The 244,586-nt window shown below is 36.9% G+C and overlaps 9 protein-coding genes, 2 long non-coding RNA genes and 1 pseudogene across 31 annotated transcripts; 5 read left to right on the forward strand and 7 right to left on the reverse strand.

The window, feature by feature from the left end:
- Positions 1–1,461: 1,461 nt before the first annotated feature.
- Positions 1,462–40,171, reverse strand: acsl6 (acyl-CoA synthetase long chain family member 6). Its single transcript, XM_042432140.1, has 21 exons — positions 39,785–40,171; positions 23,729–23,949; positions 22,536–22,650; positions 20,272–20,336; positions 18,441–18,542; positions 17,932–18,031; positions 16,550–16,728; positions 15,249–15,281; positions 14,694–14,745; positions 13,145–13,218; positions 12,869–12,946; positions 9,403–9,537; positions 8,779–8,913; positions 8,159–8,254; positions 7,736–7,808; positions 4,916–5,004; positions 4,336–4,452; positions 4,046–4,189; positions 3,676–3,777; positions 3,494–3,565; positions 1,462–2,947 (listed from the first exon to the last, which is right to left on the reverse strand). The coding sequence occupies exons 1-21, from the start codon at positions 39,828–39,830 to the stop codon at positions 2,807–2,809; spliced, it is 2,169 nt and encodes a 722-aa protein (XP_042288074.1). The 5' UTR covers positions 39,831–40,171; the 3' UTR covers positions 1,462–2,806.
- An 8,618-nt stretch (positions 40,172–48,789) lies between these two features.
- Positions 48,790–53,504, forward strand: irf1b (interferon regulatory factor 1b). 2 transcript variants are annotated; one of them, XM_042432230.1, is made up of 10 exons: positions 48,790–48,942; positions 49,626–49,718; positions 50,463–50,562; positions 50,660–50,827; positions 51,013–51,053; positions 51,284–51,410; positions 51,531–51,650; positions 51,851–51,879; positions 52,066–52,183; positions 52,674–53,504. In XM_042432230.1, exons 2-10 carry the CDS (start codon positions 49,632–49,634, stop codon positions 52,781–52,783), a joined length of 900 nt encoding a protein of 299 aa, XP_042288164.1. In that variant the 5' UTR covers positions 48,790–48,942; positions 49,626–49,631; the 3' UTR covers positions 52,784–53,504. The 2 variants fall into 2 exon arrangements, with proteins under 2 accessions (XP_042288164.1, XP_042288166.1); XM_042432232.1 differs by lacking the exon at positions 52,066–52,183 and having other exon boundaries at positions 52,674–52,773.
- A 3,447-nt stretch (positions 53,505–56,951) lies between these two features.
- LOC121910347 lies at positions 56,952–84,244 on the reverse strand. The gene is made up of 2 exons (XR_006099663.1): positions 83,851–84,244; positions 56,952–57,743 (listed from the first exon to the last, which is right to left on the reverse strand). It is a non-coding gene; the product is annotated as an uncharacterized LOC121910347 (long non-coding RNA).
- Positions 84,245–85,692: 1,448 nt separating this feature from the next.
- On the reverse strand, positions 85,693–94,274 carry LOC121910269 (solute carrier family 22 member 4-like). 2 transcript variants are annotated; one of them, XM_042431405.1, is made up of 11 exons: positions 93,911–94,274; positions 93,002–93,431; positions 91,504–91,607; positions 91,251–91,405; positions 90,576–90,747; positions 89,977–90,103; positions 88,215–88,315; positions 87,761–87,975; positions 87,071–87,253; positions 86,634–86,769; positions 85,693–86,037 (listed from the first exon to the last, which is right to left on the reverse strand). In XM_042431405.1, exons 2-11 carry the CDS (start codon positions 93,407–93,409, stop codon positions 85,959–85,961), a joined length of 1,680 nt encoding a protein of 559 aa, XP_042287339.1. In that variant the 5' UTR covers positions 93,410–93,431; positions 93,911–94,274; the 3' UTR covers positions 85,693–85,958. The 2 variants fall into 2 exon arrangements, with proteins under 2 accessions (XP_042287339.1, XP_042287340.1); XM_042431406.1 differs by lacking the exon at positions 93,911–94,274 and having other exon boundaries at positions 93,002–93,463.
- Positions 94,275–94,445: 171 nt separating this feature from the next.
- Positions 94,446–103,523, reverse strand: slc22a5 (solute carrier family 22 member 5). Its single transcript, XM_042430183.1, has 10 exons — positions 102,674–103,523; positions 102,445–102,548; positions 99,995–100,149; positions 99,661–99,832; positions 99,333–99,459; positions 98,802–98,896; positions 98,404–98,618; positions 96,590–96,772; positions 96,291–96,426; positions 94,446–95,473 (listed from the first exon to the last, which is right to left on the reverse strand). The coding sequence occupies exons 1-10, from the start codon at positions 103,061–103,063 to the stop codon at positions 95,383–95,385; spliced, it is 1,668 nt and encodes a 555-aa protein (XP_042286117.1). The 5' UTR covers positions 103,064–103,523; the 3' UTR covers positions 94,446–95,382.
- Positions 103,524–107,574: 4,051 nt separating this feature from the next.
- Positions 107,575–120,335, forward strand: LOC121910069 (solute carrier family 22 member 5-like). Of its 2 annotated transcripts, none has more exons than XM_042431045.1 (10): positions 107,575–108,276; positions 109,521–109,624; positions 110,753–110,907; positions 111,030–111,201; positions 111,707–111,833; positions 114,754–114,851; positions 116,167–116,237; positions 116,419–116,601; positions 117,548–117,683; positions 118,679–120,335. In XM_042431045.1, the coding sequence occupies exons 1-10, from the start codon at positions 107,878–107,880 to the stop codon at positions 118,761–118,763; spliced, it is 1,530 nt and encodes a 509-aa protein (XP_042286979.1). In that variant the 5' UTR covers positions 107,575–107,877; the 3' UTR covers positions 118,764–120,335. The 2 variants fall into 2 exon arrangements, with proteins under 2 accessions (XP_042286979.1, XP_042286978.1); XM_042431044.1 differs by having other exon boundaries at positions 107,576–108,276; positions 116,023–116,237.
- Positions 116,710–125,742, reverse strand: LOC121910071 (annotated as a pseudogene).
- A 2,627-nt stretch (positions 125,743–128,369) lies between these two features.
- LOC121910070 (solute carrier family 22 member 5-like) lies at positions 128,370–137,365 on the reverse strand. 3 transcript variants are annotated; one of them, XM_042431047.1, is made up of 11 exons: positions 136,609–137,365; positions 135,647–135,829; positions 133,318–133,421; positions 132,590–132,744; positions 132,244–132,415; positions 131,640–131,766; positions 131,029–131,123; positions 130,335–130,549; positions 129,513–129,695; positions 129,264–129,399; positions 128,370–128,632 (listed from the first exon to the last, which is right to left on the reverse strand). In XM_042431047.1, exons 1-11 carry the CDS (start codon positions 136,813–136,815, stop codon positions 128,563–128,565), a joined length of 1,647 nt encoding a protein of 548 aa, XP_042286981.1. In that variant the 5' UTR covers positions 136,816–137,365; the 3' UTR covers positions 128,370–128,562. The 3 variants fall into 3 exon arrangements, with proteins under 3 accessions (XP_042286981.1, XP_042286982.1, XP_042286980.1); XM_042431048.1 differs by having other exon boundaries at positions 129,264–129,318; positions 133,318–133,445; XM_042431046.1 differs by having other exon boundaries at positions 133,318–133,445.
- Positions 137,366–139,059: 1,694 nt separating this feature from the next.
- LOC121910067 (solute carrier family 22 member 5-like) lies at positions 139,060–238,795 on the reverse strand. 12 transcript variants are annotated; one of them, XM_042431033.1, is made up of 18 exons: positions 238,632–238,795; positions 236,189–236,338; positions 233,138–233,218; positions 230,049–230,129; positions 218,258–218,338; positions 186,757–186,795; positions 153,093–153,325; positions 145,244–145,367; positions 144,409–144,591; positions 144,149–144,252; positions 143,720–143,874; positions 143,405–143,576; positions 142,591–142,717; positions 141,980–142,086; positions 141,158–141,372; positions 140,481–140,663; positions 140,170–140,305; positions 139,060–139,762 (listed from the first exon to the last, which is right to left on the reverse strand). In XM_042431033.1, the coding sequence occupies exons 4-18, from the start codon at positions 230,127–230,129 to the stop codon at positions 139,693–139,695; spliced, it is 2,010 nt and encodes a 669-aa protein (XP_042286967.1). In that variant the 5' UTR covers positions 233,138–233,218; positions 236,189–236,338; positions 238,632–238,795; the 3' UTR covers positions 139,060–139,692. The 12 variants fall into 12 exon arrangements, with proteins under 12 accessions (XP_042286967.1, XP_042286966.1, XP_042286965.1 ...); XM_042431032.1 differs by having other exon boundaries at positions 236,189–236,341; XM_042431031.1 differs by lacking the exon at positions 236,189–236,338.
- On the forward strand, positions 146,353–149,514 carry LOC121910073 (sodium-dependent phosphate transport protein 2A-like). Of its 2 annotated transcripts, XM_042431053.1 has the most exons (4): positions 146,353–148,173; positions 148,318–148,429; positions 148,521–148,716; positions 149,403–149,514. In XM_042431053.1, exons 1-4 carry the CDS (start codon positions 147,960–147,962, stop codon positions 149,508–149,510), a joined length of 630 nt encoding a protein of 209 aa, XP_042286987.1. In that variant the 5' UTR covers positions 146,353–147,959; the 3' UTR covers positions 149,511–149,514. The 2 variants fall into 2 exon arrangements, with proteins under 2 accessions (XP_042286987.1, XP_042286988.1); XM_042431054.1 differs by lacking the exon at positions 149,403–149,514 and having other exon boundaries at positions 146,353–147,817; positions 148,030–148,173; positions 148,318–148,610.
- Positions 165,577–210,831, forward strand: LOC121910072. Of its 3 annotated transcripts, none has more exons than XM_042431050.1 (5): positions 165,577–168,186; positions 168,463–168,528; positions 168,818–169,126; positions 169,971–170,309; positions 209,884–210,831. In XM_042431050.1, the coding sequence occupies exons 1-5, from the start codon at positions 168,156–168,158 to the stop codon at positions 210,021–210,023; spliced, it is 885 nt and encodes a 294-aa protein (XP_042286984.1). In that variant the 5' UTR covers positions 165,577–168,155; the 3' UTR covers positions 210,024–210,831. The 3 variants fall into 3 exon arrangements, with proteins under 3 accessions (XP_042286984.1, XP_042286983.1, XP_042286986.1); XM_042431049.1 differs by lacking the exon at positions 209,884–210,831 and adding an exon at positions 200,309–202,958; XM_042431052.1 differs by lacking the exon at positions 209,884–210,831 and adding an exon at positions 200,309–202,958 and having other exon boundaries at positions 168,517–168,528.
- LOC121910074 lies at positions 216,051–219,369 on the forward strand. Of its 2 annotated transcripts, none has more exons than XR_006099583.1 (3): positions 216,051–217,171; positions 218,244–218,375; positions 218,824–219,369. It is a non-coding gene; the product is annotated as an uncharacterized LOC121910074 (long non-coding RNA). The 2 variants fall into 2 exon arrangements; XR_006099584.1 differs by lacking the exon at positions 216,051–217,171 and adding an exon at positions 217,255–217,434.
- Positions 238,796–244,586: the final 5,791 nt, after the last annotated feature.

The following is a 244,586-nucleotide window of genomic DNA, read 5'->3' on the forward strand; positions in this document are numbered from 1 at the left end:
TTGTTAAAATCCTTAAAATTACATCTACTCTTTCTCCCTCATTAAAAATTCAATAATCTATAAATATGCATTGCAAATATATTTCATTTCAGTAATTTGCCAGCTGGACACAAGATGTCTCCTACTTCACTGTAAAGTTCATTCTCAGTGTTTGTGCACTGTAGGGTTCAAGTCTATGTCACACGTGTAAGTTAAATATCGGATCAAAATTGGTTTCCAAACTATTTGTTATGTCACAAATCATGCATAGGCCCACCCCTTAAAATTGAATTTTCATTGACTGCATAGAAACTTTCCACTTTCTGCAGATAAATGTGAAAACAGCCTTCTTGTGTCAAACTCATCATTCTGCACAGTGAAGCTCAAACATCCAACTGCAGGAACAAGAAGAAAAACATTTTTTGAGTGGAGGGGAAACTTAAATACAAATCAAAATTAGCGTCATTATTACAGATGACAGCAGTGATATCGTAATTGGAAATAGTTGTAGGTTATTCATATCGATATAGATTAGTTAATGCATTTTGGTCTGCAGTGGTGGAAAGTAACCAAGTACATTTCCTACAATTTTGGTACTTTACTTGAGTATTTCGATTTTATGCAACTTTATACTTCTGCTGCACCACATTTCAGAGGCAAATATTGTCATTCTTACTCCACTAAATTTGAATTTTATTTTATTTTCAGATTAAGATTGTACATACAAACATATAAGATTATATAATGCAATGCTAAAGAATAGACCAGTGGTTCTTAACCTTTTTGGCTTGCGACCCTTTACAAAGCCTCTGGTTAGGACTCCTTGTCGTATTTCAGATGTCTATGAGCTGCCAGCAGGTTCCTCCAAAGATGCATTTCCCTTCTAAACTTCTCACATGGTTTCATTTAAATAATAGTTTGAAGTCTTAAGAGTAGTATCTAATGTTTCACAAGAGGGCACGGATTAAAGAATAGTTAAAAATATGAATACAAAATGTGTGCTAAAGAACTTTATTTTTGTTCTTTCCTGCCACATTAATCCTCTCATGATCAGATTTATCTTTGACCCTTTGACCCCCAGGTTGGAAACCACTGGGCCAAACTACTATGTTATAAAAAACTGAATATAAAGTAGTTAAAAGTAGCTCCACCTTCACCAGCTACAACAGTAACATGCTGCTTATGTATTCATACAACAGTACTAACAATCTAATATTATTTTTCAAAAAAGAGTACTTTTACTTTTGATGCTTTAAATACATTTAGCTTATACTATTTCTGTATTTTTACTTAGTTAGAATATTTAATGCAGGACATTTACATGTAATGCAGTATTTTTATTTTATATTATTGGTACTTTTACCTAAGTAAAGAATCTGAGTACTTCAGTACTTCCATTTTCAAACACTGAATACATCATGAAAAGAAAACATGACACTAGTTTAAAATCATTCCAGATTATCTTTTATTTCATTGCCCTTGTCCAATTCCCTGCCCTCCCTTGTTCTTATTGCTGCACTCAATCATTACAAGGATATGGTGCTGATTCCATTTTACAGCAGAATAGATAAATAAATAAGTACAATTCATCTCACTACACGCAAAAAGAGAGAAAAAAAAATCCATTCAAACCATTGATTTAATAAATATGCTTACATCTAGCTGTCCTCATTTATGTACATCCACATTGTTTATGCTTTGGGACGGTAATCAACTTAGAAAGCCTATACATTACTTCTATATGTAAACCCTCCAGAAAAAACAAAACAAAACATTTCTTTTGTTTAAAAGTCGACGGTTGTTCTATTTTCCTTCAGTGAGTGGAATTCATCAGCTTTGCCTACGTTACAAAGCCTTGCACTAGCAGCAGTGGCTGTGGGCAGCCGCATACAACCTGCTTTAATGGCCACAAAGACATCTTTTTCAAGTCAAATGCTAACGGTCCCAGCATTGCAGGGCAAACTGCATGCATTGCCCTGAGCCCTGGTTTTGCATTATTTCTTTTTTCCCCCGTTTACCTGACATAATCTTTGTGCAAAGATGGATGAGAAAGAAAGTTGTACTGGGAGTGTGAATCTTGATGATTGTTACAGTATGCCAGTCTTTCATATAAACAAGGAGCACGCATGCTAAACTGATGATCGCAGCCATGTAGAGATGAATGAATGAATGAATTAATTAATGAGAGAATATGTGAACTGTAATTTGGAAGTGGTGCTAACATCAAGATGCTCTACAGAGAACAGTGTGGACTGCAATGATTTGAAAGGCAGGAGCTGCTACTTTTCTGAACTTTATCTTAACTTTGACCTCAAACAGGAGGATGTGGTTTTGGACTAATTGCACAACATCTGGGTTGAAGTTTAATCCCTTAATGGCACTGCTGTCCATAGTTTGTTCAATCAAATGAAAATCTACTGTTGTCCACTGGGGATGAAGTCCATTACTGCCCCACAGGGTTTCAGCATTATCACACATCTAGAAATCTCCTTGAGCTACACTATAGACAAAGACATCACGCTTGCTGTCGTACAACTGTGGATTTAACTCGTTTTAGGCTGGAAGGTTTGGAGTGATGGAGGAGAGAAGAGAGGCAGAGTGATAGTAAGAAGGAATGGACTGCTCAGTGTAAAAAGTGCTGATGAGTTTTTGCTGCTGGGGACAGAGCTTTTGATGGTTTGTTTGGGTGGATAGCAGAGAGCAAGTTTGGCTTGTTTTCCCCAAGCATGTTAAGCCTAAGGTGTCACATATCTGTCCCGATGCAGGTCAGTGGTCATAGAAGATCTTAGACTTAAGATGCTTGAAGGGAAATGAGGTCCGCCGGCCTTCACATGGAGATGCTGCTGTAGAGCTGGTCGATCTTATCCTTGAAGAACTCCTTCAGCTCCGGTCTCTTAGCCTTTAATGTTGGAGTCAGGAGGCCGTTTTCAATGGAGAACATCTCGTTATGGATGTAGATGTTCTTCACCTTTAATAGGAAAAATCATTAGAAATCATCAGAAAAGATGTCAAAGTTAAGGTTGTTGACATTATTACTTTCATCAAGAACAATTTTAGTCAGCTTATATAAAGTTAAAAAGTGTATATAACATGTCATATATGCAACAAGCCATATTCAAAACAAGTATCTCTGTTTACAACTCTTAACAAAAGATGATGCAACATAGTTATTTATGTAACACGCTTTCAGAGACACTCTGTTTCACATTCATAAACGTGATGATGTTTATGTTTTGCTGTGTACAGTAACTACAGTATATCTATAACCTGCTTCAGTGAAAATATTTGTTTGTTCGCTTATCCTGAGTGATTTGTGAACAACTGCCTTGCTCAAGGACTGTATAAAGATATACAATACATGGTCATATTATAGCCTCAAGACCAAGGTTTTTGTATATATTTCCCAAGGAAAATACAGCCACAACAAAAGGCAGACCAAATATCCATACTGTATATTTTTGCCTAAAACCCAAACATATAACATACAGTTACAGTACAACAACCGCATGCTTACCTGCTCAAAAGAGTGCAGGCAACTGGCTTTGCCGAGACGCACCAAATCTTCAAGGATTGCCTTCTTCAGAACCTGTTAACAAAAGAAGTACTCTTCCTTAGAGCATTCTCAACATCTATTATTAACAGCGTTATTTGGGGGTTAATTGTATTGAACAAGTGTTTGAGCCACGTGCCACCTACCGTGTTTTTACAGAGGTCTTTATAGGTGCCTAGTATGCCTTTCTTCTTGGCCCATTCAGGCATCACTTCTGGGTCAGGAACCACAATTCCCACCAAACAGGACTGTGTGGATCAAACACAAACATAAGATAAAAATGTCAAAAGATTGTGTGCTAATCCAGTGTCAAAATCAGCACCAGATAAGTGAGCACGTACTTTATTTGTCATGGTTTCATATGGAGTAAGAACTTAAGAACTCTCAGGCTCTCAGGAGCCACTAATATTTTCACGCCTTGGAAAAGCTAAGAATCTGAGCTGGAAACCTGCGCTTATCAAGGTCTATGAGACATCAAGATACTGTGTTTGTGTGTGAGTGTATCAGTTCTCTTACCTGCAGGCTGTCTCCATGAACATAGAGCTGTGCCACAGGTTCACTCCTAATGTAGATGTTCTCGATCTTCTCAGGGGAGATGTACTCGCCCTGCGCCAGCTTGAAGATGTGCTTCTTCCTGTCAATAATCTTCAGCGTGCCATTCTAGAGAGAAGAGGAGTGGTTAAACAAAAAGATGACGAGAGGAGGACACAGGATAAAAAGTCCTCCTGTCAACACATTAAAACTTAAAATACATCACTATTATTATGCCTAAATAATGGAGTCTGATGTGATCTGTATGTACGTACAGGTAACCATTTGCCGATGTCTCCAGTGTGGAGCCAGCCATCTGCATCCAGCGTCTCGGCAGTCCTCTCCGGATCTTTGAGGTAGCCCTTAAACACATTTGGTCCTTTCACACAAACCTGGATGGGAGATTAGAAAAGTGGACAAAGTTAAAGGAAGTGGAGGTGAAATATATGCACTGTATCTCCTGTACAAACACTAACACATGTTTGTAAAAGTAGGAAAAAGTAATGCCTTTTTTATTCTTATAATAATGTATATATGTATATTAAACTTTTTTCCATTATAAAATGCATTGAAAAAGCTTAGAGGAATTATTTTTCTCAATAGTGTTAAGGTTTCTTTTTGTGTGTTTGCATATAAACAAACCTTTCTGCTTTAGTAACAAATTTACAGTGTTGTTGCTGTTTTACACATCTCATATCTGACCTTGTTTCTTTATCTTGGCATTTTAAGATATTCAAAGCCAGGTGGCATTGTAAAACTTGTAATGAGCTCAGAGTTACCTTTCTAAACATGCGCATGCATAGTCAGACTATGCATGTATATACAGCATGTTTCTTTCACATTCATGTTGCTTACCTCTCCCTCCCCCTTAGAGGCAAAGTAGTTCTTCTCAGGAACATCCACCAGTCTGATGAGGTTACATGGCAGCGGGGCCCCGACATGACCTGTGAGTCAAAACAAGAAAAATCATTAGAAACTCATCAAAATAACTTCTTCAAACCTCATATTTTTCATAGGACAGATAAATAAATAAAATATCAGAACTGAGCAGCAGGGGGTGATGTGAGACTACATTTTGATATCAGATAACACTGATGAGTGTTATCTAACAGTCTTTTAATTACTGCCTCTGCGGAAAGTAGCACAACAGGCTGAGGCACTATTTACTGCCTGATATGCAAATATACAATATGTAATGTGCCATTTCACTCCCAGTGTTTGTTTCACCTCAAACATATGAATTCAAAGGCCAAGGAAACTAATTTCATTTACATGAGGAGCTTTTTACATTTACTTAAGCAGACTTTTACTACATTATGTTTTCTTCTTCTTCAGTCAAACATGAGCAAATGAAAAGTACTTGTACTTGACTACTCTTTTCATGTTTAATGGATGCTTCCAGCTGCATTTACAGTAAATACTGTACATTTGTTTATTCGATTACTGATTCAGACAGAAATTCAGACCTGTGTAAAAGAAGAAAATAAATTTGGCTGATAAAGACTTAACTGTCTTACAAGCCAAAGTAGCTGCTTAATACTAGATAAAAGGTCAAAGGTTATGATTGAGAACTACTGTATATTCCAGATCAACAATTACATTAGTGTTATTTTACAATAAGAATAATCTAATTCTGCATTGTTAGTTTTTCTCAGGGATTTTTACTAAAGCAGATTTTACTGCAAACTAAAGTAATCAGGCTTGTAAAAGACAGGTCAATGAGTTGACCTTATATGCTCGCATGACCTTATATGGGACTAATAACACAGTAATTACACTATGCTAACACTAAAAGAGCTCTTACACACATTACGAAACCCTTATCACTGAAACCGTCCGGCTGTGCAAAAGTGACCTATATATGCGTTGTATCTCAGTATGTCTGATCAATATCTTGAGTTTCAAGATAACAATCATGACTCATCATCTCCACCTCCACCTGTGCTCCAGGAACTAAGTAGATTTATTTACTGAATTTAAAAATAGATCAAAGTGCTCATTGTAGTTCACCCATTGACCATTGACCTTATTTAATACAAAAACACATGTTGTTGAAACTCTGTCTTCACAGTGTAAACAAATGTATCTGGTTCACCAGCCTCCCTGGAGCAGCACTGAGCTGTGTGGTGATTTTGGTGTAGTGTTATTTCGTATTATGTGTTCAGTGATATTCATGCATGACCAGACTCAGTCACAGTGAGCTTATTATAAGCTGGACTGCAACTACGTAGATGCACATGGACAAAAAATGTGAAAAATCTTCTCTTCTGTATGTGTTGGTTGATTAGCTTTCTCTGGAATAAACAGGGCACCATGTTGGAATACATCTTCCCAGCATCTGGTTGCCATGATACCAGCCTGCCACAACATTTCCCTCACCCTCTTACCCCCATTATAAAATGACCTTTTACTACGAAAAAGGTCATTTTACAATGTAATATTGACCTCTCCGTCACAATGATGAATTGGGCTCCCAAACTACTTAACGCTTGACAAGGTTTCTGATTGTATCAAATAGAAACCACAAGAATTATAAAAATGTGGAATTTCTGTATGAACTTAAATTTTTTAAAACACTTTTTGGAACTTTTTGAAGAAACATTTCAAAACTTATTATGTAGACCTTTAAATAATCACCATTTTTTTGTGTGTGTCAGGTCCTGTGCATTGCAGTTCACATTATGTATACTTTATTTAGATTGTTTAAAGTAGATGTTACTCCCTAATAGGTCAATGAGGGGTAGTTTATGTGTTACAAGGTATCTTTAATAATAATTATAATTAACATTTCTAAAAGTTATACTGACCTTCAAAAAAACAACACATTATCTTCAGAATATACAACTGAAATAAGAAACAGCTGTAAGGTATTCAAATGCAACAGTTTATTTTAGTTTAACTGTGGCCATAAATCTATACTTTTATGACTGTCTTCAGAGGAAGACATACTAAATCAGACAACACAGCCTGATTCATTGACAGCAATAAGTCTACATAATTATATATAGCTTACATGGAAAATTACCATCAAAGCCAAGAGGTTTAACACAACAGTGCGGTTCACTAGAGGGAAAATATAGACAGGGAGCTACTTGTTTTTGTACACGCATGCTCACCTTGGCATTCACCTACAAAATAATTTTAACTGTTAATAATGTTGCCTAACAGCTCTTTCTTCTCTGCCTGTCTCATCTTTTCAAGCCTCTCCCTTTTTTCCCCTTCTCGATATACTGTATATATGACAGCATCAGCCTCACTCTCTCTGCTGAGTTTTTCCGATCTGTAAAACATTTACTTGGAGCAGAGCTGATAAGGCCTGAGAGACTGCCTGAGCAGACACATCATCATCCTAACAGCTGTGACCCTCATGATGCAGTGCACAGTCACAATTTTGAACTGATCATACGCAAGTTTATGAGGTAAAAAGAAGCATGGCTAACCTGATTCTGCATCTTGATAACTGTCGTGAGAACAATTATCAAGGTTACAAACCCAGTGACCTCAATTAGAATATTCCAACGTAGGAGTTGTTTATTCCTTAAAATATGACTCAACCTCATCATCTCTAGACCTTTGAACTGAGCTTACAGTCAAGTAAACATGTTCAGTAAGTCTGACAGAGATAAGAAAGAGCTGACTTTCTTTTCTAGGCTTGTTGCATTAAAACTTTCTCACCTGGGGTCCAGTCTCCAGGTGTGGTGAAGGTGCAGCCAGCTGTGCATTCTGTCTGGCCGTACGCCTCGTAAACCTACGCAGACACAGACAATGAGGAGAGAGAGAGTAGAGCATTAAGTGCAACTACTTAATGTATTTGTGGGTGTATATGTGTATCTGTGCATGTTCTGACTGATATGTACCTATCTTTGTGAGGACTCATTTGAGTTTTAGATTTTTAGGTGAATTCGTCTCGTTATTATTTCTTCAAAGGGCTATTTGATAGTTCAGACATTTAGGGCAAAAGTTAGAACTAAGGTTAGAGTAAGGGTTTGGGTAGTTGTGAGGTTAGTGTTAGTGCTTAGAGAGTCTCCACAAATATAGAATTATAAACATGCAGTGTGTGTGTGTGTGTGTGTGTGCGTGCGTGTGTGTGTTTGTGACCTGGCATCCCAGAGCTGCTCTGAGGAATCCCAGGACATTGGGCGAGGTAGGAGCCGCTCCTGTTATAATCATCCTCAGTCTTCCTCCAAGGCTGGCCTGTACAAACACATCATTAATACAAGGGGGGCGCAGTTATTTTCTGTTTTTCTCAAAAAGCAAAAAATGCTCCAGGAATTTCTTAGTGTTCTAGGAATTTCTTTATTTGGCAATATGATGAAGATCTGATAATAATAATAAAAAAAGCTTGAAAATTCTATGAGCTGTTCTCATCACAACTGACACCTTTTACTGTAAATGACATTAAACAAGGTTGTCTTGCAGGTTGTGTGGAAATACAAAGTCCAGGTGAAAATCTGTTTAAAACATTCGGCTCCTTTAAAAAAAAGTTATTTTTAAATGCAAACAAAATCAGAGAGTCCTTTCAAACAGGTGTTGTGACATAAAATCACGCTTGGAGTGCAAGGGTGGAATTCATCATTTACCTTAAATTTGTCTCTGAAATATTTCAAGTGAAACTCTAACAAATACACAGAACCTGATGAAATTAGCAGTGGAGGTGTATCAGCATACAGGAGGTTCTGCTGTGGTGATGCTGTTGCAGGATGTCAAACGCTATTTACCTGAATCTTACTGAAGAAGATTTTGTCCCAGATACTGTCACTGCGAATGATCCCGCTGCTGACCTCAGCACCTTTTCTCTTGGCGGCAAAGTTGAGCAGCCAACGCTTCAATGGGCTGTTAGCCTGGCTGAAGATCTGCAGAGGAGACAAAGACAAAACACACATTATTTCGTTGGGGACAGTCCCCTCTCTTTCCACCTGCTGAAAACACTGAAATCTATTTCACTTCATTGCCAGTACATTAAGAAGTAGGCAACACTACTCTCATTTCAAGAACACAACTTTAATGTCTCCTTTTACATTATTCTTCATTACAACTCTCTCATGCACTACTGAAATGCATACCGCAACTTCACTCTATCCTTAAAACCACAACTACAGTATTGAAAAAGACTTCACATGACTCATAAAGTAGTAGCAGTAGTAAACAATTTCATTTGATTATCAAACCACAAATGCCTGTCAAAGTGGGTGAGTTTCACAAACAGTGCCAGTTTTTAAAGCTGGCATTTTGTTTCTGAAATACATGAGCTGAACCAAACAAACTGAAATGCGCCATCATCTGCAGAGCAAGCAAACAGCAGTTTCTTTGAAAGCCTTTCCTGTGCTATCTGTTCATCTCACCTTGTCATACATGCGGTTGAGCAGTCGAGGCACCACAGGGAAAATGGTCGGCCGCAGGGCCTTCATGTCATCGGGGAGGAGACGGATATCGCCCTGATAAAACCCGATCCGTCCGCCATGGCAGTACACCACAGACTGCAAAAACAGACAAATAGTGAACTTACAGCTATTATCTATCTGCTTTATTTTACAGACAAAATTCTAACACTGACAGGGTGAAATTTTTCGAGTTTTTAGGTATTTAGTAATACAAATCAAGTGACATTATTACTAAAAATGATGGAAATTGATGGAAATAACCTTTATTCATATTGCGCTTTTCAAAACAATAGTTCAAACTCCATTAGAGAGAAAAAAACCCTTTATATTTATGAAATACTGGTGGATACTTTGTGCTGAGTGGACATATTAGTATTATGATAAGTAATACTACTAATACTAGTAATAAGAGATACATGTACATCGCAAATGGGTTAATTACTTATAAATTTACAAGCACTTTTTGGGCATTCATGTAAAATCACCACTTGTAATGAAGGGTTCTCATTCCCACACTCTACTGTCAAGTCTCATGTCACTGAACAAAATGAGGAACTTCACTGTTTGCATGTGAAGTTTCAGTATCACTGTTTTACATTGTGATGTATTAGAAAATGCTGTCTTTGTCAATTATGTCAATGATTGTTAGAAACAGAGGAGAGCCTCTGCACACAAGGATCTACACACTTTATGATAAATAAACTAAAATAAAGATTTGTGGAAGCTGTTCTTTGTGTCTTCTCTGCAACTAGAATAATGTTTGAGCCTAAAATGAACTGAGTTGAACTTACAGTAACTGAATTGTTTTGCAACAAAGCATGCTACTGTACAGTATCTGCTGAGACACAGCAGTCTCACAGTATCTGTGAGGAATAAATACCAGTGCTCGTAGAGTATTAACTCAAGTAAGCAGCAGCAGACGTGGCTCAATAGTCAGTAATGATTGACTAATGAGTAGTTAAACTTCTGACTGCTGCTACTCTCACCACCTCAGGAACTTGCACCTGGGGGTGTAAGATAAGAGTGGTGTTGATGACTACATTTTAGCAATGTTGACTCAAATCAACAACCAACAAATCAGACATTTTTAAAAAATGAATGTGCAATATGCAAATTTTGCTGCAACTTGGAGACCGACTGTCAGGGACATTAATACAAACTGATGGGAACTTGTGAGGGATATACATGCATTTGAATGAGAATTTGCTCAGTTGACCTGACTTTCAAAGTGATTTTTCCCACACACACAAATCACCAGACATCCGATTTGAAGATTGTGACACTTCCACAGACTGAATGTGGACTGAAGGTTAACACAGCACACACCCTTGTGTTGTCATGCGACTGTGACAAAAATGCCGCATATGTGGACCTCTTCCTGTTTCTGAAGTCGGCTGAGGACACAATGAAGCAGAGGATCTGCCCTCTTTTTCCCCTTTGACGGAGACATCACCGGAATCAGATATGCAATGTTATGTTGGTGTGTGAAACTCTTGAACTTGCTTCTATTATGTGATCTGATGTGCTGCCTTCTGGTTGAGTTAGGTGGTTTCCTGTGTCTGACTCTCACGCCACTTATGGCGTTGTCTGTTGCAGGCAAACAAACCCGGCTGGTTCAACCTGATGCAACCCGATTGGCTGCGTGATATGCAGGCTCTTGATATGCACAAACATTCATACACATCTACACACTAAATAATTCACTTAATGAAACAATCATACCCGAGATTTCTGCAGTATTTAAAACATTAAGCGGGGCTTAAGCTCATTTAAGGAAACAAAAAATGCAGCCTTAGCACATCCTCTTTCAGCTGTTTAATGTTTGATGTGAGGTTTTATAATAGATCTTGAATGCATGCTGAAAAGCAGTCCGGCAAGATCCACAACCCCTTGATTGACAAAGTTTGATTCCATAGATTTTCCATTCTCCATTTTCAGTGAGAGCAACTTCTGCTTTGTGCCAATTTGTCTCTCTCTGAGGTCTTCAGGATAACTGTTGTATTTGCTGTCAACATCTAGTCAAAACTTGGCATGAAACTAAAACCCCACTGTGAAAAACTGAAGCTAAAGAGTTACCACTGTGAGAGAATTTGTGTCAGAGGAAAACATTTTAGTTTTTATATTTGGTTCTGTTTTTGAAACATCAAATCCCAAACATAAATGAAACCTTTCTCTCCAAAATGGAAAAAAAGGACTCATGCATTCATTTGTTCTCAGCAAGAGGGAGAAACAGCCAATGTGTCTGGGTGTGATGATAGAGAGCAAACACAAAACAGGAAACATGAGTGGGTGCACTGTAGGGTCGTTAACAGCAGTGGTTAAATCAGCAGGTTTATGAGATTGAGTTTTGCTGTGGATGTGCTATTGTACAGTAAGCTGCAGTTTTGACAGGTGACAGAGAAGACATGAACACCAAGGGTCCCTAAAATAAAATGATGCAACTGTTACTGTTTCTTTGTGAATATCACTGCGTATGTTTATATGCAACCAAATTGCTGTGGGTAATGTATCCTGATATCTTACACATCACATAAAAGGTAACCCCGCTTTCTGTAATCGTGGAGAGTGATCAAGAGAGACCCGGTTAACACAGCTCCATTTCTGGTAAGGAAACCTGATTTCTTCAGTATGTTAAGACTTAATCTGATTGTATTTTTACAGGGGAGCATGTGCATGAAAAAGGGAAAGTATCCCTGCCCTGTTGCAGCAGTACTATTGGATAAATTGAATTACTCATAACTTTGCCTCATTGTAACCACAAAGTTCAATCCCAATTCTGACTAAGACTGAAACTGAAGCTATTTTCCACAGTTGAACAGTAGACGCTTTGTAAAATCCAGATGCTATAAAGACAAATGGCTCTCATGCTGTGTCTGTCAGTCATATGTTCGAGCAAAAACAGAGCTCTTTGGGTTGACGTGTCAGCACGAATACACATAAATATGCCAGATTTGGCTCAAAAATATGATCGGAGGTATGGTAGAGGAGAAGCTTGATTAGTGACCGGCTTCAGGTAAACACTGGTTTTACAGTAAATGGCTTCTTGCAGTGCATGTAGGTGTGTTCTCAGATTTCCTGTCCTGATCTGCTTTCTCTCAATAGCCTGGTTTCTTGCGCACGCAGATTAAGAGTTCTCAGACATGTGCATGTGTGTGCTTCAGTTGATTAGGAAATGATGCAACATGCTGACACAGTTGGACAGTAAAACTAAAGAGAGAGGAAAAGCAAGAGCAAAGAGTCTCTCACTCTCTTCCTCTCTTTCTTGTACCCACACACTAAACAATCCCAAATTAACGCCCACAATCACAATCATAGCCTCTTTCACAAATCCTTCCTCCACCCCCTTCATCCTCCGCACATTTCAACAATCTCATAAACACATTACATCTCATTCCTGTGGTCATAGATCTGATTTCATCCCATTTACCTCGATGAGTCTCTCAAACATGTGAGCCAGTGGCAGGAAGGAGATGAGGCAGTCATCTTGGTTGGGGAAAATGACTTTCTGCAGGAGACAGAGGGAAGGAAACAATCAGATGACCTTAAAAATTATCCTGCAACACGGAGAGATAAGGGTTAAAAGGAAGAGCATCTGGGTGGTGGGTGGGGAGCTGGGGGGGTGGGGAGGTGGGGAGGTGGGGTGGGGTGGGGCGGTTATGAAAAGCTTCCAGAGTGTAGGACAAAGGAGGAAAGGGTCACTCACGTCTGTGACTTTGAGGAAGCCTGAGAAATCTGCCACCACGTTCCCATGGGTGAGCATGACTCCCTTAGGGTTTCCTGTGTAAGCAGACAGAAAAAAACACACCAACATCACAGAGGTGAAATACTCCTCTCTTACCCACAGATCAGTCATCCAAAAGGGGAGAGAAAGGGAATCTGACATGGAAAGACACATCTGGCTCAGCAGAACTTCCTTTTCACATTTTTCACATTTCATATCTTGAGTGTTAACTCTTTTTTTATTGTGCTTCTGTGTTCAGGAGTGACATTTAAGACATAACCAACATAGCATAAGCCACATAAGCCACTGACCGACAAATTACTAAAATGAGTTTGTCAAAGAAAGACTTTGATCTCTTCACATTGGTTCACCTTATTTAGAATGTTTCACACTTGCACACTTTAACACCTGCATTGATGGACCACAGTGTTCACAGCCTGTACAAACACATACATGACAGACTATATATGTGCTGTATAGCTGTTGAAAAGTCTACAAAACATAAAACATGACACACTTAATATTATAATTTCCTATGTTCACCTGCAATCACTAATTTAATCCTGTGAGATATTAAAATTTGAGGATGCTGTTTGTCCACTTCCAGTTATTTTCAGGTTACTTTGCCTCTAAAATCTATAAATACATCAATTACTATATAAACGCGTAACTTACTTATGGCTGATTACCAGACTTTGTTTTGAAGTCATGTACCACCATTATTTCAAATGGAATATTATTGAATCATAGAACTTCTTGTGTGATTACGATGTATTTGGTCATTCCTATAACAATTTGGTTTTTAGTTTCTGTAATGTCATTATGCACAGTCCTTTTTTTTTTATAAATACACAGTGGTTAATATGAAGCAATAACACTTAATTGTACTGTTCCTCTTTCCAGATGTGTCATCCACACACTGTTCACTGTCCAACAACTGTGAACAATGCTGTTTTAGATTCAGAGCAGAATGATGTCGCAATAAAGTCAGAGGGAGTTCTCGAGAAATGCAAACCGATTTGAGGAAACTGAACCTCATGTTGGAGTGACTGCATGTCTCTCTCACAGCCAGCAGGTGGCAGCGTTTTCAGCACATCAGTGGACTGTGAGCAAGGGGAGTTGCAGCTGGTGCCACTTGTAAACTGACACCAGTGTCCTAAGATGACCTCACTTCTGCTCACTATTGTGTTGGTTTTTCAGTATTGTTGTTGCTGTGGGTTAAGAACTCCTGTAAAAGCAGCAATGCCTCTTTGTGCACATGAAAGTGCCGATCTTTGGTGTGTCAGGACATGCTGGGGAATCCAGAGTGAATATTTACATAATGTGAAGAAGGAGGGGGTAAATTATTCTCCTGCGATTAGATCAGTCTGCTGCTGTGAAGAAACTGTATCCATTTACTGTAAATGCCTTGTCTTCCTGTCTTCCTGAACCATTTCACGCCCCCGTGGATACATTTTTAGGCCCCAAAAGGAGTGCTTTCATTCTCAAACAAAATTAATGCTGCATGTTATTGACATTACACAGTTCTTACCTGTGGTTCCACTGGTGAAACACACAATGGACAGGTCCTCAGGTGCTGGTGGCTGTGGAGAAAAAAATGGTTTCAGTCAGAGTGAAATTGACATGCAACTTAACATGACATGAACTTCTTCTTCTTGCAGCTTCATCAACAACAAGGTGCACCAACACATCGGCAGCTATAGGATAAAGCATGTTGTATATCTATATACTGTATGTAGAGTTATATTCATAGTTATTGGCTCTGCCCCCTTGTCTCATTGTACCAGTAGTATTGCTTTAGGGCTCCCTATGTAAACTGCCAATAAATAATTCCTCAAAGTCCGTTCAGTGCACTTACGATTTAAAGCCACTCTGTATTTGATTTTCAAAAAAGAGTAAACACAAGCTTGCTGGAGGGTTTAGACTGAATTGTCAACATTCAGTGTTTACTGTTACATGTGCTGTTAAACAGATCAAGTCCATATTTGCACAAAAAAAGAAGTGGATCATTTTCAGTTATTGTAAAAAAACATTACAGAGTACATCCTTCCCCATGTGGAGTGTGATTTTGTTGTACAGTACTTACTATAGGTTTTCTGTAGTGCTCTCTGCCCAGAGCCTGTAAGAAGTAATAAATCATTATTAGAGGACCCTTTACATGCATGCAAGACAAAACTATTAGACATAGCTTAAGTGTTAGTCTTTCAGTTCTGTTTATGAATTTTCCAAACCAAGGACAACACAGGTCATCTCTGACCAGAGCATGCGTGATTCATTATTATCTGGGAACCAAAGAACAAACATTTGTGGTTTTATGTTGATGGGAAGTGAACATGCTCAGAAAACCATTGCTAAAAGTGTACAGTTGTCAAGGCCCCCTGCGTTTGTGTACAACTTGTTGTTGCAGATGTGATTGTGGGTCAAAGGTTCAACAGCAGTTACAATAACACCTCTCACTTCTTTTAAACTGCCTGGAGGACCTGATAAGCTTTTAGACCATGAGGGTTGCTTGTCATAGAAAAATGACAGTGATGTACACTTGTGATATCAGCTATATTTTTCTGTGTTTGTCTTCGCTTTTTACAACTCTGGAATGATGTCATTTTGCTATAAAATCCTTGTTTACTTCATGTAGGCATGCAAAATGTTTTCCCATTCTCTCTCTCTCTCTCTCTATGTGTTCATGATATGTTCAGAACTTATCTTTAATGTCATTCCAGAAAAAGAGAAATAGAGCAAGGAAAGAAATCTGCATTTATCTTAAATTGTCCTTCGAGATAGACACGGCTGTGACCTGCTGTTCCAGTTTCTTATGTCTGTTTGTTGTGACTGAGCTAATGAAGCATTAACAGTTACAGGAAACAGTGCAATGACTGTAAATGCCCACTTGAGACATAGAGGCATAACAACACATGACAGTCTAATTTCATGCAAGTTGTGTTGTCTATGTGTAATTTTGTGGTTGTCACATGTCACATGCGTCAGATACATAGACGAGTAGATAAAGATCTAAACCAACAAAGACGTGACCTGTTTGAGGATGCTCAACAAGTGACTTATTCTTTTGATCGTTTGTGAACCAAATCTAAACATCAGTTTGTTTTGACTGGCTGTTCATGGCATTTCTGTGATGACACAGTTGAATATTTGGATTATTTTTAAAAAAAAAATTAATATATTATTCTCTTTTATATTCTTTTAAAGACTAATTTGAACCACTCTGAGTATTTTCTAGCCTCTCTGAAGGGACCATCTGAACATAACTATTTCATATATGTGTATATTTCTTAAAATACTGTATATTTTACATCACTTGCACTGAGCTAATTCCCCCACTAGACCCTTTATAGCTTTGCAGTGATTTCATTTTTCCCCTTCATGTCATACCTCGACCTCCTGCATGGCCTGTATGTGGACGCCGCAGCCTTTGCCCTGCTCCATGAGGGCAGAGTCAAAGGCATCCATTAGGATGATTCTCCGCAGGCCCAAAGTCTCTTTCTGTTCCACATTACCCAGAAGCACCTGAGCTTTCTCTACTTTGTCGCAGATGACTGTGGAGATGTCAGCTGAAATGAAACAAGCACACAAGAGCACCCGCACCCTTGTGTGAATACCAGTAGAATAAGAAACAAAAAGGAACAAAATAAATCAAAAAGACCCAGATGTAGATTGAGTGAATTTTAGATCTCCAAAGCAACAAATCTTGGGATGACATCAATCAAACTAATCAGTTCTTGTGTTTTTACATTGGGGCAACATTCAAATTATCTAATGACTTACTAGATCTTCAGTTCAGTAGTAAGTTTGGTCCATTGCTGCTTCAAACAGTCACGTTCAGTTCAGTACAAAAAAAGCCCTGTAAAAGCACTGTTTTTAAGTTTAATAGCTCAGTAGCTACCTATTTGTAGCAGAGTTATCACATCATGATTGTTTCTGTGGCCTGTGGCCAGTCGTTAAATAAGCTTTACCAAGGTAGTAACATAGTGTGAATCAAGGCTGAGCTCACAATGTTGCTCTGAAGTCACCAGTAAGAGGAGGTACACTGCTAAAAGCTACTGTTTGGTTCATCGTAGTCACCCAGAAAGCAAAATTGCTGTGGCCCAGCTCCGGCCCAAACCCAACACTTTCGGCATTTTCATCCGCCCACATAATGCAGTCTGCTTATGTTTCCCAGATCTGGGTCACAAGCAAGCTGTATGTCAACCAAGAACAAACCAGATAAACCCGAACTGGCCCACATCCAGAATACACATACTTGAGAGCACCGCGTCCATATCTGCTATTTTACATGTGGGCCTTTTAAGGCTCACATCCATTTTGTCCGGGCCAGACGAAGGCAAGCTGTGCCACATCACTGCCTGAAGTGGCCCACTTCCGTATACTGTCTGGGCAGTTTAGTACTTAAGATTCTGTGCCAAAGAATGTTTTGTATATGTACTTAACATCTCTACATCTCTCGTCTCTGGTCAAGACCAGATTTAATAATCTGATTTAAAACTCTAAAAATGTCTCAGGACTTCATGATTTCACTCTGTAATACTACTATACTTGTAAAGTTATAGTAGAACTATGAAGTTATTATAAAAAATGTAGTTATTTAGCTGCTGCCCTTTAATGAGGAGAGGCTTGTTTGTTGTATTTACGTTTCAAACTCAAAATTTTGCAGGGTTAGAGAAGATTATCACTTCTGGATACTGTTGTGTGTGTTAGTGTGGCAGCAAGTAAGCATTTAAAGGAGCAGTTTGTGTGTGTGACATTTGTGTTCTTACCAGTGTTAATGATGAACCGTATGGCGTCTGGGCCCAGTGTGTCATAAAGGGGAACCACCACCATGGAGTAGGTATAGCAAGCTAGCTCTGAGATGATCCACTACAATCACACACAAGTCAGGGGTTAAAGATCAGGAGAAAAAGTTCATTCATCTATTGAAAATTTTTACTTTTACTTATTTGCTTAACTTACATTTTAGACTGTGCTTGTATATACTGATACAGTTTTAAGCCAATGTATTTTTGGTTTTCACATGTTCAAGAGAGAAAAATCTCCTCTTGTTTTAATCAAGATGCTAACATAATGTGTTCTGTTTGTGACTGTGAGTGTGTGTTTACACCAGTGGTCTGTATGAATGAAGCCATCTGTACAATAGTTTACCTTGTCTGAGCCAATGGGTATGAAACAGTGAGCAGAGAAACCGTGAGAAATGGAGTCGAGGAGACAGAATGAGAGAGACAGCATGAAATGTTAAGAGACAGAGATTGAGACAAAGAGTGGGAGTCACCTCTGGTCTGTTCTGGGCGAACACTCCTATGAACTGGTTGGGATTGGGCTGGCAGCCCTGGTGCAGCAGGCCTGAACCCAGGTACTCAGCTCGGGATGTCACCTATGGAGTGGGAAGATGGGACAGCAGCTGATCGAACCAGTTGAAACAAAACCAAATAAGAATATGTCATGTTACTGTTTCTTGGGAAACAGGATTTTTTTCTTAGTTTTCACTTTTTAGTAACTATTTAGGGAGGTGAAGGGACTTGTGGGAATTTAGAAAGAAAGGAAATCCATGTTTGTGTTGATTTTAGTATTAAGATTTTCTATCATGCTTCAGCTATTAAACACAATATGAATCAAACGTCATCTGCTTAAATGTACACCAACTATGGAAACATGTACGATTTTCATCCCTGGTGAAATGCATGACCGTTTATTCTGTAAACTGTTGAACTGCCAAAACCTCATTTCTCAAGTTACCTTGATTGTGAAAGACATCAGAGAAAATAGGATTTATGTTGCTGTGCCCAGACAGTTGCATAACAACTTACACATGTTCTGTGTTTCAGTGGAAGTCTTTTCATTATTTCCTGACGTGAACTGAGGATAAACTGTGAATTGTTTAAATGACAGAAAGAGACAGCCTCTCTCTGAATCAGATTATAAACAGGTCTAGACTTATCTGTCTTTCCTGGGAAGTTGTACAGTGTACCCAATGAACTTCCCCCGTTCTTGTGTAAAATAGCACGATGTCATTAAAAGTTCTTGAATGTTGTGTAATTCACTTTTCATATGGCCTCATAATTCTACATCATCACTTTATTAAATGAAATTCCCCTACAACCACTGCCACCACTACCATGACTTTCCAGAACATGTCAGGTATTTGCCTATATTCACAGATTTTTTGGAACTTGAAACTGCTTCAAGGGACGTTGGAAGTTTTCCGGATGAGTCAGCACTGACCAGCACAGCATTCAGAACAGACCAGGCCCTCAATCCGTAAACAGCACCAGATATTAAAAAAATATCAAAGAACTCTTTTTTTCTTTTTCTTTTTTTTAATATTTGAATAAATGTCAGCTGACAACCACAGTTGAATCACCTCTGGTGTAACAACTGAAATCAACCAGAGGCCTATATTGCACATCAACAAGGTTACGTAGTTAACATGTGACATTAAAGTAAAGACAACATTTCAAACTATACAAAACTGACCATCGAAACTGAACCTGAGGTTGATAAGGGACTGCTCATTTCTGAAATCCAGATCACATTTCTGACCACAACCATCGCTGTTCCGTCTTGTTCTAAGCATCCTATAATATACTGTACACTAACTATAGCATTCAGGAGAAGCTAGCATTAGCTGTGACAGCTCTGCAAAGTAGCCAGCAGCTTTTAAGCTGCCACACAGAAAGACAATGATTCATGACTGTAGCTTTATTATAAAGCTGGTGTTGCAGGATAGTGATCTAACAACCCAACATGTCATGCTTGACTTGGTTGCCAGGTAGATTTGATACCACATAACTTTTGTAGTGCAAAGGTTGCCAACTACACTTGAGTGTTGACTTACAAAGTTACCTAAATGGACTGGATGAGCAAATTATGACTCATCAAATATTATTAGATAATGATGAGTGATAATAACTTTTTACATTTGTCATCATGTAGAGAAAATGCTATGTATGCACATTTAGACACTTTTAACCATATGTCTACTAAAATATGAGATTAGGCTTTGAACAAATATCTTTAAATGATTCACAACTAGCTCTCAGCTACTGTAGGATTGCGCCTGCTGTTGTTACAAAGAGATAAGATGTCCCCTGAACGGCACTCACCTCTTTGTAAGACATCCATTTGTAAGGCTGGTTGGGGAGTCGCGAGCCTAAGCAAGGTCCATCACCTATTGAACACACAGTCAGACATCGAGTTTTAGCAATCATGGAAGATGTATTCACATTATTTACTTGACTAAAAGTAGCAATACCACATCATAAAAATAATCGATTACAAGTAAAAGTCCTGCTTTCAAAAATGTACTAAAAGCTAAGGAGTAAGTATTAAAAGTAAAAGTACTCATTATGCAGAATGCCACCTGTCAGCGTTATATTATTGGATCATATTATAATATGTGAGTGGTACCTTAATGTTGTGTTGGAGCTAATTTTAATAGCTTCTTATGTTGGGTAGTTTAATCTAAAACAACACATCATATTTTATATACTGATGATATGTCTTGTATGCCACATCTGAAAAGTAACTAGCCGTGAAATAAATGTAGTGGAGTAAAAAGTATAAAGTTACATCAAATAGAAATACTCAAGTTAAGTAGTAAAGTACCTCAAAACTGTACTTAAATGCAATACTTGCATAAATGTACTTAGTTACTTCCCACCACAGAGTGTTACTGTCTGAAAAAAACATTATAAAACCTTTATTATACTTTAAAATGTGTGACCAAGACACTGTTAGCCCACAATCTTAGACATGATGGTGATTGTAAACAGATTAGGGTCACACTATGTAACCTTAGAACCGTGGTGTACTAGACAGCTGGGAGTAACATTTCAACACATCATCATTTTGACCAAAATACAACAGTAATTATTTGGCTAGCACTCAACCTTTCCCCAAGGTGAAATTTGTAAAATGCAGAACACAGATTTGAACATAAAGCATAATAAATACATTAAACATATTAAAAAACATGTAAATACATACTAAAAATCCTGAACAAGCTCACATTATAAATATATCAGTGAACATAAAACTTCCAGCCATCATCCTCTAACCACCATTAACAATATTACATGGAAAACTGATCATCCACTGACTCATCTTGAGCACATGTAGATACTGTGAGAGAGAAAATAATTTCTCATGAAAAAAGACCCAGCCTTTAGTGGAACCAGACTTTCAACAGCTACAACTTTTGAAAGTGGCTATGGCTAAGACTCATGTGAGTTGTAGATGTTATTTTATTTTTTTTTAATTCAACAACCACAACTCCAAAATCTTATCCTCTCAAGACATGTTTTAAAATACACACACATATATATATGTATATATATATATATATATATGTATATATATATATACATATATATATATATATATATATATACACACATATATGTGTGTGTGTGTGTGTGTGTGTGTGCATATATATATATATATATATATATATGTATGTATATATATATATATATATATATATATATATACTAATTCTCCTTCATTGAAAAACCTGAATCTATGAATTAGCCATTGCTGTATATTTCAAAAGTTTAACACAAGATGTCTCTTACTTTTTGGTAAAGTCCATTTTCAGAGTATATGTGCTGAAAGCCTCGAGTTTACACACCACACTTGTATAAGTTATACGTAAAAATTCTGTAAGCAGGTTGGACCAGGACTGGCTTCCAAACTAGCTGAGATGTCACAAGTCATGCTCATATACATGCACGCAACTTAAACTCAGATTTAAAGAGAGCACAGAGGAACTTCCTTCCTTCAGTAGATGAATGTGAAAACAGCCTTCTAGTGTCTAACAACAGTGGAATAACAACAAGCAAAAGACATTTTTGAGCGGAGGGGGACTTGATGATGAGGTTTTCACATTTCACTACAATATAGTATACTATAACATATTTATCGCACATCTGTATTCATAGTCCTTGTAATGGTATATTAACTGTTGTTATTTTATCAATTTTACATTAACCTTTTGATCACATCACCTTTCTTGATCCTTGATTATACTTTAGATGTATCTATTTTATTATAAATCTATGTATATTGTACATTGTAACTCTATGTACTGATGCTGTCTTGGCCAGGATACTCCTGTTAAAAAAAATAAATCTCAGCTAGGAACTTTAGTGGTTAAATAAAATAATATGCAGTTCAGTATAATAATACATAAAATAAATTTATAATATGGTCATATATCAGAAAGACCAATGTCAAAAACATCTATATATTTTGAAAGACAGTTGGGATTCAGCTATCCAAATGCATGAGTCAGATTGTCTGTATGTACTGTATATTTGTGAGTAAACATTAAATAGTGTTTATTTTTCACACCACACATCCTACCCACCAGATATGTGGAGGCCTCTCTGGAAGACCTCATACATGGTCTTGGCGTCGTCATGGTAATGAGTCAGCAGTTTGGAACTGTCGCCCATCATGGACCTGCGACCTCCATCTTCATGCTGACACAAAGAGATAGAGATAGAGAGAGAGAGAGAGTGTGAGAACACTTTTTCTCTTAATACTCTGGGGGCGTTACTATCAAACTGAAGTAGAAAGTATGCAAACTAACTAAATATATAAATAAAAACAAGATCACAAGATGTACTGTAGTTTGTGTCTACACTCGTCAGACACACAGTTGTCTCAATCTATTAGACTGTAGTGTCACTACGTCAGAGACCTCAGTTTACCAAAGAAAAACCTCATAGCCACAAAAAGCCCTTCAGAGGAGTTTCACATTTACTACAAACACAGCCAGCCTCTCGTGCCAGTGAGTGGGCACAGCGTTGTGGTGTGTGTATATGAAAAACAATTTATGTTTGGTTTGGTTTGATTGGTATGGTGGTTAAGATAAACCAGGACTGGGGTGGAATCAAAGGCAGGTTGCTCCCACAGCTTGTGAGCATTAAATGAAGTCAAAACACTTTTGGATGCACAGGGAGAGGTTTAATAGTGGCTAACAGTCCTTTGTATTTTTATTAATTATGTAACTTTGATTTAAGCATAATGCAACCCAACAATGTATTATTATTATTATTAACAATGAAAGATTTCTGAATAAATTGTAAGTACACAAAACAGCATTGCTCTGACAGTTCTTTTAATACAACTGCTTCAATCACTTTCTTATACACATACACAGTCTGTGTAGCGTGTATTACCGTGAATTGTCCAAGAATGTGCTTCTGTGTGTTTTATAAAGTCAGAAATTCTTCTACTCTTGATTTTATTGAATAAATCAAATTGAAACTAAAAAATGTTTGTGTCCATGTTTCTGAGAATAACCATGAATATTCATATGCATAAGTGTGCTTCCAATAACGAGGCTACACACCTGCAGTTGTGTATGTGTTTAAGGTATGTATCTACAAAAGTGAGATTGTCCATTAGTTTATGGTGAGTAAATCAGTGTCAGACGATGAGAGTGTATTTGTAAATCATCATGTATGTGGGTTTGAGTGAATCTAAATGTCAGCATATGTGAATGAGACTGCATCTATGAAGTTTTTTCTGCATTGGAGTGTCTGCCCGTCTTACCGGCACTTCCTCAGATTGGTGGAGCAGGCTGCAGGGTGGTTTGACTGGGCGGGGTCTGGTGGCCAGCCAGTACGCCAGCACGGCGGTCAGAGCGCCGATGCCCACCAGCGTGGAGGTCGGCAAGGAGCGGAAGAACTGGCCGAGCTCGTCCATCTCCGGTATCCTCAGGCCGCTCATCATCTCCTGGGCCTGCATCTTCTCCATCAGGGTGGAACTCAACTCTGCAGGAAGGAGGACGCTCATTGATTTATGATTTCTAACAAAGATTTGGCACTTTTTTGTGTGTCATGAGATCCTAAAATGTGAATATTGTTTTGACACTGTGGAAAAAATATTTAATGTATTTCTGAAACACAAAAAGTAGAAATTCTTTACAAATTATAGCCACGTTTTATTTTCATTATTAAACAAAACCCCATTTTGAACATTTATTTGCTTCGGGAAGAGTTTCAAAATCAATATCTGGTGCAATAATTGTGATTTTATGTTTTTTGATGGATCCTTTCTTAGCATGATCAATCAACACCAAATCAATACCTTATTCAACTGAATTGGGTGTGTTGGGGGGAATGGCTTATTGGTTTGTTTACCGCTGCCACCAAAAAATAGAAATAATCTGAAAAACATGTTGATTATTGAATTCTAAATACATTAAATTCTGGTCATTTTACAGTGTCCAATTTTTCTGATTTTTGCAGTGCAGGAGGAAACCCGCACATGTAATCTCCACACAGTGTATTCAAAGAAAGAAAGTGGCATTTTGGAGCTTCAAAGACAAAAAGAAGAAGAGGGATTGAAACAGACAAAACCACTGTCTGGCACATAAACAGCGGACTGCCACAGTAAGCATAAAATTCACCAAAGTCGAAACACCAACAGTCCACATAATTACTAGTTGAAAGAACAGGATGTTTCACTTCCATAGCCAATAAGCTCTGAATCCAAACCAAAACATCAAAGACCTGCAGAATATTTGCCATGAAACTCTCCTCTTCCTCTATTCAGTGTAATGTTTTGATGTGTTAGCAATTTATAGATGTTAAATAATAAAATTAAAGAACTAAAATGCAAGATTTCTGTGTTTAGTACACATTCTTGAACTGTATGTCAGATCATATTATCCCTCTATTATTATGTCACTGTGAGCTATCAACATGTTTCTCCACTCACGCTGAATTCATGTTTACATACAGCAGTTTGGCAATTTATCAATTCAAAAAAATGAGACTGATTAAAGATAGCATAGGGAAAAGCATGTGGGACTTTCTAAAAACAGGCAACTCAAAATAATATATAAATAAATGAATGAGTCAGACATCACAAAAACATTTCACATGACATGCACCTGACTGTTGAGAACTAAAGCTGTTGCTCAGGATGGAAGTGGTAAGATAAGTTCGTTACCACTTCCACATATGTGAGCGGGCTTGCCCAGATACACACAAACACGTTTACCACTACCTAAATCTGTCAATTTATTTTCTCAGCGTTGGGTTGTAACAAGTGTTTTATTAAAACATTTGACCTCACATCTCCTCCACCCAGATCCTGTGAGCTGAAACACGTCTTTTATGTTTCATTAAAAGCAGTGTGATGAATGAGGGGGTCTTCCCCCGCATTCTTACTCTTACTGTAAAAGCAGCTCAGAATAAATAATCTACACTAAAACACTGAGAGGTGGTGGGACTGGAAAGTAGATAAAACACACACACACAACCACACACGACAAGCGTAAGGCTCATTACGGCTCAGCCCCCGTCACACACACACACACACAAATCGTGAGATACATAATTTATCTGAAGGGGAGGCTGGCTGCAGCGCTGACTGGAGGGTTTCCTTCCCTCCCCTGGGGAATGAGTCAGAGACAGCACCACCTGACTGAACGAATAGCGTCGGGGCACTGCTGCAGCCCACGGCCAATCAGAATCACTTCCTGTGTGTTCGTTCACTGTCTATCTCTCTCCCCCACGCATGTATATGTACAGAGCTGCAACGGACAGTGAAAATGATCAGTATAAATATCTGAGGCTGTGGGAACATTGACTTCCTCATTCACTTGTTCTGTTTTTAGTAGAACCACTATTTTTTTCTCAGTTTACTAAAGGGAAGCTGAATCTTTGTGTCATACATGTCTGTGAAGATTCTCAGCCATCCAGATCAACCAAGTCCAGCTGCCCTCATTGATTCAACCCACCTTTGACTTATGTCATACATGAACCCACACTGTGGTGTGACCACGCCTCAGGCAGGAAGCCAGATGCATGACTTTCTTACACCTTTAAAATGGAACAAAATGAATAAAGTCACACACCTAGTGTCTTGTTGACTGACTAAATCTAATGTAGATGATTTATAAGTGAGTTGTATAAAGGTCTATAAGCAGGATCATAGCCTGGATTTTAGAAATATTGAAATCATGAATCCTGCCCCCATTTCTCCCAGAAAATTTAGACCAGTAAAGTCTACAAATGTTTCAATTATATGAAAATCTTAACATTTTATTCATTCAGTTAACCGTTCAACCATACTGTCTGTACTTTGTATAATTAACCAACATGAATGTATGCTGCAAATGCTGTAAATGATGTTTCAAATCCTTTTCCACGCTGCCAGGTTCTAGTTAAGGAATTGTGAACATTTTATCTACTTCCTTATTGGCCTAAAGTGGTCAAATTTGAATATGTTGAGTTTGAAACAAGACTAGGTCAAAACCTGATATATGGCTGGGCTGTGTATGAAATGCTAAAGGGTTTTTAATTTGAAACGGCTTTGGCTGAAGCCAATTTCGCATCGGGCCTTTCTCAATACCAAGTATACCAAGTTCAGACTTGCATACTTGCTAGTTGCTCAGGAGTACAAACGTCTGAGGACGGGAGGAGGCAGTACAATCATTCTGCAATTACAACAGCAGTGTACTTGTTGACAGCAGCGGCTCAGCTTCAACACAACTACCTGACTGTAATGTGACAAAACAATCTCAATCCAAAGCTCCACTAACACTATTTTTCTCACAAAAAAATAACCTTATTAACACAGAGATGCAGTAAATCATGTTATTCAGTCTGTAACATAGCTATAATATAAACCCAAACTGTTATGTAGCTTAATAAAATAAAACAAAATTTAATATAGAATGATCTGTTCATTTTAATACATTTATATTTATTGAAATGTGGTGATATCTTTACATATAGAGCCGCAGAGGCAAAGCTGTTCTGTCCAGTAAAAACATGAAACTTCACTTTACATTCAGACAAACTAATGTGGCAGCTACAATTGTTAGATTTCATCTGTGAGGCCAACATTTATCTTCCAAAAAGAATTATATCATATATCAAAATGCTATGGAGACATTAGAGCCACTGGTAAATCACCAGGAGTCAGTCTGTCAGTGGCTGGGATGACTGGCTGGTCTCAACCAGCCAGCTGCTCCTCACATCTCCAAAAATGTCAGAGCAAATTTCCAAATAGGCGTTATTTGGATAAACTGACCACATATTGGGAACCTAAATGGTTATTTTCTTACCTGAAAAAATATTAAAACTTAATAAAGTGACATTTTAACAGTCGTACAGTGAAAATTACAACAGCTTAATCTCTGCCATCACTGCCGGTTGGTGTGAAACACATTCTGGGATACTTAGCTTCATCACTCAATCACTCAGTCATTTATAAGGCAGGCCCCACTGTTGCGTCCAGCCAAAAATAATGTAATCAGCCCATAAAATATGATTTATTTTAAAAAAGTGTTAGTTTTTGATAATATTAGTCTCTAATATCTATTTTTAAGGTATTTTAATATGACTTTAATGTGATAATCCACTTGGTGCTACAGCTTTGCACAATATTTAGGATATTAAACAAATGCTGCCAGTGCTTGCAGATCATAGTTGAGAAACACAAGCTGGGTGGTCACAACACATTTTTATGATTACTGTTCATCATAAACAAGAATTATTCCTGTTGACAGCTACAGTTGGGTGCCAATGCACTTTGGAGTATTTCATAGATCAGAATAGGAACTTCTGAAACTAAATATTTTGTTACAACTTGAAGGAGTCAACTACAACACTGGCAAAAATAAAACATAAAAATATTTTTACAAAGAGCTTTATAGTTTTAAACCTAGATATTTTACTTTTTGACATTCATTAATACCAGCTCACACATCTCATCTCATCTCCCCCAATGCTCACATGTTTTAGTTTCCACATGACAAACACAGGAAAACACACACATGTGGTCAGCAGTCATCATTTACAGTCATTTGTAAAGCAGCACTGACATATGACATCACATCTGCATAGTGTACTACAGCTATCCGTCATCGCCCCTGTTGCTTTGATTCAAGTCAAAAGCACAATACCTTAAACTGCTCTACAGTGAATTTCCTGATGCTGCTTTCCCAAACTCTACTTTAGCTTGAATCCTCTACCACAGCATGATAGATCCCTCTGAAAACAGTACAGCACCTCTGACACCACATGACTGTACTTCTCTCTTTTTTTTTTTTTTTAACTGTATGAATCAAATATTTCCTCTTTTTCTGTTGTCCCTTTTTTTCTCTGCAGTTCCAGTAATCTTGACGGGGAATTTGAACTGCGCAAGTGCTGGGAAATGTTGAGTGTGGTGATTGGTAAGATAGATCATAAATGGTAGACAAAAAAACTCAGTGATGGTTCTGAACTAAATAACATTGCTCACTGGAATCCATATGGATGTTGAAGCAATTACAATGTCAAAGTTAATTCTGGGATAAAATGTCCTGCCCTGGTAAGGACATGGAGTGGCCCACTGTGCACTGCTGGAGTCTGTCCGACAGTTAGACTTAATTACTGTAAAGACCTGACAAAATGAAAAACATAATCTGGCACACATTCAGGTGTTCGGGAATGGACTGGTAACTCTGAGAAAGTGCAGACATCTTATTGACCTCAACATATAAAAAGTGAAGTTTAAAATTAAAAATATAGAAAGAAATTGGGAATGGAAAATAGAACGCTCTTAGATTTAACTCAAGTCAGTATCCTGTGAATCCCATAATTTAATTGAGATGTGTTTAGTAAAAACTACAGCTAAAGTTTAAATTTGTCTTAGCTGAAAACCAGCTCTCCTGAACAGAACAAGTTTGTTTTCCCATCACACACACTTTATTTTCCACACTCAATACAGTATTCCCTACATCTAGTTTTGTATTCTTCCATCTGCAGTACAGCTGATGTGTCTGAACAGTTCTGACGGGAAGATCAATGAAAAAGCACCAGCCAGGCAGGGAGCACAACACACACATAGACACACACATACTGTAGCTTCCACTGATGGAGAAGCTCCTTTCCATGTAGCCGTGCCAACAGGACATGAACAACTGAACTGTTTCATAAAACAAACAAAAATGCTGCTATCAAACACAACAACAAACAGCAGCAACAACAACAAAATTAGCATGTTTACCACCTCTCGTGCAGAAACAGCCTGACCTGTTCTACAACTGTGGGGCAATAGATTTCATTTCACAAGTGATCTGATTATATTGATATCTTATCTGATTGCATTGATATTGGACATAATCAGTACTGTAAGTGATTTGTTCATTTTTAACTGGGGGGGATGGCCCAATGGGAGATTTAGGGTTAGGATTATCATATAGGCCCAGCTCAATTCTTGACATTATAATTGCGATCATAATCTCGATTTAATACAACTGCTGTTAGGCTAAATACATATTTTGTGTAGACCTATTGTTTTACTGGATGTGGACATTAAGCATTTTAATTATCTTTTTTAAAATTTTTTAAAACACACTAAAGTTTTGGCGGTATAAACTTTGCCTTGAATTATACAACTGAAGCAGCTGAGCACAGTGCGGTAAGTGCAGGTTCATTTCCTCCATTACATTACCTTCTCCACTCCCAGGTTACACCAAACATCTATAGTAAAAACTATATCTGTAGTCATGTCTCCTCTAAAATATTTTGTTACACAGGTGGCTTGGTCTGGGGGTGTATTTTCAGCAGCACAGATACTGTTGAATGATCATAGAAATATTATTGGAATACTAAAGGCAGCAGTGTGTCTCTATGATCCTTTTGCTCTTCTGCAACTTCTAGTTGCTACTTATCACTTTGATCATGAAGGTGTGAAAGTGACACTACTCTATGGAGTGTATAGGCTACAATATATTATAGAATTGAGTATTTACAGCAAATAGTTTAGAGAATATTATAGATCCAAGATGAAACTGACAGAAGGGTGGGACTGAGAGAAAAAGGCGGAATTACAAATCCGTCTGCTATTTCAGCACCACGGACAGTGCCATGGATTTATCAATACACAGCACAGTTAGGCTACTGATATTTCAGAGCCGTGGTCGGGCCCTAGATTCTATCTTGCACAAACCTCAGTCAGATAATGGATCAATGAGTCAACCCCTCTGCTCCTGCACTTTCTCCGCTACTGGGGGATGGCAAGTTAACAAGGGAGATGCATTTTGGTCATTTTGCTAACAGGGGGGAAAGTACCCCCATACTTTGCTTCATCACTTCATGATTGCTTTTCAGATTATTTTGAGGGTTTTATGTTTAAAAGAAATATTCTGAGACTATAGACCAAAAGCTAATTATGAAAATCATTAACCCAGTGGACGGTCTTTGATTAGAGGTCAGGGCCTGCATACTTGATTGATGTTATAAACCCTTATGCATCACTGTAGGAATATGCAGATCAGTCGGCTGCTTGGATGACATAAATGTAGCGTATCTCGCTGCATGTGCTTTGTGTCATGTTCAGTGGATAACGTGGCTTGGCTGCAATGATGACAGAGCCGCAGTAGATTAGTCAGTGTTTGAAAAGAGGGGCAGAGAAGGGGAAACAGCCCTCGACCAGCTCTAAATATAGACAGACTCCATAACCTACTGACACAACTGTGCCAAACGCTGGAATAGAGGAGACTGGAGAGAGAGTGCAGCTGGTTATGAAAGCATTACTGTACACTGGGGGTGTAATGATTCTTCAAATCCACAGTTCTGTTCAGACCACGATTTTTGAGCAATGGTTCGGTTCATACCTCAAAATTTTTGGGTTATATTAAATCGACTACAATGTGGAATATCAAGAACATTGAAGTACACTATGAAGGTAGATTAACTTTATAAATTAACTTCACATAAATTAATTAAGTGAACAAAAATAGGTAAAAAAATAATTTTGCTAAGGACCAGTCTACATATTAACTAAGTAAACATAATTACCGTATGTCCCCTAATAGTGGCTGGTGCCTACATCGATAGCAGCAGGTTGGGGGGGAGATTGGAGATGAAACTGCATCCTGAGACCGTGGACGTTTGTGTTGCAGTTTCAGTCTAGGTTTCAGAAATGTTACACCCCTACTGCGCGCGCACGCACACACACACACACACACACACACACACACACACACACACACACACACACACACACACACACACATGCGCACATACACACACACACACATGCACACATACACACCAATATATATCAATAATAATAATAATACCATAAATACTAATAATAAAGCTAATAAGGGCAATAACTAAATATACAAAATTTTGTTGTACAAATGAATAACTCCAAGCAGATTGTAAAAACAACAAAAATTACTTACAAAAACTGTTGTATTCATATTGTGATACTGTTTTCTCAGAAGTCGCCCAGCCCTTATACTAATAATACAACTATTACCAATACAATAAGGTAAAATAAAGTTCAAACAAAAATGTGTCAAATATGTCATCAGTCTGAACGTAGGACTAGAAACATTTATTTTAGCTAACGGTGGATGCTCTGACTGAAAGTGGCTTCTTAAAACAGAAGCTTTTCTCTGCTTAAGGGCAAAATATTGAGATATAGTTGGAGAAATTTAGCTTAACTTAACCTTGCTGGAGAAAAAAAAAGTTCATTTTTGACATTTCAATGTTTCAAATCTGGTTCTTTGAGTCTGTAACACCCTTATTTTTTATTGAATATTACTGATATGATCTGTTCAAGTGTCTTCTGTGTGTAAGGCCTGAGAGAATACAGTATATAACATGTAAAATGAGATGTCATCTTACTTGGATTAGATGTAATTTTGTAACAAAATCTATTTATATTGCTTGTCTCTGCATAGTGATGTTAAATGCTGCGAGACATTCAAATTTGATAGGCTGAGGTGGACTTATCTGGAAATATTCCTCATCTTCTGATTGATAAATGGAGACTCACTCCTGGCACCTGTCTGTGGAGCCTGCAGGGTTAAATGAACCATTGAATGCCACAGCACAGACATGCTTGCCCGCCACATTTTCCTGCCCTGTAATAGCCCTACAGCAGCAAGAGACCCACAGTCTGCCAGACACTTAATTGGCCTCCAGGAGAGATCCAAACATATAACTGCCCGTCATTGTTTTTTCACTCTCTTTGTTCTGCCCTCGTCTGCATTTTTCCTGCTCGACACTTGTTTGACTGCCAATAAAGATAAAGGAAAAATGTTATATAAAAGATAACACAAGAGGACAAGACAGAGCAGGAAATCTTCACAGCAGAATCTGACCTATGCAGACTTTAACATGCACAACGTCCCCTGATTACTCACTTAAACCTCAACTGTACTGTTACTGAAAATGTTCCCTCTTAAAAGGTGATGTCAGACTGTAGCGAGACAGTGCAGTGTTGAGTGCTGGGTGGGAGGCAGTGAAAGGTCTTAAGAATCAATTACTCCTCCACTATACACAATGGCTGTGTCCCATTCAGGGGCTGATTCCTTCAAAGTATGTATTAACAGACTGAAAATGCCATAATGAGACGAAAAGCCTGTCAGATGCGAGTGGCTCCTTCAAGAAATGCCGTCTTCTCTTTCTATAATAAGAATGACAGCCAGTGTATCCTTCACTCAAGGTGACTCTGAGGTGAATTCTCTGTACTCATTGGGGGGGGGGGGGGGGGGGGGGACATGTACAGTATGCACACAACCCCTACAATTGGACACAGATTAAATGTCTCTAGGCCTGTCCCAGTCAAGCGGCAACAACCACAGCTTGAGGCTGAAGCCAATGCGGAAGCACCTTAAAGTGCAATGCCAATAACGGCCCCCTAGATGCTGGCACCTAAAAATCCCTGGCTCCCACCGACTCACATTCAAACAGTGTAAACTTCTCTTTAAATCAATCATTTATTTCACAGTCATTATGGTCTCAACTGCTAAATGGTCATTTTGGAAATTATTGCTTTGTTAATAATATTTGAAGACTTATAGTAAGCTTTGATGTCTGCCGTGTGGGCATTGATTGATAGTTGTGATTGACAGTTTGCTTGCCTGCTGCTCTCCCCAGCTCCAGGACTGGCACTGAATTGGACTGTCGGCTCCAATGCAAACCAATGGGTGACATCACAGCTCGCTACATCCATCTTTATATACAGTCTATGGTTACATCATTCTTAGAATTAATATCCACAAAAAACAAATTTCATCATGTGTTTTCTGTTACAGACAAGTTTTGTTTTTGATAGAACAAAGTTCATACAAATGTGAGAATAGAAAACTGATCTATATCATAGTTGAGATGAGGCCACATGCTTAAATTTGTATGATAATTTGCATGATTACTATGGGTGAACAGGGTAATTTGCCCAGCTGTTTCAACCTTCTCCCCCACTACAACCTATGGCACTGTTTGGTGTCCAACTGTCTGTCCTGTAGTAACCTAAATAACGCGCTCCAGGGACACAAATACACAAAGTTCATTCCTGTTGCCCTCCACAAAGATTGTTGCTACAGCTGGTGGGACAGAAGAACAGCAGGACAGCTGCATCCCCATCAGCAACAACAATGACCTTGATCAGCTTGTGCACTCAAAGACCTCTCTGTTTAATTCGTGAGATGAAGAGTACATCACACCATGAATATCGAGTTATCTTCATCATCCCTGCAGGGCGAATTGTGTTGCATACAGTGCGGGCATTTAGCTGATGTAAACGTATGCAGAGAGAAAGAATGCGCAGGTTGCTCATTCAAGGATGAAGGACTGTTGATGTGTACACAAGCACCAGTCTCACTGTTTATTGGACACTGTTTATTGTACTATTCCAATAAACAATCCAATAAGATAAAAAAAGCATAAATTTGCCTGAGGGAAGTTTGGAACAGGAACAGGAAGTGGATCCGAGTGCTTCAGTGTAATCTTGATCGCAATTAGAGCTGCAGCGATTAGTCGATTAATTGATTAGTCAATTTAGGAAATGAATCGGCAACTAGTTTGATAATCATTTTAGTCATTTTTAAGCAGAAATTCCAAATATTCAGTTATTGCAGCTTCTCTGATGTGAGAATTTGAAGCTTTTCTGTGTCAACTGAGGAAAGTCCAGCCATCGATGAAGACCAAGAGTGCATTTGAAAGCTAGTGGATAACACTAGTGGACCTTGAGCTAAGTTTGTTTGGTCAAACTGTAATAGAAAAGCCAACTTTGTTCAAATTCTTCAACAGAGCGATACATTTTACTGCTACAAACATTGACATCTAATTTTGTTCTACAAAGTTTTGATAACTGCAGTCGTCTCTTCACATTTATCATGTTTCTAACTTCCTCATCACTGCTGTATTGACTGTTTGAGCCTGTGACATACATCAGTCAACTTCTCTTTTGACTGACGGTTTAGTTTAAAACATGCTTTTTATTGATGATTTCCTGGGATTTCACTGAAAGATAATCAATCAGATTACAGTCATCTGCCTGTAAAGTTCTGAAACATAACAGGGAAAGGGGATTGGTATCAGCTAACATGAGTTATGTCATGACAGCAACAGGCCTATTTCATCTGACAATGTAGAATCAAGACTTGGTGAAAAATGTTGACTGATGACTGAGTATTATGTTTTACAAAATTCAAAATCAAGCTTAGAGGGGACATTAATACATACACACTTGTCCGGAAATCCTGACAGATGTGCACAGTCAAACACTGTACAGACGGAACTTAATACCAACTATATCATATCAAAACAGAGCACATACTGTGCATGAACAGCTGGATTAAAAAATAAATAAACATATGGACTTTTTGTACATGCAAGAGGATGTCTGATGTGCTTCAACAGTCAACTGACCTTCACTTGATGCCTGAATGCATGAAGCATGTCTTAAATATTAAATGTTAAATATTTTAGGTATAAAATGAATCAGAACAAAGAAGTGAAATCTTTACAGCTGTAAATATCTACTCAAAAGCCTGCATTTGCTTGAATTAGTGCAAGATGGATTATGCAGTATGTATGAGTTGAACTACACTATATGAATTTGAGGATCAGCTCACACAAAAGGCTAAAAATGCATTTGGATATATTGAGGTGTAAAATTTCTACCAAAGCATTTGATTTAACCATGACGCTTGACTTAAAGATGAATTACAAGGAGCAAAATTTTCATTCATTTCCAGCTGTATCCACTCACATGAAAAGCTCCTGAAAAGACAACATTTTGGGAAGGAAAAGAAATTCAACTAACTTCATACATGCTACATTAACATTCCCAAAAACACTTTAGATAAGTGCCTCTGAATAGTCACTTCCCATAACACTTGTGAAAGGTTGGACAAACACACCACCATAAATACTACAGAGTCCCCATGCACTTATTCAGTCAGTATCAATAAAAGATAACAAGAGGACAACTTAACAGAATACAGATTTTAGCTACAGGGACGTGTTTAATGCTGCATCTCCTAATCTGTCATTGGTGTAAGAGGAAAATCTTTCTCTTCCTTTCTCAGGAAGTTTCCACTTAGCAAAGTACTGCAAGCTATGCAGCGCTGAGGGCTTGTGAATGGGCCAGCTAGACTTCCTTTGACCCTAGAGGCTTAAAGCAGAGGAAACGCAAACCCTACATCCTTAAGTCCCGCCCCATCGGCCCATATGAGGGCCGTCACCAATAATTAGAGTCCAGCGTGGGGAGATTACAGCCTATTAACACAGAGACAGATGACCAGTAGTAACCTCACTACTGCACTCTATTTAAAGATGTCCTGCTCGGCTTTCTCTTATTCTTTAAATGCTTTTTTTCAAAATATTGCAACATCACTCACCTCAATGCATTGCATCTTTCTTTTTGTTCTTGCTTTTCTTTTTTTTTAACCATCAATGCTTAATCATCCTTTGACAATGCCTACTCTTTCACTCACTCACTGTCTTTAACCACACATTCTTATCTCCTTCTTCCAGTTTTCTAACTGAGTTCACCCCCCTCCAGGAGTCAAAACCACCACTTCTTCTTGTCACTGTCACTCAGGGCACCATATAAAGACATCCTGTGCACATGAAACAGCCATTGACCCTCTGAACTGAGATGCAGCCCAACAGATGACTGCAACCATCATTCACACAATAGATAATGATACAAGCAACAGAAGAAAGATGTACTACATATACATATATGTGCAGTCTATAGCAAAAGTAAAGATATACATACAGAGCAAGAAGAAAGTATAAAAATGGAAAAACACAAAGATGCAAATCAGACAAAAAAATTGAGATCTAAAGTGTAATTGCATTGCAGAAGGGCTAAAGCAGCTGTGGTCTAGGCAGTGGCACTTACAAAGGCGTCGGAGGCAGCCAGGCAGCCGGTGTGGTGTGATGTGTGTGAGTGTATGTGTGTGTGTGTATGTGTGTGTGGTGTGTTAAGGGGCCTCAGGCGGATATCACATCACCCTGTGCAAACTAGTGATTACCTTCCCATTGCCACCGGCGAGATTAAGCTGAGGTAAGCAAGAGGAGGGCAGCGAGATGCGTTTTGGCCTAGTTTGAGCCTGGCTGGCCTCCGTATCACACCACCCTCAGCTCAACAGACGCTGCACTCTCTCACCACACCCACCCACCCACCCCTCCCTCCGCCACTCTCTCTCTCTAGCTCTCTTTCTCTCTGACACCCTCCCCTACTTACACAGAGTGCTCGTCTTCACCTTCACTAAATGAGACACAGGCTGACATAGTAACACACAATATACACGCAAATGCAGACAAGCAAATGCAAATAAATATGTCTGATAACATAGTTGATATTTGCACATTTAAACAAATTACACACATCATCACTGAATGAGGCTCATCTCTGTTTAATTTGACTATCAAAGTGAAAGGGCAGGCCAGCCTATGTCTAGTAATCTAGGAGGTTAGGAGCCCAAATGGGCTGTAAGACATTTTTTCAGGATAATGAGATTATTTAATGGTAGAAAAGGAAATAAAAACACCTTTTTACTATGTAAATTCAATTTCAAGTATGTTTATTCTATGTTTATGTGAATGTGAAATACTGAAAATGTTGAGCCTTTGACTAACAGTTCAACCTCAAAGTGAAAACCACTTTTGTTAAACTGTACACTTGTTAAACTGTAAACTGCACACTGGGCATGTGCATCCTGTTATGGGGTTTTTGTGGGTTAGGAGGTTCATTTTAGAGTTTTTGAGCCAAAAAGGTGGCCAATCATTGAGCTAAAGTCTACATAGTGAAAGTCTTCCTCCTTTACATGCTCAGTTTTTGAGGAATTAAGAGAAATAGCCAAGTTCTTACTTTGACGATGACTCATTTTTGAAATCCTCACACACTGAGGTTTTATGCTTAAACAAGGCTTCTTGAAGGGTGCCTTATTTCCATATAGGTTTATTGTATCGATGGGTTCATGTAACACAATTATAAATGCACAGCAAACAAATACAACATTGAATACTTGCTTGGAAGAAGAGAACTAGTTGCGCACGTGACAGGCAGAAAGACCTGGTTCAGCACTTTAGGCTGAGCCATTACTGCCAAGTTTCCCACAATATGAAGAAGAGTATGCAATGAATGCTGAAACAGCAATGAGCCACTCAGAAGGAAGGCTGTGCACCTCAGACTGACTGATATTATTGATTACATTGGGACTGAGGCTTTAGAGAAGTGTTTATGTAAAATCAAAACCACCACCACCACCATTAGCACAAGTCAGCACCCTGATATATTGACTGCCAAATCTGACTAAAAAGGAATCAGACATGTGACTGCAGGAATTTGTCTTGGTACAATACATACAACTTGCCTCATAAAGCCTAACATTCGTGCACAGTAGAAGATATTTATTAGGTAAGACTCAACACTCAACATTAATTCAATCACATTGTGCAGTCATGCAGTGTGCCTTTAATTTGCAGGTTTTCAACATCTCATAATCCCTCTGACTCCCACCTTCTGTTTTATTACAGTTTATATTTGGTTAAGATAGAAAAGAATGATAAAAGGGCAACAAGTCATACTTAAGAGACACACAGGTACATGCCATTACTGCTTTGTTAGGAATGGATCTTGTGTTATGTTAAACAGATAAGCTAACATCCGTAAATATTAAAACATCTCTGGTTTACAAACTATTTTCTGCAAAAGAGCGGGGCAAAGCCAGTACCATCCTTTTAATTAAATATTGAGGAGGGAAAAAGAATAGGTTTACACACTGTGTAGGGCTGCACTATTTGGTGATTAAAATGAATTATTTATATTGTGGAGCAGCAGGGTGTTGGGATTTGATGACAGGTTAAAGGTGTCATGAGTGTCCCCTGGGGGCGGTCCTTTTTGGCTTCACTGTAGCATATATTTTTCATCCAAACAATTCAGTTTGTTTTAAACCATTTTGTCCCTCAGTTCGGATTGGCTGCCTTGGTAATTAAATATGCAACCCTGTAACAGCAAAATTTAATGTTACTGCTTATTGTTCACTTAGCAACCATGTTGTGCAGCCGGTTTTGAAGACCTGCACTCTTTGGCGGAGGAATAAACAATTACATGTGGGCCTTTAATGCATATAATCTGATCCATTTAAAATCCCTCACTACACTGTATTTTCTATGACACATTGCATAAAAACAATAGCCCCGCTGTTGCGTCGTACAACGTCTCTCATCCGGTCCTCAACGCTGTAAAACACAGCTTGTAATGGATTATATCTTTAAAAAATATATCCTCGTGCGTTTTAAAGACGACTAGAGGTCAACGAGCGTGTCTCTGGACAGTTTTGATGCCCCGTAAACCGCTCAGTAACCCGGGGTGGGGTTGTTTCAGTCAGAGCAGAGCATGCTGTGCTCTCAGGTTTGCAGGATTTCAGCACCCCTCTCTCGTGGACAGCTCCGCCCAATCAGCTGCGGCCATTCCAAGCGCGTCATCGTTCCTCATCCTCCTCATCCTCCCTCCCTCCATCACTGAGGCATGGTGGAGGACATCAACGACACAGACATAATGCTTGAGACTCACAACCGGCTTTCGAGTAAACTCATATGTGTTACTTCGCATAAAAGTGTATGAGATGGATGATTGTACAGCCAAATTTAGGTAGAAACACACACCTGAAGGTACTGAAAGAGGGATGTTATGAGATATCCGCTAATGACGTGTGTCCGGTTATAAGCACAATGTCATACGACCTTAGCAGCTGGCTGGCCTCAAATGCACACGTTTTATCCTGTTTGGCTTATAGTGAGTGCAGCCCTTTCTTTCTTGGATATTCAATACACATTTCCATAAAATTCAAATCACTGATCTGCAGAATGAGCCGCATATAGCAACACACTTGCATTCAGCCGCATGGCAGCCTGTCCACACCTCTGTACCTGATTGAAGGTAATGCAAACCTGAAAGCATCCTCGATGTTGGCCTAATAATCCAGGAGTGACATTTTTAAGCACTGTGGCTGAATCATTTTACTGCCTGCTTACACTGAGATGTTAGGCGTTTGTATCGAAGCTGGTTCATACACGTGTAAGTCTGAGAAAATGTTAAAATGTTACCGGCGACATTATCGTGCAGGCAAAGCGCCAGCTGCAGCAATAAACTACAGATTAAAAACTCGACGATGGAGGTTCTGTAATAAAATAGAAACAGCACAACCTTTGGTAAATAAAAAAGCCGGTAATGAATGACACAATGCACCTCGGCCCCTACCAGACAGGTGCATCCGCCTATAGCCCGGGCCCGGTGCTAAATCAAAAAAAAATAAATGTAAAACACTGACGCATTTTCAAAACTCACCTAATATAATCCAGAGCGACCCAGACACCAAAACGAATGCGAGCATGTCTTTCTCATTGAGTCAGCTGTCCCGGTGCAGGAGCGGCTCAAAACTGCAGCATCGACTGCAGCAAGTCGCCCACAATCTGGGAGATTAAGAAGGGGAGGGGAGGGGGGACGACAATATATCTGAGGCACACCACAGTGGGAGAGCTGGGCAGGGGGCTGCGATGTCAAACCGGTTTACTGTGAAGCTTTCACCCGAAAAAAGAAAAAAAAAGGAATGTGTTGACTGAAGAAACAGACCCCGGTGGCCTATTGAAGCATCCTCCTCCTGCTGGATTTTCCACCTTCACCTAGTTGGCTGCTGCGCAATGGCAGACACCCCTGCTGAAATTAAAGGGCTACAGGTCGGACGGAAGATACGATTGACACTAAGGTTCCTAGGGATGAAATGTTTATTATGGATGCAAATCATCAGATTTTCATGTCTGTTGAAAAATAATCATGAAAGTCTCTCAGCTTGTACCTAAAATCTATGCTAGATTTTTGGCGTTTAAAGGCATTATTTTTGATATAAAATTAGTAAATATGCAGACACATTAAATTAGAAAATTAATATCTATATCTTATTGATATTGTTTTCTTTTAATAGAAGTTATTTTGGTACTTGCTACATCATACCATGTCCCTGCAGCTGAGCACAGCTTTGACACGGAGTAACTTTGCATCATGGTCACATGGTACAATAAGACACTCCCAATGAACTGAAGTAACCTTGAGAAAGGCTGACAAAGTGAGAGAGTGAGTGAGTGACAACATGAACCAGACACACGAAGGTTAAAAAAAAATCTAAATTACGTGCGATTTATTATTTTGGTTTTTTGATTTAAAATAGGAGCAGGACAATCACTTTTTGGCTCAGTGGCACTTCAGTGTTTACATATGAAGGGATTGCATTTCCTATACTCCTTCAGACTGACATGTGAATGCATCACAGCTGTTTTTGGTCTTGACTGGCTCTTCTCACTGACTTGTATTTGGCCACTCTGTCTGTAACGAGCTAATATTGGTTAATCCTTACATCCTGTTCAGGTCAACTTTGACCCATTTTTACATTCGACAGCAAAAACACCTGAAACACAGTTTTAGCGTGAAATTTTATGACTTTTCCTAAAGTGACCCTGAATACACAAACATTGAAATATTTTAATTTTAAAAAAAGATGGTTGTGCAGCTGATACACATTTTTGTACACAGAGGATGTTCCTGGTTAAATTTGACTCGTATTTATTGAGATATTCAAAAATCACCATTCAAAAATGTTGTTGCATTCTGCACATTCAATCACATTCATTCATTGAAATCATAATGGCCGTTATATTCTCCTGTTTTAGGTAACTGTCGTGGAAAATCTTCAGTTGGGCCAATAACTCTTCAGATTACTCACGAGTCAACACAAAACTCAAAAAAAAGAAAGAGAGAGACTCAAAAATACACTTGAAGCTGGTAGACTTCAATGTGAATAGGTTTACTGTGCATATAAAAAGATACAGAGCAAACCGTGGCCTTTTGTCCCGAGACAAAGAAAAACCTAATATAAAATCATAAACCCTCATATTATATACTTTTCATAATCCTTCCTATTGTGGAGCATACTTTCTAGTCTCCACCTCATTTTTGATTATATCCAACCATCTGGTCATTATTTCTGAGTTCATAAGTGACCTTGACGCTTTGGTGATAATACAAGTGTAACTTATCTTAGAAATTACTGCCTCAGCTTCTTCCGCCTTTTTCTCACACTAAAAACAGACCAGGCGGCCATTAATCATTTTACACAGGAAACCAAATTGGTATACCACAGATTAGCCTTCCTGCTAACTCCCTGGGAACTGTATCTTATTGGCATAATGTTATCTTTGCACTCTCACTGGCACATTCGTTTGATCATGGAAAGGCAGTTTTCCACCGCATAACAACTACAGGATTGCAAATGTTTTTTTCTCCATAAACAAATAGAGTAAAACCTAAAGAATACTTTCTCTGCTCTCTGAAAGCTTCATTAAGGATTAATCACCCATTTATTAATAACTGATGAGATATTTATGACTGGAAAACAGACTTGTGGTTCAGAATCTTGGCATAGAGACTAATTGTGAGGGGATACTGTGAAGGGTCACAATATGAAGTATGTAATGGTTAAACAAATCTTCATGTAGTTATTTGTAAAATCATCACATAAAGTTTTATTGTGATCTGAATTCTGTATCTTCCTGAATGCCCTATATTGTAAATTTTAGTAACAGGAAGATTTGAATGAATACTTAACATTAAAAAGCATCCTAGAAAGTTTATTATTATGTTTATTACATCTATAGTAATATTTGTCCTCACTATTAATTCACCCGATCTCGTTTAGTGGCGTACAAACACACAATTCCTGAAAGGTTCCTGCGGCTGACAAGCTTACCGTCTTATTGTGTTGCCATCACGTGACTGACCCTCTTAAATGGGTCATCGGTCAGGACCTCCCATCTGTCACTTGCAGCAGTGCCACCGGCCACACCTTCTTGCTCGTCTTCTGATCCCACTGCAGACGTGACAAAGAGTGATCCAGTGAGACTGAGACAAACTGTTCAGACAAGCTGTGCAGTGATGAAAGATGAGGGCAAAATGTTGAAACAGATGTATAACAAGGGGTAATCATTGGTAGCAATAAAGTAATTACATAACAAACAAGGAACATCGCATTCCTCTTAATTTAGTTTTCAAATCTGAGCCAAATTACATGATCTGCCAGCAGGAGACCAGGAGGGTAAATTATGCTTTGGTGAGGGCATTAGATTGATGATTACTTATTTATTTATAAGTTTGGTATCAGAAGTGAGGAGGGACATAATAAAGTCTGGGGTTCTTCAACCAAACAAAAGGCTATGAAGTTATGTTTACATACATTTGTATTAACCTATAAAATAACACATTATAATGAAATTGGTTAAGGCCTTGCGTACATTACATTAACCCTGCAACTGTGATTTAATTTGAATTCTTGTTTGTTTTTATGTCGTTGTTTTAATGGGTCTTTTAACAGTTTCTATTTAGTTTTATCATGGATCGCAGTTGCGAGTTGTTGTTTTCATTTTTGGTTTTATTTTATCTGTATTTATTTCCTGTGGCTTGGTAATCAGCGATGCAATCACTGTAATTTGCATATTTTTTATGGATGAATAAATTTAACTTTTAACCTTGAAATTATATTTAGTTTCACAGAAATCACACAATAAAAAAAAATATAATGAATAACGCATGCAAGATTGAAATAACAGTCATTTCTAGTCACCAAAAATCAGTTCTTGTTCTCTTCTTAGGACACAGTTTAGAGAAGTTTTTGTTACTAAATCAGACTGAAACTGTAGGATATTGAAAAGTGAGGGGTAAGTATAACCCTCTATCCCCAGTGGAAATGATACTCTTGATCCAAGAAGTACACAAAGTACTTAAACATAAAAAGGGAAATGATAAAAGAGACAAAAAAGAGAAAAAAATATAACAGTAACTGCCACAGTAAGTCACTTGCACTAAAACACATATTTTTCAACACTGTAAACTTCATCACCAAGCGATATACATCAGCGTATTACCACAGGTGAAGGTCAAGGTCAGGGGTCAAAAAGAATAAATACCATGGATGAAGTTTCCATATGTCTTCTCAGACAAGAAGGTTATAAACTGGGGGTTCCTTAAAAAGAGTGTTTCAAGGTCAAAATATCATACTGATAGTGTTACATAAAACACGACTGCAGATATTCATTGTCCAGTGAAAAAACCCCCCAAGACATATCTCTGAAAATAGTCCTTTTTGAAAAGATTTGATTACGTGAAGGTTTTGCATCAGTAAACTGAGGTCAGACATTTTACGGTTCTAAAGATAAGATGCCTCCATCAGAGGCGTCATGACATCACTCTGACCCTCATACCCTTTCCAAGGAAGAATAAGACCATTCACTGCTTGTTTCTGCTTGAACATCAGGGTTTAATCAATAACCATTTGATTTAGAGGGCTTTGAAGATTGTTTATCAATTAAAGATAATTTCAACATTAATCCTTCTATATCTTTCAAAATGGATCAATATCAACTGTATTTTATCATATTTTATTAGTATATATTTTTATATTTTATTAGAGGCGATAACAGAGGTTACAGTGAGTTAAAGAGTGACAGGGATGAGGAAAAAGTGGCAGGTCGAGACAGAAGTAAATCAGGAGAGCAATAAATCAAACAGTGAAGGTCGGGAGATCAAAAGGGTTGCTTCAAGAGAAAGGTTGAAGTTGAGAGACCAACAATTTAAAATCTTTCTCCAAACCTTAAGTCTTTCTTTAATCATTGTTTAACCTGCCCTCGATTTTAGTTTCCCACAGCATCTATGATTTCACTCATTTAAGGCATTACACATTGCTACCTTTGGAAATGAGTCACAATTCTGAAAATCTGTTTTAGTATGTGCATGGTGAAGAAATGACAGCTGCCTGAGGAACAGTGATGTCTGTATGTTATGCTCTAAACACTCTGCTTGATGTGTGCATTAGATAATATTTAATATTTTAACTTTTTGCAAGCAAGGAGCATCCAGTTGTCTTTATGCTCTGATGAAAAGGGGGTAAATCTGTACAGAATCCATAAGCACATCTACTAAGTGTTGTTAATATTTCATCTTTATGCACATTTTAAAACTGTGCTTTTTAAAAAAAACAAACAAACAAACAAAACATTGAAATCTCTGGGCTTTCTTGTCATTTTCCCTGCTATTAGTCACTTTTATAAGTCAAAAAATGTCAACTCACATGTAACAGACAGCACTATTCTGCAGTAGATGGATGAACTATCAGACACTCACAAACAGTACTTGGATTGGGCTGATGGGGGTGCTAAACTTTGAAAGCACTTTAACTGCAGGCAGGTTTGTGTGAAACTTGAGTGGGCGATGCAGCTTGTGCCCAAGGGATTTGTGTGTGTGTGTGTCATTCATGAGAAAGTGACAAGTTTACTCATGTCTGTAAAATGTAAGCGTAAGTTGTATGACTTGTTGCAGTGATATATTTTTAGCAATCTGTCACCTGCTTTGTTTTGTCTCTCCTTTGCCTTATCCTCCTCCTTCATCTAACGTCATCCAAATCCTGCTTTTTCCCACCTTTCCTTCAGCTCCCTCCTACCTGCTCCTGCTGTTCCATGTAAAATCATAAACTAACATGAACTCGGGGCAAAAGGTCAAAGTTAAGGAAATTCATATAGTTTATAGATGTTTGACATGATATTTGTTTTATCTTATCGTATTTTATGTCTTTTATCTTACGGGTTTGTAATTTTCAAATAGTTTCCTGACAATTTCCAAAAGATTTCCTGGGTTTTGAAGTACGCATTTGGCACTAGAGAAAATCGATACTAATTACAAAGAAATAGACACAGTGTTCAATTTGTACACTTCCAATCAATTAATTCCAGTTAATTTCTGGCATAATTAAACATATGAGAGCCTGTTAATCAGTGCAGGGCAGGAGCACTGTACATGCAGAAATGTAAAATTTGTCTGCAGGTAAACAATTCAACATATATAGAGAATTAATAAATAATGATTCTGATAATAAAATAAAACAAAAAATACTAAAAGAAAAAGGCTTTTCTTTCAAGGACAGTTCTGTTTCCCCCATATTAAGAACAAGATTGCAATATAAGAGTCTTAAGAGTGTTAGATGTGGTAAATGTTTCTTGTGTGTTCTGTTTGAGAAAAAAGATAATTTTTATCTGAAAAGAAACATGTATACAAGGCTGTTGCAGGAGAGATTGTTGACACCTCACGGTCAGCAGTGTAAGGAAAATAACCAGCGGTAGTTTGAATTAAAAACATAAAACAACCTCAACAGTTGATGTTAAGGCCTCTTAGTCAGAATCCAGATATGGGAGAGAAAAAAAGTACCTTGTGTGTTTTAAACTGGGCACTAAATTGCCAGTTTGTCTACATGTGTCATGAATGTCCCCAGAGAAGGACTTGACTCAGATCAGATCAAAATGTTATCTTAAAAAAAGAAAGCTTCGAATGCTGCTGCTCCCACTCACTCACCCCATGCTCCCAAACTGTATGAGGTAATTGCAGGCTAACTAACCAGGGCTTTGACTTGATCCAGTGTCAGTGAGCTGTCAAAGCAGATGGTCCCAGGGGAGATTGGTTGCTCAAGCTGCTTGCCCTCGTCCCAAAGCTTCAAATTACATGTCTTATCCTTGCAGGTGGCCTAAATAATCAGAATCACCATCACTGGATTGATAGGGTGCAACATGAATTTGTCACTTTGGGTGTAAAAACACCTTTGGTACAGTTTTGTAAGGACAGTGCAAGGTAAAAGATCACTGGTCTTAGGCTAAAGTATATCCCAGGATTAGAGAGAGGTGGTAAATAAAGTAGATTTAGGTTAATATGGTGAGAGGGTTGGTCTTTCAGGATACTGTTATAGATCTAAATGTTTTACTGATGATAGAGATAAGAATGTGAAAAATGACACTATAGAATATAAAATATGATATTCAGGTTGCTCAATATTATTGAGAACAAACATCTAAAATAAATTAATAAAAATCACATGCTAAAACTGCTGTTGACTCCAAACATCTGTCTTGTAATGGTTCATAAACTTTCTGGCATGTTTTCCCTTCAAGCAAAACAGCACATGTGACCCCACGTTATGAATTCATATTAATACATCTGAGTCTTAAGCAGCAAGGAGTGATTTTATCTTCTGAAATGTATTTGTTTAACTTTTTTTTTTTAGGAACCTAAAAGGCTAAAACTTACTTTGGAAGACAAAAAAGTCAGAAAACACAATGACATGTAGAAGAAATATGTTTTCTCTATTCAGTGAATCGTCTTGTGACTCCTTAATATTATCCTATGAACTATTTGAGGGGGCACAACCCCCAGGTTGGGTACACCACTGCAAAGACACAACGAAGTTTGTGCATTTTAAAAATAAATATTATAATTTTGTAATAATCCCCATCTGAAACCACGACAAAACTGTCCAATCTGAGAATAAACTCTACACTGTTAACAATCTGTGTTGCCTCAGCCAAGGGAGTGAATTCTTGGAAATCACATTTTTCTGTCTACACTACTATCATTCATCAGCAGGGAGGTTGTTTGACAGCTTCACGTGTTCAAACAAAGCAATAATAGGTCGGAAAATCGGGATGATTTTCCCCTTTGAATCCAGTTTTCTGTTTTCACGGGAAATCCCACAGCACAGGCTGGTTCTCAGTGTGAAACTCCGCAGGAAAACTCCCTGCCATTCCCTCCTAGAGGCGCGCGCACGACACACCGGCTCCAGTCTCATGTCATCATAAGCACGCAACCGGCTGGAGCGCGCCAACAACACGCGGGGAAGCCCCCCACACTCCACACCTCCCCCCTCCCCCCCTTTGGACAGCACCGGTGGCTGGTGCAACACTGGTGTGGAGTTTCCCAAATTCCCACGGAGGAAAAAAGCGACACATACGGGCGACCGTTTGGTTATATAACATGGCCTTCAGCATTTATTAGGTGTCATACCACCAGAAATCAAAATGTATCATAAGATATAATGAAATATTCAACTATTGATCATGTCCTGTATATTTCTATTCATTCTCTTTGCTGTTTGCGCACACATCGCTTTATTTTCTGCGCGTTTGCTGTCACATATGAATGGTAATGTGTGTAAAAGCTCTGCAGCCTGTTGAATCCACAGCTGTTGCTTCCGTGTAGTAGCCTATTACCCCCCATGTCATCACTCCACAGTCTCGTACTGTACGGCCCACATTCAGGCAGGCAGTCGCCGATACAGCTTGTGCTACACCGCCTCTATCGGCGACTTGAAATTACTACATCATTTCTTGTAAATGCTTGACTTCTCAGCTGGGTTGCTGTTTATTCTAAAGGGCTGGTCCCATGCACATGTTTATCACGCTAGACGGTAGAATGAACTTTGGTATCTGGCAGAAGATGAATGCGCGCCGGTGTGTGTGCATGTGTGTGTGTGTGTGTGTGTGTGTGTGGTGTGCAAGTCATTTAAAATATAAATGATGCTTTTGATGTGTATTCTGACAGTTTATGCATGTGCTTATTTTAAGGAGTGATACTTTGCACAATCTCCAAACTACACACTGATACTACAGGTTAACAAATAAAAAACAAAAAACAAACAAGGAAAAAACAAACAAACAAAAAAACCTCCACCAATAGTTATAATTGCTAATATTAATATTACAAGGCTATACACTGCATGACATCATAATATCTCATGACTACACTGTAGTATGTCACTCTGCAGATAGTTATACGTTTGCAATAAGCAGGCCAACAGCAAAATATGCAGAAATATCCCACACTGACTATATAGCAAAAATAAAAAAGAACATGAGAGTTGCAAATCAGGTCATTCAAGTCTACGTGCTCCAAGCCCCCGTACTCTGCCCGTGCTGTTATTAACTTCCTCCTTGCTTTCAACAGCGTGACTTCTCGGAAACAGCCAGGTCTGCTATTCAAGGGGAGGGCTTCAGCGCATGCGCAGCACACTGTAAAACATAACCAACTGATTTTAACGTTTATTTATTAGGAATTAAGTTTTGTTATGAGTATTCAAGTCACATTTTGTTTTGTTAGAACAGGTGAACATATTGGGAGGTTTGCAGAGATGAGATCAGTTGTTTACAGTGTAAGCCAGCTTGTTTTAAGGATTTGTATTTTCCTGAATCAGGAGTTATTATTTTGTTGTTAACTGCAGTGATCTGCCTCTTTTCACAAAATGCACACTAAATTTGAATGAACTTACTATGGAAAAAACCTGAAGCATGATCATTATAGATGATTTTTTTTTCAATTTCTCTGTAAAAACGGAGTTCTTAGACGTATAAGATTTACATTTTTTAATGGGTGGACATTTTTTGCAGTGTTCCCTGACGGGGAATACCCGCTCGACAGACTATAAAAAGACCCGTCACATCTTCGATGAGCAGTCAGTGCTGACTTCTGTTCAAGAAGAGTCTCCAAGTGGATAACACAAAGACGAGGAGAAGCTTCTGTGGAACTTAAACCAATCGGACTATACTTGTGCACTTTCCTCTTACGGATCATAGAACAAGAAAAAGTCTGTAAGTAATCTGATATTAATTTATCACTTCTACTTAAATGATATAAATGATATTACTTGCATATAATCGTTTATATTTATATGTTGGTTCCGGGAGCTGCTTTTTGAGAATGAATGTTGAATATTTTAAATAAATGCGCAGGACATACTTAAAGAAATTTTTGATGTTTTGATGTAATTTTTCGGATGGTAGTGTTTGTGTAGTCTATTCTTGCACACCTTGCGTTCAGACTCTTATTTAGTGACCGGAGTTGATGAAACTTTTTTGAACCCATGTGCACAGTTTGCATGTCTCAGTGCAGGAAAAGGTGTTTGCTGTAGCAGTGAATCTTTTTGGTACACCTCCCCAAGTGCCTCATACCTGCATAAATTCAAGCTATTTCAAAACTTTTAGATTGCAAAATGAATCTATGTGCATCTGGACCCTTTTTTGAATCAAAAAGGCATAAAACTCAATTTGAGAAGTGATTTTTTTGGGTCCTTTATGACCTTCTTAGGTAAAGCTGACTCCTACGCGTAAGCGCCCCCTCCTCATCCGCATGCCCTGACCGTGAACTTCCCCTCACCCTCCTGCGCGCGACCAACAGGCAGCAGTAAATCTAAAGTGAGGCAGATCACTCTCACCTCTGCATTCCTCGTGTATCTAAAGAATCTGTCCTCCTTTCCTCTGTTGCTCCATTTTAGACAAACATGCCTGTGTCAAGGATGAGGATGCGCCCATGGTTGGAGAAGATGATCGAGTCCAACACCATCTCGGGTCTGACTTGGGTGGACAAGGTGAGAGGCTTATTTACTCCCGCCAAATTGGACTTGTTCAAATGAATGTCATTTACGGAAATGGTGTAGGCAGTATATTAAAATATTAAAATTAGTACAGAAAAAGACCTTTTGAATGTATATATTGTAAGGATGGAACACCTCATCACCAGATAGCAAAAAAAGTATTTTTTGATGTTTAGTTGCTCCTTAGCTGACCTGACTGGCACAATATTTGCATGTTACTCTTAGAGTAGCTTGTTTTTAAGCACCTGTTGGGATGGATTTTGGTTTTGTACATAAAAGTGCTGGGTCTGGAAAACATTTGGCAACTATTGCAGCCCTTTAACCAAACATTTTCTGGCACTGTAAACAGGTGAAAAATAGACACAAAGAGTTAGTTGTAACCTGCGTTTGGTCTCTATGTCACAGATATATTTTAATATATCTTGATTTATAATTGGAAGAACAGAGCAGTAGCAGCTTATTTTTGTCATACTTTATCTGCTGGTGGGAAATGGGCAAAAACATACATACTGTGCTTCAAATGCAGTGTGCGTGTTCTTTACCACAGTGTCTACTGTGACTGTACAATGCAAATCATATTTTTGCAGGACGTTACTGTTAACAGTAGCCTACGAGTTAGATACTCAGTTTGAATGGCAACCCCCTCTTGCAATATTTGACAACTTTTGCTCATTTTATTCTATGATAAATGTGCAGCCAACCTCGTTCCAACTCAGTATTTCTTTTTTTATTTTCCAGGACAAGAAAACGTTCTCCATTCCCTGGAAGCATGCAGCTCGTCATGGCTGGGAGATGGACAAGGATGCTTGTCTGTTCAAACAATGGGCCATCCACACAGGTGAGCAAGTGTGAATACACACCTGAGCTCTGCACATGAAGCAGAAAATTCTTGTTGGGTAAAAACTGTATGAAACTAAACATAATGCATTCTGCAGGGAAATACATTGAGGGCCAGGCCTGTGACCCAAAGACGTGGAAGGCCAACTTCCGTTGTGCGATGAACTCACTGCCAGATATTGAGGAGATGAAAGACAAGAGCATCAACAAAGGCCACCAAGCTGTGCGCGTCTTCAGGATGTTGCCTGCCACCCCAAAATCAAGAGGTGAGACTACTGACAGGAAGTGAACAAGTGTTTTATCTAACATGAGTTAACATTGGTGTGCAACAACTGCAGGCTGCTGGATCTCCTTTCTTTTTCAGTTTTACTCATTAATCAGTTTGTACTACAAATACACTGCTGGCTGTTTAATATGTTAAGTGACTCATTTTTTTTCTCCATCTGCACAGATAAACGAAGCAAAGCAAAGGAAACAAAGCAAAGGAAGAAGGTAAATATTGTATATATTTTATGATCATGTTACTTGTGGACTTTAGTGATATTTGCATTTGTTATCTATGTTGCAACATTTGTTACGTATTCAGAGGCCTATTCAAATTATGTTATTTTTATGGCACCAGTGCACTAGCTAGACGTACAACTGCTGATTTCTGTATTTCTTTTTTTTCTCGTGGAAATCTCACAAATCTCACCTAATGTGCTTATTATCTGCCTCTGCAGGTCAAGATGGAGGAAGACATGGATTACAGCGATACTCAGTCTCCCATAGATCAGTCACAGATGCATGATGACACCTCATCTACTCAGGAAAACACAGTCGACAGCACAGTAGACACAGAGCAGAAAGGTGAGCAAGGCAATATGTATAATTGGAGAATAAGCTTAAAAAGCAAATTCTTCAGAATATACTGTACAAAACATTTTAATTTCCAATAGCATTTAATTCTGTTGTTTGTCACCCTTGCAGATTTCACATTTATCGCTTCAACTGAGGTTCCTGACTGGTCTTCGTCAGTGGAGATTGGGCCTGATAGTTTTCCAAGCGCCTTTTCCCACAAATTTGAAGTTTCACCTGATCACAGCCCCGGTAAGACAACAGCACAGCCACAGTACAGCACACTGGCACTGCAGTGTGTTTAGATAACAGGAAATGCTAAATACTTGCTAGTAAATCCTTGAATGCAAACTGTGATACTATGTAGCATCATTTGTTGCCACTGAAGTAAATTCAAACAAATACTCATGTCACCTTCTCTTTCTCTCCCCTCCTTTTCTGTGATCTTCCAGACTACGACTATACCAACGACATTATCAAGGTAAGCATGGCCTCTGGCTCCTGTTCTTCCCAGCATGTATTTTTCATTGACAGGAATACCCATGTTTGTCTTATTCTGCCTCTTTGGCTTGTATAATTTTACCCAAAACAATAAGATTGTTTGGCATGGGGTAAACACTAGTTGTGCAAAATATAGCCATACTAAGTCCAGTTGTTACTCTTTCAGATTTGCCAGCAACTGGAGAAAGAATCAGACTGGTTTCCGAACAGTTTAGAAGGCAAGGGGTTCCTGAGCAATGAAGCATGCACCAGTCCAGGGAGCCAGTGGAGTGAATCTTCCTCAGGTAAATGTTGCTAGTTGATGGCTCAGATGGATAACTGTCTCTTAGACATTTAATCACGTGAAAAGATGAATAAATCCATCTGCAAAATAATGCCTTAAAATGGCAACATCGAGTTCATTTGGCATCTAAATGATGGCTGCCCACCTTACTCAGCTTATAAAAAGAAGTACACATGGTCAGGTATTGGAAAGGGATTTGGTGAGGACATGTACAGTAGCTATGGCTGACATTAGCATGCAAATCAGTATGAATATATTTCTTTAAACATTTGCATCTATGCATGAGTTAGAAGGATGTTAAGTCTGCCTTGAGATACACTTAGCTTGCATTTCTAGCAATATTTATTCCAAAATGTTATAACTTAAATCTAATAGCAATAGTAGTAGCATTTAATGTTTAGTATCTCAGGTTATAACACATCTAATATACATGCAAGAGGTTTGCGTTCTCCTTAAACATGCTGACCGTGGATTCTCTGCTTGCTTTACAGTCGATGACCTAGACGACATACCACAGTACACAACTTTGGGCTCAGACTTCACAAATCCCACAGACGACCTCTGGAACAACTTTTACCAACAGATCACCCACAGGCTTTGAGCAGTCCAGGACAGGATGGGACAGTGCTCACTTTGGACTTTTAAGAGCTCTTCCTGCCCATAATCTGAGCCCCCTTGTCAATTAATCACCCACTATCATACCTACAGTCTGTGATTTGTGGAGTCCACACTTAAAGCTGCAGCACCGCACCTGTCTGTGTGTTTGATGCTCGGTAGCAGTCTGAGGAGCTTTACTCAACTCCTTCAACCTTTGTGTGAACCTATGAAGAGAACTATGAAGCGCACTGCTGTGTTAAAGGAATTCATGTGCTGTTCATTATCTATGTTTTTGGCTGGTTCAAGGCATTCTGGTGTTCAGTGTTTTTTATCAGGATGAGTTGTGACAGTACATAAATCTGTTTTTTTTTCATTCAGGGCATTTACATTACCACATGCAGATTTATCTATGAATACAGACAGAAGTATCCGATACTTAACCCTTGAAATGCATATAGACTCACATTCTGCACGCTCAAGATCTGTTAGTTATTGTACAGTTAAGAGTAATTATCACATAGAATCAATCTTTCCGTTAAGTGAATTCAGTTAAAGGGATAAATATGCATTTTTACAACCTATCTTGATAAACCTCTAAACTTTGGTGAAAGCTCTACTTCAAATCTTACAGTTTTTACTGGTAATTGTTATGCTATTCTGTAAATATTTGGTTTTTTGTGTGTGTTTTTATAAAATAAAATAAAAAATAATTCTAAAAATGTGAATGAATTTGATTCTTTATTATTAACACAGAGGGCTTTGAGCTTATGTGTGGAGAGATGGATGACCCTAAGTGCTGTATTGTAATGAAATCTAAAGCTTAAAGCCACATATTGGCAAAAATAACCCCTACAGTGTCCTTGAGCAAGGCACTAAACCCAAAACAGCTGACCCATGCTGTCACCCAAAAATAGAAAGAGGATTTCCCACCAGTTGCAAAATAAGTGGCTCATTGGAAAAAGTCCAGTTATCTTGGTCAGATCATCATAACATACTCTATCTACATGGTTATTTTAATACTAAGAAATAAAATATCTTTTCAAAAGCAAACGTACCTACATTTAGACTCATTAGGGACTGTTTGCCATTTTATGCCACAAATTGTTTTATGCATTCAATGATCTTTTCACATTTAAGTTATTGTGTAACTTCTTGTAATCAAGCCTCTTATGATAATATTTAATCAAGCGATGAAAATTCTGGACAAGAAGCTGATGAGATCACAACACTGCCATTATCATAAGAAATTAAATATGTTAGGTTTTGATAATTTTTATTAAATTTCCTCATCAAATGTCTAAATAACCAGGCTCCAGCAGGTGCTCATTGACCTGTTAGTACCTCTCAGGGTTTCACTTTGGACAGACGCCATTTTCTCTTCAGTGGACCAACGAGTGGAACTTCTCGCCCACAGAACACAAAATGGAACATCACTGAGAGCATTTTCAAGTCAAAATGAAGCAGAGATAAGTCATGCAGTCCTGAGTGATCTGGTGCTTGTCGGTTTATGATACCTTTGTATCATTATTTGTAAATTGTTTGTGTCTTGTACTGTTTTGTATGTATTTTATTTATGTATTTTAAAGGCCCATCTAGGTACGGACATTGAAAACTAGCATAGGCTATAAATGCTAGGGTGTGTGGCATTAGTTCATGCTGTATACACTCACCGAGCACTTTATTAGGAACACCTGCGCAATCTAGTGCAATCCCATACAACAGCTCTGCCATAAATTCTACTTTTATGAAGCTTATACATTTTCAGTTTTTGTTGTCGGAAAGGTGATGATTCTACTTTATGTTTATTATTGAGGTTGTAGTGGGTGGTGGTGCTGTACTGGAGTGCATTATATTGAAAAGTGTTCCTAGTATTTTGTCTTCATGTCAGGAACACATTTTCAATATACTCCAGTACACCGCCACCCACCACGACCTCCACAGGTATAGGATCGCATTAGATTGCACTAGTGTTACTAATAAAGTGTACTTGTCCCTAAACATAAAACATTACCACATTAAAAGAATTCAATATTATCAAACTGAGTCTTAAAAAGCTTAACAAACTCAAGAAATGACACAACATCTCTTTCTAAATTTTTATTTGTAACAATGTAGCATACAGATTTAACTGGATTAAAAATTTTGGCCAATTTAAAACAAACTGATGGCCTCTTAGTTCAATAAATACTCCAAATGATTAATCTGTGGTGTTTTTTGTAGGTGTTTTTTAAAATTTAAGATAGCAGTCATATCAATTATTTTCCTTCCCTCTCTGAGGTTGCCCTATAATCCCCACAGATTTTGAGGAAATAACATGCATTAGTCATTATCAGCACCGATAACAATAAATAGTTGAAGGGTGTGTCCACAATAAACTGCACACTGAATAGCGATGAGATTCTTTCCATTCAACACATGAATCTTTTCAGGTTTGTCTAGGTGTTTGTCTTTTACCGTAGATCACACTTGTTAATCTTCTTCACAGACATGCCCTCGGTTATGAGGTTTCTCAAAAATGTGACGATAATCAGATGATGATAGCTGATAATACTGTCCAAAAAACAGAAATAGTTCAAAAGCCAGATGTAGTCAGCATGTCATGTGATTTCATATGGGCCGGTTGAATCTTTTTGACGGAAAACCACACATTTGCTGTTAAATAAAATGTTCAGATTAAAAGGTAGAAACTTTGGTTTAATTTGTAAAACATTCTGCACTTCATGCTGTTAAAAACTCACTCTCAAAACTCTGAGTAAATTTCCAACAATGTTTTATATTCAGTGTGTTCCACAATTTGTGTGTAATAAAGTTTTAGGGTGTATTCACTTCTCCTTAATCTGCTTTCTTTGTTTCTGTCTGAAAAAGAAATTCTCTACAGTTCCAAGAGTCCCTTTCAACAACATTCAGAAAAAAAAGGCAAGGCAATAACTGGGTCTCATATCTTGATGCTTTCAACAAAGACTTGATTATGGGGATTTAACACTGCAGCTTGTTAGTTGTATAGTTTGTGAACACCAGTGTGTCTGTAATTGAAATGACAGCCCTTTATTCAAAGGACAAGCTGCTGTTTTGCAACAGCATTGCATTCTGGTCAATTGAGGTCACTGCCGGTAGAGAAATAGCTTTTCTAATTCATATACAACCCCCCACCAAGCGTGATCATTGAATATTGGTGCAAAATGGTGAGTTTGTAAAGAAGCCTTTTCTTTTTGATTTTGACTGCAGTGTTGCAGTTTGCAGCTCAGAAAAATGCACACAACATTGTTAAAGCATTATACTTTGGTGGGTTGTTGCTTTAAAGGGGAACTCCACCGATTTTGCACATCAGGGGGAACTGCAAAGTCTGCAAGTCTGATGAAATGCCTTGGTTGGGACCTGAGGACTACACATTTGAAATAATGTTCTAATGTCTGCTTATGCTAGCAGCTTGAGGTTACATTAGTCGTCACTATTATAACACAGACTTATCTCTACTTGAACTGTCAGCGGCTGAGCTGCATTGTGGATAATGTCGGTGCCATATTTTGACACGGCAGAAGAATGTATGCAATTAAAAAGATGATATCCCTGGTTCTTCTGCATCAATTTAGGATACTTGAAAAAAACTCCAATTATCCATCATGTGTCTGGCAATGTTAAAGGAGTGCAATGATAAATCAGTGAAGTAAATCTGCATTGAATGCCAAACAAAAAGGGACTGACTTGAGTGAATTTAAAGCATCTGTTACCTTGACTTTTTAAAATGGTGGATTTAGAAATCTCTAAACCCCTTGTTGATGTTCATTAGAGGATTTGAAATGTGCCTTCATCATTCAACAACCAGTGAATGTAGTAGCCTGATTAGTTTTTCCTCAGTCTTTTCTGGCTAAACACCTGAATAAACTACCTGAAACTGTTGCTGCCGTTAACAACCTGCCATAAAGTATAACAAACTGTCCAACCAGTTTGACAGACCAACATGCGTGTTGTCACAGGTGCACAGACACACGGTAAATTGTGTTTGTTTTTTAATTATTTGATGAGGGTGACATTGCATCTCATTCACGCACTCACTACATTAGTTAAAAAGGATTGTCTAACTGGTAAATTACTAGTAAATTTCATTCTTAATCACTCACAAACACAGATTTCCAATAATAAAACATGAACAAAAACATGACAAACACACAAAGTAACTTTAGTACAGAATTGTATTGTTTTATTATAACATACAGATGATTTTCACTTTATTGAAATGATAAATTGTGACCTTTGTGATCTAGTGTGTCTGTATTAACATAAAACAGCATTTCATTCTGTACACGGTACGTAGTTAGACTCTATGCTTTGACATTTGTTCTTGACAGGACATATAGTAAAAAAACTTTAAAATGCATCTGCTGAGCAGCTAACTAACTGACTAAATAATAAATTAATCATTAATTGTGGTCAGGGTAATGCCGTGCTACTGTACGTTAAACTCTTGACCTGACAACTGCACATGAATAACCCCTTTTGTTCAGTTTATGATGTCTTACACTATTTCCTGTTTTTCCTGTCATCAACCCTATTAAAAAAGTCAACAATGACTACGTGAACATGTATTAAAGTGAAAAAAGATTGCAATAATTTTATATTAAGTCCTCTTGTAAATATTAAGAAGATAAATCACACAGATACACGTTTATTATGGTTTATGGTTTATAAGCTCATGTCCTGAAGTTGGTAAAGTCTAGACTAGACAAACTAGAAAAACCATTAAAAAACGGATGTGAAACACTTTATAGAAGACCTCTTTTTACTTTATGTCCATATTTTATTGCTGAATGTATATTTGTTCAATTCCCACAGTCTGTCTCCTTCTTAGTTTCAGATATAGTTCCTTTACAGACAGGCTGCCTTCACGTTTTCTTCTTCCTTCTTCTGCCGCAGACGGAGGGGTGGAGGATGCCAGGATTACTTTTGATGCTTTGCAGATTGTTACCCTATCAGAAAAGAGGACAAATAGTTTACACATTTCTGCCTTACATAGCGAATACTAAAATTTGAGGTATACATCTCAATCACATACATACTTGAGATATGTTGGCTTTATTCGGTTTTTATTATGAACGTCAATATGATCACAAGCCGTGAAAGGCAACTAAACAAACAAACAAAGCACCATCCATGAATCTTGAAAAAAAAGAAAGAAAAAAACTTTGAGGAAAGCTGATTGGAAGAAACAAGTTTGGACCTGTGTTGATCCAAAATAATCTGAACAAGGAGTTAGAAAATGGAAGTCCCACAACTGTGAGAGGACATTTCATATTCTGTTGTTGGATAGAACAAAATTACAGTCAGCAGTAATCACAAAAAGGAAATGATGGCACCAAATTACATCGGGTAGATAAATACCAATATAAACTCAAAAGAAGCAGTTGGATGTCAAAGACAGAGAAACAGCGATATAAAGAAAAGAATAGACACCAGTGTGACACGAAAATTTTGTGAGGTTTATATGTGAAATACAACCTTTAAATTAATTTACAATTCAGACAAAAAAGTCCAGCTTTTGTTTTAAATATCATGTTGTAACTTATTTTCCTTTACCATCTGGAAACGAGGTGAAAAGTTTCCTAACTGGATTCTACAGTTAGGATTTCTTTGACTACGTGATTAGTATGTTTGAGTAGCTGACTTTGCTCATGGTTCAATGTATGTGTTATCAGTGGTTCTGAAACTCCAAAGGGTCACTATAATCGCCTGCGTGCAGATGATATCTCACAATTTGATCCAAGTGCAGTGTGCAGTGGTGATGCAACAGTACCATAGGAATTAGTACAATGGTGTACCAGAGTTCAATAGCGAAATGAGAAAAACATCATCCAGTGCATCTTGTGTAATGATGCAGAATGTTTGAAATGTATAGAAGTATCCAAAATTAAGCTATGAGAATGCAATGTATGCATGTAACATTTTGCAGGTCTCCACTGGAAAAAAGGACAAAAAAATTTCTTGCTTGCTATAAAAATCAAAAGAGACAGGAAAATAAAGGTAGATATTAAAACATCTACCATATTATAGTTGCATTTTATTACATTATAGAAACTGGACACTGTTCCCTTTAAATGTGCAGAATTATTTTTTACAAAAGTTCAAAAAATATTTTGGATTTATTGTTGATCTCTTTTTTGGATTAATAATACTTATATAATAGTACTTTATTATTTATAAAACATGTTCTGTTTTTAATGAATAATTCAAACCATTTTTAACCATTTCTTTCATAAAATAGTTTCTATAAATGATATGATATTTTCATGAGACACAATCACCCTGTAAAATATATATTTTTGGCCACATCAGGTATACAATAAAACCCATTATGTTCATAGTTACTGTTTATTATCATACTCATCAATTTCTCAAACTATTTAGAAGCAAAACGCATCTCAAAACTGACCAGTTAAAAAAGTAATACCTCTTATTTGATGTAGTATTAGTATTTGATGTAAATAAATAGCATGTGAAGCTTCTGTATAGTAAACTCAGAGCAGTGAAGTGAACACAAACTCAAACAAGGAAAAAAAAACTTAATTTCTCCTGCTGCTTTGACCAACAACAGCCCATGTTAAAGATGCTGCTTAATGCCTTCAGAAATCTTAAAACTTGTTTGTACAGTTCAATTTGACCATTCCTTGAAACTCCAGGATTAGAAAAATTATAACATTATAACATTAATATTTACAAGTATATATATATATGAGAATGTGTGCATAAATCTATGTTTTTGTATAGAATGGATCAATGTGTTTCTATGATGACTGAAAATAATTATTTTCTAATTATTCTAATATAATTATTCTCCCACTTTACATGCTCACGAGGCACACCCACACACTAAAGCGACTGAATCAGGATTACAAAGTCTGAAATTCAAGTTCCTCTTCAAGTTGATTTAATAATCCTCTCAACCTTAAACATAGCTTAGATTAAACGTAACTCTTTGGGATCAGGGCACAAAAAAATCCAACAAAACATAAAATCATCAAGATGAAAAACAACAACAACAAAAAAACAAACCTAATTGCTAACAGCTAAAGTCACTAAATAATGTAACTGACATATGTGAGTCATATGAACATTGTTATGCCTATGTGTCATTAGTCATAAGTGCTACGTGGTGCAGTTTCTTTTAAAATGTGCAAATTGATTAAAGCTGTAATTGAAGAGCTTGCCTAGAACCGAAACCCCTGTTAATGACTCATAAGGTGGGAACGTTCAGTTGCAGGTTTGTTCAAGTTTTGCTATTCCGATTTAGTCAACTGTGTTAACAGATTTCTTAGACTGAATATGCAGTTTGTGGTTCTTTTAATTCGTGCCTTTTAATTCACTTAATTAATTTACTGTAGAGCAAAGGAATAAATTTGCTGCAGCAGCACAACTGGTTACGCAAACAACATGGAAGGAGGAAGTGTGAAATGCATACTAGGATGTATCTCCTAAGTTTTCTTAAATAAATACCGACATTGTTGACATACAGTATATCGCACAACATGATCTAGAGGCAGAAGACAGTGAAGGACAGTGTCTGTCTCTGAACCAGCGTACAGTGGCAGCGCAATGTTTTCATAAACTATATTCCCCCCTAAAGTAGTTTTAAGGTTGGAAAAATCATCTTATTCCTCTCTGTTAGACAGTATCACATACATATTCTAAATCAGCATATTCTAGCTCAATTACGTTTAGTTACCTTATAGTTGGGAAAACGACTTAGTACCATATAACCAGGTTATATATATACAGGGTTGCATTTTATACACATTTCCCAAAAAAAATCAGCCTGATATGTTCAGCATCTTAAGAAATTTGGGGATTTCATTTTGGGTCTGAACAAACTTTGGCTGTGTATATTGTGTCTGTATTTAAGCTATACAGCTTGAATATTATCCAGCTATAATATTGCTGCTATGTGGATGTACTGACTGTTATTTTATATATTATACAAATATTTTTTATTTGAGCATGATGACACATATACACATACATGAGCACACATATCCGTAAAAATATACATGCAATTAGATCACAATATGTTCTTATTCGTTTTCTTTGAACATTTGTATGAAAAATAATGGAGATAGCTGAGGATATTTAAAAAAAAGACAAGAACAAAAGCAAAAAACAACAAATGTATATAATAAAATTACGGAGAACAAAGTACAAGAGAGAAAAAAAATATATTGAAGGCCTCCCCAACCTAATCGCTGAACTGTCACCCCCCCAGCCCTATCCCTCCACCTGTTCACTACTTTGTTGGTGTAAAGGGGAGAATGCCATTTTTAAGTCACGGGTGTAGGATAGTGAGTGAAAGGTGACCAAACGTGGGACCTTATTCTTTCTAAATGGAGTGTGTTTGTCACATTTTTGTACTAGAGACTTCTTTCTTTTTCCAATGCATGAGAAGCAACTTCTTTGCAATGACGAGACTATAGGATAGGAAACATTTCTGGCAGGTGCTTAATTTTAGAGCGTCATCAGAAGTTCCTAGAATTATAGTGAGTGGGTCTGGTTCTAAATGGATTTGAAGTATTTCAGATATTAATTTGAAAATATTGATCCAATAAGTCATAACTCTGGGGCACAAAGCGAAGCTGTGTCATCTGCTGAAAGGCATCTGTCACATACTGGAGAAATCTCAGGGTATGTTCTGTGTAACCTCTCCTTAGAATAATGAAGACGGTGTAGAATTTTAAATTGGATTAAACAGTGCCTTGCATTATTAGAACATGGATGTGGTCCAAGCTTCCTTCCCACAGAGTGTCTGAGATCTCAATGCCCATTTCTTCCTCCCATTTTGTTTTTATTGCAGTAGAATCAACTGGGCTGATAGGATTGTAAGGTGTCGTATATATAAGAAACTGATTTTTCTGAGCATGATAAAGGTCCGAGGCATCTATCTAGACTGGAGCCTCTAAAAGTCTCAAAATTTCATGCGTGTTGTTTTACATAGTCTCTTATTTGCAGATATCTAAAGAAGTTGCTTCCTGGTAATATATATTTACTCTTTATTTATGTAAAGGAGGCAAAGGTGCTTTTGTTGTATAAGTCTCCTATTGTATGGATGCCTGCCGTTATCCAGAGTTGCAAAGTATTATCTAAATTAGATGGTGTAAAAGTAGGGTTTCCCGCAAAATTACTATATTATCAGATTTTATAGTATGGACAATTCAGATCAATGATATCATTCTATTTCCTTATTATTTGATAATGCGATAGTCAAAGTCCAACTTTTCTATCTTGCCTGTGACTCAGCCCTGAGTCTCTTTGTTACTAATGAAGACATAAATCTTCTCAAAAAATGGGTCACAAATATGAATTTTCCCTCTAAAAAAGGCTAAATAATTTCCCAAAACAGCTGGGCACTGTAGTTTTTAGCAAATGTTACTAAAACAGGAGTATACAATGCATTTGTTTGGTACTATTTTCTACTGTGGATTAATACATATTTGGTGTGTTAGTGAGTATTTACAGCAACAGGGAGGTGTCTGTGGGATTGACTCAAAATAAACAACAGAGCCCATGTTATGGAGACACATGTCACGCAGTGCAAAGATTAGCTCATTGATGTGTTTTTAATAGTTTTTGGACATCAATGGAGGAGATTGTCCTTCCAAGAAAAACAACACAATTGGTCATAATATCAGTCGCCCAAAACCAACATATAGTTATGTTTGAGTGACAGATGTTGTCTAGTGGCCGCAGTAATTATGACCTGGAACCAGTGGTGGACTCAGTCTGTCTCAGTTGGCAAAAAAATATAAAGGGCACCTGATACATATAATGGGCCCCCACTTCATAATGTTTTTCTCACTCCATTACAACAGCATCATAGGGCACTGCATTACATCCTCTTCATTTAAAGGGCACATCATTCTCATTTTTTGGATTTCTTTACAGGGCACTATCATATTTTCTTCCACTGAACAGGCATCCATGAGGGCATTACATGTCACATATAGGGGCCTTCTATAGGGCATTTCACCCTGATATACCCATAACTAGACAGTCATTACAGAACTTTGGCATGTTTTCTCCTTTGTGTGGGCACCTTAGAGGGGAATTTTATCATAATGTGTGGGCACCTTAGAGGGCACTTTTGTCCTGGGGGGGGGTTGCCCCTGCCTGAATCCACCAGTGCCTGGAGCAATGACGCAGTCATGATGATGTACAAAAATGTTGACAGTTTTCCTCATTCTGAGGAGGAGGGAGTTGAGCCTGTGTTAGACACGTGTCAAATTGCCTATAAGCATGAGCACAGCACTGAAGACGCCATCTTCAACATTTCCCATTTTATCTCCAAGCACCTTGAGAAGATGAGTGAGGACATGAGTGTTAACACTACACTGATTAGATGGTTTTATTCTTTTTTTAACCAACAGGACACAGTAAGTGAAGGTCAATGGGACCAAACACAGCAATACAGGGGTCCCACAAGGTGTGTGGTATCACCTAAACCCTTTACATTATACACTAATGATTGCAGGAAAGTACATGCCAATAATTATATTATTAAATTTGCTGATGATACTGTGACTTTGAGCCTTCTCCACAAGGACATAGACCCTTCTGTGTACCACAATGAGATAGACACTTTCATCAAGTGGTGGGACACCAACCATCTCATTCTAAATGTCACCACAACACAGGACATGGTCTTTGATCTGAGGCAAATGACTGACCATGTGCCAGTGGTCATCAAAAAACAGACAAATGTTTAGGTGTCCTCGTATAAATACTCAGGTGTCTACATAGACAACATTCTTTGCTGGAAAACACACATCGATAACCTGCGCAATAGACCGCAGCAGAGACTTCACATTCTTAGGTAATTGAGGCTGTATGGAGTGAGCAGCCAGATTATGCTGATGCTCTACCAGGCAACCCTAGAGAGCATCATTAGATATAGAATTACAGCACGGTTTGGCAACCTAATAGTGTAAGTGAAAAGCAGGCTTGCCAGCATGCACAAAACCAGCTATGAAAGTAACAGGGAAGAAAAAATATGAGCTCATACAGAGCCTGTATGAGCAGGCAGTCATGAAACAAGCTGGAAAAATCATTGCGGACCCTCAACATCCAGTTTTCTCTGAATACGAACTTCTGCCATCAGGAAGAAGACTCTGTGTGCCAAAGTGCACATCAAACCGCTTGAAACTGTCGTTTGTTCCAGCCTCCATCAAGCTGCTGAACTCTAATGCTAAATCTTAGTGGAATAGGGCAATGCGCAATAAAGCAGTTTAGCACTTAGCACTTTTACACTTAACTCTTACAGTTTCTTTTTAAGTCGTCATGTTTTCAATGTCAAATGTATAGTCAAATGCCTCTTTTATGTTTTTAAGATCTTTTTATATGAAGCACCTGTCAAGCATTGTGTCAAACGCCTCTTATGTTTTTCTGATGTTTTTTATGTGAAGCAACAGACTGTAACACTGTGGCCCAAGACAAATTTCCCCTCTGGGACAATAAAGTTACTCTACTCTAACAGTTTCCCATTTCCAACCACGAGTGTCACATTTCCAACCACAAGGAACAGTTTTTTAAAAACCATAACTACAATCATCCCCTAACCTTAACCATGTGGTTATTATTGTAGCCATGATGATGGACATTGCCTAACTTAAAGGAAGTAGTAACTATAACCCACACCAAATGTATCTCCAACCTTAACAAAGTGGAAATTTTAGAACAAACCATGATATCCTCCGAAACCAGGAAATCTGATGATTACTGCTGATAGGGGTACCAGATTAGAAAACTCTTGTGGTGTTAGAAATTAGAAAGTGAACATGGTCAAATGACATATTTGGTAGTTTAATTTGGAGGACTTACAATTGAGGTCTATGGCACAGAGGAATAAGCAATATCAGGCTATGACTACACAGCCAATACTTGTGAATAGGATCAATTCATTGTTGGTTTTGGTCTTTTAATAGGATTCGTTGACAATACGAACAAATGTGAAAAATATAGAATAACACCGGCTTCATCTTTAAAATATCTTTCAAAAGTTGAAAAGAATCAAATTGGAAATGATCAGCCCTTCTGAAGCCATCCCTCTGGCTTAAAGACCTGATTATGTTTATGAATCATGAGAGAATGAAGTTTGCACTGAGAGGCTCTGCCCACAACTTTTATTCCACTTAGGGTCCTATGATCCAGTACTTTTATAATAATAAGGGTCTTCCGAACAGTACATGAAGAGACTTATCTATCTATGTATCTATTTATCGCATGATTATTATTATTTTATTATTTTCATTTTCTCTCAATAACTGCATCATTACATTTTGAAAAGGGCTACTGGCTATTATCATTTTTGTACTATGTCAATAGTAAAAGACTGCAGTGTATATTGGGGGTAGGGCTTGAAGAGATGAGATAAAAAGGCCTATTTGTTGAAAAAGAGGAACATATGTTAATGTTCTTGCACTGTGCTAAATGTAACTTTGAGTTTGTTAGATTAATTTTTTTTTATACTGTTTATTTTAGGAGTACCTAAAGTTCCCTGGTCACGTCTCAGGAAAAGTTGTGGTGTGCTGGTTGAGATACCACACCTACAACGCACAACTGCTCCTCTCCACCCAGGGCAGAAATGAATTGGCAGCAAAAACACCTAACATGAACCCGCATTAAGGAAGCACACAGAGATATGTCTGGTGCTTTCCAACTGGCGAGTGTAAACATTTCACTTGCCTTGTGATCATTTTAATGACACTTCACACTGAGTCACTTTAGACTAAAGAATGAGAGCTGTGTTTTTTTAATAGTTGTGAAACAACAGAAATGTGCATGTGAGTTTACTTCCTCCTGAGGATTTCACATACACATACACACCACAGTAACCAGAAGGGTAAAATTCAAGCTTGGTATTTCCCTAGGTTTTTCTCTCTCATGACACTGACTGATATCACTGCTTAATGCTTAAATTGCACAGCACCTGCACTACTGTCAGGAATATTGTGTCAAAATTCCATGTCTTAGTCTCATCCAAAATGAGACTAAGGCAGAGAGATTTGCTATTAGTTTCTCATATTTGCTATTATGGGAAAACTAACATATTTATAATATTGTATATTATATTAATTATTTTCTTATTTTATTGTTGTTGCATGAATTACAGACTCTGAGGTCTTTTATTTAAAGTTACTTACATGTTCATGAGGCACAAGACCAATTTTACATGTCAAAGTCAACTAGTCACAAGCAGTACTACACAACCTGTGAAAACCTGTTGTATGATGTCTTCTGTTCTGGAGGATCTCTATTAAGTCTGGAAAAAAAATACTGAAGTGAGATAATATCAACTGGAGACTACAAATTTGTAACAGAAACCATGTGTTGCAATCTTGGTCTGTGGAGTTTGAAAGATGTGGGACTTTACCAGGCAGGTAGGGACTAAAAAAAGATACCACTGAGTTATGGGAAATGTAGGATCCAATGATTTTGAAGGTGGAACTATTCTAGGGACCAACAGTTAGGATATCAGTCTCTGTTGCATCAAGTTTGGCCATCCCTTATTTTAATTTGTCTCCGGTAAGTCTCTCAACTTTAAAGCTCAGTTTTTACTACTAAATTAAAACATTCACTAGAAACAGATTGATCTCCATTGGATGCACGTGTGTTGGAAAGATGATTCAGCAAACTACTGTATGAGGAACTATGGGGAGTATTCTGATGGGGATGATGTTTTATCAGCTTCAACAAAGCTCCCCCAAACATTGAATGAGGCATGCAATTGCACAGCCTATTTCTCACTTGAAACGTATTAGGAGCCTAAGTTTGGTGGATAGTGATATGACAGCCTTGTATAAAAAATTGCCTCACATTAATGTTTGCAGATGATAAGCTGATTGGACAATGGTCAACAAGATCCCTCCATGTGTTTGTGTGTGTCTACAGATAAAGGGGACCATCCTCTAGCATGGGTGGCCGTTATATAATAAAACTGCACAGAGGTTGGCGTTGTGATGTATGATCTGTAGTTTGAGAGGTGTTAATCAGATATAGAAGGAACGTATGTGGGCTGTCAGATCATTATCTCTGTTTTGAAGTATTGCTTTTCCAGTTTGGGTTTTGGTGTTTGTGTTGGCATAATAACAACACCCACCAGTGCGCTGGAAATTCAACCGATTGCATGACATTCTGGACCAGGACTGATCCACCTGCCCGCTGCCCGATGGACAGTCTCTCCAAGACACTTTAAGCTCACAGTGACGACCTGATCCGGGCTGTGTTACTGCTGAGACCCACAGTGAACTCCTGGCTGTCTGCTAATAGCCAACTGTCGGCCCAACACAACACCCCCAGATCTGCCAAGATGACTAAGAGTAGTCTTCAACAAAACAGTAGGCATACAATGCCTTTGTGATCAGAAGTTGATGCTGAATAACTTAAAATTTAAAGATAACTTCTCCAGAAAGTATCTTAGCTTTCCGGAGAGCTCCTCATTGCTATGCGTTAGCCTCTCTTACCACTTTGAGTCACTATTTCCAAGTATTTTGAGTTCCTAATATCATTTAAAGACCTTATTATTCTTTTGTGTGTTATTCTATGTATGTCATATACTCTTCTGGCATTTAGCTATATAATAAATGTCTGTCTTAATCAAGAAGTTGTCGTTTGCATTCTTCTGAAGAGTAGTAGACAGGTCACTGACTGGAACAAGAACTTACGATTATGAGACTGAGTCATTGATTAAATTAAACAAGAGTTAGCGCTTCATCCTGGCACTAACAAATCCTTACAAATCCTAACAAATCCTAACCAAAAAGGAGGTGGTGCCCACAATAACAAGGTAATTAAATACTAAAGTACTAATACATACTCCTACAGAAGAAAATGGCTTTGACTCCTCTGTAAACCTTGGCAAGTCATGAAAGCTTTGGTGAGTAAAACCAAATACAAGTTTTGTTTGTTTACAAGAAAACTCCAAAGGGCACCTTTAATGAGCCTTCCTGTAGTTTAAATGATAAGGAGACAGAACTGACTACTTGGTGCCATCCATGTTACAGTATGACATCACTCAGACTAAGAAACCAAACCACAGAAAACCGTTTACAGTTTGAATAAACTGCTCCAAACACAATTCAAAAAGAGGACAGTGTCTAACACGTTAATGCACTGCAATTAACTACGGTATGGGCTGTAGATCATGACTATGAGCTGTATCAGTTACCCATTGAAGCTTAAAAATATGCACTATATTCATAATGCAAATAATCTAGTGCATCATTTTTAATAGCCTTATGATATCTTTTGTTTACTCTTTTATTTCCTTGTATCTAATGCAGCATCTATTTATTATGCAATGTCTGAAAAACAAGAACAACGGGAGCACCTCCTGTTATTCTGGCTTGGGAGCTTTTATATTCCAAGATAGTTAACCCCATTGCTGGCCTTGTAGTCACAGCAGCAGCCTAAATGATCTGATTTTGTGTTACATACTGTATTGTAGCAATTTGTTTTTTGTCTAGCTCCTTTTTAAGTTAAGAGATTAAACTGAGATTAAACTGTAACTGCTAGCAATTTCTCCATCAGTTTGTTGACACTTCTGTAGTTCTTTCCTCCAAGTGGGAGATATTGTGGCTATCAGGAATTCACTCCAGCTTGGAGTTACAACTAGGAGGTTTGAACAACCGTTTTTCCTCACCCCACTGCTTGTAATTACAGTCTGAATAATATGAACATAAATTTTATGTTAATATGTTGTCTGGAATTTGGTCTGTGACTCATCTCCTTCATGTCACAGCCACAGACCATCAGTTAAACATTTCTCCTGGGTTTGCTGGCTAGACGTCCAGTGTTCTTTTTTAAAATGCTTGTTTTCATTAAACTGTGGGTCGGGATGTGAATGATACAGTTCCGATTGTTTTGCAAGCAATTTAGATGAATGGGTACTTCAGGAATGTTAGGGCTTACTCAACCAGCTGTCACAATTCTGGACCCTGATTGGCCAAATCGTCTTTGTGATTCAGCTGTGTCAAGTGGGTGGATGTTTACAGTATTTATCCGGTTAAACAGTGCATACTCCAAACTGAGCACAGTGTTTTGCAGTGCACTCATACATATTGGGAGTGAAACCCAATACTCCGCATCCTTGGTTCATGAACAAACTAATGGAGCATAAATGGCTGTATGGTCTAAATAGCCATCAGCTGTAGCACATTTCGCACACATCAAATATACATTTGAAAACTTTGCTTCAGACGGTCTTTGGGGATTACTGCAACAGCAAAACAGTTGACTCTCATGTACATAAAAAATCTGAATTCACATAATCAAACCTGGTTAAAGCTTCTTTTTTGTCTGAGAATTTGTTAGTGTAACCAAAGAGGAAGTAATTAGTGATGTATATTCATATATCAGAAAGCATAAGGATTGGTCTGGCAAGTAGTACTGTAGTAGTACTGTAATTTAAAGTTAGAAGTGTATTTCATATTATGCTTATCCAGGTGTCTGTATGATTTTGGCTACTGCTGCTGTCATTCAATAGCAGGCAACAATACATGAATAACCCTCATTAAAAAACTAAAAATAGAAAGTCGAAACAATCATGGGTGTACTAGTATTTGGTTCATGCCTCAAAGATACTGCACAGTGTTTAATTAATGTTTAATATGACGCTTCAAGATGGAATTCAAGCCAAACTACAAAAGTGAGCTACAGGAATGGTATTTTCAGGTTTGGAGATGTCATCGTGTGTGATTTACAGACAGTGTTAATATCTAATGTGTGCTACGCTGCCAGACACATACAGTACATACCAACACTGTAATACATGCACTGATATTGGCAGAGGGTTGTGTGTACTGTATCGCATCACAGCCTCACAAGAACAGTGATGCTTGACATTTGTATGTGGAGTCATTAAAATGCCAAGGCATACCAATTCTTGCATATAGTGTAATTTTGTGTTAGGTTCTCGTTAATTCTTGCAAGTAGATCTACATCTTTATGAGATTTCTCATTTGTATTAACCATGCAAATAAATAGTTTGTGGGTCTCAGTTGGTGTAAAAATGTAAGGGAAGAATAGAAAGGTCAGATTGGAATCCCAGAACATGCCTGCAGTATATTTTAAAGGAAAAGTTACTCTTGGTTGTGTGTTTGTGCAAATTTGTATTTCTTCTTGCTGCCTTCTGCTGCTTTTCCCCTTAGATAAGACTGCTCTTCCTTAGCTGGCTTAGTTATATAACGAAATAAAGAGCAATCAGTCATGATAATGTTTGTTGCACTCCCATATCATGCTCGTCTTTTCATTCACAGTAACTCTTCATTTGATGTAACACTGGTATGTTGAGACTGCCAGCACACACTGCCAGTTTTCACAGTCTTTAAGATTTAATGACTCAGTGACTCAGTGATCAAGCCTGGCATCAAAGAACAGACACACAACATTTTGCGCAGTCCAGCATTAATGTCATAGTGACTCATACTGAAAGGCAACAATGGCTTGCTCCCAATCTCAAGGATCCTTAAACTATGAACATAGTTGGAGTTGTCCCAAGATGTCGGACTTGCCCTCAAACAGTGATGTCATCTAGAAAACATTTACTCTATGTAATTTTGTGGAAAGCCCAGTGAAAAACAGGATGAACAAAACAGGCTTGGGAATTGAAGAATCTAAAGTGGTTCAAATAACGTGTTAAAACTGGTTTCGTGATTCCTGTATGACTTATGTTACACTGAATTAAAAGTGTTTAGTGCGGCCCAGGTACTTATCCAGAGCAGCTAACAATACATGAGTCTAAAGGTCTCTTAATGACAGTTCTCAGCACTGCGTTCATGCTGGAGGAGTTCGGTTGAAAGGGCTGACAGAAGTTGTCAGCTCCCTGTCAGTTTGAGATATCAGAAAACAATGGCAGGAAGTATTATACAATAGTTGGCCAATTGGAGGTCTTATCTTAACAATCCATGCTATGATTTAGACATCCAGCACTATAAAAGGGAGTGTTATATTCAGGTTTTTATCATTGCACTGATGCATAACAATATGATATAAAAACAACTTTACAGTTTTAGCATTGTTTAGTCCAAATAGCGTGACAACTGATGCTTAATTACAATCAGTTACCAGTAATCAATAAGTTACATATTAGGGTATTAAATCTCTAGGTGGAACTATGATTGTGACTCAGAATACACCGATACCAATTTACTGACGTATAATAATACATTCATCACCTATTCATACATGATTGATTGAGAGTAATGTAAGACAGATCAAACTCTGGTATTTGGTTGTATATGAGGGCTTGGAAGCCAAGCTGAAAAGAAGAAAGAGCACACTGACTGATTAAATTTATGCATGTTTGTGGATATGCTTGTGTTTGTGTGAATGTTTGTGTGTGTGTGTCTGACAGAGATAGGGGTGGAGGGAGGGAGGGAGGGAGGAAGGGAGGAAGGAAGACACAGAGAGTGGGTGTGAGTGAAACAAATGGTTGTAACTGCTGATTTACTGGAAACACCAGAGAAGTCTTTAGTCATTGTAATCAAAAGAAGGATGCTGTAAACTTGTGGAATACCACACTCAGCAGAAATATGATGAGGTGTATAATCTATCCAGGTTTCATGAAAATTGCACAACACTTAAAGATGCCCCTTAATTACAGCACCCTAGTTTGGCCAGTTGGGCTAATTGTGAGGGCAGCAGTATGGAAAAAGCAGGGTTTATGTCATCTAGACTTACAGTGTAGGAGTTATGGCTTTTGACAGTTAGAAGTTATTAAAAAATGTCCTGCACCTCTGATATGGACCCTGTTCCCTGACCACAGCTACTGTGCATCAAAACACTAAACCTGCATTCTAAAACCTGCATTTTCTTTGATTATTTTTATATTCTCTGTTAGGGTCTTTTTTTTTCGATTGAAAGAGGTGGTTCAGAGTTTGTGACAAAAGTACTGTGCAGGAAACAGATTTAGGGAAGGAATATAAAGGAGCCAAACACATATGAACGTTACAACTGTTTTTTCAGCATTGAAACCTTCCTGTGTCTCATTTATACCATCAACATGTACTGCCACTGCCAAAAACAAAAAAACCCCACCAAAACAGACAAGTAACTTTTGGCCATGCGGGTAAACCTGCAGACTGAACCCAGAAGTCGCTCTACAACCTAATGGATTAAGGGGTAATAGCATTTGATATTTATTTTGTTTAGACGTTTATATAACTCCTTTGGGTAGGCTAGTAAAGTTTGGGATTCCTAATGCTCACATATACTTAGAGAATCATGAGGCTTCATGCTTTCAAATAATATAAAAGCTGTAAAGGTTGAGTGAGGATTCAATTGGATGCCATCCCAAATAAGATAACGAACCCCTCTACAGCCCTGTTTTTCATGTTGCTGCTTGTATGTTGGCTACAACTACTAAAATTACGTCCAGGTTGTAAAAAAACAAGGAGAACATTTTAAAATTTCTGTGTTTCAAAAGATTCAGACGAAGAAGTCAGAAAATGTATTTATTCGAGATACTGAATTCTAATACTATGCATAAACCATTTTCATCAAAATTTGTTTTTGAAATTCAAGCACTGTATGTAAGTCTTTCCATGTGCTGAATATATTTTATGGATGGGAAAGCTGGCAATATTCGGCTTGCAGAAGAAGCATAGTGGATGAATAGTGAATCAATTGCACCAAAATCATGCAGACTGGTTCAAATGGGTGTATTCCTTTTGAGTGAAATGTATCGTGCAAAACAGTTGGAAACAGTCCAACAGTTGGACAGAGACCTAATTCATGCCAACTTTAATGTTTAATATTATCAATCTGACTGTGAAACTGTAAATAGGAGTTGCCTTTTTTGGGTGTGAGTATATTGAGAGAGAGAGAGAGTGAGAGAGAGAGAGAGAGAGAGAGAGAGAGAGATAAGGGAACCTTGTAAGTCAGCTGACTTTTTGGAAAGACAAACACCCTGTTTCTGGCTGCTTTGTCGAGTGGCAATGCCATGCGCCGTCTGGATGGCTTTTCTTGGCTCATTTATGTAACTCTGTGTGTGCCTTGGTTTCTGTGGGTAGGTCTGTGGGTAGGAAGATAGAAAAAAGAAAGAAAGAAAGAAGACAGTTTGCAGGAGTCTGCTGATTTACCAGAAAGACCAGAACTCTGTCTGTTGCGTACTCTCTGTCTGTCCTACACAGAGACACAACCCCACACGTACACACACACCCACACTGAGGGGGTGGATGCCTCACACTGGCGGGATGGCATGACGCCCATATTACCACACCAAGCAGCAAAACAAAATCCAGGTCAAACAAGGCTGTAGGTAGGTTTTAGTCAGGCACTAACCACACACACACACACACACACACACACACACACACACACACACACACACACACACACACACACACACACATATTTAAATGGATGACCTTGTAACTGAACCAAAATATCCCAACTTTTATGAATGACTTCGCTCTGCCTTCTACTTTATGTAAATATTTAAGAATACAAACATAGTTATTCCTTCCAACAACATGCACATCTTTGTCTTGTGTAGTCACACTGTTCACATAAACAGTGGAGGTCTGGTGAAATGTTTGCCATAAATCATGAGTTTTGGAGGTCTGTTTTTATTAGTGCATTCAAGGCTACGACTTACATTTGAATCTTCCTTTGCTAATTAACTTATAGACATGATGCTGTGCCAACAACATGGAACATGGAACATGGTGCTTCGTTAGCTTGGTGTGCTACATATCACAACCTTTTGACTTTGTGCTATGTTGTAAATGTCAAAGAACTTCAGTACAAAGTCGAGGTTGTGATTTGTAGCACAACAAGCTAACAAAGCTTTGTAAATGGAACTTAGTTCCTGTACATGTGTGCAAAGAACTTCTCTCCTGAGACTGAAAATGTGATGTTATTAATATTGTTATTAGACTTTGGTGCCGTTTCTAAACAAATTACTGTAACTGTAATCTTTGTGATAAAGGAACATAGCACCCAGTGCAGTGGTGTGACTCACTAATAGGTTTTGGACAACAATAGAGCGCTATGGCACAGAGGAATAAGATATATCAGGCTTTGGATACACACACCATACAAGTGGGATGAGTTCATTGTTGGTTAGACTGCACATGAGATTTGTTGATAATAAAAAAAATATAGGAAATCACTAGCCAAGTCCTTTAAATCCCGATGACAACCTACAGCATCATACAACTGTCGTGGTCACATTTATGTCCACTCTCCTCAGCCAAGGGAGTGTCATTACTGCATTACATCACAAATGAAATCTGAATCTCCCTGAGTTTCGGGAGAAACTCTCTAAATCATCTTGACTCAATTACTACTAAAACAAATTTACATATTAAAATTTCCTGCAGATGCTAGTTGGTTTAATGTTAGTATTCATAGCCCCAATGCCTGTGAGCTTTTTCATAGACCAGGAACTGCTTTGAATACTCAAAGAATATCAAAAACAAACAAGTAAGTGGGGCAACGTAATTAGTACAGGTTCTCCGTGTACTCTGCTTGGATGTGGCAGGGTGTAAACTGTCTTGGCTGTTTAACAGGCATTCCTGAGCTTCTCCAGTGAAGTTTATAAAGCTATTTATCAGCCGAAGGGGTTGAAAATGTTTCTGTTCTTGAGGATCATGTAAACATGGTCTCCCCATAGCAACAACCAATATACATTGTATGTCAGAGAGTATGCAGGTGTATGTGTCACAGTGTATGGAAATGCAAGAGGTTATCTGATTAAGCAGATCCTGCATACAGCCAATGTCAGTATAAACATCACGCAAAGAATGAGCTACAACCATGGCCAAAAATGTGGTGTGTCTGTTAATCTGTAAACACAGTTGACACGCTCTTTGTTTTAGACAGGAAATACCTCCAATCGGGCGTAGGTTTGGTTTTAACTTTGGTAGAGACATTTTTTGTCGGATGGCCAAAATAATTGTGTACGTGTACTTACGCTCTATCACTCTTTCCTTTGTCGTAGGCATATGTGTGCACATACATACACACATTAAGAGCCTGACTGCAAAATGTTTACTTTACTGAATATGCATTTGTTGACTTGCCTGACACCAGACTTGTATCATGATTTTTTTCTCTGATTTTTACATTTTATTTTAGACTACTTAACTATGAATCTGAGACCAAAATTAATATTTGAAAATAACATATCTGTCACAATAAATATTACAATAAAATAAATGTATAGAAACTTGCAGGTAATGTGCTGCTCTGTAACTAGCAAGCAAGCAAGAAAAGATTATTTATAGAGCATCTGCAACAGACACCAATCACAAAGTGCTTTGCAGTCAAAGAAATAAAATCAAATACCATGATCCATGATCCATGATCTCCCTGAGTCTTAAAATGTGTCTGAGGTACACTTTGAAAACCCTGGGTAGAGGACCTAAGAGCTCAGCTTGTGGTGTGGAGATACAGAAGGTCCATTGTGTAATCAATCATTTCATTTCTTGACACAACTGACCTAAGTTTGGCTGTGTTTCTTAGGTGAAAGGAGCATGATTGAGTCAGCGTTTCAATGTGAGCATCAAGAGTCATGAATTGGTCAAAAATCACACCAAGATTATGCAGACTGAGAAGATGCGGATGACTTCAGTTTTATCTGCCTTTACATGCAGAAAATTATTTGCCGTCCAGTTCCTAATTGCATTTAGTTAGTAGTTTATGAAGCTAGATAGATCTAGATAGCTAGATTTCATCAGTGCACAAATGGTAGGAAATGCTGCTAAAACTACTGATAATCTGCCATAGTGGCAGCTTTTATATGGAGAATAAACTCGCTGCTGTAAGATTTTCAAACCTCATCTGTCCTTCTTTCAGTTTGTGGATTTGAGTGACACAACTCAAGAGCTGCATGACAGTGCCACAGTGATGCTCAAACCTAAAACCTAAAATCATCCCAAAAACTTCTATTTGTTTTATTTTTCAGTCAACTCCTGAACCTATGGCTAGATCTTTCACTATGACCTCAGAGCTAACCTGAGCAGCTGCAGCTCACCTGTCTGTTTGTCTCTGTGCTGCTGACAGGATTTTGATAATAAAATGATGCCCGACAGTCATAAACAAATGAGATGGACAAGCTTTGGCTAATTTAGCCTATAAATAATATTTATGTCTTAATGGCACATAATAATGCAATAATAACTCTGTTCTTGATCCACACATGGAAAAAGGGAGCGACAGCATTAAATTAAAAAAATTCTCCCACTAATTTAAAAAATTAATGTTTGAACATATCCAGAACATTCTTATTAAATCAGCTCAGCTGTTACTGACACTTTGGTTCTTCTTTAGGACCAGATGTCTTCATTTGCTTTTGGGAGGAATTTTCACCCACAGTAATTAAATTGTTGTGAGATGTTGTGAAATTAAATATAATATCAAATGATCTTAGTTTTGTACAATGTTGTTTTCAATTCTGTGACCTTTTGTTACGGGCTAGTACACAGAACCCCACGGAGCAGAACACAGAGACAGAGGCCAGGAATTGGAATCAGATTATTGGTTTATTACAACCTGATGTTTGAGGGAAAAAAAGGAGCAGCAGAGTCTTTAGTGGCAAGGGGGGGCAGAGGCTGGCAGCTGAACCTGAGGCTGGGGCAGGTGCAGGGGGCTAAGCAGGGCAGAGCAGAGCAGAGCAGGGGAATGGGCAGGATGAAGCAGGGCAGGAAGAGTCTGCAGGGCTGGAGGGAATGGAGGAGATCCAGAGCAGGTTCCAGGTAAATCAGGAGGGAGTCGGAGGCAGGAGTCAGGAGTCAGGCCAGGAACTGAAAGTAACTTTGTCTATGAACTGGCAGAGTGTGGAGGTTGGGACCAGGTATTGGAAGCTGAGCAGGATGATGATGATGACTGGCAGCTGGTGACCTGACTCCACTCCTGCAATCAAACACACAGAAAGAGGGAAAGGGAGGAGGAGAGAGGCTGCCAGCTAGGCAGAGGTAGAAGGTCTGACACCTTTGGAATGTTTAAACTATAAATGATTACCGCTTCAGATTCTCCACCTCACCGACTCCACTACTACTGCTGCTGCGCGCCAACAATGCATGCAGCTTGAATTTGAGAGTTGCTAGATAATCAGGTTGAATATCCCCTATATCCTGCTCTTTCACTCTTTATCATGATAGTGCACTTTTTTTGCAGAAAACTAACAAACCTGGCAACTCTGCAGAGATCTTACCGTTAACATGATATGGAGTTAAAGTGGCTAGAATGTTTGAGATCTATAAAAATATTGGTCGGGACAATCCAGCAACACCTTGATATTGGTACAGCAATTGGTACATGTCGCTATCATCCATATCCAAATCTACTCACATGAATCCTAATGATAAATATCACCGAATGCCTCAATCTACTGTTGGTGTTTAAAATGTAATGTGTTGAAACCAGTAGGCAATGTCTGTTTCTGAGTTCACAACATTAAATATAATTGTTATCAAGAGTGAGTGAATGAGCCGTGACAGACAAATACAGTTTGAATGTGCAGGATTGCCCTCATTATAAGAGTCTATAAAGAAACTGGATGAGTTTTATAATATAACATGTTTATAACATGTTCAACTCAACAAGATAGATCATATATCAACAATCAGTGTCCGTGTGTGAGCCTCTGTGCAAGATTAAATCCCCCATTTATTTTTCATTAACTTTTCACTGAAAATGTTCTTTGTATTGCCATGCCATCTGCTGTGGGTGTGGCCACAGGTGATTTGGTACTATGAGGTGCAAAGTCATAGCAACAACAACAACAAAAGCAGAAAACAGGAATAATACAAAGAGCAGGGAGGCTAAACATGCAGCCTGCAGGACCTGTTCAAAACCATAACATAGATTTTTGTTTGTTGTACAAAAGCATGTATTCAAATTGCTCTTTGCGTCTGAGGAGTTTTTATGGTGGCTGGTTATCTCAACCTTTGGCAAAAATGCCAGAGCCACAACAGTGAACTTTCCCCTTGAATCATTTCTACTTTATATCCTTATTGACTAGCAAAATCATCAACTTAATTGAGAAATCACTGGTAGTTGGTGATTCAACAGGTTTAGCACTACTCTAACAAGCTGAAAAAGTGTCTCATCATATTTGTCTTGCAACAGCCTACGGTTTTTCTATCTCCAGGTTTTCACCATAAGTTGAAAAAATACCCTCTTTTGGCTTATAGCACCATTTCACACCAAAATGAACTATTTCAAAAATGCATAGGGTTTGAGTAAAAAACTTTCTATGGCTTGCTTTGCTGCAAAACTGTTGGAGCCTGACTTTAAAAAAAAATACCCCCCATCATAATGACACCACTTCCTTGTGTAGAAGCCACAAGAGAAACACCTGTGGATGACACGGGGTCATGCATTTATGATGAAATTTCGAAATCTCATGTATCACACATACTATATATATATTATATATTATAGTCACATCATAACCCAGACAAAATCAGATATGAGAAAGAAAACTGCACAAATACATGATGCAATAAAACAACCACTGCTGAGTCAAGAGCTTTACAGCCTCTGCAAGGCCCTGAGCCACAGAGAGGCTCGATTTCTTATAAATCACGTGACTTGAGAGAATGCACTACTATGCAATTCCGTAAGTGGACCAGGGGGTGGTGCTGCTCACAGAGGACACTGAGGCATTTATAAGAAATCCTTCTACAGATAGGAAATCATAATCCAGGTCTTTGGCCTCCACAACCCTCCTCGTGTAAATCTCATCCACGTTGAGCTGTCTGCACCAGACACACAGACAATGTTCTGGCACTGTCTTTTACAGTAGCAGCTTTGTAAGAAACTACTGTACCCACAGCATTCACAAAATATCACCTGAAAGTCATTGTGTTTTTTATATTGGGGGGTTACTTCTGGCAACTGAATCAACTAGTTTTTACTTGATGAATTTTGTCAATGAAGGCAGTGGAGAGGAGAGGAGCTGGCAGATGATATTTTCCTTCCCTGTCAAATTTGGATCAAATCATACTTGCAAATGATTCTTTGTAGGCCTATTTGTTTTGAACTCCTTAGAGTGCCAGGTGGGTGCATTTACCGCATCACAACAGTTTAGATGGTGTTAGATAAGATGTAAATCACACAAAAATACATTAAATTGAGTCTAACTACCACTTAATAACCCATGTGCAATAAAAGAAGGAAAAGGAAAGAAGGAGGAAGAATTTGAAAGATGATTTGTTTAGTTTCCAAGATGACTTACTAAAACATATATGTGACATTTTACTGGACCATTGGGGTTTTAAACATGTCATGGTGCTTGTCTCAATTAGGACAAAGAGAAATATCACAATGTGCTCAGTGCATAGAGACTGTGCTATGAGGCTAAGAGCATTAACTACCCATAGTAAATATGCCCTTTGTTTATGCACAGGTCTTGGCATTCATCATTTTTCACTCACATAATACCCGGAAATACCAGTAAACCCCATTAAAAATGATCAGATAATACCCTTTTTATTCCTGAGCTCTTGTGCCCTCAGGTTTATGACTTGTATGGTACTGCTCTGGCTTTATTTAACAACTCACTCAAGTTGCTCAAGCTGCAAAGGAAAAAACAAAATCACTCCTAACTTGCTGTTTACAACTTTAAATGACACTGAACAACACTGAACTGTGCTTCACTGCAGTGACTTTCAAAAACATAATAGTTTTTTTTATCTCGCCTGCCTTGCTCCAGCCATCAATATGAATCTCTGGCAGACTTTTTGCCATGCTGTTGTTAGTTATCATCCAGTAACTGATGATAGCTGATAATAGCAGCAAAACAGATTCCATGGAAACAAGACAAAGACATACCTCAAGCTGAAACATTGGTATGTCGTGACACACATACACACACAAACACTATTCAAGTTCAAGTTTTCATGTCACATCAAGTATCTCTCAGACATCTTTGATTGTCTTTTGGTGGCTATCTTATGTAAAAGGTTTCACATGTGATAGTATGGGGAAGTGATTCTAAGGTTGTGATATCTGCCAATGTGATACATGTTTGTGCAGCACAAAGGTTCGTGTAATGCTGTTATGTAAAGGCCCCTCCTGGCTGGTTGGGTTCAAAGTAGATCAAGTGTCACTGCCCCACTTTGGAAGATTCATTTCCTGTTTTGAGACTAGGGCACTTATTTGGCACCTTTACAGGGTGATAGTGATAAACCATTAGGGCTTTGAGATGGCAATATCTATATTCTGATCATCACTGTCATTCATTTCTCTATACACACTCAGACACAGTGTTGGAAGAAATATTCAGATCCTTCAAGTACCAATACAGCAATGTAAAAATACTCCATTACAAGTAAAAGTCCTGGATGAAAAATCCTACTTAAGTAAAAGTACAGAAGTATTAGCAGCGAAATGTAGTTAAAGTATTAAAGTAAAAGTAATGGTTTGGTCCCTCTGACTGATATATTATCATATATGACATCATTGGATTATTAATACTGGTGCATTAGTGTCTAAGCAGCATGCTACTGTTGTAGCTGCTGCAGGTGGTGCTAGTTTGAACTACTTTATTTACAGTTAGCTAGTTTAGTCCTGTGGTTCCCAACCTAGGGGTCAAGCCCCTCCAAAGGCTCACCAGATAAATCTGAGGGGTTGTGAGATGATTAATGGGAGAGGAAAGAAGAACAACAAAGTTCTGAATTTGGTGAAATATTGAATCATTTGAACATTTATTGAAATTAAACTTTGTGAGAAATTTAGAGGGAAGAATACATGCAAATTGCAAAAACATGCCAGCAGGCAAGTATGTTTCAAGTAAGTGAGTAACAAAGAGGGCAAGTTAGCATTCATAAACACTGAAACCATGGTACTTCCTCTTTCACGTGCCACCCATAGAGCACAATCACCAGATAAGGTCGTCGGTCTATCTGGTTTATTCTTAATACTTCAGCACCATCTGGCGGTTATTCATGATACATTATTTATCCAAACCTTTACAAATGGGGACATCTGGTGTTTACTTGAAGATGGGTTTTTGGTATTGACACCAACCTCAACTGATGGAACAAGCAGTACACAAAGTATTTAAAGTCATCCTCCACTCAAAAATCCAACCCAAAACTGTGTTTTGTTTATTGTTCCTTCACTTGGATTTTTGAGCTTCATTGTGCAAAATATGTATGTGCAGAGTTTGAAAACAGCAGACTGTTTTTACATTTATCTGCTAAAGGGGGAAAGTTTCTCTCTCATTGAAAATCTGACTTTAAGGGGTGGGCCTATGAGCATGATTTGTGACATCACAATTAGTTTGAAGGCTAATCATGGTCCAGTATGCAACCTATACAAGTGTGATGTGGAAACATGAAGCCTCCAGTGCACATAGACTGAGAATGAACTTTACGTGAAGGAGGAAACATCTTTTGTCCACAAGTTAAACTGTTGAGGTAATATTTGAGATATTTGATTATTCATAAATTCTGGATTCTTCAATGAGGGAAAAGGAGTGTTTTTAATGAGGTAACTGTACTTTTTTTTGAGATAAAAACATATTAGACACATATTATTACTCGAATCAGAGTATTTTTATATATGTATATATGTATTTATGTATATATATATATATATATATATATATATATATATACACATCTTACAGCATATCTGGAGGGGATCTTTAAATCCTTGAATAAAAGTAGCAATACAACAATCAAATCAACTCTATTAAAAACTAATGTTGGTTAGTGTAAACAAATATCGGTGTACCCATTTTGAAGCTTGGTCTCTGTAAGACTGTTAAAGTATTGAGATGAAAGCAGTATTTCAGTGTTGCAGCTGCTACAAATGGCTCCAAGTGCGACTACTTTATTATTCTATTGGGTAGTTTTAACTATCAAAACACTTAGACTGCATTTATATAAAGCTGCTTTACAATTTGCCTTTCATTCACCCACCAATGGCAGCAAGCTACCATGCAAGACACTGGCCTAACCACTGGATGCACTTGGGGTTCAGTCTCTTGCTCAAGGACACTTCAACATGTGGACAGAAGAAGCCCGATATAAAACCACCAACCCTGTAATTAATGGACACTTCTCTATACCTACTGAGCCACAGAGCCGCCTCCTAAAACCTACACCAAGAAGGAGTTGAACCAGCAACCAGGTGAAACCACTAGGCCATTGCGGATACAGTACTATATTGAGCACTATTGATATTTTATGAGCCCATTTTATGTTTTAAGTAAAATGTTAAGTGTGCAAAGGGAAAATAACAGCAGTAAAATATATATATATATCATAGAGAAAATTACAACATACAGTAAAAAAGAAAAATAACCCCAAATGAAAACTAAAAAAGTAACCAGTTGTGTAGAGCAGGTACAGCACAGTGGGCCTATATCATGAGCACTCATTGACCCATTAAAGATATACAGTAGATCAAAGGTATTTTTTGGAAATAACTGAATAATCACTGAAAAGTAAAGGATATGTTCAAAAATTTTCAAGCCTGTCTTAAAGTCAGATGCCCATAGGAGCAGTGAAAGAGGTTTTCCTCGCTGTAATCATTCCTCCTGAGGGGTTGTGAGATGATTAATGGGAGAGGAAAGAAGAAAAAACAAAGTTCTTAAACATAAATCTGTTTTCAGTTTTTGGACTTTTTCTCTAGTCTTTGATTTTGGGTGAAATATTGGATCATTTGAACATTTCTTGAAATTAAACTTTGTGAGAAGTTTAGAGGGGAAAATACATTCAAATTGCAAAAACATGCCAGCAGGCAAGTATGTTTCAAGTAAGTGAATAACAAAGAGGACAAGTTAGCATTCATAAACACTGAAACCATGGTGCTTCCTCTTTCACATGCCACCAGAGCACAGTCAACAGATAAGGCTGTTGGGTCCATCCGGTTTAATCTTAACACTGTATACTGGCTGTTAAAAGATCCCCTTCAAATGTGTTTAAATGCAAGTGATGGGGACAACACAGTCATTTTGTGCAAAAATGTATTTAAATATTTATGTTAAGCTTAAATGAGGCTTCAGCAGTCTGAGTTAGTCATATCAAGTGGATATCTGACACATTTACAGTCTTTTTAGCATCAAATTCCCTCTTTGTGTTTCCTCAGACAGTGTTTCCCTGTTGAGCTGCGGTGGAAGTATAGTAACAAAAAGAGGGACCCTGGCACTAAAAAGTCGAAATATATCTACTTGATTTGACTTCATATTAACTTCGTATAAACTTTTAAATACATTTTTGAACAGGAGGAGACTTTTTGCCCCATTAAGTTACATTGCAAATGCATTACGAAGGGATCCTCTAATGGCCAGTATGGGAGGAATGATTATGGCAAGAAAAACCTATTTCCGTGTTCATTTGGGCACCTGACTACTGTTTTAACATACACTTGAAAAAAAATGTGAACCCGTCCTTAAAGGAGACGTGTTGCCCAAACTATGGGCGCGTTTGGCGACATCTAGTGGCTATTTTATGATACAGCATTTATCCATATTTTGTCCGCCTATGCAAATGGCCTCAATGAGTGAGGAATGTCCAGGGGAATTTAAAAACATGTAATCGGTTAAATATTGCGTGATCCGCAAGACACTCTCACAGATTAAAATATTAGGCTAAAATAATAATTTGGATTGTTTTATCTGCAAAATTCTCATGATTTTTTTATCGGCAGAGTGTTACAAAATCCGTTTAATACAGGCTACTGTAGCCGAGTAAATATTTTATATAAATCAAATATGGGCTATATGTGATATGTAAACTATCATGTAGCCTATCTATAAAAAAAACAAGCATTAGAGAACAAAACAAGGAGAAATATAGGAGGAAGAAAAGAGGCGAACTGTATATGTTGTAAAGTATTTGTCGTTTCCGCACTTTCACTTTGTCACTTTGCTATGTTCATTTTAAAAACAGGCTCAATAAACAGAAAACCAACCATGAAAACATAATTACAGGCGAATAAGGTGTCGTATTGTCTTTCAAAATCTAATTTCATGAGGCTATTTCTTTATAAAACATTATCACCATCTCTATCAGGGGCTACAGTTATTCTGAATGTATATATATACAATTTACAGGCAACAATGAAGGTAAAACTCACCTTGATTTATGACGCCATCATATTATTCCTTAAGGAGGTAAAAAGAAAAAATCCATCCATGCGGTAAACGTCTGGATAAGTTGAACAAAGAAGCAACATGTTGACTGATATGCCAGTCTGTAGTTTCGCTTTTATTTCTGTCAACGCCTTAGGCTAAATTAGAGAGATTGCAGCAGCAGAAGTTACTGCCTGTCGGTGTGTGCCAGTCAGAGCTGCTGTCAATTTGCCAACTAATCCACTGCACAGTAGAAATAGAAACTGCAATTCACTTTTACATTCACGTGTACACAAAATTCAGTGCTTAAAGCTTACTTTTAAGTAGAACAATAATGCACAAAGGTTCTGTATATTTAAAATGTAAAGCTTCCTGTCAGATCTGAAAGTGAAATGCAGTCTTTCCATGGAAACAGATGATGCGTCATAAAAGTGCTTCCCCTTCGATGTATCATGTAGCTACATTTCAGAGCAATGGGCCACTTAGTTCCTGATACCTTTTTATTTTCATTCAGATATTTTCTAAAACAAATGAAGAATAAAAACTTGCCCTCACATGCCTGCTTGGACGCATCAAAACTGCTGCCAGGCTGCCTGCTGCAGAGACACCTGTGGCTTATTGAGCACTGATGAAAGCATCTTCTATTTTTTTTCTCATTTGGAAAATTTTCTCTCCATACAATATGTGTTTTTTTAATTATTGATCTCAATTTTCCCACTTAAATCTCAATGTTAATTAGATGAGAAATCCACATGGTCACATATGAGGCTCTCCAGCCTTAAAAAGCAAATACCAAGAACAAATATTTGGTTAATTCAGTATATTGTTGACTCAGTGCTGAACAAAATGAAAAGTTAAGTAACTTAAATTAGAAGTTGTGAAGTTGAAAATGCTGTTCAACAAAATAACTGCAGATTTATGAGAGTTTCAACTTCAGCGAAATTTCAGTGCATCGTATCAGATTTGGCATTGAATTACCTGGATGAATGATAATGACTCTACACAGACATTAAAAAACAGAATGTTTTAATAGGAAGCATATTTATAGCAATATAAATGAAATAAATGTAATCAGAGGACTGATCCTGACCCTGGGGAACAATAATAATAAATCAAAAAAGTCTAATTTATGCAGGTTTTGAGTAACAAAAAAGGAAATATTTATTTTTCAAAGGTATTTGACTTCATCAGTCTTCATATGCGCTGAAGAACAACAAATATCAAACTTGGAGCAAATTAGTACTGAATTTAACATATAACTACCATTTGTGGACATTAAAAATGTTTCTTTAGCATTTTCATAAAGCACAAAAAGAGGGTTGACACACCCAAATCAGTTATTTTCTTTTTATCTAGAAGTTGCTTTGGAGAAAAAAAAAGTTATATTTAGCTCACAGGGCAACCAGCATGAATATAAGAGAGGTCACTCATAGACAAGAAAGGCCTCAAACATCCATGATTTCCACATTTTAGGACCCTGCAAATATAATTTCATTGATTTGAATCACCTGTCCTATACACTAAATATGTTATTTAGATGATTTGTTGCTACAGAAGGCAACACGTGCTGAAATGCTGATTCATTGGATGACTAAGTAGATTACATCAGAGGTGCGGTATGAATGTGCAGCCCTCCCCTCTTTCCTCTGTGGGCTAGCGGCTCACCAGAGTCAGTGTGTGTGTTTTCCCTTAGATCTTTACTAATTTGACAAAGTAATTGATTATTATTTCTGAAAAAATACACATGCTTTAACAAACAAGTTAAGTCTCTCAATCTAAAAATATAAAAACATACAGTGTAGAGACATGCCAAAACATATAAATCATATAAAAACATGCCAGTTGCCTTTAAAAGTTGTAAGTGTTTTTATTGATACATTTTTACAAACTGATTGACAACATGCCTCACAATAAGTTAAATTCACAGGATATGTTGTCCAAAAATACATAAAACGAAACTACATAAAAACCAATACATCTGGGGACAAAAGTCTTATAGGACAGTAAATGTGATTTAAAATGTATCACATGCAGTCTAGTTATAGTCTTTGAGCACCACTGTTGTTTCATGACAGAACCTTTGATGCTAAAAAACAACAAAGGACATAATGAACTATAACTTGGATTCTCTACTCTGATAATCAGCTGTGCTCGGTCCATTCTCCTCTTCCTTTTCTTTTTTTCCTCTTCGCCTGTTGGAATATTGAAAAGACATTTAGCAAACAGTGACAACAAAGTCCATAAGTCAGAATATAGCTTCCTTTCTGACAATGCAAACAACTTAGTATGTTGCATATGAAAGTGACAAAATAATAAGTGATTAACCAGTAATCTGAAACTAAATGATGAAAATGCAAAAAACAGTAGGGTAAATAGTAACCAAGTAAGAGCTGTTTGAGTTTTGGCCGAAATTGCTGCCTGTCATCTGTTCATTAAAGTTAAACCAAGCTGTGTAAATCATTAAAACTATCCACACTGAGATATTAATTTATTTATCTGCGTTTTGAATAATTTCTCCCAGAGTCTGAGATATAAAGAGTTTCTCCTGATGTAATAATGATCTGGTACAAAATGTACGACACAAGAAAACTTGAATTATCTTAACCTAGATCATAGAATTGTGGATGAAAAAGTTCATCTCTGAGGCAATGAGTTAATAGACATTTTCTTTTAATTGCCAGTATTAAACAGTGAGCCAAACCTAAAGCAGTGACACCTGCAGTGGCTAAATCTATGCAGATAGTGGAAAACTTTGACCAGTAAACATATGATCAGAATGTACACTTACCCACATATCTGCTGCATTTGTGATATGGTCTCTGGTAAATGCTTCCCATGAGTTTCTGGCAGCAGGAAACACAAGAGGGCACCAGAAATTGCTAAAGCTCCCATCAATATGTAAGGGAGTGTCTTGAAGTATCGTCCTGAAAAAAGAAACACAAAATATTATGAGGTAGGGAGAGAGAACATAAGTGAGAAAAATGGCCTCTGTGTCAATTTTGATAAAAACCTACTTATCTACTATGCAACTGACAATGTATCTTCATTCGCAGAAATAAGTCATATTAACACAGTTAGCAGAAAACTTAACCTTGAGGTCAAGACAATAAATCTTACCCACAAACAAGCCTCTTACTGCAAGAATAATCATAACTATTACAACTGCTACTATTTGAAGCAGAGAAATAGCTCAACTGCTCAAAATAGGAAACTAAATGTACCTACCCAGGTAAATGATAAAGGGGGAGATGATGGTTCCAACACGAGCAGCCATGGAACAATACGCCATGGCTGTATTTCTAATAACAGTGGGGAAGAGCTCTGACGTGACGGCGTACACCACACAAAATGCTGCTGTTATGCCGAATTTCCCCAACATCTCAAGAAATAAAGCCACGCCCGGTAAATCTAGGGAAATAAAAAATAAGAACTTTAACAAAAAAAATCTATTGAGTTGCATGTAAAATATTTAAGGTCCATTAGAGGTATTTTCAACTTGAACTTCAAAGTGACAATGTTCCAGTTTGCCTAATCATATATTTTGAGCTATGCAAGTGGCAAGGCTTTACGGCAATGTTGTTCAGTCCACTACCTTGGTACACACTTATTTATCTAAACAATTTTTGGATGGACTGCTATGGAATTTTGTACAGATCATAGGCTGACCTTTCCTTTAGCACCACCATGAGTTTGGCATTTGTGGTTTTGAGTGAAATATCTTAACCTCCACTGGACAGATTAGCACAAAATTTGGTGCAGGCATTCATGTCCCCCACAGGATTAACTGTATTATACTTTGGTGATCCACTGTCACTTGTTATCTGGCACAATCTTCGGGTGAAAAGTTTGATTTGTCCAACATTTTGGTTTATGACATTCCCATCATCTTTGGTAGCTAAAGCATTTGAGCATTACCCATTGGAATGACGTGAACACAGAGGATCATAACGCCTCCAAGGAAGAGTGTAGAAGACTGGCAGAGGTGCCTGGAGCAGTACTGGAGCAGTAACAAGGCAATTATATAAGCTGGCACCTCTGTTGCAGCAGACAGGAAGCAGTTTAAATAAGGGTCACCATGCAGGTTTGAAGTGTTGAGGATTAAAGCATAGTAACCAATGGTGATGACGAACCTATAGAGAAATTAAGGAAAACATACTGAATATACACATTGAAATACACTGAAAGTGCATAATGAAGGGATCTCTTAATGGCCAGTATGGGAGGCCAGGAGAAATTACAGCAATCAATGTTCATTTGGGAACCTTAATTTTGATTTAAGACAGACTTGACAAATTGTGAACCATACCTGTATCTTGTTTTTAGTGCTAAACTCTTTTAGATAATGAGAAGACTGAAATTATGTACGTACCACAGGAGTGAACACAGTACAGTAAGAGTCAATATATTGCAGCTGCTCCAGATGACAAAAATGTTGTATTTCTTGTCTTTCATAGCCAACGCATCTTCAATCTGGGAAAAATAGAAGATTTGGTTGCAACAACTAAACTTGACAGGTCCAATCCTAAAAGAGCTGTGTCTGAATGAAACACATCACGTTATTATGGATTATTCATGTGACATGTGATTAAAATGTGACAAGGTTTCAGTCTGACTGACTTAATCAATCCATCAATCCACTTTATTTGTATTGCACCTTTTATACAGGTAAGTGCAATTCAAAGTGCTTTACTGATGACTGACAAGCTAATAATGAGACAGTACAAATATTAATAGTAAAATATTTTTTAGACTAATACACAGAAATGATAAAAATTTGATAATCAATAGCTACTAAGGGGACTAACATCATCACACATGAATACAATTGGGGTCATTATATCCATATGAGTCTCAAACCAGTCATACCAAATTTATGCAGTTCCAACTGCATAAATGCCAAAAAATAGCATAGTAAATGCTAAAACTGCATGGTATTAACATTAAGTGGGCATGTCCTCAAAGGGCAGACTCATGGGTACCCATAAAACCCATTTTCATTCAGATATCCTAAGGTGAGAGGTCAAGTGACCCCTTTGAAAATGGCAATGCCAGTTTTTCCCTTGCCAAAATTTAGCTCTGGAGCATTATTTGCACACTTCAAGCTAGCATGACATGGTTGGCACCACTGGATACCTTAGATCATCTAGTTTCAAATGATACCAGTGTATTCAGTGGCAGACTCAGGCAGTCTCAGGGGGAGGGGTGAAAAAAGGGCACCTGATACATTCAATGGGCCTTCACTTCATATGTTTTTCTCATGTTTTTCTCACATACAGTGCACCCAATAGGGCATCTTTTTTCATTGAAAGGGAACCCAATTCTGCACTTCAGCATGTTAGACTTAGGGGAACCCTAAATTGCACTTTTTCCATTTTTTTTCTTCACTAGAAGGGCACCCATACAGGACCTCCAGCTCACCCCATTACAACACCAACATAGGGCACTGCATTACATCCTCTTCATTTAAAAGGCACATCATATTTTCTCATTGCTGGGGGTTCTTTACAGGGCACTATCACATTTCCTTCCACAGAAAGGGCACCATGAGGGCACTTCATTCCAGACTGTCATATATAGAGGCCCTCTGTAGGGAATTTAATCATAACTAGACAGTCATTACAGAACTTTGATATGTTTTCTCCTTTGTGTGGGCACCTTGGAGGCACATTATCAGAATGTGGGGCACCTTAGGGGGCACTTTATCATAATGTGGGGCACCTTAGAGATCATTTTATCATACTGTTGGGGTACCTTAGAGGCATTTTGTCATACTGTGGGGACACCTTAGAGTGCATTTTATTGTAATGTGGGGACACCTTAGAGTGCATTTTATCATAATGTGGGGCACCCTCCCCCGGGCCACCAATGAGTATATTCACTTCTTTCACAGCTTTAACCTGAGCCTGCTACAGCCTCGTATATGGCCGGTCTTAGAGGATTCATAGTTGTTAACATGCAGGTTCTCTACCATCCACCCGGGGGTGCTGCAGTAACCTCCATACCCCTACTTCCCATGGCATTGTCTAGTGTGACCTTTCAGAATTTATAAACATTTTAGGACATTTGAGCTACATGCAGTTTATACTTACCTAGAGTTAAAGATAGAGTCATGAACTTGCTGATAAACTTACCTCAGCTTGTGTAAAAATGGCCTGTGGAGCCTCTACATTATTACTCTTGGCAGCGTCTTTCAGTATGACCTCGGCCTCTTCCACTCTTCCCTGAGAGAGCAGCCAGCGAGGAGACTCTGGGACTAACCTTGAGACACAAACACAAGGTTTCATTACAGTAATTGAAATGAAATGAAATGGTGTGACCTTGACAGTGTTCTTCAAGTGGTAAAAGGGCACTGAATGTGTGCTTTGAAATTGTAATTACTGTCAAAGGTTACTCCCAGATTCTAAGAAAATGTGTACTAAGGTGAGAAATGTGGTTCTCTCTTTTTGCCTGTTCCCTGATAATCATGTCCTTTTTCAACAATTATCCAATCACTGATTTCTGCAATTTACAAGATTGTCTGATCATTAATTTCTAAGAACTACAACCCTACGATCCTCTGCTGTATGTCACTTTTTTAATTGACACACTAGTGGAGGTTGTAATGTGTCCAGCAAAACATTCAAAGCAGGTGAAGAACAGCACCGTAAATCTACATAAACGTTTTAAAATCCTAATAAAAGATGTCATCAAGAAATGGAAAGGTTGCCGTGAAAGAGGGCAAGCTTCTTACCACCACAGAGGTATGTAAATCAGGCCAGATGCAGCCATGGGTATCAGCAGCATCCGCCAGTCACGGAGGAAATATGCAGCTGCTGGCATTGCCATGTATCCCAGAGCTGAGCCCATAAAAACCCCAAGGGAGCAGAAGACAACTCGAGCTTTTGAGCTTAGAATTTCTGAGCCTGTGAGCAAAAAGGACATATAGAATTGAAATAAATACATGTTTCTGGTTGCTTTATTGCTGGTAAGTGCAAGAGCATACAGTATACTGAATGTAAATGTCAGTTTCAGTTTTTATTTATCTACTGAGATATATCAACATCTACTTGATGGATTTCCACAAAATTCTGTGCCAACATTCAAGATTCCCAGATAATGTGTGTTTAATAACTTAAGTGATCCCCTGTCTCTTCCTCTAGTGTCACCATGATGGTAACATTTGTGGTTTTGAGTGAAATGTCTCAACAACTATTGTAGCTCAGCTGTACCTCAGCTGTACTTTAGGTTTACTGCTAATTAGAAAATGTTAGCTTGTTAATATGCTAAACTGAAATGGCAAACTTGGTAAAAATTGCTTACTAAATATTAGCATGTTAGCATACAGTGTCACAGAGCCACTAGCATGGATGTAGACTCTTATGTGTATTTAAACAGACATGTTGGAAATCCTTATTGGAAAACATACCCAGCACAAATGCAATGATATAGTTGGAGAATCCCCCTGCACCCACGAGGAAGAAAATGAAACTGAAGACCTCCCAGCTTGGGGAGAAAATTTGCGCAGTAATTGCCACAGTCTGAAGAACCATCATGCCAAAGAGTGCTGGCCTCCTTCCATACCTGTGTATGGAAATGCATTTAATAGCTGAGTCAGTTACATGATGTTTTTTGTATTCCTAACAACAAAATTGGATTGTTTTTTTGTGTCCAGAACAGACCTGTCAGACATCTGGCCTGATATATATGCTCCCAATAGTACACCAGCGTAATGGATAGAAGTGGTCAGTGGAGTTTTGTATGCATTCTCACATACCAAGTCCCACTGCAAAAGGTATACATTTAGTCAATTCTTACTTATAAATATTGATATTGTAAAAATGTTAGGTACTTTTCAATGCAGATATTGATATTGTAATATTTATCTAACCCTTTATTACATTTAAAGCTGTAAAAGTACTCTGTCAATATCTAACAGGAACACTAGTAGAAGCAGCAGTATTCACACAAGTAGTATTATCAATCTTGTAAACAATAGCAGCAATGGTATTAGTAGCTTAGTGCTAGTAATAGTAGCAACAATAATAGTATTCATGCAAATTATGCTTTAGTGCCAGTATCAGCGGTGTAACTAAGTGCATTTACGCGAGTGCTGTACTTAAATTATACACATTATACAATACACAGTAAAATGTGTCCCAAGTTGGGTGAGCAATACAATTTTGAGGTATTTGTACTTGAGTATTTCTATTCTATTCTACTTTACTACATTTCAGAGGAAAATATTGTACTTTTTTACTCTGCTTCATTTATTTGACATCTATAGTTACTAGTATACATATGTAAAGTAACTTAGCTCCACCTGGACAAACTACATGAGTAAAATACGATTTACACATTGATGCACCAGTAATAATTGTACTAACAGGAACCATTCTACTGCTTGATGAATACTTTTGTTTTTGATACTTTTTTAGCAAACTTTGCTGATACTTGTACTTTTACTCAAGTAAAGTTTCAAATGTAAATTACTTCCCTTTCCTGCAGGTGATTTAGTTGCAGTGACGAATGTGGACTGCAATTGCATACAACTTCACCTGAATTCTTTTCAGTCTCTTCTATTTCATTAGGCTCTTTTGCACAGTGTTACTAGTGACTATTTTTAGTTTTGTTTTACAGCTTTTTTTTCATCTAGTTGACACTTGCTTGTTTTGTTTCTTAATCCTATATTAATTTCATATTTGATTCCATAACCTTGATTAGAAGTAAGTGTGTATAAATAATAAATTACAGTGTAGACTTGGCCTTAGACCCTGCCAAGTAATATTATCACTAACTGGACCTGTGCCATTTTGAAGTCATGTAGTTAGTTTAGTTTAGACTTTGTACATATACTACTGTGAAGTCTGTCTCTTGTTTTTCACTCTCACGTTTCCCTCATTTGGGTTATAGTGTGTTTTTGCAGATTTATAACTTAGCAGTAGATATAGTTGTAATAACATATCATTAGCTTTCTATAAGCCATCAGCTTTGCAAACTGAAAAAGATTGGATTTTGTATGATAACTATTTTATTTTATATGCTAAGCTAAAAAGTACTCTCATTTTACATCTTCCTGAAAATAAACCAATGTTATAAATAGGCTACATAAGTACCATTTCTTTGTGGAAACCTTGAAAACATCTTCAAAAAGAAGCTAACTGATGCCTTATTGCTCACCTCTGTGACAATGGTTGACTGGTAGATTTCTTTGCTGTATGTCCACCCATCAAGACAACCCTCCAAAGGAATTTCACTCACATTCACACCCACATCTGGGATGATGTTATTTGCAGAGTAGTTCCTGACAATTTCCAGGTTAAGCCTCGAGCAAGAGCTACGCTTCGCGGTGCCATCCACTGTTTCCAATGGAATCGTCACATTTCTCCACATCTCACTAAGGCTATAGTTTTCAGGTATGTAGCATTCATGAGGTGGGGTGTCACCTACAAATACTATATAGATGCCAATAAACCCATTCGGGAGAATGCTAATGGCCAGTGCAAAAAAAATCCTCAGTTGGAAGGGTCCCCAAGATCCAAGAAAAGATGTAATGCTGTCATAGTCTCTTATCTTTAAGTTGCCCATTACGTCACCAAAATTCTTGATACTTAAAAAAATAAAATAAAAGGAAAAAGACAATCAGACAGCGCGTCAGTACTAACAGACTCAAGATGGTCTTGCTCTACTGCTCTTTGACAGGCATTTGAGACCATGTGAGCTGTAGAGCTCAAGCTCCTGAGTTTTATATGCCACCTTCATGTGATCTGGGAGGTTACACAGTTACATACACTACTATGAAAAAAAGAGGCTTAATAGCATTTAAGCTTATGTACAACTTTTTGGTGCTACAAAATGCTTTCAAGAATATATTATTCAGATTTAGATGTTTAAAAGCATGTTTAAAACTCAAGTAGTTCATTATATAAAATACAATGGAAAGTCTTTCAAGGAATTCTTGCGACAGGAGTTAATGATTTTCAGGCAGATGTAAAACAGTAATAAAACCTGTCTTTATCATTTCCAGTGATGTAAGTGGTTTATTGGAGATGGATGGTTTAAAAAAATAGTTATGACTGTTATACTTACATGTGCTCAGATGGGGTCCTCAGGGGCAAATGTGTGGCTCATAAGCAATCACAGGAGCACAAAGGGACAATCTGTCCCTCTGAGGAACAAAGTCCTGTGGGATAGCAATCCCACATGTAGTCACTTGATAGATTGTCGTCAGGGTTGCAGGGTATTTCTAAGATTGATACACTGATATTGTTTCATCTAGTGTCAATCAAAAATAATTAGACTTGAATTAAATATATCAGTGTGCTTTAATTTTATAAACAATATCACTGGTGAACTTTCCGAATACTATTAATATCTGGTTTATAGTGTTTGTCACTGGGATATGACATACTATAGGGCACTATTTCAATGGCAAGATTACAAACTAACTCATTTATCACAGATAAATATATTAATGATTTCTTAATTTGAAAACGTTATGGACACGTTTTAAAATTCATAGCACACTTTATGGCTTTACAGGCTATACAAAATATTATTACATGCAACATGCTCCAAAAGTCTGAGTTCACCACCAACAACTCTTGTGTCAACAAATCAAAAGCTACATTTAACCAGTATAAGTAAAATAATAATAATAATAAAAAAATAGTTTAATACAATCACATTGTCCACTCTGTCAGGCACTGATTAAACATTTTTGTTATAGAAATTGAATCTGTAGGAAAATCTTCAGAACCTGTTCAGCAGGGTTGAGGTGACCAAGGAGTCTTTGGACTGATATAACAACATCACATCATTGTTTAAGAAACACAGCTAGGAAATTAGCCCTCTTCTAGCCATTCCTCTGCAGAACAGGGGGATGCTCTTTGTCAATGCGTGGTTGACTCACCATGCTAGGATACCAACTGTAGTTTTATATTTGGATATAGTTTGTATATTTCTCCTGGTTTACATGAGGTAAATTGTTGTAAATGTTTCATCTTGTTTGGTGAAAAAATAGTTTAAACAGTGCTTCTCTGCCATTAGGTGCTATTTCACCCATAGAGACTTTCAGTTAAAACAGCAGTTTGCCCATGAAATGCTTCACTGCAGCAACACTGATAACAAATAGAGAACCACATTAATTAAGGATGTTTTTAGAAGACAAAAACAACTCAGACTGTTTATCAGGAGGGTTTATATGTTCATATTTTAATTGAATGTATGTGTGACAACAATTAGAGACCAATATTTCAATTTCATACAAAAATGTAAGTTCTAAAAAAATGTATTTGCAACATTTCTAGAAAAATTTAATTAGCAGGCATCAACTTAGTAAAAAAAAAAGTTTTTAATAAAGGGTAAAAAACCAAAGGTTCTTGGCAGTGGACTCAGAATTTTGGATCCCACTGTATCCCAATGTATGTTTGGGATTTCATTTTCAGATTTTACTTTCAAAAAAGAGAAAGTTCTCTTCTTCCTTTTTTCCTCTTGCTTTCTGTCTTTCTTTGTTTCTTAAAAGTGAAGCAAGGCTATCAAGGGAACTACAGAGTAAGACTTTACACATCAGATTTGGCCTCACATTGTATAGGTGGATTGACACTTCCTCCATTTTCAACATATTTCTTCTTTTTGGCTCCACTGCACAACCTGAGGAAACATCATGGTGAAAATGGCAAATGAGTAAAACAGATAACAAATTTCTCATTTTCTATCTTATTATTACTGATTACACCATAGAATATGTTTATTTTTCAGTTCTCTGTGTTTGAAGACAGCAGGCATTAAAGTGGACAGTATCATCTCGTAACTACGGTGGCCCTGAGGTGCAAAACACAACAACATTTCACAAAATGTAAAAGGTAGGGACAACAATTCTTGGTTGTGATTGGACAGAACCCAAGTCAGTCCACAGCTCAGTCAAGATTGGTCAGTGATACTATATGGATGTGCTGACTGGTTGCATAGTGGCACACTGGAAAACATCATTTCTAGACAGGAGTCTGTCATAAGTCTATTCACTGATCATGTAAGTTTTGATTCAGGTATGATCTCTCTTTATCCTGCCAGCCCGGGCCAATACACCTTGATACAGAGAGAGCAAGACAGCCTCGTTGTGTTTTGTGAAATGTTGTGTTTTGCTCTTCAAGGCTGCTGTATTTCACTGTTGCGTCAGCAAAATAGAATAAGATCATCATTATCATATCAATAAGTCAGCCAATCTTTACCATTTCACCAAGGAACAGGCAGGTCTGTCTGATGGATAGAAGTCTGAGAAGTTGGTTTTTTTATCCTGTTAATATCTTTCCAGAAAGAGTATTAAAACCACTGTAAGTTCTGGGCCATTTGTCCTTATGTGGCTGAGTTAGTGCCTTTATCACCTCTAATCAAGTGCATTCTAAAATTATGTTGTAATGATGACCTGAAAAATAGGTAAATCACAGTCACCTGAGTGAAATACACCTACCCCTGACATTCTTGCATCTGCTCCACTGTTTCTGGAAGATCTTTATTGAGGGTCTCCGGAAGGAAGAAGTTCACCACAGAGGAAGCAATTGTGAGACTTCCCATGAGAATATAAGGCAGAACCTTATTATAAGTACCTGTGAATAAGAGAAGAAGAACATTTCATTTGAATATAGATAAATTCATATATTTGTACATATCACTGAAATTATCCTATGCAGATTTTTTTTTATATATAGGCACATATAATATATTAATGCAGTGCGTATGCTGTATCTGTGTGAGCTACTATCTACATACCCAAATAGATGACATAAGGAGCTGTGATACTGCCAATGCGTGCAGCAGAGGAGCACATTCCCATGCCGACGTTCCTTAACACAGTGGGGTAGATCTCAGCTGTGTAGATGTAGACGATGCTGAACGCCATGGTGAAGCCAAACTTCCCAGTCATTTCCAGTGCCAGAGCAACATACTGAAGGGCTGAGGAAGAGAGAGAAGATATATAGAATTATTTCTAAAAGAATTCCCCATATTTTGTAAAATACCCAAATTTTTTGTACTTAAAGATATTATTAACAATCTTGAACCCAGGTTCTGCGAATTGACTGATCAGAGGACGCAATCATCAAGGGTATGACTTCCTTATCATCTTGAAACACACTATGGGGTATTATACAACATACAGGAGACTAAATATTACACTGCCTCATTTCAAAAAAAGTGACTTGGAGAAGACAAATGATACAATCACATACTACAGACTCTTTTAAATATTAATCAATAAACACAGTGTGACATAATCATTAAAAAATTGGAGTTGTTTCAAGCCACTAAGCTCACGTGACACTGGGTTTGGGTAATATGTGGCTTCACATACCATCTGATGAAACACTGTAGTTATATATTAGTTCCACACAACACAGTAGCACACCACATGCACATTAAAATATAATTAAAAACTAGTTTAGTGAAGAAAATTCAATCATTGCCAGTGTAGACTGTGAACATGTGATAACAGGAAAAATACACTTCTGAATTTTCTTTGGTTGCCTCGACAGAGAGAGAAAGAGAGACACATTCGTAACATTGTGATCTCTTCACAGATATTGCTGATATCACTGTACTCGGAAAAGGTATGTGACTTCATGTTTCCACTCCTCTGTAAACGTGCTTCGGGTGATATTGTGTCATAACTTCAGTATATCTGAATCAGCAGCATAGACATTCATTCACATATGTAATAAAAGCAACCTGCTTTCTCAGTATTTTGCCTGTCGTAACTATTTAGGTTGCACATTTGCAAAAGCAACACCTTTTATAATGGCTACTTCTTGGAAACAGCCTGTTAAGCTAATGTATAGCCTGACGAGCAATACATTGTGCCCTGAAAAGGACAAGGGTCACAGGGATGTAGAGTGTTTTCTAAGCTTTAGAACAAATAGTGAAATTTTGTTGAGTAGCTTTCAAGAAAACTTGGTTGTTTTGATGACTGAATATTGCAGGCAACATTTTCTCACCTCCCTCTAGTGACAATAATTTCATTTTGGCTTAATTCAATCATATTTTGAGATATATGTCTCTAAGATTTGTGCTTCCATCCCCAGTATAATGGAAGCTTAATTTGTGGTGCTCACAAATTGCAAAAGTAAAAATGCAAAAGGAACATGTCTCTCTAGAAACAGTAACCCACAGACCCCACTGTTCACACTTCATTGGAACAGTTTTTTTCTTTCGGCAGAGAAGAAATAGTCCCTTTAATAGTCCTGTGGGTTATCCAGAGTAACACGGTCACTATTTCTGGAAAGAGATGTTGAATTTGTTCTTCATCTTCATTGTATTGGGGTGGTAGCAGAAATTTCAGAGTATATCTTCAAACCTGGGCAAATTAAACAAAACAAAATCGAATGGCTACACACCACTAGAAGTAAGAAAGAAGTTCTACAATTCTGTAAACTTTATAAATCCTACCACATGAATGAAAAATCATCATGGCTGTGTTGAGCATTCCTGTCTTTTTAGCCGCAGTATATGGTGTTATTATGTAATCACTGTGCATGTTACAGTAGGTAGGTTGTCATACTGTGATTTTGAATACCAAAAGAAAGTCTTACTATCAGGGATGAACTGGATGAGCAGCAGAACTCCTCCCCCAATGACGAGGAACGATGACAGAAGTGCTCTTCTTGGACATTTCTTCAGGAGCCATGTCGACACAACATAGGCAGGAACCTCAGTAGTAGCTGATAAAAAACAGTTCATGAAGGGATTGCCACTAAGGTTGGAGGTGTTCAGGGATAAACCGAAATATCCAATGTTTATTGCCATCCTGAAAAGAAGAAAAAAAGAAAATTAGAATGAATAGCCCTTCCTTCTTCCTTTGATATTTGTATTAACAAGTCTAACACAGTTGGTATTTATAAACATATGAATAGATGGCTGCAGACTCACTGATTAACAAAGGCTTGTGAATTGGTAAATCAAAATTGAGGAAAGAAAAACAATAACTCACCACAAAACAAGACACATTAGTGTGATGCATCTGATGTTCTTAGACCTCAGAATATCAAGCATGGTATATGTCCTGCTTGGAGACATTGTCTGTAGCTAAAACCAATGAAAACAAGAGAATTCATGTGGTTAAGTTTTCCAGACATACAAAAACAACCAACCTACCAAATAAGAAAAGTACCATATATGTATTGTTTGTCAGCATAATAACTTAAATAAGTTATGAAAAGATTAAATTTGATGAAGAGATAGGACTTTGGCTATGAAACTATGAATTCAGACTTCAGTAGTGATCAGGATCTGGAATATATTTCTGTCTTTCTTTTTCCAGGGTCAAGAAATCAATTTCCCTTAAAATTTTGAGAAACAGGAATGATGTCACACAGGAAACAGTACAGGGACTTTGATAATTAGTATATATCAATGAGATTTTCATTTTTCCATGAAACTCATTTTCAACTAAAAGTTTCAAAAGGAATTCAGATGTCCTAAATATACAATGATATGGTTAATAACGATATGTGAACCTCACCTCGGATTCTTTAAAGATTACAGGCGGTGCCTCAACTTTATTTTTCCTCGCAGCCTCTCTCACTATGACCTCGGCCTCTGTCACTCTTCCCTGTGTGATCAGCCACCGAGGAGACTCTGGGATGAACCTGAGCAATCAATTTTTAGTTTAGTTTAGTGCAAATGTCAACACAACAGGTTTTTCATTTTTTTTATTACCACATCTGCTGTTAAAACATGGGTGCTAACTATGAGAACATTACAGTACATGAATTCACAAAATATGAGTTTAAATTTGTATGTATTCTTATTTTTATGTGAGAAATCAGTAAGTGTTATAAGTAGCGTACCACCACAGTGGGATGTAGACCACAGACGTTGCGGACAGAACAGCAAGAAGAGTCCTCCATTCTCTGATGCCATATGCAATCCAAGGTAGTGTCATGTACCCGATGCAGTAGAAAAGGAAGGCCCCAAGAGTTGTGAAGAGCACACGCATGGTTTTACTCAATAACTCTGTTCCTGTTCAAGATAACATCATAAACATTTAGTGATGTACAAGAGATAAAGCAGCAGATAGTGACTACAGATACTAACAGTTGTCAAATTATCTATTCATGCAGGCAACAAGAATTTCTGCCTAAAGGACCATACATATGATGAGGAGTATTTTATTATTCATACCTAGTACAAATGCAGAAATATAGATGGAAATCTGGGAGGCTCCAACGAAGAGGAACATGATACAGAACATCCTCCATGAATGAGAGAAGGACTGAAGCACGACTGAGACACATTGGGCCCCAAGAGAGATGAAAACAACCTTCTTCCTCCCAAACCTGAATGGAAAAAAAAAAATCATCATTGAAAGTAAATCACAAATGCAGCACGTTTAGAAAATACAGTGACAGTGAGATGTTGGCTTTGCTTTGTCCCTTTTTGTACTAAAACAACTAATGTTACAATAATACAGCCGTAGACAATGATCGCAAACATCAGAAACAGAGCTACCAAGAAATTTATTCATAGAGCACATTTAAAAACAACAGGAGTTGATCAAAGAACTTTACAGAGAAATTTAGAAAGATTTACAGTTCCTACACTGTTAAATAGGATATAACACCCTCAAATTCAAGTTGAGAGTCAGAACTTCACCCTCATGTGTATTGTTTCATATCAGGTCCAATGTGCTGGAGTACAGAGTCAAAGTTTCCAAAATTTCAAAAACGTTTTGGTGAAACTTGGCTGTATGTAACTGAACTTAATTTTTTGTTATCCCTCCCTACAATGACCAGAAAGCTGTATTGTTGCATTGAGTTGAAACTGTTTTAACTTTTTGCATCTCGGTTGATGCAACAGCCAAGCAAAATACTGATATCATGTCACATGACTTTTGTTAACTGAAATCCAGTATGTATTTTCAAGGTTTATGAACTAACAGTACATACAATATAAATCTTACTGTCCTCCAGGTTAGTTAAATAATTCCTGATTTGGCACTTGGAGAAGACTTTGTACAATCAGAGGATGACCAATGAATTATGTGATGGCCAGTAAACACAATCCCCCTTTGCTAAAAATAAACTCATTGCATGTCTATAAAAATAACCATCATCATCTAGCATGCAGTCTGTCCTGTGTTGGATTGTTAAAAATAGTTTGTGTGACAGTAAAGTTGATGATGTGTATGCAACTTCCCAACAAAAACAAGTTACATTTATTGTTTCATTGTATAAATGCTGTTACAAGATACCGTGCCCTTGACCTCTCTGTCATTCTCCTTTCTCTCACAATGAAATCATGCAGATGGCCACAATCCAACTCCAGAACCTAAACACTACAGACTTGTTGATTGCTTTAGCCTCAAACATTAGTAAATGTTAAAAAGAAAAATAGTTTAAATGGGCATTTTAACGACCATTAAGCAACATGAGTTGCACATTTGTCAACTGAGGAATGATACGACTGGTAAACCCTGCAGAGATACTCTTCACAAGCTTTGTATAAGTCTTAAGAATCATCCAATGTAACAAAGTAATCAAAAAAACTCTCAAACCTCAACCCCCCCCACTTCTCAACTGTTGGGTGTACAGTTTTCACAGCTGCAAAAGAGCCACATAGTTAAACACACAAGTGCTCCTCGCTGCTTTGTCCTGAGCGCTTTGTTTTTCTACAATCGAAGGTACACCACACTAAAGTCTGTCAGAGCTGAACCATTACCACAACTGACATCAAACACTCAACTCTACAAAACTCTCTATGTCAGAAAAATACAGCACCAACTTGATGTACTGCTTCTGATAGCTGACTGTAAGAGTCATTGTTAGCTCAGCCAGAGACAGTACATTTGATTCAGCATCAAGCTAATTTGCCTCTGGTTTCTATGAGCAGGAAGCCTGACTAGTACATAGATAGACAGTGAAATAAAACACAATGTTATAACTATTATTTAACAAGTAACACGTATTTAGGAGCATTTAAAGTCTAGATAAAAATAAATATTCATAACCAAAGGCAGTACAGACATGATTATTTGGTCTTTATCCATTATTTCCAATATTTTTTCATAAAATATAAGGTTAGCAGACTCCAGCAAGTTCTGTCTTCTGAGTAAACATGATAGCACCATCCACAGACCATCATTGTTACACAAATTTGCCCTGAGGTTGTAGATTAGTACACTACTCCTGGCTGAATGTCTTCCTGTACTCACAGATCATTCCTCAAAGACAAAGGTATTTTGTTATTAGGAAAGTTATCATTATAATATTGGTGATGATTTCTAAAGAGTCTATCTTGGAGAGGGTTAATTTCAACAGTAGATGGGGCTGTTGTCACTATAATGAGGTCTGATCAGGTCCAAGTCTCCAGTAACATTCACTATAGTATGTAATTCTCACTCATTAAATCAGGATTCATTAATCAGTAAGTCATTCATTTTTTATGAGCCTTTTCCAAATACTTCTTCAACTTTCACTAACATTTCATGCATGATAAAAACTCCTAAAATAAGATAACACATCATTGTAGTGAATGGCAGTAAATGTCTTACAATAAAGTACATCCAAGATTCATATTGGACCATGACATGAGTGCATTTAAGAGAATTTAAGTGATGATTAAAGATGAAATACCTGTCAGAAAGCTGGCCTGAGATTAGGGATCCAACAAGGTATCCCACAAAGAGACTCGAGGATGCAAAAGGAACTTTCCACTGGTTGTCACAAACAAGGTCCCACTGTGAAAAGATATGAATTACATACATTTTCATACGAAAAGAAAAACTGAAAACTTTCAGAACTGACATTTTCTCATAACTAACACTTAATACACAAAACACACATGCACATTATTGATACTGACCTCAGTGACTATGTTGGATTGGTAGATTTCTTTACTGTAGTTCCATCCGTCTAAACATCCCTCCCGCTCCAGGTTACTGAGGTTGACATCCCTTCCAGGAATGTACCCCTCAGCAGAAAGATTTCTAACCACATCCAGCTTGTATCTGTTGCACTGGCTCTGCACCGCTTCACCATCCACTATCGTGACGGGAATGATGGCATTTCTCCACTCCTCGGTCAGGTTGACGTCTGGAATGAGACAGTGATGTTTCGGAGCTGCCCCAACAAAGACTATGTAAAGTCCGTTGAATCCAGTTGATACAAAAACTGTGTTCAGAAGGAAGAATGTGGTCCAGAAGTAAGGACCTGTCTGTCCAAGAAATGCAGTGTCTTCATCATAGTCACCCATTCTTTATAAAAATGTCCCTCTGCTCTTGAGGGAGAAAAAATGTCCTCTGAAATTCTTTAGGGTATAAGACGTATCCTTCTTAAAGTCTTCAGCTTGAGATCAGTGGTAATGCTGTGCTCTCTGTGGAGCAGAGTGAGCAGGTCCCTCAGTGGGACAGAGTCACAACTGAAAAACTTCAGTTTCCAGTCCTGAGAGAGTATTAAACCTCCTTTCAAGGCGATAGCTTTTTCATCCCAGAGAGAAAAACTCAGTAAACAAGCAGACAGGGAGACAATTTATCTGAGATTAGTGATTGAGAGACCTCTTACTCACTGATTTAATTTGATTTGATGAAAGTAAAATTATCAAAAGCGTCAAAGTGGCCAATCCATCTGCCCAGCCCCCGCACCGCTGTGGTCAAAGTGGTATTTTCTCTAGACAACATTCCACACTTTTAAATACCCCAAAGAACTGCACGTGCCTGTACTCTAAATGTTGCTAAGTAGCATTAAGACTCCCGTTGGACTATTTTTAAGCCACAGTGTAGAGGCAAGCATGGCTTTTTGTAAAGTTTAGCAGAGCTAAAATTGTAGCAATCATGTGGCTTTGAACTGAAATTTTGCACTTTATTAAAAGTAAACTGTTAAAATGCCCTGTTTATAAAAAAAAAAATACACTTAATTTTATAGTAACACTTGTAGTATGTCATATGTTTACTTGTATACTGATATTTTTATATGTATATTTCTACTGAAAATACATTTTTATTTCCCTTTTATTTATCATAGATTTTGGTCTACTGTGCTCCACAATCTATAAATGCAGGCAGTCCTCATTGGACAGCTTCTGAAGCCACAGAGTGATACTTTTAATTTGTTTAATCAGTACTCACATAAACTTCCTTTAAGGAAGATAATCAGGAGTGTTTAATGTGAGCTTACAAATGCAAATGTTTTTTTCTGCTTCTTTTGCAAGGCTGACATATTTTGTTTCCCACACAATGGTGATTCAGGACATTAATGTGTGATGAGATTAGGTCATTGTCATCTGTGGTCTTTTATCAGTGAACACACCCAACGGCTTTCAGAGACAACTAATCATCAAACCACAGATGGAACAATTACTCTAAAAATAGTATGAGAAGATGTTGCTTCCAGGTAGAGTTTCAGTGTAAACCGAAAGTGAAGATGCTCATATGCTACTGTACTGGAGGTTAAATATCTGAGTAAGTTACAGTATCCCATCGAGGTTTCTTGTAAGTGGATAATGAGCTTAAATGATTTATTCTAACCAAGTTATGATAATCACATGACAATCCAACAGCAGTTTACTTCTAAACCAAGTTAAGAGTGGATTTCCCAGTGCACAAAAAAGCAAGTAGCTTGCTACAGAGGAATGCAGTGAGGAAAATCCTAATTAATATAGGGAATGACCTCAGCTCCTTAGTCGGAGACACATTTATCTATCCTTTATGCTAATTTATTTCAGGAGGGATACTTGTCCAAGAAGATACAGAATGATAGCATTCATTTTAGGATGCAAAAATGTCCCCTTTGTGCCGGTAATATCTGGAGAAACAAGGATAAAACACTTAATCTGAAATTGTTTGTCATTTTCTACACACATATGGTCAAGATTGTGCATATGCTACTATATATTTAGCTACTACTAAAGTTATTCTTTATTATTTAATGTCACTGCAAGTTGATATTAAGTAAAAATCCTGGCTCAAATATCTTGTTTGCTTAGTTTCCTTTGCATGCGATGAGGGAAACAATACATCCTCTCATTTTCACAAGCAGCCTGTACACCAGATTTTGAGACGATGAGAAGGTCATGGTTTACACAGTCATAGGCTTGTGTGTGAAGGAACTTTCCTCTCCTTTCCAGCACAAACAATACTTAAATACGAGGGTTTCTGTCTGGCATTTTGTTGTCTGCTTTGTGAGAGGGATGAAGTATCTAAGACTGGGGTGTTGTTATACTATATGTTTTTTTCTTGTAGTATAAAAAAATATTAAAAACTATTGTTATTTTATATCAGGATATGGAGAAACAAATCTCTGTCATCGTCAATGTCATCCCCTCCCTTACAACTGAAACTGAAACTGACCTGAAGAAATTAACATAACTTTTTATGACTCACTTGCACTCTAAATTTGCTGATTGCCATGAACATAAACAATTTTATAACTAAATCTGTGAATCTAACCTGTGATCTAGTTGTTCCACTTAATTATTCTGATTTGGACGCATCTTAAATAATATAACACCAACTAAGTTGCTCATAACTGATCTGAGTAAAACTACATTTTTTTAAAAATGATTTTCTGTCCTTCAGGTAGTCAACCCAACTTTCAAATATCTCTTATTTTGGCTTCACAGTTTATATCAGGTCATTGCTCTAACAAAGGGATGGCTCTCTTACATGACCCATCACATGTTTTTAATCAAAAATAATAAATTAGTATCTAAAAGTATGTGTGGAATCATTTATTTGAGTCAGGTGGTGTGCAGGTACGGTTTGCATTGTACAAAGTAACATGTGGCTGCTACCATGAAGTTGTGGCAAATACACAGAAACAATATGAAGGTAATTTCCCTGCTGCCTTAGAAAATAATGTTGACTGGATCATGACTGATCAGTCATTTAAAAAGCAAATGAAGGCCTATGTTGGAAGTTTATGGTTTAGAGGTATGCATTTCTTCTTTGATATTTTACTGCTAGTTGTTAAAGGAATAGTTTTGGGAAATACTTTTATTTGCGTTCTGGTGGAGAGTTAGATGAGAAAATTGATACCACTCTTGTAGCTGCCTGTTAAATATATGGCTACAGTCAGTAGCCCGGTTAGCCACTGCTGTTAATATGTTATATCTCGCTTGTTTAATTTGTAAAAAACTAAGGTGTAAAAATGTCAATATGCCTTTTTATGGGGGGTTAAGCACTCTGTTTCTTGGCTAGAAGCAGTAACTTCCTGAAGTCTCCTCTGGTTGCCTGGGAACTGCTTAGAGTCAAGAAATAGTCTCATCAATAAGCCCCATAAAACGACAAATTGTTGTTTCTACCCTTCAGTTTTTGTATGGATTAAACAAATTAAATATAAAGTGTCAAATAGTGAGTTTTATAGTTTTTGGACAGAGTTTTCAGTCTTTGTGCTAAGATAAGCTAACAAGCTGTTGACTTGATATTTACCAGACAGACCTAAGAGTGATATCATGAAGATTAACTCTGCCAAATAACACACATTTCCAAAAACTTATCCTTTAATGTATCATATAATCAGTTGTTGACAAAATGATGACTGTGTTCAAGGTTATAGCTCTTTCCTGTCACATGAGCCGCTGGACAGGCTAGAAAGTGTCTGCTGTTCAGGGAAAAGAGGCGGTAGATCTTAAAGGAGTTGTAACAAGTGAAAGTATATTGCTTTGTATTCTGACCTTGGAGCAAAGATAACTGGTAATAATCAGAGTTGTCATGGCAGAGACAACTGTGTTAAAAGGTTAGAGAGTGCATCTGAGTCTTGTGAGGCAAGTAGTGCAGAGGACAGAGACTGTGCCTGCTCTCTCTTTATAATGATGGACTTTTACATTGTAGTTACAGTAAATTCTGTTTTGACACTTTGATATTGTTTTGATGTCTAGGTGAAAACAAATTCTCTTGCATCTCCAGTAGCCTAAACACAGGCACTCATTGGTTTAATTTTGTATGACTGATGGTAGACAAAAGATCTGAGATATAGGAGGTGATTCAACCAGCTTCAAACTTTTATATATTTTTGGCTGGACCACAACAGCAGGGCCAGCCCAATAAACACAGATGTTCCAGACTGATTCACTGACTGACTGACTGACTAACTGATTGATCAGTGTGTGAGTGATTGGTTGGCTGAATGTCACCACTTCCTGTATCCATTTCCAAAGGAAAAGCCCTCTAGTGTTGCATACAGGGTCCAGCCATGTACCAGGTTTTGACATAGGCTTGTTCTTAATTGGAGTCCTGTGGTGGAGGCGAAAATCTGGGGGACCTCAAATGTTGCTTCTACATTTATATTTGTTGTAAAGAGATAACAAAGCAGATACTGTGATTATGTATTGTGTATGAAGTATATGGGTAATAATGTTGTTTTATTTGTTGTGAAACTGCTGATGAGATGAAGATGGGGCAAATATATTTTAAGAATTAATAATAATAATTATTAAGAATAATTATAGAATTATAGTAAGGGAAGGCTCAATAAATGTCTAATCACACTTATTTAGCCTAATTTGGTTGTTTTTTTAAAAAAAAAAATTAGAATATTGTATATTTATTTACCTCAAGAGTTCCTAATTGCTGAAACTGAGTGAGTCATAAATTTACATGGAGTCAATGTAAATAAGTCCAGTATTTTTGATTGATTAAGTAATTTATTTACACAATCTATATATTATAACATTGTATAATATATATAATAATAATATAATACTTTGATTTACATGGAAATTTAGTATTTTGTTTCTAAAGTGCTCAAAATTGAACATTTAGGCATGACTATGTGCAAACAAATCTTTATGACACATTTTATTACAATGTAAACTGTAATAAAACACCAGTTAATCATTGTGGGACTGATGGGTTTTAATCCTGTGTTTGGGTTTATTTTGACAACGGATTGTGCCTTTAAAGAGTGGTTAATGTAGGAAACCGCAGCCAAACTAATACAGCGGGTGGTGGGTGGGATGGTTAACTGGCTGACACAAAACTGCTGCTTTAGAAATGATTTCTCCAAAGTCCTACATCCGTCCTTCTTGTTAACTCTGCCCTACTGTGAGCCCGGAGCGCAGCAACCACAAACATGACCGATTATGAAGCCGCAACCGCCTTCCTCGGGGAATGGGGAAGTTTCCAGCAGCAGGTGTTTTTCCTCTTGTGTCTGAGCACCGTCCCCAACGGTTTCACCGGCCTGTCCATCGTGTTCCTCGCCGACACGCCGCCCCACTGGTGCGTCGTCCCCGCGCACGTCAACCTCACCGCCGCATGGAGGAACAACAGCATCCCGCTGGAGGAGGACAATCATAGCGGCGCTTTGCTGCCCAGCAAGTGCCACAGATACAAACTTGTTGATATACAGAGTTTCTCGGAGAGAGGCTTGCTGCCAGGTGTTGATGTTAATCTGTCTAATGTGCCAAAAGAAGGCTGCTTGGACGGGTGGGAGTATGATCGAAGCGTCTACATTTCTACTATTGTGTCTGAGGTTTGTGTACCTGAGCTATTCTAAAATTTAGAGGATACTGCAGTTACTTCAGTTGTGAGGGAAGCTTTTGACAGGTGTTACCTGCTACAGGAAGTATGCTTGAACATAAAGTCGCTTCACTTAGGCCTACATAATAAGGGCGTATGGGACAATTTTTGTCAGATGGCCAAAAATAAATGTGCACTTGCTCTCTATCTCTCTTTTCTCTTTCATATGCACACACATAAAGAGCCTGGCTCTGCAAAATGTTTACTTAACTGAATATGTATTTGCTGAGTTATAGCCCCATCATGAATTTCTTTCTGATCTTTACATTTTATTTAATTGATTTAGATGGGACTGAAATTAATATTTAAAATTGACGTATTATAGATTGTCACAATAATTAATACAAGAAAATAAATATAACTTGTAGGTAATGTTCTACTCCTTTTAAACCATATATCTGTTGTAAGGTTTTCAAACCTCACCTGAGATTGATTGATATCTTCAAATAATCTTAAATAAACTTCAACTTGTGTTATTTTTCATTTAACTCATAAACTCATGGATAGATCTTTCACTATGACACCAGAGCTCACCTGAGAGGCTGCAGCTCACCTGTCTGTGTGTCTCTGTGCTGGTCTGTGCCGACAGGATAAAATGATGCCTGACAGTCACAAACAAATCAGTTGGACAAGCTGTGGCTAATTTAGCTTATAAATAATGTTGAGGTCTCATTAATGCAATAATAACTCTGCTCCTGTGTTTAATTATGTTGCCCACTCTCATTAAATACATGATTGAACATAATAATAGAGACAACTTTCAAAATCCAGTGCAACAATGTCAGAAAATTAGTTGCACAGTTTTGTAATAATTATGGTAAAGGTATGATTACTTATTGCACTTCTAGTTTATTGTTATTTTTCACATAACGTTATACTTTTCAATTGATATTTTAACTTTGGTACTGTTTGGAGAGTTTTTCTTGCTAAGAAATTGCAACTTCAGGAAACGGATAAGAGTCTGCACGCACATCCAAACCGAAGCAGGCAGGTGCTGAGCCGAATGTGAGCAACAAGTCAAAAACAAAGAAACAGCTCGGACACTGCAGGGCTCCAATGTCCACTAGAATTTATTGCACCAAGTGGACATTGGAGCCCTGCAGTGTTCGAGCTATTTCTTTGTTTTTCAACTTAAGGAATTGCCACTTTTTGTGTACTTGGCGTTCATTCATACTGCATGTGTGTGTTTTTTTGCAGTGGGACCTTGTGTGTGATGACAGGTGGAAGAACCCGTTGACCTCCTCTCTCTTCTTTTTTGGAGTTCTCACTGGCTCTTTTATCTCGGGACAGCTCTCTGACAGGTTACGGACAAAAGATGAACTTTAGCTGTTTCAAAATAGATGTCACACTTCCCTTTTAGTTTTCTGCTACACACTGTGTTATACGTTTAACCAAATGTTAACAATAATCCAATGAAAAGCCAACAAAGTCCATTCATGTGGTTTGCTAATCTGTACAAGTGCCAAGACAAATTCAGTATGTCCTCTTTAACCCTCTACACCATGTCCTCTTTGAGATCTCAGCAAGTCTTTCACACTGCCGGTCACCAGATCACTAACTAATCACCAGATCTTTCAATTATTTAACCCCTTAATTGATTTGTCTATAGATTTTCATGAAACTCAGGTCAGTGCACGAGAAAGCACTTCAGCCGTACAGCAGGAATGTTGATGGCTGAAAAAGGCTTTGCATCAAGATTTTTTCCTTTGCATGTTTTTAGTAGAAGTCAAAGTAAAGGTGAAAACAGAAGAACATTTTCATACACTTGGTTAGACTGTGAAGGAGAGACGCAATATGTGATGTGTTAGTTAAAATTCAAGCAGCCGTGTAAAATGTTCAAAGATTTCTTGGACTGCACTCATGTTGTGAGGTGTGCTCACGTCTCAAGGCACGCTCAGCTCTGCCCAAAATGTAGCAAAATTGTTTTAAAGTCCGCACTAATTAATACTTTGTGGCAAAAACCTCCAAAATAGGCTGACAGACAAGCATGCTTAACACATTATCATATCATATATAGCTAATGTGCTAGTAATTACCTACTTACACATCAAGCAGACGCAGAGCTACACTGTCATCTGATTGGAGTCAGTTTAGCCTCTCTGTGTGGGACTTTTCCCCCAGCTATTCATCAACTTTGTCTGCCATTTGCTGGTGGACAGAGTAACTGAGAGCGGTGAGAGTGAACCAGACAGTAAATGTGCCCTAAAATCAAAACAACAAGTGAAAAGTGGCTAAAAGTGCAACAGAGCCACAGAAATGAGTGACCATTTTTTTGTGGGTTCATCGGTACAAGCGACCGCTTTCATACAATGCAAAATAATGTATTCTGCTCATGTAGCCACAATTTAACACTCATTTGAATGACATTTCTTTCTACTGTATACAGCAAGTTAACTCAGTCACTTATCTGTGCTTTATATCTTTTTTAGGTATGGGAGGAAAATAGTGTTGTTTGTTACCATGGCAGTCCAAACAGTATCCACATTCATCCAGGTCTTTTCTCCATCCTGGCCTGTGTTCTGCGCTGTGTTCTTTGTCGTCGGGGTGGGACAAATCTCCAACTATGTGGCTGCATTTGTGTTAGGTACTTTTAATCTCCTTTATGTTGTCTAAAATGCATTTAGTGGCTAACTTGTTCATGATGATGCAAATGACTGAGAGCTTACGACTGTGTGTTGTGAAGCACTCTTTATTTCTTCTTCTTAGGAACTGAGATATTAGGCCCACGTGTGCGGATAGTTTACTCCACTGCAGGTGTGAGTCTGTTCTTTGGTATGGGCTACATGCTGCTGCCGCTGTTTGCTTTCTTCATCAGAGACTGGAGGATGCTTCTCCTAGGCCTGACCCTGCCTGGCTTCCTCTATGCGCCTCTCTGGTGGTAGGTAGGTGTGTGTTTCTTTGTGTGTGTGTCTGTGTTTGCATTTATTTTGTTGTCTTTGTTGTCAACTGATTATTATTTTCTGTAATGCTGACAGGGAGGGAACCTGAGTGTTCTAGTGTGTTGAGCATTCCCATCTCTTCTCACATGTCTGTCCCATTTTTGTTTTTTTCTTCCTGTTGATTAATCAGCAGCATTCCTGCAAAAAAACAAAAAACAAAAAACAATCAAGGTATATTGTTTTGCACAAATACAGCAACATATTTCAAATAAATATGTATTTCCAGTTGAATAACCACAACAGTATCACTCTATAAAGACTTAATGAAAGCTTTGCAGCTAATATTGAGTAGGTTTTACCTTTATGGAGCCACTCAATTTAGCAGATAATCAAAATAAAGAAGAAAAGCCTCAATAGTACTTTGCTATGCAGTATGTTTTACTGTTGCAGAGGATTGAACATCTGTCTCTCTCTCTCTGCCCACTCTGACGTGTAATGAGGCAGGTACGTACCAGAGTCCCCTCGGTGGCTGCTCTCTCAGGGAAGAGTAGCAGAGGCTGAGGCCATAGTGAGAAATGCTGCGAAGAGGAACAAAATTGAGCCTCCACAGGTCATCTTTAGTCCTTTGCAGGTGAGCTTCTTCTATATGTCTTTCTCACTGAAATCCTGGCTTATGGACACTTTCCTGACCGCTGTGGTAACCAGATGTAGGTGTACAATATTAATAATATTAATGTAAGATAAAACATAGGATGTCAAACTTGAAGGGGGAGGTAAGGAAGGAGGTTGGAGGTTTCTGTTCAGATAGCTTCCAGTCACGATCTCTCACATGTAGTTCTTTTAACACACTTTTGGGAAGGCAGATGTGCATCTCTTTACCAGTATTTCTTTTAAATTTACATTAGCTTTAAAGTTACTATGCCAACTCTTTAAACTGGGCTCGACAGCATCTGCTTGATGATTTTTGGCTGTCCAGACCTTAAAGCTCTCATGCTCTATGAGAATCATTGTGGGTTTACTGACAAAGCTCAAATGAAAAACACAAAATCAACTCCTGCACACCGTCAGCACTTACAGAATGACAGAATGACAATGTTAAATAGCTACTTTTCGGTCATGCAAACTTCATCGGGCATTTCAAAACAGCTCAAAAGATCCACATCAGTCAAGAGCCCAACAGTCATGAGATTACTGACCCAAATCTATACATGCTGCTATTTGAAATGTGCAAAAAAAGTTTTAATGACAGATTCTGGGTAATGTAGTGTTGCCAGTACAGGCTGAAGAAAGTGAGTTGAGTCCTTTACATTACTTATACTTTTATTACTATACTACAACTACTACTACAAATACTATATTAGAAAATATAGTATTTATTGTTAACTCATTTGCTAGTGGGAATGACTCCTGAATACACAATACCTCTGTTACCCTATAGCCTTATACCCAAGCCGTTAAACAGTACATACCTGTTTCTCTGCTGATGCTGTTTTTTTGTACGGTAGATTAACTTTTTAGGGTTCCTTGCACAGTGTGATGTAATCATTTACAGTCATTTACATGAGTGGACACTAATCTGGGTGGTAGCACAAGAGACTTTGCTAAGATGCATCCTCTGTGATGGAACAACTTGAGTGCCAACACTAAACTCAACTTTATTTATATAGCACCTTTCACACAAACATGCAGCCCAAAGTGCTTCACAGAGCAGGATTAAAACAACATAGAAAAAAGCAAAACAAAAAGCAAAAAAAAGCAAAAGCAAAACAGACAACAATAAATAACATTTATAAACACCAGGGATTAAAAATACATAAAAATCAATGAAAAAAGCCAGATTAACAAATAGCTTGTTAATTTCCTTTTAAAAGTACAGAGAGAGCTTCATGTCATTCTAATATCCAGAAGGCAGCCTCACTGGAAAAGCGGAGGAGGACCTTAATGATCTGGCTGGAAAATAAAATGAAAGAAAATGTCTGATGTAGGGAGGAGAAAGGTTATTTAAAGCTTTATAGAAAAGTAAAAGAACTTTAAATTCAATTCTGAAAGATACAGGTAGCCAGTGTAATGTCTTTAACAGTAGGGAAATGTAATCCATCCTGCAGCATTCTGAACTAGCTGTAGTTTTCTCATAGACTTTTTAGGTAATCCATTAAAAAGGGAATTACAATAGTCTAAATGGCTGGTAATAAAAGGGTGAATGAGCATTTCAGCATCTCTCTGAGTTAAAAAGGGTCTGACTTTGGCAATATTTCTGAGATGAAAAAAGGATGTTCTAATGACCTTGTTAAAATGAGAATTAAAAGTTAAATCTGAGTCTAAAATCACTCGCAAGTTTGTGATTTGTGTTTTAATCTGTTTGCCAAGACCACCAATTGCTGACTGCAGTTTTTCTCTTGCAATCAATAGTTTTCTTCTCTATTTTGGTTTCCTGAAATGATCTTTGAGAAATGGGCTTGTCTCTCTGTATCTAATGATAGGATCAACTGTATTTAACACTAATCTCTTATTTCTTTTAACAGCAGTTGCATTTCTGTATATTATATTTTTATGTTTTTTTAAATGCATCATAGTTAACTTAACATTTTGTGATTATTTGCTTGTATGTTGTGTGTGTAGTTATTGAGAAAGAAAAATCAGGCACTGGACAATCCAAGAAAAAATTGCAAAAATCCACTCATGAGACTTATCAGTCTCCATACTGCTGAAAATCAAGATCTTTTGTTTTTTATAGTGAGTTATCTGTCAAAATGATCAGCTATATATTGAGCAACTAGGCGTTGATCTTCCTTAAAGGGAGCTGAATACATCTATCTTTCTGTACATTCCTTACCTCTATAACCTTTGACCTGTGAATTCTCTTCTGGAAATAAATCTGCCACATTCATTACCTGAACCCTCGACGTTGACACAGATGCACATTGTCCTGCATTCATCTTTCCACCTTGGAAACAGACAAAGGACCCTCTGCATTGGTTAGAAAGAGACTTTGGGTGTTAAGTCAGGATCACTTTGAATGATAGACGCTTTCTGCTTTCATGACTTACTGTGGTATACAATTCATGCTAGTATCACAAGCACCAAATAACCTGTCCATAATGTCATGGTTAATGGTGTGGTTGGTAGTTTTATTCAATTTTTGGCAACATATTATACTGCCATAGGCTGCATTTGTGTTGTTTTTTCTGTATACAACAGTAAATGAATGAAAGAATGAAAGGCTTCTTATAAGTTGTGCAGGGTAACATTCATGCATGAATATCTCACAAATATAATATAGCAGCACTGCTAATAGTGCAGGCCTGATAAATAAATTAATAGTATACAATGTAAACAAAATAATAATAATTGTTACAAGCATGTTAACTTTCACATTGAACTTTTACCTCCATTAATCCTGATCCTTGTGTTCTAGTGTCCTGGTGGGGACCATACCTACATGTGAACACGTGCACATTTGTTCACAAGCTTCTCTCTAATGAAATTAGTTCTAGACTGGTGGCTCTGCCTGTTAAGTGTTTGTTGTTCCACGTGCTCTGCTGCCCCCACAGAAAGAACTTCAATCTGACAGGAAGAAGACTCACAACATCTGTGACCTGCTTCGTTCAAGGAACATTCGTTGGATCTCCATCACGCTGTGGCTGGTCTGGTGAGTTCCTGCTGTCCCATCTGACCTCCACATTCAGTACTGTGACCCCGCACTCACAAATACACACACCTAAGCACACACATGCAGACATACACACGTGTTGTAACACTTTTTACGCACACACACACACACACACATAACATGGACACACAGTTTCAGCCTCTTCATGCATCACCTCGACCACATGTCAGTTCATTTCACTAACAACAAATAATGACCTGTCGGGTGCTGTGAAGCCTGCAACCAAGATCAAAATCAGGTTTTATGTAACTGCACAGTATGCCCGAGTCTGAAAACAGATGCAGCTTGATTTTTGTTTGAATTTCTTCCTAAAAAACATCCATGATTTAGAAACAGTTGCATGTAGTCATATAGACATGGAAGTTGTGAGCTGCAATCATAGCAGGTGGATAAGCTTTAAATTGCATGTTATTTTGCTACAGCTGAAGGACTAATTAACTTTATGCAGTCAAAAAAAATCAAGGACGCCAAAGCCAAATATTTTTCTCCTCCAATGCCTGACACCGCAGCAAAGTTTTGATTCACTTAGTACAATTAAATGCCTTATAAATCCTTCTCATATTGACATTTCTGCTTCTTCTGACAATAACTTTTTCATTATTAATTATACAAGGCTCTTCTTCTGCACCCAGATATCACTTTTTATAGTCTCCTTATATTCTCTGCAACTGTTTTTAAAAAAAGTATCCCCAAGATATTTGTTAATGTCCTAATTGTTTGTGATTGAATATTGATGTATCAGAGACAAAAACTGCTACTGCAGAGAATGGTTTTCCCCACCAAAAACTCTCGAAGCACCAAAGTTCATACTGCACTATTCCCTGTTTTGAACTTGTCATTTTAATTTACTGTGAGTTTTTTTTCTTTTACAAATTTGTTTGTAAAATGTCTCCTTTCTGTCCACATGGTCAGGAAGCATATGCTGATAAATTTCTTAAGAACTGACAAAATCACCAGATTTAGATTTCTATCAGTAAGGTACAACACTTCACACGCTCATATTTTTGAACCTCTGGACAGGAAACACTAATAAAACAACGGGTGTGGTCACAAACACACACTGACAACACTGCAGCGTCATGCCACTGAGCAACACAGGAAAATAAGCACATTGTAGTCTGTTATTTATGCTAAACAATTTTCCCAACAGGAACATCTTGACCATCGCCTACTTTGCTCTTTCGCTGAACACAGCAAACCTTTATGGTAATGCATACTTCAACTGTTTCCTGTCGGCTCTGGTAGAGATGCCAGCCTACACTTTGTCCTGGCTAATGTTTCGCTGGTGTTCCAGGCGACTGACTCTCTTCTCAACTCTCTTCATGGGAGGATTGTTTCTACTCCTAATTCAGCTCATACCAGCAAGTATGAAACTTGAATAAGCAACTTTTTTTTAACCCCGGATTCATGTGGCATTGATTTCTGCCATTTGCTCATTTGAACTTTGATATAAGGGATACAGACACTGAAGCAGTTTGTATATTCATCTTATTTAACCAACTGCTCACATGCAATCTCTAACAATTTAATGCCATGTCCCCTCTAGACCTGATTTCTCTGGCCATAACACTCGAGATGATGGGGAAGTTTGCAGTGACGACGGCCTTTGCCATCGTGTACGCCTACACAGCAGAACTCTACCCAACTGTACTGAGGAATACGGCTGTGGGTGCCTGCTCCATGGCCTCCAGAATAGGCAGCATCATTGCCCCATACTTCATTTACTTAAGTAAGGATGCTCTTATCTTTTGTCTAAAGTTCATGTCAGTGAGTTCATGTCCCAGTTCTGCTGAACTTCATTCACATTACATATACTCAAACTTCTCTATCTTGATTTTCCTGTTTGTACAAGATGAGAGGACTGAAACATTCACCACTTTTCTCTTGGACTTTCTGGACATAAACCTAATTTTCTTGAAGTTATTGCTGCAAAGCATCATGCCACTACCCTTGGCATATTTTGACTTTCTCAACATACTACATGAAATAACTTCAGTTAGGAAAATGTCCTTCCATCTATCATTTAAACCACTTATCCTTTTCAGGGAGAGAGAAGAGAGGAGAGCGGCTAATGCACACTTGGACACACATTCACACTTGCAGTCACACTTATGGGCAGTTTATCCTCTCCAGTTCGCCTAACCTGCTTTGTCTTCGGACTGCACACACAAGGAGAACATAAAATCTCAGAGAAACCCCCACCAGCTGGGTCGGGCTTAAAGCCAGGATGTTTTTTTTCAGGCAGCAGGGATAAACAATAAGCCCATGTGCCACCAAAATGTGCTGTTGAAGGTTTTCTTTTTTTCTGTAAATAATAGTAAAATATCATCAATGCTGCAAAAAAAAATCTAAATTGTTTGTACTTATATAACATACTTCTTTGTACTTGCTTTCCAATTTACTTACCCAAACACCGTTAGAAACAAGAGGCTGGTGTTTCTACAGAAATAAAACAAAAAGTAGATAGAACAGCTCTGAAAATCCCAAATCCTTGTGTTAAAATGTAAAAAGTTAATTTAGATTTAGTGGACTAAATTTAAACTACGGAAGCAGCCACATCAACCAACTTCTTTAAAAGTCTCTCCACCACCTTTTGTCTTGTTTTTAACTGCTATACGGTACCATTCTTGCCAAGGTTGTTTCTCACTGTCTCTTCCTTTGATGTGTTGCCACAGGAAGCTATTCCATTTCACTGCCTTACATCCTCATGGGAAGTCTTACAGTTCTGTCAGGGTTGCTGAGTCTCCTGCTGCCCGAGAGCTATGGAATGCCTCTGCCTGACACCATCACTCACATGCAGCCTTTCCCCGGGTAAGACTACGCTTCCCTGTCATGACATGTCCTAGAAACTTGGGTTATTATAGATTTGGATGGATTTTTCATTAGGCTATTTCTTTCAACAAGTTTCAATTTTTTTGCTGATTTTAACTTAGGTTTGAGTTAGTTCTCAATTATTTTCTACTGGCATTAGTTATTATGATCTTGATTTTTTTTTAGTTAGTTTTTAGTTTGTTTTACATGTAAACAAGACAGTTTTATTATGTTTTATTTATTCAAAGTCTTGGTTTATATTTGATATAGTTCGTGGTAGTTTTTCGCAATTAGTTTTTGCCTTAGCTTTAGTCTTGTGATAAAATCCCACATTATGTTATACACATTGTGCAGGACAAAACAAATGCAAAGACTTAATTAGGACAAAGAAGAAGAAGTGCCAGATTTTAAATTATTAACTTATGTTGCAGAAATACATCTGCCCTTTGACTGTTTTACAGTCTACTTCAATTGACCCTAAAAGGATCAGAGGTTACTTACCTGCTCAATAAGTAACTTCAGACTTCAGAGTCCAAACACTCAGCTCAAGACTCATCTGCCTGCCGCAGATCTGCACTTTGGCTTTCACCCATGCAGCATTTCTGACTGCTTAATGCCCTGTGCAAAGCAGACTGGCACGATAAGAACATGTACAACACACTAAAATAAACCCACATGCAGTAAATGGCTCAAATATAAAGATCTAACTCAACATATAAAGTATATTGCAACACATATACCTGCTGTAACTTCAACACTATTGTATTTACTTAAGGATGCATGTTTGTTAATTCTAATGAGTGTCATGGGCACCACTTAGATACTGTAGATATTTAAAAGATATATATATTTTTAAGATGCCCTCCATCCTATTCTGGTTGCAGTGACGCTCTAGGTGACCACCTAGTTCACGTACAACAAGGTTGAGAACAGGTTTCAATAGCGAACTCCTTGAATCATTTCTGTAATTGTGTCAATGTTTTTCTTTCCTCTAGATGTTGCAGGAAGACACCTTATACACTCACCCAAACCACAGAAGAAGAAAAGGCTGCTGAAAGGAAGTCCCCAGCTGTACTTTGAACAAGGAACAGCACTTTTATCTGTCTGAAGCGAAGAACTGGACAAACATCAAGTCTCTGTGCTCATTTCTGCTAAATTGACATTTGTCAGGACTACAGTAACTAAAATGATGATTATTTTATAAAGGGATTTTGAAATTATGGAATGTGGTTTTTATAGACAACAACAGGACCAAGGGATATGACATTTATTCAACAATATCATGGAGCTTTAAAACATCAATTCAAGTTCGAGTTATGGTTCCTCTGTGTTAGCAACAAAATACCGTAAAATGAAGAGTGTACCAATTGTTAGCATTAATAATGCTGTTCACTGTTTTAAAAGTGTAATTTTTTGAAAAATTAACAGTATATATGTATTCATAAAACTACATTTCTAATATTCTGATACCAGATTAATCAGAACCAGTAGCTACATGTACTGTTACATATGAACAGTTTCTTGTGAATATTTTTATACATCTTTGTGATTCAAGATGCATGGAGTGACCAAAAAAGTAGTCCTCCAATCCTAACAGTCCTTTTGTTAACAATGCCTTTGTGAAACTTGAATAGAATATATAATTTAAAAAAAAATCTACATTTTTAATGGTTATACACCATTTTTCATTGTGTTGTTTTGTTAGCTTACCCTTTATTCTAAGGTATTTCTGGTATTTTTGCTCCTCTGTTAATTTAGATTAGGAGGGCAAAATATTAGAACAACTTTTGAGATAATGCTTTCTAAATATGAACTACAGCCTCACAAAGTACAATCATATTAGGTCAATACATAAATAACTGATTGCGTTATTTGAAATGTTGCAATGAACATTTCAAGAAAGGGAGTGTTTATTATTACAGGCCTGCTGTATTGGTATTGTTTTGTATTAGTCACTACAGGAATGTACTGTATGTCAATCCCTATGACAGAAAAACTATTTTAGAATTTACTCCGAAATGTCCACACGGTGTGTTCAAGTACATAGTGTATGTATTAATCAAGCTTTAATCATTTAATTTCACTTTTTAGATAGAGGTCATAATGTAATAGAATTCACCAGTACTGATTAAAAAAATCTGATACAAATTCTGATATAACAATAGTAATGATACTTAATAACAATATTTATTAATAACTAATTAATGTAAGTAATGTGTCACATAGTCACATAGAGAGTGTTCTCTTCTAGTGATACATGGACACTATACTGCTACTATACTATAAATTACAGTAGTATAAATTCATTTGTGAGTAAAGAAAAGTTAAAACGCCATGATATGCACCAATTCATTAATGTTGGTGAAGGGCAAAGGGGTGGTATCAGGATGCATTTAATACCTGTGTTTTTTGCAACTACCACTAGGAGTTGGAAGTTTTCAAATCAACACATACAGTAGACGCTTTAAACACATTAATCATTTTGATCATTCTAAAGTTAGAATAAGATAAGATAATAAGACCCACCTTTCTCTTTGATGCATCTGTTGAATAGTTTGAGGAAGAGGTCATCCAAAACTCTCTGGTAGGAAGAGAGTGCCAGAGACACAACAGCCAGAGTTCCCAAAGTAATATAAGGCAAATACTGATAGTATAAACCTGTACAATGAGAAGGGAGAAAATTAGTATGGGAGAGAAGACTGGATCCTGCGAACATATGCATTTACAGTAAAGTACATGAATTCAACAGAAAATCCAAACTACATAAAGGTGAAATTAGATGTCAACTTGTGGGTATGCCAGTATATAGTGAAGGTTGTTTATTCACTCAAATTTGCATATCTACCAAAAGAAGTCCAGGTCAAACAAATGGTAATAATTATTATTCAAGACCAGTTTACTCACTCAGCTGTGACAAAAAAGGTGCAATGCAGCTTCCAACTCCGGAAACAGTAGTGCTTGTCCCTGTGTTCCTGAGCACTGCTGGGTAAAGCTTTGCCATATAGGCAAACATCAGGGTTGTACCAGTAGTGATACCAAATTTACCCAGCATTTCCATTGCAGCAGACAGATTTGATAAACCTGAAGGGTAAGAAATGGAAGAAACGGTTTGTCCAAGTGTAGAATAGAAACACAAACTCTGTCCCTGTATGATATACTCTGTAGCACCTAATTAACTCCATGTGAATGAGGGTTTGGAGATTTTTTTATCCTTGCCTTGACTTTGTGCAGCCCGTATACCTTCTTAAGGTCTTCCTCTCTATTCTTTACCTTTCTTCAGCCATTGAAGCTGTCTTGAGGGCCAAAAGTGTTTGCTGGGTGACAGGACAGTATCGCAATGTATCACACCATGACACCACCACTGAGGGCTTACATAAAAAATAATAAGCAGAGGTGTTAGGAGGGGCATAATATGCTGCTGGTGTGCATTTCCCTTAAGAGGAATTCAAAATACAGTCACAGGTGTTCAACAGGGCAGGGATGCACAAACTTTTTGAATGGGCAGAAATGAATTATTGTTTATGATTTGCCTGTGAACTTGCAAGGTCTTGTGAGAAGAAGAAGGGATTGCCGGTGGTTATCACAATTTTCTGCATTGTTATAAGGACTATATTTAGTATGACATTAAGATGCATGTTATTTACAACCAGTCTGGAGGCACAGTTTGCCAACTGAAGCACGTTTAATGCTGATTGGTGCCGTCCATCTGTTGTCTCTTTATAGAGGACATATCAGATAATAAGCTGATACAAACTTTTACTTTACTTGATATCGGAGGACTCAAAAGGCTGAGAAGCTATGTACTGCTGTTTAATTACTCTGGCAGTAAAGCTCCTTATTTCTCAAAACCCTCTTCTAATTTTATGCTTACTTTGAGGCACCAGTGGAATGATGTATAGTGAAAACTCCTGCGAGAAGCAAGATACAGATGACAGACAGATGTCGAGGAAGGTATCGCAGAGCCAGCCAGCTGGAAATGTATGCTGGATTCTCAACAGCTGCTGAGATGAAACAGCTGATATAAGGGTTAGCATGCAGTCTGGATGTGTCCAGGGACAAGCCAAAATAGCCAGTATTAAGAGTGAAACTTGGAAGACACAAATACAGACAGCAGAAGATGTTTGAATGGCCATGGACAGGTCACCAGTCTATTACAGGGCTAACACATACAAACAGACAACCATTCACACTTAAACTAATTTTTGGACTGTTGGGGGAAACCGTTGTACCTAGAACTTTCTCATGAGGTGACAAGGCTAATTGCTGTGACACATTTTATCCAGTCAGCAACTCATAAGTAATCAAATTAGTGTAATGTGTTACACAGTGATGTTACTGAATAATCAGTTAAAGTAATGTCACTGAGTAACACTGTCTGTGACCTTCTGTCCTATTAGCAAGGGGCTTCTCTGGAAGGTTTATGACCAACCAGTGGGAGTTGCAAGCGCAGTGATAAAGACATGAACCCTTAACTGGCCTCTCACCTGTGGACTTTGCCAATTGTGTTCATTGAATGCACAACCAAGCTGGAAGCCCTGCTACCAGGAGGTTCTTTCTCTGCTACCAGGGTTTGTTTTATTTAATTTTACTCATTTTGGCATTTTATGCCTTTATTAGATAGTTGACAGAGAGATGATAGGAAACGCAGAAGAGAGAGATGGGGAGCAATATGCAACACAGGGGATCCAAGTTGAACTGAGGACACTGCAGTTCATGGTCAGCGCCTTAACCCCTTGATCACCAGGGTGGCCTAGAACCCCGGGTTTCTGTAGGAATCTGCCCCTGCACCAAACTGCAGTCAACTCTGGACAGTGTTGAATTGGATTGAATTATAATGTTGTGTTTCTAAACAATATAATATATACAATATAATAATTAATGCAGAACAAGACACTGATCTTCTGCAGCCATCTGACCAGTCTTGTGAAGTTTGTGTATGCTGTATGTGGTGAAATCAGTGCTGTAAGTAACTGTTAATAAGGCCTACAATCTGTTGTGCACACTGATGCTCAGAATGGATACTCAACACACCAGACATAGAAAGAGTGTTGTGTTTCTTTTCCTCAGTAGGTCAAAAACACGGGTGTGCTCTTTAGAGTGTGTCTCTGTCATATCAGCCTACAAGACACAAAATCTCAGTCCCACTTGTTAATTTTGTTTTTAGATGAAAATCAAAATAAATTTTCATGAAATTAAATTTCATGGCAATTTCCATATAATCAAGATAATGAATATGATGATCAATCCTAATGAATTTGTTGATACCCTGACAGCACCACTAGCAGGTTCACATTTTGGTAATAGTGATGTTTTAATATCCACTCAATTGGTTACTATGAAATCTGGTACAGACATTCATGTTCCCCATGCATGAATTGTAATAATGACATGTGTTTAAGCAGGCATGTGTCTGGTCCTACATGGTGTAAGTCAAAGCCAACTTACATGTGTATCACAATCATCAAAGATGACCTGTGGAGCTTCGACTTCTTCTGAGAAGCATCTCTCACTATGGTGTCTGCTTCCTCCACTCTGTCCTGAGGTAACAACCAATGAGGACACCCTGGGATGAGCCTGCCTCAGTTTCCAACAGAGAGACAGCAAAGCCACAAATATAGGATATGGATATGTGTTATACTGCTTATCTTGAGAGACAGCCTAATCATTATTTTTGTCCCCCAATAAGAGCAAAATCATGACATTTATGGTGCAGGGTAAACTGACCATGAATATGTTTTCTTGTAATGAGTGCAACCTACCACCAGAGGAGCAGGTAGACCAGGCCAGGTAGAAAGACAGCCAACGGGAGAGATCTCCAGTCATTTAACTAAGCACAGAGGCAGCATCATGTAGCCGAAGACAAACCCCTACAGATGAGAACAGGATCCTCACATTGCCTTTCAAGATTTCAGAGCCTGCACAGATGGAGAGAAGGAGAGAAATGCAAAGAGTGAAGTGCAGAGGTAATAAATGAGAAGCAATAAGATACAGCAGGCCTATATAATTGTCTTTTTATTTCTTTCATTATTCAAAATCACAGACAATGTATAAAAATAGTTTGTTAAAACTAGAGAATTAAATGTACACATTTACCCAGCACAAAAGCAGATACATAGTTGGAGATCTGTCCCAAACCATTTATGAAGAGGAGGATGAAGAGCACCAAGAAGATGAGAAGACTTCAGTAAAAGTAAAAATTGTCTGAATTGCCATGGTTGCAAAAAAGAAGGCTTCCTTCCAAATTTACTGTAAGAAGTTAAACAAAATAAGAGCAAATAAAAATGAGACAAAAAAGGCAAAAGTACAAAGAACTAATGAACCTAAAGGGTGATGTTTTCAATCTACTGAATAGCAGGTCAGAGATCATGACAATGTGTGAGGTAGCATCACATAACAAAACAGCATGCAATGTAACAAAAAGTAACCTAATACTGAGGAAAAGGCTTGTTACATATTTACAAAAAATATGTATTTAAGCTTTTAGAAAAACGATAATTTACAGTACAGATTACTCAAAATTCTATTAGTATGAACTTATTATTCAAAAAATCTGACATATTTTATGTAAGCAAAAGCAGGGCAAGGACTAAATAAAAAAGATTTTGAAAATATACATTTTAAAAATATTACTTTACGCTGTTCACTTAAAGAACTATATAAAGACTGACAAGTTGATCAAGGTAAAGAAAAGGTAAACAAGTAATTTTTCCAACCACTGCGTAAATCATTTTGAGTTGGTGTTCTCAGTACCTGTCTAACAGCTGTCCTGAAAAAAAGGATCCAAAAAGAACTTCAAGGAAATAAATTGTGGAGGTGAACAGCTGCCTCCATTGCTCACTGCACACCAGGTCAAACTGGAATATCCATGCATGACAAAAATTAAACACTGAAACACATGTACCAGGGAGAATTCACGTCAATGTTATGATTATTTATTATACATCGGTCTGTGATTTCGAATAATGAAAGAAATCATCTGTAGTCATCTGTAGCTGTAGTAATCTGCTGCCCCCTAGTGGCAAAGAATTTTTGCCACTAGGGGGCAGAAAAAACAAGCTTGCAGATGCACTTTCAGTACCACATCACTGCTTAGTAAGTTGGTGGCGGTTGTACACACAAAGCTGGTACAGATAATACCTGCCGGATTCTTCACTGTATTTGGAGGGTAGTCAATGTAGTTAAAGTAACATTTTATACTTGTACAGTACCAGTACAAGATGGTACTTTACTGATACTACCACTACAACTACTACAGTTTAAACTAAACCAACAAACACTCTGGTACATACATACACTCACTTCAGAGACTATGGTGGATTGGTAGATGTCTCTGCTGTAGATCCATCCATCCACACATTTCTCCTGCTGCAGGTCAGCGAGGTTGACGTCAATGCCAGGAATGTATCCCTGAGCAGAGAGATTTCTGACCACATCCAGCCTGTATCTGCTGCATCTGCTCCGCTCCTGTTTCCCATTCACCACCTCACAGTCACAATGACATAAACATTATAATGAACATTTCTGTTTCAGTGAACGTATCCCTGTAACTATGAATATGTCAAAAGTAAGGATTAAGTCATGTTGGACTTTTGCACCTTTTGTGCAAGTCTGTTCAAGATTATTTGCTTTATGAAAAAGTTCTTTATTTTGATTAATTTTAAAATTAAATAGCCTACAAATATCAGAGCTAATACATATACAGTACGTGATAGAGTTCAAAGGTTCCAAAGAAACACATACCGTTGGGAATATTTGAGTAAGATAGGAATTTATTGTTTGGATTGAAAACAAAGTGGCAAAGGTGAAACTCTCTACCTGTTTTTCAGGCAGTTGTGTAAATAAACTTAAATACCTCTATCAGGATGACAGCATTGCACCAATCTTGGGTCATGTTAACCTCAAGACCCAGTCAGTGGTGACTGGGAATGTCAGTCAGGAAGACAAGAAGGAAAACATCGAATCCATTAGGCAAGATGCCGTCACAGAGCACCAAGTAGACAATCTGCTGGAAATGTCCCCACTGTCCCAGGAACGCTTTGATGTCATTATAATCCTTCATACCCCAGAATCCTTTTTTCCCTATTACCACTTGTCTTTTTACTGTCTACTTATAACTGTGTCTTTTGACATCAGGTCCTGTCCTTAGTAAGTTGTACAAAAGCTGGAAGTCAGTAGTCACCCTCATGCTAGTTGTTAGAGATAGGTGTCTGTCCAGACAGAAAAACTTTGCGCAGGGTGAGCTGCATTGCACAGCCCTAGCAGGAATTTTGTGCACAGTTCTCAAAGCCAATTCTGCTTTTTAGAGCTTTTTTGTCAAGTTATAGATTACAAAGGTAATAAAATACTCAATAGATGATGATAACTTTGACCAGTTATTTATGTTAGGCTTCCATTAACAAAGAAATTAACCTGGCCTGCAGCCAAAGTCAGATAAGAACAATCAGTAAAATAATATTATAGTACAACATAGTAAAAATAAAGTATATCCCATGGACAACGTTCATAGAGGCAATAATTCAGTGTAATTAAGAATAATTCTAAAAAAGTCCGTTTTTAAAAAATGCTGGTACTTTTAAAACAGTCACCATATAAGATCACAGATTAGCAACAGGTGTCTTTCTAAATCTATGATGGAGTCGTCATCATACCTGCTCAAAAATGCTTGGGACATGCACTCTCCAGCCTCATGAACAAAGTGAACATGTTTCTCTTCTGCATACAGTCACTCAGTGACTGCTGCTATAAGCGCCTTTTGTTTCCTTGGTTACAGTATATCACCCTGACAAAAGCCATATGTTATAAGTAACTAAATGTATCTCATAGTCAGTCATTTGTTTCCATTTTTTAGGGTTTTCCATGGTACACTTAGAACTTTTGCTTGATCACTGAAATATAACTTTGTCCAGTGATTATTTTGTATGCATTTATTATTGCTCTTTGGGAGGGAGAAGATAGCTAAAAACAACAATTTGGATAAGACAAAAGTCTTTATAATCAAAATTCTAGTTTTCTAACTATTTGATTTATTTTCCCATTTTTGTAATTCCTCTTTTATCTCCCTTTCCTTGCCATCACAGTTTTTTTCAGAGAAATTTTTATTGCTTATTTGTACACCTAAATTCTTCATGTCATTTCTATCATGGACATTAATCACAGGTCATGTGTCTTCCCTTCCAAACCAGACTCCTTCTGTTTCATTACGGTTTAGTTTTGCACCAGATACCTCTTCATATAGCTGAAGGTGTTTATTTGCTCATTGGGTGGCACAGCAATGTCAGTATGTCTGTTGGTTGGTCCACCACTTTGGTCAAGACTGAAATATCTAAACAACCACAAAATGGATTGCACTGAGAGTTTGTGCAGACAGCTGTGTGTCCCAAGAGAATGAATCCTAATGACTTTGGTGGTCCCAAAACTTTTCCTCTAGTGACACCAAGAGGTTGACAATTGTAATTTTGAATGAAACATCTCAGCAGCTATTAGATGGATTACCATGATATTTGTTACAGACATTCATGTCCCCCTCATGAAGAATTCTAACAACTTTGGTGATCCTTTTCATCTTGCAACCATCATCTAGTCATAAATATACTGTAAATAATAAACATTATAGCACTTTGCTAAACAAAGTTACAAAGTGCTTTACAGAAAAAAAAGAAAAAATAACAGCAACAGCAAAATAAAGTTAAATAAAAATATAAAACGGCCAGAGTAGGATGATAAAACCCAGAAACATATTAAATATTCATGAACACTTTCCAATAAAATGTTTTAAGACGAGATTTAAAAAGATGCTAAAGATGTAGCCTGTATGATCACAATAGGCAGAATTCTACAGTTTGGGGGCTTTAACAGCAGCAAAGGCTCGGTCATCGAGACCTAAGAATAACCAGCAAAGCTCCATCCACAGATCTGTGGATGACAACTTATTGACTATGTGCCTGGGAGACTCCCAGACACGTAGGGAGTCAACAAATCATTGATATAATTTGGAAGGCCATTTAATGCTTTAAAAGAGATCAGTAGAATTTTAAAATAAATACAGAAAATATCAGGCAGCCAGTAATGTGTTCATATACCTTAATGAAGGTTAAAATTCAGGTAGCAGCAGTGGAAGGAGCTATGACTGATACCAGCATAAAGTGCAGTTGTCTAAAAAATAAATGAATGTATGACCTTCTGTAAATCAGTAGTAGACAAGAAGGATCTGATTTTGGAGATTATGTTGAGTGAAGCATGACTGGACAACATTCTTCACTTGAACATCAAAACAGTGATCTGAAGATTTCGAGCAGCCAAGCTCACTGTGAAACAGGCAGGTGAGAGTTTGTTGGATGAAAGACTATGACCTCAGATTTAAGACAACATACCTGTAGTGTGTATATGCATGTCTACATGAAACTATAATATATTCATATTTATTTATCTTACCAAAAACATGCTTATTTCAGATGTAATGTGTTTATCTGTTATTCAGTATGTGAGCCAGTACTTATATTTTTTGTTTTTAATAGCACTTCAATCTTTTGTTTGACACTTAAAACCTATTAAGAGCTTCTAATGAATATTCTGTATTAATCTTTGCCATTTAAGATAACTCATACCTGTATACACAGATAAAGAACAACAGACTAAGACAATAAACCTTTATCCTAATAACAAAATATTTATTTCAAAATGGTCACATGTAATATTTCTCAAGTTACACCCCATTGAGAAGAATAAAGTAATGTTATTAAATGTAATAAAAAGAAAACTATAGGTTCACTTTCAGTGAAAAACTTACTAAATTTATAAAAATTGTAATAATGTATGTAAACAATAGTAATGATACTCAATAGCAAGACCAACATCTCAGCTATATGCATACACTAGATAATCATAGAGGATTGTCCAAGAGTACCACAGGCACTGGGGTGTGTTTTCTACTGATGCATGGACACTTCATCCTGTTATGGTGAGAAAAGACAAAAACAAACAAACAAAACATTATTTGTTTTAGTATTTTGCATTGAATGTGGGGCTACTAAGAGGAGGGGGAAAAAAGCATGAATATTTCTTCACTGTCATCAACTTTATTATCATCCTAACAAGCAGCTGCATTTACTACAATGACTGGTGTCATTTTATCACATCCACTTAAAATAAAAATACTCTTTCAGTGGTCAATTAAAACAACTTCATAAATTGTTGAATTGGAAACCTTGAATAAATTAAATTTGCTTGTATGCTATGCAAAAAAAACCCAGAATTATGAGTAAATAACAGTTTTTTGTGAAATTGTAAGATTATTTGTTTATAGAATTTTCTTTTTTTTAAATTCCATTTACTAATATGTCTTCTTATAATATGCTATCTGCAGATTCATTTATCAGCTTCATTCTCCTTAGTTTAAATATATGTAACTAGTGGGACACACTAAATATTAAATAAAATCTGTCCATGAAGGTGGTTTTTTTTTCTTTTTACCATATTCAGATTTTTTTTTCTATAGTGAATGTTGGACTTACACTATATCATCTTTTCATATATAATCATGAGTTTTACCCTGGAGAATCGTGTATATTTTAAGAAACCCACCTTCCTCTCCGAGACATCTGTTGAATAGTTTCAGGTAGAGGTCGTCCAAAACTCTCTGGAAGGAAGAGAGTAGCAAAGGCAGACATAACAGCCAGAGTCCCCATTGTAATATATGGCAGATACTTAAAATATGTACCTGTACAAGGAGAAGAGAAAATTAAGACGAGGAAAGATCTGGGTCTTTTGTAAACGTGTATTTACAGAATGTCTGGATTCAGGGGAATTAATATCTTAACCCATTTTACTCACTCATATCCAACAAAAAAGGTGTAATGCAGCTTCCCAGTCTGGAAACAGTAGTGCAGACTCCTGTCGCTGTGTTCCTGAGCACTGTCGGGTAAAGCTCCGCTGTATAGGTAAACATCATTGAGGCACCAGTGGTAATGGAATATTTACCCAGCATCTCCAGTGCAAGAGACAGATTTGATAAGCCTAATGGAAAAGGAAATTGTTTGTTTTTGAACTGAATAGAACACAATAGAAGTACATAAAAACCCTGATAAAGTTTTGAGCACTTGATTAATTACATGTAATTCAGTGTTTGGAGATCTTTACCCCAACGTCTGCATTACAAAACACACACTTGAGTAACCATAACTAATGGATGACTCATGATGATTCAAGGAACTGATGTAGGATGTAAAAAAGAAAGATGAAGGTCCACACACTGTAGCTCCCTTAGATGCTGTTTATCGAAGTGTCCAAAGAAGAGCATGTAGCTCGAAACGTCACTGGTGGATGTCTCAATAAACTGCATCTAAGGGAACGACAGTGTGTGGACCTTCGTCTTTCTTTGTTACATTGTTTCTTTGGTCCAGCACCTGTTTATGGGATGTACGTGTCTACTCCACTTTTCTGATGCAGGATGTATTATGAATTCCTGTTGCTTGCCATTAAAAAAATGATCAAGTCACTATAAGTTTTTAGTTATGTGACTATTTTACTATACTATTATAAAAAATACTTGTGAATACAGTCCTAGTGTTCCCACTTATGATTTCAGCTTTGCTCCTTATGTCAGAGAACTCTCAGTCAGTCTCTTGTATTTCTAAGCATATTTTTTCTTCTTACCTTGAGGCACTAGCTGAATTAAGAACAATGACACTGCTGCAACGAGCAAGGTACTGATGACAGACAGTCGTCGTGGAAAGTAACGCAGCGCCAGCCAGCTGGAAATGTATGCTGGCACCTCGACAGCCGCTGAGATGAAACAGCTTATATAAGGATCAGCATGGAGTTGGGATGTGTTGAAGGACAGGCAATAGTATCCAGTAATCATTGTGAACCTGGGCAGGACAACGATACAGAGGGCAGACATGTTTGAATAGAAATCTGCATAGAAATACCATTTATTGTCACAAACTGTCTGTAGCTGCAGTGGAAGACCATGACCACTGGACCTTAGCCCACTATCTGTCCTTCACTCCTAGCAAAAAAGAACAATTATAAAATTTTATAAACTAATTACATTGAATCTTCTTGATTCAACTAATGCTGGTATCACTACAAGATCGGCAGTAGAACTGATTTTCAGCATTTATATTTTCTTTTTTCTGTGTTTGCAGTGTGTTTCTGTATGCCATGATGGTTGTTGAAAGTTTTTCTCAATCTGACTTATATTTTGTGTCTTTGCAGTGTTTTTTTTTGTCCATTCACTCATGTTTTTGTAAGGTGCAGTGCAATGTGGTATCCTGGTCATCGTAGTAACTGTTCATAATGCAAAAAGATTTCATTGCGAATTTATGAGGATTGACTGTTTACTCACGACACAAAGCAGAGAATTAGTGTTGTCATTCTGATGCTGCTGTTCCTCAGCAGGTCGAAGATATCATAGTTTTCTTTAGTCTTTGTGTCATTAGCCTGCAAAATAACAAAACCTCATTCTTATTTTGTTTCTTGTGTCATTTAAACCTCAAAAGCCCATCTATGTACTGTAAGATGTTCTAAAAATCCACCTGAGAATATTCTGTACTTACTTTGACATTTAATCAACTGTTTAATCTGAGGTCATACATATCAAAGAGTTAATTTAGATGTGTCAAAATTAACATCCACATTCCTTTTTGTGAATTATTTAGAATAATAAATTATCAAGTCTGAGCTAGGTGTTTTGTTTACACCAAATTCAACATGCCTGGCAGTGATAAGATAATTGCTTTTTAGTGCCAACAACAGGCATCTGTATTAAAAGAATGGGAGCTTCCTGCTCAAACATGAGTGCCACACTTAAAGTTTTACCCAGGAATATGTTGTTTATTATTGTTGTTTGCGTAATTTTTCACTTGTCTCTTGAAAAGGGCAAGAAATGCATTATAAAGACAATGTCCCATGCCATGGCCAAAAGTGTGTCTTTTATATAAGTCAAAGTCAACTTACACTACAATCTTCAAAGACAACCTGTGGAGCCTGAACTTTATTCCACTTAGCAGCCTTTCTCACTATGGCCTCAGCTTCCTCCACTTTTCCCTGAGAGAGAAGCCACCGAGGAGACTCTGGGATGAACCTGCCTCAGTAATCAACAGAGAGAGAGAGAGAGAGAGAGAGAGAAAGAGAGAGAGAGAGAGAGGTTCAGATTTGATGAAACGGACTTAAAAGACAAAACTTAACTTTGACATTTGTATGTCAAAGTATGCACATTTTTTGGGAAATCTTAAGTGAGAATGAAAAGATATAAAACAAGTGCAGCCTTTATTTTGTAATCTTTGTCTTGCTTATCCATACCTTTCAACTATGTCTTGTTTTTGCAGAAACATAGTCATGGATAATTATTTATGAAGTCTGCAAGTCAGTCAAACATTCTTCATACATTCAGGTCTTTACTCTTTGGTTTCAACTTTATGATGATTTTTCATTCTGACAAAACACTAAACTCTCCTAGTAAGAGACAAACAACATGAAATGTATGATAATACGTAGTGAGGTAATTATGAGTAACAACATCAGTAACAATGTGAGTGTTCTTTTAATGAGTGCAACCCACCACCAGAAGGGGAGGTAGGCCAGGGCAGGCACAGACAAAGCCAACAGGAGAGATTTCCAGTTCCTTAAAAAGTAAGCTAAGAGTGGCAGTATCATGTAGCCAGCGGCAAAGCCTAACATCGTCCCCATAGATGAGTACAGAATCCGCACACTGCCAGTCAAGATCTCAGCGCCTGCACAGACAGAGAAAGAAACAAAAATGGAGGGACATGTGAATAAGTGAAAGGCAGGCAGATATGTACAGTATTTTTGACAAACGTAGTTATCTACACTATCTGCATGCATTCAAAAACTGACAAATTTATAAAACTGTTGCATTAATTACAGAATGAGATGTTCATATGTACCCAGCACTAAAGCAGCTACAAAGTTGGACATCTGTCCCAAACCATTGATGAAGAGGAGGATGGTGAACATAAGCCATGAAGAGGAGAAGACTTGAATAAAGGTAAAAACCGTTTGAACTGCAATAGTTGCAAAAAGAACAGGTTTCCTTCCAAATCTGTAGAGAGAAGTCGAATGATTACATGAAGCAAGAAAAATTAGAAGAAAAAAACATTTTTGTGCTACCGAAATACATACAGTATACTGAACATAATACACAGACATGCTCATCACATGAGAACTAAATGCACTTTAAAATTATTTGGATGAAAATAGCCACCAAACATTATGCTTAAATATAGAACAATATTCAACTATGGCCTCATGCATTGTACATGGTATTGTATGTACAGTAAAACACAACAGGTCCAAACAGTTTAATGCAATAACAACATCTCCACAAAAGAAAAGTCATCTTTTGTATTCTGTATAATGATATACACAATGTTTTGTTTTGTTTTTTCAATGTAAAATTATGTTCTAAGTATCAAATGAACCAATTGTTTAAAGTTGGAGGTACAACAAGATCTTAAATGAGTGGTGTAGTGTTCAGTATCAATAGTATGTCAGAAACCAATCAGTAACTATTGTACAGTATATAGGATATACTGTATAAAAAAGTAACCACAGGTTTAAAAGTACTTTTTTCCAAGCACTGCATGCATTGTATATAAACCACATGGAGCTGTACCTGTCAGAGAGCTGTCCTGAGAAGAAGCATCCACAAAGAACTCCCAGGAAGAAAACTGTGGAGGTGAACGGCTGCTTCCACTGCTCACTGCACACCAGGTCAAACTGGAATATATCCATGCAAAACAGCTGAACAATGAAATATGTGGACTTGAAGAAGTCCATGTTGATGTTATTGAGTTAATGCATTTGCTATTTGCTCTGCTGCTGGTTCTAAATGGCACTTATTCTACTGTCCTCTCCCTTAAGGTGAATCTGGTCTGGTCTGATTATGCTTAAAGGATGAATTGGTGTTATTATACATGAATATTTTCTACATATACTAAATATTAAACCAACAATGCGTTACTTCACCTCTCAGTACTTTCTGACTTTCCAACCTCTCCACCCGGTGACATTGTCTTAAGTATAGATATGTGAGCTCCTTGCTTATATATCAAATATGTGTGCATCATCCCAGTCTGAAGTTACAGACAACTAACCTACTGGTGGAAAGCAAAGTCAATGAGATGGTAGTTTAGTTTAGTTTTGTATTTTAATAGGCCTAAAAGAGGAATTGACTGAATTCTCTATCACTGCTAAAGGAGATGTTTAAAAGGAGAATGGTAGGCTACAAGAACAGGTTTTCAGTTGTTCTGTCTGGGTTGTGGGGGGTGGATCAGCTGCTCAGTCAGGGAGTGGAAACAGGTTTGTATCATCAGATCCTCTTAGCAGTGAGGAACTGGGCATTGTTAGGATGTGGGAGGATAGGTAGAACTGTCCTGTAGTAAATAACTTTCTGTAGAATTGGGCACGCTCATAGCTGTGTGTGTGTGTAACCATAGGGAAGTGTGATTGTCAGCAGTGACAGAAATTCTACATTAGTGTTGTTCTTTATGTTTTGAAAGTGTGGTATCAGTCTAGCTCACCCTGTGGTAACCTGAGCAGGTGGTACATTCCAGTCAGGTGAGGCTGAGAAGGTAAAATGCCATTCAGTGGTCAATAGGGAGGATAGTAGGTGTCAGCTTGCTGTGAGGCTGCAGGTTTTATTGTTTGTTGCTATGGCTTAAAAGTTATTTATGTTGAATTTCCCGGGGTTCATTTTTGCCTCTGTTCTGTTAATATTTTTTACTAATAAATATCACTTTTTTGTGCACGAACTCTGGCCTGCTGACCTGTTCTTTTTTTGCATCATCCCTTTAAAGGTCTCTAGTGCTAAATGCCATCTTCTGACCTTTATATGTGGTGGTGACACAACATCTCCATTTGTAATAGCACCTTTAGCAGAATTTTCCATTTAGCGTCCCTACCTGAGCCATGTGATGACCTATCTTGTTACAAGGAAATCTGAGGAACTTCTTTTGTGTGGTTCTGTATTGTCTTACACAGTGCGTGCACCACAGCTGATAGTTAAATAAAACCATGCAAATCATATCACAGAAATGTCAGCAATGGGGAGACAAAAATGACTGGTCAGGCTGAATAACTGAGGCAAACACATTAAACGGCAAAGGGTGTGTCTCTCTCATGTGCAGCTAGTGAACCGCTACACAGCACATCGGATTTTACAGACTGTCAAGTTAATTATAGTTATTGCTGTAGTTAACGTACACTGGAACACTGTGAGTAGCCTCACAATTTGAAGGCAGTGCATCATAATTATATCTCATTAACAACACTCAGTATCTCCCCTGAGATTCGCAGTCTATAGTGTAAACAGTAAACTAAATAAAGTGAACATATAGCTATATCAATACTTACATTTGCTTGTGAAGAGACTCTTTTCAGAGATGTGTCATTTAGGTACAACAATGAGGAAGCATTGTCCGGGTGTGCTGACTGACTGTAATGTGTTTTGTAACGCTAAATGGTTGCATCACTTCCATTCAGTGAGAAAAGATGCTTACTCATTTTTACAGTGCACTGTGTGAATTTAAGAACTATCTGGTGCACTGTAATGATTTTGGCACTGAGGCATCCTTGAAAATGGGTTGCTTCTTTGACTGTTCACTATGTACAGAACAAACAAATGAGCCTAGACGCATTAAAATGCCACAGGGAAAACCCCTGACTCAACAACAACACCCTGCAGAGCAATAAAAAACATGCAACACACACACAGGAAGGCAGGCGCATGCAGAGTCAGTACGCTTAGAAGATCAAGAGGAAACAAAGTCTGCAAGACAGATGCACAAACAGACCAGGGGGGTTACGAATAGGGGCTGCCGCTGTATACAGTGGGATGAGGAGAAAGGCTGCAGCGACAGTAACAGCCGAATACGGCAGGAAGCTCGTTCCAAGTCTTCCACACACACACACACACACACACACACACACACTCAATCACTCACTTCAGAGACTATGGTAGATTCGTAGATGTCAGTGCTGTAGCTCCACCCGTCCACACATCTCTCCTGCTCCAGCTCAGTGAGGTTGACGTCCCTGCCAGGGATGTATCCCTGAGCAGAGAGATTTCTGACCACATCCAGCCTATATCTGCTGCATTTGCTCTGCTCCAGTTTCCCATTCACCACCTCACAGTCACAATGACACAAACATTATTATTATTAATACATTTATTTTGCAGTGAACTTATCCCTGTATTCTGTATGGTGCGATACTGTGCGAGTAGTGTTAAGTATGTTAAAACTTGAATGCAAGGCTAGGCTTTTGACAATACAGTGCTGACAACTGCGTCCTTACTCTACATGTACCTTTCCATGCATACAAAAACAATTATCCTGGAATGTGGTCATTCAGCTTGAAGCCAAACTGTTAAAGTATTGTAAAGACCTAAAAGGAGAGATGTACTTACATGGCTTTAAAATTCCAGCTTATTTTACAAATAGTAAGTTTAAGTATTGAACAGATCATGTTCTGTTTGACTGCATGATGTGTTTGACTTGCAGAAACAGTTTCTTAGTAGTCGAAATACTGTACATGTGAAAATGACAGGCTCCTTTTGTTCTAAACGTTTTGGCCTCCATTTATCGCTATTAACCTGTGTAATATATTGTTTAAACCTTTTATAACAGCAGCATTAGAACTATATGCACATATGGCAAATGAAAAAGTGTTACTTAATTAAAACATTTAGTTATTCCAAGGAAATAATTTCAATATCACAAAGACGCATTTTTATACTTTATTTGAAGTGTTTTCACGCTTATTCTTTCGGTTTTGCAAAAGAAAAGACTCCGAGAGTGAAGACTATGTGGTTAGTTTGACCACATTCACTCCTCGCAGCCGATAAGAAGCGTAGCGCACAGACCGGTTTTGGTCTGAATGCAAACAAGGAACAGCGTGTACTTACCTGTACGGGGATGATAGCACTCTGCCAGTCTTGGGTAAGGTTGACGTCAGGAACCAGGCAGTGGTGCGTTGGTGTGTCATTCACAAAAACAAGGGTAAAAGCACCGAATCCATTGGGCATGATACTGGCACAGAGCAGGAAGAAGACCGTCTGCTGGAAACGTCCCCACTGTCCCAAAAAAGCTATACTGTCAGCATAATCCTTCATCTTCAGTCTTCAAGAATCCTCTTCCTTACCTGTAGGTCTACTGTGTTCTTGCAACTGTGTCCTGTACAGTTACACAAGCAAGCTATACTGAAAGCTCTACCATGTTTTTTTTGTGGTTCTACAGTATACAGGCAGTTAAAAAAAGACAAACTGTAATCATGCAGCGACTTGCCTCCCAGCTCGCCTGTCAACCAGCCACAGCCCTACAGGCATGTCAGCAGTATACTGGCTTTTTTTTCCCTAATCAAAATCAAACAAACCAAAAGGTTGTTTGACCGCACCTTGGGATAGATTGTGCACAGGTAAAAAAAAAAAAAAAAGTCGATTGTCCATGTAGGATTTTGCGTTTCTTTTATGGTTTTATTTATCCACTGGCACGCATCCAAATAGATGACAGACTCATCAGCTCCTGCTGCCTCTCTTACTCTAGTTTGAAAAATCCTCATCACCTGCCTGCGTTAACCGCGGTGAAGTTGGTTTCAAGTTAAATAATCGACAGTCATCATTCCGGACCCAGCGGCTTCCTCAGTTTCACCCAGTGTTGGCGTAAGAGGAGGGTTAACGCTCTGAATGAACCACAAGCGTTTCACTTAGGGACCATCAATAAATTACAATTTGAATCACACGAGGTATTGAAAATAACAATCACACCATTGTTATTTTCAATACCTCTGTGCTGAGTTGCCCATATTAGTGAAAATTATGATTAAATTTTTTTACTAAATTGGTCTCATGTAGCGCACCTATTTTGATTGCTAATGTGTGATTAATTTATTTTACATAAATATTTGAATAGAAAATAATTGCAGTTTTTTTCCATGTGACCCAGTGACTCCAAATCAATACTGAACTGTAGTACTACACTGGACAAATAAGATACACCTATTTTTTTATTGGATTTTAATCTTTCATCTGTTTTCCGATTTTATGGAAATTCATCATTTTTTTCAATAGCTTCCATGTCATGTGACTCAGTCACTCCAAATCAATACTGAACTGTATTACCATTTCTATGCTGATGATACACAGTTATATCTCTACTTTGACACTAATGACACTAATCATTTAAACAACCTCCACGCTCCCACTGCAGATATCAATAACTGGATAGCGTCAAACTTTCTGTAGTTAAGATCAGATAAATCCAAGATTATTATCATAGGTCCAGACTCAGACTCCCAGAAATTCATTTCCTCCCATCTTGGTCCTGTTTCATCAAACATTAGTAACTCTTGTGGAAACCTCGGTGTTATCTTTGAAAACCACCTCAACTTCGACCAGCATATTAATTCTGTTTTCCAATCATGTTTTATCCAACTCAGAAAATTTTCAAAAAACAATTCAAATCAATCAAAATAAATTTTTATCTGCCAGGAACTTAGAAACAGTAATTCATGCATTTATTTCATCCCAGTTAGATTACTGCAATGCACTCTTCTCATGCCTCATCCAACAAAACCTAAATAAACTTCCAGGTCCAACAAGAGGGAACACATCACACAGGTTTTAAAATCACTCCATTGGTTCCCAGTCTGTTTTAGGGTTGATTTTAAAATTTTAATGATCACTTTTAAGGCTTTTAGGGAGTTAGCCCGAGAATATATAGCTGACCTCCTGACCTCCTACAAGCCTGGATGCAAACCGAGATCCTCTGGTAGGTCATTCCTGGCCATTCCTCAGTGAAACCCAAAAACTACAGGTGACAGGGCCTTTTCTGTTCAGGCCCCTCACCTGCTGGAGGAGGTCAGGTAAGCTAAGGGGTGGAGCTGAATCCGAATCCAGTATTCAGAAAAGCGCAAATAGTGGGTTTTTATGGATATTTATTTTGTACAAATATTTTTAAAATTACTTGAAAAAAACATGTCAAATAACAGCGCACAGGTCTAGACTCATAGCATAGCAAGGTTACATTGCTGTCTCCATCTCTCTTCTCTGCTTTGTGTCTCTGTTTCATAAATACTTGCAGGTCTATGTGTCTGGTGGAGCTGAGCCCTTTGGCTGGGTTGTTAGTGTAGTTGTCCGTGGTCTGGGAGATCGGGGTTTCAGACCTGGCATGGGAACCCTCCTTAGCAACAATAGTTAATTGAAGAACACATTTTTAACACTTTAATATCCTAAAATTAGAGGTTTAATAAGAACAAAAACAGGATTATTACGCCTATTTCCACTTTTATTCAACTACAAATACAAATAATTTTGCTGTCTCAACAAATACAGATGCAATACAAATACTGGGCTCTCTGCACATCCCTAGTATTATTATTATTATTATTATTATTATATTATTCTTTATGCATGATATAATACATTTTTTACATCACTGAAAGTCCATCTTTTTTCAAATGCATCCTCCAAATGTCTTCTTTTGTGAGTCAGACTCTCCATAAGTTGTACTTCTTGAATAATACCTTTCCAGCTTCTTATGTCTGATGGTGTGGTCTTTCTTCACCCTCTTGTGATTTGCTTTAATGCTGAGATCTTCAGGAATCTAATTCTCATCTTCACTAAATCCATTTGGCTGGTTTTCCAAGTATAATATCATCTTCTTTTAAATACAAAGGTCTATTGAAAACCTTCTCTATAGACTGAGACAATTCAGACCAAAATTTACTTTAAGATTTACACGAATAAAAAAAAATATATAAACAATTGGCGCACTTTCACAGTTTCACAGTTCTGCCAGCATTGGGAGTTTAATCCTCTTTTACATTTCGGAAATAACTTTACTTTCTCGGTAAATTGTCTTAAATATAAGGAACAGGTATCTTCATCTGTTTTGTTCTTAATTATTCTTCCTATTTTGTCTTAATAGTACACATTTTAATTTAATCTTCCCCCCCAAATTAAGAACTTGTTAATTTAATTAATGTTTTAAAGCTACAGTTGACTTTCCGAAAGCACCACAGGTTCTGGTGTTTCTTTCCCAGTGATGCATGGACACTTCACCCTGGTATAGGGGGAAAAAAGACACACAAAGTAAGATTTGGTTAAGGCAAATTTGCTAAAATTTGGGAATATTTCTTCACAACTATCAACTTCACTATAACAGCATAAGCAGCTGTGTTTAATGTACAGTAATGACTGTTGTCGCCATTATCACATCCACTTGTAGCCTACACAAAAGGATGATGAGGATAATATAATAACTAAATGTATACAGTAAGTAATTACTTCACACCTTAAACAACAGATAGTATATATAGAGAGATATATAACAGGCATATTCTATTGATTAACTAACAGCTGTAATAATAAAAACATCTTAAGTGCATATTTTAATTTTTTCAAAGATTATTAGTCTAGAAGAAGATTGCAGCTTCACAGTAGGAGCTTCATTCCCTATCAGCATCTCACCTCTCTCTCTTATACATCTGGTCAACAGTTTCAGGAAGAGGTCGTCCAAAACTCTCTGGTAGGAAGAGAGTGGCAAAGGCAGACAGAACAGCCAGAGTCCCCAAAATAATATAAGGCAGATACTTAAAGTATGAACCTGTAGGAGGGTGAGAGAAAATAAGGATGGGAGAGAAGCTTGTGTTTTTTCTGACATGTCTGTACTGTATGCATGATACTGTATGACAGTATCTAAACTGTGCATATGTAGGAAGATCGGCATTCCACACAAGTTAAAACAAAAAAATGTTGGGATATAAGAGCAGTTTACTCACTCAGCTGTATCAAAAAAGGTGCAGAGCAGCCACCCACTCTGGAAAACATAGAACATGTCCCTGTTGCAGTGTTCCTAAGTACTGTTGGGTAAAGCTCTGCTGTGTAGGCAAACATCATGGATGTACCGCAGGCAAAGCCACATTTACCCAGCATCTCCAGTGTAATAGACACCTCTGGTAAAGCTGAAGGAGACGGACAATAGTTTATCTTAAAAATAGAATAAGTCACGCATTTGAGTCCTGAAAAGTCAACAAGTTTACAGTAAAGCTACTACACAATTTGTAGAAAGGGACGCCCAAATGACAAGGAGAGGTAAATGTCTAAAAAATAAACCCCCTCACTTGTAGATGTAGTATCAGATTTAATACTGTCCACAGACCATTAAAGTCATACTAAAAATCTATGTCTGACCCCTGTGGGCTTGCAAGGCAGCTCTGAAAACTTTGTAGGTTTCTGGTCAGCTTGGATTCATGAGAGATAAAGTGGCACATTACAGTGGCAGCCCAGTTTTATGGTGAAAAAAGTGTAAGTAGAGACTCAAACCACTACTGCAGTGTAATCCACTTCTCTGCTGTCTTCCCAAACGCTGACATTTATTCCTTATTTATTTTAATTTTATTTATTATATTTATTCTCTGCCTCTTATAACTGTGGATGTCTCATTCTCACTACTTACTTTCAGGCACCAGCTGAATGAAGTACAGGGATACTCCGCCCAGGAGCACTGTACAACAGGAGGAAAGTCGTCGTGGAAAGTATTTCAGTGCCAGCCAGCTGAAAAGGTATGCTGGCACCTCTACAGCCGCTGAGATGAAACAGCTGATATAGGCATCAGCACCTAGTTTTGATGTGTTCAGGGACAGGCCATAATAGCCAGTACTCAGAGTGAACCTTGGAAAGACACAGATACAGATAGCAGAGATGTTGAGGATGGGACATGAGTCAGAAATAGTATATCAGTAGTTGACAATCATATGGTATTGAAAATCATGAGTTTGTAAGTTTATTACATACAAATAGTATGATACATAAATGATAGTTGGAGACCACTACAGTAGAAAGATGGACAAATTGATGGAGGACACATTAATAGATGGGCAATGTGATATATTTAAGGGTTTTAGTTAACTTCATGCTTCTTAGTAAGATACTTGAGAACAGACTGTGTAACTTGGATCAGATCAGAATACCCTTATTAACACCCTGTGTGTAGGGTTGGAAGATTTCTAACTCTGACAAAAAGACACTATGGCAGTCAGCAGTGCTCAAACATGCACTAGATTGCCAAAAATATATAGAAGACACACTTTTGTGTACTTTTGGTACGGGGCTGAATAAGAACAAATCCTGCAGCCTGGTTTGAAAATCTTGTGGAAAGCCTTCTTCAGAAGTGTTCCACATGCTTGGTTTGGATGGCTACATACTTTTGTCCATATAGTATGCTTAATTCTGTATACTATATAATATAGTGTGTGTAAAAAGTGTAATAAGCTCTCACCACACCAGGCAGAGAATCAGTGTTGTGGTTCTGATGTTGCTGGTTCTTAATAGGTCAAAGGCAGTGTGGAGTTTCTCTTTTTTATACAGTGACTTTTTCTCGTCATCCTGCAAGACACAAAACATCAGTCAACTTGTTATGTTTTGTTTAAATGCCCTGACAACTTATTTTCTCAATCAGCGTGTATGGGTGATGGTTACATGAAAACACAATTTTCTGCCAAATTAAAACATTTTTTGGATTATTTTACATGCATTTAAAGTGGGAAGGGCTCAGCTGGAAAAAGATGTCACATTTTTTCCCCACTAGATGAGTTTTTGAGTGTCAGACTCTTAAAAATAATTTAACTTCAGTTGCTGCTTATTTTATGCATAAATATGTAATGTTGTAAAGAAATTCTTCAAATTTGAAGCCAATGTTTCAGGAGCTTCAAGTCATATGCTAAGGCGATTGTTGACTAAAATCAGTCAGTGCAATTAGGCTTAATAAAATCAGTGAAATCTCCTACAGCGACTTTAGATAAAGGAATCTAAAGAAAAGACCCCAACATGTCTTCACTTTTTGTGTTTTTTTTGTTTGGTCCTGAATGCTTTAAATCTAAGTCAACTTACACCACAACATTCAAAGATGACCTTAGGAGCCTCAACTTTGTTCTGCTTAGCAGCGTTTCTCAGTATGGCCTCTGCCTGCTCCACTTTTCCCTGAGAGAGCAGCCACCGAGGAGACTCTGGAATGAACCTGCCTCAGTAATCAACACAGAGACAGACAAGTTAAAGTGAGGCAATATCAGAAGTAGCCTTTAAAATGACAAAACAATAAACAACATGAATGCAAACAGTATAAGTAAAGACAAATAGAGAAAAAAGCTGTTTTGTAAATGATTGAGTATTGAAATGAGCACAAAATATGTGATAATTTTTATAATCATCATTTGATCATTTCCTATGTGAAGCATTTAAAACTGTCTGATTTTGCTATATATAGTGTTATTACTAAAGGAAGACACTTTAGCTTTGAAATTTCTTGTTAAGGAGAGGTTCCATCATGGGTAATCCTTCATTCTGCATAGCACAAAGTCCATATTTATAATAACAATAATTTGTGCAGTCAGTAGGGAAACCTTTGCAGGTCACAAACAGACTTCTTTTTTTCCCAGGAAAAAGCTTCTTGTATGTTAAACCCAGTCAATTATTCATGGGATCTACACATGAGTTTAACATTTGACAGAGCCAGATCCTAAATGTAGGATTATTAATTAATTAACAGAGCATTTTTCATCTTGACAAAAACTATGATATGATAATAGAATCAAATTTCCAACAATAACAAAAACAACAACAAAATGCTACTGTAGCTGAAACTCTACCATGAGTTATGGGAATAATCTTTCTTGTAATTTAATGTAATGTGATGAGTGCAACCCACCACCAGAGAGGGATGTAGAGCAGTCCAGACAGAGCGATAGCCAGCAGGAGAGATTTCCAGTCCCTTAAAAAGTAAGCAAAGAGTGGCAGCATCATGTAGCCAATGGCAAAACACAGACACACACCCAATGATGAGAACAGGACCCGCACATTGCCGGTCAAGATCTCTGTACCTGCAGAAAGAAAGAGAAATACAAAGTGAGGGACGTGAACATATCAACAGTTTATCTGTTGGATAATGTTAATAATTCTTATGCTGTATTATTCAGAGCAGATAAATCAAATGTAAAGGAAAGTAGGAGGTGTTTATATGTACCTAGCACAAAAGCAGCAATGTAGTTGGCGATCTGTCCCAAACCACTGAAGAAGAGGAAGATGGAGAACACCGTCCATGAAGGTGAGAACACTTGAACAAAGGTGAAAATTGTCTGAACTGCCATGGTTGCGAAAAATACAGGCTTCCTTCCAAATCTGTATTGAGAAGACCAACAATAAAATAGGAGCAAGAAAGAAATAACATTTATGATGTGACATGTGACATTTATGAAATGACTATTATTTTTTATTTCTATAGAACATATGTCTATGTTCTTGTGTGTATATCAGATTTAGAATTTAAAACAGAAAAAAGATGGAATATCAAACAACATCTAGCACAAGGGCTCAAAATGCTCCATGAAGAATAGGACAGCACAAAAGTAAAACTAACTAAATAAGTTCAAAAGTCTGTTTGTGTTCTCAGTACCGATCTGAGAGCTGTCCTGAGAAGAAGGATCCAACAAGAACTCCTAGGAAGTAAAGCGTGGCGGTGAAAGGCTGCTTCCACTGCTCACTGCACACCAGGTCATACTGGAATATCCATACATTAAGGAGACATTTAGGAAAAATAAAAGCACAAAACAGTTACAGTTCTCAAAAATATTGCAAAAAAATACGATGACAAGAGGCAATCTGCATTAATGTTATGATTTTAATTTCAACTATTGCAAGCATACACATGCATACCTCAGAGACTATGGTGGATTGGTAGATGTCTTTGCTGTAGGTCCATCCATCCACACATTCCTCCTGCTGCAGGTCAGCGAGGTTGACATCAATGCCAGGAATGAGTCCCTGAGCAGAGAGATTTCTGACCACATCCAGCCTGTATCTGCTGCATCGGCTCCGCTCCTGTTTCCCGTTCACCACCTCACAGTCACAATGACACAAACATTATAATGAACATTTCTGTTTCAGTGAATGTATCCCTTGTATGGTGCCATTCTGTGTATGTGTTAAAATTGTGAAACCTCAGTGGGCTTTGGACTATATGGCGCTGACAGCTATGTCCTTACAGTACCTGTACCTTTCTATTTACCTTCATGTATCATGTATAACCCTGGAACGTGCCATACCACTTTATCAGTCTGTTTATGAGGGCTTGATTTTTACAACAAAGGCAGAAAAATACATAAACTTCATCAGTTGTACTGTTTATGACTGTGCTTTAACATCTTATCAATGTTGTTAAGTTTTGCAGATCTACAGCGGGTACTTAAACTGTTTAAAGTGTCATAGGTCTGTATTTATAGACTATTTGTAGAAGCCTGAAACCACAAAGCTTTAAAGTTCTTAGTGAGCCCATATCATTGTAAAACTGTATCTTAATTAACTATGAACATGCACCTTTTCTGTAAGTCTGTTCAAGATTATTTGCTTTCAGAACAACTATAAACACTTTTGACTGCCGACATGGTTGGACAACCCCATGAGTGTGAACTAGGTCTGAATGAGCATAAACCAAACTTAAGAAAGTTATGTATTTGCACAGTTCCAAATTGTCAGTTGTGCAGTCATTTACCTCTATTGGTATGATAGCATTTTGCCAATCTTCAGTCAGGTCAACTTCAGGAACCATGCAGTGGTGACTGGGAATGTCAGCCACGAAGACGATGGATAAAACTCCAAATCCGTTGGGGACAGTGCTGGCACAGAGCAGAAAGAAGACAATCTGTTGGAAACGTCCCCAATCACCCAGGAAGGCTGTAGTTTCATCATAATCCTTCATAATTTCTGAAATCCACCTGATTACTCTACAAGTGCTGTCTTCGATAATGTCTTTGTGGGAATGTGTCTTATCTACAGCCTGTAAACTCGCAGTCGACTATGCCCTATGCACTGTGCCAGCAAATAATAAATGGTTAATTGGCTGTATTAATATAGTGCTTTTATTGTTTTCCAACCACTCAAAGCGCTTTACACCACATGCCAACATTCACCCATTCACACACACATTCATTAATTGATGGCATGCTGCCATGCAACGTGCCAATCTGCTAATCGGGAGTTCTAATGCTCATTCACACACACACCCACACACCGATGGCACAACAAGTATCTTGCCCAAGGATACTTCCGCTGATCTTCCGATTAGGGCCACTGCTGGCCATTTGAGTGCCATAAGCGTAATTGCTCTGTGGCTGAACTCCAAAAAAAAAACTGAACTCCACCGGTTACATAAAGAAGTCCGACTGTATGGAAGTCTATGAGAAAATGACCCTACTTTTCACTTGATTTATTACCTCAGTAAACAATCCTAATGAGTTTATGGTCTCAATTGCTACTTTAAAGTCTTCTTCAATACAGCATGTTCATTTTGTAAATTATGGCCCCATTTAGAATAAAATAGATGATAAAGCAGCATATGTTTTATGGCATGGCTGCCTTGTGATTGACAAGTTGCTACCACGGCTAAAATGTTGATAACATAATGTAATCATGGCATAATCCCAGATTCACAGAGTATAGGCCTATACTATATATATATATATATATATATATAGCATATACTGGTTTTAATGGTTTTAAATCTGTTTTTCGCTAGCAAAAATTATTATTAGCATGAGCAATATCACAGTTAATCACAGACTGTAAATGCACTGTGCTAACCAAGCTAGCAGCTAGCGCTATGGTCAGCTCCACCCTCTGGTCGAAATATGGTCACTTCTGGCTCCAAATATCCAAGATGGCGACGGTCAAATCCATGATGGCAACAGTCAAATTGCTAAACTTAATGGCAATACACAAACCAATGGGTGACGTCATTGTGACTACGTCCACTTTTTTTTTTTTACAGTCAATGGTCCTGATTGTCAATTCAGCTGTCAAGGTTGCTAGGCTACAGGAGTGGTGCTTCATGATGCAAGGGAAAGGGCGGGAACAGCTGGTGACGCAAATAGGAAATCCTCCGTAGACCAGACCATCCCATTTAACAACGCTCAGTTCGGCCTTTGCGGCCTACAAAGGACATGCCTTTGTAGTCTTTGTAGGACTCACCTGAAAAAAAAATTAATAAAGTGACATATTAACAGTCCTACAGTGAAAATGACAACAGCTTAATCTCCCCCATGCTATAGGTCAGTGCGAAATGCATTCTGGGATAGCTTAGCTGTAGTCGGTTAACCAATGGTGTAACTTCATCACTCATTGACTCACTCAGTCAGTGACAGACATTCATGGTTATATGGTTATACTTTTGGTTTTATTAGTTCCATAGTAGCCTATTTGGTAAATAGTAACGTGAATATTAAACTAAAACCATGGAATCATATCATATACAGTACATAGGTAATGTTTATAGATGCTGCCACAGAGTGATACAAAGAAAGACAGAATGAGCGAGAGAGTCTTGGCTTTACATTATACCACCAGTCAATCCGTGCTCTACAAATAGTTAATCTAATCTACACAGTAGCACCTCCCTTTCTTTGTATGCCTTTCTATTTTCCTCTTTCTCATCTTCCCTTCTCTTATCCTGTCTCTCTTTTCCCTTTTCTTGTAAGTTATACAATTTAGTGCATTAGGTCCTTTGGTTCTTGTCTTTTCACTCAAAGAAATTAAATTAATTATGTTTTACTTATTGCTATCAGCTGCAATCTAAGTCAGCATTCACTTTCTGAAGCAGAGGCACCATTTCTCAAAAACCCAAGGTATGTTGAAATAATAGAATTTGCACAAACTGCATGCTTGAAGCAAGAAAATGTTGTTCTGCAATTCATTTGTGTTTTGGTCACAATTTTGGTTACAGTGAATGTTTTGTAATGTTAAAACAAATCTTTGAGTGTTCTGTAGTGGTAGTATCATTTAATAACATAACACAACAAATATTACTACTATCACAACTTCTGCTGCTTACATAAATAATACGACTACTATCACTACAAGTACCACTACTACAGGCACTAAGCACTATGAATTCTGCTTCAATTACCCATAATCGGTGCCCTACAGGATCAGACTATGGAAACTCAGCTGAGAACACAGCAAGTGAAAACCGTGGTATCTGCTCTCTGCAAAATCCCGCTCCTCGTTCTGCTCCTGTACATCTTTGTGTGTTCCCTTGACATTTTAAGCTCTGCCTTCCAACTAGCTGGGGGTAAGCAGCCATCATTCATCATAATTATCTTCATCAACCTTTCAACTTGACAGTATTCAGTAACTCACATTACCATTTAAATATAGTATAAACTGTAGTAACACACGTAGACACATAATTGTCTATATTAGCTACTCTTTGGATGCCCAACCTGATTTTGATATTAATGCTTTCTGCCTGCCTGTCACTCTTTGTTTGTCTTTCCCTTCCAGGCAGGGTAGCAGGAGATATCTTTCAGGAAAATGCCATCTTGTCTAATCCAGTGGCAGGGCTTGTGGTGGGAATACTAGTGACAGTGTTGGTCCAGAGCTCCTCCACCTCAACTTCCATCATAGTCAGCCTCGTCTCTTCTGGTTGTGAGTCAATGTATTAAAAAATCTGCAACATTTGTCATGGATAATATACTTAAAAGTCTGTTCAACAGAACCCCATTTCTCCTGTTCTATTAATTGATCTATATTTATATATACACATTTTTCTAATGATGTCTTTCGGTACAGTGCTGGATGTTCGGTCAGCTATTCCAATCATCATGGGCTCCAACATTGGAACATCAGTCACTAATACTATTGTTGCTCTGATGCAAGCTGGGGAGAGAGAAGAGTTTGAACGGTAGGGCTGTATGTACTAAATATTTGTATTGTGCATATTTGTGTGTTTTTTGGGGTTTTTTTTAAATCACTGAAATTATGTTTTTTTCCAGGGCATTTGCAGGAGCTACAGTCCATGACTGTTTTAACTGGTTGTCTGTCTTGGTGCTTCTCCCTCTGGAAGCTGTGAGCGGTCTGTTGAGGTATCTGTCACAGGTCGTGGTCAACACGCTACAGTTCAGTACTGGAGAGGAAGCACCTGAACTTCTTAAAGTCCTCACTGAGCCACTCACTAAAAAGATTATCCAGGTACTCTACCTACATACTGTATCTCCATAAGTATGGCAGATATTTTTTTTTAACTCAGACACAAACAAATACTTATACAAAAGTGAATTCAAAAAAGGATAAAGACCTAGAAAGCAGAACAGAACAGATGGGAATAGAACATAAGAAGCAATTGACAGGCTTTCTTTAGAATGAGTACTACAAAAATATGTGCTAAAACCAAATAGTTTTAAAAAGCATAAACTTTATCAAACATTACATCCTCTATTTCACATTGGAAAACTGATGTAAAATGGAATTTGCACTCCCCAACCATGAAGTGAAAATAGAGAGAAAGAGGTCTCCTACTAAAAGCTTACATATTTAACAGATTTTGCATAATTATTCTCTATCAGTTTAATAGCAGACAGCAGCAGTGGAAAATTAAGCAAAGGTTCTTGAGGGCATGAGAAGAAAAATAACCTGTTAGACTGCAGACAGAAGCAGCACTGAAGCAAAAAAATCAAGTTAAAAACTGTCAAAGTGGGCCTTTTGCATAGACAAGGTGTACACCTCATTGGTGTATTATGCTATAGTGAAACAAAAACCATTTTCTACCAAAGAGCTGGCAGGTAAAATGCGTAATCTCTCTGTAGACAATTGATGGCAGCAATTAACTAATTCTAACACCATAATAATCACATAATAAGATAATTCACTCTTTGTAGCTGGATCGGTCAGTTATTGCAGCCATCGCTACAGGAGACCAGAGTGTGAGAAACAAGAGTCTGGTGAAGCACTGGTGTCTAACCACAAACATGATGGTACTGGTATGATATGTCAAGTTACTCCCTTTCTCTTCTTGTGTCCCATTCCCTCAATTAATACATTTGTCTCACATTGAGCACTTTTAACAAAAAAAGAACAAAAAAATGTGACCAGATTGTTTATGTACATCATGCTACCTGTATTCCACTATTTATAAAGTAGAGTTGTTCATGTATTGAATGTGCAAAATTAGATACGTATTAAATATGTGACATTTTGTAAGTGTCCCACCGTCTCTTTGCCTCAGTCTACACTCTACCTGTTTATCATTGCTGACAGGACAATGAAACAACCTGGAGAACACACAACCTTTCCGAACACACACAGAAATGTATGCCAGTTTTCAAGTATTCCAGTGATTTAAAATTTTTAAGTTGTCTGTGACAGAATAACATCTCTCCTCTCCACTCTTACTCATTTTCCTGTCTACTTGAGCGTTTTAACCACTAGATTTCCTTCTGCACCAATCATCAATAATCAAGATGCTCTGCAAATAAAAAACACTGATTACTAAGTTTGTCAGTTGTTCTCAGAGTCGCTGAATTATTTCTTTCCTTTACAACCTGGTAGTTAAATTTTGTTTCCTACTTCAGAAATCTTGTTCTGTATCAAAAACTTATGACGTCATGTCTCTGCCTCTCTGCCCAGGTATGCATCTCTTTGTGGACTGCTCTTTGTCAGACTTGGCGATAGGTCTGATCCTCCTGGCTTGCTCCCTGTTGGTGCTGTGTAGTTGTCTGATATTGCTCGTAAAACTGCTTAACTCCCTGCTGAGGGGTCAGGTGGCCAATGCTATTAATACAGTTGTTAATACAGGTAATACAAGAATATGAAAGCCCTTTTCCTAAATACCTTTCAGCTACACTTCACAAGGGTATAAATGTAATGTAAAAGTAAAAACACATGTGCCACCAAGTATATATACTGTTTATGCTTATGGCTTGTCTTGTCATGTCCTACAGATTTCCCCTTCCCTTTTACCTGGCTGGCAGGTTATCTGGCTCTGGTAGTAGGAGCAGGCATGACCTTTTTGGTTCAGAGTAGTTCTGTCTTCACCTCTGCCATCACACCGCTTATAGGTAATAAACACACTCTCACACACTATTTGTGTCACGACAAATTTGCCATTGAGGGTATAATCAATAAAAGAGATGCACTTTTTTGACATTGAGTTTTGCTGTATTTTTCAATATACCCACTATTTGCCACCTACATGCGACACAGGTGTGAACTTTGCATTGACAGATGATTGTGGTTCCCTAAATGTTTCTGAAATTGCATAATATATTTACTACCTTGGTATTTATTATGCATGAAATAGACTGTTTGTGTTGGATATTGCAGCAACATTCCCTACTCTTTTACTTTCCACCAACTCAGTAAATAAATTACCATCTCAGTGTTTTTACAGTTAGATGCAGGACTCTGCTAGCTTGGTGCAGCATTAACAAGACTGCACTAGATCATGGTTAAACATGTTTGTTATAAATCCTCCATGTGTAGGAGATTAGTACAGTTTTAGACATACTGTACCTCTACAATAGCAAAATCTTATTGCTTTCACTGTCTATGCTAAACCTGAAGGAGGACCTGCTTTTGTTTAAATTGTTTTTGGAGCCAAGGAAGAACGTTTAAAAGTCAGCACTCAGCTTCAATCAATAATGTTAAAAACTGCAAACCAAGCCAGAAATCTTGGTGTAGTCATGGACTCAGACCTGAATTTCAACAGCCACATTAAGACAATTACAAAGTCAGCCTACTATCACCTGAGGCATATATCAAGAATTAAAGGACTTATATCTCAGCAGGATTTGTAAAAACTTGTCCATGCATTTATCTTCAGTAGACTTGACTACTGTAAAAGTGTCTTCACGGGTCTCCCTAAAAAATCAATCAGGCAGCTGCAGCTGATTCAGAATGCTGCTGCTCGAGTCCTCACTAAGACCAAGAAAGTGGATCATATAACTCCAGTTCTCAGATCCTTACACTGGCTTCCTGTCTGTCAAAGAATTGATTTTAAGATACTGCTGTTGGTTTATAAAGCACTGAATGGTTTAGGGACAAAATACATTTCTGATCTGCTGCTACATTATGAGCCATCTAGACCTCTCAGGTCGTCTGGGACAGGTCTGCTTTCTGTCTCCAGAGTAAAAACTAAACATGGAGAAGCAGCGTTCAGTTTTTATGCTCCACATATCTGGAACAAACTCCCAGAAAACTGCAGGTCTGCTGCAACTCTCAGTTCTTTTAAATCACAGCTGCAGACTTTTCTGTTTGCCGCTGCCTTTTATTAAATCAAATTTGAGGGTTAATATTTTACACTACACTGTAACTTTTATTCTCTTGTTTTATCTGTCTTATTCCCTTTTAGCTTCTTTTTATTTCCAAATTTAACACTTTTAATTGCTTTTATACTCTGTTTTGATGCCTTTTATGCTCTATGTAAAGCACTTTGAATTGCCTTGTTGTTGAAATGTGCTATACAAATAAACTTGCCTTGCCTTTTGTCTTTGACCATAAAACTCTAGCAATGTTCTTGAAAGCTAGGTTACCCATTAACATTTTAAAGTCGTACTTTGACCTTTCATTAGTTCTAATGTATTACTGATGTGTTTTACCTGTATTGTATCTGTTGTAACTCATGCTATGAACCCTCAGGGATTGGTGTGATCAGCATTGAAAGAGCCTACCCTTTAACCCTTGGGTCCAACCTCGGAACCACTACAACAGCCACACTGGCAGCGCTGGCTAGTCCAGGGGATAAGCTAGCAGCTGCCACACAGGTATACACACACACACATACACACACACACACACACACACACACACACACAAACACACACACGTATGCACATATACAAAATCATAATACATCCAAGAAAATATGTAATACTCCACAGCAACTTACTAAAGTTACCTTATTGACAGCCTCATTTACCTTGGTAACCACCTAGCAACCACACAGAATGACCATGGCAATAATCACCTATCAAAACCCTAGCATCTACACAGACTCAAAATAGAATACATTAACCCCATTAACCACCTACATTTAGTAAAGCCCAAGCAGTCAGAACATCATAGCAGCCATATAGTATAGACATGCCCTGCAAACCACCCAAAACACCATAACAAAAACATTCTGTGGTTTTCTCTCTGTCTCATTCCTATGCTCGCATCTTTCATCCTCCTCTATCTACTCTTTTCTTTCAGGTTGCTCTATGCCATTTTTTCTTTAACCTCCTTGGTATCCTGCTATGGTATCCAATACCAGCCACCCGCCTACCCATACGTATGGCCTGTGCCCTTGGTAACTGCACTTCCAGGTACGAATAGCAATAGTATTTATTTTTACTCAACCAACAAAATAACTAAAGATGTTAGCTGAACCTACAAGGGAAATCAAAATATTCTACTGATGTAATAAAAGCTGGAAAACCAAGAAGTGTCTGAGCTATTGAGATGAATATAATTAACATCATGTCACAATTCTATTAAAGTTACTGTGTGACCCCAATAAAATACAGAAATGATAAGCTAAAATAACTTACATATACACAGGTACCGCTGGTTTGCTGTGCTCTACCTACTCGTCTGCTTTCTGCTGCTCCCATCCCTGGTGTTTGCCCTCTCCATGGCTGGCTGGAGGGTGATGGCCGGGGTTGGCATACCAGTCATTATGGTGATTATATTTGTTGCAACAGTAAACATTCTCCAGGTGCGCAGACCCAATTGTTTGCCCATCAGACTGCGGGACTGGGACTTCTTGCCTGCTTGGATGACCTCGCTGCAACCCCTGGATAACCTCATCACCAGGGTGACTCTTTGGAGCAGGCAAGGGAGAGGTAAATATAGCACTGTTAGCCCATTATTTTTTTCTTATTATACAGTACAGCAATACAGACTTAACCACCTTACTCCCTGCTGATATTATGATTCTGAATAACCTCCTCCTGGTTTCTGAAAGTCTGAGCTCCTTTGTTTTTGCTTCTAGGTTGGAGTTGTAAGGGAAATGATGGTCCTGTAACAACCCTGGAGGGCATTAATATCAACCCTGAGAGAAAAGTAAGAGAGAGGGAACAAGAGATTGATAAGAACTGGAAGGAACAAAGAGGACCAGACAAACCTGGATGTTGTGATCTACAATATAATGAGGAAAACGACAAAGACAACACAGCAACTAACATGTCTTTAGAGAATAACATGTCGGCAGTATGGTCCATAGACATAAAGGCAAACAATCACAGTACTCAACTGAAGAGCACTCACCTGTAGTGCTATTTCCAAAATTAAAAGAAATATCTAACACTCATTTGCTGAAGAAAAGGAGATGTGTAACTGGTTAATTATAAGCCTGTTGTTATGAAGCAATAAAAAACCCAAAAGCCCACGTACCAAAACAGCATAAGTCTTGTCTAGTATGTCATTCAGGAAGACAGTCAGACGAGTACGGTATGAATAGTTGCAGTAATAAATAGCATGTTGGTTTCTTCCCATCATAGAGTGATAGCTTTTGAGAACTGTAACTGTGATGACATAAAGACGCTCAAACACACTTTAAGATGCGTTTCTTAAAGTGAAGTAGTATGCAAAAACCTTTCCTCCTGGTTCCTGCTGTTGATGGGAGATTCAACCTTGTATCCATCTAACTGCATTTAAAAAGAAAAAAAAGAGGAGCCATAACTGTCCTGTTTCAAAGTGCTTGTCTATTTTGCTTTGGTTTTCTTTGTTTGCTTGTTTTGTGTGAGTGTTTACTGCTGTGAAGACCCCTTATTATGCCATTATGTCCACTCTACTGTACTGCACTTTCATCACTGATTAAAAAAATAATAATGGAAGATAATGGTAGAACACAAGATTATCTGAAAATGTCATTTAAGCAGCATTTAGCACATGTTTTCAGGTGCTGCTTAAAATGAGCAGCAATTTCTGGTGCTTCTCATGCAGCTGCATTTTTTTTTTTTACTGATTTGTATGAGCAAATAAAACTCTAAAATTAAAAATTGAACATTTAACACTCTATGACCACAAATTCTTTGCAGGCTTGCATGCAAATTAATTGGAACCAACCACAACTACCTGTGTTTACAGCAGAAATGAGTTGAGTCTCTTTTGGGGCTGTGAAAGTTTCAAACAAGGCACTGCGGTGGTGGCAGTGACAAAGAAAGAAAAACTTGTGGTTTTTAACTGTTATTCTCATACATTGTTTAATTTCACATTACTCGTGTTGTCTGTGAAAAAGTTTAGTGACGCACCTATTTATGAGTCATAGTTTGCTTTTCTATGCTGTGGCTATACAGTATGTTGCTACAGTGTATCTTTTGCAGGAACATCTCTCATCTTCAGGCAGGTTTAACATGTGTTTACAACATAGTATTTCTAAATGGGTATTAAAGAACTAGCTTGTGACTTTGCGCTCTGTTCCACATAAACTATAACACAGTTTCACCACAACAACAACATGAACCAGCTACAAGGCCAAATTAAAACTTGACATTCAAAGTGCACTATATATTTAATAAAAAATCGTTTACATGATCAACATATTGCAGTGGATCACAGCAAATCATCTAGACAAAACCTTACAGTGGATTTACAGGTATATTGCCCTGGTCAGCACAGCACAACTCACTTATAATCTCAGGAAAAGTCACAGCCACATCACCTAGTTGTTTAAACTCTCCCCCTACAACCACACACTCTCCACACAGTGACAATATACAGAATACCAATTCCTTGACCGTACCAATTAAACTGTTGTAAATGCTATTAGAAAATGACTCAAGTTTTTTTTATAACTGGAACATTTTACACAGCACAAGATGAAAAAGGTAAAACTGAAGACAGCACAAATGAACCACTTTCTGCACCAATAACTTGTATTGACCATTATTTAAAGTTTGAGAAGCCATATTCAAGTTTAGCAGATTTCATCTGAATAATGCAAGACAGTACAGTACATTTAGCTACAATAGCGATGAATTCATTTTGGTCACTAGCAGAATGTGGGTGGCAGCTCAGTAGCTACTTCCTTGATTCTTATCACACAGCAAAAAGATCAGAAATAAACCAACTCGCCGTCAGTGGAAAATTCACAGGTCAGTCTTTAACAGCTACAAAGAAGACGTCATACGATTGCAAATGCTGTGAGTGACAGTTTTAAATTTGAATCAATGTACGCATGCTGATATTAGTTATTCATATTGTCCAGGCTAAATGTTTATTGAGTTGACATTTTAACTTGAAACTAAGAGCTACTTGTATGTAAGTTAGGAAAGGCCACATGCAGTATATGTATGAACCTTCAAGCATGAATATGGTCATTTTTAACATGAAGCATTCTTATGATAATTTGATTTATGTGTTACAGTAGTAAAGACATGACGTCCATCTACATAATCCTCATAGCTCTCGCAACAACAGTGCTGGCAAAAGGTACACTTCAGTCTAACTGTGCCGTTAACAATATGGTGTGGATCAGACATCAGAAAAGAAAAAGATGCAATATTTTAAGAAAGGCAGAAGAGTTTACATTTTTAAAACCCATATTTTATACTCAGCACTTTTTACTACACTTAATGTTAATTTGCAATAAAACTATGACTTTTAATAGTTACTGGAAAGTTGTTGGAGCAAAATACAAGAATACAATAACAATTGTATTACAATTATTTCTATTATTATTTTTAAATCAGTATTTTACATTTTATTGTTTTTGTTTGTTTTTAGGGTCTACTAAATGCAGTTTCTCTGAGCCTGCCGGAGCTCAGCAGTGTCTTGGAGTCCTGGGTCAACCGTTGCTTTTTCATCTGCCAAATACAAAAAATAGAGAGATAAAACTGATAAAAGATAACAAATATATAATATTGAAAATAGCAAAAAATCAGACAGTGACTTCACACATTGAATATGTGAATCAGCCTGAACTCTTCACTAATGGAACATTCAAATTAGGTAATGCAATGAAGAGACACTCTGGGGATTACCAGGTGGAAGAATTTGGACTGAATGGTACTTTACTGAAACAACTCAGTGTACATTTAGAAATAAGAGGTAAGGTTAAAAAATAAGGTTAAATTGTAGAAACAACAATAACATCAATTCCAGTTGTGTATGAAAAGATTTCAGTTTAAACTTGGCTGATATATATGGTGCTATATGACTATATTGCAGCCATGTTTTTGGGTTTGGAGAAATGGAAATTAATTTCTTACGTATGGTTGTGTGTGTATTTCAGTAAGGTGTCTGATGTAAATTAACTATAATTAACTGACTTGATCAAACTTGACAAGAAATATAAGCACACTAGTTTTTACTTTTTGGGCCATTTTGCCTTTATTAGACAGAACAGAAGAAAGAAACTGGAACTGGATTGATAGAATACTGCAGTAAATATAATGACTGGATTTGATTTGCTTAAACGTGCAATAAAAGCAAATTGCTTTATTATATCACTTTGGACCTATATGCACAGGCACAAGTGTAATTATTGATTGTTAGATAATTCATCATTCATTAATTTACCAGAATCTAGCTGTGATCTATGCAGCAGGCTATTATGCTTCAATCCACATTCTCTAATTTTCATTTAATATTTTCAACAATGTAAATCTAATCAGGATTAAAAATTGTGAATTTGTAATTTTTTTTTTCTTTTGTAACTATGATTTCTCATTCTTATATAATTTTAGGGTTTAAAATAAATGCCAATAATGACATGTATATATATATTTACTTTGTATTAGACTTCATAAATAGTATTATGTATGACTATGTTTGTCTTTCAGCTCCTGTGTCAGAGCCAGTTGTGTCTCAGATGTGTTTGTCACCAGAACAAATGAAGGTCAGCTGTTTCTCTGAGGGAGATGAAGTCGAGCTCATTTTGAGTTTGGACGGTTACGTACTGATGCACACTAGAGTCCACAGCCAGTCCCCGAGCTGCATGACAGCAAACATGCACTCACAGGCTGGGAGTGTAACTACACCACAAGACAAAGCCGGTGCTTCAAATGTGAGCATCAGCTTACACGGTCAGCTGATGGGAAACTTGACCTGTCATGTTTGGAACAGTTTCAGCAAACATGAAGCTGTTATTCACCTGACAGGCTGTAAAGGTACACTGTTTTAAAAAAAATTCTAATCATTTGTTTCTTTTACTTGATATTAACTCCCCTTTGCCATTTCACTTATTTCTGTTACAAATAATACAATTCTAAGCACATATCAAATTTCCTTTTTCTACCTTTCCTCGGTCTACTGCAGTGTCCCAGACAGCTGTTTCCACTGTACATCTATTTATATACAGTAGTGTAACATAGTGTTACTGTGTTATTGCAGTAAACATTTAATGTCATGAAATTAGAAGCTGCAAAACCAATTACATCAATGAAGATACAATAAAATCTTCCTATATGATGTTGGCAGTACTATAACCACTAACCTATAGTCAGTCTCCTGAACTTTGGAAACAATGTCTTCAGTTGAGTTGAGGCTCTTTTCAGTGTAGGTAGCTGCTTCCTATTCATTCTCACTAGGGCTATGTCTTCAACTGATGCATCCCTGATGCAAGTAGACAGCTACAGCTAGTAAATATCATGTCAAACACTTAATAGAGGATGCAACAATGGACAAGAAATATCAGAGATAACACTGAGAATCACATGTCTGCATCATCAAAGTCTCTACTGTAATTTTATCATAGTATCTAATATTTGTTTGTGTTTCTAGCTTCCAATTCCGACTTCCTTGTTGGGACTGTAGCTATGATAGCTGGTGCTGTTATTGTCCTTCTTGTCCTTTTGGACCCATGTCTTGGTATTTATCAGTTACATAAGAAAACACAACCCACAGCAATTAAGGAAGGTAAGAGAAAGATGTTCTCCATTGTCTTCATTTCCCCTGAGACCAGGAGGTCTATTTAATTTTCTTGTCAACTTAGAAAAAAACTATTATTCATAGGACGTAGAATAAAGCATGGATAGATATAATCTTATATAAATTGACCAAACTGAGATTGATGCAGAATTGAGCACGTTCAAGATACAAACCACGTACTGTACATATACTTGATTTTGCAGAAAACCCCAAAACTGAAGCTCAAGTTCATCGCTAATTCCCACCATTTGAAACTTTTTGTTGTAAGAAAGTTTTTATAAAACTGATTGGATGCGTTACCACAAAACAATTATGTCCTTTTGTATGTATGTATCAATGTTCACTAATAAATTATCCTTGCAGATTTTTACACTACTCTGAGATGAAAGCAAATGAATGGCTTCTTAGAGGGTAGCAATGTAATATGTATTGCAGGAGGTATTCTTTTTTCTTTTTTTAAAGTTAGGCATGTAAGCTATGTAGTTATATAATGTTATGTAATATAGTAATAAATGGTCTATAACTTGCAGAAACAGAGCTGTTGTTCATAGCATCAATTATTGATTATTGTTAACTAAATTAAATTTTGTTAATGCTTGTTTATGTTACTTTTCCAGGTATTTCCAAAGATGTCATTCTCTACTCAGCTGTTACATACAAAATGCAGCACAATATTCATATAAAATGTTAATCATACAACAGCCTACATTATACAGTCTCTATCTGTAGAATATGTCCATGCCCAGCAGTACTATATTTCACAACAGACTGTTCTCCCAGTAAGTGGAGTACCTTTTTCTTTTGATTTTTCAGATAACATTTTGAATCTGTAGAGTTTGTTTTTTAAGCCTTCATGCATTTGCTTTCCAAATGTGACAGTGCTTTTATTTTCAGTGATTTGCTTTGTAATTGTGTCTGGTATTGGAAAACATATTCTTTAATAAACATGTAGTGACAGATTTACTTGTTGTTCTAATGATCAATACAACCAACACAGTTTCTTTTCATTCTGTTTCCTGTCTGTGTTTCACCATATAAACCAAATCAAGGTCCAGCACAAAGAGAGGAAGATAAAACTGTTTTAAGGTTTCCACACAACTGGTAAAAGACAGTAGACAGTTTTTGCTTTATGACTTTGTTTTTTAATCAGTAATTTGTTAGTACTGTAGCAATAAAAAATGTACCTCATGGGTAACATCTGGATTACATATACTTTAAGGTAAAATGAAATTAGATTTTATTGTAAGGGAGCTATAGCAGTGCTGGTCTACACTTTCTACTTTTAAAGATACGATATAAAAACATTGGCATTAAACAAGCGCTAAGTCTGTGTTAATGATTAGTTTGGATGTGACAACAGTAAATTCCACAGAAAATAAAACCAGAATTGTCACAATTCATGTCCAACAGTAAACGAGAAGCACCTGCAAGAAGGTAATGTGGTAATTACTATTTTACCACAAGGGGGAGCCACTGTTCACCACATTTAATTGAAAAGGACCCAAGTAAATTTGGTCAACTGCACTTTCAATATAGTAAGTGCAATTTTGAAGTACTTGTACTTGTTTACATTTACAGTATTTACAGTATGACAGTCTTTTTAAAATATGGTGCCGTGATGCCTCTCCCAATGTCTCGAAGGCTGCCTTCTGGATATTGGATGTGCAGGTGCATTGATATATATTATGCCAACAAAATAGTGTATAAAAAAGCTTAAATTATCTCTTGACTGAGTGAGAAAGAGTAAATGAGAGAGGAAAAAAAAGTGAGGTCACATAAATAACTCAAGTCAACCATTAGATGCTGATGTTCTTCTTTTCTGTGCTGTAGTTGACTTTATTCTGAAAACATCTGGATATACCAGCGTTGATCTGAGGCCAGTTTGCCTGAGTCAGTAAAATTCTAAACTTGACAGTCAACGAGTCGACTTTCTTGTAAGTTCAGTAGACGCAAAAACATTTGAACGCAAACTATTTGGAAACAATAGTTACAGCAGAGAGGAGGTGAGTTTCTCCTCTGGCTGTGAGCGTTTCACATGACGCACCATGACTGAGACAGTGACAAATAAAGAAAAAACCCTGTGGTTTCTTAACTGTCAGTCTCACGCGTGGTTTAATTCTGCATTACCGGTGCTGCATATGAGAAAGTTTAGTGATGTAGATGTTGTTAGTAATGTGTAGTGTATGGGTTTTTAAGTTTGGCTGCAGCACATTGAGAGGCAGGAAGTGTTCCTTTCTTCATGTTGTCAATGTGTAAAAACCTCTCATCTTCATGCAGCTCCTGTGCCCATGTCTTTATGAATAAATAGTCTGCATTTACATACTTGTACAGACATTAGAAATGTGATGATAAGCTATTTTATTTAAAGTTGTTTTTTCAGAGAAACTGGTACTGTGTGCTCAAGAATAACTAAAGGTGAGTAAAAGTAATTTATTCAGTATATTGATGGAAATAAGTTTTATGTTGCCTGTTTGACAAAGGTAAAGGATGTCACACCTGGAGGCTTTCTGTACAGTTGTGTCTGCAGCTGAAATGGAAACTCAAACCTCAGAGTAAAGACTTCCGTGATCTGTGTATTTTCATTTGGTTTTCAGTGTTCTGCAGTTTTAAAAGTGAAAGCACTGGTGTCAAAGGTATTATTTCTAAATGCCTTTTGACAACTAGCTTCTGACTTGAAACTCTTTTACTGAATATATTTTAAAGTCTCATTTGGCTTTCTGTTTTTTTTCAGAAGAAAGCACAATTATTTAAAATAATAAAAGTAGAAATACAGTGTGTGAAAGGCAACAACTGGGAAAATTAAAATAATACATCAGTATAATTCTTACTTTTGATGCACATTACTTTTGATGCTAGGCATCTCAGAAAGAGAATGTCACTAACTGTACATGCTTAACCCTTAAAGAATTGTGCAAAGCCAAAATGTATGTTGAAATTACAGACAGGTGACAAATTAACAGAAAAACCAATATAAAGGGTGTTAGTAAGGTGTTGGGCCACCATGTGCCGCAGAACAGCTTCAATGTGCCTTAGCATTAATTCTACAAGTCTCTGCAACTCTACTGGAGGGATGAACACCATTCTTCGAAAAGATATTCCCTCATTTGGTGTTTTGATGATAGTGGTGGAGAACGCTAACATGTCAGTCCAAAATCTCCCATAGGTGTTCAACTGGTGACTGTTAAGGCCATAGAATATGATTCACATCATTTTCATACTCATCAAACCATTAAGTGACCCCTCGTGCCCTATGGACAGGGGCATTGTCATCCTGGAAGAGACCACTCCCATCACGATAGAAATGTTTCATCATAGGATAAAGATGATCACTCAGAACAATGTTGTATTGATTTGCAGTGACCCTTCCCTCTAAGGGGACAAGTGGACCAAAACCATGGCAGAGCCACCAGATCCCCTCTCTGTAGGGGTCAAGCATTCAGACCTGTATCGGTTTTTCCTCTAATTTGTCACCTGTCTGTATCTATTCAGTAAAATGACTGAAGTATGCCTGTGTAACTTAACAGCGTATAATTGCAATATAATCACAGCACAGTGTTCGTATAAGTTCTGCACTACTGAATTAATATAAGTAAAACTTTCCTGAATGTAAAAACTGATACAAGAAGTTCACACACTTTGCAATAATTGTTTACCATACAACTAAACAATTATTGTAAAGCAACTGTATTAATGGTAAATGGAATTGGGAGGAAGTTCCCCTCAGCATGAATGTCTTAAGTGTTTAAATCAGTAGGTTCATTCTTTATTTTGTTATGTATGTCATAGCTACATTCCTTGGTCATTAAAATTTTATCTAAAACAACAAAGTACATAAGTATAAACATTTTTTAAAATAATTTTATAGTTTGTAGAGGTATGAAATCTGAGAGGGTATAAATTATTATACTTTTTCTGAAACTGTGACTATGAAAAACGATAATACAGACATGCTAATCATATTAGTCAGGCTGAATTTTATTAGAATTGGCTTTTTACCTTCAAACTAACAACTGACCTTAAATTTAGTAATTTTACAGTATATAAATACAGTTTAAATATACAAATTTAATATTAAAAATCACATCTGATTTATGTGTTACAGCATTAAAAACAATGATTTCCATCTACATGATCATCACATCTGCGGCAACAACAGCTCTAGTAGAAGATTAACACAATGTAAAAATATGTTACTGTAGAAAACAGTATTGTGTATAATAACAATAATAATAATATTATTAATTCACTAAAAATATGATTTAATGTTCTATCTAGAGTAAATCTAGGTCTTTGAATAGTTAATTGCTCAATAACACAGGAAAATATATTGTAATATAAAAAGTTGAAACAGTTATCTATTCCATCCGGTTTGCGTTTAGTTGGACCATCATTTATTTTTCAACAGGACAATGACCCCAAACACACCTACAGGCTGTGTAAGGGCTATTTGACCAAGAAGGTGATGAGTGATGGGGTGCTGCGCCAGATGACCTGGCCTCCACAGTCACCGGACCTGAACCCAATCGAGATGGTTTGGGGTGAGCTGGACCGCAGAGTGAAGGCAAAAGGGCCAACAAGTGCTAAGCATCTCTGGGAACTCCTTCAAGACTGTTGGAAGACCATTTCAGGTGACTACCTCTTGAAGCTCATCAAGAGAATGCCAAGAGTGTGCGAAGCAGTAATCAAAGCAAAAGGTGGCTACTTTGAAGAAACTAGAATATAAGACATATTTTCAGTTGTTTCACACTTTTTTGTTAAGTATATAATTCCACATGTGTTAATTCATAGTTTTGATGCCTTCAGTGTGAATCTACAATTTTCATAGTCATGAAAATAAAGAAAACTCTTTGAATGAGAAGGTGTGTCCAAACTTTTGGTCTGTACTGTATATTTGACTATTACGGCAGCAAGAAACTTCTCTCATTTTAAGAAGATCCTTATCACGTCATAAAAAGATATTTTTCATGTTAGTCTGAGATATATACAGACATAATTATACTTGCATTTTTAGAGTGACTACTATCATAAATATGTTTTTGATTATCATATGTAAAATTATACTTGTGGGAAATTAAACAGCTCAAGCAGGGTTCGGTCTCCAGTTCAGGCGGGTGCAGGGGTGGTGGTGGATAGTCTGTGGTCTGATAGAGAACACTGCACAGACCAGTAACTTATTTATAGCCAGAACGTTTTGTGATAACAAGATAAAGTGGTTTGTTTTTATAACAAGAAAAGTTTCTCGTAAAAATGGAATAACATGAAAATGATCTTGTTAAAATGAGAAAAGTTTCTCGTTATAACAAGAAATGGAACAAATATGTTTTTTGCCATGGTGGCAGCAATGCCCTGCTACTATATCTGTTGACTCTTAAAAATAAAAATCAAATTGCTCAAGAGGTGAAAATCTTCTGTCATCAGAGTATTAGAAATAGCAGTAGTGTGTCTGGGTTTGCTTTTGGATAATAGTTTGTAAATTTGTAGCAATAATTAGTAAATAAATATGACTGGTTATAATTTCTTACATATTATTTAACTTTTATAGCTACTTACAGTACATATACCATTTTAGGATTGTAAAAATACTGCAAACAACATTCATGTTAATAGATTCATTACATTTTATAAAAATATAAAAATAATCTCTGAATTTCTTATGCAAAATTTTTGAGATGCCTGCTATGAATTAGCCTTTATGTTCTTGTTGGATCCAACTTGACAAGTTAATTTTGCTTTTATTAGACAGAACAATAAAGAGAGACAGGAAACATAAGGCGAGAGAGGGAAACAAGTAAGGGATAATGGACAGCAAGCGGGTCATTATTGTGAAATGAACCCCGACAGGGTGTTGCAGGATCCTGACGCAAAGCAGAGGGGTCTTGAATCACTCTGAATTACCCTTATTACACGGCTATTTACCAAAGAAATCAATAATCTGATACAAAATATTGGTTTAAAAATGATTTTATTGATTTAAAAATGATTCTATTGCTTCCACTAAAAAACTGTCATGCATAGCAACTTGAATATCTATGAAAACTCTGTAGCCCTCTTAAGATTATGACGTTTCTGTCATTCATCTCTATTTTTCCCTCTTGCTGGGGCTTTGCAGTTGAAACACCTGGAAACACAATTGTTACTAATGTTACAACTGGTAACAATATTACTATTATCACTACCGCTTATCACTTAAATTAGTGTGTAGCGATACGCAACTATACTAAGAGAGGCACTCACCAGATCTACTGCCGTTACCTGGATTGGAAGACAGGATCTTGCTAAACTTTTCCCTTTCTGTAATGGTTGGAGCCCAGTAGCTCTTCAGGCCGCCGTCCCATCTGTGCCCGGTCACAGACATTATCTCTAATGTTTTTTTAGTTGGTAATTTTACCGGCCTTCTTTCTGCGGATTGATATGATTGAAAGTAGTCCTCCAGAGTCTAACTGCGTCCTTAGCAACAGTCTGTTATTCATAGCAGTGGTCCCGCTATTCAGAAATAACAGACCGTAGAATGGTGTAATTGACCAATCAGAATCGGGTATTCAACAAAGCTGTGTAATAACAAACAAGTAACGACATGCAACAAAGTTTCCCACTGGTGTGCTCTTTAGGCCACTGGAAAGAAATATAATGACTCAAATTATTGGCTAAAAGATCTTGATGTCATCAAATGAGATGTCACCATCAGGTTTGAGTCAATATGTTTCATTCCATATTTTCAAACTTTCATTCCATGTTCTCAGTTTTCCATCACATTTTAATCAGGAATTGTTATAATGTACACCAATAGCCCTCAAACGTGCACTTAGAACTGTTTAATAACTCTAATCCCGTTGTCTCTGCGGCTTAGGCCTCACAAGTTTTTTCTACAGTCAAAATAGAAATCGGAATAGATATCAGCTCCATACATCACAGATCTGATAGTAAATTTTACATTGTACTAGGTTTTATACGTAGTGTATACAGTACATGCGTTTGTCTTTCAGCTCCTGTGTCAGAGCCAGATGTGTCTCAGATGTGTTTGTCACCAGAAGAAATGGAGGTCAGCTGCTCCTCTGAGGGAGATGAAGTCCAGTTCATTTTGAGTTTGGACCAGAGTGAGGACCAGAACCCACAGCCAGTCCCAGAGAAACTGGACAGTGGACACACAAAGTTTGCCAAGTTCACATATCTAGAATATAGAACTATAATAGTCATCACAATTCATGTTCAACAGTAGAGCAAGAAGCACCTGCAAGAAGGTAATGTGGTAATTATTTTTTACCACAAGGGGAAGCCAATGCTGAGTGGTAAATAGAAAACACAAATATGTATAAATGCACACACAACCATCACACATACTTATGATATGTAAGTTCTACCACTACTAGAGCAAACATTACTATTATAGCTGCTACTGATGCATACATAACAGCCATTATCACAATTAATAATGTAATCACAATGCAAATACCCATAATTACTGCCCTGAAGGATCTGAACATTGACATACTAAGCTCTGCCTTCCAAAACAGATGGAGATTGGCACCTCCTTCATCATTACTATAATCAGTCATTATCATTATGATGTACAGTCCAAGTCAAAGGTTTGAACACACTTTCCCATTCATTTGAATGAGAAAGTGAGAGAAACTTTTCACTGGTACTGTAGGCAGGACAGGTATGTATCTCCTGATCAACTAACTGAATTAAATATACAGTATACACATTTGTAATTGTGTCTTTGTATACAGTGCTGGATGTTAGTTCATCCTATCACCATATGTTCCAGCACTGAAGCATCAGTCACCACTTGATGAGAAAATGAAATAAATCAATGTTGAATAAAGTATGCTAAAAGATTTCCTCATTATTCTTGCTGTTGATCAATACTTGATACCTTGTTATTGCTGCCTCTGGTTAGCTAATCAAAACTGAAACCTCATCTGCAAATGTCATAACTGCCCAAAATATGCACTGTTGGGTGCAGTGTAGAATGTGGAGCAATGTCTGGTGCTTTATTTATTTATTTATCTTAACTTATTTAGATGAGTCAATAAAACTCTAAACTTGACAATCAGCGAGTCTGCTTTATTGTAAGTTCAGTAGACCCAAAAACATTCTATCACAAATTCTTAGAAAGATTGAATGCAAACTATTTGAAACCAATATTTACAGCAAACAGGAAGTGAGTTTCTCCTCTGGCTGTGAGCGTTTCACATAACGCACCATGGCTGAAATAGTGACAAGGAAATAAAAAACCCTGTGGTTTTCTAACTGTCAGTCTCACACATTGTTTAATTATGCATTACATGTGCTGCATGTGAGAGAGTTTAGTGATGCAGATGTTTGTTAGTAATGTGTAGTGTATGGTGTTTTTAAGTTTAGCTACAGTACATTGAGAGGCAGGAAGTGTTCCTTTCCTCATGTTGTTGATGTGTAAACACCTCTCATCTTCAGGCAGCTCCTGTGTCCATGCCTTTATGAATAAATATTCTGCTTTTAAAAACTTGTAAAGACATTAGAAATATGATGATAAGATGTGTCCTTTAATGTTGTTTTTTTCAAAGAAACTGGTAATATGTCCTCAAGAATAACTAAAGGTGAGCAAAAGTAATTTATTTAGTATATTGTGGGAAATAAGTTTTACAGTTCCTGTTTGACAAAGGTAAAGGATGTCACACCTGGAGGCTTTTTGTGCAGCTGTGTCTGCAGCTGAAATGGAAACTCACACCTCAGAGTAAACACCTCTGTGATCTGTGTATTTTGTTTTTCATTTGGTTTTCAGAGCTCTGCAGTTTTCTAAGCAGAAGCACTGGTGTCAATAGTGTTACTTCTAGATGGCTTTTGAAAACTAGCTTGTGACTTGAAACTCTGTTTTACTGAATATATTTTAAAGTCTCATTTGGCTTTCTGTTTATTTCAGAACAAAGCACAATTATTTTAAATAATACAAGTCAGAAGACAGTGTGTGAAAGGCAACAACTGGGATTAAAATAATACATTTGCATGATTCTATGACGTTTACTTTTTACATACATTTTAACACTTGGTTTTTGCTAGGCATCTCAGTAAAAAAGAATGTCACCAACTGTACATGCTTAAACCTTAAGGAATTGTGCAAAGCCAAAGTACATGTTGTAATTATCTAGCTATTGCTGAAGTATGCGACTTAATAGTGTATAACAGTGTATAACTGTATGCACAAATATAATCACAGCACAGTGTTTGTATGAGTACTACTTGAAGTAATGTGTGTGTTATTTTAAAAGGGTTAAAGATTTTTAGGTTTGTTAGTGAGTCCTTTATTATGCCCCTCTGTAGACACATGTATACTAGATGTGCAGGTTATGGCTCATAATTACCTAGACTGCATTTGTTTTATTGCATAAAACATACTCACATTTTTGGACATTATATTTCTTCAAAATATTAACATGTTGTCACAATATTAAGAAAATGTCTCAGGTGAATGGAGCCATCCACATAATGACTGGAACATATCATGCAGGACAAGGTAATGTTAAAATAAATATACTTAAATAAATATTTTAAAAAAACCCAAAAAACTTGCATTGGGCATTGTCTTATGTTTGAGAAACCATATTTGTGTAAGATGTTCAGTAAGTTTGTAACTACAAAAGCGACCAAGTGATTCTTGGTATTTTGTTCACTGGCAATGTGGGTGACAACTCAATAACCGCTTCCTTGAATCTTATCAGACAACAAGACTGAAAAAAGACAAGAAGAGCATAAACCAGCCCACTGTCAGTGGAAAATTCACAGATCAGTCTGTAACAGTCATGAAGAAGACATTGCACCATTGTGAATGCCGTGAGTGAAAGTTTTGAATTTTAATCTACACATACCGACATTAGTTAAAGCAGAATGTTTTTTCATTATTTTATAGTTTGTAGAAACTGCATGATTATGAAATACAATAATCCAGACATGCTAATCATATTGTTCAGGCTGACTTTTTATTAGATTTAACTTGTTACCTTCAAACTAACAACTGACCTTCAGTTGATTAATTTGACGGTATATAAGTACAATTTGAGTATAAATCAAATTTAATATTTGAAATTACATCTGATTTATGTGTCACAGCATTAACAACAATGATTTCTGTCTACATGATCATCACATCTGCGGCAACAACAGCTCTGGCAAAAGGTAAACACAGTGTAAAAATGTGTTACTGTAGAAAACAGTATTGTGTATAATAATAATAATTCAATAAAAACATTATTTAATGTTCTATCTAGAGTAAATCTAGGTCTTTGAATAGTTAGTAGTTGCTTAATAACACAGGAAAATATATTGTGATATAAAAAGTTGAAATAGTTATCTATTATTTCCTTTACCCTGCTGAAATTAAATGCTACACACAAATTACTACAAATGATGTTATTTGTTGTCAGTATTTTACATTGACAATTGTATTTTCTTTCTTTTCCTTCAGGGTTTATGGAATGCAATTTGTCTGAAGCTACTGGAGCTCGCCAGTGTTTTGGAGCAGTGGGGCAGCCGTTGATTTTTAACCTTCCAAATGCAGCAAGTACAGACATTAGGTTGACAAAGGATGGCAAATACATGATGTTCAAAATTAAAAAAAATCAGATACTGACTAATAACGAATCTGGAATCTTCACCAATCAAACATACAAACTGAATAATGCAACAAAAAATTACACTGGGGATTACCAGATGGAAGAATGGTATTTCAATGGTACTTCACTGAAAAACGTCACGGTGCATCTAGAAATACAAGGTAGGTAAAAAAAACAAAAAGTTAATCTGAAACAAAAAGTTTGTTCAATACAATTGTACACAAAAAAATCTATTTTATATCTAAAACAGGAAAAAAGCAGACATTTTAAACTAGGATAACAGACAATAAAGGGTGGTGCTTATTAAATATTTGTGTTAATTAAACAAACAAATATATATTTGACTACTACGGCAGCGAGAAACTTCTCATTTTAACAAGATCCTTATCACGTCATAACAACATATTTTTCATGTTAGTCTGAGATACACACACACAGATAATCATACTCTCATTTTTAGAATGATTACTATCATAAATATGTTTTTGATTACTATATGCGAAACTATACTTGTGGGAAATTAAACAGCTCTAGCAGTGTTCGGTCTCCAGTTCAGGTGGGTGGGGAGGGGATACTGGGCTTTGATGCTGCTGAGAAAGACGCTGCTCAACTGAAGTCATGTGGACTTGTGCGCTGTCAGAAGGGAAGGAGATGTCTGTTCTTGTCAGATAATATCTGTGGTCTGGTAGAGAACACTGCACGGACCAGTAATTTATTTATAGCCAGAATGTTTTGTGATAACAAGATAAAGTGGTTTGTTGTTGTTCATTTTAGTCAGGAACTGTTATATTGTACACAAATAGCCCTGAAACATGCACTGAGAACTGTCTAACAACTAATCCTGTTGTCACTGTGAAAAAGCAACTAGCTAGCTAGTTATTTCTACAGTCAAAATAGAAATTGGAACAGATATCGGCTCTATACTTTACAGATTTGATAGTCAATTTTACATTGTAGCAGGTTTTATACGTAGTGTATACAGTACATACAGTGTTTGTCTTTCAGCTCCTGTGTCAGAGCCAGCTGTGTCTCAGATGTGTTTGTCACCAGAAGAAATGAAGGTCAGCTGCTCCTCTGAGGGAGATGTCAAAGAGTTCAGTTTGAGTTTGGACGGTTACGTACTGATGAGGACCAGAACCTACAGCCAGTCCCAGAGAAACTGGACAGTGGCCACACAATCCTTGACTGGGATTACAGACAAACAAGACAAAGCCAACGTTTCCAGTGTGAGCATCAGATTACATGGTCAGCTGACAGGAAACTTGACGTGTCATGTTCAGAACAATGTTAGCAGAGATGAAAAGGTTATTCACCTGAAAAGCTGCAAAGGTACAGCGTTTGAAGGTAAATGCTATCTTTTCTAAATATCAGCTCTTCACTACTATTTCACTTTTTTATTCAAGAATTTTATCAATTAAATTCATTATAAAAATCACATTTTGTTTACTAGTATAACCATCCTGTGGTCTGGTAGGGAACATTACTTTTCTTTTTAAGATTTTTCACTATCTGATACTGCAAATCACTTGTCTTGTTGGTGGAAAGTAACCATGTCAAACTCTCTTATGATCATATCATTATTTTGTTTTTAATAATAATTACACATCCACTGAACACCTGAAGATAAAAATGGACAAAACATATTTGAGAAACATATCGGTAGCTTTGAAATTGACACATCAATGCCATCATAATATCTAATTTGGTTTGATATTTGTTTTCTAGATTGTGTTTCTGGCTTCCCTGTTGTGAATGTGGCTGTGATAGCTGGTGTTATCGCTCTGCTTCTCCTTGTGTCTCTGTGTGTTGGTCTAAAACATCTACATAAGAAACCAAGACCAATGACTGTTAATGAGGGTAAGTGAAAGATATGTCTTTATCTTTATTAATGCATATTTTACAAACCATACTTGACATTCCTGACCATCATTTTGCTACTGGACTATTTTACTGGTAGGTTACCATAGTTGTATAGATTTTGGAAGTTTTTTTTCTACTTTTAAGGTATCTGTTGGTATGTTCATTTAAATGCACAATGAAAGTTGACTTGCAAATACTTGAGCATTGCTTGCAGAAAGAATCCATCACAATGATCTCTAATTAAATCTCCTTTGTTTAATGTTACAGACTAACACTAGCATTGTGATTGAGAGTATGGACTGATTTGAAAAGAATGCAATATATTTCCAAACAGCAATAATGTTATAATGTTACAAAAACAAAAGAAGACATTTCACATCTGTTTTCACTTTTTCCAGGTAATTCTGACAATGAAATCATCTACTCAGATGTTGTTGTGATGAAGAACACAAGGAAAGGTCGACCCATCTCACATCAAAATACAAAATAATTTTCTCCTAAAACAATAATTCAATCACCAGCCCAAGTCTAAACCCTAACCATAACCTTGTTGGAAACCTCATGTATAACCTTTAACATGATATAATGATCAGGGATCATTGACTATGTGACTTGGAAAAAAAAAGTTCAACTAGTCCAACTATGGACTATTCCTAAAGTAAACAAGAATAGTTTTAATTTTGATTTTTGAGGTTTTTTGCATTTGTTTCTCAAACATAACATATACTTTTATACGATTTTATTAACTATTTTTGCTTTGTAATTGTGTGGCATTGTGTTTTGTCCTTTGTATTTTACATATATTTTTCAAATAAACTTATTGGCAACATTTGTATATTTTTAACGTAATGTTTCATTCACCAAGGTCAAAATGAAAAGAAGGAGATAACTTCAGTTATTAATAAAAGCAAGTGGAGTTGTGCTTATAATTAGTATATGGTCAGTCATTTAGTTATAAAACATGTTGCTCATGGGTGACATCTGGAGGACGTACACTGTTGTTGCAGTTACTAACAACAGATTAGAGTACAGTGGAGTAGAGTAAATTACAGTAGAGTACTGTATAATGTCCCAGTGTGGCAGTCAGTAATAATATATAAAAGAGGAATACAACAATCAGTTGAAACAACAATCAATACAAAAAATGTATATCAGTATAAAGAGACAGAGGTACAGGCTCCAAGCAACAGATAATTTTTAACCACAAGATGGAGACAAAAGTCCTCACATATAACTAGATGATGGAAATGGAACAAAATCATTACAATACATTGAATTTGTTGTAACTTTATGTCAATTTTAGTGGGGCTATTCAGATACTGGATTCATGCACACATTGATACTAGACTGATGCACACACTGTCTCCACTCCAACTGTTACATCATGTTGGAGTCTCATCCTACTGTTACAGTCCACATGGGCTACATACAGTATGAGAAGGCCACTGTGTGGTTTAAATAATCAAAAGTCCCCTTTTTCCAGTCTTTGTTGTGATTAATTTCCACATTCAGATATTTTTGTCATGTTATCTGGGTCCACAGGGTGGGAGCAAAGTTGATGCTGTAACTTAATTATATGTACTCTTAGCAAGATTGTGTATCTGTGCTCACAGCAGAGGTGAAGTGAGTCTCTCCTGTGAGAGTTTTAAGCCTGACCAGTTTTATTGTTATTGCTGAATAGATCACATGGCATACTTTGATAATTTGAGAAAAACATTCAGCATCAAGTTATAATTAGCTTGTTTACTCTTCATTGTGTCGATTCTCCTACACAGACACTCAACCACAACATGATCACATGTCTGATGCTGTGGCTGAAGCTGAGACGGGAAAAAAGGTGTGGTTTCTAATGTTGCCCCTCACACAATAGATAATCATGCCTAAGATGTTATTTCCATTTACATTCCCCTGAATGTAGAACATGGTAAATAGCATACAGCACATGATTTAAAAATAAACACCATGTCGGTATGTTGAGAGACAGTAAGTGTTCATCTCTTTGTAGTGTCCTTTACGGAAATACAAAATCTCTCATCCTCACACAGCTTTAAGATATGCTTGCAGATGAGTTGAGAGATAAAAACATAATATTTCTTTATACAGCACACGGGTGTAAGAACCATTCAGTTTCATGTCTTTGTGAGCAAATATTTTACATTTAAATGCTGTCTTGAAATTAGAAATACCATGATGTATCCTTCATTACACTGCATTTTGTACAGTGTTTGGTAAAGAAAACATTAAAAATGATTTATTCATTGATGGAGGCTTTCTGGGGGCTGCATGTGTCTCATACAGGAGACCTGTAACTGAGACCTCTGTTTCACATGGTTGATGACAGAATTGACTCACAAACCCCTTTCACCAAATGCACACACATTGCCCTTAAAAAAATATGAGTAAAAATATATGTACATTCTCACTGTTTCACTGTTTCATAAATGTACAAATGTAAAATCTGCATGGCATCTTTTCTTGTAGGCAGCTGACATTTAATGATCTTTGTGATATGTGTCTTGACTAATGGAGTTACATCTTTTGTAGAGATATATTGAAACATCCTGGCAACTAAAATAAATAATAGTAATGTGCTTTATATTCACACCAGTACACACTAATCTTTTCCATCTCTTCTAATGTGGCAAAGCGCTATGGGTTAAATATGGTTGCTTCAATCAATGATGTCCAACTACGCCACCTGGGGGAATTTCACCCCCAGGACATTCAAATTAAGTGCTCAACTCCTGAGCTAAACAGGTCACACAGGGTCGAATAAAACACTGGAAGAGAGTTTGTGATTCCACAATAAAAAAATATTTATTAACAATAAATGCACAGTAAGTATATAAAAAAAATCAATCTTTTACACAAATATATCAAAATGTATTATAGTAAAAATTATTGCACAATCCCAATGGCCTACTAGCGTTAATTGCCTGATACTACCTGGAGCAAGGGGGGATCCCAATCACAGGGGAAACTGGACGAGAGAAGGGGAGAAAGCAAATAAATAAACCACCAGCATGTGTTCGCAAAAACCCAAACTACATGATACCGTTCACTACCACAGCAGAACGTGAGGGGACCACCACCAGGGGGAAAAGATCTCGTCGGCCCGGCCTAGGCCCACGGCTCCTACAGGCAGAGGCAGAGAGTCAATGCAGGCACATAAGGAGGGGGAACATATAACATGAGCCGACCAACCGTGCACTACACCAGGTCGGAGCAAAACTAAAAAAAAACAAAGTCAAAGTCAAACTGAAAACAAAATTGAATTTAGAAAAAAAAGAAGTCAGTACAATTTAACAAATTAAACTAAAGCACAAGAAATAAGATAAGCAAAAGAAAAAAAGAGAAAGTAAATTAAATGAAAAGTGAAAAGTTAAAGAAAATGAACAAAAAGCCTAACCAAATTAATAAAGCAACAAACTATACACTCCTCTGGCTCAGCGTTGCTATGACACCAGCGGTCGATACATCATAAATGACATGCAGTAGACCAGGAGCTGGAGGGCAGTGGGATGCAGCCAGCAAGCAGAGGTGCAGCCTCCCAGGTACCAGGAGGAGAGTTTCTGTGACTGCCGCAGCCCAAACACGCTGACAGCAGCGATAAATTGCCCACGCTTCCCCACACACTGGTTCGGAGCACAACAATCCCGCTGTGAGCTTCCAGCAGGCCAAGAGACAGGCTCCACTTACAGACACCGGATGGAGGCCAAAGTCCAGCGCAGCCCCGCTGAAAACACTGATGGCCCTAGTTCAGCCAGCAGTTCGTCACACAAAGAAAGCAGCAAGGGAATGACAGTGCACTGATTTAATCCCAATACCGGACCGCAATTAGTTGAGGGCCTACAAGTGTCAGTGGGCGGTACCAGGTGGAGAAGGAGGCAAGAGGAAAAAAAAAAAAAAAAAACTCCCAACCAACTGTGGAGGGATCACTCTGCTACATCAATCTTTTTCATCCATCTCTTTTAAAGAGGTTAAGATCTATATGCTGTAATTATCTGTAGAATTCATGTTAGCTAAAAAAAAAAAAAACTAATGCGCCCTAATCTCCTTAATAATATAACTGCATTCAGGAAGTCATCCAGGTAAGTGTAGCCATTCACATAATGTCAGGAACAGCTCAGACAGTGCATGACAATTCAGAAATATGAACTAAAGACAGCAGAAAATACCCACTTGCACCAAAGACTGCCATGGTCCAATGGTTTTAACTGGAGAAACCATATTTTAGTTAAGTGTCAGTGGTCTTGGTCTTAATACTGCAAGAAGCTCAGTAACTTTAGTAAATTCAAATAGGATAAGAAGCAATGTGATAAAGAAGTATTTCGCTTTCAGCAAGTAACTGCTGCTGATTCTCTCCTCACAACAAAGCCAGAAACAAACCCGCCTGCTGACAGTGGAAAGTTCACAAGTCTGTAAATAAGCCACAAAGAAGACACCCTCTCTTTGAAAGTGGTGAGTGATTTTTAAACTTTGAGCCAGTTACTTGAGTTACAGTGTGCAGACAAAAAGTGTAAAATTTTATTACTTGTTACATGACTTTTACAATTTCTGAAGGAAATGAAACTCTCCTTTAATTAAGCAAATATTCCAAACATTGTATCTATATTGTCCATGCATTATGTTTCTGTAAGCATCTTTTTAATTTAAACTGAAAATATGATAATACACTCAAAAAGATCACATCTTTTAATTCATTGATTGTTCTGCCTACATGAGAAATTCACCATGATTTAAAGATGGTTTGATGTGGGTCTGAACAGAAAAATGATTTTCATCTACATGATCCTCACAGCTCTGGTGCCAACAGCAAAAGGTACAATTTAGAGTAATTGTGTAGTTAATAACTGAACAAAGTCGTTAAATAATTGAAAATAGCTACTATATCATATTGCCAGTTTTAGTGTCACTCCTTTCCTGACAGTTCATAAATGACTGAAACCCTTTGTATTTGTTATATACGTATATATATATATATATATATATATATATATATATATATATATATATATATACAAACAGTATTGTGTATAATTATAATAATAATTATAATAGTAATAACAATAATAATTCAATAAAAATTTGATTTATTGTTCTGTCTAGAGTAAATCTAGGTCTTTGCATAGTTAATACTTGCTCAATAGCACAGGAAAATATATTTTTATATAAAGAGTTGAAAAAGTCCTCTTTCATTTCCTTTATCCTGCTGAAAATAAATGCTACACACAAATTACTACAAATTATGTTATCTGTTGTCAGTATCTTACATTGAAAATTGTACTGTCTTTCTGGACCTTTAGGGTTTATGGAATGCAATTTTTCTGAACCTATTAGAGCTCGCCAGTGTTTTGGAGCAGTGGGGCAGCCGTTGATTTTTAATCTTCCAAATACAACAAATAAAGACATTAGCTTGATAAAGGATGACCTATACAAGATTTTCAGAATTAAAAACAATCAGTTAGTGACTAATGAATCTGGAAACTGATTAATGTAATGAAAAGAAACTCTGGGGATTACCAGATAGTAGAACATGGATTGAATGGTATTTCACTGAACAAAGCCAAGGTGCATCTAGAAATACAAGGTAGGTAAGAAAAAAAAAAGGCTAATCCGAAACAAAAACTGTGTTCAATACAATTGTACATGACAAAAAAATCTATTGTATATCTAAAACAGGAAAAAAGCAGATATTTTAAACTAAGATAACAGACAATAAAGGGTGGTGCTTATTAAATATTTGTGTTAATTAAAAAAACAAATATACATTTGACTATTACAGCAGCGAGAAACTTTTCTCCTTATCACGTCATAATAAGATATTTTTCATTAAGCTGAGATATGTGCTGACGGGTAATTATACTCACATTTTTAGAGTGATTACGATCATAAATATGTTTTAGTTTATTTTATGTGAAACTATACTCGTGGGAACTCAAACAGCTCAAGCAGTGTTCCGTCTCCAGTTCAGGCGGGTGCAGGGGTGGTGGTGGATAGTCAGGTCTTCTGCTGATAAACAGAGGGGATACTGGGCTTTGATGCTGCTCAACTGAAGTCATGTGGGCTTGTGCGCTGTCAGAAGGGAAGGAGATGTCTGTTCTTGTCAGATAATATCTGTGGTCTGGTAGAGAACACTGCATGGACCGGTAACTTATTTATAGCCAGAATGTTTTGTGATAACAGGAAAAGTTTCTTGCAAAAATGGAATAACATGAACATGATCTCATTTTATCTAACGAGAAAAGGATCTTGTTAAAGTAAGAAAAGTTTGTCTTTATAACAAGAAACAGAGCAAATATGTTTTTTTATGAATTATGTAATTATTTATGTTCCTGTTAGATCCAACTTGACAAATTAATTTTACTTTTATTAGACAGAACAGTAGAGAGATGGGAAACATAAGGCGAGAGAGGGAAACAACAAACATGTAACGACATGCAACAAAGTTTCCCACTGATGTGCTCCTTAGGCCACTGGAAAGAAATACAATGACTCAAATTATTTGCTAAAACATTTTGATGTCATCAAATGTCACCATCAGGTTTGAGTCAACATGTTTCATTCCATATTTTCAAACTTTCATTCCATGTTCTCAGATTTCCATCACATTTAGTCAGGAATTGTTATATTGTACACAAACAGCCCTCAATGATGTACTGAGAACTGTCTAATAACTCTAATCCTGTTGTCTCTGTAAAAAAGCAACTAGCAAGTTTTTTCTACAATCACAATAGAAATTGGAATAGATATTGGCTCCATACTTCACAGATTTTATAGTCATTGTACTAGGTTTTATACGTAGTGTATACAGTACATGTGTTTGTCTTTCAGCTCCTGTGTCAGAGCCAGATGTGTCTCAGATGTGTTTGTCACCAGAAGAAATGAAGGTCAGCTGCTCCTCTGAGGGAGATGAAGTCCAGTTCATTTTGAGTTTGGACGGTTACGTACTGATGCAGACCAGAACCCACAGCCAGTCTCAGAAAAACTGGACAGTGGACACACAATCCTTTATTGGGATTGATTACTTTCTGCAAGCAATGCTCAAGTCTTTGCAAGTCAAGGTCAAACAGAATGAAAATAAGGAGATAACTTCAGTTACTAATAAAAGCAAGTGGAGTTGTGCTTGTAATTAGTATAAGGTCAGTCATTTAGTTATAAAACATGTTGCTCATGGGTGACATCTGGAGGACCTATATTGTTGTTCCAGTTACTAACAATTAGAGTAGAGTAGATTAGAGTAGAGTACTGTATAATGTCCCAATGTTGCAGTCAGTAATAACATATAAAAGATGAATACAATAATTAATTGAAACAACAATCAATACAAAAAAAGAACACGGAACAGACAGAAGTACAGGCTCCAAGCAACAGATCATTTTTACCACAAGATGGAGCCAAAAGTCCTCACATGTAACTGGATGATGGAAATGGAACAAAATCATACCAATACATTGAACTTTTTGTCAATATCAGTGTAACTATTCAGATACTGGATTCATGCACACATTGCTAGGTGGAGTCTTGTCCTACTGTACATACAGTATGAGAAGGCCACTGTGCACTTTAAAATAAACATTACATGCATCAGTGATTAATTTCTACACCCAGATATTTCTGTCATGTTATCTGGGTCCACAGGGTGAGTTGATGCTGTAACTTAACTCTAATTTTGATTATTTATATGTACTCTTAGTAAGATTGTGTATCTGTGCTCACAGCGGAGGTGAAGTGAGTCACTCCTGTGAGAGATTAAAGCCTGTCTAGTTTTATATTACATATTGTTAACATGAAATAATGATCAGGAATCATTGACTTTTGGGGAAAAAAAGTTAAACACATTTCAACCTGTAGGATACTTGTTACCATATCTATATTGCACTACAGACTATTTCCAAAGTAAACAAGAATAGTTTTATTTTCTCTTGATTTTTTAGTTACTGTTTTAAATGTGGAGTTGTTTTTTAAGTATTCATGCATTTGCTTCTCAAACAGAACCATGTTTTTATATTTTATTTACTGTTTTCGCTTTGTAATTGTGTGGCATTGTATACATTTTTAAAGTGTTTTGTCCTGTGCATTTTACATGTATTTTTCAAATAGGCATTGATAACATTCATATATTTAATCTAATGTTTTTCATATTGTTGTTTTTTCATAGAAACCATAAAACCAAGGTCGAATAGACTGAAAAGAGGGAAATACCTTCAGTTTCTGTGCAATTAATAAAAGCAAGTGGAGTTTTACTTGTAATTAGTCAAATGTCAGTAATTTAATAATAAAACATGTTGCTCATGGGTGACATCTGGAGGACGTATACTTGTTGTTGCAGTTACTAACTGGTTGAGTAGAGTAGAGTAGAGTACTGTATAATGTCCCAATGTTGCAGTCAGTAATAATATATAAAAGAGGAATACAATAATCAATACAAAAAATGTACATAAGTATAAAGAGACAGAAGTACAGGCTCCAAGCAACAGATCATTTTTGCCACAAGATGGAGCCAAAAGTCCTCACATGGAACAAAATCATAACAATACATTGAATTATATTAAGAGAAAGAAAGAGAGAGAGAATACTTCCATTGAGTTACACAGAGAGCGTTTTGCCGGACGTCTTGAGCAGATCTTCATTCATTGTAATACAGTTTTATATTACATATTATTATTGCTGAATAGATCGCATGGCATACTTTGATAATTTCAGATTAGCATTCTGCATCAAATCATAATTAGCTTGCTTACTCTTCACTGTGTTGATTCTCCTACGCAGATACTCAACTACAACATGATCACATGTCTCTCTTTCTCTGCAATCTTGATACTGGTCTGATGCTGTGGCTGAAGCTGAGATGAGAAAAAGAGCTGTGGTTTCTAACATTGCCTCTCATACAAAAGATTATCACAGATGTTATTTCCGTTTAAATTCCTCTTAATGCACAGCATGGTAAAAAGTATACAGTACATGATTTAAAAATAAACACCATGTGGGTATGTTGAGAGGCAGGAAACGTTCATCTCTTTGTAGTGTCCTTTACAATACTACAAAATGTCTCATCCTCACACAGCTTTAAGATATGCTTGCAGATAGTGGTGCAACGGATCGTAGTTGATCCGTGATCCGTACGGATCGCCCCCCCACAGACAATTCAGAAATATGAACTAAAGACAGCAGAAAATACCCACTTTCTACACCAAAGACTGCCATGATCCAATGGTTTTAACTGGAGAAACCATATTTTAGTTAAATGTCAGCGGTCTTGGTCTTGATACTACAAGAAGCTCAGTAACTTTAGTAAATTCAAATAGGATAAGAAGCAATGGGATTCAGAAGTACTTTGCTTAGAGCAAATAACCACTTCCTTGATTCTCTCCTCACAACAAAACCAGAAACAAACCAGCCTGCTGACAGTGGAAAGTATACAGGTCTGCAAATAAGCCACAAAGAAGACACCTCATTGTAAAAGTGTTGAGTGATTTTTAAACCTTGAGCCAGTGACTTGAGTTACAGTGTGAAGAAAAAAGTGTAAAAAGTGACCAGACTGGAGTGGACCATCCTGGGGTCTACCAGTGTTATCTGCCAGGATCTACAGCCCCAGTAATGTCTGCATATAGCCACACAGTCAACCTCTAGGGAGCTCCTTCATCATGTGGAGAAGCTATGGCAGATGGATATATTGCCAGACATATGTGTCCAGTGATGTCACAGACCAGACAATCAGAGATCTGGGGATTCCTAAATGCACAGTAGTTGCTTGAACTGCTGCAAGAATGGCCACTAACACTCCTACGCCTGTAGGTGTACTGTGCAAATTTGGGGGCAGCTGTGATGAAAGACTTGTTTATTTGTGTATTATAGTAGTTTAGTCACTCAGTGGGGTAGGAGGATCAGCCAATCAGAGCCTTTGTTATTATTTTGCCTGCAAACATTTGAGTGTTATGTTTGTTTAGTCGTAGTTTGGATGAGAAACAGAGGACAAACTGGCTTCAAACACAACTAAACAAGACACATCCGGTATTTCAAATGTAGACATCGGCTTATATGGTCAACTGACAGGAAACTTGATGTGCAATGTTCAAAACAATGTCAGCAAAGAAGAAACAGTTATCCAGCTGACAAGCTATAAAGGTACTGTATCTCAAGGAATTATCAAATTCCTTATTATGTCATTATGTACTCTTATGTACTGCACTTTCATCACAGTTTAAGACATGCTTTTGTGTGCTGCTTAAAATGGGCAACAGTTTCTGGTGCTTTTTATGCAGCTGCCATTTTTACTGATTTATATGAGCAAATAAAACTCTAAAATTAAAACTCAATTATTTACCAATCTACTACCACAAATGCTTTGTAGGCTTCCATGCTACCTGTATTGACTACCTGTATTTACAGCACAGATGAGTTGAATCTCTCTTGGGGCTGTGAAAATTCAAATCAGGCACTGTGGTGGAGGCAGCGACAAAAAAAGAAAAAACTTGTATTTTTTTTACTGTCACTCTCATGCATTGTTTAATGTCACATTACCTGTGTTGTCTGTGAAAAAGTCTGTGATCCACATGCTTGTGAGTCATTTTTTTTGTCTATATTGTTACAGTGTGTCCTTTGCAGGAACATCTCTCATCTTCTGGCAGGTTTAACATGTGTTTACAACATAGCAAAAAATAAAACAGCCATTTCTAAACGAGTATTAAAGAACTAGCTTGTGACTTGCAGTCTGTTCCACGTAAAGTATAACAGTTTCACCACAACAACACAAATTAGCTAAAAGGCCAAATTAAAACTCGACATTCAAAATGCACTATATATTTAATAAAAGGTTACACTTATATGATCAGCATATTGCAATGGACCATAGCAGATCATAGAGACAAAACCTTGCAGTGGATTTACAGGTATATTGCCCTGGTCAGCACAGCATAACTGACTGATAATCTCAGGAAAAGTCACAGCCACATCACCCTGTTCTTTAAACTCTCCCCCTACAACCACACACTCTCCACACAGTGACAATATACAGAATACCAATTCCTCAACTGTACCAATTAAACTGTTATAACTACAATTAGAAAGTGACTCAAGGTTTTTTTATAATAACTGGAACACTTCACATAGCACGAGATGAAAAAGGTAAAACTGAAGACAGAAATTTACTACTTTCTGCACCAATAACTTGTATTGGCCATTATTTTAAGTTTGAAAAGCCATATTCAAGTTAAACAGATTTAATCTGAATAATGCAAGACACCCAGTACATTTAACTACAAAAGCAGTGAATCTATTTTGGTCACTAGCAGAATGTGGGTGGCAACTCAGTAGCTGCTTCCTTGATTCTTATCATAAAAACGAAAAGATCAGAAATAAACCAAGTCGCTGTCAGTGGAAAATTCACAGGTCAGTCTTTAACAGCTACAAAGAAGACATCATACTATTGTGAATTCTGTGAGTGACAGTGTTGAACTTGAATCAATGTATGCATGATGGCGCTTAGCATAAGTTCAAGCAGGAAGACTATCTATTATTCATTCTCATTATACTCTCTCCTCACCTTCTCCTGCTCTCATACTGGCAGAGTAGGGGCGTTACTCAGTTAACAAATCAGATTCTGCCACGATTTCTATCAGCCTATTAAGTCTTAGCTGCCAAACTTTAAATCTGTTCTCTCTGTCGTCGTCAGCTGTTATTTCAGTGCAAATCGTTGCGACCCTCTGTCACCCCCTTCATCTCCACTTCATCCTCACCAGAAGCTGCTCCTCTTCTCATCATTCAGATCTAAATATTCCCATATTCATCACCACCACCAGTGTCTAGGCTCCATAGGGGGGATATCCTATTCTATTCGCTGTACTTCCCCCTTATCAATATGTCGACATCAAAATGAGGTCTTATCGCCAAAGACTTTTCACATTTTCATCTCATTATGCATATTCAATAAAATTATTGTTACTTAAAAAAGTCTCTCCTGATTGAACCGATATTAGTTATCCATATTGTCTATATAAATTAGGAAAGGCCACATACAGTATATCCATCTAAATGATCCTCATAGCTCTCGCAACAACAGTGCTGGCAAAAGGTACACTTCAGAGTAGCTGTGCAGTTAACAATATGGTGTGGATCAGACTTCAGAAAAGAAAAAGATGCAAGCAAGGCAGAAGAGTTTACGAAGACAATTCAAAACAGATTCAGTATTGAGCATAAAAGTTCATTCTTGACTTTCAAAACAGTAGGCTAATTCGACAGACAGAATAATAACCCAAAGCCCACATAAAAGCATTTATACTCATTTTTAAAACCTATATTTTATACTCAGCACTAATCTTTTTACTTTTACTGATCATTTGCAGTAAAACTATGACTTTTAATAGCTACTGGAAAGTTGTCTGGAGCACAATACAAGAATACAACAACGGTATTACAATTATTGCTATTATTATTTTAAATCAGTATTTTAAATCGGTATTTTACATTTTTTGTTTGTTTTTAGGGTCTACTGAATGCAGTTTCTCTGAGCCTGCTGGAGCTCAGCAGTGTCTTGGAGTCATGGGGCAACCGTTGCTTTTTCATCTGCCAAATACAGAATATAGAGAGATAAAACTGATAAAAGATAACAAATATATAATATTGAAAATAGCAAAAAATCTGACTATGACTCCACACATTGAATATGTAAATCAGCCTGAACTCTTCACTAATGGAACGTTGAAACTAGGAAATGCAGTGAAGAGACACCCTGGGGATTACCGATTGGACAAATTTGGACTGAATGGCACTGAAACAACTCAGTGTGCATTTAGAAATACCAGGTAAGGTTAAAAAAAATAAAGTTAAAGTGTAGAGACAACAATCAGATCAGTTCCAACTGTATATGAAAAAAGATTTAGATTTATATACATACACAACTATATTGCAGCAATGTGTTTCCATTTGCAAATGGACAATAGGAAATTAATTTCCTACATATGTTTGTATATGTGTATTTTAATAAGATGTCTGCTGCATTCTCCTCGGCCTGTGAGCCTTTCAAACAAAGCACCATGGCTGAGACAGAAAGAAAAGACCCTGTGGTTTTTTAACTGTCAGTCTCATACGTGGTTTAATTCTGCATTGCCTGTGCTGTATGTGAGAGCGTTTAGTGTTAGTAATGAGTAGTGTCTGGGTTTCTAAGTTTGGCTACATTACATTTAGAGGCAGGAAGTGTTCATTTCTTCATTTGGCCGTTACATAAACACCTCTCATCTTCAGGCAGCTCCTGTGCCCATGTCTTTATGAATAAATATTTTGCATTTAAATACTTGTAAAGACATTAGAAATGTAATGGTAAGCCGTGTCCTTCAATGTTTTTTCAAAGAAACTGGTACTATGTGCTAAAGAATAACTAAAGGTGAGTAAAAGTAATTTATTCAGTATACAAAGGGAAATCCAGTGTCTATTTGACAAAGGTAAAGGATGTCACACCTGGAGGCTTTTTGTGTAGTTGTGTCTGCAGCTGAAATGGAAACTCACACCTCAGAGTAAAGACTTCTGTGATCTGTGTTTTTTGTTCTTCATTTGGTTTTCAGTGCTCTGCAGTTTTATAAGCGGAAGTACTGGTGTCAACGGTGGTATTTCTAAATGGCGTTTGAAAACTAGCTTCTGACATGGAACTCTCTTTTACTGAATATATTTTAAAGCCTCACTTGGCTTTCTGTGTATTTCACAACAAAGAACAATTATTTTAAATAATACAAGTAGAAAGACAGTGTGTGAAAGGCAACAACTGAGACCATGAAAATAATACATTAGCATGATTCTATAAAGTTTACTTTTTGACTTTTGACATACATTTTAAACACACTCTTTTGCTAGGCATCCAAGAAATAGAATATCACCAACTGTACAAGCTTAACCCTTAAATAATTATGTAAAGCCAAAATACATGTTGTAATTATCTATATATTGCTGAAGTATGCCTGTGTGACTTAACAGTGTGTAATTACACTAATATAATCACAGCACAGTGTTCGTATGAATTCTGCACTACTTGAATTAATATAACTAAAACTTGGTCAGTCCTGAACGCAAAAGCTGATACAAGAATTGATAAATTGATAAAAAATATTGTGAACACTTGTGTCCACAGATTTTATGCAAATACAGTACAGTCAGGTAAAAATTAAATATCATATTTCCAACATTATGAACTGAGACAAAAAGTATGTAATTTGTCATTATGTGTGTGTTATTTTAAAAGTGTTAAAGATATGTAAGTCTGTTAGTGAATCCTTTATCATGCCCCTCTGTGGACACATGTATACTAGATGTTGTGCAGGTTAGGGTTCATAATTACCTGCAGAATTTGTTTTATTGCAGCTGATAATACATACTCACATTTTTGGACATCATTTTGTTCCAAATATTAACATGTTGCAAATATACTTAAAAATGTCTCAGGTGAATGGAGCCATCCACATTATGACTGGAACATATCACGCAGGCCATGGTAATGTAAAATAAATATACTTCTTGCATTGGGCATTGTTTTAAGTTTGAGAAACCATATTTATGTCAGCAGTCTTTCTTTGAGTAAGCTGTTGAGTATGTAAGATGTTCAGTAGGTTTGTGACCACAAAAGCACTAATTCTTGGTATTGTGTTCACTGGCAATGTGGGTGACAACAAAAAAACTGCTTCCTTGAATCTTATGATACAACAAGACTGCAAAAAGACAGGAGCATAAACCAGCCCACTGTCAGTGGAAAATTCACAGATCAGTCTTCAACAGTCATGAAGAAGACATTGCACCATTGTGAATGCGGTGAGTCAAAGTTCTGAATTTTAATCTACACATACTGAAATAAGTTAAAGCAGAGTTTCATTACTTTTTTCATTATTTTATGGTTTGTAGAGGTATAAAATCTGAGATTGTATAAATTCTTGTGTTTTTTCTGAAACTATGCGATTATGAAAAACGATAATACAGACATGCTAATCATATTGTTCACGCTGAATTTTTATTAGAATTGATTTTTTACCTTCAAACTAACAACTGACCTTAAATTTAGTAAGTTTACAGTATATAAATACAAATTAAATATAAATCAAGTTTAACTTTTAAAATGACATCTGATTTATGTGTTACAGCATTAAAAACAATGATTTCCATCTACATGATCATCACATTTGCAGCAACAACAGCTCCAGCAAAAGGTACGCTTCAATGTAAAAGTATGTATAGAAAATAGGGGTGCAACGGATCACAAAACTCACGGTTCGGATCGTATCACTGATTTGAGTCACAGATCGGATAATTTTTAAGATCAGCAAAAAAAAAAAAAAAAAAGGCAGGGAGACAAATAAACCTTTGTTTTCCATATATTCTGTAAAACACTTACAACATGGAACTTTTGCCCATGGTCTTAAATGAAAACAACATTCAAGATGTCCATGCAAGATGCTGCAGCACATTAAACAGCGTGTAAAAATACCTGCAGATGTCACTACGGACCCGTTAGATGCTGGTTTGGTCGTTGCTCTTCAAAATCCCTGTTAGCGACGCACTGTCTGTCCATGACCTACTTATATCAGTTTGTTTACTTTGTCTTAAATGAAATATTAAATTTTGCAATTAATCCTCGATTCACTTGCGTGCTGAACCATGGGTGGCGATCCGTATGCATCACGGATCAACTACAATCCGTTACACCACTAGTAGAAACCAGTATTGTGTATAATAATGATAATAATAATTGAATAAAAACATGATTTAATGTTCTATGTAGAGTAAATCTAGGTCTTTGAAATAGTTATTAGTTGCTCAATAGCACAGGAAAAAAGTTGAAACAGTCCTCTATGATGTTATTCGTTGACAGTATGTTACATTGACAATAGTATTGTCTTTTTTTTTTCTTTTAGGGTTTATGGAATGCAATTTGTCTGAAGCTACTGGAACTCACCAATGTTTTGGAGCAGTGGGGCAGCCGTTGATTTTCAATCTTCCAAATACAGAAAATACAGAGATTAAGTTGACAAAGGATGACAAATACATTATTTTCATAATCAAAAAAAAACAGATAGTGACTAATAATGAGTCTGGAATCTTCACCAATCAAACATTCAAACTGAATAATGCAATGAAATGGCACTCTGGTGATTACCAGATGGAAGAATTTGAATTGAATGGTATTTTACTGAAAAAAGTCAAGATGCATCTACAAATTCAAGGTAGATAAAAAAAATTCTGATAATAATTATAGAAATTAAAAAAAAAAAAAAAAATTGACTATTATGGATAGCGTCATTTTAACAGGATACTTATCCTGTCAAGATATTTTTCATGTTAGTCTGAGATACATACAGACAGAAAATCATGCTCACATGTTTAGAGTGATTACTATCTTAAATATGTTTTTGATTACTACATGTTCATGCTCAACTGAAGTCATGTGGGCTTGTGTGCTGTCAGACGGGAAGGAGATGCCTGTTCTTGTCAAATAATATCTGTGGTCTGGTAGAGAACACTGTATGGACCAGTAACTTATTTATAGCCAGAATGTTTTGGGATAACAAGATAAAGTGGTTTGTTTTTATAACAAGAAATGTTTCTTATAAAAATGGAATAACATGAAAATGATCTCATCCTATCTAACGTGAAAAGGATCTCGTTAAAATGAGAAAAGTTTGTCGTTATAACAAGAAACAGAGCAAATATGTTTTTTTTTTATGCATTATGTAATTATTTATGTTCTTGTTAGATCCAACTTGGCAAGTTTATTTTGCTTTTATTAGACAGAACAGTAGAGAGATGGGAAACATAAGGCGAGAGAGGTAAAGAACAAACAAGTAACAACAAGCAACAAAGTTTCCCACTGATGTGCTCCTTAGGCCACTGGAAAGAAATATATTGACTCAGATTATTTGCTAAAAGATCCTGATGCCATCGAATGAGATGTCACCATCAGGTTTGAGGCAATATGTTTCATTCCATATTCTCAATCTTTCATTCCTTATTCTCAGTTTTCCATCACATCTTAATCAGGAATTGTTATACTGTACACAAATAGCCCTCAAATGTGCATTGAGAACTGTCTAATAACTCTAATCCTGTTGTCTCAGTGAAAAAGCAACTAGGCCTCAAAAGTTTTTTCTACAATCAAAACAGAAATTGGAATAGATATCAGTTCCATATTTGACAGATCTGATAGTAAATTTTACATTGTACTAGGTTTTATACATAGTGTATGCAGTACATGTGTTTGTCTTTCAGCTCCTGTGTCAGAGCCAGATGTGTCTCAGATATGTTTGTCACCAGAAGAAATGAAGGTCAGCTGCTCCTCTGAGGGAGATGAAGTCCAGTTCATTTTGAGTTTGGATGGTTACGTACTGATGCAGACCAGAACCCACAGCCAGTCTCAGAAAAACTGGACAGTGGACACACAATCCTTGACTGGGATTACAGATGAACAAGACAAAACAAACGTTTTGAATGTGAGCATCAGATTACACGGTCAGCTGACAGGAAACTTGATGTGTCGTGTTTGGAACAATTTTAGTAGCAATGAAAAGGTTATTCACCTGAAAAGCTGCAAAAGTACAGTGTTTGAAGGTAAATGCTCTCTTTTCTAAATATCAGCTCTTCACTACTATTTCACTTTCTTATCAAAAAAAAATTTAAATACATTAATCAATTATATTCATTTTAAAAATCACATTTTCTTTACTTTACTAGTACTTCTACTTTTCTTTTTAAGATTTTTCACTATCTGATACTGCAAATCACTTGTCTAGTGGGTGGGAAGTAACCATCTCAAACTCTCTTTTCACCAAAGAAATATTTTGCTTTTAATAATAATTACACATCCACTGATCACCTGAAGATAAAAATGGACAAGAAATATTTGAGAAACATATTGGTAGGTTTGAAATTAACATGTCATTCATCATATCTAATTTGGTTTGATATTTGTTTTCTAGATTGTGTTTCTGGCTTCCCTGTTGTAACTGTGGCTGTGATAGCTGGTGTTGCCGCTCTGCTTCTCCTTGTGACTCTGTGTGTTGGTCTAAAACATCTACGTAAGAAAACAAGACTCATGACTGTTAATGAGGGTAAGTGAAAGACATGCCATAATCTTTATTAATGCATATTTTACAAACCGTACTTGACATTCCTGACCATCATTTTGCTACTGGACTATTTTACAGTTAGGTTACCAAAGTTTTATAGATTTTTGAAAGCTTTTTTCTACATCAGAGGTAGCTGTTGCAGTATGTTCATTTAAATCCACCATGACTCGCAAAGACTTGAACATTTCTTACAAAAAGTAATCCATCACAATGATCATTAAATCTCCTTCATTTAATGTTACAGGCTTCCACTAGCATTGCGATTGAGAGTATGGACTAATTTGAAAAATAATCAAATGCATTTCCAAAGAGCAATAAAGCCATTTACAATAATAGAAGAGGACTAGGACTACCTCTCTCAACTACATTTCACATCTGTTCTTACTTTTTTCCAGCTAATTCTGACAATGAAATTGTCTACTCAGATGTTATGGTGATGAAGAATACGAGGAAAACTCGACCCATCTTTCATCAGAATGCAAAATAATTTTCTCCTAAAACAATAATTCAATCACCATCCAAAGCCTAAACCCTAACCATAACCTTGTTGGAAACCTCATGTCTAATCTTTAACATGAAATAATGATCAGGGATGATTGACTTTGTGGTTTGGAATAAGAAGTTCAACTAGTCCAACTATGGACTATGTCCAAAGTAAACAAGAATAACTCTTTTTTGAGGTACCATTTTAAAATTGTGGAGTTGAACGCATTTGTTTCTCAAATTTAACCATGCTTTTATATGATTTTATTTACTGTTTTTGCTTTGTAATTGTGTGGCATTGTTTACACTTTTTAAAGTGTTTTGTCCTGTGTATTTTACATGTATTTTTTATATAAACATATAACATTCATATATTTTTAATCTAATGTTTCATTTACCAAGGTCGAACAGAATGAAAAGGAGATAACTCCAGTTACTTATAAAAGCAAATGGAGTTTTGCTTGTTTGCACACTTTTATATAATTGTATTTACTGTATTTGCTTTGCAATTGTGCAGCATTGTGTACAAGTGTTTTGTCCTGTGTATTTTACGTGTATTTTTCAAATAAATATATTGATGACATTTGTAAATTAAAGGTCAAACAGAATGAAAAGAAGGAGATACTGTAACTTTAGTTTCTGTGCAACTAATAAAAGCAAGTGGGGTTTTTTCTTGTAATTAGTAAATGGTCAGTAATTTAATAATAAAACGTGTTGCTCATGGGTGACATCTGGAGGACGTAGACTGTTGTTGCAGTAACTAACAGTAAAGTAGAGTACAGTACCGTACAGTAGAATAGAGTACTGTATAATGTCCCAGTGTTGCAGTCAATAATAATATATGAAAGAGGAATACAACAATCACTTGAAACAACAATCAATACAAAAACTGAATAAGTATAAAGAGACAGCAGTACAGGCTCCAAGCAACAGATCATTTTTACCACAAGATGGAGACAAAAGTCCTCACATGTAACTAGATGATGGTAATGGAACAAAATCATAACAATACATTGAATTTTTTGTAACTTTTGTTAATATCAGTGTGGCTTTTCAGATACTGGATTCATGCACACATTGATATTAGACTGATGCACACACTGTCTCCACCCCAACTGCTACATCATGTTGGAGTAATCCTACTGTTACAGTCCACATGGGCTACATACCGTATGAGAAGGCCACTGTGCAGTTTCAATAATCAAAAGTCCACTTCTTCCAGTCTTTGTTGCCATAAACATTACATGCATCAGTGATTAATTTCTACACCCAGATATTTTTGTCATGTTATCTGGGTCCACATGGTGGGAGCAAAGTTGATGCTGTAACTTAACTCTAATTTCGATTATTTATATGTACTCTTAGCAAGATTGTGTATCTGTGCTCACAGCGGAGGTGAAGTGAGTCACTCCTGTGAGAGTTTTAAGCCTGTCCAGTTTTATATTACATATTGTTATTGCTGAATAGATCACATGACATACTTAATATCTCAAACATAATTTGAGAAAAGCATTCAGCATCAAATCATAATTAGCTTGTTTACTCTTCATTGTGTCGATCCTCCTACGCAGATGCTAAACCACAACATGGTCATATGTCTCTCTCTTTCTCAGCAATCTTGACACTGGTCTGATGCTGTGGTTGAAGCTGAGAGATACTATAGGAAAAAAAGCTGTGGTTTCTAACATTGCCCCTCACACGATAGATTATCACGCCTACGGTGTTATTTCCGTTTACATTCCCCTAAATGCAGAGCGTGGTAAATAGCACACAGCACGATTTAAAAATAAACAGCATGTGGGTATGTTGAGAGGCAGTGTTCATCTCTTTGTAGTGTCCTTTACAGAAATACAAAATCTCTCATCCTCCACGTCAAGATATGCCTAAATATGTCTTTATACAGCACATGTGTTAGAATCATTCAGAGTTTCATGTGATTGTGAGCAGATATTTTGCATTTAAATGTTAACATTAGAAACACTATGATCTCTCCTTCATTACACTGCATTTTGCAGTGTTGGGTAACGCAAACATTAAAAATGATTTATTCATTAGTGGAAGCTTTCTGGGGGCTGCGTGTGTCTCATACAGGAGACCTGTAGCTGAGACCTCTGTTTCACATGGTTGATGACAGAATTGACACAAGAACTCTCACCAACTGTGCATGCATTGCTCTTAAAGAAATTTGATTAAAAATATATGCATGTTTTCACTGTTTCCTACTAAAATGAATAAGTTATTTCAAGTATTTTATTAAAACATCACTTTTCCCAACAGAGTGTAACGAAGGTTACAATATTGTAACTGTATTTCTATAAACACAGGCAGAGCCTTCTACTGGACTCTTTGGGTAATACTCTCTTCCTATCACATGCATGCATTCGCCCACTGAAATTTGCACCAGCACCAATGGCCAGCCAATGAGGATGCGCCTACCGATTACATGTGTCTCGCACACTATATAAGCAGTGTCTAACCATTGCTCACTATCCAAAACCACTTCAGTGGATGGCATAGGAATGGCAGGGTCCATAACATTCGTTCTATCTCACAGCTGACACAACTGAATGTTCGCCCTGCTGCGACATGTCATCAGACTGCCTCACTGAGCCTAACCGGTTATATGTTAGTCGCTGTGGCCCTCCTACTACTTTATTATCTAGCCGCTTATGTGGAGCAGTAGGGAGCCCAACCCAGTCCAGTTAACATGGACCTGAGCTGGGTGAAGACATGGCCTAACCTTGCAGGGGTCATGGGTCATACGCCTAACACCCTGCACAAGCCATTTCCTGAGTCATCTTGGATCATGGGAGAATGCAGGTGTATAATTGCACGGGGGGGTCAGGTGTACCACAGCTGACACTCACATCACCCTTTTCACAAGTCCTGAGTCGCACCTTTGAGCACAGACCTCGAAAAGGAGCCTGTCATGTCCAAGAGATAGAACCTTATGAACGGACAAGGCGTAGACCAGGACGCTGCCGTGGATATGAACTCGACACTCACCCCAATGAACAAGGCCTTCAATGCTACCATGCCATGTGTTGAATGTGCTCGGACCACAGCAGGGGGGTCCTTACCCGCCTGCCTGTAAGCTTGGGAGATGCACTTGCAAAGCCAACTAGCTAGGTGCTTCTCAGATAGAGCTTTAACGGCCACTCCCTCTCCATAGCCATGGCACATCCTGACTGCCCGGCTAAGAACATGCAAATTTCAGTGGGCAATTGCGCGCGTGATAGGAAAAAGTATTACCCATAGAGTTCAGTAGAGGGCGGAGCCCATGTGAGATAGAACTTCTCAAATGTTTTCAGAAAGTCATCCTGGTAAGTGTAGCCATTCACATAATGACAGGAACAGCTTAGACAGTGCATGACAATTCAGTAATATGAACTTAAGACAGCAGAAAATACCCACTTTCTGCACCAAAGACTGCCATGATCCATTGGTTTTAACTGGAGAAACCATATTTTAGTTAAATGTCAGTGGTCTTGGTCTTAATACTGCAAGAAGCTCAGTAACTTATGTAAATTCAAATACGATAAGAAGCAATGTGATTCAGAAGTATTTTGCTTAGAGCAAATAATTGCTTCCTTGATTCTATCCTCACAATAAAACCAGAAACAAACCCGCCTGCTGACAGTGGAAAGTACACAGGTCCATGAATAAGCCTCGAAGAAGACACCTCATTGTTAAAGTTGTGAGTGATTTTTAAACTTTCACATATGAAACTGAGCAACTTTTAATTTATTGATTGTTCTGTCTACATGAGAAATTCACCATGCTTTAAAGATAGTTTGATGTGTGTTTCAACAGAAAAATGATTTTCATCTACATGATCCTTGCAGCTTTGATGCCAACAGAAGAAGGTAATTAAAAGTAATTAAAAATAGCCACAATATATGCCATACACACACACACGCATATGCATATATACACACACACACACACACACATATATATATATATATATATATATATATATATATATATATATACATATTAATTGTATGTTTGCTTGTCTCTATTAGGGTTTATGGAATGCAATATATCTAAACATACTCAAGCTCAGCAGTGTGTTGGAGCACTTGGGGAGCTGTTGATTTTTTACCTGCCACTGATGCAACAAAGATAATGTTGAAAAAAGATGAGACTACCATTTTAAACACATTAAATAATAAGGTAGTTGAGTTGGATAAGGAGTACCAAGGTCTCAGTGCACTCTTCACCAATGGAACATTCAAGCTGGATAATGCAAGGAAGAGACACTCAAGACAGAGATTACGTGTGTGAAATATATAAGTCTAATGGTAAATTACCACACAGACTCATCATGCACCTAGAAATACAAGGTAGAAAAAATGTATTGCAAGGCTAAACAAATGAATGCAAACAGAGACATTCTTATACTTGTCAACTCTATGACTGTTAAAAAGTGGGACATATTAATTATTAGATTGCATTAATGTCACTGTGTCAAACATTGCTTATAGAATTGTGTGTTACGGTCTGCAAACTGTATATTTTATATCTAAATTAGGATTAGTGGAAGGATTAGAAAGAACAACCATCACACATATTTAAGACCAACTCTACCACTACTATAGCAAACATTACTATTATAGCTGCTACTGCTGCATACATAACAGCCATTATCACAATTAATCATCACAACGCAAATACCCATAATTACTGCCCTAAAGGATCTGAACATCGACATTCTAAGATCTGCCCTCCAACTAGATGGAGATTGGCACCATCATAACCTTCATCATCATCATCATCATGTACACTACCAGTCAAAGGTTTGAAAACCTTCCCTTTCATTTGAATGAGAAAATGTGTCCAAACTTTTGACTGTTACTGTAGGCATTTAACAGTATAACAGAAGAGGATATTTAATTGTATAATGGTAAATTGCAGAATCCAGAGTTTTTGAAGCTTGACTCATATTGCAGACTGAAAGTCAGGATATTTCAGCCTCTGCTGCATCCAATTTGACCATTCTTTTTTTAAATCTGTCTCTTGTGAGTCTTGTGAAATTAACAGAAGTGCAATGTTAAACTGCTCAAGTGCCCTTTTCTCAATATGTTCTGGATAATGGACTTAAAGACTGAAAATTCCACACAAGACCATGTATCTCCTGATCAACTAACTGAATTAAATGTACCTTATACACATTAGTAATTGTGTCTTTGTATATAGTGCTGGATGTTAGTTCATCCTATCACCATATGTTCCAACACTGAAACATCAGTCACCATTACTGCTGCTCTGATGCAGATTGGGGAGAGAGATGGGTTTGAACAATAGGGCTCTGTGTGTGCTGAATGTGCATATTCGCTCTTTTGTCTGTTCTGGGTCTAAAACATTGTTGTGATGTTTTTTCTTGTTGTTTTTTGTATGAAAATAATCTTCTTGATGAGAAAATGAAATAAATCAATGTTGAATAAAGTATGCTAAAAGATTTCCTCATTATTCTTTCTGTTGATCAATGCTTGATACCTTGTTATTGCTGCCTCTGGTTAACTGATCAAAATTGAAACCTCATCTGCAAATGCCATAGCTGCCCAAAATACGTACTGTTGGGTGCAGTTTAGAATGTGGAGCAATATCAGGTGCTTTATTTATTTATTTATGCAGCTGATGATCTTTACTGATTTAGATGAGTCAATAAAACTCTAAACTTGTCAGTCAACGAGTGCTTTATTGTAAGTTCAGTAGACACAAAAATATTTGAACACAAACTATTTGGAACCAATAGTTACAGCAGAGAGGAGGTGAGTTTCTCCTCAGGCTGTGGGCCTTTCACACAAAGCACCATGGCTGAGACAGTGACAAAGAGAGTAAAAACCCTGTGGTTTTTTAGCTGTTAGTCACACCCATGGTTTAATTCTGCACAAGCGGCAACCTCTAGGGCTGAAAAATGAAGCCAATGTGGAAGTGCCAAAAACTGCAGTTTCTTGAATGGCCACTTGAGGCTGGCTCCAAAAGCGAGTCAATCCCCATTGACCCCATGTTAAAATGCCCAACTTTACAGCTGAAATAAACATGTTTACAGCGGTTTTAGGTCTCTATAGCTAATTTCCCCTTTCATGACAACTGTATGGGGGTTTTTTATTTTTTTTATAACTCACCTGTTTATATTTCATTAAGCTGTAAAGTTACGCATAATTAAGGACATGGCTGCTTTGACTCACAGGTTGCTAGCTGCTAGGTGGCTTGATTCAGCAACCAGGCTTCATTCGGTCCACCTCAGCTCCACCTCTTTGCCCATTTTGAATTAGCAGGGAGTTAGGCGGGGTCAGGCACTGCCAAGATGGAGACAGCTGTAGCTGCCCACTTTGAGCTTCAAAAGCACTCTTCAGAGACTACAGTCTATGATTCTGCAGTACCTGTGCTGTATGTGAGAAAGTTTAGTAATGTGGATGTTTGTTAGTAATGTATAGTGTATGGGTTTTTGAGTTTGGCTGCAGTACATTGACAGGCAGGAAGTGTTCCTTTCTTCATGTTGATGTGTAAACACCTCTCATCTTCAGGCAGCTCCTGTGCCTTTATGAATAAATATTCTATTCAATTTAAATACTTGTAAAGACATTAGAAATGTGATGACAAGCTGTGTCCTTTAATGTTGTTTTGTCAAAGACACTGGTACTATGTGCTCAAGAATAACTAAAAGTGAGTAAAATTAATTTATTCAGTATATTGAGGGAAATAAGTTTTACAGTGCCTGTTTGACAAAGATAAAGGATGTCACACCTGGAGGCTTTTTGTGCAGTTGTCTGCAGCTGAAATTGAAAATCACAACTCAGCGTAAAGACTTCTGTGATCCGTGTATTATGTTCTTCATTTGGTTTTCAGTGCTCTTCAGTTATAAGAGGAAGTGCTGTCATCAACGGTGTTATTTCTAAATGGCTTTTGAAAACTAGCCTGTGACTTGGATCTCTCTTTTACTGAATATATTTTAAAGTCTCACTTGGCTTTCTGTTTATTCCAGAACAAAGCACAATTATTTTAAATAATACAAGTCAGAAGACAGTGTATGAAAGGCAACAACCGGGACAATGAAAATAACACATTTGCATGATTCTATGACATTTACTGTTGACATACATTTTAACACAGACAGTGTATAATTGCACTAATATAATCACAGCACAGTGTTTGTATGAATTCTGCTTAAAATTAATATAAGTAAAACTTGATCATTCCTGAATGTAAAAACTGATACAAGTTCACATACTGTACAGTAATTGTTTACCATACCACCAAACAATTATTGTACAGTAATGTTTTAATAGTAATTGCAAATGGGAAGAAGTAGTTTCCCTCAGCATGAATGTCTTTGGTATTTAAGTCAGTAGGTTAATTCTTTATTTTGTTACTAATGTCATTGTCACATTGCCTGGTTAGGACTTAAAGATTTTTAGGTCTGTTAGTGAATCCTTTATTATGCCCCTCTTTAGACATATGCACACTGGATGTGCAGGTTATGGCTCATAATTACCTAGACTGCAGAATTTGTTTTATTGCAGCTGATAATACATACTCATATTTTTGGACATCACTTTCTTCAAAATATTAACATTTGTCACTATATTTAGAAAATATCTCAGGTGAATGGAGCCATCCACATAATGACTGGAACATATCATGCAGGACAAGGTAATGTTAAAATAAACATAGCTTATGTCAGCAGTCTTTATTTGTGTTAGATGTTGAGTATGTAAGATGTTCAGTAAGTTTATAACTACAAAAGCAGTGAATCTTGGTATCATGTTCAAGTTTGCTCTAGTTCAAGCAAGGTGTGGGTGACAACTCAACCTCCTTGAATCTTATTATACAAGACAGCAAATAGACAAGAGGAGCATAAACCAGCCCACTGTCAGTGGAAAATTCACAGATCAGTCTTCAACAGTCATGAGGAAGACATCGCACCATTGTGAATGTGGTGAGCGAAAGTTTTAAATTTGAATCTACGCATACTGAAATTCATTACTTTTTTTCGTTATTTTATAGTTTGTAGAGGTATAAAATCTGAGATTGTATAAATTGTTATGCTTTTTCTAGAACTGTGTGATTATGAAAAACGATAATCCAGACATGCTAATCATATTGTTGAGGCAGAATTTTTATTATAATTGACATTATAACTTCAAACTAACAACTGACCTTAAATTTAATAATTTTACAGTATATAAATTTAACATTTAAAATTAAAACTGATTTATGTGTTACAGCATTAAAAACAATGATTTCCATCCACATGATCATCACATCTGTGGCAACAACAGCTCTGGCAAAAGGTACACACAGGGTAAAAATGTGTTACTGTAGAAAACAGTATGGTGTATAATAATAATAATAATAATGATAATAACAATAATAACTACATACAAATATGATTTAATGTTCCATCTAGAGGAAATCTACGTTTTTAAACAGTCATCTATTATTTCCTTAATCCTGCTGAAATTAAATGCCACACACAAACTACTACAAATGATATTATTTGTTGTCAGTATCTTACATTGAGAATTGTATTTTCTTTCTTTTCCTTTAGGGTTTATGGAATGCAATTTTTCTGAACCTACTGGAGCTCGCCAGTGTTTTGGAGCAGTGGGGCAGCCGTTGATTTTTAATCTCCCAAATACAGCAAATACAGACATTGGGTTGAAAAGGGATGGCAAATACTTGATTTTCAGAATTAAAAAAAATCAGATACTGACTAATAATGAGTCTGGAATCTTCACCAATCAAACATTCAAACTGAATAATGTAATGAAAAGACATTCTGGGGATTACATGATGGAAGAATTTGGATCGAATGGTATTTTACTGAAAAACGTCACAGTGCATCTAGAAATACAATGTAGGTAAAAAAACAAAAAAAAAAATTAATCCGAAACAAAAAGTGTGTTCAACACAATTGTACATGACAAAAAATCTATTGTATATCTAAAACAGCAAAAAAGTGGACATTTTAAACTAGGCTGAAAGACAATAAAGGGTGGTGCTTATTAAATATTTGTGTAAATTAAGAAAAACAATTATATATTTGACTATTACAGCAGCAAGAAACTTTTCTCATTTTAACGAGATCCTTATCATGTTATAATAAGATATTTTTCATGTTAGTCTGAGATACATATAAACACATAATTATACTTGCAGTTTTAGAGTCATAACTATCATGAATATGGTTTTGATTACTATATGTGAGACTATGCTTGTGGCATATTAAACAGTTCAAGCAGTGTTCAGTCTCCAGTTCAGGCGGGTGCAGGGGTGGTGGTGGATAGTCAGGTCTTCTGCTGATAAACAGAGGGGATACTGGGCTTTGATGCTGCGGAGAGAGACGCTGCTCAACTGAAGTCATGTGGGCTTGTGCGCTGTCAGAAGGGAAGGAGATGTCTGTTCTTGTCAGATAATATCTTTGGTCTGGAAGAGAACACTGCTCAGACTGGTACTTATTTATAGCCAGAATGTTTTGTGATAACAAGATGAAGTGGTTTGTTTTTATAACAAACCACTTCATCTTGCAAAAATGGAATAACATGAAAATAATTTTATCTAACGTGAAAAGGATCTAACATTAACATGAGAAAAGTTTGTCGTTATAACAAGAAACTGAGCAAATATGTTTTCTATGAATTATCGTTTATGTTCTTGTTAGATCCAACTTGACAAGTTAACTTTGCTTTTATTAGACACAACAGTAGAGAGACACAGTAAAACATAAGGTGAGAGGGGAAAACAATGAACAAGTAATGACATGCAAAGTTTTCCACTGATGTGCTCCTTAGGCCACTGGAAAGAAATATAATGACTCAAATTATTTCCTAAAACATCTTGATGTCATCAAATGAGATGTCACCATCAGGTTTGAGTCAATATGTTTCATTCCATATTTTCAAACTTTCATTCTATGTTCTCAGTTTTCCATCACATTTAGTCAGGAATTGTTATATTGTATACAAATAGCCCTCAAACGTGCACTGAGAACTGTTTAATAACTCTAATCATGTTGTCACTGTGAAAAAGCAGCTAGGCCTCAAAAGTTTTTTCTACAGTCAAAATAGAAATTGGAATAGATATCAGCTCCATACGTCACAGATTTGATGTTCAGTTTTACATTGTACTAGGTTTTATACGTAGTGTATACAGTACATATGTTTGTCTTTCAGCTCCTGTGTCAGAGCCAGATGTGTCTCAGATGTGTTTGTCACCAGAAGAAATGAAGGTCACCTGCTCTTCTGAGGGAGATGTCAAAGAGTTCAGTTTGAGTTTGGATGGTTACGTACTGATGAGGACCAGAACCTACAGCCAGTCCCAGAGAAACTGGACAGTGGACACACAATCCTTGACTGGGATTACAGACAAACAAGACAAAGCCAACGTTTCCAGTGTGAGCATCAGATTACATGGTCAGCTGACAGGAAACTTGACGTGTCATGTTCAGAACAATGTTAGCAGAGATGAAAAGGTTGTTCATCTGAAAAGCTGCAAAGGTACAGTGTTTGAAGCTAAATGCTATCTTTTCTAAATATCAGCTCTTCACTACCATTTCAATTTTTTATTCAAGAATTTTATCAATTAAATTCATTATAAAAATCACATTTTGTTTACTAGTAAAACTATCCTGTGGTCTGGTAGAGAACACTACTTTTCTTTTTAAGATTTCTCACTATCTGATACTGCAAATCACTTGTCATGTTGGTGGAAAGTAACCATGTCAAACTCTCTTATGACCATATCATTATTTTGTTTTTAATGATAATTACACATCCACTGAACACCTGAAGATAAAAATGGACAAGAAATATTTGAAACATATCGGTAGCTTTGAAATTGACACATCAATGCCATCATGATATCTAATTTGGTTTGATATTTGTTTTCTAGGTTGTGTTTCTGGATTCCCTGTTGTGACTGTGGCTGTGATAGCTGGTGTTGCCGCTCTGCTTCTCCTTGTGACTCTGTGTGTTGGTCTAAAACATCTACATAAGAAACCAAGACCCATGACTGTTAATGAGGGTAAGTGAAAGACATGCCATAATCTTTATTAATGAATATTTTACAAACCATACTTGACATTCCTGACCATCATTTTGCTACTGGACTATTTTACAGGTAGGTTACCATAGTTGTATAGATTTTTGAAAGTTTTTTTTTTACTTTTAAGGTATCTGTTGGTATGTTCATTTAAATGCACCATGAAAGTTGACTTGCAAATACTTAAGCATTGCTTGCAGAAAGAATCCATCACAATGATCTCTAATTAAATCTCCTTTGTTTAATGTTACAGACTAACACTAGCATTGTGATTGAGAGTATGGACTGATTTGAAAAGAATGTAATATATTTCCAAACAGCAATAATGTTATAATGTTACAAAAACAAAAGAAGACATTTCACATCTGTTTTCACTTTTTCCAGGTAATTCTGACAATGAAATCATCTACTCAGATGTTATTGTGATGAAGAACACAAGGAAAGGTCGACCCATCTTTCATCAAAATACAAAATAATTTTCTCCTAAAACAATAATTCAATCACCAGCCCAAGTCTAAACCCTAACCATAACCTTGTTGGAAACCTCATGTCTAATCTTTAACATGATATAATGATCAGGGATCATTGACTATGTGACTTGGAAAAAAAAGTTCAACAAGTCCAACTATGGACTATTCCTAAAGTAAACAAGAATAGTTTTAATTTTGATTTTTGAGTTAAAATTGTGGAGGTTTTTTGCATTTGTTTCTCAAACATAACATATACTTTTATATGATTTTATTAACTATTTTTGCTTTGTAATTGTGTGGCATTGTGTTTTGTCCTGTGTATTTTACATGTATTTTTCAAATAAACATATTGGCAACATTTGTATATTTTTAACGTAATGTTTCATTCACCAAGGTCAAAATGAAAAGGAGATAACTTCAGTTATTAATAAAAGCAAGTGGAGTTGTGCTTATAATTAGTATATGGTCAGTCATTTAGTTATAAAACATGTTGCTAATGGGTGACATACTCTAGTAGTTACTAAACACAGATTAGAGTAGAGTGGAGTACTGTATAATGTCCCAGTGTGGCAGTCAGTAATAATATATAAAAGAGGAATACAACAATCAGTTGAAACAACAATCAATACAAAAAATGTATATCAGTATAAAGAGACAGAAGTACAGGCTCCAAGCAACAGATCATTTTTAACCACAAGATGAAGACAAAAGTCATCCCATGTAACTAGATGATGGAAATGGAACAAAATCATTACAATACATTGAATTTGTTTTAACTTTATGTCAATTTTAGTGTGGCTATTCAGATACTGGATTCATGCATACATTGATGCTAGACTGATGCACTACACTGTCTCCACTCCAAGTGTTACATCATGTTGGAGTCTCATCCTACTGTTACAGTCCACATGGGCTACATACAGTATGAGAAGGCCACTGTGTAGTTTAAATGATCAAAAGTACACTTTTTCCAGTCTTTGTTGTGATTAATTTCCACATTCAGATATTCTTATCATGTTATTTGGGTCCACAGGGTGGGAGCAAAGTTGATGCTGTAACTTTACTCTAATTTTGATTATTTATATGTACTCTTAGCAAGATTGTGTATCTGTGCTCACAGCAGAGGTGAAGTGAGTCTCTCCTGTGACAATTTTAAGCCTGTCCAGTTTTATATTACATATTGTTATTGCTGAATAGATCACATGGCATACTTTGATAATTTGAGAAAAGCATTCAGCATCAAGTTATAATTAGCTTGTTTACTCTTCATTGTGTCGATTCTCCTACACAGATACTCAACCACAACATGATCACATGTCTGATGCTGTGGCTGAAGCTGAGATGGGAAAAAAGCTGTGGTTTCTAACGTTGCCCCTCACATAATAGATTATCACGCCTAAGATGTTATTTCCGTTTACATTCCCCTGAATGTAGAACATGGTAAATAGCATACAGCACATGATTTAAAAATAAACACCATGTCGGTATGTTGAGAGACAGTAAGTGTTCATCTCTTTGTAGTGTCCTTTACGGAAATACAAAATCTCTCATCCTCACACAGCTTTAAGATATGCTTGCAGATGAGTTGAGAGATAAAAACATAATATTTCTTTATACAGCACATGGGTGTAAGAACCATTCAGTTTCATGACTTTGTGAGCAAATATTTTACATTTAAATGCTGTCTTGACATTAGAAATACCATGATGTGTCCTTCATTACACTGCATTTTGTAGTGTTTGGTAAAGAAAAAATCATTAATTCATTCATTAATTCATTGATTGTTTTGCCTACATGAGAAATTCACCATGATTTAAAGATGTTTTGATGTGTGTCTGAACAGAAAAATGATTTTCATCTACATGATCCTCACAGCTCTGGTGCCAACAGCAAAAGGTACAATTTAGAGTAATTGTGCAGTTAATAACTGAACAAAGTCATTAAATAATTGAAAATAGCTATTATATCATGTTGCCAGTTTTAGTCACTCCTTTCCTGACAGTTCATAAATGACTGAAACCCTTATCAAGTATTTGTTATACCTATACTTACATATATATATACATATACACACACACACACACACACACACACACACACACACACACACACACACACACACACACACACACACACACATATATAATTATATGTTTGCTTGTCTCTATTAGGTTTTATGGAATGCAATATATCTGAACCTACTCAAGTTCAGCAGTGTGTTGGAGCACTTGGGGAGCCACTGATTTTTTACCTGCCCACTGATGCAACAAAGATAATGTTGAAAAAAGATGATACTACCATTTTAAACACATTAAATAATAAGGTAGTTGAGTTGGATAAGGAGTACCAAGGTCTCAGTGCACTCTTCACCAACGGAACATTCAGGCTGGATAATACAAGGAAGAGACACTCTGGAGATTACATGTGGGAAGTATTTCAGTCTAATGGTGAATTATCACACAAATTCATCATGCATCTAGAAATACAAGGTAGGATTTATTTTTAATAAAATGTATTTAAATACTTTTATAAAATACAAACCATGGTCAGTACCAATGTAGAATACTTGAAAAAATGTCTGTAAAGCTAAACAAATGAATGCAAACAGAGACATATTTATACTTGCCAACTATATGACTTATTAATTATTAGATTGCATTAATGTGTCTGTGTCAAACATTGCTTATGGAATTGCGTGTTAAGGTTTGCAAACTGTATATTTTATATCTAAATTAGGATTATGAATACAATATTTGTAATTTGTAGTTCTTTTAAAACAGCAAATTCCTGTAAGTACCTACATATAAATGCAGCTTGTGCTTTGCTATCATACAAATGTTGCATTTAAGAAATATAAATAGAATTTACAAATATGAAGACACTGGTGAATTTTGTTACTCACTTCACATACTTTGACCTACACTCTTATCTAACGGTATTCTGAATAGTTTGATTTAAGCAGAGGTTTCATTCAGGTATTTTGGGGGCTGTAGTTGAATTGTATTTCATTATACTGAGAGATGTTTCCAATATTTTGTCAACCCTCCATAATATACATGTACTGTGTATTTAATGTTGTATTTTTATTATATAATCCTGTATTTGGATATCTTATACTCATGTTATACCTATATGTCTGTTTAAAATACTTTTTTAAAAGTTTCACATAATTTTAGAATTTACTGTATATGCCATATGAATATGTCTATATATTGTCTTTAGCTGACAACGTACAGTATAGAAGACATGTTTCAGAGTTGGCACTGGATTTTGCTTTGCATTTTATACTGTATATTCTGTATGTGTGACTGTGTGACTCTATGCTGTCTTCCAGCTCCTGTGTCAGAGCCAACTGTGTTTCAGACATGTTTGTCACCAGAACAAATGAAGGTCACCTGCTCTTCTGAGGGAGATGTCAAAGAGTTCAATTTCAGTTTGGACGGTTACTTACTGACGCAGACCAAAGCCCACAGTCAGTCCCTGAGTCACATGACAGAGGACACACCATCACTGGCTTCAAACGCAATTGAACAAGACACACCCAGAGTTTCACATATAAGCATCAGTTTATATGGTTAACTGACAGGAAACTTGATGTGCAATGTTCAAAACAATGTCAGCAAAGAAGAAAGAGTTATCCAGCTGACAAGCTGTAAAGGTACTGTATCTCGAGGAATGATCAAATTCCATATTATGTCAATATGTTCACTCTTATATATGTTTTGTGGTTTTTTTTATGGTGTAACTATACAGTATGTTGTTACAATGTATCTTTTGTAGGAGATCTCATCTTCAGGCAGGTTTTACATGTGTTTACAACATAGTATTTCTAAATGGGTATTAAAGAACTAGCTTATGGCTTTGCACTCTGTTCCACATAAACTATAACACAGGTTCACCACAACAACAACAACATGAACTAGCTAAAAGGCACCTGATTGGCAGCACCTGGGGGTACCATAAGCTCAAAACAAGAGTCAATAGCAACAGCAAAATAAGCTGTTTTGCATTGGCAGAGAATATTTGGCAAATTTTTCATGGGCACAACCCACATACTCAGCTCTGCTGCTCATCCCACAAATGTATGTTCCTTACAAATGTGGCACTATTTAAAAGGGAAATAAACAGGCTTTCCAACAGTATAAGATTTATTGCCAAGAAACATTGTTACAACAAAGAAATAATCTACCAAACACAAATTTCCTTACTTTTTGTGCAAAGTTAATATATAGTAACTACAATACTTCACATAGCACATGATGAAAGAGGTAAAACTGAAGACAGCAGAAATTAACCACTTATAGTATGAGTATGATCTTGGTCTACTGCAGTGTCCCAGACAGCTGTTTCCACTGTACATCTATTTATATACAGTAGTATAACATAGTTTTACTGTGTTATTGCAGTAAACATTTAATGTTTAATGAAGTTTTAAGCTGCAATCCCATTAACATCAATGAGGATACTATAAAATCTTCCTATATGATGTTGGCAGTACTATAACCACTAACCTATAGTCAGCCTCCTGAACTTTGGAACAATGTCTTCAGTTGAGTTGAGGCTCTTTTCAGTGTATGTTGGTGCTTCCTATTCATTCTCACTAGGGCTATGTCTTCATCTGATGCATCCCTGTTGCAAGTACACAGCTACAGCTAGTAAATATGTCAAACAATTAATAGAAGATGCAACAATGGACAAGAAATATCAGAGATAACACTGAGAATCACGTCTGTCATCAAAGTCTCTACTGTAATTTTGTCATAGTATCTCATATTTGTTTGTGTTTCTAGCTTCCAATTCTGACTTCCCTGTTAGGACTGTGGCAATGATAGCTGGTGCTGTTATTGTCCTTCTTCTCCTTTTGGTTCCATGTCTTGGTATTTGTCAGTTACGCAAGAAAACACAACCCACAGCAATTAAGGACGGTAAGAGAAAGATGCTCTCCATTGTCTTCATTTCCTCCTGTGACCATGAGGTCTATTTAATTTTCTTGACAACTTAGAAAAAAATATTATTCATAGGAAGTAGAATAAAGCATGGATAGATATATTCTTATATAAATTGACCAAACTGACATTGATGCAGAATTGAGCACGTTCAAGATACAAACCATGGACTGTACAGTACATATACTTGACTTTCCTGAAATGAAACACTAAGGTTAATGCTGATTCAATCACATTACTTTAAAGTGCATACAGCAACAAGTGACGAATGAAACCACATAACCATGCCACACACACACACACACACACACACACACACACACACACACACACACATTTAAGGTAGCCACTTCATAGAGCAGAGCGAAAGTCAATTTGCAAAAAATCCAAAAACTGTTTGAAGTCCATCACAATTCCCACCATTTCAAACTTTTTGTGGTAAAGCAGTTTGAGAGAAAAAAAACTGGAAATATATCAGATGCGTTACCATGAAACAATGATGTCATGTTGTATGTATATATCAATGTTCACTGACAAATTACCTTTGCAGGTTTCATATCACTCTGAAATGAAATTAAATCAATGGCTGATTAGAGGGTAGGAATGTAATATGTTTTGCAAAAGGTATTCTTTTTCTCATTCTTAAAGTTAGCCATGCATGTAGTTATGTAATGTTATGTAATATAGTAAATAAACAGTCTATAGCTTGCAAAAACAAAGCTGCTGTTATTTATAGCATCAATTATTTAGCATCAAAGAATCAAAAGATCCCATTAGTGCAATAATTATGTTTCATTAAATAAACAAGCTGAAACAACACATTAACAGCATCAGTTTTAACTTATAATAAAAAAAATGCTTGAGGTTACAGTAAAACTATGAATACACTTCATTTATACTGAATTATTCCTATTTAAATCTATCCATATCATTTTCACAACTGAGATACACAGTATCCGATAGAAAGTACAAGCAAAAAAGAACAGGTTTTCCAAGTTTGATGAATCTTGTGCATTTCTGTTATAATATGTGAGAAGGAAAAGTCACCCTAACCCAACCTGAGCATCTAATATTGTTCATGAGAAGCTGTTCTAATTTACACAAAAATGTGCAGTAATATTATTTTTAACTAGATTTAATTTTGTTAATGCTTTTTTTCTTTTGTTCCTTTTCCAGGTATTTCCAAAGATGACATCCTCTACTCAGCTGTTACATACAAAATGTTAATATAGCAGCACTATATTTCACAATAGACTACTCTCCCTGTAAATAGAATACTTTTTTCTTGTGATTTTTCAGATAACATTTTGTAGAATTTGTTTTTCAGCCCTTATGCATTTGCTTTCTGAATGTGACAGGGCTTTTACTTTCAGTGATTTGCTTTGTAATTGTGCCTGGTATTGGAAAATATATTTTTAATAAACATGTAGTGACAGACTCACTTGTTGTGCTAATGATCAATACAACCAACATTTTCTTTTCACTCTGTTGTTTCCTGTCTGTGTTTCACCATATAAACTAAATCAAGGTCCAGCACAAAGAGAGGAAGATAAAACTGTTTTAAGGTTTCCACACAACTGGTAAAAGACAGTAGACAGTTTTTGCTTTATGACTTTGGTTTTTAATCAGTAATTTGTTAGTACTGTAGCAATGAAAAATGTACCTCATGGGTAACATCTGGATGACATATACTTTAAGGTAAAATTAAATTAGATTTTATTGTAAGGGAACTATAGCAGTTCTGGTCTACGCTTTCTACTTTTAAGGATACCATATAATAACATTGGCATTGAACATTTTAAGTGCTAAGTCTTTGTTAATGATTAGTTTAGACTAATCTAAACTAAAGTGCAATGTTAAACTGCTCAAGTGCCCTTTTCTCAATATGTTCTGGATAATGGACTTAAAGACTGAAAATTCCACACAAGACCATGTATCTCCTGATCATTTAACTGAATTAAATGCACAGTATACACATTTGTAATTGCAACTGATGATCTTTACTGAATTAGATGAGTCAATAAAACTCAAAACTTGACAATCAACAAGTCTGCTTTAAGTAAGTAAGTTTAGTAGACACAAAAAAACATTTGAACACAAACTATTTGGAACCAGTAGTTACAACAGAGAGGAGAGGAGGTGAGTTTCTCTTCAGGCTGTGAGTCTTTCACATGAAGCACCATGGCTGAGACAGTTACAAGGAAAGAAAAAACCCTGTGGTTTTTTAACTGTCAGTCTCACCCATGGTTTAATTCTACATTACCCATGCTGCATATGAGAATGTTTAGTGATGTGGATGTTTGTTAGTAATGTGTAGTGCATGAGGTTTTTAAGTTTGGCTGCAGTACATTGAGAGGCAGGAAGTGTTCCTTTCTTCATGTTGTTGATGTGTAAACACCTCTCATCTTCAGGCAGCTCCTGTGTCCATGCCTTTATGAGTAAATATTCTGCATTTAAATACTTGTGAAGACATTAGAAATATGATGATAAGCTGTGATGGATCTGCACTACTTGAATTAATGTAAGTAAAACTTGGTCATTCGTGAATGCAAAAACTGATACAAGAAGTTCACACACTGTACTGTAATTGTTTAACATTCAACTAAACAATTACTGTACAGTAATGTTTTAATAATAATTGGAATTGGGAAGAAGTTCCCCTTAACATTTATGTTTTTGGTATTTAAATCAGTAGGATAATTCTTTGTTTTGTTATGTATGTCTTTAAAATTCTCTCTAAAACCGAAAGTACATACCTATAAACCTATATCTTTTGCAAAGACATGTTGTCAGAACCTAGTGATAAAAAATATTGTGAATACTACAGACTTCATGCAAATACAGTACAGTCAGGTAAAAATGAAATATCATATTTCCAACATTATGAACTGAGACAAAAAGTATGTATTTTGTCATTATGTGTGTGATATTTTAAAAACATTAAAGATTTTTAAGTCTGTTAGTGAATCTTTTATTATTCCCCCTCTGTAGACATATGTACACTAGATGTTGTGCAGCTTATGGCTCATAATTACCTAGACTGCATTTGTTTTATTGTATAAAACATACTCACATTTTTGGAAAACATACTCATCATTTTCTTCCAAATATTATTTTGTTGTTTATTCTTCCAAAATGTTGTAACTATATTTAGAAAATGTCTCAGGGGAATGGAGCCATCCACATTATGACTGGAACATATCACACAGGACATGGGTTAAAATAAATATACTTAAATAAATTTAAAAAAATAAATAAAACACTTGTATTGGGCATTATTTTAAGTTTCAGAAACCATATTTATGTCAGCAGTCTTCATTTGAGTAAGATGTTGAGTATGTAAGATGTTCACAAAAGTAGTGAATCTTGGTATTATATTCAAGTTTGCTCTAGCTCACTAGCAAGTTGTGGGTGACAACAAAATAACCGCTTCCTTGAATCTTATCATACAACAAGACTGCAAAAAGACAAGAAGAGCATAAACCAGCCCACTGTCAGTGGAAAATTCTCAGATCAGTCTTTAACAGTCATGAAGAAGACATTGCATCATTTTGAATGTGGTGAGCGAAAGTTTTAAATTTGAATCTACGCATGCGGAAATTAGCTAAAGCAGAACTGCATCACTGTTTTTCTTTATTTTATAGTTTGTAGAGGTATAAAATCTAAGATTGTATTAAATTCTTATGTTTTTTCTGAAACTGTGTGTTATGAAAAACGATAATCGAGACAACTAATCATATTGTTCAGGCTGAATTTTTATTAGAATTCACATTTTAACTTAAACTAACAACTGACCTCAAATTTAGTAATTTTACAGTATATACATTTAACATTTAAAATTAAATCTGATTTCTGTGTTACAGCATTAAAAACAATGATTTCTATCTACATGATCGTCACATCTGCAGCAACAACAGCTCTGGCAAAAGGTACACTTCAATGTAAAAATGTATTTTTTAATTAACACGTCATTCATCATATCTAATTTGGTTTGATATTTGTTTTCTAGATTGTGTTTCTGGCTTCTCTGTTGTGACTGTGGCTGTGATAGCTGGTGTTACCATTCTGCTTCTCCTTGTGACTCTGTGTGTTGGTCTAAAACATATACGTAAGAAAACAAGACTCATGACTGTTAATGAGGGTAAGTGAAAGACATGCCATAATCTTTATTAATGCATATTTTACAAACCGTACTTGACATTCCTGACCATCATTTTGCTACTGGACTATTTTACAGTTAGGTTACCAAAGTTTTATAGATTTTTGAAAGCTTTTTTCTACATCAGAGGTAGCTGTTGCAGTATGTTCATTTAAATCCACCATGACTTGCAAAGACTTGAGCATTTCTTGCAAAAAGTAATCTATCACAATGATCATTAAATCTCCTTCATTTAATGTTACAGGCTTCCACTAGCATTGCGATTGAGAGTATGGACTAATTTGAAAAATAATCAAATGCATTTCCAAAGAGCAATAAAGCCATTTACAATAATAAAAGAGGACTACCTCTCTCAACTACATTTCACATCTGTTCTTACTTTTTTCCAGCTAATTCTGACAATGAAATTGTCTACTCAGATGTTATGGTGATGAAGAATACAAGGAAAACTCGACCCATCTTTCATCAGAATGCAAAATAATTTTCTCCTAAAACAATAATTCAATCACCAGCCAAAGCCTAAACCCTAACCATAACCTTGTTGGAAACCTCATGTCTAATCTTTAACATGAAATAATGATCAGGGATGATTGACTTTGTGGCTTGGAATAAGAAGTTCAAATAGTCCAACTATGGACTATGTCCAAAGTGAACAAGAATAACTCTTTTTTGAGTTACCATTTTAAAATAGTGGACTTGAACGCATTTGTTTCTCAAACTTAACCATGCTTTTATATGATTTTATTTACTGTTTTTGCTTTGTAATTGTGTGTCATTGTTTACACTTTTTAAAGTGTTTTGTCCTGTGTATTTTACATGTATTTTTTATATAAACATATAACATTCATATATTTTTAATCTAATGTTTCATTTACCAAGGTCAAACAGAATGAAAAGGAGATAACTCCAGTTACTAATAAAAGCAAATGGAGTTTTGCTTGTTTGCACACTTTTATATAATTGTATTTACTGTATTTGCTTTGCAATTGTGCAGCATTGTGTACAAGTGTTTTGTCCTGTGTATTTTACATGTATTTTTCAAATAAATATATTGATGACATTTGTAAATTTTTTGAATGTTTCATTCACCAAGGTCAAACAGAATGAAAAGAAGGAGATACTGTAACTTTAGTTTCTGTGCAACTAATAAAAGCAAGTGGGGTTTTTTCTTGTAATTAGTAAATGGTCAGTAATTTAATAATAAAACGTGTTGCTCATGGGTGACATCTGGAGGACGTAGACTGTTGTTGCAGTAACTAACAGTAAAGTAGAGTACAGTACAGTACAGTAGAATAGAGTACTGTATAATGTCCCAGTGTTGCAGTCAATAATAATATATGAAAGAGGAATACAACAATCGCTTGAAACAACAATCAATACAAAAACTGAATAAGTATAAAGAGACAGCAGTACAGGCTCCAAGCAACAGATCATTTTTACCACAAGATGGAGACAAAAGTCCTCACATGTAACTAGATGATGGTAATGGAACAAAATCATAACAATACATTGAATTTTTTGTAACTTTTGTTAATATCAGTGTGGCTTTTCAGATACTGGATTCATGCACACATTGATATTAGACTGATGCACACACTGTCTCCACCCCAACTGTTACATCATGTTGGAGTAATCCTACTGTTACAGTCCACATGGGCTACATACCGTATGAGAAGGCCACTGTGCAGTTTCAATAATCAAAAGTCCACTTCTTCCAGTCTTTGTTGCCATAAACATTACATGCATCAGTGATTAATTTCTACACCCAGATATTTTTATCATGTTATCTGGGTCCACAGGGTGAGAGCAAAGTTGATGCTGTAACTTAACTCTAATTTTGATTATTTATATGTACTCTTAGCAAGATTGTGTATCTGTGCTCACAGCGGAGGTGAAGTGAGTCACTCCTGTGAGAGTTTTAAGCCTGTCCAGTTTTATATTACATATTGTTATTGCTGAATAGATCACATGGCATACTTAATATCTCAAACATAATTTGAGAAAAGCATTCAGCATCAAATCATAATTAGCTTGTTTACTCTTCATTGTGTCGATCCTCCTACGCAGATGCTCAACCACAACATGGTCATATGTCTCTCTTTCTCAGCAATCTTGACACTGGTCTGATGCTGTGGTTGAAGCTGAGAGATACTATAGGAAAAAAAGCTGTGGTTTCTAACATTGCCCCTCACACGATAGATTATCACGCCTACGGTGTTATTTCCGTTTACATTCCCCTAAATGCAGAGCATGGTAAATAGCATACAGCACGATTTAAAAATAAACAGCATGTGGGTATGTTGAGAGGCAGTGTTCATCTCTTTGTAGTGTCCTTTACAGAAATACAAAATCTCTCATCCTCCACGTCTTTAAGATATGCCTAAATATGTCTTTATACAGCACATGTGTTAGAATCATTCAGAGTTTCATGTGTTTGTGAGCAGATATTTTGCATTTAAATGTTAACATTAGAAACACTATGATCTCTCCTTCATTACACTGCATTTTGCAGTGTTGGGTAACGTAAACATTAAAAATGATTTATTCATTAGTGGAAGCTTTCTGGGGGCTGCGTGTGTCTCATACAGGAGACCTGTAGCTGAGACCTCTGTTTCACATAGTTGATGACAGAATTGACACAAGAACTCTCACCAACTGTGCATGCATTGCTCTTAAAGAAATTTGATTAAAAATATATGCATGTTTTCACTGTTTCCTACTAAAATGAATAAGTTATTTCAAGTATTTTATTAAAACATCACTTTTCCCAACAGAGTGTAACGAAGGTTACAATATTGTAATCGTATTTCTATAAACACAGGCAGAGCCTTCTACTGGACTCTTTGGGTAATACTCTCTTCCTATCACATGCATGCATTCGCCCACTGAAATTTGCACCAGCACCAATGGCCAGCCAATGAGGATGCGCCTACCGATTACATGTGTCTCACACACTATATAAGCAGTGTCTAACCATTGCTCACTATCCAAAACCACTTCAGTGGATGGCATAGGAATGGCAGGGTCCATAACATTCATTCTATATCACAGCCCAACTGAATGTTCGCCCTGCTGCGACATGTCATCAGACTGCCTCACTGAGCCCAACCGGTTATATGTTAGTCGCTGTGGCCCTCCTACTACTTTATTATCTAGCCGCTTATGTGGAGCAGTAGGGAGCCCAACCCAGTCCAGTTAACATGGACCTGAGCTGGGTGAAGACATGGCCTAACCTTGCAGGGGTCATGGGTCATACGCCTAACACCCTGCACAACCCATTTCCTGAGTCATCTTGGATTATGGGAGAATGCAGGTGTATAATATGAACGGGGGGGTCAGGTGTACCACATCTGACACTCACATCACCCTTTTCACAAGTCCTGAGTCGCACCTTTGAGCACAGACCTCGAAAAGGAGCCTGTCATGTCCAAAAGATAGAACCTTATGAATGGACAAGGCGTAGACCAGGACACTGCCCTGCATATGAACTCGACACTCACCCCAATGAACAAGGCCTTCGATGCTACCATGCCATGTGTTGAATGTGCTCGGACCACAGCAGGGGGGTCCTTACCCGCCTGCCTGTAAGCTTGGGAGATGCACTCACAAAGCCAACTAGCTAGGTGCTTCTCAGATAGAGCTTTAACGGCCACTCCCTCTCCATAGCCATGGCACATCCTGACTGCCCGGCTACGAACATGCAAATTTCAGTGGGCAATTGCGCGTGTGACAGGAAAAAGTATTACCCATAGAGTCCAGTAGAGGGCGGAGCCCATGTGAGATAAAACTTCTCAAATGTTTTCAGAAAGTCATCCTGGTAAGTGTAGCCATTCACATAATGACAGGAACAGCTTAGACAGTGCATGACAATTCAGAAATATGAACTAAAGAAAGCAGAAAATACCCACTTTCTGCACCAAAGACTGCCATGATCCAATGGTTTTAACTGGAGAAACCATATTTTAGTTAAATGTCAGTGGTCTTGGTCTCAATACTGCAAGAACCTCAGTAACTTCAGTAAATTCAAATAGGATAAGAAGCAATGTGATTCAGAAGTATTTCGCTTAGAGCAAATAACTGCTTCCTTGATTCTCTCCTCACAACAAAACCAGAAACCAACCCACCTGCTGACAGTGGAAAGTACACAGGTCCGTAAATAAGCCACAAAGAAAACACCCTCATTGTAAAAGTGGTGAGTGATTCTTAAACTTTGAGCTAGTTAATTGAGTTACAGTGTGCATAAAAAAGTGTAATATTTTGTTACTTGTTATATGACTTTTACAATTTCTAAAAGAAATGAATTGTTATGACTAAAACTGTCTTTTAAGTATGCAAATATTACAAACATGGTATCTATATTGTCCAAGCATAATGTTTATGTAAGTATCTTTTTAATATAAACTAAAAAAAACACTTGATAGGTCACTCAAAAAGATCACATATGAAACTGAGCAACTTTTAATTTGTTGATTGTTCTGCCTACATGAGAAAATCACCATGCTTTAAAGATAGTTTGATGTGTGTTTCAACAGAAAAATGATGTTCATCTATATTATCCTCACAGCTCTGCTGCCAACAGCAAAAGGTACAATTTAGGGTAATTGTGTAGTTGATCATTGAACAAAATCATTAAAGATTTACTGATGCAATATTCAAAGAAATTAAAAATAGCTATATATATATATATATATATATATATATATATATATATATATATATATATATATATATATATATATATATATATATGTATATATGTATATAAATTGTATGTTTGCTTGTCTCTAATAGGGTTTATGGAATGTAATCTACCTGAACCTACTCAAACTCGGCAGTGTGTTGGAGTACATGGGGAGCCGTTGATTTTTTACCTGCCCAATGATGCAACAAGGATAACTTTGAAAAAAGATGGGACTAACATTTTAAACATAGTGAATAATAAGGTAGTTGAGTTGGATAAGGAGTACCAAGGTCTCAGTGCATTCTTCACCAATGGAACATTCAGGCTGGATAATACAAGGAAGAGACACTCTGGAGATTACGTGTGGGAAATATATAAGTCTGATGGTAAATTATCACACAAACTCATCATGCATCTAGAAATACAAGGTAGGATTTTTTTTGAGTAAAATGTATTTAATGCTTTTATAAAATACAAACCATGGTCAGTACCAATGTAGAATACTTGAAAAAATGCACTGTAAAGCTAAACAAATGAATGAAAACAAACATATTTATACTTGCCAAATATATGACTTATTAATTATTAGATTGCATTATTGTGTCTGTGTCAAACATTGCTTATGGAATTGTGTGTTATGGTTTGCAAACTGTATTATTTCATATCTAAATTAGGATTATGAATACAATATTTGTAATTTGTAGTGATTTTAAAACAGCAATTTCCTGTAAGTTCCCACATATAAATGCGGCTTGTACTTTCTCTTATTTAACAATATTATGAATACAATGACTTTAAGTGCATTCAACTCTAAGTATATAACTTGTATTTATGCATGTAATACATTCATTAAAACTGCAAGACTTTGAAATATTTTTAAAATATGTAGGTTTTATACTTGGTGAGTTGTCAATTTATTAAGTAAATTGAGCAAAGACTAAGAAAGTCTTATAGAACTGACCTGTATAAGTCCTACCAATTAATATTTTAGAGGTTTCATTCAGGCATTTTGGGGGCTGTAGTTGAATTGTATTTGATTATACTGAGAGGTGTTTCCAATATTTAGTCTAACCTCCATAATATATTATAGTGTAAGCGTACTGTGTATGAATTGTTGTATTTTTATTATATAATCCTATATTTGGATATTCTATATTCATATAATACTTTTATAACTGTTTAATATACTTTTTTAAAAGTTTCACATAATTTTATAATTTACTGTATATACTATATGAATATGTCTACACATAATGTGTCTGCATATTGTCTTTAGCTGACAATGTACAGTATGGATGACATGTTTCAGAGTTTGCACTGGATTCTACTTTGCATTTTATACTGTATATTCTGTATGTGTGACTGTGTGACTCTATGCTGTCTTCCAGCTCCTGTGTCAGAGCCAGCTGTGTTTCAAACGTGTTTGTCACCAGAACAAATGATGGTCACCTGCTCTTCAGAGGGAGATGTCAAAGAGTTCAGTTTGAGTTTAGACGGTTACTCACTGATGCAGACCAGAGCCCACAGTCAGTCTCTGAGTCGCATGACAGAGGACACACCATCACTGGCTTCAAACGCAACTGAACAAGACACACCCAGAGTTTCAAATATAAGCATCAGTTTATATGGTCAACTGACAGGAAACTTGATGTGCAATGTTCAAAACAATGTCAAGGAATGATCAAATTCCTCTTGTTGCTTTCTTTGGTTGATATCAAATCCCCACAGCTAATTCATGATTTTATTTTCCAAAAAAGAAAAAAATATCACACTTTTCTCAGTTGGGTGGTACAGGTCAGCTTTTAGACAAGTAGTCTCAGATTTAAAGATTTTTATAGTGAATGTCAGGGCTTTCCCTTTTCTGTAATGTACAGTCTAACACCTCAGTAATATCCTGTGGGTAGCAAGTACACATCTGGGATTTTGATCTGGTTTGTCCTTGACATTCTTTTTTTTATAAATTACACAACGGCAAATAGATCTCAGTGGATGAAATAAAAGATTGAGCAAGGTAGCCCTTACATTGACATATCTACATTAGGGTAGAAGAACTTCCTGTTGTTTTAAAATTATTACTTCCCACAAAGTGTTTCTGTGTGCATCAACAGTGTAACAGTCTGGCGTTTAAAAAAACACTGAACATTAATTACCATTAGATCCTGACAATACTGTTGCTGTGTTTAAAGAGATTTAAAGTGTTAATGATGATTAATGTTACTACTGCTGTACCATATACATACAAAGATGCACTAGAGATGCACCGATCGAAATCAGTTGGTTTTCAGCTGATCAGCCATGACCAGTGACCAGCCCCAATCAGTCTCATTTATCCCATTTTTCCACACATAGCCTCACTATGTTTCATGTCACGCACACAACAGCAGCTGTGGCACAGACAGTTTAGCCACACACATGTCAATGGCGTCATACCTCTACCAAAGAGTAAACACGCACAAGGTGCATACGGCGGCGTTGTGTTTGTCCACTACAATGGCGTCTACCAAAGAGTAACTTACACAGATACAAGATAGTACATAGGCGTTGTGGTTGTTCCTGTAACTATATCTTTTAGGCGGAAGAATGATTTTAGTCATTGGACGTCTGGATCTTAAGTTATCAGAGAAATAAACTGGGCAAACGTTAGCAGCAGCTCGGCTAACAGCCCATACCGGAAATCGGGTCGTCACCGTACATCGTCGGAGAAACAATGATTTTTTAAGGTGAAACAGCTTTAATTAGTATTTTTAACGATTTTAATCTGCATGCACATTTGTTTTGGAGAGGAGGAGACCTCTGCGGATAATTCGGCTCCAGGGAGAAACCGGCCCAACATCTGGATCTAAACTTATAAGAGAAATAAACCGAACAAGTGTTAGCAGCAGCTCGGCTAACAGCCTGTACCGGACGTTCGGTGGTCGCTGTACATCGTCGGAGAAACACTGTGTTTTTAGGTGAAACGGCTTTATTCAGTGTTTTTACATGTAATCTCCGGGTTCGTTTGTTCTGGAGAGGAGGAGACCTCCGTGGGTAATTCGGCCCCCGGTAAAAACATCCCGAATGATTAACACTGGAGTAATCCTATCCCGGTGAAGCTGGTTATTAACAACGAAGACAACGACTCCCATGATCCCTTGCTACTTCACACCGTCATCACACTCCGTCTTTGTTATTGTTTTGAATGAGAGACCCCTAGCGGCTGACATTACATATTGTGCGTTTAAATAGTTAAAGAACATACAGTTGAATTTCAATATTTCATTAAAGAAAAGTTACAAAATGTTTGTATGTGCTGTCAATTGTAGTTCTTAGACAGAAAGGACATGTATAAAATTCTTATAAAGAAAGAAAATCGAATTTGGATCGGAATCGGCAGGCCAGACTTTTAAAGAATTGGAAATTGGAATCAGCAAAGAAAATTGCAGTCTTTAATGTGCACAGCCTGCCTCTGATGAAGAAATTTCCACCATTCAATTCTAATTTACATTGTCTCTATATCTAATTTGAGTTCATATTTGTTTGTGTTTTCTAGCTGCCAACACTCACTTCCCTTCTGTGACTGTGGGTGTGATAGCAAGCCTTGCCACTCCACTTCTCCTTTTGGCGCTGTTTTTTGGTATCAAACATCTGCAAAAGAAAACAAGACCCATGAGTGTTACTGAGGGTAAGAGAAAGATTTTCTCCACATTCAAATGTCTTTATCTTCATTTTGTGTCATACTGACAAATATGCAGGTTTATCCAAATTAGTAAGCCATGTACAGTATACTTGACATTTCTGAAAGTAATTTTGCAAAGCATGGGCTACTGCAGTTTATAGATGTTGGAAAGCATCTGACGTAGCTCCTGCACTGCATCTAATGACGTGCACCATGAGAATATGATCAATATGCAAAAACTTATATTGTTTGAATCAATCAAAATTTTAAAAATGTATTTTGAATATTTTTAAAGTTTTGTTAAACCATTCTGTGGCAAGAGAGTTGAAAGCATGGACTGATTTTAAAAGGTCTCAAATACATTACCACACAACGATGACATACTTTGACATTGTTCAGTGTGATGGATTCTCTTTGTTAGATACATTTCAAGAGTCTGCTTTACTTCTTTCAGGTAATGCTGAAGATGAAATTGTCTACTCAGATGTTGTAGTGATGAAGAACAGGAGAAAAAACAGACCCAACTCAGATCAACACGCAGCTTAATTTTCTCCTGAAACATTATTCATGACTTTGCTTTAGCCTTTTGCAAGGGACTTCATATCCAAACCTAAGAAAATGTGGGATCATTGACTTTGTGTTTACAGTAGAAGAAAAATTTAAATAAAAAAAATGATTTCCCCGTCCAGACATTGTAATGCCAACAATCATGAAACAGCATCCTATTTGGTGACATCCATCATTTTTACCAGGCTTTACCACTAGCCAGTATGTAAACATGCAGTATATCAATAAAGTGTTATCTGACCTAGAGTACTATAGGGAGTCATTGTTTTTCTTAACATATCTACATATTGCAGTTTGGTGAAAAACAGTACTTAATTTCTACTTCATTTTTAAGCTACCATTTCATTTTTAATGCATTCATGCGGTTGCTTCTCAAATATAACAGTGCCTTTATGATTCTATTTTTCAGTGACTTTGAATGCTTTGTAACTGTGTGGCATTGTAAATTAATAAACATACCTGTATATGGATATAATTTATATATTTTTAAAAAATAATCAAGTGACAGCCCCAACCTAAACTCTAAAGTTAAGCTTACTGACCTTGCATCTAACTATCTATCTATCATCTAGAGATTAATAAGATTTAACTTTGTGTTTAAGACAAACAAAGAGAAAGCAATTGTCACTTACAGACAGTGGCACAGAGGTCAAAGGGAAAGTGCACTCTCACATGAAAAACATCAGATATGTATGACTGGTATAAGGCAAAGGTCCATAGCTAACTTTTGTCAGTTATTTAGGATATAGAGGAAATTTAACATGATGTTTAATGCTTATTTGATTCATGTGTTACAACAGTATAATATAACTTCCATCTACATAATCATTACAGCTCTAGTAAAATGTACACTTCAGTGAATAGTATTAACAGTGTGGTGTATAGACCAAACCTAAGTAAAACATTATTGATGCAATATTGTCAATATTACAGACAATCACAACATTTTAAAACAAGCTAATAGTTGTTGGTGACATGTGCATGTAACAGTCCAATTTGCATTGAATATAATATTTTTTTTCCTTTTGATTCTTCAGCAATGATTTTAAAATTGCAGAGTTACTTTGAGCATTTCTGAATTAGGTTCCAAATGTAACAGCTTTTTTGTTTTTTTGTTTTGTAATTGTGTGTGGCATTGTGGGAGACTGGTAAATTAATATATTGTATATAGAAGACTTTGTTCTGCTCATGAGCAATGCACTTCCTCTTCAGTGTTATGTTTCCTGTCTGCATTTTATCATACAAGCCAAGATCAAGTATAAAGTGCAAAAGCAAACAACATGGTCTTAAGGTTACCATACAATTAGGAAGGGAAAGCTGAAAATGCTTTGTTTCACAGTGGTTTGTAATTTGTAATTGGTCAGTGAGCAATGAAAAAGTGAATCTCATGGGTGACTGCAAAAACAGTTACTACCTGCCAGCTTTGAAGTAGGCTGACTTAAAAGCAGTGTAGTGATCTTCATCGACCACACGATGGGGCCATAAGCCATCACATGTAACTGCATAATGGCCACCAAAGGAAATAATCATCATTGTATCTTTGGTAAGAGTCCTTTTAACCACCACCGCCCATGTGATCAATAATAGTTGGAGTAGAAAAGGTCTTGTACATTAATTGAGTAGATTATAAACATTTTTTCAACTGGGATTATAAACATTTGGGATTATAAACTGCTGTGTCAATTAACAGATTCTGATATTTCTTTCTTGTTGCCTGGCTAATCCACTGGGCGGCAACAAAATGCATGTAGAGCTGAAACAGTTGTTTAATCAACTAATCAGTCAACAGATGATGAATCTGTAATAATTTGTGATAATCAATACATTTTCAAAGATTTCAAAGTTATGTTTTAAGACATCACCCAAAAATGCCAAACATTCTCTAGTTCCTGCTTCTCAGATGTATGGATTTTCTGCTTTTCTTTGTCATTTATGATAATTAACTGAGTATCTTTGCGATTTGGATTGCAAATGTACTGTAAACGGGCTTATGACCATTAAAACAAAATGTACTTACTGGAAAAACTGACCACTCACCTCCTTAGAGGGTCTAGTACAACCAAATACTAAACAAGACTTTTTAGGCGACCGAAATGTTATAATTAACTTTCATGAACTAAAAACACACTGATAACGACGGATAAGCCTATATTCTGTGAATCTGGGGTTAGGCCATGGTTATGTTACCTAACCAACGTTGTCCCTGTGATATAAGAACCACGCAGAGCTTTAGCAACAAAATGTAAGGCAAATGCCTGTCCTTCATTTCAGTTGCTGCACCTCTGTCTTTGTGAGGCAACTATTTTGCATTTAAGTGTTTTCTTAACATTAGAAATACTATGATGTGTCCTTGATTTTACTGCATTTTGTACAGTGTTTGGTAAGGCAAACATTAAAAATGATTTATTCATTAATGGAGGCTTTCTGGGGGCTGCATGTGTCTCATACAGGAGACCTGTAGCTGAGACCTGTTTCATATGGTTGATGGCAGAACTGACATATAAGCTACCTCACCAATTGTGCAAGCATTGCCCTTAAATATATGCGATTAAAAATATAGCAATAATTTCCACATATTAAAAGTAGGCTATGGCTTAAAATACATGTAGGAATTATTATATATGACTTAAGTATAGAGTATTTTTTGCTGTTAAGTTGGATGATGAAGAAACCACCTTAAAAAGTAATGCCAGACCGTTTCTGCTACCAAAGCAAAGAGCTGAAAAGTCGTTAATGACTGATTAGGTCTATCTGACTGAAATGTTGCATTTATAATCATGGGAGCCAATTAACAGTGTTGATTATTTCTTTTAATAAAAGACAAGCTTTCATTTTTATTTCCAGTTATCATCACATGGTTGTCTCATATTATTCTGAGCTGCAGTGATGGAATCAGAGGTTAAAATCATCCACACTGTCAGCTGTCACTCTGGGGATAAAATAAACTTTGCACAATTAAAATGTCCTCTTTATGGGATTAGTGTGGTAAACAATCTCTCCGTTTGTTAGAAGCTCTGTTTTAAAACCAGAATGGAAATAGCAAGTCTGGAACAATGAAATGTTTCCACTGACCTATTGCTCTCTTTTACTTGTCACTTTATTGTAACTCAGGACTTTTGTCTATCTCAGGATCCTGTAGGAATGATGACTCCATTGATCTGATTGGTCAGTGTTGACAGGTTGTGATCCAATCCTCTGAAGATCCTCTGTTCAGCCTCTGTTACCATGGTGATGTACCCCGTTAAGAAGTGAACTACTGTCGTAGGACTGAAAACCCAGAGTTAAACCTGAAGTTACCTCGCTAACCCCAAATCCTGTTTTGTAGTACAGGCCTCTGGTCATGGCGGTGAGTGAGTCAGTCTGGCAGTGTCGGACAGGTTGAGGCTGTGGTTCAATGCCAATTTTGACCACTTTATAGCGATTCAATACAACTTTTAGTTATTTTTTCAATATCTTTTGAGTTTAATAGGAATTATGGAGCTGTTTTTGTTTACATTTGTAACCCTTTTTTTGCTGAAATAAATAATTCAAAGTTTCGACAAGTTTGGAGTGCGTCTTGAAAACCACCACGGGCTCAAACTGTTACCCATTCAAGGCATCGCTACCCTCAGATGCCGGGACAAGCTGGAACACCTTCCAGAGATCATCCTGCCACGATGCTATATGAGCCCCCCTCTGGATCACCCCAGCTCTGCCAATACAAGGAAAACTCGACCTATCTCACATCAGAATACAAAATAATTTTCTTCTGAAACAATAATTCAATCACCAGCCCAAGCCTAAACCCTAACCATAACCTTGTTGGAAACCTCATGTTTAACCTTTAACATGAAATAATGATCAGGGATCACTGACTTTTGGGAAAAATAGTCACATTTTAACCTGCAGTGATTAGGATGCTTGTTACCATATCTATATTGCTCTATGGACTATTTCCAAAGTAAACAAGAATAGTTTTATTTTCTTTTGATTTTTTAGTTTCTGTTTTAATTGTGGGGTTGTTTTCTAAGTATTCATGAATTTGCTTCTCAAACATAACCATGTTTTTATATTTCATTTACTGTTTTCGCTTTGTAATTGTGTGGCATTGTATACATTTTTTGTGTGTTTTGTCCAATGTATTTTACAAGTATTTTTCAAATACACATATTCATAATATTCATATATTTTAAATCTAGTGTTTCATTCACCAAGGTCAAACAGAATAAAAAGGAGATATTTTAACTTCAGTTTCTGTGCAACTAATAAAAGCAAATGGAGTTGTGCTTGTAATTAGAAAATGGTCAGTAATTTAATAATAAAAAATATTGCTCATGGGTGACATCTGGAGGACTTATACTGTTGTTGCAGTAGTTACTAAGAGTCGAGTAGACTAACTGCATCGAACAAAGGATTTGTCTCCATATTTGTTCTGTTACATCTTAATGCCGCATTCGACACAATTGACCATCAAATCCTTTTGCAGAGAGTGGAACATTTAATTGGCATTAAAGGAACTGCACTAAGCTGGTTTCAGTCCTATTTATCAGACCGATTTCAGTTTGTACATGTTAATGATGAATCCTCCGTGAAGGCAAAAGTTAGACACGGAGTTCCACAAGGTTCTGTACTTGGACCAATTCTATTCACCTTGTATATGCTTCCTTTAGGTAATATTATTAGGAAACACTCCATAAAATTTCATTGTTATGCAGATGATACCCAATTAAATTTATCAATGAAGCCTGATGAAACCAATCAGTTAAACAAACTCCAAGCACACCTTAACGACATAAAGACCTGGATGACCTGCAATTTTCTACTACTAAACTCAGATAAAACTGAAGTTATTGTGCTTGGCCCTAAACACCTTAGAAACACATTATCTACTGATATAGCTACTCTGGATGGCATTACCCTGGCCTCCAGCACCACCGTAAGGAATCTGGGAGTTATCTTTGATCAGGATATGTCCTTTAACTCCCACATAAATCAAATCTCAAAGACTGCCTTTTTTCACTTACGTAATCTCGTAAAAATCAGGCACATCCTGTCCCAAAAAATGCAGAAAAACTAGTCCATGCATTTGTTACTTCTAGGCTGGATTATTGCAATTCCTTATTATCAGACTGCTCTAACAAGTGTCTAAAGACTTTCCAGCTGGTCCAGAATGCAGCTGCACGTGTACTGACTAAAACTAGAAACGGAGATCACATTTCTCCCATTTTAGCTTTGCTACATTGGCTTCCTGTAAAATCTAGAATAGAATTTAAAATCCTTCTCCTAACTTACAAAGCCCTTAATGGTCAGGCACCATCATATCTTGAAGAGCTCATAGTACCGTATTATCCCACTAGAACACTGCGCTCCCAGAATGCAGGCTTACTGGTGGTTCCTACAGTCTTTAAAAGTAGAATGGGAGGCAGAGCCTTCAGCTATCAGGCTCCTCTCTTGTGGAACCATCTTCCAGATTTGGTCCGGGGTGCGGACACCCTCTCTATGTTTAGGAGTAGGCTTAAAACTTTCTTTTTTGATAAAGCTTATAGTTAGGGCCGTCCAGGCTCACCTTGGATCAGCCCTTAGTTATACTGCTATAGGCCTAGACTGCTGGGGGACTTCCCATGATGCACTGAGCTTCTCTCTCCTCCTCCTCCTCTCCATCTGTATGCATTCATGTAACAACAATGCATGTCACTAACTTTGCTTCCTCCCCGTAGTTTTTTGTGCTTTCTCATCTCGCAGGAAAACTTGGGATGCAGGCTGAGCCTTCGCGGTCCTTCGCAGTCCTGTTGGCATCCTTCCCTGGCTATTGCTACTTATTGTTATTGTTATGATTTGGCGCCATATAGATAAAAATTGATCGATTGATTGATTGATTGAATTAATATGCTTCTCAAACATAACCATGCTTTTATATGATTTTATTCACTGTTTTTGCTTTGTAATTGTATGGTATTGTGTACATTTAGTGTTTTGTCCTGTGTATTTTATATGTATTTTTCAAATAAACATATTGATAACATTTGTATATTTTTAATCTAATATTTCATTCACCAAGGTCAAACAGAATGAAAAGAAGGAGATACTGTAACTTCAGTTTCTGTGAAACTAATAAAAGGCAAGTAGAGGAGAGTTCTGTATAATGTCCCAATGTTGCAGTCAGTAATAACATATAAAAGAGGAATACAACAATCACCTAAAACAACAATCAATACAAAAAATGTGTATCAGTACGAAGAGACAGAAGTACAAGCTCCAAGCAACAGATAATTTTTACCACAAGATGGAGACAAAAGTCCTCACATGTAACTAGATGATGGTAATGGAACAAAATCATAACAATACATTGAATTTGTTGTAACTTCTTGTAACTTCAGTATGGCTATTCAGATACTGGATTCATGCATACATTGATACTGGACTGATGCACTACACTGTCTCCACCCCAACCGTTACATCATGTTGGAGTCGTCCTACTGTTACAATCCACATGGGCTACATACAGTATGAGAAGGCCACTGTGCACTTTAAACAAGCAAAAGTACACTTTTTCCAGTCTTTGTTGCCATAAACTATACATGCATCGGTGATTCATTTCCACACTCAGATATTCTTGTTATGTTATCTGGGTCCACAGGGTGAGAGCAAAGTTGATGCTGTAACTTAACTCTAATTTTGATTATTTATATGTACTCTTAGCAAGATTGTGTATCTGTGCTCACAGCAGAGGTGAAGTGAGTCTCTCCTGTGAGAGTTTTAAGCCTGACCAGTTTTATTTTGCGTATTGTTATTGCTGAATAGATCACATGGCATATTTTGATAATTTGAGAAAAGCATTCAGCATCAAGTCATAATTAGCTTGTTTACTCTTCACTGTGTCTATTCTCCTACACAGATACTCAACCACAACATGATCACATGTCTCTCTTTCTCAGCCATCTTGACAGCTGTGGTTTTTAACAGACCCCCTCACACAATAGATTATCACGCCTAAGATGTTATTTCCGTTTGCATTTCTCTAAATGCATTTCTCTAAATGCAGAGCATGGTAAATAGTATACAGTAGATGATTTAAAAATAAACACCATGTCTGTATGTTGTATGAAGTGTTCATCTCTTTGTAGTGTCCTTTACAGTAATACAAAATCTCTCATCCTCCACAGCTTTAAGACATGCTTGCATATGAGTTGAGAGATAAAAACATAATAGGTTTTTATACAGCACATGGGTGTAAGAACCATTCAGAGTCTCATGTCTTTGTGAGTGAATATTTTGCATTTAAATGTTGTCTTAACTTTAGAAATACCATGATGTGCCCTTCATTACACTGCATTTTGTACAGTGTTTGGTAAGGAAAATATTAAAAATGATTTATTCATGGAGGCTTTCTGGGGGCTGCATGTGTCTTATACAGGACCCCTGTAGCTGAGACCTCTGTTTCACATGGTTGATGACAGAATTGACAAACGAGCCCTCTCACCCACTGTGCATGCATTGCCCTTAAAGAAATGTGATGCATGTTCTCACTGTTTCCTATTAAAATGAGTAAGGTATTTCAAGAATAATGTGTAATAATAAATTTAGAACTACACAAATGTACAAATGTTAAATCTGTATGCCATCTTTTCTTGTAGGCAGCTGACATTCACTAATCTGTGTGATATGTGTCTTGACTAATGGACTTACATCTTTTGTAGAGATATATTGAGACATCCTGGCAACTAAAATAAATAATAGTAGTGTAATTATATTCACACCACTACACACTAATCTTTTCCATTTCCAGAAAAAAGGTATTATCATCATCAGGTGTGATCTTTTAAAGTGGTTAATATCTAAATGCTGTAATTATCTGTAGAATTCACGTTAGCTAAAAAACACTGATGTGCCCTAATCTCCTTGATAGTATGTTGTAAATGCATTCAGAAAGTCATCCAGGTAAGTGTAGCCATTCACATAACAGCTTAGACAATGCATGACAATTCAGAAATATGAACTAAAGACAACAGAAAATACCCTCTTGGTCTCAATACTGCAAGAGGCTCAGTTACTTTAGTAAATTCAAATAGGATAAGAAGCAGTGTGATTCAGAAGTACTTTGCTTAGAGCAAATAACTGCTTCCTTGATTCTCTCCTCACAACAAAACCAGAAACAAACCCGCCTGCTGACAGTGGAAAGTTCACAGGTCCGTGAATAAGCCACAAAGAAGACACCTCATTGTAAAAGTGGTGAGTGAATTTTAAATTTTGAGCCAGTTATTGGAGTTACAGTGTGCAGAAAAAAGTGTAATATTTTATTACTTGTTACATGATTTTTACAATTTCTAAAAGAAGAAATGAATTCTTATGACTAAAACTGTCTTTTAAGTACTCAAATATTACAAACATGGTATCTACATTGTCCAAGCATAATGTTTCTGTAAGCGTCTTTTTAATTTAACTGAAAAAAAACTTGATAGTACGTTCAAAAAGATCACATATGAAACTGAGCTACTTTTAATTAATTGATTGTTCTGCCTACATGAGAAAATCACCATGCTTTAAAGATAGTTTGATGTGTGTTTCAACAGAAAAATGATGTTCATCTACATGATCCTCACAGCTCTGCTGCCAACAGCAAAAGGTACAATTTAGGGTAATTGTGTAGTTGATCATTGAACAAAATCATTAAAGATTTACTGATGCAATATTCAAAGAAATTAAAAATAGCTACTGTACACACACACATACATATATACATATATATATATATAAAAATTGTATGTTTGCTTGTCTCTAATAGGGTTTATGAAATGTAATCTATCTGAACCTACTCAAGGTCGGCAGTGTGTTGGAGTACATGGGGAGCCGCTGATTTTTTACCTGCCGACTGATGCAACAAAGATAATGTTGAAAAAAGATGATACTACCATTTTAAAAACATTAAATAATAAGGTAGTTGAGTTGGATAAGGAGTACCAAGGTCTCAGTGCACTCTTCACCAATGGAACATTAAGGCTGGATAATGCAAGGAAGAGACACTCTGGATTTTACGTGTGGGAAATATATAAGTCTGATGGTAAATTATCACACGAACTCATCATGCACCTAGAAATACAAGGTAGGATTTTTTTTTAAATGTATTTAAATACTTTTATAAAATACAAACCATGGTCAGTACCAACTTGAAAAAATGTACTGTAAACCTAAACAAATGAATGCAAACAGAGACATATTTATACTTGCCAACTATATGACTTATTAATTATTAGATTGCATTAATGTATCTGTGTCAAACATTGCTTATAGAATTGTGTGTTAAGGTCTTCAAACTGTATATTTTATATCTAAATTGGGATTATGAATACAATATTTGTAATTTGTAGTTATTTTAAAACAGCAATTTCCCGTAAGTTCCTACATATAAATGCGGCTTGTTCTTTCTCTTATTTAACAGTATTATGAATACAATGATTTTAAGTGCATTCAACTCTAAGTATATAACTTGTATTTATGCCTGTAATACATTCATTAAAACTGCAAGACTTAGAAATATTTTTAAAATATGTAGGTTTTATACTTGGTGAGTTGTCAATTTATTAGGTAAATTGAGCAAAGACTAAGGCAGTTTTATAGAACTGACCTGCATAGGTCCTACCCTAATTAACATTATACTTTTCAATTTTTGTTGAAAATATTTTAGAGGTTTCATTCAGGCATTTTGGGGGCTGTAGTTGAATTGTATTTGATAATACTGAGAGGTGTTTCCAATATTTAGTCTAACCTCCATAATATATTATAGTGTAAGCGTACTGTGTATTAATTGTTGTATTTTTACTATATAATCCTATATTTGGATATTTTATATTCATATAATACTTTTATAACTGTTTAATATACTTTTTTAAAAGTTTCACATAATTTTATGATTTACTGTATATACTATATGAATATGTCTATACATAAGGTGTCTGCATATTGTCTTTAGCTGACAATGTACAGTATAGATGACATGTTTCAGAGTTTGCACTGGATTTTGCTTTGCATTTTATACTGTATATTCTGTATGTGTGACTGTGTGACCATATGCTGTCTTCCAGCTCCTGTGTCAGAGCCAGCTGTGTTTCAGACATGTTTGTCACCAGAACAAGTGAAGATCACCTGCTCTTCTGAAGGAGATGTCAAAGAGTTCAATTTCAGTTTGGACGGTTACTTACTGATGCAGATTAGAGCCTACAGTCAGTCTCTGAGTCGCATGACAGAGGACAAACCATCACTGGCTTCAAACGCAACTGAACAAGACACACCCAGAGTTTCACATATAAGCATCAGTTTATATGGTCAACTGACAGGAAACTTGAAGTGCAATGTTCAAAACAATGTCAGCAAAGAAGAAACAGTTATCCAGCTGACAAGCTGTAAAGGTACTGTATCTCAAGGAATGATCAAATTCCTTTTTTTTTTTTGTTGCTTCCTTTGGTTGATATCAAATCCCCACAGCTAATTCATGATTTTGTTTTCCAAAAAAGAAAAAAATATCACACATTTCTCAGATGGGTGGTACAGGTCAGCTTTTAGACAAGTAGTCTCAGATTTAAAGATTTTTACAGTGAATGTCAGGGCTTTCCCTTTTCTGTATATGTACAGTCTGACACCTCAGTAAAATCCTGTGGGTAGCAAGTACACATCTGGGATTTTGATCTGGTTTGTCCTTGACATTCTTTTTTTTAAATTACACAACGGCAAATAGATCTCAGTGGATGAAATAAAAGAATGAACAAGAAATAGTTCAGAAAGCTCTTGGTAGCCCTTAGATTGACATATCTACATTAGGGTAGAAGAACTTCCTGTTGTTTTAAAATTATTACTTCCCTCAAAGTGTTTCTGTGTGCATCAGCAGTGTAACAGTCTGGCGTTTAGAAAAACACTGAACATTAATTACTGCTAAATCCTGACAATACTGTTGCTGTGTTTAAAAATTTTTAAATTATTAATGATGATTAATGTTACTGCTGCTGTACCACATGCATAAAAATGTGCACAGCCCCTGTCTGATTTTGGCAAGAAATTTCTGCCATTCAACCCTAATTTACATCCTCTCTATATCTAACTTGGGTTCATATTTGTTTGTGTTTTCTAGCTGCCATTACTCACTTCCCTTTTGTGACTGTGGGTGTAATAGCAAGTCTTACCGCTCCAATTCTCCTTTTGTCGCTGTTTTTTGGTATCAAACATCTGCAAAAGAAAACAAGACCCATGAGTGTTACTGAGGGTAAGAGAAAGATTTTCTCCACATTCAAATGTCTTTATCTTCATTTTGTGTCATACTGACAAATATACAGGTTTATCCAAATTAGTAAGCCATGTACAGTATACTTGACATTTCTGAAAGAAAATTTTGCAAAGCATGGTCTACTGCAGTTTATAGATGTTGGAAAGCGTTTGTGGTAGCACCATGAAAATCAATATGCAAAAACCTATATTGGTTGAATCAATCAAAAAGTCAAAAATATATTTTGAATATTGTTAAAGTTTTGTTAAACCATTCTGTGGTAAGAGAGTTGAAAGCATGGACTGATTTTAAAAGGTCTCAAATACATTACCACACAACAGTAACATACTTTGACATTGTTCAGTGTGATGGATTCTCTTTGTCAGATACATTTCAAGAGTCTGCTTTACTTCTTTCAGGTAATGCTGAAGATGAAATTGTCTACTCAGATGTTGTAGCGATGAAGAACAGAAGAAAAAACAGACCTGACATGGATCATCATGCAGCTTAATTTTCTCCTAAAACATTATTCATGACTTAGCTTTAGCCTAAATCCTAACCTTAACTTTGCAAGGGACTTCATATCCAAACCTAAGAAAATGTGGGATCATTGACTTCAGGTCTACAGTAGAAGAAAAAATTAAATAAAAAAATGATTTCCCCGTCCAGACATTGTAATGCCAACAATCATGAAAAAGCATCCCATCTGGTGACAGCCATCATTTTTACCAAGCTTTACCACTAGCCAGTAAGTAAACGTGCAGTATATCAATAAAGTGTTATCTGACCTAGAGTACTATAGGGAGTCATTGTTTTTCTTAACATATCTACATATTGCAGTTTGGTGAAAAACAGTACTTTATTTCTACTTCATTTTTGAGCTACCATTTCATTTTTAATGCATTCTTGCAGTTGCTTCTCAAATATAATTTGAATTTATGATTTTATTTTTCAGTGACTTTGAATGCTTTGTAACTATGAACAATAAAAACAATAATGTAAACAATTATCAAAAGACAGCCCCAATCAAAACCCTAAAGTTACGCTTACTGAAGACCTTGTATCTAACTATCTATCTAACATCTGGAGATTAATAAGATTTAACTTTTTGTTTTAGACAAAAAAAAAAAAAAAAAGAGAAAGCAATTGTCATTTGCAGACAGAATAGCACAGAGGTCAAAGGGAAAGTGCATGAAAAACATCAGATATGTATGTATGACTGGTATAAGGCAAAGGTCCATAGCAAACGTTTCTCAGTTATTTAGGATATAGAGGAAATTTAACATGATGTTTTAATGCTAATTTGATTCATGTGTTACAGCAGTAAAATATACCCTCCATCTACATAATCATTGCAGCTCTAGTAAAAAGTACACTTCAGTGAATAGTATTAACAGTGTGGTGTATAGACCAAACCTAAGTAAAACATTATTGATGCAATATTGTCAATATTACAGACAATCACAACATTTTGGAAAAAAGTTAACAGTTATTGGTGACATGTGCATGTAACAGTCCAAATTACAGTGAATATAATACTTTTATACTACTTCCTTTTGATTCTTGAACTAAGATTTTAAAATTGCAGAGTTAATTTGAGCATTTCTGAATTAGGTTCCAAATGTAACAGCTTTTTTGTTTCCTTTTGTTTTGTAATTGTGTGTGGCATTGTGGGAGATTAGTTAATAAATACATTGCATACAGAAGACTTTGTTCTGCTCATGAGCAACGTGTTTCCTCTTCAATGTTATGTTTCCTGTCTGCATTTTATCATACAAGCCAAGATCAAGTATAAAGTGCAAAAGCAAACAACACAGTTTTAAGGTTATCATACAACTGGGAAGAGAAAGTTGAAAATGCTTTGTTTCACAGTGGTTTGTAATCTGAATTGGTCAGTGATGTAACTATAAAAAAGTGAACCTCATGGGTGACTGCAAAAATTGTTACTACCAGCCAGCTTTGACGCAGGCTATTGAGTTGAAAGCAGTGTAGTGATCTTCATCGACCACACGATGGGGCCATAAGCCATCACATGTAACTGCATAATGGCCACCAAAGGAAATAACCATCATCATTGTATCTTTGGTGAGAATCCCTTTAACCATCACAGCCCATGTGATCAAGAATAGTTGGAGTAGAAAAGGTATTGCACACTGATTGAGGATTGTGATTATAAACATTTTTCATTTGGGATTATAAATTGCAAATCAGTTAATTAACAGATTCTGATATTTTTTTTCTTGTTGCCCGGTTTATCCACTGGGCGGCAACAAAATGCATGTAGTGCTGAAACAATTAGTTGTTTAATTGACTAATCAGTCAACAGAAAAAAAATCTGTATTAATTTCTGATAATCAATAAATTTTCAAAGATTTGTTTTAAGACGTTTTTCACCCAAAAATACCAAATATTTTCTAGTTCCTGCCTCTCAAATGTGAGGATTTGCTGCTTTTCTTTGTCATTTATGATAGTAAACTGAATATCTTTATGATCTGGACTGCTTGGACAGCAAAATATTTTGCTGAAATAATACTCACCAGAAAAAAAAATAGTTGTCGATTGTTTAGCTAACTAAAAAGTTTAGTTTTTCTATCCTTAACCATTAACACAATCTTCCCTTAACATTAACCAAGTACTTTAGGTACTTTTAACTTAACCACAGAGGTGGCATATCAGTAAAGGCATATATGAGTCTTTTTAGAAACTGTCATATGGGTCATTTTAGAAGACACTGACAAGAGCCCTACTGGGTGACTGCCCCATGATCATGAACAACCTGACACTGTAGGAGAACTCAGTGCTACCCCTTCCTCTGATTTTTTGAGTTCAAACATATTGAATTAGTTGCATTCATTTAAACAGTTTTTCAAAGACAGATTTCCTGCATCACTTTCTTGATTAACTCCCTTCATCATGTCAGACAACAATGACAGGTCAATATATACAGTTATTGCTAGAACAAACAACTTACCACATTTATACTGTAAGGAAATCCCTTTTTCCATAAGCTTCATGTAAGAAAGTGTCTGTCACTCTTTGGGCAGAAGAGGAACTGAGGAAGAGAGAGGATGGGGGAGGTTTAGCAGAGTGTAATGGGTGATGATTGTGACCTCTGCGCATGGTTCCCTGTAACAACTACTCACTCTCACATCATTTATTATCCCTAACTCCACTACACTGTAGTGCAAACCACATCCATCTACTCCTTAAGAGCTGCCTTGGTCTCTCTATGTTAAGCCTTGTTGCAGTCTCTTTTGGTTGTTCATTGAGATGATTTCTTTAACTCTGTCTCTCCAAATCTGCTTTTTACATATCTTACTCTTCATATCAATAAAGGACAGAATATGCTGAGTGAGCAGCTTGTTTTGCACAGTCATCACAATAACCATCATGGTTTCACATGGATTTACCCTATGAGTTAAGTTAATATTTTGAAATTCTTGTAACACTTTTCAAATTCTCACATACAATAAAATACACAAAAATAAACCAATAAACCTTAAGACTTGGACTGTTATTTGTCATTCATATCACTTTACAGCCCATCATCTCACTCTTTTTTTCTTGCTCTATTTTTTAAACATGAATGTCTCTAAATGATGGTGGATAACAAGACGTTTACTATCATATCACTGGTAGGGTGTTTTCAAAGGGGGATTCCCATTCCATCCTACAGTCTTCTGTCCACCATCTGTCTTTCCATAAGCACCATACTACAACACAGTATATGCCAGCCCTCACCCACAGCCACATTTGAAACTGACTTTACACTTAGGTCATATGGAATAACACTTATGGCTTTCCCTACTTTCTCCCCCTGCCACCCTCCGTCTCTCCCCCTCTGTGTTTTATGGGGTGACTGCAGTAGAGAGAAGGAGGGCTTCCCCCTCTCCCTGAAACCCCTGCTTAGAGAACATGTGGCCTGGGAATAATTGGGTTACAACCGCAGCAGTCCAATGAGTTGGCCTTGATTTGGAGAATGACTCCATTTACTTTTGTCTGACTGCCTGCTGCTTCCACAGCTGCAGCTTTTATCCTCCATTCAGGCTCAAGATTTTACTGTATAGGCCTGGCAGACAGCCAGATGAGAGAGTGGAACACAACCCGAGCATTAATATACTAACCCACATTCACTGAGAATAGTATGGTCCCTTCTTTTATAGTAGAATACTCCTTGCTTCAAGAATTTATTCAAGGAAAATTTGTGACTTTATATTGTAAAATGTTCATTCTTAACCTAACGGTCACCATAAGAAGTTAGAATACACACACACATCATTCATATATATATATCTCCCTACCATTATGTCACTCAACCTCACAAGTTGAGTGCAGTGATGGTAACTCAGTCAAACTACAACTGCTGATTTCAAATTTGAACATTTTATACGGAGCTACGATACAGTCCCTCCCAATTTTGATTAGGCTACTTTATTTCCTCATTTTCTGGCGCCAGCAAAACAGACTTCCCTTTTTTCAGCTGAGAGTAGCATCTTAATTTTGATTGTGCATTTTATTGAGACAAAACGTAATTTCAAAAAGACATTAGCCATAGCAGGAAACACACAGCTGTATCTAATAACATTAATGGTGGTCAGTAAGCCATGCCAGTGCAGCACGCTATTGTTAATGAAATTAATTAACTTCCCTGATGTGTCAATACTAGCTATCTATCAACAATTACAGTGTGACAATGGCATAAATGTTGGCATTGCCAGAGTAGGCCTATATTTTTCAGTGTATGATACTTAATACATGGTCAGAATTGGTGTGAAGTTGGGACACAGCCAGCTGTAGTGTTTGTCAGTTAGGCAGCAACATGCTCAACTTAGTAATATGTATCAGTTTTTACAGCAATAAGTAGCTTAAGGACTACAATTTCAAATTCAGTATTTATCACACTACAGTTACCAGTTAGTTATGTAGTTGGTTAGTGGTGGCCAGAGTGGGTCTTGGTCGTGTTTGGTGCATTAGCAGAGGGAAGGAGAAGCAGTTAGCGTCTGTGAAGAGAGAGTAGGCCTTTGGGTCACTCCAAAATTATCACCCCTACTTTTTTTCATCTTGATATTCAGAGAGGAATACATATTTAACAACTGAGTGAATACATAACAGGTGGTCTATCCTCAAGTGAAGACAGAAGGACAGGTAGCCTAGTCTTGATCAGCATGTTGCTAGGTTACCACTGAAATCTCAGGAGAACATATGTCATGTTTATTGTACATCAAAAATGCATTTTCCTTGCTAATTTATGTTGCTTATAAAATACTGATAATAATAATAATAATACTAATAATAATAATAATAATAATAATAATAATAATAATAATAATAATAATAATGTATGGTGCAACTTGCACAGGAAAAGAACTAGGCTAATAATTAGAGGAAAACACTTAAATTGAATGAGATGGTGGCTCTGTAGTGGAACCTCATGAACCGGATTATAAAATATTTCTCACTCATGTCACCCCACATTGATTATAAACCATGATCTGCCCTGAATATCGTGATAAAAGTTCTAGTATGACGGTCCTGGAGAGGTTAAATCTATTATACTAAACTCATAAAGTGCCAGGAAGAGAGGAAGAAATGTCCACCAACAACAGATTTCAAGGCAACTGGTGAAACAATAGTGGATGCCCTGGTTAACCTTCCTATTAAAGCAAAATATGTTAGTTCTCACAGTCATTCTTGTTGTTTTGTCTTCATGGCAACCTCACAACATTCCCTGCCTGTTGATTGGCTCACCACACGTTAATGACACCAGAGGTCAAGGTGCAGAAATTGGTCACCAGAAACTGTCAGATGCTTTCAACAATGTGTGCTTCATGAGCCAAGGTTGTGGCAAAAGGTTTCCACATGCTGTCTGTCTTCCTTATCGGAAACTTTCCAGGCCAAAAATCTCCCAACCCTTTTTTGCTTTCCACTTGGAACACAGTAGCTGTTGGTTTCTTCTCAGCTGGATATAAGATAAAAGAGGGTCAAGGTCTGTGAACATTGTTATTAATGTTTCCATATTCACCTTTGGAATGAGCAGTGGCTGGGTTGGTCTCAGTCAAACTCTCAAGGTCATTCAGACAATGACGGCTCTTATCTCCAAACAAAGGCTCCTTGGTCAGTGAAGTAGGTGAACACCCTGACACGCCCATTTAAGAGGCACTAAGAGACTGGGCTGCTAAGAGGGGGAAATGCCTGTAAGTACAGCACTTAATTAAAAGAAATGAATGATAAAAACAGCCTTGGAGTTACCACCGCCCTTATGAAATAAACACAAATTAGGCCTTAAATGAAACATTAATTTAGTTTGACAAAAACACTTCTTTACTGTGGTTTAATCCAATTAACTTTTTAAATGTTACTAAAACAAGCCTCAAAGCTTTGCCACCCATTATAACCTTTCATGGTCATTGCCAAGCCGAATTGTAAATGAATAAAATGTTCAAGTAAGTGTTCATGTCAGTGTAGAACACAATAGGTCCAGTGTAGTCTCTGTCCAAAAAGGGAACCTCTTTGATACACATGCAGAACCTGCCGGAAAGTATTGTGTCATTGGGATTTCAGAGTAAAGTCTCATGGTGCACGAGAGGAATGAGACATTAAGTAGCTTAGTAGGCCAACTGGGATAGTCATTTAGACAAGCCCACACAAGCTCGAAACATGCCTAAATATCTATCTATGATCATCTACATGATCATGTAAACAAACAGACACACGTGCACACCCGGTAGTTTGAAGAAAAACATGTTCTCGTACATTCAGTCACTGTGTCTCACCCACATACACAAACACACTCAGCTCTTTAAAGCCCCTGCCCATGGAAACCAAGCAAACAAGTTCTCACATTTGGCAGGCAGGCAGCTGTCTGGCTTCCGTCTATTGGAACTACTGTACAAAGCTGTTGTGTCAGATGTATGACCGAACATCATACAAGACTGACTCAACCATTAAACCGCTGTAAGGGTGGTGAGGTAACTGTCATAGATACATTTGCCCTAGATTTACTTTACTTTGGGTGATTATTTGAAAAGGAGAAGATAAATGGCACACAGATTAAAGCATCAAGTTATATAAATGTCTTGCTGCAGCCTCTTACTCTCTATGGATTGATTGATTTATTTATTTTTTTTGATTCATGCAGATGTTATTGTAAGCTTTTGTGTGAGCTGTGGCGGTGAGCTGTTTCATATTTTGGCCACGATAACTGGATAAATGAAGTCAATAGTAGAATTTAAGGATTTTTGGGCTCTATTGTGGAGGAGCTACACTGTCATTTTTCTAGAAACCCATCTAAAAACTGGCTAGTGATGTTACAAAGGAATGTCTGGGCTTAGCATTAGAGGCTAGCAAAATTTCTGTTGTGGATGGAGTTGACAGCCACAGGCTTTAATAGAACTATTTTCATCCTGTGTTGTCTACTTTTAGCTAACAGTGAGTTCACTTACTATATAATAGTTTAAACCAGGATACTTGGCTTGTATTAAGGAATCATGTTATCCATTTTTTTGGGCTAAGTGAAGCATTTTTCTACCTCATTATAGGCGTTGAGTTGTTCTGATTGCCTGGTTTTGGCTGTGGAAAATGCTCTGCTTTAGGTAGCCAAACCAACAGATCACACATTACTATTTCAATTTTCCTGTTTGACTTATTTTCTCATAGTTGCGGCACAGCTTGACTTGGTGATTGTGGATGAAAAATGTGATGGTATAATAATTGTACACAAATGTCAATGGCTTTTGGTAACTGTATGATCTCTCGGACTGTCTCAACCTCATTACTTTTTTGTACTTGACCTTTTTTGTAACAAAGTCCACATCAACTTAATTATTAAAAATAAGTTTAAATTCAGTTTTTGTTACAGTTTGATGCTATATGATGAGTTGTTCTCAATACCGCAGGCAGGGCTCAGTGGGTTTGTTCTCTGGGACGATAAACCAGATGAAACTGTAAAATAAGTGTAAATGTATCTTTTCATTTTCTAGAAGTCGGGAACTTATCTATATCATTAGTTTTAATGATTTATTGTTCTGCACAAGAGGGCCCATGTAACAGTTAGTTGAAGGAAATGCCAAAGTTTGAGTCATTTGTTGTTCCTCTCTCTCTGTCTCTTAAAGCTTTGTCTATGCAACAAGGTTAAGATTGACCCAGAAAAGTTTACAATAATCCTATAGATATATAACTAGTACACACTGCAACAGCTACAACTGAAGTTGTTTTTTGCTCTTACAATACATTCATGTTTTGGAGCCCAAGTTCGGCGATTTGAACGTCGCCATCTTTGAATTTTGGAGCCAGAAGTGATCATATTTGGATGAGAAGGTGGAGTTATGCCTAGCTCTAGCTGCTAGCTTGGTGAGCACGGTCATTTACAGTCTATGGTGAACTTTTAGCTGTGATAATACTGATGCTAGTTCAAATTTTCGCTAGCGAAAAAAGAACTTAAAACCATTAAAACCAAGTGTACTTACCGGATAAACTGAACAGCTGACTCTTTACGGGATCTTTTAATACAACCAAACGCAGAACGAGGCTTTTTGGGCGACCGAAATGTTTCAATGACTATCATGAACTGAAAACACACTGTGAAATAGCGGCACCTACTCTGTATCCTGTGACTCTGGGGTTACGCCATGGTTACGTTACGTAATCAATGTTGTCGCCTTGGTAGCGACCCACTTGTCAATCACAACGTAGTCACGCCCTAAAGCATACGCTGCTTTATCGTCTATTTTACTCTAAATGGGGCTATAATTTACAAAATAAACAGTATGCTGTATTGGATAAGACTTGAAATTAGTGATTGAGACCATAAACCCATAAGCAAAACATTTACTGAGGTAATAAATCAAATGAGAAGAGGGGTCATTTTCTCATAAACTTCTATACAATCGGACATCTTTTTGCAACCAGTGGAGTCGCCCCCTGTTGGTCCTTAGAAAGAATGCAGGTTTAAGGCACTTCCACGTTGGCCTCACTTTTCAGACCGAGAGCTACCCACTATTGGTTTTACTTAATTTGACTCAAGTAAACTACAGAAATATTAGCAGTAAATAAAAGTAAAAGTGCTCACAATATAAAATAGCACCATTCAGAGTGCCATGTTTATCATATATTATGATTATCAGACATATGATTCATTATGAGTAAAGTAAGTAAAGGTTTATTTGTATAGCACCTTTCACAGATACAAAATCACAAAGTGCTTTACGTTAATGAAAAACATATTATTAAAGGAAATATTAAAAATATCAATGACAACAGACAGCACAGGGCTGACAAATCACAGCAACAACAAATCAATGAGGACAGAAACACATAAACAAGTACAGACATTGCGAAACACAGACGAGGAAATAAACTAAAAGAGCAATAAATAAAGTGGAGCAGCTATTCAGACAGGCTAACCAAAAGCCTGTCTGAATAAAAACGTTTTCAGCTGTTTCATAAAGATGTCACAAGAGTCTAGGGATTGCAACAATAAGGGGAGAGCATTCCATAGACTGGATGCAACAGCTTGAAAAGCATGGTCACCTCAGGTTTTAAGTGGGTTTGAGGGACAGACAATTATTTTTGTTCTAAGATCTAAGAGCCTGATTAGGCATATAATGGAGTAGGAGGTCAACAATAAACTGGGGTGTTTGACCATGCAAGGCTCTAAAGGTTAGCACCAGTATCTTAAAATGGATCCAAAATGTAATTGGAAGCCTGTGAAGAGAGGATAAAATTGGCATGATATGCGATCTCTTGTTATTTCTAGTTAAAAGCTGAGCAGCCAATTTTTTGACAGTTTGGAGATGGTTCAAAGAAGTTTTATTTTAACAGGTAAAAAGAGCGTTACAATAATCTAAACAAGAAGAAATAAAAGCTTGAATAATCATCTCCATCTCAATCTTGGTCACCACAGACCTTGATTTAGCAATGTTCCTCAACTGGAAAAAGCATGAATGCATAAACTGGCTGACATGATTGTCAAAGGACAGGGATTGGTCAAAGATGACATGTAAATTTCGAAGGTTATGCTGAACACAAACACTTAACAACCCCATATACTGCTTGATGTTTGGGTTAAAAATTTCAGGAGCAATTATAAGAGCTTCTGTCTTACTTACATTTAACTGAAGGCAGTTGTCAGCCATCCAAATCTTGATGGCATCCAAACATTCACTTAAAATGGACAATTGATTACTGTCATCAGGTTTAAAAGAACAATACAACTGAATATCATCGGCATAGAAATGATAAGAGATGATGATGTTATAACAGCTAATAATCTATCCAAGAGGCAGCATATAAACAGAACAACATAGGACCCTGTAAACACCGCATTACAAAGGTGCTGTGTCTGACATGAACTGACGTAGACCAAAAACTCTTATCAGCAAGATAGGATGAGAACCAATCCATGGCACACCTGGAAATACCCACTAACTGGTTTAGCCTATTTAATAGAATATCATGATCGACAGTATCAAAAGCAGAGCTGAGGTCAAGTAACACCAATAATGAGCATTTCCCATTATCTGCAGCCATTATAATGTTGTTAGTGACTTTAAGAAGAGCCGTTCCTGTTGAATGCAGTTTATGAAAACCTGATTGAAAGGAGTCATACAGGCTATGTGTTCCTAAAACATTTATAAGCTGCTTGGTGACAACTTTTTCCAGCAGTTTGGACACAAGAGGCAGCTTAGATATAGGTGTATAATTCATTGGGAGGGTGGGGTCTAAATTTGCTTTTTCAGCAAAGGCTGAACTATAGTATGTTTAAACTGGCTAGAGTCGGAGCCGGTTGAAAGGGAGAGATTGATCATGGCTACAATAGTGGAGCCAATTGAATTAAAAACAGTTAATTCAAGTAGAGTAGATGACAGTTTAGTTTAGTCTTTCATTTTTTCCATCTACTTTCAGGCACACGGTTCAGAGTTACACCATCCTGTCTCCATCCTGAGCAAGATGTAAATTGGTAACAAATACAGTATGTCCATGCAGCAGAGCAGTGTGCTAACAGAGCACAGGATTTATAATCCTGAGCCTCTCCCATAAAGGAGGCAGGTGATCTGAGGCCTCTACCTGATCCAATACCAATCTTGAATAATTTTATGCGCATGTGAAAATACAGGGATGTTTTTTGTGGCACTGAGTGACTGGTGTTGAGTATTACAGTACATATGAAACCCTGAGCGTTTCATTTGTACTTCATTCAATTGATTAGAGTAATTCAAGAAATTTCGTGCATATCATCTTCTAGTTGGCAAGGTGAAGGGCCGTATTTTACCAATAAATCACATTTTGAAGTGAATATGATTTGAGAGAGAAAGAGAAGGACACACTAAGACTTTCTGTTCTTCTTCTCCAGGGCATCGAGCAGCAGCAGAGTGAGTCAGTGCATCTGGACCACAGATCCCGCTCCCACTCATCTGTGTTCATAGCCAAGGATTTGGTTTGTTGAAACTAGAAGTTCACACCATGATGTGCATTTAAAATATGTAAAAAAAACCAATATGTAAATAATTGTAAATAATTAAATGATGTCCAATTTACAGTACTATAGCTGAATCAATTGCAGAATTTCACACACATACAGTCTTGTGATGTCAAATATCTCTTATCTTTTGTCTGTGTCCCATTTGTGAAATACGTTACTTGTACGCACTTGTCCTTGGCTAACCGGTTGCACTCCTCTTTTTTTTATCCTTTATTTAGCTTACCTTAGACAAGATAACACACACTGACATTTGAAATAATCTGTCATCATTATAAACCTCCTCTCAGTCTGATTTCAACATTCAACCCGTCTGTACCTTTGTGCAGTTTCACCAGAAAAACAAGAGACAACATTAAAACCAAATTTCAAGTGCTCTGCTTCCTGGAAGATATTTTTCTTGGTGGGGTAGGTTGGCCTCTGAAATAACATTCAGATTAGGTAACATTAAACCTTTGCTCTGAAACTAATCAATATTAATGAAATTCTGATGGCTGCCAGCTCCTCAGGGCAGGACTCACAATGCCAACTCAGTGATAGGTAGAAAAACTGGTGGGCTTTACCGTTTCACTGTGACCAAATTTAACATACATGGGTCAGATAGCATTTGCAAATAGCTCTTTGTATCTGTTTTAGATTATAATATGATGCAGGAAGTACTCACTTCTTCATGTTTGACAACCATTGCAACACAATGCGAACCTTCCTGGTGCAGTTATCCTCACCTATTTTTCACTCCAACTATGTTAATGGAGTTTCCCAGCTGCAAATCTCAATTTAATGTGGTGAATTGGAAGAAGACCACGAGATCTTCACTCTTGAATGCACACAAATAGACTTTTAAGCCCCAAGTTTGAGTCATTAGTCTGAATGTGGAGATGAGCTCATGTTTGCTAGTGACATGGTTTCATCCGGGCGGTCTGTTAAAAACCCCCCACACATCCGCGGATGGATTGAACATTATGTCACATTAACACAACTATAATTACACAATCCCTGTCATTTACACAGGGGTGGATTACTGTAAACTGTGTGGGTGTGTGTGTGATGGTTTTGGTGTTCTCAGTGTAGTGCTTTTTATGAACTGTCCACATTGTGGTTAGTGACTTTGAAAACCATGTTTTTTTAAATTGGTTTTCATGGATTTATTTTGCTTTCTTCTGACGTGAATCCGGTAGATATAGTCAATTGAACATGATAGAAAGCATAGTTCATGACTCTTTATCAGTAAAACATTTCTTACTGTGACCTTGTTTTTTGAGTAGATATGTCATTGTTTTTGAAGGCCTAAATAATTTTAGTATCGGGATGACTTTAAATGATAAATGTTTCTGAAGCTATAAGAAGAGCTGTACCTAATTATAAATAATGGGAAGCAACATTTTTAATAGCCTTTGTTGAAAAACAGTGAATCTTAACATAAAACAAAAGATGTAATGAATTTCCTGGAATTTAAGGAATGTTAAGGAACATTACATTCTTGTATGTTAAACTTGTGATATTCTTCGATTCGTAGATATTGTATTCCTTCTAGTTTATCATTTACTAACTAACATCCGTTGTTGGCAGCAGTACAACAGCTCTCAGCTCTCTACAGATACTCTTAATCTTTGCGGACATCAGCAGTTGTGTTACATTCAGAGAAAAAAAAGATACAGAATTATGTGTTTGTATGACGATGCTTTGTTTTACTGCTACTGCTTTTGTTTTGGTTAGCAAACTTCTTCCACCTGTAGAGTAAAATACTACCAGCCTGTCTCGCCTTGGATTTTTAAGGTGGAAATAAGAGTGCACCTAACTGGCACAGAAAACTCAGTGAAAACTTAAAGGGGACATATGCTTTTTGTGATTTTCTGTTATTTATATACTATTATGATGTCAGATATCTATGCTAAACATGCTAAAAGTTACAAAACTTGAGGTTAAGGTATGTAGAAACGCTCCCTGCAAGTCAAAAGCCCAGGCTTCAACCTGCTCTGAATGCTTCACTTGTGACATTTTTTTCTACCTTGCCAACGAGCTGACGTCAGTGCATGCCCACTAACAGCCATCCATTCTGTAGCCTTTGTTGCTAAGGTTGTTGCTAAGGTTTTTCCATGTGTTGTTTACATTATTCATTCTTATATTTCAGATCGAATTCCAGCTCTAACATATACAGATACAGACATTATGAGTAAAGAACAAGTTAAAAATAATGATATCCTACTACAATAGTTTATTGCATGGTTTGCTGACTTAGCTTCTGGAGCTGGCAGAAGTCTCCTGAGGGGCAACTTAGGACAGAGTGGGCTCATTGTGAGGGGGGCCTGAAAGAGAGAAGAGCTAAAACACCCTGTTTCATACAGAAGCTGAACTGAGGGTTAGTATGAGTTAAAAAAAATTCAGTTATATTTGATGTGGCATGAGTATTTATGTTTTTACAAAGTGACCACAGTGTTTCACTTGGTCAAAAACTTGTTTTGGTTTTGGTGGCATGTTGATTTGGGACATCCATCTATAATCTCAAGGTCTCAGGCTTCTGGCTGCCCTTGTGTTCTGACCTCTCGCAGAAATCTGTTTATGTCTGTGTGCCTCAGAGGGAAATGACAAGGAACATTTTTTAATAATTATATGGAAGATTGCAATGGAACAGCTCAAAACATTAAAAAAAAGATTTCTTTACAACACAACAATATAGCTGTGGTCTTAATATTTAATATTACTTTTAACCGTTGAAGTTAAGAAAGGAATACTCTTCTAGCTGTCAGTGTGCGTGTGATTCATACCATGAGGCCAAAGCCAACAGTACAAATAAGTCCAGTAGACAGGCCTGACCTACCTCTTTATGTCTCTCTGATAGAATTATAACTCTGCCTGCTCTATACTTAGACCCTCAGACGATTGTATCTCTGCTTCATGAGGTCCAGACTGAGTTGTTTAGGGAAATAAAGGCCTTTTTCACTCA

Source organism: Thunnus maccoyii, chromosome 13 (genome assembly GCF_910596095.1).
Source record: "Thunnus maccoyii chromosome 13, fThuMac1.1, whole genome shotgun sequence".
Lineage (NCBI taxonomy): Eukaryota > Metazoa > Chordata > Actinopteri > Scombriformes > Scombridae > Thunnus > Thunnus maccoyii.

Coding starts and splice junctions, on each gene's coding strand:
- acsl6 (XM_042432140.1), bottom strand. CDS start 39,830: ATGCTCGCATTCGTTTTGGTGTCTGGGTCGCTCTGGATTATATTAG. Junction 15,282..16,549: donor AGGCCATGCAGGAGGTCGAG/GTATGACATGAA, acceptor TACTTCTTACAG/GCTCTGGGCAGAGAGCACTA. Junction 4,453..4,915: donor CCTCTAAGGGGGAGGGAGAG/GTAAGCAACATG, acceptor TCTCCCATCCAG/GTTTGTGTGAAAGGACCAAA.
- irf1b (XM_042432230.1), top strand. CDS start 49,632: ATGCCTGTGTCAAGGATGAGGATGCGCCCATGGTTGGAGAAGATGATC. Junction 50,563..50,659: donor ACAATGGGCCATCCACACAG/GTGAGCAAGTGT, acceptor TGCATTCTGCAG/GGAAATACATTGAGGGCCAG. Junction 51,651..51,850: donor TTCACCTGATCACAGCCCCG/GTAAGACAACAG, acceptor GTGATCTTCCAG/ACTACGACTATACCAACGAC.
- LOC121910269 (XM_042431405.1), bottom strand. CDS start 93,409: ATGGGCAACTTAAAGATAAGAGACTATGACAGCATTACATCTTTTCTT. Junction 87,254..87,760: donor TGTTCACGTCATTCCAATGG/GTAATGCTCAAA, acceptor TTATTTCCCTAG/ATTTACCGGGCGTGGCTTTA. Junction 86,770..87,070: donor CCCCTTTATCATTTACCTGG/GTAGGTACATTT, acceptor TTCTTTTTTCAG/GACGATACTTCAAGACACTC.
- slc22a5 (XM_042430183.1), bottom strand. CDS start 103,063: ATGGGTGACTATGATGAAGACACTGCATTTCTTGGACAGACAGGTCCT. Junction 102,549..102,673: donor AATCCAACATAGTCACTGAG/GTCAGTATCAAT, acceptor ATCTTTTCACAG/TGGGACCTTGTTTGTGACAA. Junction 95,474..96,290: donor CAGATGCAAGAATGTCAGGG/GTAGGTGTATTT, acceptor ATGTTTCCTCAG/GTTGTGCAGTGGAGCCAAAA.
- LOC121910069 (XM_042431044.1), top strand. CDS start 107,878: ATGACCGATTATGAAGCCGCAACCGCCTTCCTCGGGGAATGGGGAAGT. Junction 110,908..111,029: donor TGTGGCTGCATTTGTGTTAG/GTACTTTTAATC, acceptor TCTTCTTCTTAG/GAACTGAGATATTAGGCCCA. Junction 111,202..111,706: donor CTCTATGCGCCTCTCTGGTG/GTAGGTAGGTGT, acceptor GTAATGAGGCAG/GTACGTACCAGAGTCCCCTC.
- LOC121910070 (XM_042431046.1), bottom strand. CDS start 136,815: ATGAAGGATTATGCTGACAGTATAGCTTTTTTGGGACAGTGGGGACGT. Junction 131,767..132,243: donor GCCTACCTCCCCTTCTGGTG/GTGGGTTGCACT, acceptor TTACTGAGGCAG/GTTCATCCCAGAGTCTCCTC. Junction 131,124..131,639: donor TTGTCTTTGAAGATTGTAGT/GTAAGTTGACTT, acceptor GTTATTTTGCAG/GCTAATGACACAAAGACTAA.
- LOC121910073 (XM_042431053.1), top strand. CDS start 147,960: ATGCCCAACCTGATTTTGATATTAATGCTTTCTGCCTGCCTGTCACTC. Junction 148,430..148,520: donor GAGAGAGAAGAGTTTGAACG/GTAGGGCTGTAT, acceptor GTTTTTTTCCAG/GGCATTTGCAGGAGCTACAG. Junction 148,717..149,402: donor TCACTAAAAAGATTATCCAG/GTACTCTACCTA, acceptor CACTCTTTGTAG/CTGGATCGGTCAGTTATTGC.
- LOC121910072 (XM_042431050.1), top strand. CDS start 168,156: ATGAAGAAGACATTGCACCATTGTGAATGCC. Junction 168,187..168,462: donor ATTGCACCATTGTGAATGCC/GTGAGTGAAAGT, acceptor TATGTGTCACAG/CATTAACAACAATGATTTCT. Junction 169,127..169,970: donor GGTGCATCTAGAAATACAAG/GTAGGTAAAAAA, acceptor TTTGTCTTTCAG/CTCCTGTGTCAGAGCCAGCT.
- LOC121910067 (XM_042431031.1), bottom strand. CDS start 230,129: ATGTTTGATACCAAAAAACAGCGACAAAAGGAGAATTGGAGCGGTAAG. Junction 142,087..142,590: donor TCATCTTTGAATGTTGTGGT/GTAAGTTGACTT, acceptor TGTGTCTTGCAG/GATGACGAGAAAAAGTCACT. Junction 139,763..140,169: donor CAGATGTATAAGAGAGAGAG/GTGAGATGCTGA, acceptor CCCCTATACCAG/GGTGAAGTGTCCATGCATCA.